Genomic DNA, 288,358 nt, shown 5'->3' with positions numbered 1-288,358 from the left:
ACAGCTGCTCCATCGCTTCGCGATCTCGGTCTTCCTGCTGGCGCTTTTTGGTCCGGAAAACCGAGTTCTGCCTGTTCCGTGCCTGTTTATATCGCGCCTCGTTCGCCCTCGTGCGGTGTTGCAGCATTCTCGCCCATGCTGCATTCTTCTCTTCGACTAACTGCTCGCATTCGCCGTCGTACCAGTCGCTTCTTCGGTCCGGGCCTACCGTACCTAGTGCAGTGGCTGCGGTGCTACCTATGGCGGATCGGATATCTCTCCAGCCATCTTCAAGGGCAACTGCGCCTAGCTGCTCTTCCGTTGACGTCTCTTTATTTTCAGCAAATAACCGCCACCTATATTCCGGATAATCGACAACAAGAAGTAAAAGATCTGATCTTCCGTTTTTAACGGAACGCGCCAAATTCATCAACGGGATGAATAATTAGGGTTGAATTCAGGTACTTATATCGTATTGATTAGTTAATAATAAATTAAACCTGTTTGAATAATATTAATGATTTTTTATTTGAAAGAAAAAGGTGAATTTTTAATGTGCTGTCATGTCCAAAACTGATAATCGAATCAATAAACAATATTGTTGATCCAATCAAAAAGATTGTTGAAATGACAAATATGTCAAATCACGATAATAGCTTGTAGAATCAATAAACATTACGGGTTGAAGTCAACGAAAATGTTTGTTAGCCCTCAGATGATAAACAAGTTTGTTGAATTTGATCCAATATCTTGTTAAATGTACAATCCATTTTTCTGCGTGTATGGAGAAGCGTCTTTGGGGTTCAAAATGTGCTTTTCCACCAATCAGATCAATCGCAAGGATATCACTTGCACGGTACTAGGTATTTTTAAGTTCACTTTTTGGCATTGTTGCAATAGGGTTATCTTCACGATGATAACTGATCTATCTTACCGCATGATATTTGCGACAGTTTCAATATGGCCATCTTGAATAGAATAGAAATCCTACTCCACCAGCGCGGCCAAGCGCGCTAGATTTATCATTGCACTGGTCTCGCTACAATTGATGTACCCATTGATTAAAAGAGCTACACGTCCACTTTTTCCGAAACAATCGAATCAAAATAAGAAATTCGTCCGGTGGAAGAGTGCGAGGTTTTGGATGGCTTGATTAACGATGCTGCGATTGAAAGTCTGGCGACACGAACAATAGTGTGCTTGTGGTGACATCGCGACATTAAACATGTTGTTTGGTCGTGCGCCTAGTACTCTAGCGCCAGATCTACATTAAACGAATCCCTTCAGTCTCATTCCAGTCGAAGATGTGCTGACTCCGCTCAATCTGCTCTATAAGTATCTCATATTCATATTTTTAAATACGTTATATATTCAAATTTATTTATATCTTCTCTTTTGGTTGATATATTAGCAGCTACCTGGAAATCGGGTACCAAATGTTCCCAGGAAACCAGTCGGCGATTCGGTTCATGATGTTCTGACGGTGATCTTCCGTTTGCCAAAAAATTCTTATTTTCTCTGTCATTATTGTCTATCCGTGAAAGGGTCTCTGCTACTCTGATGTTGGAATCAGTACTTCTTGTGTCTTTTGCCTTTCTTATAAAAAGAATAATAGTGTTTCTCCTTGTTTCAATTGTTAATCAAAGAAAAGTTATTGTTAAAAAATTACAAATTGTATTTCTAGTCCATAAAATTATTTCTAACTGCATCCTTTGATCCGAATAAAATTGTAAAATTGTATTATCATATTTTGTCACTATGTTTTAATTGCTGCAAGCAATGAAATTGAAAGGCGGATAGGTATGGAGCGCATATGGACATGATCGAAAGGAAATGTGAAGAATTCTATCCTCTTCTGCTAAGTAGGAGTTGAGTGTTGCACCCGTCTACCGCAAGTTCGATAAAATCGATACATTATTATATTTTGTATATCGATCTCAATTAAGTTTAAAGATGTAGATGTGTCAAAATGTACTCCCCTTAGTTTTAATATAAAAACTAATTTCAAACGAATCCTAACCATTATACCATATTTACAAAAATTTAAATTGCAAAGAAATGAAATTTGTTTCTGAATAAAAAAAAATTATATTGCATCTAAAATTTCAGGTTCTTTCTTGAAGGCTGGCAACAGGATACATTACATTAGCGTGGCGGGAAAACTGTCAAATTCATTCCCAAAGGTGGCCGCGTTACTTATGAGGATGCAAAGAAGCTTTAGACCGATCAGTCTGACCTTCTTCCTTCTTAAATCAGTGGGACGTTTAATCGTTCACTACATTCGGGATGTTACTACTACCCTGTTCCACAATGTTGTCTACAACATTGAAAAGGCTTTTTCACAAAAGCAATCAAGTTTTTCTCGATGTTGAAGGTGCTTTTGACAACGTGTCTTTCGAATCCATTTTGGAAGCAACACGTGGTCATGGAGTACCTTCATATATCACGAACTGGATACACCCAAATGCTTAGCAACCGACATCTGTGTGCAAGTAGAGATAGGGAAACTGAGTGTCTGCGGGTGTCCTCAGGGTGGTGTGCTGTCACCACTTTTATGGAACCTTGTCGCCGATGGCTTGTTGAAACTTAATGAGTTTGGGTTTCAGACGTATGGTTTCGTCGATGATTATCATATAATGATCACCGGTATTTGGATTAACACACTTTTTGATTTGATGCAATCATCCTTATGTGTTGTTGAGCAATGGTGTCTTCATGTTGGACTATCAATTAATCCAAATAAAACATCAATGGTGCTTTTCACGAAACGAAGGATTACAACCGGAGCTCGTCTATTGCAGTTTTTTGACGCTGAAATCATTATCGCAGATCAAGTTAACTATGTAAGGGTAATTCTTGACCCAAAACTTAATTTGACAGCTCATATAGATTTTAGGATCAAAAAAGCTTACATGACCTTCGGTCAATGTAGATGGGCTTTCGGCAAATCTTGGAGACTCAAACCCAAGTACATTCACTGGATGTACACAACAATTGTTAGACAAATTCTGGTATACGGGTACCTTGTTTGGTGGCAGAAGAGAGAAGTCATGACAATCCAATCAAAGCTAAACTATGGTCTTGATGGCGTCGACTGGTGCGTTCTCGACAACACCTACTGCTGCTTTAGAGGCACACTTGAACATAAAACCACTACATGTGTTTCTGAAACAAGAAGCACTTTCTTGTGCATACCGTCTTAACCCCTTCATGCCCATGTTGTTTGTGGACAACAGAGTTTTTAAACAGCTATAACTTATGATTGAGGCAAGATTTGCTCACAAAATCAAGTAAGGCTAATAAATGTGACTATTACTTTTAATTTGTGTATAAACAGTTATAAGGATCAGTTCTAGAACTGAAGTTATTGCAATTAATCTGATTAGATTCCGATGGAGCAGTGCTGCCAGGGACAGTTTACGTTAACGACGGAAAATGAATTTTTCATATATCTTCTTTATGTAGCAATATTATTGAAAACTGATTAATTTTATCCATTTAGACTATCTTTGGCTAAGTTTTTCGCACAGGTTGACTATTGTGAACATTCTAGGAGAATTGTATTGAGCATTGAAAGGTATAAATAGAGCAGCTTCTAGCACTGCGAGGAACTCACCTATCTGTATGAAAACAGGCTTTTCGTGTTTCTTGACCCCATCGCTTTCAAGGAAAAATAGTTTTGAAGCCTTACATGCACTAGAAAAAAGTTGGGCATGAAAGGGGAAAGGTTACTGGGCTCTGAAACAGTAACCCAATAGATTGTGCAACTAGCCACACATGACTGTGGCCCCAAATGGTTACTTGGGATGAGTATACACTTGCTCCCAGTGACCTCACACTCACATGTAGTTTTCTTTTTGCAACTTTCAATGTGAGAATTCCTCTTCGTATGGGGGTGGGCGTAGCGTATTTGCTAAATCGATTTCTTTGTACGCAGCGCACCTGAGTCCCGACCCCGTACATACGGTTAGAAATTTCTCATGAGAGATTTTTCTAACCCGAAGAGGCGAATGACCTTAAGGTTAAAACCTCTATAATCTAAATAAAAAATCCTCTTCGTGATGGCTGTCTGGCTGGATGGAGCGACAACTTGATTAATACGGAGTTTGTTATACTGACGGTTTTTTGTTGGAGGGCAAAGCCGTTGCTGGTGTCTATTGTGATAAAATGAGATTAAACCAATATCATTCGCTTGGTAGATACTGCACAGTATTCCAAGCAGAAATCTTTGCGATTCTGTGTGGCGTACAATCAGCAGTTCAACAGGGAATTTGTGGCAAAAGAATCTATTTTTGCTCTGACAGCTAGGCTGCCCTGAAAGCACTTAGTTCGGCAGATTCGAGATAGAATGCTATCTATATTCTATGGGTACCCGGTCATTACGGTATTACAGGAAATGAATGGGCGGATGAATTGGCTAGAGCAGGCGCTGCGACTGATTTCGTTGGTTCAGAACAAGTTTTACCACTTTCAATAAGTTGGATAAAGCACAAGATTCGCTCTTGGGCTGCATCCGAACATGCCAACCATTGGCGTAGCTTGCAAACTTGCATTCAAACAAAACCTTTTCTGCCGGATGTGAGTCCGAAAATGTCAAAAAATTTGTTGCATTTTTCTAAGTTCAACTATAGTGTTATAGTCAGGGCACTGACTCAATTGCGAACTCAATTATCACATGGCTGCTATTCAGCGCACTGAGTATTATTCATGTGATCTTTGTGAATCCGATTACGGAACATCATATCATTTGATATGCAATTGCCCTGTAGTAATGCAATTACGTATCCGGTTTTTTGGTTCTCCTTACATAGATGAACCTATGTTCAGAGAGCTGAAACTGAAGGATATGCTATTGTTCCTAACTCAGTGTGATAAATAGCTATAGGTTTAGCCATATTTGAATGACAATATCTCTTCGGCGGTGATGATATATCCGCTCATAGCTCAAATAAAAATTTTAAATTCCTCCAGGGGCTGGAAGTTTAATTCCTGCTATTGTAGCACCTGCAGAACGTTCTACATTCCTCCTGGGGTGCAAAATGCTCTGTTTTAATTGTTCTGTGTCGCTATTTTCCGTTATTTTCCCCAATCCTTCCCATCAGGAAATAATGAAAAGACGATTCGTGGCAAGGCATAAATCTCCAATCAACATGGGGAACGTGCCATTTGAGCCAGTCGCTACTGATTCTTGATTCCTAATAGTGCAACGTTTCGAAGGGATATCCCTACATATTCAGGGGAAAACAAGTTTTGAACTTTAGTAACACTAGTTTACAAGAAAAATAGAGCTCATTTTATGTCGCTGAACATACTCGTTTTCTATTTCAAAGATGCTTCTTTGCGAGTTTTTTTTTTTCAAAAAGTGTGTTTTTGCGTATTTTTTTCTCTATATCTTATGCAAAATTAATCTGAACGGTAAAATCTACATATAGTTCAAAAGGCCGATCACATTGAAATTTATTAGTGTTATTTGCGACCAAAGTCGGAAAAAAATTTTACCCTTTTCAGTTGATTTTTCTATTACATTTTTTCATGTTTTCAGATTCTATTGTGACAGATAAATTATTCACACGAATTTTAAGCTTAAGATCACAAAAATTGGATGGAAAATGTGGATGTCATGAGGCACTAAATAAACATAGAAACTTTGTAATTTTTTTTCGGTCGAAACTAAGCTTTTCCACTTGAACGTTTTCGTATGTGTTGAATTGAATATTCTCACAAAGCCATGCACAACGTCCCGAAAAGCTGTCAAAAAGCTCTTACTTAAAAAAAGGAATTTGAGCGGACCCTGTACATCTATTTTGTAAGAAATGTAAAAATGGTATAAATGTATAAATTAAGTGCATCGAAATACCGTTTCCGGCAGATGTTTAGAAAACCGGTATTTCACTTCAAAACTCTGGCCCCAGCCGAATTTTTTTCTGGCTACGTTCTTAATTCTCATCATCAATATGAAGCACTATCTTTAAGATCGTTCATCACGCTAAAAAAGATTGCGACATTTGCTGAAACAGATGTTCACATTCCGCTAAGGCAGAATAGTACCAAGGCTCTGTTTTTCCAAGAACTCATAATCAACAAAGTGATTTAAACTTCAAAGTTGCACAAAATCTATTTATAGAGACACCGTTAAAGATGGAAAATCCGAAATAAAAAAAAAATAATATCGGTAAATCAAGCAACCTCTACTCGCCATTTGCTTGTTCTACGGTACAGGTCAGAGTAGCCACCTTCTATTAAAAGATTACAAACTCGTCTTCCGGTCGAGAAAGTGTTTTTCCGACGTAGTAAACATTGCCTTATGACCCCTTCTACCGAGAAAAAAAATCATCAAGGTAAGAAACTACTTGACTCATCGAGCCGTATCTGTTTCGTAAAACACGTAATCCGATCATTAAATGCACAACTTACAAACATAAGAGCATCATGCAGCAGTAAACTACCGCTATTGTTGTTGTTTTTAAACGCAGTTATGGTACCGGCGGCGGGCGGGAAAAGACCTTCATTCGCGGTCGGCCCAAATAGATGGGCGGGGGGATAGTAGGTGATGAAAGGTTTTAAGGTTAATTTGATGCAAATTGTACCTGAAATTATGATCACAATCAGTTCTATTTTTTAATTAATGCTTTGCTAACAGCAAACAGTGCAGTGCACCCCTTTACCTTTTCGTCCTTCAGCAACGACTGTGCCGGTAAATCAGCCCGCGGAATGTTAACTGGATGCACTTCCTGCTTGTTGCCCGGTGAATTATTGCTCGGGTGGTGCTGTGATGCTTCCCGATAGAACGCGAAGAGCTATGGTAATTGCTTGTTACTGGATAAATTGTGACTTTTGTGCCGTGGGCTGAAGGGTTCCAAACGAGGAATAGAATCTGAGAAACTGCAAACAACTTGTGGATGGTAAGTAACGCGAAAGGCAGCATGATTTTACACCATAACGATGCAGCACTGGAAATTAAAGCACCTTGTGCAAATTAGCAGTTATGTCTACTAATGAACTGTCTTTTCACATCGTAATGAGTCCTCTCAATTTTAATTCAATTATTCGCTGAAGAATGTGAATTAATGAGCTTCGAAATTAATAGCAGTGTCTCATTGCACCGATCATCAGTTTATTGTCCTCATTCATTAGTCCTCATTCTGCATAAATTATTCTGACCATTGACCCAGTGGATAACAAACGATTCAGGTGTCGGTTTATTTTCCTTCTCGTGCAACATTTAGCTACACCTTGCACCCTCGAAGCGAAATGTTATTCATTATACCGAGGCAAATACTATCACTACAGTTTGGCTTTGATTTTAGTTAGCTTTAGTCCACATCAACGAACTGTTTCATATTAAGCTTCATTCCTTCCAAAAACGTCGGCTTTTTCGCGTATATGTACATCACCCCATACAGTCGAATCTGGAGGTTTTCCTGGGTTACTGAGCACAGGACACATAACAGAGAGTACTTACCCACCCATGATGACAATCTTCCACGCCCAAACGCACATACCCCGGTACACATACATTAATTAAATAATCAAATAAAACAGTCGAGAAAAGCGAGGCAAATGAAACATGGTAATTTCATTTCGCTGATTATGTTTTTGTGCTTCTGTGCTGGCCTGCTCATTGCAATGTGGCCAGTGCTGTCGTTAAGTAGGGGCACACTTGATTGGGGCCAGGGGCCCCGAGATTTTACAGGCCCGTACTTGAGAGAACCAGGCTAGTACTTGGGGTTATCAACGGGTGGTCAATAAAAAATGAGAATTTGTTTAGCCATGTAGTTAAAAAACAATTTTTCACCGAATTCAGTATTTTTTTTATTAAAAACATAATGTTTATTCTTCAAAACAACTACAATGTACGACTTGTCAGTCGTACGACGCAACTTAATCGCGATGCTCTCACAAAAGCGCTGGACGGCACTGACGTCCATCTTCCGGATACAAACCCGAATCCTGGTGGTCAATTGCTTCATATCGTTGGCCCGCCAATTATTATTGTACATTAAAGCACTGAGGGAGCCGAAAAAATCCTCAATGGGACGGCACTGGGACAAGTTGGTCGGGTTCCTTGCTTGCGCCACGTACGGTATCTTTTTCTGCTCAAGATACTCCAGCGTCTTCGTGGCGTAATGGGAAGACGCCTTGTCCGGCCAGAAGACGTACTTGCCATCCGCATGATGCTCCTTTAGGAACGGCAGAAGAATTTTCTCAAGACACTCCTCCTGGTACACTTGTTGATTGATGGCCAGACCGCTTGGCTGGAACCACGGCTTTGAAATCCCTCTGTCCGATATGGCGATATACAGCATAACTCTTCCTGGTACACTTGTTGATTGATGGCCAGACCGCTTGGCTGGAACCACGGCTTTGAAATCCCTCTGTCCGATATGGCGATATACAGCATAACTTTTTTCAAATTTATGCTTAAAGCTATATTTTACTTCGGGGGGTGTTGCCGACTTGTCGCTGGAATAGTAGCTGTCATTTCCTGGAATGTGGCTCTTCGAGAGCGGAATGTAACTTTTATCGTCCAGCACGAACGACGTCCCGCGGTAGTTCTTCGTCATCCACCGGCACTGCGATTTCACGATCGCTATCTGCTCGTCTGTGTAGGGGAAAGAGGGTAACAGTGGCACTATGAAAACAATACGTTTTCATAGTTCCACTGTCACCCTCTTTTCCCTACTCGAGGGACTGAATCTTCTTCCGACAGATGATGTCCTCCATCTTGAGGGTTCGATGAATCAAGGTATGGGAGCAGTGATATTTGCGGCCGGCGTCACGCAAACTCCGTCCTTGTTGTCGAACAGCTTTTTCAACGGTTCCTTCTTCTTCCGGCCTTCCGCTCCACTCTCAGGGATGCCAGAGTCCGGTAAACTGTATTCACGGCACGAAAGTGGTCTGCCATAAAATTTTTTCCACGATGACTATGTGTTTCGTAAAACCGTACAACACGCTCGTGGAGTGCTTGCTGTTTCGACGCCATCTTCGATTGAACTGATAGCATCAGAGGGAAAAGAAACATGCCATTTCTAGGGAGTCCAGAGAGCGATTCTCTTGGAGAGAAAAAAATACGCTCTTCACTTTAATTACAGAAAGGTACACACATAGATTTTTTTACAAAATTCGGTAATCAGTTCTGTAATTGAATCCTTTACTGAACGTTCGTTAATTAAATTTTTGGATGATCTGTCAAAAACTACCAAACAGTTCAGTAGTAAAAGATCTTCCGTAGGTTTTCGGTACTTTGAGTATTAATTTTGTATAGATTTTCAAATATGTGAGGATGCGTCGGTTTTTTTGTAGATATAACTTGATAATACTATTTTATGTTCCTCAATTTTTGTGTTTATTTTACTATATTTAGGTGTCTGGATATACAATTTATTTAAAAATGCTCCCGGTCTTGAGCATAGCACGGGCTTAAAAATATTATTGTTGATTCATTGAGGCCCAATCGCAAAGCAGCGGAGCGGGCACGATCGTTAATGTATGAACTAAATATCAGTCAAAATATGTCACTAGTGTTGTCGTCCGCCGCATTGCGTTTTAAACTTTTATATTTCGGGAAAAATGCACATTTGATATTCTTTCTGTTACACTAAACTGCAGTTTAAATTACTTTTAATTTACAAATGGCCGCGGTTCCGTACTCGGCTACAATCCTGTTTTACCGTTCGTATTGTACTTTTATTTACATAATTCGGTAAAACAGGTTGCATGTACAATACTGATCTAAGTGTGTAAGCTGAGAATGCTTCAAATGAAATTTCTATGACAGTCACAATTAGTAGACATAACAACATAAGCCAGGTCAAAATGGTTTAGTAATTGCAAAGCTAAGGGTTATTTCCGAAGTAAGTTTCTGCGTAAATTCCGAATTCAGTGTCAAAATGTCAGGATTTTATAATATTTATGGTTGTGTACTCGAGAGACTGCGTTTTTTCCTACTTTTGAGGTTAAGTACATAATGACTGAAAATTTGTATTCTGTCTCTCCATTTATACTATTTAGTACCACTGTGATCCATTAATTTGAGTATTCAAGACTACATTCACTACATGTTTAATTTAAGATTTTAATAGATCAATTACGATTTTTTTCGCGAAATTATGTTTGTATGAAGTTACGGAATATATCCCGAGTAACAATTAAAATGCCTCGGGGATTTATCATTGTTTTATCCTGGTTTTATGAAGGAATCCTTGGAACCGGTGATTTTATTATGGTTTTATGCAGCTGTCATTTCATTTGTTCCTAAATTTCACTATAAAACTATGTTATGACTTCCACGATAAAGCTTTAGGTTACAAGTTTATATAGTGGTTGTGAAACGGTTCTATATACTTTTTTAAAACTGCAATAAAACTAACATACAACAAAAAATTAAGTTATAAGACAGTTTTTTCGGAGATTATTGCACGTATTCAGGTTTTGGAATGTCTATATTAAAACCTCTTTAAAGTAATTACTCTCATAAAAGGCATGAACTATACTAAGAAGTTATAAAATTGTCATCAGAAGCTCGAATGTTATTGTTTACTCGCATGTAATATAGTAACTGTAGTGCAAATAAGTTACTTCGAAAATACCATTTGGAAATGGAATTCTCCCTCAATTTCTTTTGACCCATAGCAGAAGATGAACCAAGTCAGGATTATTTCGTCTTTTTTTTCCTTTGCTGTGTCAAGTGAGCTTGACGACTAAGACCGTTCACGGTCAATCTCGCTGATTATTTTGTCTTTTCAGGTTAATAACTCTTAAGAATTTCTGAACAACCGCTGACAGGAGGATTGGTTTGTTTTTTCTCGTTTCTCCAGGATGATTATCAAGATGGTAAATAAAGGTGAAAGCTTTTTTGTGCGTGCTAATGCAGTTGTCAATCACGAGAAGCTCATTAATCTTTAATTGTTTCATTTTTAATACGATTTACGATTTGGTGATTTATGTTGATGCTAGAGAACACATTTAACAAAATAACATTCGTTTGAAAAATAAGTGAATATCGAAATTAGATCATTTGTGAAAATTATGTCATTATTAATAATTAAATAAAAGCTGGTAGTTGATTCAAAGAGCATGGTAGTTTTTAATATTGAAAGCAGCAATGTAATAAATGGAATTTCATTATTTCTAGGTGTTATGAAGAATACATCACTTACAGTGGCTAAATTTACTGGGAGGGTTGCAATGATTTGTTTTTTGACTGTTTACAAAAATTGACTTTGCCGACAACAACAGCGTTGCAAAAATTTTAAGAACTACTTCTCGCATTATATTACAAAAAAGGAAGTACATCTGCGATTTAGTACTATAAACAATAATCTCATACAAATTCATTTCGGTCCAGGGTCAGATCACTCTAGAAATGCATAACAAATTTGTATCCAATTTGAAAAAACGCATTTCATTTCCATTATTGCATCAACTTTCACTCTTTTGCCGAAACATTTGTTCAACAAGCGTCTTACGCTGATCTACTTCGTTCGAAACTTTGTTGGAGTAGAGTTAGTTTGTGACAACCGCACCGTTACATAGTAAAAAATCCCACCTTTCATTTACCATCTTGGACAAAATAATCAAAAGCAGCAAGCTGAGTAAAAATTTCTGAAGTGGCCCCCCATTTTTCACAAAATGGTGAATTTTGAAAAACATGTTTTAATTTTATTGTTTAGGTACCCCTAAACATCTTCGTGAAGTATTTTGTCGTTATTCGTTTTTAAAATATTTGATTTTTTGTGTTACCCGGTATGCGAAAAACAACGCGAGAGCGAAGCAGTCGCTGGTCGCCACAGTACAGTACAGTGAGCGAAGACAAAGAGTGTCGTTAAATTCATTCGAAATTTTAAACATGAATCCTATCTAGCGGTTTGCTTTGTTAATGATATAGTCGACGTGAGGTCGGAAAGTGAGTGCAGAATCCAAGGTCACACACTTGTCGTACCCGACGGAAATGACTCTCCAGTGCAAGCATCTGGACGAGTTCACGACCGCAGAAGATGTCGTCGCAGCCGTCAAGGAGCAATGCGACGTGACAATCGAGCGGGCCTCTGTGCGTTTTAGAGGGGGACCCTCTGGCACCAAAGTAGCCTACCTCAGGCTACTGAAGGCGGATGCCAAAAAGGTAACCGAGAAAGAGAGGCTGAAGATCCTACGAGTGCAAAAGCATAGACAGGAGCAAACTATGTCGTCGCTGCGGCGAGGAGGGGCATAAGGAGCGGGGTTGCACTAAGGCGCACAAGTGCCTTATCTGCACCGCTAAGAAGCAAGCCCATAAACATGCTATGCAAATAGCAGGGGCCAAGCGCTAATGGAAGCGCTTGCGAAACTCGATACTGTGCTAGCTAATAATGGCTCCGCTAGTACATTCCGTAGAAACGGGGTGGAGGTGTGGATTGACGTAACATTTGCCAGCCCGAGTCTGGCTCCAGGCATGGAATGGAGGGTAGACGAAGGCTACACCCATAGCGATCATTTAGCAATCCGCTTTAGGATCAACTATGGTGTGCAGCATCCGAGGGCGGGAGATCCCTGTCAGGTACGCGGGTGGAAGTCCAATCACTTCGACAGCGAAGCTTTCACCGCGGTCCTGTGACTGGAGGCCAACACCGACAGTCTAAGCGGAGATGCGCTGGTAGCTGTTCTATCACGCGCGTGCGACGCCACTATGCCGAGAAAAACACTGCCAAGAAACGGTAGATGCCCGGTATACTGGTGGAGTGCCGAGATTGCAGCTCTACGGTCAGCCTGTCTCAGAGCTAGACGTAGGATGCAAAGAGCTCGCACCGAGGATGCAAGAGAGAACCGCCGTGAAGTGTTTCGAGCTGCGAAATTGGCCCTTAACAAGGCTATTAAGAGCAGCAAGAGAGCGTGTTTCGACAACCTGTGTGAGAGTGCCAACGCGAATCCGTGGGGTGACGCCTACCGGATTGTGATGGCCAAGACCAAAGGGGGCTCCTCACCCCCAGAACGGTCTCCGGACCGGTTGGCAACGATTATCGAAGTACTCTTCCCGTCTCGAGCCACAAGCCCCTGGCCACCTGCACTACGAGACAGTGCGGGCACGGTCGAAATGGTGGCTCCAGTGACGAATGAAGAACTACTCGCAGTGGCTAAATCCCTAGCAATGAACAAAGCTCCAGGGCCGGATGGAGTTCCGAACAGCGCTCTCAAGGCAGCAATCATAGCGAACCCGAACATGTTCAGGCTAGCTATGCAGAGGTGCCTTGAAGAGTGCCGTTTCCCCGATAGATGGAAAAGGCAGAAATTGGTGCTGGTGCCGAAGCCCGGGAACCGGCCAGGCGACCCATCGGCGTACAGACCAATCTGTCTGATCGACACGACTGGCAACCTGCTTGAGAGGATTATCCTCAACAGGCTAATCCCGTACGCGGAAGGTACGGACGGCCTGTCAAGCAACCAGTTTGGCTTTCGGAAGGGTAAGTCCACAGTGGACGCTCTCAACTCAGTGATAAATATTGTCGTGATAGCGATCCAACGAAAAAGGCGAGGCATTCGATACTGTTCGTTAGTGACACTTGACGTGAAGAACGCATTCAACAGCGCAAGCTGGGATGCCATCGCGCACTCGTTACACCCGCTTAGCCTACCGGTGGGTCTGTACCGGATCCTGGAAAGTTACTTCCAGAACCGCGTACTGCTATACGAGACCAATGTAGGTCAGAAAAGGGTTCCGATTACCGCCGCAGTCCCGCAGGGCTCGATCCTAGGCCCGGTGCTATGGAACCTCATGTGTGACGGGGTTCTGAGACTGAAGTTCCCTCCTGGGGCCAAGACGTAACCTTGGAGGTCTACGGGGAGTCAATCCCTGAGGCAGAACTAACCGCAGAACACGCGATCAGCACGGTGGAGGAATGGATGAGCGCGAGAGGCATGGAGCTCGCTCATCATAAGACGGAGGTAGTTATCGTCAACAACCGCCACTTGGCACAACATGCAGTTATCCATGTGGGAGAAGTCGCGATCACTTCACAGCGAAGTCTGAAGTCTCTCGGAGTCATTATAAACGACAAGCTGACCTTCGGCAGCCATGTCGACTATACATGCAAGAGAGCGTCGACTGCTGTTGCGGCTCTATCGAGGATGATGTCCAACAGCTCAAAGGTGTGCGCCAGTAGACGTAGGTTACTGGCAGGCGTTGCCGTGTCTATCCTCAGGTACGGCGGCCCGTCATGGTCAAGAGCACTGAGGGTAACCAGTTACCTACAGAAACTGGAGAGCACCTACCGCGTGATGTGCCTCAGAGTGATATCTGCCTACCGCACGGTATCACACGATGCATCCTGCGTGATAGCGAGCATGATGCCAGTCGGGCTGGTCATTCGGGAAGATGAGGAGTGCTTCGAGCTACGTGGAAATAGGGGAGCCCGCGAGCGCACCAGGGTGACCTCGGTCGTCAGATGGTAGCGTGAGTGGGACAACTCCTCGAAAGGTAGGTGGACCCACTGGCTGATACCTAGCATATCGTGCTGGGTGGTAAGACCCCATGGGGAAGTTTACTTCCGCCTGACACAATTCCTGTCAGGCCATGGCAGTTTCTGACAGTACCTCCACAGGTTCGGGCACGCGGAGGTCCCAGCCTGCCCGGACTGCCCAGGTGTAGACGAAACTGCCGAACACATACTGTTCGTATGTCCTCGGTTCGACGTCGAAAGAAGAGCAATGCTTGACGTCTGTGGCTGGGACACAACCCCTGATTCCCCTATTCAGCGGATGTGTCAATCGATGGAGAAGTGGAACGCAGTCTCGGCTGCTATCATCCAGATTGCCTGTAGGCTACAAGTAATCTGGCGAACCGAGCAACAGACGACGGGCACGGCTAACTAGTGATTGGTTAGTTGGAGCGAAAAAGGCCAAGCGCAAAAAAGAGAGTGAATGGTCTGTTCATGCTGAGGCAAGCTTGGCGCAGCGACTGGCAACCGCGTAAGGGGTAAACCCAGCCACCGCGAAGCAAGACAGAAGAGTGAGTGTATAGGCGTATAAGTGGACTGCCTCATGCCAAGACGGGAGGGTCGTAGCGTAGTATGCTGGGACTTAGCTATCGATGCCTCATGGCGTGGCAGAGGAGTGAAAGGGTGGGCATCCAAGTCAGTCTCACACGGCATGTTAAGGGTGAGCACAAAAGTCAGCCTCACATGGTATGGTAGAGGCTAGCACAAAAGTAAGCCTAGCAAGGAATGAAAAAGGTGAGCACACAAGTCAGCCTCGCAAGGAACGAAAAAGGTGTGCTCAAAAGTCAGCCTCATGTGGAGTGTTTGAGAGTGAATCAAGGTGCGATAGAGAGAGTACCCAAGTAAGCCTCATACAGGATGTATGAACGCGTGAGTTAGAGTGAATGAGTACATTAAGTACAGCCATCCCCCAGAAGTAATACCGAGAGGTAGTTCCTGGGAGGAACGATGGCGGAGCCCAATGGAGTTTAGTCGGTATTAATGGCAGCGTCACCATTCGAGCCCGACACGCCCCCAGTGCACCCCGTGCGGCAGCTTGAACACCTACCAATAGCACGTGTACTGGGCTAGGACGTAAAGGTCTTCTCCACTTGTCGTATCCGCTCAAGATGCTGATCTTCAATACAGCAGGCGTATGAAATTCGCTTGTGCTTGCGATGATACGATATTACACTGCACATGTGAATACTGTGCAACAGTCATTGAAAGTGCCTAAAGGCTGTTGTAAAGCTAAATCCTGATGCACTTGACGATCATGCATAATTCAACGTCATCAGCGTAGAATATACGACAACCCGGTGGTAAAACCGTGGCTATATCATCGATTAAGAGTGTGAATAAGAGTGGACTCAAGTTACTGAGGAACACCCAAGTTGTTCGAAAATGGGGCAGAGAACACACATCCAATTTTTACTACAAGTGTTCGATCTCTCAGATATGATTCGAGCCAACGAATCCGATCAAGAGACACTCCTAATAACTTCAACCATTCCAGAAGTATTGCGTGATCAACTCTGTCAAATGCAGATTTCAAGTCGGTATATACAGAGTCAATCTGAGCACCAGCGTCCATATTACGAAAGCAAAATGGCACGAATTGAGTGAGGTTCGTGGAGGTTGATCTTGTTTGGGATGAATCCGTATTGATCAGAGTAGGTTTGGCAGGATGCAGGGAGCACATCGTTCGTTATGTTTTCAAAAACTATGGAGCAGGCCGACAACGATGTAATTCCTCTGTAATTTTCAACATTTCGCCGATCTCCCTTTTTGAATACAGGAAGCATAATTTAAAAAAATGCTGAAAGGATGGCGACACTGCCTGAAGGAACTGCTGAATAGAGTTGTCAACGGTGAAATTAATGCATCCGCGCCTTTTTTGAGAACACGTGAATGTATACCGACAATACCAGAAGTGACTGAATATTGTAGCTTGCTGATTGCTGCTATAACCTGCCGATCTGTAACAGTGAAAATTCTCAAAGGACAAATATTTAATGGAGTGTCTCTACAAGCGTGCGCAATTTGATCAGCAGACGAAATAGTTTCATTGAATGCGTTTTTAAAGGGAGTGGCGAATAGGTCACACTTCTTCGAAGCCAGATTAGCAGTCTGATCCTTCAAAAACATATCAGTAGAAAATCTGTTCTGCTTGGAGTTCACGAATTTCCAAAACTGCCGTGGATTACGGCGCAGGTTTGTTTGTTGCTTGTTTGAATGGAGTAGCGTTTGTACAAGAGTAGGTTATAGGAACGATAATTATTACGACAGCGTGTACGGCAATACAATCGAAGTGCCTTAGATCTGAGTCGCTTAAGATATCGTAGATGTGCATTACCTCACGGTGGCTTACGAGCTTGCCTACGTAGATGAACGTAATCAGTCATGAGAGCATTAGTCACGGCAGTGAAATATTCAACTGCACAATCAATACCTTTCGTATGCTCAAGTGAATGCCAATCAGTATGAAGGAGTGCTGATGCAAGTCCCAAGAAATCAGCTCGGTGAAAGTCCAAACCAAGATGATTCGGGATATCCTCAAAAATAACAGGTTTAGGCAGACTGATGCTAACTTCTACTGGAGGATGATTTGCATCGATCACAGAAATGGATTCGGCAGGTACGTGGATCTGACAGTCGGCAAGTGCTGTCTCATTCAATAACACAAAGTCCAGGATACGACCATAACGGTTTATATACTGTCCATAAATCATTCTTACGATCTGGTGGTAAATAAATTACACCGATGCTGACAAAACGATCAGGTAGCTTCAGTTTAACGAACAGCTATTCAAGGGAAAGTCAATATATATATATATATATATATATATATATATATATATATATATATATATATATATATATATATATATATATATATATATATATATATATATATATATATATATATATATATATATATATATATATATATATATATATATATATATATATATATATATATATATATATATATATATATATATATATATATATATATATATATATATATATATATATATATATATATATCGTTAAAAAGCTGACGATAATGAATTCTATCATCTAACCAAGTCTCGGTGAGAACAATTATGTCGTAATGGGAGGAAGAAATTGCTAGGAAAACTTCATCGATTTTTGTGTGTAAGCCGCGGACGCTCTGGTAATAAATCGTCAGTTTACCATTCAAGTCTGCGTCGAGAGTCAATTCCTCAAATTCCTCCACATCATTCCCAACATGATCGCTTGATAACCCGTACTCCTGGAAGTTGTCAATATTTGAGAGATGAGCTGTACCTGTCGAAGCATCAGCAGGACATGTGCTGCTTCTAATGTTACCTCACGGTGTAACGCTGCATGCTCGTAGACCAAGCAGATCTAATGAAGTGACGCAGCTTTGATGATCGGATGACGTCACGCACGCCTGGAAGTTATCATTACTTAAAAGGCGAGCAGTACCATTCGAGGCTTCAACAGGACATGTGCTGCTGCTAATGTTACCTGACAAAGGAACGCTGCACACTGATGGAATAACGCTGCATGTTTGAGGACCAAACGAGTGACGTCATACACGCCTGGAAGGTATCGCAACTTAACTATCACTATCTATCTCTTATTCTCTCTTACGACACGTTTTTGGTGAGATGAAGCTTTCAATAGTGTTCAGGGACCTCTAATGGTCTTCAGGCGGCCCTGGTTATACAACTCTGAATCTGAGCTCGGTTTTATTTATTTCGGTTATGAGTTGTATTCCAGAAATAACCCGTTTATGTAGCATTTTCACTGATCGCGCGTTTGCTGTCATCTCCTCTGATGACGGTAAGTAGCAATAGTCGAGTTGGGGTGACAATATTAGTTGGAAAAACAAACAGTCTGCGAATTTTATTAGTAAATTGTTATTTCTTAAAGTCGGATGGTAAAAAACGGGAAGCGCATGAATAGTGTTACTTCAAAGCGAAGGGTGTCTTGAGCACCCATTATTCCTGCTCAGCTACTCGCACAAGATAGCGCAGTATTTGAAGCGGACTCATTACAATGATTAATCTTCTAAAAAAATGCATAATGCGTCTGTCCTTTGATGGTGGAGAGTAGCAATTTTCTTGTTTCGCACACCGTGATTAATTAGTGCTTCCTCTGTTGAACTTTCTCGCCATCGTTGTCACTACTGGTATGACATTCAAGTTGATTTCGACGTCAAACGGTGGGCCCCATTAGGTGCAAATTTGCGTGACCCTTCCACCTCACAGTTGCTTCCGAAGTCGCATCTCGCATATGTGTAGCACTAGTAATGATGGTTCAAATGAGTGCGGCCTTGTGATAGTGATTCCCACAGCAGCCACCCGATCCAGGATATTGTCTGGTCTTCCATGCTACGACGACGACACCCTCAAGAGTAGTAGCAGCTCTCGCGGAGACTGTAATTTATGCATCAATTAATGCAGGAAGCTGCCGTTAGGATGTTCTGTTACGGCAACAGCCTCGGTTCAGTTGTGAGACGGTGTGTTTTGTGCTTTCATTGCCGGTGCTGATGTGAGGACGGCAAATTAACGCTTTTATAAGAAATTATACACTTTTATTACACACATTCAGGCAGCACCCGAGATGCTGCTGTTGCTGTTGCGCTGCTACTATTGGTGAAGATTGCGACATAAGAGGCAATGAGTGTGAGCTACCGGATGTTAAGGGGAAGGAAGTTAACTTGATTGGTCCTCATACGCGCGACACTTGACGATCGGGTGCGGGTACTGTGTGGCTCTATGAAGCTGCCGATAATTTGGTTCGTATAACGTAATCTAGAAGTGTGAACTGATGGTTGGGCAAGTCGCTCACGTTTGAGAAATTCCGTTTTCGGAAATCACTCTAGAACGACGAGCGCAAAGGAGCAAAACGAAATGAATAATCAATCCCCCTGACATGCGAGCAGCTTGTGGAAAGCTAAACGATGCGAAGCGTTGAAGAGAAAATACTGCCTTGCTACGAAGGTGGATAAGATATTCCCAACAGCTTTACCACAAAATAAAGACTAACGATTTCCCTATATCAAATATATAGGCAATCCCACAAAACAAAATTTAGTTTCGGGTGACCCATATCTTGAATATGAAAATAATTTAGCAGAAAGTGTTCTTTAACGTCGACCGCGATAAAAACCATTGCAATGGTTTCTCTTCCGCAGTTGCGACAAAACCAGACGCCCGCGAAAAAGAAACAGCACACCACACTGCCGGGGCGCTGGAAAATGGGTGCATTTCCGCAAATTATGACAATTATGCTGGAGAAGCACTGCGGCCCGGCCATCTGCCGCTACCGAGAGCGGAATGCAGTCCTTTGCTATAGGTGAAGTGGGCATCGCGTATTGGCGCGCTAAACTGTGGTTTCACAGTGAAAACAAAAAAAACCATCCGGAGGTGTTGCTGCAGACCCCGTCATTACGTGAGCAGCGTAGGGAAAACAACATTTAATTTCCTCCGAGGCGACGCGCTCCGCCACGAGAGCAATCCAACTTGGGGGGGAACCGTCTAAAGTGTTGGGGTGCGACTTCGCCTATGTGGAGAGTGCTTGGCGTGTTGGAGGTGGTGGTGGTGTTACCGCCGCTAGCTGTTACGCTGGTGGGAGGCGGAAATAAAAACTTCAAACCGTTTCCGTTTATGTCGCTTCGAGACTTTAGTTTTTTTTTGCTCCGCACTTCTCGCAATGCTATCTTTCTATGTCGGTTGGTCAGTGGGCGCAAATTGTTGGTACGAGCCATTTCAATGTTGGATGGTATAACTTGAGAGAAGTACTTGTTTCAACAGGATGATAATGCAGACATATTTGCACAAACTCTGCAGTTATATGGCAGTGGGTGATTATTAGCAAATTGGTTTTAATATTCTACTATTAACAAAGAATGTACTCGAATAAATTTGCAGAGTGATTGAAGAATCTGTCATTTCGTTTTCGAGAACCGGTGAATAGAGGTTGTTATTATTAAAGATTTGCGCGCGCTTTTTATTTATTCTTTCGGAAGTCGCGTGAAAACAAACTACATGTTCAGTAGCTTAGTGTACTGAGTGCATATCCCATTAAGTAGAGAAAAAAGCTCGAAAGTAAATTTTCGTTCGAGTTCGCTCGAAGAAGTACTAGATTATCGAGAAGTGTTGGCATTATGGAACCATAACAATCGAACTCGAAAGCGACTCGAGTCGAACGTATTTGCTCGATAGTTTTATTGCTGTCGACTGTCGTTCGAGATTATGATTTGTGTTTTTATTTCGGAATACTTAGAGGATATAAAATTATCAAAAAAAAAAAGCTCCCACGTATTTTGAGCTACTTTATGTTATATCTATTTTCACCATCAGAAACATACTTTTTTTGGAAAAAGTAATACTAAATATTGATAATAAATTATCTTACACCAAGTAATAATAAAAAAAGTGTTAAAACAAATCGATGGAGCAAAGTGAAGACACCTTGACTTGTCTAATCGCTATTTGATAGATGTATAGAATCACAATCATTCTTGATTTCAAAGTGGTGATTTAAACAATTTTTCATATTTTTTTTGATGCATTTGTTCCCGACTATACCTCAATGTTTTTCAATATTACAATATAGCCTTGAATTCAATGCCATAATGTACGTACAACAGAATGAGGCTTTATATCGTCATTTGTATTAAATGCATGAAAATACAGAATATTATCTTATATAGCAAAGAAATTTGAATTTAATTGAATTACTAAATTTGAATGCATCAACCGATTGAAAATTATACCATCTACAATTTCTGGAAACACTTCATTTTGATTGTGTTCTCCCTATCTCTAGTTGTGTGCTATAACAGAATAATTAACTTACAAGTACACGGACAACCCTGCAAACACGAAAACGCATTTTTGTCTTGACTATTTCAACTCAAAATGGCTATTTTTACGAATTAGTTTTTAAATTTTTGCGTCATCAATTGTTGAAAAAATGTTGCTTTGGGAAGCTATCAGTTTCCTGAAAAAAACCCTGAAAACCGAAACTTGAATGCGAAATTAGCCATTTTTATTGAAAAGGGCAGTGCTCCGTTTGATTATTTTCCAAAAGATTTGAGGAAAGCGGTTTTGAAGTTGTGTTATTTTAAGCAATTATTTAGATATTGAATATGTTATTTAATCTAAGAATAAATGTGAATAACTCATTCGGCAAATAATACATTCCATCACGCGACTGAGGTCCGAATAAGACACACTACCAGCTAGGCATTTTGATGTTTCGGTGCATCAGCTTAAACAGCGAGATATATTAAAATTTTGTGGTAAGAAATTCAAGAATACAGTTTTATCAAACTAAAATAATGCCCAAGCATTGCAAAAGGTGGAGAGGGTGAGTGACGTGAACAAATTATGAACAGGTTTGGGTCAATTTATTTACCACTATCACTATTTATATTCTGTGAATTTGACGCTCATCGAAAAAAAAAAAAACAAAACAAACTGCAATTTTGTCTACACTGAAAAAAATTCTTAGGTGGAATTAAAATTATCATACGATGAACAAGATCATTACTCGTTTTCTGCAACGAAGCATTTTCAAGCATTGTAAATAGTTCGTTTCGTCTAATGGCATCTTGATGAACGAAAAGTTTAGTTTTTTTTTTATTTTGATTATAGATATTTAAACCTTAAGGTCATTCGTCTCTTTTCGGGTTAGAGAAATCTTTTTTGGAAAAATCTCTAACCCTATGTGCGGGGTTCGGAATCGAACCCAGGTGGCTGCATACAAGGCAATCGATTTACCAACTACGCTATGCCCGTCCCCTTAAAAGTTGAGTAGTTTTACATATTTAATGTACGTATATTAAATTTACAACCACAATTTTAATTCCTTCCAAAAAAATTTCGTGCATTCTTAGCACAAAATAATTGACATCTATTATTTGTTTTGGCTGAATACGATGGATTTTTTTTCAGTTATGAGTTTTTGAATTTTATGAATTTATTCAACCACTGATAACTCAGAAACTCTTAGTTGTACGGAAAAAATTATTAATAATAACAAGTGCGTTTTCGAATGAACTCACCAATAAAATTCTGATATATTTTTTTTTGTTATTTTGTTATTTATGAATTCAATGAACATATCGAAAAACAAGCTTGGACTAAAAAGTTTTTTATTCGATGAAGACATTTATAATTATATGAGAACCTTATTACTTTACGAGATATTTCAATTAAAGCGTTTAATGGCGTTTAATGTAAAAGCGTTTCATGGCGTTTAATGTAAAAGTGCCATTTTTAATGTTATAATTGCAATATTGCGCAAAACATTTAGAAAGCCACTGCAAAATTTTAACACAATATTTCTAACATGAACATGAAAAAAATTAGCAAAAAATTTGATTCAACTTTTAAAAAATTCTCGATTTTTCCGGAAAGCTCATGCGAAAATGCAACTTTTTATATTTAATATTTTTTCCATACATCAAATACTTTACGAGCTATCAGCGATTAAAAAGTGTTCAATTTTTCTAACTTCAAAAGTTGAAAGCTCATACCTTGAAGTAAATATTATATTCAGCCATAACAAAAATACCTGTCAAATATTTTTAGCTAAAGAATGCAAGAAAAAAATTTGGAATGAGCTAAATTTTTATTTGTAAATCTGACGTTGATTGGCCCGTACGGTGCATAAAAGTTATCATCGATGTCTAAACTATTTTTCGTCAATGACACGAAATGATTCGTTCTTTTATCAATTGTTTTATATAATATAAATATTTTTGGAAAGGGTAAAGATATTTTTCGTACATAAAAGGAAAAAAAATCGTATTTCCGTATTACATCGGATCTTTTTGGATCTATGTTTGACAACATCGATTTTATTTCAAAGAGCTCACCCCTATTATGTACTAGAAAAAAAATATTATATTTGCGAAACTTGTCCAAATTTATTTCGATAACAAGCAACTAAAAACTAAACAAATTCAAACAATTCCTATATTTTACCAAAGTTGGTTTTATGAAACTTATTCGTAGCAGAATTAAAAATATTTTTTCTCAGTGTATACTCTTATTTAACAGTTTGCGCTCGAACAGGCAGTCGAAATCTAGTACCGCAATCTAACAAGCTCGAACGCTTGGTCGAATGCGATACGTAATGCCGAAATTTAGTCGAAACGACTTCAAAACGTTTCGAATCGAGTCACTCGAATCGAGATGCAGAACGCCACCCCTGATTCGTGCAACGCTGGATGGATCGAAATCAAGTGTTCGGGTTCCGGATGAGATTTCGACGTCCTTCGTAACCTTAGACGGATTGAAGCAGGGTGATGCGCTGTCAAACTTGCTGTTCAACATTGCTCTTGAAGGTGCCATCAGGAGAGCAGGCGTGCAAAGGAACGGTACCATCGTCACTCGGATATGCTCCTAGGATTTGCGGACGATATTGATATCAATGGATTCGACCGCCGAGCCTTGGAAGAGCCTGTGACTGTCGCTTCTCGTTTGTATGTGAGAAGGAAAGAGATATCAGTTATCTTATGTAGTCTTCGGCTCTTTGACTAACTGTCCGCTGCTATTTTGCACTGCAACTTCATTAGGCCCTTTGGCCCGCCCTCTCGTTCCATTTCGCCCCATTTCCCCGATGAGTCAGTCAGCTCCCAACTTTACTAAAAACCTGTTCGCGAACTGCTCGGTCTAGTCCTCGACGATGGAACTAGGCTACACAGACGGAGAAGTCTCCGGCGGGAGTGGTTCTCCCATAACCGAGTGGTAGATTTCTCCCGATACCGATGTTCGATTCCCTGAGCCATTTAGCTCCCCGCTTCGTCCCGATCAAATCGATTTAGTCCCCGGCGGTGAACCTAGCCTACTCAGCGGACCAGCCAGTATGTGATGAGGTCTATTCAGCGATTTCGGGTGGAGCGTAACTTCCGGTTAACTGGCACCCAAACAACCTTTTTTTACAATGGAGAATGCAATTTACGCACTGACCCAGTACACATGCATTAGTAGATGGCAAGCTACCACACGGAGTGTACTGGAGTGTCGGGTTCCACCATGACAAGGTAATACCGACTAAACTCCATTGGGCTCCGCCATTGTTCTTCCCAGGGACTACCTCTCGGTATTACTTCTGGGGATGGCTGTACTTGATGTACTCACTCAATCTCGCTTACGCGGTCATACATCCTGTATGAGGCTTACTTGGGTGTTCGCTCTGTCACACCCTGATTCACTCTCTAACACTCCATATGAGGCTTACTTTTGTGCTAACCTCTATCACGCCATGCGAGGCTTACTTTTGTGCTCACCTCTAACATACCATGTTACCCCAACAACCAATTGCTAGCTATTCGACGAGGTCTGCTTGGTCCAATTCCTGGCGGTGGTTCTAGCCTCCTCTCGAGCTACCTAGTAGGGTGTCAAGGTTGGTCCGGCGATTCCGATGAAGCATACTACTCAACTGGTCCCCGGCGGTGACCTAGTCTACACCGACGGAGAGTTCCCCGGCGGCGGAATTTCTCACGAAACTCGATTTGTGATTTCACGGCGAATTTCTAGCCAATCGCGTTACTTTGTTGGTCCCTTCGTCACTTTCTCTGCAGCTCGGAGAGTATACTCGTAACCACTCTGTTGACAGCGTCCCAGATATGCTCGCCATGGCACATTTCTTCGCCGATATTGTCAACTGACACACCATTTGTCTAAGTGTTGAAATTGCCTTTAAATCGCATTCGCAAATTGCATTTGTTCTTAGGGGCAATTAGCACAGGCGCGTTGAGTTAAACGTCAAACTGTTTAAATCGCCTGACCATGTTCGTCCGCATTTTTCTTGACAGGGATACTGCCTCCGACGATATTGTTCTATAAGCACTCGCGACTCGTACGGCCATCAGCTGGAATGTTCTATTCAGCTTTTTACGGTTCAGCTTGGTTTTCAGCGCAGCATCCTAGGCGGGAAACTAATTTTGGAGGATGATGATTTTCGCTATTGTTTTCGTTTCCTTTGCTGACTTTTCGCAGGCGTAGTCGAAGTAGCTCAACCAGTCGCTTATCACTCCTAATTGCTTCAGTGCACGCTTCAATGCAACTAGGTACCCCCCGACGTCGATCTTGATCTGCTGAACTGTTTTGCAGTTGCTGACCAACAGCACGTCCGTCTTGTAGTGAGCAATCTGCAACTTGATCCCGTTCATGCAGGTCTCGATCGCGTCTATTGTCTCCGTCACCAAAATCTCCACTTCTTTAAGTGTCCATCGCCGTTAGTGATGTGCCGTCCGTGAAACTTACTCGCACTTACTTCTGCCCTTTGTTCGTTCCATAAAGCAACATTCTGAATGTAGCTGTACAGTCGGGGACATTCATTTTATACAACGCTGCGGCAATGCTTCTCCAGCTAGCGCTTTTAAACGCATTCTTCGCATGTCGCTACCACAGCGCAGTATCGATCTGCGCTTCGCTTTTGTATAGATGATTTTCGGCACTCTCGAACACTGTCCTAATTGCCTCCACTATCAATGGTTCTTTGCGGAGTCCAAACTACATCTTGAACAGTCCGCACTCACCCTCCGTGCAGCCTTTTGAAGAATGATTCTTTCCAGGAGTTTTTCGAGTGTATCCAGTAGACATATAGGCCTCTAGGAAGCATATTTGCCCGCTGTAACACCAGCTTCTGTACCTTCCACATTACGCAGAAGTTTTTTTTCATCTAGACGCTTCTGCAGCACAATTCTGAACATGTCCAGGTATGCCATGATCGTAGCTTTCGGCATCAGGACCGGGGGCTTTTTTGATTTCAGTCGCTTCGATGCTTCTGCGAGTTCATCGTTCATCACTTGCCGATCGTCCTTGGAGCATCTTCACCGTACGGTGTTGGTGGCCAGGTAGTACCCTCAACCATTATCTTCTGTTTACCCGGGCACATTTCGGTTGGCCTATAACTTTTTCAGTTTTCAGTTTGATGCAACATATCCTTTAGATGACTTTCAGAGTTCAACCAATTTTAAATGAAAGGCCTATCACCCAGACAGAATGCTATTAATTTGTTTTTGATTCTGATGTTTAGTTTCCAAGATATGAATGTTTGAAAGTGTAAAAATGGTGTATTTTGCAGTTTTTTAATTATCTGCCGAAATTGACGACATAGATAAAAACTTTATATACCTTTGAACAGCCTATACAAATACCTTTTGAACGAGCTATATATTGTTGAAATCGGACAATTATCAAAATTTATAATTAAATATGGACGAAAGATTTTTATCATTTCCCATAGCCACAAATAAGACCAAGAACAGGTAATCTATTTTTAACGCCAAAACGGCTAATTTTAGGTATTCGGAGAATTTGATGGATGTAATATGGTCTTTCTTTTGGTATTATTTTTTTGCTGATTAATCCACCTACGAGTGAGATATTTTCATAAATTTTCTTGGAAGTGATTGTATTGAAATGATGTCTTCAGCAAATTTGTAGCTCTTACTTTTGCGAATAACTTTACTGAAGACATCAAATATCTATTTTGAATTTTTTTTGTGCAATACCCTTTGTCGCCTATTTATCGTTCAATATAGTAGTAAAGCACATAAATTATTTCGATAAAACGAATTTCGTATTTCCTTTTTCTATCTACAATCGCTAGAAATAACCGCCGAGCAATTCCAAGTTGTCTACATGGAACTTGATCACTTATCGATACAAAAATGTTCATTTGCGCGAACCTGATAACTGCAATGTTTCCAAGTTACAAACATCGGATCGATCTGAAACATATCTTGGAAAATAAAAAGCGAAATAAATAACTCCACCCAAAAAAATAATTGGATTGATGAGAATAATTCACTGATGCTGACTGACTTCATTACAATAATTATTTTCAAATCAGTACATTGATAACCTGTAGTTTTAAACATCAGGAGCACATGTTGTGGGAATGGGATCCTGACTCCTGTCTAATCACATCAATATCAAATACCTGCCTGAAAACATTACAATAGACACTCATTCCAGGGTTCTGAAATTAATCATAATTTTGAATGGATGTACTGTAATATGGATTAGGGTCTTTTTCAATAGGAAGCGAAGTTGGAAACACAGAAATATGAAACATAGAACTGCTTATCGAAAAATTGCACAGCATTCAACATTTGCTGAACAAGTTTTTATTTTGAGAATGCGTAGAGTTGAGACGAAAACGTAATAACGTGGATAACACTTTCCGAAAGTAGAGTTAAACTTATGTAAAATGGCTTTTTCCGTTCGACTCTAGCAGGTCCTGATCAATTTTGATGAGCTTTTAATTTTTGTTGTGTTACCAATTACATGAATAGGTAAAATGAATGTTCGCAAACCGTAATTTAAGGTCAAGATTACATCATTTTGCAACCACCAATTCCGGAGGTTTAGTATCTTCGATGAATTTTACAAACGTTAAACAGCACATCATCTAATAAAATAGCTTTGGCGTTATATCCGCTAAGAAGTATTTATGGAGAATTTACTCTTCAAACAAATCTAATGACGGCGCCGGTGGTTGAGTGGTAAGCGTGACCACCTCTCATTCCAGTTGGCCTGGGTTCAATTCCAGCCGAGGTCGTTGAGATTTTTCTGAGGTAAAAAAATCTGTGGTCACGTCTTCCTTCGGAAGGGAAGCAAAGTCGTTGGTCCCCGATCCATGAGTTGATGGATCGATATCTAGTCCAGATAGTAGAGTCATCTCTCTGGCGTCGGTACAGAAGAAGTAGAATCCAACTTCTATACTTACTAACAAATTCCTACGCCTGTGACACTTGTGGAGTGCGCAGTAGTATATACGGCTTCTGGCTAAAGCAAGTATCGGACTAACATCCCGTCCCTTTCCCTCCGCGATCTACGTTCGGGTCTGGCCGGCGCCGCCAATAAACACTTTAGGATTACCAGGAATTGCACATTGAAATATGTTTCGCTACTCCCAGGCATATCTATCTACTTATTCCTTGTGTAACTTCAGTTAGTCCAGATCGATAACGGAGTAGCAGCCAGGAGTGGTCGCACAAGCTTAAGCTCAAGCTTTACTCTTCAAACAAATCTTGTTCGAGACTTGATGTCTTCAGCAAAATTTTGGGGAGTGCTATTACAAACCACTTTGTTGAAGACATGACGGCTCCGTGTGTTCAGGGTATCAACATATTTTAGGCTATTTGTACATTTAAAATAAATTATTATGATTTACATTTTATCCAAAGCTTGAATTTGTGAAGCTCGCAATAAAAAGTTGTTTGAGATAAAAAAATATATTTAGAAAGATTTCGTAAATATCATTTTAAAACTCGATATACTCCCTACGCGTAGCAGTCATTCCTGCAAATAAAGTTGTTTTAAATGATAGTCTCAACAAATTCGCTAAAGAAACGAACTCTGTTACTATTTTTTGAAAAAAATAATTCTCCATAGTTTTAAAACTTCAAATATGACGGTTTCAGAATTATGCCATTTGGAGATTAAGTTCGATTTTCACCAAACCCCCACCAAACCGAATTTCTAGCTACGCCGTTGACCCTAAGTAAGTAGAAACAAAGTCGTTCAACACTCGTCCACAAGAAACTTCTTCGAATACTGCCTATTTATTACAATACAGTGAAGACCCCATTTGATTAGCCCCCGATTTTGTCTCATATGAAAATATATTTGATGGACTCTAGCAAACGGCAACCCTTTCTTAAGCATATTTTTCTGATCCTTAAAGATGCAAATAAAATTCATTTTTAAAAATTTTGCACTAGAAGGCCCCTTTTAGAGAAATTTATTATATGTAATCAGAAATAGCTATCAGACTAGATCAAGAGAAGGGAAGAATATTTTAACAGCTTCAGTTTATTATAAAGAAGGAAAGAAATATGTCCCGATTTAGTCAATGTCAGCTTAAAACACATCATGAGGCTGATAAAAACGGGTCTTTACTGTATTTATTATTCACAGTGTCCCACATTAATAGATACATCCCATTTTCTGAAGATATTTTCTTTCAATTGCATCGAACTACACCAATTTTCAAGGGGTTATTTGATCGACTTCTTCCAACATTTTGGTGAACCTATTCCTATTCGTGCGATAGTTTATGTTAATAGGGTTTTCTAAATTAATTGGTATACTTAAGGGCTTATATGTTGCGGATTGAGAACATACAGAAATTTTCAGCTTTTTTTCCTGCACAATATTACAAAAGCTTATTAAACAATTTTCTCTAATAAGGTTTTAAAAATTAAAAAGTATTTGAGAATTATTATTAGATTTAGTAAACGGCGTAGTGACCGTCGCTCCACAACGCAGTTTATTTTTCATAACTTGCGGTGAGCACGATTTCTCGAATTGCTGAACTGAAAATTTGAAGTTAGTTTTTTGAATTTTTTATAGATTAAACCCGCCGAAAATCGCGCAAATAGCTCGGAATGAGACCCGCTGGTGCCTTAAGACGATTTCGTTAGATTTTCAGAGCAACGTGCACCCAGTGCACTAACACAAGTGACGAAAGGTTATCGAAAAGTTTCGTGGAAACGAAAATTCCAGTGATGATGATTTTTTCAACAGGTTTCGAGAGTTTTTTATTTGTTCTTTGGCATTAGGATGAGCGATAATAATTCAAATCAAAGATACTACTGAGAAGTCACTTTTAGAAAAAGTCGATATCGAAGTAAAGTTTGAACTATGCTCGCATGCACTTCAGAGGTAGCGTGATATCAAGAGCCACAATTTCAGTTTTTAGTTCTCTGCATGAGTTATCAAAAACATCGCGAAATATAAAGTTCTAAATATTCTCGATCGATATAATATCAGAAGAGAGTGATAAGAGTTATAAGAAATGTCTCATCACACTGTTAGGTGGATTGAAAACGTTTTTTCTAACACATCAAAACTCTAGCTTTTATTATTAAGAAGATATATAAACTTATAATATCCAAAATTGATTTTCAAAAATGTAAAAAAATATCGCCATTGCCTTTTGTTTTCTCAATTATACTTCGATTGATACCCTTATAAGTGATTGAAAAATTTACCTTTCGTTTACTCTAATCAGTTATAGTGGAATTTCCAAAAAATTCTAATTTTGACGAAAAAGTGCTCATAGCTTTACAACGATAATAGTTAGATATGTAGTACAATGAATGCAATCATTCCCGTAAAATAATCACAAAGCTCTATGAAGACTACTTCAGTTTTAAATCATTACCGCAACAGTTATGCGAATGAAGAAGTTTTTCTAAGAAACACCCTAAATCTTGATTTGAAATTTCTTGAGTGAAACCTTGCCGACGATTTGTTGCTACTGCGTACACACATTCGAACGTTCCCCTTTCGCAGCCCATACCAAATGAGCATGCTTTGCATCAAGGCGTTCCTTTTTATTAACTTTTCGGAGCAGATGGAAGTCCATCCTTTTGTGCGATAAATGAAAATATTTTCATCACTCGTTTTGGTGTAACTTTCGCTTAGTGGTAGAGTTACTACATTCACTGATTTTCTTGAAAGGATTTACAAAAACCTTCGGGTTTGTAGATAATTTGAAAAATATTTTCTTAGGGTAAAGAGCCTATTTTCACCATGCTAAATAGGGTGCCTCATTATCTCATTAATTTCTCTGCCTACAATAAATGGATTGCGTAAAAAATGACATCAACAGCTTTGCTTTGTTGTTAGGAACTAATATAATAACACAAATGGGCTGAAAACTGCAATTCTCGTGTTTGAGCGCAACGAAAACTCGAATCGAGTTCCCCTATTGTTGCGTTACCATTTAACTCAATGCGTTGAACAAAGATGGCAGACACTGCTCTAACCAACTACTTCAACTGGATAGGGTGATAAAAAACATAGCGAAAATGGGCTCATCACCCTATATGATAATTATTTTTAATCAGTTCCGGTTCCGGAATTACGGATTTAAGAGTACGGACACATAGCAAAATCACATTTTTTCCTTTCTCCTATAGAAAGATTATGCAATCACTCTGAACATCGTCAATCTAATCCCGCGCCAATTTTTTTTGACTTTCGTAAGTTTTCTGTATTTTTACACATCCCACATCACTCACCACCCTTCCCTAAACCGCCTTTCCCTCATCAAGTATCCCTCAACGCGAATAAAATTTTTCAATTCCTCTAGAATAAATTTACCAGTGCAAAATTTGGTTTGAAATGATTTTGAGTTGATTAATTAAAAATTTCTTGGCGTTTCAGCGTCGACATATAGCGACTCAAGTTCGTAGCTGTCGATTCATTGTACGTATGTGTAAATCGCATTGACTATTTAATAGACATTTCCACCATTATATTAAATATAACCAGCCATGGAATCGTAGTTTGGATAAATGAGAAAGGCACAATTGCACCATTAGGTGGATTAAAACGGGTTTTTTTCTTCTCTCCGGTGGTATCCGATTTGATTGGTCGTCCGATGCAGCTTCTCAATGGACGATCTAGCACGCACGTCCGTTATGCACTGCGTCTTACACACGTCTGGCTTTGAGAAAAGCTGCGTCACCCCTATTTATAGGTTTTATCATTAATGTTGATTCTCATTTAAAGTAGTTTTTGAACTATTTAAACAAATTTTATATAGCAAACAACGTATCGGTAGCAAGCGTCGAACGTTTTCCTTCCGATTTATGAAACAAGATTAGCAATCCGTTTAGTAGAAGGAAAGTTATTAAGGTTCAAAATGTACGTAACGCTTTCGCTAATATGCACTATTATCGCTTTCTCGCTCGTTTTCGTGCCGTGCATGAGCCTTTCCTTTCCGTCCGGCTTCTAATGGCATAACCAAAACGAATATGCCGGCTTACCCCCACCAACTACTCTCGTCAAGCAACCCAATACGAATAATCATAGGAACAAACATGTAGTGGACCTGCATTTTAAAACTTTTCATCATTTTATTGTTCGGTTGGTGCACCATATTGACGGCTCTGTGCGGGATGGGCTGAAAATTTTCACTTTTCCGGGTCGTTTTCGAAAGATTTTTCAAAACACTATTTTTCCGTTGATAATGAGTGTACTACATATTAGAGATGGTCGGGTTCGGGTTTTTGGACCCGAAACCGACGGGTTTCTGGTCGGGTTCAAGTTCTGTAAATTTAAGCATCTCGGGTTCGGGTCGGGTTTTCAAATTTGAAATTCTCGGATTCGGGTCGGGTCCGGGTTTTTGAAATTTTGGACTTGTGGGCTCGGGTCGGGTTCGGGTTTTTCAAATTACAAATTATCGGGGTCGGGTCGGGTTCGAGTTTTGAACAAAACAACCCATCCATTTCATGACACTGTTTGCGTCTGTACACAAAACGCAGTCTTTTTTGTAGTAGTGAATTATACTTCGTAATACGAATGGATGACACATATAACCGTACCAAATGTTAGCACTTCTGAATCGCTAGAATTCGGCGTATTTTCTAGTGCTCAAATATTGTATTTTTTCATTCTTGCATAAATTTCCGTCTCTTCAGATTCGCAAACTGCCTGAATTATTTATTTTTTTAAACAAACATTCGTGAAAGAGCATTCAAAAATACATGTTTCACATCTAAAATCTCATTGCGATTTATTTTTCATGATAATTAGTAATAAACTAAGGAATTTATCAGAAAATATTGGTTCAACTACAGGTACTTTAAAACCGATACGTAGGCCGCGGCGACTTTTTCTCTACGCAAACGGTTTTGTGGGGTACATTCGTACCCCAGAACTGAAATCGCTCTAGTATGTCTAATTTTTATTAAATTTATCATTAAATTGGATAGTTTTATTTTAAATTCATTCGTAAAGTAACCTGTTTAAAAATATTCGTGTTTTGAATATTTAATTATGTAATATTTTATTTTGTATAGAACAAGTCTTTAAAATACGTCAAAATTCCCTTTTTTCTTCATATTGCTATAACTCCGGTAGTTTCAAATCGATTTTGACCATTTATACGACGTTGTAAAGCTTATTAATTTCCTTTTGAACAATTTTTTCAAAAACCGGTCAAAAAGTATATTTTTTCCGATGCTTTTTTGAAAACCAAACGCCAATACAAACGTTACAAATACAACAAAACAGGAGGGCGTCAAAGGAATAGGTAGTTCGGGTTTTCAAATTTTAAAATTCTCGAGTCGGGTCGGGTTCGGGTTTTACAAAATTTTCATTTTCAGGTCGGGTCGGGTTCGGGTTTTTAAGCTTTAAAGTATTCGGGCTCGGGTCTGGTTAGGATTTTTCAAATTTTATAATTTCGGGCTCGGGTTGGGTTCGAGTTTTTAAATTTTCATGCGCTTGGGTTCGGGTCGGGTTCGAGTTTGAAAAAATTTAAACCTGACCATCTCTACTACATATTCCAAAATTGAATACAACATTGGCACAAATATTTTCGACAAAATGCCGAAGAAATTGATTAAATCCGTTCAGTACAATAAAAGATATAAGCGTTCAAAACCTTACATCATTTTTTTCCCGAAATTTTGAAAAAGGGTCCCAATATTGAAAGGTAAGTCGTTAGTCACGACAAAAAATTGGTTAGGGTTGGAAATTTCGATTTTGAAATATTCATTATACAGAACGTAATATGCATTAACCTCACCTAATTATAATCAGTTGTGGTGGTACAATTCGATTTGGAATAATTTTTAGTTTAGAAAGAAATTTAAAATAGAAACTAATTTAAAATTTCCCAACAAGTTAATACATTTCGAGGAGTTAATAAATTTGTCATTCTACAACTTCGGCGAAGGTGGAATGACTAAAATGTTTATTTTTGTTCTTGATCGAACTAGAACCATCCTAACTGTTGTTTTAACAAGAGCGAGAGGCTCACAAGCTACGAAAACTTTCCCAAAGATTTAAAAGGCTACGCTGTTTAATTTTAGTAAAAACTTAAAATTCCTGTTAAATTTGCTTAATGAAACTGGTTAGATGACCAGAGATTCGCAAAAACCTTGAATCATATGCCAATTTAAGTTCAATTTGTAATCGAATCCCTATCGCTACTAACAATTTCACTCCTCGCGTGACACTTGTGAAGTGCACAGTAGTATGTATAAATGGCATCTGGCAATGGCAAGTGTCGGAGTAACATTTCTTCGTTTTCCTGCTGAAATCGACGTTTAGGCCTAGCCAGTGTTGGCCAATAAACGTTTTACGATTACGATTAGAGTTGTACATAGAAGAAATATTTGTTACTACCATGCATTAGCTCTATTGATTTTCTGTTCAAATAAAGCTTGTTCCGTTCAATAACCGAGCTGCGGCCAAAAAGGCTCGCACAAGCTCATGCTCAACGACAGCCAGTGGCGCTAGGGAAGTTAAAATGAAATATGTAGTCAAATTCTAAACCCGTCGGCGTATACACAATGATTCGAGAAAAACTCATCGTTCCTGACACCCGATTGTTATCTGATATTCCAAATGAATACTTTCCAAAGGTTACAATTATAATGCATCTCATTCATATTGTCAGAATCATTAAACTGCAAATGAGCGCCGAATGATTTCCACCAATAAACGACGAATGCTGATTTGAAGCGCGACTTATTGAAAGTTTCGACGATGACAGAGCACTTGTTTTTGGTAACTGTGCTCACTAGACAACTAGCTACTCCCACACTCTACACCAGTCGTCCAGCTATCAAAATTGTCATCACCATAGCAAGTTAGGCGTGTGATAATAATGGGCAAAGCTTGCAATTGATGGTCGACATTTTGATGATATGAATCAAAAGCTAATTTTAATGACAGAATAGGTGTGTATCCAATTTATGATAAATCTGTTGGGTTTGCATGTGCCAAACTGGAATTGAAACTAGACACAGTTTCTGTATTGAAAATAATGCCGGCGCGAAAACGTAACGGTTTTTCCAAGCGACATTAAAATAATTAAAATTCGTGGAACGGAAAATAATGAAAAATTCACCGCATGTGGGAATAATTTCAGGCAATATAATATTAATCATCTAGTAAAAGCATGCAGTTCGACTTTCGAAATGTTTCATCTACAAAGAATTCTCGTTATTGACTTTGTACTGAACTCTTTGATCATCCGTCAATCTTCGGTAACGCTTTCAATTACTTGATCACAGGAACAGTATCAAACGATTTCCTCATTCTATTTACATATTTCAAGTGTGTTTCCTCGGTAAAAAAAATCCTTTTAAAATTACACGTGTACGAACGTGGTCCTGTATCAGCAGGAATGCCCCATCGACGAGTGACAGAAGCAGCAGGAGCGCCTGCACGAAATAGATTTACCATGCGGAAGAGCGAACACCAAAGGTGAAAATATGGCTTTCATCATCTCGCGATGGCGTCTCGTCTCCAGTCGCAATTGGAAGGGCCCCTGGTCGTTTCCGTTCTGCGGTGTGGAGCTGAGAAAATATGCGAGCACGGTTTTTTTTTCGTCGACAAGTGCTCGGAAGAACTGTTCTGCTGAAAAGATAACACCAGATGGATCCGTTCCGTGAACTCTAGCAGCATCCGAGTTGAATAATAGACGATAATGGATGAAATGAGGGCACTTTTAATGGTCATGGTGAGTTGGGTATGTTCCCGGAGCACCGACGGATGACGATGGTTCCGCAGCAAAATGGAGATGAAGACTCGCGTGTGTGTGTCGGTGTCGGGCTAGCCAGTGTCAAATGAGTAATTTGCATCACAAATCACTGCCAAATCATAAATATTGCAATGTTATGATAGGAGGGTTTAGATGTTTTCCTTGTAATGCTTACCAGCGAAGCGATTTTCTATCGAAATGTGAATGTTACATGATGGAATAATAGAATCTGGCAAAAAACTTGCCGGTAAAGGTATCGATACCTCTCTAAGCGTCAACTGATTCGCAAATACCGACAAACTTGCTCATATTTCTTATTGTGAGTGGACACACTCACGGGATTTCTTGTCCGGCTTAGAAGTGCTGCTACTCGTTGTCCTATAATCACTAGATATTCAGGATTTATTCGACGGAAGATTTTCTGCCAAAACGTATTTCATTTGGCATTCCACTCCCAGTATCGAATATTCTTTGGCGGCGAATCTATTTTATCCCATTCCCCGCCAGAGACAAACAAAAAAGCTTGATTTCTTCTCAGCATTTGTATGTTTGCGATATAACATTAGAACGAACTGTGATGTAATATACATAAAAACAGCTTAATCTACAATAATTTCAGTAAAAATGCCAGTTTTATCTTGTGTATCCCAAAATTGGCCGATATATAGATTAAGGTAAAGGAATCAACATTGCGGAAAACTGAAAACAGATCCAATTTTGCAGTAAATAGATTTTCAAAAATGGAATTATGTGTTTGTAACGTATATATTAACCTTGCTATTATAGTACCTTGTACCAACAACCTTGTACCCTACCTTTGTATTAGATACTACCTGCAAATAAACATACATTGATTCATTCGTAGTCATCTTACATGGTGTCAGAAATCGATTACGCTCGTAATATTTTTTCGATTCAGATGGAGAAATCTGATGAAATCGCGGATAAATGAAGTCAGCAACGCAGATTTGTGGCTGATTGAACGTTCGAACGACGGCGGGAGTGAAAACATTAATTTTTCAAAAGAAAAGCGATCTCTATCGTGATCCGACAACATGGCGTCATCTGCAGGCTTGAAGCCGCCTAGGCCGATTGTGTTGGGGGAAAACATGGCCACCCAATGGAAAAACTGGATTCGGCAATACTTGTGGTTTGCTACAGCAACGCAGCTGTCAGATAAGCCGAAAGAGGTACAGGCAGCAACGTTCATGATCGTGATAGGAGAAGATTGTGTGCGGATATACGATACGTTCTGCCTGCGTCCGGAGGAAGAACAAAGTGTTGAAATAATCAGGGCGAAATTTGATCAGTATTTTACGCCAAAATCGTGTATCACGTTTGAGCGCTACAACTTCAATCAAATCTTTCAGCAGGAAGATGAACAGTTTGACAATTTCGTTACGCAAGTTAGAGAGCAGGCAAAAAAAATTAAAGGGTTGTGTACAGGACACGACCACGGTGACATTAAAAATGTAGCTTTTTTCAAGAGCGTGCAAATGAATTTTATCTATCACACATATCGACTCACGTTCTTGTTCACTCGCCTGTTTTCATATGTTAATTTGCTATATACCCTCCCCATCAAAACATAATTTATTGGAGGTCTTTTAACGGTAACCTATTAATTAATCAAGTATCTCACTAGGTGATTGGCATTATTTGGCTGATCCATCTAGTAAAAATAGGCTGGTCTGTCCAAAAATATATTCAAAAGAAAGGTTCCATATTGAGAGCTGTGATGAGGAAGCCCCACGCCCGCCAACGGAAATATACATTCTCCATGAAATATGAAATTTCATTTTCCATTTAAATTTTCAATAAGGTACTAATGAACTTAAGTAAACAATCTTAAGTTTAAGTATTTCTTGATCGATTAGTGGTGGAAAAAATGAAATTATTTGATAAATTACATTGTTATGCAACGTTCGCACTACCAGTTAAAACGGGTTTTTATGCTATCTTGGTGACATTTTTCTTGTTGCTAATTATTAAAACGTGTTATAACTCTGTAGTGTAAACATTGTATTATTAAACCAATTCTGCAGCGTTTTATGTTATATAGGTGTTTTATGTGGTAATAGGACTGACATAATTATATCTTCAGTACAGCGGTTTGTTTCATAATTTAAAACAGATTTATTTTAAAATTTAAATTAGTATACCCAACCGTTCTATTTGTTGTATGCTTTAAAACGCAATTAGAACTGTGTTTTAAATACATAGGGTAGGACATATATTCTGACTGGATAAACTGGGAAAACAATTTTAAGTCCAGTAACGCTTACGACATGGCTTGAATTTGAATCGAAAAAGAACACCCGCTTAAACTGCTGCTGGGACGGTAAGTTCTGTTTTAAAATTTTCCGTTGTGTGCAGTACGAAACAAAAGTGTTTGAAATTAGAAAACAAAAAGTTCTGCTGGGAATGTGATTGATTCCTATGCAATTACACTCAGATTTTTCACGCAGGGGATACAGGCCGTGTAAATGAAAACCGCGTAAATTTAAAAAAAAAACGCATTAATGAAAACCGCGTAAATTTCAAAATCCGCGTAAAAAACCTGAGTGTAAAATACTACGCTGCTGAACAGTGCAATAACTACAGAAGCACGTTGTCAGATGCCTTACTCATAAAAAACATATAACCGAAATATGAAACATGAAAACCAATAGGCTCTTTACCCTACGCAGCTACAAAGTGCCGTAAACATGGATTAACAAGTTACAACGCACACGCATGCATAAAAATAAATATATTTTTTTCAAACGCAACACTCTTAAGCAGCACACACCGTATTGAATTAAATCCAAACCACCCCACCCACCCACTTTGCAAATCATTCTGTGACACCGTGCTGGTACCCGAAAAATCCGCACACGGCCACCGCTGCCGAAAATGCATAGCGTCTACCGCTTATTGTAGTGCCCAAACGCTGCAGCCATGATCTTACCCGTTCGACATAAGAACAAAAACTGATTCAAACGGGTAGGGTACGCGTCACCTCTACTTATAAACTAACCGTATATGGTTTAGTCACTTAGGTGCGTGTGTGTGCGAATGCCAACGTTACCGAAAATCGATACCGCTTATTGCATCGCCCGGAGACGATGTTGCTCGTGTGGGATAAGAGCAACAACTGATTTAAACGGACATGCGTTGCTTCTATTTATGACTTTTCGTGTTTCATTGAGCAACTAACCTGCCCTCTTTTGACGGCTGTGTCTGAGAAATCTGCCTCACGAATGGTAATTTTCCCGTTTTTCGTGAACTTTTTAATTTTATTAATTTCCAAATTCTACTTTTATTGGGGAGATATTAAATTATTACCAATATTTAAGTTAGGTGTTTCTGAATCGGTTGGTGTATGAATGATTGAAATCCATCTAGTAATATCGGAGTTATAAGCGTGCAAACCTTACATAGTTTCGTTACATGGGAGATAGTTTAGATTTTAGAATGACACCTAGCCCCAGATAGTGGAGTAAGACATTTTTAATGTCAAAATGCTCTTTCAGTGTGCTTCACGATTCCCTTGTAAAAGATCGAATCATAATCGGAATCAAATATCTTAGCTTAGTGCCACAGCTGTTAAACGACGATTTAACCCTCCCAAAAACTATTGAGCTCTGCCGTAATTTTGAGTTGACGGCGATCGGTTGGGGAAGCCAAAGTGGATATTGTGAAAACGGCGAAGCAAAAGTTGATTGGTGGTCGATCTGACGAAAAGGAAGAAGTTTTCCAGTGCAAAAAGTGTGGAAGAAAGCACACGAAGCGATCTTGTCCCGCTTTCGGTAAAACTTGTAGAAAATGTGGATCGTCTAATCATTTTGCTGCTATGTGCAAAGCGAAAAGTGTAGTGCACTCGATACAAGAGTCGGAGAAGAATGAAATAGATTCCGATGAAGACTCGGACGAATTATTTATCGGTTCAGTGGAAAGTTCAGGAAATGATAAAGATTGGTTTGAAATTGTGAAAGTATACAACAAGAAGTTTTCGGTAAAGCTACACTCGGGTGCCCACTGCAACGTTGTTCCATTGTGGTTAGTAAAGCAGCTGAAGATCTGTCTACGGCCATCCAAAACTAAGTGGCTTGTGTCGTTTTCAAACCATCGGTTGCGAGTACTTGGGGAAATTGATCTTTTGTGCCGAATTGAGAACAAGGATAGCATTATCACGTTCAAAGTAGTAGAAGAATCTGTGGTACCAGTGCTTGGTAAAGAAACGTGTATTGTTCAAAGATTGATTGCACGAGTCGATGCTGTTCATGTATTGGATGATACATTGTATGAAGGACTAGGCTGCCTGAAGGACTATGTTTACGATATTGACCTGATCTCAAACCCTCAGTGGGAAGCGACGTCACGTTCCGCATAGCATCAGAGCAGCAGTGAAAAATGAGTTGGATTCTATGGAGCGCCTCGGAGTTATCGAAAGGATTCACGCCCCAACCCCAGTTGTCAACGCAATGGTTTTGGTTAAACGGAATGAAAAGATACTCATTTGCATTGACCCATCGCAGGTAAACAAAAAATTATTGAGACGGCACCATCCTCTTACCACTGTAGAAGAGATAGCGACCCGATTAACAAATTCGAAATGTTTTTTAATTCTCGACTGTAAAAAGGGGTTTTGGCAGATAAGGGTTACAGAAAGAACGTCCAAATTTTTAGCTTTTGGTACTCCTTGGGGAAGATATGTCTGCAAGCGGTTACCTTTTGGGCTTGCTTCAGCTCCGGAGGTGTTTCAAAAGTTATGAACGACACACTGGAAGGCATTGAAGGGGTAGAAATTTCCATGGATGACATTCTCATTCACGCTGATAGCAGTGAGAAACTGGCCAAAATTACGGAGAAAGTTGTGAAAAGATTGCATTCGTCTGGGCTGAAACTGAACAGGGATAAATGTTCGTTTAATCAATCTAGTGTAAAATTTTTGGGTCACGGACGGAGGATTGAAAGCAGATCCCGAAAAGTTGGAGGCTGTTATCAAACTCAAAACACCTTCGAACAAGTCTGAGCTACAAAGGGCATTAGGAATGATAACCTACATGGGAAAGTTTGTGCCTAACTTATCAGATGTCACAGTTCCGCTAAGATCACTGTTGGCCAAAGATGTTGATTGGGACTGGGGTTGTTAGCAAGAGAATGGATTTATGCCGAAACGTTCAACATCTACGAATCTTCTGTCGTTCACAACATATGTTAAAGATGCCATGTCGGACGGCCTTCAAACTGACGTTATCTACACTGACCTTTCAGCTGCTTTTGACAAGATAAATCACGCTATTGCAGTGGCAAAATTGGATAGACTTGGCTTTGGTACTAATATTCTCCGTTGGATGCAATCGTATCTCAGTGATCGTCGTCTAGCAGTCAAGATAGGTGATTGTGTATCCGAAGAGTTTTTTGCTTCATCTGGTATTCCACAAGGCAGCCATCTCGGTCCATTGATTTTTCTTCTGTGTTTCAACGACGTCAACTTTTGTTTAGAAGAACCACGGTTGTCTTTCGCCAACGACCTCAAGCTATACCATAGAATCCGGAATACTGATGATGCAGCTTTCCTTCAACGCCAACTGGTAACCTTTGCAGAATGGTGTGAGCTCAACCGAATGACCCTAAACCCCAAGAAATGTACGGTCATTACGTTCTCGAGGAAAAAACGCCAATTCGATTCGATTACTGTCTAGCTCAATCCACGATTAACAGAGCGAATTGTGTCAAAGATCTCGGAGTTTTTCTCGATGAACAACTGACGTTTAAACAGCATATCAGCTATATTGTCGTAAAGGCATCACGCTGTTTGGGGTTCATAATGAGAATATCTAAGCACTTTTCAGATATTTACTGCTTGAAATCTCTCTACTGCTTACTCGTTCAATCAACTCTGGAATATTGTTCAGTTGTGTGGAATCCTCATTATCTTAACGGTGTCCATCGAATTGAGACAGTCGAGCGCAGATTTGTTCGGTTTGCCCTTCGTCGATTGCTTTGGAGCAACTCTCACCAGCTGCCAAGTTACGAAAGCCGGGGATTGCTTATTGGACTTGATACATTGCAAGTGCGGCGGGATCTATTCCGTGCTATGACGATTTCGGATATTTTGCAAGATCGAATTGACTGCCCCGAGCTTCTCAGTGTGATAAATATTAACGTTCGCCCTCGCGCCCTTCGCAATAATTTATTCCTCCGATTACCGGACTAACTATGGAGTAAACGGTGCCATCATTGGTTTGCAGCGGACCTTCAACAGAGTGTCATCCGAGTTCGATCTTCACATTGCACGTAGCAGATTACAATTTGACTTTTTAAATAGATTAAGAAATTATCATTAGGACCACACTGTGCCTGTTGAGATCAATTATTAATTATAAATTATAAAAAGTGAAGAATGCGTAATCCCCGAGGTAGCCCAATATGACCCCACAGTCGTGTACATCAAGGGAACTAACATTCCGATCCCGGACATCTTGAGCCGTGATGTCGATAACTCTTCCACTGCTAACAATGAAGAACAATTAGAAAGTACTTTTGATATTGCAGATAACCAAAAACGCTAGCGCGGAGCTAAAGCACTACACCGAAGCGGACTTTGAGATGCAATCTCTGATATCAATCATAATCCAAGGGTGGCCGGAAACGAGAAATGAACTGTTGCCGGAATTGCGAAAATACTGGGGTTTTCGAGACGAAATGGCAGTCTATGATGAACTTATATTCAAATCAAATCAAGTACGTATTCCAAAACCGCTAAGGAAAGTTATTCTAGCGGATGGTGCATAGCGGGCATTCGGGTATTCAAAGCTGTATTCGTAGAGCAAGACAAGTGTTGTTTTGGATAGGCATGGGTAGTGACATCCAAGATATGGTAGAAGCCTGTACGATTTGCCAACGTCATCAACGTAATAACACAAAAAATACCATTCTCCTGAAGGATATCCCAGGTCTTCCGTTCGAAAGAATTGCTTCAGACCTTTTCCATGTTAAAGGAAAGGATTATCTTCTCCTCGTCGACAGCTATTCTGGGTTTTTCGACATAAAACAAATGCCAGAGACAACATCCAAAAAGGTCATCAAACAGTTGAACGAATTTTTCTCAGTTCATGGTATTCCCCAAGTTTTAGAAACAGACAATGATCCTCAGTACGTTTCTGCAGATTTTCGTCAATTTTGTAATAAATGGGGGTTTGAACATCAAACTTCAAGTCCCCATTTCCCCATAGCAAACGGATTAACTGAACGGTACGTGCAAGTAGCCAAATAAATGCTAAAAACCTGTTTTAATCCACCTAGCGGTGCAATTGTGCCTTTCTCAATCATGAATCACGAGAATGTGTGCGTTGTTTATACTCATTAAAAACTTTTAAATGCATATATTACATTTTATTATCATACATCACATGACAACTATATACAGGAAAATAAATCATTATTCGAGTTCTAAAATTTTGAAAAAGAAAAAACAGCCACGGTAATATTGAACTGAAAAAAGGTGCGAAATCGGCAGTCCCAAAAAGTCGATTTTTATAAAAAAAAATTTTTCGAGATAACATTAAATCTCGACGTTTCATGCATTTTAAAGATGTTTGGCATCAAAAATACGAATTCGATTTCTGAAATTTCATGGGGTCCCCCCTTTGAAAAAAAATTTTGAGTTCCGGCTTATATGGGAATTTCATGTGTGACCGGACCGTTCAGTCTATATTTCCGGAACCATACAAGCGATCCGTGCGAAATTTTACAGACATCTGTGGGGATAATATAGCTATCATTTGGGACTAAGTTTGTGAAAATCGGCCCAACCATTTTCGAGAAACTGATATGAGTTTGCTAGTTATGAAAGATGGCCGCTTTTCCCGGGCACTTCTGGAACCGTCTATGGTGGTCAATGTAGTCAACGAAAGTTTGTTTGGCCGTCGGTGACCTAGAACTGCAAAGTTAAGTTATTTGAGAGACATTTTAGCGAAATTTTTACCTTTTTTGCTTCCATCGGGGTATCGGTTTGAATCACAATTTGCTATGTGATCGCACGCCACAACCCGTAACTCCGGAACCGGAAGTCGGTTGGGGATAAAATTTAATAGCCACTTACGGGGACGCAATACCTTTCATTTGAGGTCAAGTTTAGTCGAATCGGTCTAGCCATCTCCGGAACCGATGATGGTGGCCAATGTGACCAAAGAGACTTTGAATGGCTGTTAATGACCTAGTACTACAAATCGAAGCAGTTGTGGTCACATTTTGGAAAAATTTTCACCATTATACATTCATTGCAGAATTTCTTAAAATCGACGTTTTCTGCGTGATCGTACTCATCACCCTGTAATTCCGGAACCGGAAGTCGGATCCATTAGAAATTCAATAGCAGCCTATGGGAACGTTGCACCTTTCATTTGGGACTAAGTTTGTAAAAATCGGTTCATCCATCTCTGAGAAAAGTGAGTGAGATTGTGTTCGCGTACACACACACAGACGCACATACACACACACATACATACACACACACATACATACACACAGACATTTGCCGAACTCGACGAACTGAATCGAATGGTATATGTCACTCGGCCCTCCGGGCCTCCGTTAAAAAGTCGGTTTTCAGAGCAATTGCAATACCTTTCTATTGAGAAAGGCAAAAAGGTGCGAAATCGGCAGTCCAAAAAAGTCGATCTTTTTAAAAAAAAAATTCGTGATTACATAAAATCTCGACGTTTCATACATTTTAAAGATGTTTGGCATCAAAAATACGAATTCGATTTCTAAAATTTCATGGGGTCCCCCCATTGAAAAAAAATTTGAGTTCCGGCTTATATGGGAATTTCATATGTGACCGGACGGTTCTGTCTATATTTCCGGAACCATATAAGCGATCCGTGCAAAATTTTGTAGACATCTGTGGGGATATTATAGCTATCATTTGGGACTAACTTTGTGAAAATCAGCCCAACCATTTCCGGAAAACTGATGTGAGTTCGTAAATTTTGAAAGATGGCCGCTTTTCTCGGGCACTTCCGGAACCGTCTATGGTGGTTAATATAGTCAACAAAAGTTTGGTTCGCCGTCGGTGACCTAGAACAGCAAATTTAAGTTGTTTGAGAGACATTTTAGCGAAATTTTTACCTTTTTTGCTTTCATCGGAGTATCGGTTTGAATCGCAATTTGCTATGTGATCGCACGCCACAACCTGTAACTCCGGAACCAGAAGTCGGATCAGTATGAAATTAAATAACCATTTACGAGGGTGCAACAACTTTCATTTGAGACTAGTTTTGGTTGAATCGGTCTAGCCATCTCCGAGAAACCGATGTGACTGTTATTCTGAATTTGGATACTTCCGCCGGGGCTTCCAGAACCGATGATGGTGGCCAATGTAGCCAAAAAGACTTTGAATGGATGTTAGTGATCTAATACTACAAATCGAAGCAGTTGTGGTCATATTTTGGAAAAAATTTCACCTATATACATTCATTGCAGAATTTATTAAAATCGACATTTTCTGCGTGATCGTACTCATCACCCTGTAATTCCGGAACCGGAAGTCGGATCCATTAGAAATTCAATAGCAGCCTATGGGAACGTTGTAACTTTCATTTGAGACTAAGTTTGTCAATATCGGTTCAGCCATCTCTGAGAAAAATGAGTGATATTTTGTCACATACACACACAGACGCACTTACACACATATGCATACATACACACATACATACACACGCACAGACATTTGCCGAACTCGACGAACTGAATCGAATGGTATATGTCACTCGGCCCTCCAGGCCTCCGTTAAAAAGTCGGTTTTCAGAGCAATTGCAGTACCTTTCTATTGAGAAAGGCAAAAATGCAATGACGACCAATCTGACATACGTCTAGCCTTACTACACATGCGGAATACACTTCGTAGCAGTTCTATACCATCAACCAATGAAAGACGTATGGGTCGTTTGGTACGATCAAATATGCCGATGACACTGGAAGCGCTCAGACCTAGAGTAGCAGTGAATGTTCAGCAACTACTAGAACGTGAAAGTGAGATTCAAAAGGATTTCGCAGATAGAGGAAGCATGAAACCACCACAGTTTATTAAGCAGGAGAAAGTTCTCATACAGGACCAAACATCGCGAAGATGGACACCGGGAACTGTAATGAAACAACTGGATGAAAACCGTTCGTACATAGTGACCGATGGTGAGAGAACATTAAGAAGGAATACTCATCACTTACGCAAGCTACGTGGAGGTGATCAGAGGGAAGAGAATATTCTAGACAGCGTCCAATCAGCGGAAGTTGATCCTGATGATAATCGAAGCGAAATAGCTGCTGAGACCAGCAACCGGAATCAAAGCTCGTTACACTTCGAAGAAGATGTATCGGCAACACCTCGAGTGACGCGCTCAGGACGCAAAGTGAAACCTAAGAGATTTAGTGAATTTGAATATTATTAAGAAAGGAAGACGTCGGCTCCGACAGCATAAGTCATTAAATTGACTTTACGCTTGTCCGGACATGCCGCAGACTCAGGTGATTCGCATTTAATGCCAAAAGATCCTGACTCCTGGGCTGCAGAAGACAAAAAGATAAGTAACCGGGAAACTCTAAGCTTGTTCATTGACCCTACTCCACGCTTTTCTAAACATTCTTACTTCAAATCCTTGCTCTCCCTTGAGTATTATGGCTCTTAATATTTGAAAAATACTTCACCTTCCAGTCCCTTGCTAATTATATGTCGTTACAATATAGAAAAGTATTTTTACCGACAGAAGTAAGCGGTCTCTGAAGCAGCCAATCCTGTATTTCAGCAAATCCTCGCATGTCAAATTCTCATCGTTGACGACACCTTCAATCTCAACCCGTACAGCTTGAAAATACACACTATAGTCCTGCGTAAAGTGATATTTTGGTAACAGCCGGCGGATCAATCGCAGCAACTAACAGTTGACACCACGTGGACAAAGTCTTGCGCTGCGCCTGATGGTTCGCTGATAAATCGTTGGCAAAATAACGGCACCGAGTGTAAAAAACAAATGGATTTTTTTTTCTTATATGCATAGCAGAAAACTGGCAACGAAGAGCGTCCTACTCGAGGCGAGAGCTTGCCAATATGATGGTATAAAATGCTTCCTAGTTTGTAAAGATCGGTTCAATTATCTTAGAGACTCCGATGTCGACAAATGGCTAGCTAATTCACCCAAATATATACACGCCAACAAGTACATACACACATATATAAACACGCACAGACATTTCACAATCTCGACGAACTGAGTCGAATGGTATGTGAAACTCAGCTCTAAACGTCATAAAAATCGACAAAAAAATTTCTTTCTAAAAAATTTTTCCGATGAAAGGTATTCAGAGATGAACAGCAGCAATCTCATTGATACCAATCGTTTGATCTTACGTAGCTTTTCTTTTGCCGGTTCTCACGGTAAAGAGCTACAAGTCTGTCTTTACCAGGAGGCATGTTGGTGAACTTGAGTGATTCATAGTTATGCTGCCTAAGCTCGACCCCCATCAACGCAAGACAAAAGTTAAGCCACTTCTAGTTTTTCGATATGTATATACTTCACATCCTTGCTCTCACTTGAGTACTATGGCTCTAAATTTTCATAACTTTTTCTATCCAGTAATCTCTAGCAAATTGAATGTTGTTAAAATATCAAAAGAAAATGTGACTGCATATAGTCGAATAAAAAGGAAAAAATCAATGAAAAAATAAAATGCTGTGTATTTCACTGAAGAAAGCAATTTTGAATATACTGTAACAATTCCAGAACGATTAAAAAGGATTCATTCGATTAAATTTCGGACAAGCTCAGTGGTTTCGGTAATAGGGGAACCCGGGGCTATTCGGACCTATTCAAGCAAATCGCCCTTTTAGGTGGATAGATGTGAAAAAAGTTACCGGCGCAAAGTCCTAATTGTTAGTTTGAAACCTCAGCTACATTTTGGTGCCATAAAAGGTTCATTTGCACCACTCAATGGTAGCGCTAGGCGAAGATTTGCAAACCTCTACGTTTTTCCTTCCTTTTACAATGTAGGGGTAATTCGGACCTCCCTACGAGGCAATTCAGACCGATTGGCGACCCATATATTTTCTTTGCTGTGGCGTGTGTAATGGTGTGCGCAGCCGCAAGCCGCTGAACGGTGGTTGACGGAATAGGGGGGTCCGAATAGCCCCGTACGCTCATATCGCATAAAAGTGGTGAGCGTCTCGAAAATATCTCTGTTTTCACCCAAACAAAAATCATTTCATAAAATAGGAGCCTCAAGCTTTCCAAAACACTTACCTTTTATTTTTTCACTTTTATTTGTTGCTTTAATCACGGTTTTTCCACTCTGCTAATGGTGGCGGTGGGAATTTGATCATGGGCGAGTATAACACTTTTCAAATGCTTTCTAACTCGTAAAAAGAGGCACATGACCATAAAAGTAAAAGATCTATCTTACATACATATTTTAATCGGGATATACCCCTGATAATTATTTTATTTTGGGTTCATTATCGTAATTTACTTTTGTATGTATAACCAAAAAGTAATAGAATGTTTTCCTTCATGTTATGGATGCAGATCACTAACAAGCATTAAAATTAATACCAAATTTTTATCATTATACAACTATAAAACAAGCTTGGCTACTAATTTCGTCCAGTTTTGTTTCGGCAATGTTTCGCAACATTTACCACGGAACCTGGCTTATATCGTAAAACCACGCAAATAACAAGCTGCTGCTGAAGGCACAATTTCACGCTTTTCATACGGTTAGAGCCAAAGCCTACACAGTATTACACCGTTTTCGGTCAACCGTTCGATATAAATAGTAATTTATTTCATTGCCCCAATCGATAAACCTGCCGCACAGTCGCCGGTTTGCTGTCCGATGCCAACCTGCACTGCAGGTCTCCTGGCTCTGTACGTCGATCCGCCGATGGGTAATTCCATAACATTACCATTTAATTAGATTTTTGCTCTCCCTTGGAACTGATTATATTGTATGGAGGCTCTTTTTTTCTCGCTCTCGCCGTACCCGCTTCCGTCCGCTTCGACGACGTCTCAAAGAGAAACGGAAGCGGGCACCTCGGCGTAACGTTCTTCGCACTGAGTGCGGGGCCTGTATTTTGCTTATAGATAATGTATTCGTTACTGATACTGCTTACTCTCTAAACCCCGGACTTTAAAAGATGCCGGTCGTCGTCATCGTAGTCTTCTGGTTTTGCTCAAGGTACCTGTTTTCCATAAGCGTTGTTTAGTGATTTCTCATAATAGCGGAATAAGCTTGCATCAGTGGGATGGGGATATTGCCATTTCAATTATTGCATTCTATGTTAAGCTTTTCATAATTCGATGAAATTAGGGCATTTCAGTGCTATATATTTGATTATTGTAGTAATGAGAATTATTTTGTGATGACTATTTACAGAAGAAGAGTAAAAATGATTTTATTTGATGAAACGAAAACGTTACGTTATCTAAAGGGAAAGTCATCAACGCTGCTGCGCAAACAGGATTAATTGCTGTCGAATCCCGACCAAAATTCACCTAAAAAGTTTTATTTTTCAACGGTATTGCTTTATACAAACTTTTGGAATCCTAGTAAAATGGTGTAGTTTTCTGCATTGAAGTACGAATGAATGCATCGAAGCAGCTTGACATGAAATGAACCCATTTGGAAGATGAAGCGTAATGTAAAGCTTGGCTTAATGAGTCCCAGAATCCGATTGGACTAATGAGAAAGTCTAAAACTTACACGAAAATTATAAGGAAACACTGCATGTTTTGCCTCACAATCGTTAAACTTCAATAGAAACTATGACCACGTTCGTTCCACTATCTTTTCCATTTGCAGGCTTCTGCAGTGACGCAATATCAATTAAATTTAATAGAATAGACTTTTCTCGTCAGACTTAAGCCCTATTTTTCTTATTTTTAAACGTTAGATTTTATATTTTTAAGAACATTACAGATAAAATGAGGTTTTTAGAACGTATCCTGATTTTTTTAAAAAAAATTAAAAATTTAAAAATGCAAAGTTGAATATTTTTTTCACCAAATCCAAATATGCAGTTTGGCACCATTGTTTCGCAAAATTTCGTCCGAGTTATCGGCAACACTGCAAATGAATTGAGGTGAAGTGCGGTGCAGGTTCATTCGCGACAAATGTTAACACAAATGATTTTAGTAGAACATTGCATAAAAATGTTTAACCTCACTTTTTTGACAGTTCAGAGAGCTTGTTTACATGGACTTGGAAAATTGTTCATTCGAGCACAGTATGATAAACTCAGTTCGAATCAAAGTCCCTCTAAACAAGATCCTAGCATGCGTCAAAATTGTTAGTGGCAGTGAACAGAGACAGCCTATAAAACGTGGGATTGATTACGTAGACGCTACCATTCGCTGAAGAAGCTGTCACATATTCGAGCAGAGAGGCAATTTTCGTGTTGACGCATGCTAGGACCTTCCTATATAAGGACTTTGGGTTCGAATCACTTTTCAAATGCTAACACCTAATAAACAAGTACGCTGAGCTGTCATTTTTACCTTCGATTTCGTCATCGTGCAATATTCCATGAGTCGCCGAGTTTATTCTGGCTTTCTTGTTCCGAAATTACCGTAGTCTCATCATAATTTTTTTACAGAGGTATACTACCCATAATCGCAAGTCAGTATCATATTCTGTGGGGTTCCCTATCTACATGGGACTAACTTGCGATTATCGGCAGTATATTCCACGCATAAAAAGAACAATGTTTCAATTAAAAATATTAACACTACTGAATGATAATGAAGTCAATACGGCCATTCCTTATGAACCCAACTAGTAAGTGATGTCCAAAGCAGTATCGGTTCTTTAGAAACTGGGTCAGCTACAGCCCAACTGTTTAGCAAATACCTATACTGCCGTGATACGCATAACAATGCCACCCGAGACCCCATCTGCATAGGAAACCCATAGCAAATGGGACTGTTATGCGGATCACGGCAGTATACTGCCCATAAAAGCATAAGAGTCACATATGGATTTTTGTCGAAAATGAGCTATCTGTTAGATTGTATTCTGCGTCACCATTGAATCACAAAGCACAAATAAGATTAACAGGTTTGTTTAGAAAATAACAAAAAAATACCAAAACATGGTTGTCCCATCCATAAGGCTCAATGAAAATGTAAATCTTAAACAGCGTGTTTCTCGGCTTTCTGTTTTTCAATACGGGACTCTTATGCTTTTATGGGCAGTATCTAAAAAGTAATATTATGGCGGATGAAAGCCTTTACCCAAGTAGCAAATCGCAACTAGTTTTAATCGTCTAAGTACAAACTATGTTGCAGCGAGAGAACAATACAGTTATTTTTGTTGCACTGGTTGAACATAGATAACATCAAGGTTATTTAATAACATCTTTTGTCACCAAGTAGTCATTTATGTTGCCAGCTAGAACATGTTCATTAATGTTCCGAACTGCAGAGTTTGTTGAAATTTAGTTGTGATTTTGATTTTGTTGTATGTATGTAACAGTTGTCAAACACCAAAATTCTTACTGAAAATGTTTCAGTTTACTAAGTCGTATTCGTTATACGTATGTATCCGCCACATATCATCATTACGCCTTTCAGCACAAACTCACACGTATTAATAAAATGCTTTCGCAACATTGAATCCATAGTTCACAACTAATGCTTAGCAAAACAAAAAATAAGTTATATTTTTGTTGGCATTGCATTGCGAAAATTCACCGATGACACTTCATGCACTCCACTTGATATTATAGAAGCATTGAGCTGTACGGTGGCGCCAACTATAATATGTTCGGTGTATCGGAAAAATATAAACAAATGGCATGTATGTTATTGCTGATTTTAAACGAAGTGATTAAATTCTTTGAACACTGATTATATAATTGATATATTTGAAAATAGTTTCGGAACTAAGAACACGAAAGATAGTAGATAGATCGGAATGAGTAGTATGAATTTGAGATATATCACTTACTTGGAGAACCTTCCGGAAACAATAGAAAAATTAATGTGATCTCAGGAGTACTCCTATTTAGCAAATTCCTTGTTTAATATGTGAAGCGTCTGAAAATACTAGTCCAGGATATGCAAATTTTCAAAATATTTTTTTTGTATTTTTTAGCTGAATGACATTTTGTCTAAAAATTCAAATTTTTTCTTGAGAATTCCACCCGAAAAGGGACCGTTTACAAAGCACGTAGACAAAATACCGGCATTTTTGGACCTACTCCCCACTCGTACACTCAAGTAGACTTTTCCCAACAAAAAAAGTCTTTAAAAATGTTCCACTACCACATTTTTAATGGGTATTTTGTAGCATTTATTTGACAATTGGGATTATTTGCCAACTGAGTTGATATAGAATCTATAACTTTTTTTAATTGTTGCAGCCTTCATGAAAAAATCAACGCTTGAATTACGTTTTGATATTTTTGATAATTTATCGAGGAATCTCGTGTTTAAGTGCAGTATCAAAACTATTCGAGCTGGTTGTCTTAGACCCTCTTTTCTTTCACTGCAAACACTACATTGCAGACGATCAACACGGATTTATGCCTAAACGATCGACAACGACTAACCTGCTCTCGTTCACAACATATGCAATGGATGGATTCGCTGACGGATTGCAAACCGATGCTATTTACATGGATCTATCTGCGGCCTTCGACAAAATCAATCATGATATCGCAATAGCGAAGCTGGACAAACTCGGTATTCATGGACAACTTCTGCGCTGGTTTCGTTCCTACCTCGATGGAAGGCAGCTCCAAATCAGCATTAAGGACTGTCTATCTACACCATTCTTCGCTACATCCGGCATCCCACAAGGAAGCCATCTCGGTCCAGTGATATTCCTCCTCTACTTTAATGACGTCAACATCAAATTACAAGGACCCCGCCTTTCTTTTGCCGACGACATGAAAATTTTTCAACAAATACGGGATAAAACCGATGCCGAGCTTCTTCAGAGGGAATTGGACAGCTTTAGTACGTGGTGTGATCTAAACAGAATGGTTTTAAACCCGAGCAAATGCTCAATCGTTACGTTCACGCGGAAACGCCATCCGATTCAGTTTAACTACCATCTCTTCGACTCGAGTATTCCAAGACACTCTAACGTCAAGGATCTCGGAGTCATCATGGATTCGGCACTAACGTTCAAACCACATACATCATCCATTGTGGATAAGGCTTCAAGACAGCTTGGGTTCATCTTCCGAATAGCGAAAAACTTTAAGGACGTATACTGTTTAAAATCTCTCTATTGTGCGCTGGTTCGCTCAACACTGGAATATTGTTCTGCTGTTTGGAACCCTTACTACCAGAACGGTGTCGACAGAATCGAGGCCGTCCAACGCCGGTTCATACGCTTTGCACTCCGACATCTTCCTTGGCAAAACAGATTTCAGCTGCCGAGCTACGAAAACCGTTGTCAGTTAATACAGCTCGATACTCTAAGCATCCGGAGGGACTGCTCTCGAGCCCTGTTCGTCTCGGACTTACTGTCTGCCAGGGTGGATTGCCCTACAATCCTCGGACGCCTCGATCTTCAAGCTCGCGTTCGAGCTCTGCGCAATAACTCTCTTCTGCGAGTCCCATTCAGGAGAACTAACTATGGGCGCCAGGGCGCTGTTACCGGACTCCAGCGTGTGTTTAACAGTGTGGCGACGGCGTTTGACTTCAACCTGACAAGGAATTCGATAAAAACTAAAATTATTCGTATTCTGAAATGTAATTAGTTTAAGTAACCACCATTGGGGCCAAGGGGTCTGTTGGTGACGGTACAACAAATAAACAAAATATCTAAAAAATTACCTTATTGCGAGGCCAATTTTTGGTTAAATAGGTATAAAAAAACAAACAAAACTGTATTGTCGGTATGATAAGTATCCTGATGAGATCCTAGAAACTCTATTCCATCCTGTAAAGTGACTGCATTTTTCTTCAAAAATCATATTAAGAACTGCTTGTTTTCACATGTTGCCGCAAAAGGTTTGGAACACCTTAAAGTTTCAACAAGCTGGAGTAACAAGTTGCAATTTACGATTTATTGAAATCAAGTTCGAAAGATGATTCATATCAAAATAGGGTAATGTCGATTGACTGCTTGCTGCAGTGCCATTCGAATTTTTGAGGTTATGTAAGTCTCTCATCTACGTCGACAAACCTTAAACAAATGATGAGATGCCATAATTGAATACGTTACTCACATTCTTCAGTCGTTCTCGAGAATGTGACTAAAAGGTGAACTAGGGAAAGTTTGGTTCACCGGACTGTCATTTGCAATGATTCAGGTGATAATTATAACTGAAATAATGAAAAAAATGTTGATCACATGCTAACTCAAATAGTCCAAAATGAAAAGAAAAGCGCTAAGCGCGCCCTTCGATCGACAATTACTAAGGAGAAAAATAATACAGCAATCAAATACCCTCAGTTCCTATTTTGTCGAAAAATATTAAAGTTGCGAGTAAATTTAATTTTCAATTTGTAATCTCGTGGTTCACTCGCGGAACATACGTGTACCACTGGTTGCGTTATTTCCAATTTCAGTTCCTGTAGTCCTGAGTCCTTATTCCTATCCATTCATTTATTATAAGATGCACAAGTATAAATACATATGATTTACCGTTGGTTTCAAATAGCTCCAATCTTAGTAGAAATTGTTTATTTTCATTGCATCTTGTAATAATATTTCCCTGTGCTTTTCATAGAAGTATGACCCAATAGTACAACTATTGGAATTAATGTTACTACTGCGGTAAAAGAAAGATTTCCTTTAAAATTACTTGTTAGAATCATACATGTCACATGTTTACATTTTCCCGATACACCGAACATGTTATAGTTGGCGCCACCGTACAGTTCAATGCTTCTATAATATCAAGTGGAGCGCATGAAGTGAGACCGGTGAATTTTCGCAACGTAATGGAAACAAAAATTCAACTTAATTATTATCTTGCTGACCTTTAGTTATGAATTGGTCAATTCAGTGTTGCAAATGCCATTCATCAATACGTGCGAGTTTGTGATTCAAGGTATAGTGATTATATGTGCCTGATACGTGCGTATGACAAGAATACGACTTTGTAACTAGAACGTTTTCAGTAAGAATAGTATAGTACAGGGTCATATCAAGGAATGGTATATTTGGATGTGAACTAAAAATTGTTCGATGAAAACAAACCGTATGCTGGAATGTACTTGTTCACAAATCAAAATCTTTGCTCATAGATATAAATTTGTTCTAAAAACGAATTGTTTCGCATTCACCAAAATCACATCCTAAATTTGGCCCTGGATGGCTAGACAGCCATGTTTCTTATATGCATCATTTTCTAATATATTGGAAATAAAAACTCAACCGGCTCACGAATATTCATAAAAGTCTACCGTTAAAGCGATTTATGTTCCTGATTTATGATAAATGTGTGATTTCATTGAATTATATTGAATTTCTAATATGATTCGGTTTTCCCCTTGAAAAAATGAGTTTTATTTTGTTGATAATTTGCTTTCACCAAGAGCGCATGAAATAATATGAAGTGGAATAAAATATCCCTCGATAGACTCTGATGCGCAGTAAAATTTGATGCTTCATTGGCAATTTTTGATATGAAGAATGACACTACTGTTCAAATTTAAATAATCAACACGTATTTTGACTTGGTCTTCATTTTCATTTCCACTGGTAACATAATCTTGACATATTTATAAGAAAATAAGTTACTTTTCAGTTGCGATTGACAGTCTAGGTGAACGGAAAAATGGTATGATTAAGTAATCTTGTTGCGACCTGCATTCAACATGTTGACAACAATATGATTTCATTTAGTTATTCTCGCATGGTTATTTCAACGAAACGGGAACAAGTTTTTACTGTTTTGCTCAATCATAATCATGTTGAAAATCGGCCCAAAACTGCGCTTTTTGGGTCGCACAGGAAGTTAGATGTCAGTCACAACAGCACCTATTTTTTGTTGCCAACTGGTTGTGAAACGGTTACTGAAACAAAAATTGCTGCTTGGGATAATAGCAGAGACATTTCAATAGACTGGCACTGACGACACCCTTATCTATTCACGCATCTATTTGGGGATCTACACCTAATAGCGATCAAGTTGTCCACGCACAATCATTAGTTTTTATTATCCAGCTTTCTTCAAAACTCATGCAACAATAATATCAGTGAACAATTACGATTCGAACTAACCCTGTAAAGATCCGACGTAAAATAATCCGAAATTCTAGCTGGTTCTTGCTTGTATTCCGGCTCCAGTGACACAACCTATTGTAATTAGAATCGGCTGTGTCACTGGATCCGAAATACTAGCTAGGACCAACCAGTATTCCGGTTGAACTTACTGGGAACCATTTGAATGATCGTTTGGTTCTATTCACCAAATCATTATTCTTCTCGCCATCATTCCGGTTTAATCGACGAATCGACATTTTCGAATGTATCTTTCCTATCTTAGCAAAATCTCAGTACTGTCGAAAACTGAGACTGAAAAATTGAGGACGATTTTATGAACAAAAGCGGGCTTGACTTTTTTTTTCTATTGTAATAAAGTGACCAGACATCGCGTCCCGGATTTCAATCACTTGTCCCGCAAGACAAGAAGTCCAGGAAAGTATCCTGCCTATTACAACATAATGTTTACTCTAAAACACCCATATTGTACATTCATATCGTACAGAACACTCAAAGTTTTGAGTTAAAGGTACCTCCTTATCTCCGAACAACGCGGGGAACGGGCAAATTGAGCCTCATGAATCTTTGCCAAAGGTTTCAGTATATTGTTGTGTAAATTTATGGGAAACTTACATCTTCACTTGGTTTCTTGACGCGCCCCGCATTCACCCGAAAACATCTGGCCACTTTATATAATATCATCAATACTTTTGCTAATACCTTAGTATTAAAAAGATAAAGAAAGTGTAAGGGCCGCTTAATATCATCTAACTTGTGTCGATTGCAGCGATGAAAGATCTCTTGAATCTAAACTCATACAGCCTTACTGTCCTGATCACATCCAATCAAACATGTACACATTTCTAAGCATCGGTATTGTAAAGATTCGATTAATGGGGAACTACAATCGATACTGAACCCCAATGCGTGCAAACCATCCTCGCTGAAGTATAAACCGTGGCTATGCCAACAACAAAAGCAAACTTCGGTTGTTGGTAGCGACAGCAGACTGCCCATAATCGCAAGTCAGTCCCATGTTCTATAGAATTCCCTATCTACATGGGACTGGTTTGAGATTATAGGCAGAGTTGTACATAGTAAAAGGTTTATGCATGTTGTGAAACCGATATTAGGTGTTACACCAACCGACATAACCCCACAAAATGAGACGGATGAACTTCGTTTGACAATTCTCGGTGGTTTGTTTACATAGGAGTTACGTGAGATCGAGTGTGACAGATGAGCACCCGTTTCACTCGAACTCACGCAACTGACAAAGTAAACAAACCACCGAGAATTGTCAAACGTGAACTTAATTCATCATAAGTTCATTCGTGTCGTCATCTTGAGGAACTCAATAGGACGTCGTAAAATCACTCGTCCCGTTGCTATCAGCAGTCAATACTTTCCAACAAGTAATGCAAGTTCAGACAACTAAGAAATTCGTTCGAATTACCTGATTTTTATCAATGTTGCTTCAGAATCTTCATCGCGACGAAGCACGGTGAATATGAATCACCTGCATTCGTCCAACATCGTTCTTCGCTGTTATATTCAACTTGCTGTTGATATTCATCCACGAATGAATCCGACTGCCAATCCGTGTTTACCCGAATGCCTTATCCATACGTTCTTGCCTTGCTACTCATCGAACGACCGAATGAACTGCACGAGGAAGCTATGAAGCGAATGACGAATAAACGAATCAGCAAACCATTCCTCACCATAGCGATGATCGCTTACAACTATTGGCGAAGATGACTTCAATTTTATCTTCGCAGAATGATGGCTCGCGAAGAAATATATTTTTATTCTGATGCGTTGTACTTTTCGGAACAAGCCAATGCGCTACTGGTTCTTCAGTACAAAACTATGGGTTAAATTAACAGCCGAATCAAGGCAATATTTGTTAAATATAGTACAATCTTAATAGAAGCCTTGTGTGTCAAGTATTCAAAGGAGATTGAACCCATGTTTGGTGATAAAACTCGGCATAAGCAAAACAAAATTCTTTTGGATGAAGTTTTGATTTTAATCTGCTCATGGTGTTATACCACAATAATTTAACCTATTGCGCATGTTTTGCTAGTATCACGACGAATTCGCTTAATCAGCACGGTTGTTTAAAAATAAATTAGCTGTAGAATGAACAGTGTGTTGTGGGTGTAATATGGACAATACAAATATTACTTCTTGTTCCTCCATCGGGAAAGACTAGGCATAAAAAACGTGCTGTAATTATTTTACTCCATATTGTCGAGATCCTTAGATAAAAAAATATAAAATGGTTGAATTTCGATTTTTTAATGCATTCCCTTCTAGGGATTAGCTATAATGATTACATTGCATGTGCACATCTCACGAATTCAACCATGATAGCTAACTTTGTTAACTAGTGCTATAAAGTTAGATTGATGTTTAAGGTGAGATTTTTTGTGACGTGGTTAACATTAACAGTAGGTACTACAGTTTGATAAAAAATACATCATTTAACGCAAATTTATTAATTAGGGGTCATACACTAATTACGTAAGGACATATGGGGGGAGTGGGTGTTTCAAAATATCTTACCAATTCTCACCTGGGGGAGGGAAGGTTTGTCCTTTCTTAAGTAATATCATAAAACATGCATGAAAAATGAAATCGATAAGAAAAATATTCTTCTCATAAGAAAAGAAACTATTTCTTATTTGTGCCATGAACATTTTATATATCAAACAAAATGAGCACATACTGTACATCATGGTCATGGAAACGCAGACCTCAAATTGAAGTGTTTTGCAGCGACAAAATATGATTGTTAAATTAGTTATGGAATTTATTGTTGCCAACGTAAGGGGCGGCTTAATTGTCGATGGTTATGGAGCAGTTACAGAAATTTCTTGACTCTTGGTGGTACATTGTTCTGATCGGGAACTGGAGTCACAATCTGCTTTACGAGTTAAGAAGTGTTGAGACCCTTCGTGTTGTTAGACCAACATCCTTCTTTTCAAACTTTCGCTTCAAACCCGCAAGGTATATGAAAAATTTTCTGTCATGTGATTGTCAAAGAACTTGTTGGCTGTATAGTTCCAGAGTGTGAACTGTATTTTACTTCAAGAAAATTCGAAGATAGCTATGTCGGAACTATGCGTACGATAAGCGTTATAGTTGAAACTCCGAACAAATTCACACCAGAAGAGGTTATAAATTCTTTTGAGTTCTACATCATAAAAAAATAGATTCAAAGGAAGTGGAATATAGCGAAGCAAATTATGTGGAACAAATCGGAGTTTCTAAATATCTCTTAAAATTTATTCTGAAATTTCTACTGGGCGAGATTAGGATGCAAATGAAATTTCTACAGATGATTATACACACACTTAGAAAAAATCGTATAAATTTACGTCTCCTGATCCTGACATATACGAGCATCAAAAATGACTTAGTTTTACGTTTGATTTTAATTTTACATGACATTGAATTTCGTAAATCATGTAATTTTACTCCACATATGGCGTTTGTTCTGTATGACAGTAAGTGTAATTTTATGTCATTGCGCATGGAAAATATGTTTCATGTAAAATTAAATGGAACACGGTGAAGTTTAATATTTAGTCATTTCGTGAATTACGGTTTGTTAAATTGTGTCATGTTTGCAATTACGTCAATGATAAAATTTATAATTTTTTGGTGTGTAGTTAAATTTTGTCCTGAGTTCTCTTTTAATAATTCAATAAGTATCGTGTTCGCTATCGAATAATTTAATGAATTAACAATATGATTTATAATTACACAAAGTAAGATAAAATCTTATGTAGGGGGAGAGGGAGTTCACCAAAATCATACGAACTCTCATCTGGGGGGAGGGCGAGGTTGAATAGTTCTAAAAAAGCCTTACGTAATTAGTGTACGGCGGCCCCGAGCCGAATATTTTCTATGATGAAAGTATTTTCCATTTCAAACATTTATAATTACCTTAAGGGATCGAAACAAGCATAAAAATATTTTTAAAAAATTAAAAACCAAATAGAATACGTTTTAGCCAAATGTAGAATCTTACACTTAGTCAAGTCTCCCCATGTTCCCCTACTCTATCGTCAGAACAATTAAATTTTCGTACATTTTCGAAATATGCTAGAAGTACCAAGTTCCAATCAATTTTACATTTAAATTTCGCCCACTTAAAATAAACAACTTGATCAAATTTAGTAACGCAAGCTTCAAGATAATCAACACATTTCTGATCAAAATAAGTCGATTAAAAAAAAGCATATCGCGGAACGCATTCTCACGCTAGACATTTTGAATTTATTTATGAAACTGTTATGAACACTTTTTCATTAAAAATATTTCTGTTTAATATTCCAGTAGCACTGATTATGGCAAGCAAAGCTTATTTCCGTTCAACTTCATAGTATGTCATGACTTGTAGAACACTTGAGCGATATTGGAAAATATTGATATTTTTAACGTCCATTTCTCATATTCTCCACAAAAGAAATTTTGAAGCTTTCGAAGAAAAATTTTGCCTTTAAAAATCTGGCCTAGAGGATTGATATGTCTTGACATATTGATTCCCTAGACTCTAGTTTGTTCCGTGAAAAAATTATGAACACTTTTTATATAAGATTTTGAATGAATATTGCAACATATAAAAAAATTGTTTTGGCATTTTCAGGCCATTTTTTTCTAAAAAGTCGTATATTCTTTATGGAAAAAAAACAGTTTTCACTTTCAGGCACTTTATTCGAAGATGACGAAGTTCTTATAACTTTCAAATGAAAATAGTTTAGTGGTTGGTGTCCTTAAACATCTCATGCGCTCTAAAATATTTTTAATATGTCCAGAGATTACATTTATGTTAAATAAAAATTACTAAATTTATCTAAAAACGGTTTTAAAGTGTCACAGCACTGTAGAATAAAAAAAAAGTCGATTTTCAATTTATTAGTCAAGAATGGCTTTAGAATGTTAAAAATGATGTCCCAAAACATGGAAGACGCAAACAATACATAAATATTCAGATTTTCCATTCTACCGCAATGCCTCTTATGTATATCTCGTGTGTACTGAAAACTTTAACCGTGTTTTTTCTCGAAGCTGCAAATGTAACTCGAACAAATGATTTTTGAACGCTTGGAAATTTTCACAGTATATTCAAAATTGATTTCTCCAGCGACGTACGTAGGATTTTTTTATTGCTTAGCTTTTTTAATTAATTTTGTGTCCATTTTCATGACATATTTGGCGTGCTCTACAGTGGTGTAGCCCCTTAATAGAATATATCCAAATTTTATTTCTTGATGTCATGTCAAGTAAGATATACATATTCAGCATTTTTTTCTGTAATGCTTTGTTCTACAACTTTATTGAAAACATGCTAAATTTTGCTGAAATTAAAACCATATTAGCTGCTATTTATGCTAAAGAATAGTCTTTCATGGTACAAAAACTTATGTTTACAAGCAACAATTGAAGTTTTATAGCACGCTACAAGTGCAATTTAAATGTTATGAGTGGCTATAAAAGTACGATAAAACCTCAATTGATATTAGGGTATAAGACTAACCAGTTCAGTTTTGGCAAAAAGTTTGATATTTGCTAAGTTTGGTTGAAATCGGAATGCATCGATTTGTCAAAAACTTGTGGCTTGATTATACTTCTATAGATATAGAAATTATATTATATAAGAGTATTTCGTCTTACGGTTGCTATTTGTGCCAAATGGTCCTAAGAAAATCATTAAACGTAGATTCAAGGAAACTATCACCCAGTGTTGATTTCATCATTAGAAAAAAAGTTATTTGAAGTACCAATAATCTACTATGTAGATTCATAATTGTGTTGATTCGGTTTTCGCCCGCGAGACATCCGCAGATTTACATATGTAATTGATTTATTTTGCTTTGCTTACGCAGCTTCCCGTTTCAAATCTGATAAAAAAACATCAGCAAATAATCATTATGTAATACTAATTGTTGTTTATAGCAAAAGTCATCCTATTCCGAACATAGCAAGCATTTCTGCACCACTTCAGTCATGAAGCTCTGACCCTTCCATCAATTAACATGAAATTTGTTTTTCTTGGTCGCAATGCAGGAGGAATGAAGAACGAAGAATCCTTAGCGAAGAATGGCTAGTGGCGATTATCACCTAAGCCATTCGTGTGCCGATCCGAACGATGCGTGAAGATGAACATTGCATGAATGGCTAAATTCAACAAACAACGATGCGAACAAGCAGCGAACAGCAGACATCAGATTCGGATTTTTTGTTTGTTTGTATTATTCATTTTCGCTGATTCTGTGCTTCCGTGTGACGAACGGCGCAGCGTTATTCGAGGCATGGGTGAATGACACGACGAATATCGCATCGATGATGAACGAATGAACTAGTTCGGCGAAGAATATTTGCAACATTGATTTTTATCATGTGACCTTCATTGCCATCATCATGTGTTCAAGTTGCTGATGCACCATACGGCTATTACAAGGAACCGTACAGAATCAAAAGTGTGACCATGACCACTACGGAAAAATCGACGAAAATCTAGAACCAACAAAGTCCATCTGCCCTATTGTTCAGCTTCAAAGTGAAAAAGGTCAATCAAAACTTTCAGGTCATTTATATATTTATATGCAACGAGTTTTCTTATTTTGGTGATAATAAAGTTTGATTGTAAAATTAGGTCAACAAATTTTTTTTCGGTCCATCTGCAAACTCCATCTGTTTTCTTGATTCCAGTCAAGCGCTGGGTTGAAATCTGGTTGTTGATGTCGATGCTGCTAAATATTTCGTTTCTAGTCGTTCATCTTCCCTAGCCTAGATTTCGCGATATCCTAGGGTTACCAACCGTCCTTATTTTAAAGGACATGTCCTTAATTTCGATGATTAGGGAAATTAATTTTACTTCAAATGTCCTTAGTTTTAATCTCAATCCATGTTATATTTGAAATTTCACTTAAATTCACTCAAGCGAATGAAACATTTTACTCGCCATTTTAGTTGTTCACTTCCTATAGTCTTTTGATTTGTTATGTTCAGATTAATGATTCAAAAACATTGATTAATTTTATTGCTTGAAGAAAAGTTACAAACTAATACTTTTCATGTTTCTCATCTTGTTGAGCGCTGACAGAAAAAAAACGATTTGTCCTGTATTTTGAACCATCGTATTTTAAACAGCTATCACTTTCTAGCACAGTCGGCAAATTTCTTAGTTACTTCATGGACGTTAATCAATATTCTATACTTAAGGAAAAAACTTTGATTTTTGGAAACGAAAATGCTAAAAATAGGATTTCTCGTACTAATATCCATACAAATTTCAAATGTAACACGGGATGCCACGACCTAATATTCTGCATAGTTTCTTAGGACCCCAGAAGAACAAAAAAGGGCTGCTCTAAAAAATATCGGACATCACCACACCACTCAACCAAACACCTTTTAGTCAAAGATGAGTAAAATTTGTTAGTCTCGGTCAAAAATCAAGATGTCCTTATTTCGCTTTCACCCTACCCTACCCTACCCTAGATATCCAGTACTTTTAATTTTTCATTTCACTGTAAGCGCAATCATAATTGGCATTGGCGGTGATAATATTATCGATCGTTGTTCTTGTAGACATTACTCATTACTTTCGGCAAAGTTAAATCTATGTACCCGTAAAAATCACTTAAATTTGCTACGCTCTGGTCGTTGTACACAATGTTAATGCGACGTGGTATTTTAATTTGCACCGTGACTTGATAGGCGGCACTCTAAGTAATATACGTATAATCTTAATCCCGTGGGTTGTCGAAAAGTTGAGGGAGATAAACCAACGGCAGATCGTATTATACTAACGGCAAACGGTACTAAAAATAATCCAATAATTAATCCTCGCGAAAATAGACTCGCATGGAAAACGTAATACTTACCGATGTAATGTTTTACAATCGACTTATTTATTGCACTGCACTGCATACCGCTTGTTACACGCGGACAGTAAGTAAAACATACAATTCCGACGATCTGAACCCGAAAATAAGACTAGCGACATTTTGTTTTGATTGATCCAAGAAGACTGAGCAGAATTCACTCATGTCCAGAGATGCCAGGTACTTTTTTCAAATGTTTGCAATAATAATTTTAAAAGTCTGGGTAGAACAAAAAATGTCAGGAAAGCTAGTGTAACCAAAAGCCTTTATATTCAAAAATCTGCAAATATCTGCAACCAAACTAAAAAATCTGCAAATATCTGCGTCATCGAAAAAATCTGCAGCTTAAATTAAAAATCTGCGAATTTGCAGACTTGTCTGCATATCTGGCATCTCTGCTCATGTCAAAACAATGTGTTTTGACAGGATGTGAATGAATTGTTCATCTAAGATACGGTATAGTGAAGGTGGTAACATTTCTTAATGCGTGAGCGTGGTTGTCATTTTTTCGAATCAGCAGAAAGAGGTGGAAGATGAAATAAAAATACGTAGTGTCATGCTACCTAGTGATGTCAATATCTACATCGAGATCTACGTTCAGCTAACCCGGCCACCATGTTTATTTTCTCAAGCAGGAAACTGATACATTCAAAATGAATAATGTTTCCACCTTTCTTTTACTATATTGTGCATATTTTATATTCACGCAAAATTCATCCAAATGGTGTAATGGTAAGGGGAACCTGGGTAAGATGAGGCATGGGAATATGGGGTGAACTAGGCTGTTCGAAGAATTTTTGATTTTTTCAATAGTTAGAGGCTGCAAATCATCGCGGCACTAAGCGAAATCGATTTGAGGATGAAAAATGAAGTAAATAAGCATATACAATTTTTTGACGAGAAAGGTCTATTGGAGACATCGACGATGTCGAACCAGATCTTTCGCTAATGGAATCTACCGGTCCAAATGTAGAATCTCTAAAACAAGTGGATGATTGTTGGTTCAGAAGCTTGCCAATGCCGGAATACTTTTAGCTAAGGTGATCGTCCTTATTATAAAGGACATGTCCTACCCTTTCATGCCCATGTTGGTTTCAAACAATAAAGTTTTCAAACAGCTTAAATTTTTTGTTTAGGCAAGATTCGCTCGCAACAATAAACAAGGTTAATAAATAGGACTATAACCTGATAGTTATTAGTATTATTCTTATTAATGAAGTTATTTCTATTTGTCTGATTTGATTCTGTCGAAGCAGTGTTACAAGGGACATTTTTAATTAGCAGTGAAAAATTATATTTTCGTTATCTTGCATTATTATTAAAAACTGATAAATCCTATCAATGTAGACAGTAAATCGGCTGTCTTTTCCGTGCATCTAGACTATTTTAAACATTCTTAAGCAAAAGTAGTTTTCGAACTCTACATACGCAAGAAAAAAGTTGGGCATGAAATGGTTAATTATGATGATTTTGGGAAGCGTCCTTATTTTTAGTTCAAATGTCTTTAATTTTGGACTTAATCCATGCTATGTTTGAAATATAACAGATCAAGTCCATTTAAGCGAATGGAACATTTCATTTGCCATTTTAATAATTTTAGTTGGACACTTCCCTCCAGTTCTTTTGATTTGGTATGTTCAGATCAATTATTCAAAGGCATTGAGTAATTTTATAAGCTGAAGTAAAGTTCCATAGCTATTTTGCATATTTGTCATCTTGACGTTCGAACGCATTCAATCGACCAGATAATCTACATGATATGATTCCGATCTATGTCAGACCATGGTAAACGCCAGATGTTCGTTTGCCGAAACTTGCTTGAATGCTTCCAGTTATCTTAAATGTTAGTTTTATATTATAACAAGACCTCCAAACTGATAAATTTGAATCGAACGGTTAATTTTCAACAATAACTGATAGATGGGCTGATTCTTTGAAACTAGAGCAACAGTGACGAAAAACAAGTGTTTTACCAAGAAGATATGTTGAACTCGATTGATCCAAATTACCGTTGGTTCCGATTTGCCCCAGGGCACATACCTTACGTTTATTTTCCAATGTAGATCTATCTGAAGTAAAATGTGGACATTTTCATAAGGATTCCGCTGCATACACCCAGCAACGAATTTAAATGAAAAGTGAAAAGTATTTATATATTTTTACTGCGATAATCGATAAACTTGTGTAAACCTTTGGACGAATATGCATTAAAACACTAGCGCCGCCAAACCAGCCTATCCTAACTAGAGGTAAAATAATGGCTACAGTAGCGCACCTCGTGGTGTTATCCCAACTACCTTCCTTTGAATAGGATTTTAATTGTTACACAACTCTTACCCTCGCAATGGACATCTGTTCTCTGTTATATTACTTGGATGTCAGTTATCAATGGCAAAGAGTAGAGTTGTTTTTAGAATGGGTCAAAATTCATTTCGAGGAGATATTCGGGAGATTCTGTGGTTGGCCGAGCACAGTGCACAGCAGTCAACGAAAGAGAAAGCGATTCTCTTTTGCTTACTAGTGATAGGTTTGTTTGGTGGCTATCGGTTTACAATTTTGACAGTTTTAAAGCCCTAATTTTAAATTACAAGAGATTTGACGACTTTATTAACATGCCCCATGTAGGTGTCTAGGTGTTTCTCCACCGGGGACTGAATGGCTGGCAGGCCTAAAATATGCCAGTCGCGCACGGAGTTTCGTGGGTTTGCTGTGATACGCGAATCTCTGGCACAGTGGAGGTTTGTTTCTTCGCAAGTCGTGGGATTCAAATGATGGTCATATCCTTAATACCCATTTCGGGGTTCGCTATATGCGATTATAAGCCAACGTGTTTGGTATCTTCTAGTTGCTGTACAACAAGTGCTGGTGATGAAATGTGTAGTACTGTAATCGAGTATGGTTAGAGTAGCACAAATTAATCTTTAGCGTAAACGTACAGCAACTATGAATCTATCCCGCCTTGTGCAGGAAGGAAAAGCTTCCATAGCTTTGGTTAAAGCTTCTGCAGCTGGTTAACCCTTTATTCGTAGCTTTCAACAAAAATGCATGACAGATTCACGTGAAATTTCGAATAGTGCTATTGACGCATGTCTTATATCCGACCTCAAAACTCGCGATATTTGTGCAGTCACGGTTAATATGACTGTTGACAAAATAAACAAGAAATACGTCTATTGTCCTGCATGTTTGCCGCATAATGAACCATCACCTTCTGATGATTTCAAAAGGGTTGTATCATACTGTGGCAGAATAATTTTTTTTGTAGGAGACGAACCACTGCGACCAGTATTTAGATCTATTGTGGAATGCCCCTTCCTTAATCTATGTGTACTATCTACTATGACATGTCATGGCAGAATCATAATCAGCAGTGATGAAAATGCCCTCCACATAATTTGGGGCAGCTCAGATATAAATTTGAGAGGCACCGAATTAATGGAATACAGTAGTAGCACAGTATCTGTTGTAGTACAAATCTGTACATTATCAATGCAGGAAACCGCTCAACATTTGCACAAGCTGGCATAGAAAAGGTGTTAGATGTAACTCTCTGCTCTGACTGTATTACGCATCAGTTGGCAAACTGGCTCGTACTAAACGAGCTCGAACTGTCGTTATCTGATCATAAGTACTTCGTCTTTGATCATTTAAACGTCTCACTAGATATCGTCACATACCGTAATTCCAAATCTACGAACTGGGACCTCTACGAAGAGGGCTTGGCGACTAGATTTCATGGGTATCTTCCGACGATTGAATCTCCAAGTGACTTGGATGAGGTCGTGGATAAAACAAGCTCACTCATAGTAGCAGCATCCGCTGTCCGCTTCGAGTTATGCGTGCTTCTAGAGGAGCATCTTGGTGGAATACCGAACTTGTTCGACTCAAAAAGTTATGTAGAAGAGCTTGGATTCGCAGACGCAGGGACGGGTCGGAGGCATCTAAGTTGACTCGCAAAGCATACAGAAGTGCCCTTCGATCCTTTGAGCGAAGTGGTTGGAAAAGTATCTACATAAATGTCTCAAGTTTCAGCGAGACTAGTAGATTAAATAAGTTACTTTCGAAATCGAAAGACTTTCATGTCAGTTCAATTAGACCTGCTAATGGTGAATACTTGTCTGACGAAGATGTAGTACTCAACTGTCTTTTTGATATACACTTCCCAGGCTGTACGGAGCCATCACTGATGACTGCCGACTCTTTTCAGGTAGTTCTGATTCTTGGGCATTTGCTCGTAGAATTGTGACAAGCGAATCGGTCAAATGGAAGGATATGAACACTTAAAGCATATTTCGAGAAAGTTTCTTACTTGTAGCCATGTAACAGGATACTTTCCATTAGCGTGGCGGGAAATAACTGTCAAATTCATTCCCAAAGGTGGCCGCGTCATTTATGAGGAGGCGAAAAGCTTTAAACCGATCAGTCTGATCTCCTTCCTTCTCAAATCAGTGGAACGTTTAATCGACCACTACATTCGGGATGTTAGCTTGGGCGAGCACCCGCTCGATGTATTGCAATATGCAGATCAGCGGGGGAAGTCTACAGGGTGGTTACACAATATTGTCTACAACATTGAAAAAGCTTTTGCACAAAAGCAATCCAGTTTAGGAGTTTCTCTCGATATTGAAGGTGTTTTTGACAACGTGCCTTTCTAATCCATTTTGGAAGCAGCACTAGGTCATGGAGTACTTTCATATATCATGAACTGGATACACGCAATGCTTAGCAACCGACATTTGCGCTCATCGTTAAGACAAGTAGAGATAAGTATCGCCGATGATTATCACATAATGAGCATCGGTATTTGCATTAACACACTTTTTGTTTTGATGCAGAAATCAGGAATCAGAATATATTGGCTTAAATGGCACGTTCCCCGGATGTAGTCGGGGATTTGTGCGTTGCCGTGTGTTTTCATCATTTCCTGAGCGGAAGGAAATGACAAGGAGGTGTAGGGAAGTAGAATCGGAAGGGTGGGAAAAATAACAGCACAAAAAGCAAAATACACAACATGTAAGTTAAACTCACAAGTAGTTCAACTTGTCTGCGAATAAGCCTAAAGCTCTTTACCACATTGGATAAGAAACTTTAGTATGTCTCTGAGTTCCAGTCGTCCAAACATGGTTTCGTCTATATAAGGACGGCCGAAGACTCGATATCGCAATTGCGCTACCGCTGGACAGTTGCATATCAGATGATATGAGGTTCCGTAGTCGGATTCACAAAAATCACATGAAAAAGACTCAGCGCGCTGAATAGTTGCCATGTGATAATTAAGTTTGCAGTGGCCGGTTAAAACCCTGGTCAGCATGCCGCAGTGGAGCTTCGAAAAATGTAAGAGATTTTTCGAAACCACTGGGCATGGTTGTTCTAGAAACGCTTTTGTTTGGCGACACGTTTGTAGATTTTTCCAATAATTGCGGTGCTCGGACGAAGCCCAGGACCGTATTTTTTCCCTTATCCAACTTGTCGAAATTGGTAGCGCGGGCTCAGGACCAATGAAGTCAATCGCTGAACCTGCACTGGCCAATTCGTCAGCCCATTCATTTCCAGTAATACCGGAATGTCCGGGCACCCAGACAAGGTAGATAGTGTTGACAATGCTTAGTTCTTCGATTTGGGTTCGGCACGCGATTACTAGCTTGGACCGTGATTTGGCTGAGTTAAGGGCCTTGATTGCAGCCTAACTATCGGAGCAGAAGTTTATAACTTTGCCAGACAAAGTCAGTTGAAGCGCCGATTGTACCCCGCACCTAATCGCAAAGATTTCTGCTTAGAATACAGTACAGTATCTACCTAGTGAGTGACATTGTTCCAATCTCATTTCACGACAGTAGACATCAGCACCAGCACCAGCACGTCAGTGTAACAGACTACTTGCGTTTGTTGTTTTTTTTCCATATAGCCAGACAACCACTCCTCTCGAGAGGGAATCTCCACATGGAATATTCTGCAAGGAAAACTACATGTGAATGTAATATCGCTGGGAGCAAGAATATCTTCACCCCATATAACCATTTTTGACCACAATCGCGTATGACTGGTAGCAAGATCAACACACACTTTTTGATTTGATGCAACAAGCCTTATGTGTCTTCATGTTGGATTATCAGTTAATCCAAATAAAGACACATAAGGCTTGTTGTCACGCAGCGAGCGATTACAACCGGAGCTCGTCCATTGCAATTCTTTGACTCTGAAGTTATTATCGTCGATCAAGTTAAGTACGTTGGAGTAATTCTTGACTTGAAACTTAATTAGACAGCTTACATCGATTTCAGGATCAAGAAAGCTTTCGGCTAATCTTCGGGGCTCAAACCCAAATACATTCAGTGCTGCTCTAGAGGCACTCTTGAACATAAAACCACTACATGTGTTTCTGAAAAAAGAAACACTTTCTTGTGCATACCGTCTTAAGGTTACTGGGCTCTGGGCTCTGGAACAGTGACCCATTAGATCGTGCAACTAGCCACACAAGACTGTGGGCCCAAATGGTTACTTGCGAAGAGTATACACTTGCTCCCAGTGACCTTACACTCATATGTAGTTTTCCTTTTAGAACTTTCAATGTGAGAATTCCTCTTGGCGAGGAATGGCTGTCTGAGTGGATGGAGCGACAACTTGACGAATACGAAGTTTGTTATACTGACGGTTCTTTGTTGAAGGGCCGATCCGGTGCTGGTGTCTATTGTCATGAAATGAGATTAATTCAATCTCATTCGCTTGGTAGATACTGTGGCATATTCCAAGTAGAAAACATGGCGATTCTGTGAGGCGTACAATCAGCACTTTAACAGGCAGGCCCGTGCGCAGAAAATGCTCATGGGGAGGGTTTTGATTTTTTTACGTTTCTCATAAAAGAAAGGTTAAACTTTGTAGATTTTTATGAGACCTTGTAGTACTACGATATGAATGTAAATAATATCGAGCGGCCCCTCGAATAACTGGTCCGCTCAGCATGGGTAAAAGCTTCTGTAATTTCTCCCGCAATGCGAATGAGAGTGAGTGGTTGGTTGGAGTTCCTTCGAATGAACTGTCAGATGAGTGGTTGAGCACCCACCGGATCCAGCCGTGGTTGGAGCCGAGTTACTTTTGGCGGGTGGTCGCGACGCAGGCGTCGCCCCGCTTTTGAGATAACCCTTTCTGCGACCTTTAACCGCAGAATAAGCTATAGTGGAGGGGAAACTATTTGTCTCTGGGTTTTGAAAGCCATTCGGCAGCACCCGGGATTTGGTGGTAGAGGATCGAGGTCTGGGGATATTCAAAAGAAATTGAAGCCGTATACAAAAAAAGGGTTCGGGGAAACTTGCGTAATTTCGTGAACGATTGCGTAGTTCCGGTCACGAAGATATGACTCATGCTTTAAACTGAGGACTCCAAAGATCTGATTTTTCACTTTGTTCTGGATCGTGGAAGAGGCAGGAGTGGTTTAGTTTTTTTCTTGCGCCTCGGTGTGGTTTTATAGGTAAAAGATAAAAATCGTGAGATTCTCTATATCAGTTTTGCCAGTAATTAGTTTTCCCTTCCCAGTTCTAACTCGTACAAGTTAAGTGGCTTCCCGCATATCGAAGCAGTGGTTTAGAGTCGGTATTCCCGAATTAAGGTAAGGTGCAAATGGTGGCCAGTGCAGTGCGTGCCCTAATTCCAACTTGTCGTTGGATGCGTGTTTTTCGTGCAGGTTTGAAGCTGCAGCATCCCGTCACACCGATCATCATCCGTCATCAACCGCTTCTGACCCCGCCATCTAGCTACAAAGTTCCCGGTGAACCATCCGGAAGAGCGACGACCGTCAAATTCGCGCTAGCTAGGGAGCAGCGTCGTTGCCAGCATACGTCCAGCTGCTGGGCACCGACTATCGATCAACCCACGTGGGAAACATGTAATGCAGTGACCTCCATCAGGTCAGACTCTGCCAGCAAACGACCGGGCAAATCGTTTGTGGCAACCGGATCAGCATCTCCAGCGGACTGGATCTTCGAGCGACCCACGTAAAACCATGGTAGTGTGAGTACTCATTTCCTTTTTTTGACATGCGCATGATCAATTTTGTTTAAACCCGCAAATGCCGGTTCAGTGAGCTAAGTGACAGCGTTTTCGTGACAAGCTCAAAAAGCCCGGGTTCGAAACCCGATTATCAATTTTTTTGTTCGGCGGTTTTATTTTTCCCACCCCGTGAAAATCCTAAGTCAGCGATGAAATCGCTGTATTACACGCAAACACGCCGACTGTATATGCACGCACCGTAAGTTGAGCCACTCATTTTCGGATGAACACCACGTTAGGTAGTTAGATTTTTGATATGCTTTGGGAAGGGAGAGAGACATGATAGGCAGTGACCATGTTGGTTAGCGCGCTGCGATGAAATTAGCTAGCAAGTTGGAAGGCCTGGGTTCGAGACCCGAAATGTGAAATAAATATTTTTTTGTAAGCGAATTATGAGTTGAAGTGAATTAAACAGTTTTTTCGCAGTAAACTATTTTTTGGTATTTTCTGATATAGGTAGTTTCACGATTTTCGGTCGTTTCCGTTTTTAGCGAGCAGAGTTGACTCCTTTTTCATTCGACTCCCCCTTTCCTAAATCGGCCACGATTGGGGACCTTGTGTTTGAGTAGATCTTTGCCCGTGATGATAAAAAGCGTTAGAGCTAATCAATTATACCGGTCTGAGGCCTTCTTTGTATACTGTTGTTGATTTCTAGCGAATGTTTTCAGACTGGTAATCAAGGTACCTTAGTCCAGTTGGACCATTCTGGAGCCAGAACTCAGAAACAAATGGTACCCGCCCGTAGGAGGGGTCTCAATAGCTGGGCAAACCGAACAAGGCGAATGGTCTCCTTCGGGAGTGGCGCTGAAGCCATCCGCTAAATATTGATTTAGGCTCCGGCTCCAACTGTCTCGGGTTACAACCTGGAAGGCCGAGTATTGTGTACCAATCGACTCAGCTCAACAAATTGGGAAAATGTCTATTATCAAGAAGGAATGGAACTGGTTGGTGGTAGTGTCCGATTGGTTTGAAGTAGTTAATCTTACTGACTAAACTTAAACCTCTTGTATCTTGCCATCCTCATCCATCCGGGGCCAATGTTACACTGAAAAACATTGTTCCTAAAATTTTGCATAGAGTACCATGAATTCTAGAACATTCACATTTTTTCGTTATGAAAACAGGACTATGAACAAAAATCATGTGTTTTATAATTATGTTCAATTTCGCTTCAGTAACGCCCTCATAACGCTTTTACTAGTGGAAATATTAGTTTTTGTGTTGTGAAATTCAATCACGGTTTCCTTGTCATTACCAAATCAATTTTCTGTACGTGAACTAGTTCACAACTTTATGATCATTACTCTCAGTTCACTCATGGTGTTATTCATAGATAGTTCGCAAAATCAAAACATTGTGGATATTTTCTTGTGCTCAATTTCACGATACTCGGAATTTTAGTCATGAATCCATTCGATCGTCGTGAACTAATTCATGATTATATATTAAACACAACTTACCATTCGTGCTCCTGAAATAGTTCCCAAAATTATGAAATATTATTCATGTACTCGTAAACTCGTTCATGATTTCTAGTATAATAGTCACGACTGACCATGCGTACCCGTGAAATAAATCAAAATTATAAAATGTTATTCATGTCGTGAACTGGCTCATTTTATCTAGTATAGTAGTCACAAGTTACCATTCATGCTTATGAAATAGTTCACGAAGCCATCAAACATTATTCATGTAATCGTAAACAGGTTCATGATTCCTAATATATTAGTCACGATCCAATATCCGTGTTCGTGAAATAGTTTCCAAGTTCATTACATATTATTCATGTATTCATGAACTGGTTCATGATTTCTAGTACATGATTCACGATCTATTTTACGTGAAGATAGCCCTAATCATATACAATTTCTCAAAATGTGGAGTTGTAGTCGTGGAATCATTTTTGTTCCGCGCACTTTTTCATAAAATATCCAGCTGTCAGCGACCAAGAATAGGTAGGTTCAGTGTGATGTCTGGATAGAAGACGAAAACTATGCTGAGCGCCTCAAATCGTGTTCGTAATATAGTTTACAGCATAAGATCCCGCGAACACTTTTATGGTCCAGTTCACCTTGTCACGTTACTCCGAGTAAAAAAGCGATAGTATCCAAAAAATACCAGATCGCGATAAGACGAAGAGAAATTACGAATACCACGATGAAACTGAAATCATGTCATATTGCTTCACGTGTCAAATTCGAAAGTAAGGTCTAGAATAAAATATCAAGGTAAGATGAACAGAAATTACAAAATTCGTGACTGAGGTCCTGAAGTCATAAACATAAATCACACAACTCGTGACAAAAATATCAAAAATCGTCACTAAGATCCTGAAATCATGAACATAAACATGAATCCATACTCGTGACTCAAATATCACAACATGAACAGAAAATATGAAAACCAAAGTTCCTGCAATCATGGACATAAATCACATTACTCGTGATTGAAACATTCAAAATCGTGACTAGGATCCTGAGATTATGAACATGAATCACTTTACTCATGACTGAAATATCACGATAAAGTGAATAGAAATTACGAAAATCGTGACTAAGATCCTAAAATCATTAACATAGATCCCGCTACTCTGACATAAGAATCCAAACATCATCAAAATCGGCTGTGTATTCCTAAATTATGAACAAGACTCATAACAAAAACTAAACATATCCAGCGAACAACAGTAACCCACCCAAACATTCAAGTGTAAGGCCATGTATATAGTCGGAGCGAACTAGTTTTGTAGAAACACAGATAGTTTCATGGATACGATTTCTAGTATTTATAATTTTAGAAACTGTCACGGTTTTCGTGAATCGTTCACGAAATAGCGATCATTTTTTCATGAATTTATGAACGAATTTTTTCCGTGTAGGCACAACTTCAGTGGGGATTGTACTCTAGCTCTAGCTGATGCTTTTTCTTGCTTGCTGTCCAACCTTCTTGGTATATCTGACCTGCTCAGGTCTGCTGCAAATATCGTCACCTGTTGAGACACGAACCGATCCGGAGGTGTCGACCATAATGATTTACATCTCTTTACAACCACCTTCCCAGGGTTTCTTATCCTTCTTGGTGCTACTCGTTCCTATTCATTTGATAGCTGCTGCTGAGAATTTCTCGGCGGCGGTATTTCTGCCGATACCGATAACCATTTTCGCGAGTCATTTAGCTGTCAGTCACTCCGACGGAGAGATAAAAAAAAAAATTCTGCAGATAACGATATCTGGATTTTCTCTGACATCATGCTTTATCCTTAGATCCCGTTGCTAGCCCGCTGACCGACCTTTGCTGTGTAGCTGATCTACTCACAACTAGTGCTAATATCGAAACAAGCCGAAATGTGAACCGGCCCAGAGATGCCGACCAACATAACTTACATCCCTTTCCAGCCACCTTCGTGGGGTTTCTTCCTTGGTTTTTTTAACGACTTGTTTCAAGAGTGATCGTACTCGAACGACACGGCTCACTATATAATTTCATCCCTGAACAGGAAAACATAACATAACATAAAAAACCTGAACAGGAAGTTAAATTTTTTTTAAAAGTAATTCAAAGCCCTCATGGGAGGGGTTTGAACCTCTAAAACCCTCCCCTTGCGCACGGGCCTGTTAACAGGGAATTTGCGGTAAAAGAATCTATTTTTGCTCTGACAGCCAAGCTGCCTTGAAAGCACTTAGTTCGGCAGATTCGAGATCAAAATTAGTAATCGCATCTCTAACTCAAATCGAAGAACTTAGCATTTCAAATGTTATCTATCTTCTATGGGTACCCGGTCATTCCGGTATTACTGGAAATGAATGAGCGGACGAATTAGCTAGAGCTGGCGCTGCGACTAACTTCGTTGGTCCAGAACTAGTTCTACCACTGTCGATAAGTTGGATAAAGCACATGCACAAGATTCGCTCTTGGGTTGCATCCGAACGTGCCAACCATTGGCGTAGCTGGCAAACTTGCGTTCAAACAAACACTTTTCTGCCGGATGTGTGTCCGAAAAGGTCAAAGAATTTGTTGCATTTTTCCAAGCACAACTGTAGTATTCTAGTCAGGGTACTGACCGGACATTGCAAACTCAATTATCATATGGCTACTATTCAGCGCGCTGAGTATTATTCATGTGATCTTTGTGAATCCGATTACGGAACATCATATCATTTGATATGCAACTGCGCTGCAGTAATGCAAATACGTATCCGGATTTTTGGTTCTCCATACATAGATGAACCTATATACAGAGAGCTGAAACAGAAAGATATGCTATTGTTCCTAATCTAGTGTGGTGAAGAGCTAGTTTTAGCCGTATTTGAATGAAAATGGTCATCTTAAATTTTTGCATAAAGTTTTGCATAAAATGCTTATCACATCGAAATATTCGAATGCTCCACCCTCTTAATGATTTCCGATCGAGCTAAAAAAATGCATAGATTCCTTTTTCGATGTAATTTGCATTTTATATAAGATTTTATGCGAAAATTTAAGATGACCGTTTTTATTGATATCTTCCCTATAGAATCACCTCAGTTCTCCATACAAACTTTGGTTTTAAACTGTGAAGCCCCGTTCCATTTAAAAAAGAAATTCGCCGAGGGTTTTCTGGGATCCCAAACTATCGCCATTTCTTTTCGTTCTGCTCTCAAATGTGTTTTCAATTTTGTTCTGTAGTGTTATTCGCGTTTGTGGTCCACACTAACTCTTTACTGGCAGTCAAGTCAGTTTTAGTGATAAGAACCGTTTAATACCGATTTGCTGTTCTATAAATTTCCACGCATTTGCTAAACTTTCTCTCTCTATTAGGTACAGGCGTAGATTCAACGAAAGAAAATGAGTTCAACAACTTTTCCGCCCTATTGATGAGAGCAAACAAAATAAATAAATGTAAGAACTTCTTCTACACCCACCTTAAAAAGCTGCCCAATAAAATCGAATTTCCAAATAGCCCAAAAAACTTCCGTTTCCTATTTGAGTTGTTGCTCGGCTCGTTCAATCGCCGGAACCGCTTCTGAACTGGGAGGCATCACCGCAGATAAACGGTTCTTCGGTAGGTAGGTACTTATAGGTTTTCCGTTCCAACGCAGCAACGCATCGAAAGGCAGCTTGTTTATGCTTTGCATGACCGTAAAACTTTTCCCCTGTAGCAAATTCTCGAGCGGAACGCCGCCGCCGGTGGTGCTGTCGACGCGACGGGGCTAATGGTTGCACAGATTTAATGAACCGGTTTATTTGCATACTTTTTGGCCTTGGTCCGCCAACGATGTTCCGCCGTCCGACAGCGCGGGTGGGTGGAGGACGATTATTTTTTCTTCGATTCCCTCGAAAATTGGCCAATAAAAGCTGCGTGGACGATTGATTGTGTTTTCAACCGGACCAAATTGCAGCGGTTCAAGTCCTGTTCCAATTATGATGAGGCATACCTATGGATTACATGATAAGTGGCTGTTGGTTTGCGTAATTGAGCGGGATTTTCGGACCTATTATTTAAATGACAAAAAAGCTAGATGAGTTTTAAAATGTGGTGTTCACTAGCCTCCGGTGATGCGAAACAATTATACAACGTTTAATTCTTGCTAGCGATTAAATTTCTTTCGCGGAACGCCTACAAGATTCCACGATAACTAACCAAATTAGCTGTCCAAGCGGGATAAACCGATCAAAGTCAAATTCTGTGAAAGTTTAGAAACTTTACAGAATTGGGAAAATTGTGCCGAGCGGAATGCCACCGAAGCGGACCAGTTTTCAGGTCATAAATCACACAGTGCTATCCACAGCCCGCTTCTAAGGTAAGTTAATTTTAAATTTTTGCCTTTTGGTGATTTATGTGTGAAGTAAACCCTTCTTCCTTAGAACTTGGCACTCACGGTGGGAAGGGCACTTTGAAAGTTACCTCTACAAACAGAAAACTGTTGGCAAGGATACGCCGAGGTGCTATTTTAATGAAATTGATAATATTTATGCAAATTAAATTAGGAGAACTGGTTTCAATTAGGAAACTTTCGGATCATGAACATAATTTTGTGACAGACATTGAGTTTGTGATAAGTTGCAAGAAAAATTGCGAAAGTCCTCCAAGTTGACACAAACGATAGTTGCTTCTGATGCTGAGTGTAAAACGATTTGTGCTGGTCATCGACTTGATTGAAGAAGTAGGAAAAAGTTGAATGCATTCGTTTGACCCATTTCAGATGATGACAGGCTGGAATGTGGAAGAATGGAATGTCACAATGTAAAATGCGTTCCGCTTGAATAGCGTTCCTATAATATCACCATTTTTTCCCGATGAAGATTATATGATTCCGCTCATTAGCCAAAAGTTTAAATCAAAATTATCGTTTACAGTCGAAAAGACAGGCACTGTTTAAGGAACAGCGTGCGATCAAACGAGCTCGAAATTAGTTTTCCACCCAGCCAATCACGACCCGACGTCGTGTCGCCCACCCAGCAACCCAGAAGAGCACATAATTCCGAAATGTCACTTCGGTCCCGGGTGGGAAATCTCTATCCTCCCGATGCAATTAAATAGCGTTTCAGCAGCAGTGCCCCCTCGGAGGTCGGCTACAATCATCCAAAGAAGTATCAATCTCGTTAGAATTAAAACTAGCTTTGGCCGGATGCGAATGCTTTTCGTACACTTTGTCACGGGTGGTAATTATCACGTCACGGGGCACATGCACCAGGACCCGGAAGGAGAAATGGAATGCTCGAATAGCTCCTCTGTCTGTTGCACATCGCTAGCGCCGACGACGACGACGCGACGACGCTAGATTATTGCATCAGCAGCGATAGCTCTCGAGGAATGCAAATAACAGTTAGGACTAACTATATCGCATGCGATGGGTTTCGAAGGGTGGGGAAAAAACAGAAGGAGAGGTGCTGCTGGGTCGTGAGTTTTGCCCCAAATGAGCCCCAGCTTTTATGCTGCAAATGTGAAAATCATTGGACAATGAAATTAATATCCCAGATATCCGGAATCCGGACAAACGAATGCTTTGTATTACATTCTTGAAGCGAAAATTTGCATTTTGTGACTAGAGGATGGAACGATGCGAAACGACCGGAGAGGGTCCCGGCACAATGAATCGTTGCACTAACAGCACCACGGTTGTGACGGATAGGGAGGATATTCGATGCAAATGTGTTGACTGTTGCTTTTTATTTACAAGCTCTAATTAAAATTAGTACGTTCATGGAAATATTCCATAGATACTCCGGGGTGTTTGGTTCATGGTTAAGAACTTCTAGAGGATATTTTGATCATATTTGTTAATAAAAATCGTTCTACACATTCCATTCAATCCCAACCGTTACCGAGTTATTGATCTTTTTCTGTAAATAACTTGTTTGTATTGAAATACCTATAACTCAAAAAGTGCACCCTGTATCGTTTTTAATACCATCACAAAGCTTCTAGCAATCGGCAAGATCATATCTTTCAGCTAATAAGATTAAATTTTCTTTTAGAAAGAAAATATTTAAAGCTAACGTTCTTTATAGAGTTTTCGTTTATTTCTCGAAAACCTTAGTAGTGAACATACCAATTTTAATTTTTCAGATTGTTCGTTTAAAAGTGTTGCATAATTCATTCTCCGACACAATATTCATACCTCTTCTTCTTCCATTTAGTGGATTTGTATGGGAAAAAACCCCGTTCATAAATTTATGAGGAAGAAATCACGATTTCGTGAACTGAACGATTTACGAAAATCTTGATCAAGTTCCTGCAAAAATGAATAGTAAACCTCGTATTTATGAATCTCTTTTGTGTTTAGCATAAGAATAAGCATAAGAGCTCGCCCTTAGTTGCTACTCCGTTATTGACCAAAACCAAATGAGATTTCAAAATGTTTCATTGGAACAACATGCTTGGGAATAACATGAATAACATGCCACATTGTGCAATCTATACTTATCCCTGCATGCTGATCAATAGCGACGCCGGCCACGTTCGAATGCATATCTTTTGGGAAAGGAAGGAATGTTAGTCCGATACATCTAGCTGCTAGAGACCGAAGAACCCTCCTCATCGCCACATGTATCACGGAAAGAGAAGAGTTGATAGTAAGTGTACCAATAGCGTTATCATGTAATAATTGCTCTAGGCAGCCGGCTGCCGAGAATTTGGGAAATTTATCATTTGTCGTATTAATACGAATAGCAAAATAAGCAATTTTAACTCCGGATAGCCGGCTATGAGGAGCAATGCTTAAATTTTAATAAATTGGTAACGTTCACTTTTCAATCACGCGCCGAATTTTTTCGTGGTTTCTATCGTGTCGGTGCTGATTTTACCCAGCGATCGTTTGAATAAAATGCGAAATCTTATGCAAAAGGTATTTGTGTGCGTCTTTATTTTTTATATTGTGTCAAGTACTATTCTTGTAGATAGTTGGAATTGTACATTTATAATGAATTCGTAGTAAGAGGAGTTTTAGCTTTATTAAATGGTATAAAAACAGGAATGTAAACTGGGCTATTTCCGTAGCATTAGTATAATAGAATGCCGGTTCCAAGCAACCACTTCCGCGCACGATCTATTTATTGTTATGCTAACTACTGGTTATGCTTAGTAGGTCTTAAAGAAGCATAAGCATTCGAGATCGTCCGTGTGTAGCTACTCCGTTATTGAACAGGACCGATTGAGATTGCAAAATATGCATTGGAATAGCATGCTTGGGAATACCATGTTGATGCACATTGTGCAATCTCTCCTGATCCCTGCATACTGATCAATATCGACGTCGGCCACGTCTGAATGCAGATCTGCTGGGAGAGGTAGGAATATTAGTCCGACACATGTCTCTGCTAGAGACCGAAGAACCCTCTGCATCTCCACATGTATCACGGGAGGGGGAAGATTGATAGAAAGTGTGTCATTGACATTATCGTGTACTTTTTGTTCAGGGCAGCCGGCTATCGGAACTGTTTAAAAGATTTATTGGAAGTTCTATTAGTTCGATAGCTGACTATCAGAAGGGTTGCATGTAAATTATTTGATACTTCGTCGCTGTTGTGCTATCTTATGACAAACACCATTTTGGGGTAAACTGAGTTAGATATGCCACATTACTCGTCTAACGAATCTCTACAAGATGGCGTTTCCAGAATTTTGAAATTTTGCTTGGTTACTGAAATAAAGCGAGAAAAGTGATAAGAAATTGTGAGTTTTTTGCTTCAAATCATAATATCTTAGGATTGGCTCAAGTTATAATAAAGTTTTAGTTGCTTTTATGTGTAAAAATGTCATCAGAACACAATGGCATAATAATTTTCAAAAGAAAAATGCATGTATTAGGAGAAAAACGCAGTTTTATCTTTAAACTGGAAATATTGCCAATTTGGCAACACTGTAACTAAAAATAACTATTTTTTCTAGATTCCCTGACTTATTTCCTTTAAAATGCATCTAACCGATTGTTTATAGGACAAATGAAGCCAAAGACATGAATAAAAGTTTATAATTGGTGATTTTTTTCTATGGAAAATTTTTCATGCACGATTATGACACGTCATACCAATTTTTTCATCAATACCCACCTATGACACGTGTGAGTGCGACTTTTGTTTACATTTTTAGTGAAAACTCGCAACATAGTCAACCGATTTTCGTAATATTTGAGAGATTAGTACAGAATAGGTACAAGCATCAATTGTCTTCTCTGAATTGTTTCTATTATTTATAAGTTTCATGATATTCAATCTTAAACTTTAAAAATCGTTTTTCTCGAAATGTGCAAAATGGCGCTTGTCATAAGATAGCACAACAGCGACGACTTGTCATGCTTCCGACTGAATAATTGTACATGCTTTTGCTTTGGTAGAACGCTAGATTATCTGATGCGGTTTTAAATAGAACGCGTGGTCGAATTTCAATGCACTCGCGCTATAGACTATCATATTATGTCTACAGATTATAATCGTAGCACAAAGAATATTCACAGAGTAAGTACCGTGATAACAATAAGAACTTTAAGACGGACCGCTATATTATTTTCGTTTCAGACGAACTTATGGATCGAATCCCGCATCTAAGCAACTAATCTCGGGTGCCATTTTCAATTGTTGTACTGCATACTGATTGGGTGTATCAGAGATAAGTAAGGAAATATTCTGTTTTCAAGAGCAGCAAGCAGATTATTTTTGCAGCCTGTAATCGGTAAAAATCAAATATAGCATAGCATAGCATAGCATATCCATTGCCATATCAGACTTCGCCACGATTTACAATGACGTAGATCCGCGCATCTCCACACACCTGGTCACGTCATTACAAGTGTATTTGCCTTTCTCCTATAGAAAGGTTATGCAATCACTCTGAACATCGTCAACTTAATCCCGGCCAATATTTAGGGGGATACGGTGAGGCTCTCCCCCCACCACTCACCACCCTTCCCTAAACCGCCCTTCCCTCATCAAGTACCCCTCTACGCGAATAAAATTTTCTAATTCCTCTAGAATAAATTTTCCTAGTGGTTCTGAAAAACCAGTGCAAAATTTGGTTTGAAATGATTTTGAGTTGAGAAACTAATTTAAAATTTCTTAACGTTTCAGCGTCGACATATAACGACTGAAGTTTGTAGCTGTCGATTCATTGTACGTATGTGTAAATCGCACTGAATATTTAATAGACATTTCCACCATTATATAAAACATAACCAGCCATGGAATCGTAGTTTGGATAAATGAGAAAGGTACAATTGCACCACTAGGTGGATTGAAACGGGTTTTTTTCATAATAGTCCAATCATCTACTTAAGGAAAACGCTCGGAACCGAAACAGTTTTCATAGATGACGGAGATACCAAAAGGCGAAAAAATGTGAGCTGGAGATTATATAAATCCATATTACACAAATCTCTGAAAAAAGTTAATGCTTAAGACAGGCCACATTGCCATGATATTTAAAATACTCGGAAAAGGTACATTACCGGTATCCAGCCTGCGAAGATGCTTTCTATATCCCATGTACTGCCAAAAACACGTTCCACGTCGCTTCCGGAAGTGTAATGGGCTCACGTCACTCACTCTCTCTTTCTCCTCTCTCTCTCACTGCAACTTAATTTGGTGCCTGGAACGCACCTTTCACTGGACTTCGTGCTACGAAGCGAATCGTACTACGATGAAACCGGATCTGGAATTGCAGTTTCTATTATTTATTCGAGACAACCACAAATGGTCCAAAATGTTGAAAATTCACAATTGATAGACGATGACAACTAAATTTTTCACCGATAGCGAAAATTAGTTACATCTGCAGTCGACGATTGCTGCGATCTCTTGTGTTGGCGAAGGTATAAGGTTGGGAGGCATGAACCTAGAAGCGGCTTGGCCCACCATATCGTCACTGTTGTGCTATCTTATGACAAGCGTCATTTAACACTATTCGAAAAACCGATTTTTAAAGTTTGAGATTGAATATCTTGAAATTTAAAAGCGTTAAAAACTTTTCGGAGAACGCAATCGATGCAATTGTCTTTTCTGATGTAATCTCTCGATTTATGCGAAGATCGGATGACTACGCATACGTGTCATAAGTGTGTATTGATGATAAAATATGTATGACTTGTCACAAATGTGCACATATTTCATATAAAATTTAAAAAAAAATCATATAAAATCATATAAAAAAGAATCATAACTGATTCGTAAAATTATGCGTTATAGACCACTATACCCAATGTTATACTTTTCCATGCGGTAGCAGGAATATCAGGTTACAAAATGATTGTATTTGAACTCAAAGTTTTCACAATTTTTATCCTTTATTCGGGAAAAACAATAAATAAAAGTTGATTTAATTAACAATTTAGAGACAATATATATCAAACAATGTTATTGTTGACAGGCGACTAGACAAAAAAATATTCTTCTTGCATTATACGTCATTACATTTCGGCATACATTCCAAACTAGTGAAAATCTCAAAAGGAAACTTGATCAATATTGTTGAGAACATAAACCTACAATATGCAGAAAAAAACTATGGTGAGAAAAGTTTTGCTCCCAAGACAAGAACCTTGCTAATGATTATGGTAGATCTGCATAGGAATTACGTATGTCATCAGAGACATCTGTTGGCTTGCTATAAGCTTTTTTACTTCTAGCAAGCCAGCAAGCTGGGATAGTTGTCTCTTTTTTTGGTGCCATAAGATAGGACCACTTGATCACTCGAGAAATTGGCGCTTGTCATAATCGTGTTTCGTTGTATCTCAGTAGCCCAGCAGAATTTCAAAATTCTGAAAACGTTATATTATAGAGATTTAAAGATTCAGTAACATGGCATATCTAACTCAGTTTACCCCAAAATGGCGTTTGCCATAAGATAGCACAATAGCGACGATATGTTAACTACTGTCAACGCCTGGTTAGGACTGATCGATCCCACGCGAAATTTAAATTTTGTAATTTATTTCTCGCATAAATAAAAAATATTATATATGCAATTTCATATTAATTTTAGTGGTTTTAAAATAGTTTATCTAAGAAAAATGTACGCATGTATGTTTTTGCCTTTCTCATAAAAAGAAAGGCTATGCAATTTCTTCAAAAGTCGATTTTCATATCATATACCATTCGATTCAGTTCGTCTCATAAGACGCTATTGAATTTTTAGTTGATCAGATTTCCGCTTCCGGAGTTACGGGTTGAAGAGTGCGGTCACATAGCAAATTCCCATATAAACTGATAACCCTATGATGTCCGCTTTATGTAATACATATTCAAATGCGTTCAACATTACTTGCATTTGCGGTTCTAGATCACTAACGATGAAGCAAAGTAGTTTCGACCACATTGGCGACCTATGATGGATGCATGATGCCCCCGAGGAACTCGCCAAGTCCCCGAACAAATGCCACACCTATTTCCCAGTAAGCACTTAACCGATTTTTACAAACTCAATTTCAAATAAAAGATAGAATACTTTCAATGACTGCTATTGAATTTCATTCAGTTCTGATTTTTGGTTACGGAGTTACAGGTTGGTTTTTGCGGTTGCGGTAGGAGTTTCTCAGCTGTTGAAATTAACATCAAATTACTTTGATTCGCAGGCCTAGATTACTGATGACGATTAAAAAATAATTGGAATATATTTTCCACTATCGATAAATGGATTTGTCGGTTAGTTATCCGGAGTTATCAGGCCGGTTTCATCAACGGCAGATCAACAAACGACCAAATCTTTACTATACGGCAAATTCTCCAAAAATGCCGTGAATACCAGATCCCGACACAGCACCTGTTCATCGACTTTAAAGCCGCATATGACACGGTGGACCGTGCAGAGCTATGGAAAATGATGGACGAGAACGGCTTCCCTGGGAAGCTGACAAGACCGATTAAGGCTACGATGGATGGTGTAAGGTGTTGTGTCAAAATTTCGGGCGGCCTCTCGTGTCCGTTAGAAACACGCAGGGGACTAAGGCAAGGCGATGGGTTGTCCTGTCTGCTGTTCAATATAGCGCTGGAAGGTGTAATGCGAAGAGCGGGGTTCAACATGCGGGGCACGATTTTCACGAGGTCCGGACAGTTCGTGTGCTTCGCTGATGACGTGGACATAATCGGTAGAAACAAGGAGACAGTAGCCGATCTGTACAGGGCTGGCGGAACACTTTCGACCCGAGTGGTAATGCCAAAAATAATGCCGATAAATCTCCTTTCCGATACTAATTATATCCACCTAATATAACCGGCTCCTATCACTTCCGGGCCAAAGATAAGCCATTTAACATCATGGATATATCACATAATCTAACTAAACAACACTCGACTGTATACGAAGAAATATTTTATCTACGTACCCGCCCGGGAAGTAGAGATTGGTGGAGTAGTCTCAGTGAGGGGCCTTAAGTACTAAATATGGTGTTGGCTTCTTCCGGAACCCTTTGCTTCGGTGAAAATTCTGGTATGCAAGTAATTGTGTTAAGCAAAAATTGAGGAGTATAAGAAAACAATTTATTTTTCATCAGCCTCATTTCGTGCCTTTCGAAGGATCTGTTCTTCCAAACTTTGTTCTTTTGAACCGGACTTGTCTACCTGTTTGTCTTTTTGTGCTGCGGAGCATGAACTGTCGTCGTGACAATCAATGAGCCATAGAATTACCCATTGTAGAAACAAGGCATGGTGTGGAAAATACGGAGAAAATCATAAAAAGTTCTCTTTCTGTGGAGAGACTCCTAATGAACAGCCGACATATCCAGCATAAAAATTAATGTCCCTATAAATCTTCGAAAGAGCAGAGTCATTTCCTTTCCTAAGCTTCCTCGTAAAGGCTCGAGAGTGTCTCTTGATGGATGCTTTTACAAAACCGAAATAAGTGGCTCCTTGCCTCGGAAAGTCCACGTGGGACATCCAAAACTCCAAGTGTCTTTATATTTCTGCCCTATTATTGTCCTAGAACGTAAATCGTCCTTAATTTTAACATTATTCGCCAGGAGCGAGAAAACACTATGAAGAAGCGTTTTGGCGATCAAACCGTTCAAAAAGAAGATCGGATTAGCCTTTGCTCGATACCAGGTATGGAAGTTGTCCTTTGTCAAATCCGTATCAAAGGCAAAGGCTTATTGACATTGTTCCGATATACCGATATACCTCGCACCTCAGCTGTTTCTAGAAGACTAAAACTCCCACGGTATGCTGTCGGGTTGTCTTTACGATGATAACCGATCTATCTTTCTGCATGATATTCGCAACGATTACAATATGATCCTCTGGAATACGGTGGAAATGACACGAATGCATACTCCACTAGCGCGGTCAAGTACGTTAGGTTTATCGTTATATTCAACCTCGCTACAATTAGTGTGTCTATTGATTGAAAGAGCTGTGCGTCCACTACATCCGAAACAATTGAATCAAAATAAGAAATTCATCCGGTGGTAGCGCACAAGGTTCTGACTGGCTTGATTCTCTAGGCGGCGGTTAAAGATCAGATGAAACAAGTACCCGACGCAAACAACCGTGGACGGTCTCCCACTCCATGGTGAGCACAGAGTGCTCAGAATTGTATGCGAAAGTCCTATTAGGACTTTTTGAACGTCAGGTCGCCTGATTTTTTCCGTATATACGCGACGTTAGATACGCATATGAAAAACTCGGTTATTGGCACCGGTTCGTCGACGGATAACGAGAGAAACAAAATATCATCTGGTGGCAGTTCTATGTTGTGTACTTGATTCAAACTTTGATCGGAATACACGTAATCATAAGTCCTTTTTTGGCCGCAAGAGATCCACATTCAAACCTTAAATGTACGCGATGAAATGATCATACTTTGTCATAGTTCTTTAATCAAATTTATCAGACAGCAAAAATGCGCACCCTAAGCATTGTAGTGCGAATATCACCGTAACGTTCGTCAGATGATAAGAGCTATGAATAGCTTCTATGCTAATTATTATGATAGTATTGGTGAGGGCAATCATAAAAGAGGCTATGCTGCAAACAGTTTTCCCCACAAAACTTATGGTTTTATATTTACTTATCAACGATCATGGCCACATCGTTAAAGTTTCAAGGAGGCTCTCCGTTCGATGAAGCATGGAAAGCACTCCTTGTTTTTCGTGGGCAAAATACGGGAGTTCATGAGTGCTATATCTGAAAAATCGTACCAGATTACCAGATACAAACATTATTTTGAGTTCTTTCCATTATTCCATTCTGGGTAATGAGAAAGGGGACATTTAGATTATAATAGCAATGAGAAGGCGGACACTTAGGCATTAGAAGGCGGTATTTCTGAAAGATCACGTAGCCTCAACGATTTCTACAGTACTTCTTTTCAGAGGACGCTCAAAAATTGGCAAATTTTGTGGGACAAAGGAAGTTTAGGAATCCCAAGGACATCAACAAACCTTAGTTAAAGAGGATGGATGAAGATCGTGACTTCCTTCGGGTGACATCTCGGGTCATGTCCAACCATTATATATTGAATGCGAACCTCCGGCGAATTGGGGTCGTGGAGAGCGGTCTCTGCGTTTGTGGTAACGTTTATCACGACATCAAACATGTTGTCTGGTCGTGCGCCTAGCGTTCCAGCGCCAGATCTCCGTTAAACGAATCCCTTCGGTCTCGTTCCAGTCCGAGATGTGCTGGCTATCCTCGATCTCTCTTTTATGTCTCTCTTCTTCTCTTTCGGGTGATATGCTAACAGCTACCTGGAAAACTGATCCCAAGAGTTCCCAGCGGATCTAAGAATACAAGTCGGCGATCCGGTTCATGATGTCCTGACAGTGATCTTCCGTTTGCTAAAAAGCTGCGAATTTCCTTTTAGCCTGTCATCGCCTCCTCACTTTTCCTGATACGGTCTCTGCTGCTGATGTCGGAATCAATCGTGTGTCGTTTGCCTTCCTTATAAAATGCCTACTAATGTTTCTCCTTGTTTCAATTTGTAATCAAATAATTGTTTTTCTTAACAAATTATATTCTACTGGGTAGTACTTTAAATCTGCATCCTTTAGTCTGCAAAAAATTGCAATATTATTTTTGGTGTATCGATCTGAACTCCTTGTTTTAAGATGTAGATGTGTCAAAATGTACTCTTAGTAGAAATAAAAAAAATAATTTAAATTTCAAACAAACCCAAATTATTATGCCATATTTTCAAGAAATTTAAATTGTAAAGCAAATAAATTTGTATCTGAATAAAAATATGAAATTGTTGTACATCGAAAATTTCAGACGCATGCATTTTATGCGCGAGACACATGCGTGGTTAATCTCAGATTTTGGTATGTTCCAAATTTTCGAGTGGGTAATTCCCCCCTCTGTAATTTTCGAGTGGGTAGTACCACCCATACTACCCACGTGTTCCGCCGGCCTTGGATCTGTATACCCGACTGAAGCGCGAAGCAGCACGAATAGGACTGAAGATAAATGTGTCTACGACGAAGCACATGCTGGCTGGCGGAACCGATAGGGAACGCTTGGGCAGTAGTATTACGATCGACGGCGACGAGTTTGAGGTGGTTGACGAGTTCATCTATTTAGGCTCATTGGTGACTGCGGACAATAACACCAGCCGGGAGATCAGAAGGCGTATTTTCACAATTTTCGAGAATTGATCAAAAATATCGTGTGTTCTTCCCATACACTGATTGGTGGATGTGTGGAGGTTTGAAATCGCAATTGTTCCGAGAATTCTATTGGTGATATCGAAGTTAAGCTTTTCTGGCGCATATATCACACTATTATTCTAATTATCAAACGAGGCGGTCTGTCGATTGCTGGGAAAAAAAGCTAATAATGTACACATTAAAATCGCGTCTGAGAACCTCTTTGACAACAATTTATCTGTACCTGAACGTAACGCGGGTGGCGTCGTGAAAACTGTCAAATAGAAGTTGACAGTAGCTCAAAGCTACGAATGTTATGTGTCTGTTTAATAAGTTAACCTTCCGACTTCTAAAAAAATCATGAAATTAACTATATGAGTCTGCTCTTGCAGGTTGTCGATAATAAATAAAGAAATTTGGGTAGAGTACGACGGATATAGTTAATTGAAACCACATTTCCGGTTAGGATGTTGCAAATTAATAAGCTTTCAGAATATTTCAAATTCACCGTACAAGAATGGTAAATAGAAAGCGGTTTCAATGACTACCGTTTCTATATAAGAAGTGTGTTTTGCTCTGGTGTTCAAAATTGAAATTTTTTTGTTCAGTTAGTTCTCCATATTAAAAATTACGAGTTTGGGTCGGGTTTTTCAAAATTTTAATTTTCTGGGTCGGGACGGGTTCGGGTTTCCCTATTTCAAAATTCTCGGCTCGGCGGGAATTTTAAGTATATATTTTCGGGCTTGGCACAGGCACAATAACAACCCTCTCATTCTGCCAGATCACATTATTTCACACACGTTCTGGAAATTTGGGTCATTTTTTCCCAAATTTTCAAAAATCCATAGATGCACGTTCTATGAAGACTAAAATGTATATTAAATTTCGATGACTTTGAGGTCATGTCATTTTTAATGGAACTGCTAGATTTTCTTTAAAAAATAGTAGCAATTCTGAGTCGAAATAATAGTATTTGTTTTTATAGTACAGTAGTAGTGAATTTTAGTAGAATTAAAAGGAAAACATCTGTGTTAAGTGTAATAAAGTACATACTTCACACAATTTTGAAGTCTACTGACAATTTTTTTACCATCAGTAATTCTGCGTCAAACAACATAAACATTAATTTGAGGAGAGTTTATGTACTACATTTATAAATGCTTTATTTCAGAGTTAATTCATTACCACTTTAACTTCAAATATCCGTTAAGGTATACAACACCACCTTAAATAATAATATGATATTCGAAGTTGGTTAAGTATATGAGCTAATTCGCTCAAGTTGTTAAGCTGAATCATCGTATAAGTTTTCATCACACTTCCTTCAGTATACCATATATTAATAACAAATCCGATATCCGAAGAAACATTCCATATCCTGATAAGCCACTCTCGATGCGGATACCAAGCAAACTCATTAAACTAATCTCGAAGCCCAATTGAAAGGTAATGAGCTAGCAATTCAATGCGTAATTAGATCACCACGTTGGTTCGTAATTATGTATGTCACAACGCTGCTAGATACTATGCGCGGTGTTTACTGTGTTGGCCCACAATTTGCCGATGCGGTAAATACAAACATACACACACATACAGGTTTCTATCTCCGTTGGCGACAGATGCCGATGATGTCATCGTAAAGTATTATTTCTTATTATGAAATAATTATCCTGCAAGCGTTGCTTGGTACCGTCCGACGGAAGGCACCCCGGCCAAAGCCCTAATTGCGCACATCGTTGCGTTGGTTGACGTGATGCTATCGCAAAGCTATGCAATGCATAAGCGCGACAGCGAAAGGAGTCAGGAGATAACCCACGAGAGCAGCAAGGCAGAAGGCATTTTTCCGCCTATTGCCCATCATTTGTTGGTACAAGTAGCTATGTATCTTGATCGCGATAAGCAAACGAACTCAACTCTCAGCGGCTGGCTGAAGTTTTTCTGGTAGCGGGTTTCTTAATGAATCGCGCAGGCTGAAGTTTGCCCGCTCGAGCGAATTATATTAAAGTGATGAATGAAATGCGTCTTTTACTCCGGCAGTCGCGGTTGGAGGGGCGCTTCAGAGAAGAAAAAAAAGCATGTTCGCAGTTGTAGTGTACGGTGTATACAGGGCGTATGCCCGGGTGTTCAGAAATAGGTACCTACTGGCAGCATGTGCGGATGGTACGGTACGAATTACCACGCGCACTGCTCTGAGATAATGAGCTAATGAATATATCTCGCAGATATTCGTGATCGAACGGAAAAGAGCTTCTCTGAGGGCTTAGCGCTTACTGGTGATAAGATTGATAGGTAGCCCGAGTCGCAGAATGTACCGCTATCGCGATTTGTTTGAATTTAGTTGATTCCTGTCAACATGTTGAGAAATCTTTCTCCTAAATATGGCGAGCTTAACCACGTGAGCTGAAAAGAATTAAAACTAATTAAATTCACATCACATATTTCAATTTGGAATTCAATCCACCCATCAGTGTGACAAGACTATTATTATAGCACTAAATGTATCAATCATTGCTAATTTTATACTTATTATTTTGCAGAATTTATTAGAAATTTATCATTATTTTGCGAAGTTCAGTATCAATCTAACATTATTGAGTTGGCCGATTCAGAAGTAATCCACCTAGTAGTGAGATAAAAGATTTCTCATATAACCATACTGCCCATAATCGCAAGTCAGTCCCATGTTCTATGCGATTCCCTGTCTACATGGGACTGACTTGAGATTATGGGCAGTATGCTGCCCATAAAAGCACATAAGAGTCCCATATTGAAAAACAGAAAGCCGAGAAAAACGCTGTTCAAGATTTACATTTTCATTGAGCCCGGATCGGACAACCATGTTTTGGTATTTTTTTCTATATTTTCTGAACAGACCTGGTAATCTTATTTGTGCATTGTGATTCAGTGGTGATACAGAATACAATCCAACTGATAACTCATTTTCAACAAAAATCCATATGAGACTCTTTTGCTTTTAAGGGAAGTATATTCGTGGCTTCACCGAGAGCAACTGTATTTTTAATTCCAAAATTCTAGCGAAAATTTGGCTTCTTTTGCAAGATTCAGATCATACTGGTTATGACGCAAAAAATACTAGTTGCGTTATTTATAACAAGGGTGTAAAGAAATAAATATATCGCATAATACGCCTATAAAAATAAGGTCGCTGAACTAATCATGATTTGCCATTTCTTACACGTCCCTTATTCACTTCTCTCTCACTCTCTCGTTTTCTCTCTCTCTCTCTCTCTCGCTATTTCTTTTTTCGTGTTCGTGGCAACTCACATCTCTCTTGCTGTTTCTCTATCCATTTCTAAGCTGTGTGATAAGATGTCCTGCTAATCTGAAATATTTATTAATGTATTAGGTTTGAGAAGACGATACTATTTTTTGTCTGCTGTCACCCTATAAATAGTTTTTTTGCATTTTAGTGTAGGAGAGAGCCACTTGTGAAAACAAGTTTAATATTACATCCTACATGGCAGAGAAAATATTTGTAGTCCTGAGAAAATTTGCAAAGATGAAGGAAGTATCCATTCGAAAGGTTGAACTATGGGTAGGCAAGTGACCAAAAATCGAAAACTACATCAACTCTAATTTAATTCAGCTCCATTCAGAGCTTTTATATACACAATAGTTAAGGAAGTTCTAGGCTATCTCAGAAAAATATTTAACCTAACTGGGTAATGTGGATGTTTAAAGATGAAAATTTTCAATAGAGACATTACACTTGCGTTATTTAAACTCTTCGTATCTCTATTGAATTTTGAATGAAACATGCTCAAATATTTCATGTGAAAAGTAAGAATGCCATTTTTGTGATGATATTATTGAAAATACATATTCATTGTATTGGAATGAACTGTCATGAATGAAAACGGATCAAAGTCCAAAAATATTTACGATTTAGAACCGGTAACAGAAGTCTCCCAAAGACCCCACTTTCGATGGGGGATGGAAGTACAATGTGTCTTCTAACTTATCGTCGTCCATTTTTGCTCTATACTTCAATTGATATTTTAATGCCAGTCGCAATTGGTAGAGAGGCGTTGGATAATTCTGTGCACGTTTTGTTTGAATTCTCCGTATCGTACAAGTAAATTAACGAGGATTACAATCAGAGTTTATGCATTGAACAGATAGTTGTTCTGACTACATTTTTACCATCCTGATAGCTTAAACTATTTCTTTTTCATAGTATTGGTTTGTATATGACTCATTTATCCGTATTTCCTGAACGAGAATTCCGAACGAAATGATATGCAAGCGATAAGGATAACTAAAAAGAGACTGTATTGCAAATCAACTGAATGCACGGCTTTTTTGCTATCGACAAAAACACTAACAGAGCCTCGGCACTTCCTACTAGCTTCGTTCCAGTACGAGGAAGCTACTCCGGAGCAAACAGGAGCAAAAAATTTTTTCTCCTTATTGCTCCGGTTTGCTACTAGAAGAGGAAAAAAGAGAAGAAGAGAATACAGGAACGGTTTTCTACCTGTTTGAACCGGCGAATTTCCAGTTTCTCATGGGACTGGAATAAACCTACTATTTACTCCAATGCAAATGAAAAATTTGAAATATCATTCACGAATCGCAGCCTCCCCCAATCTTTCTCTGTTTAAGGGGCTTGAAAGCACATATGACCTTGTCTCACTTTACTATTTCGAAATTGCGTGTATTCACGAATTCTGTTTAAAAATCTTGTTTTCGGGAATATGAGACCAAAAAGACAACTTCAAATTCCAAATAAATTGAACGTTCTAGGTTCCTGATAACTAATTAAGGTTCATCAATAAAGTAGAAATACCAGATGATCTTAAACGACACCGTCAAGAAAAGAAGACCGAAATCGAAAAGGTGAAACCGAAAAAGAATGGAAGCCCCAGAAAGTTTATTGTATATATTTCTCATTTTCCGGATAATGGGATTTTCAAAAAACAATTCATAACTTTCTGATATAATTGTTCTCGAATGCGTACAATCCGGTTCTGTAATTTACTTTATTCAAAAATGTTTCGTCTTGTTTATTTTATTAATTTTTGAATATTTGACTAATTTTAAGTACATGATCATTACATTCTACTTATTTATTTCATTCGGCATTCTTTTTATTAATTTCAATCACTTGGGATCATTTTATTCGTTTCATTCTTTGAATTCACTCTGATCAGTTTATTTTTTTGTGCATTTTATTCATATCATTTATTTAATTTATTTTGTTCATTTTTTGAATTATATTCATTTAATGTTGTTACTCCTTTTATTTTTTTATTCAATTTATTAATTTGTGTCAATCTATTTTATTCTATTAATCATATAAGTATTATTAAATATTGTTTAATTTTTAATTTAATTAGCTATGATTTATGTATTTTATAATTTTGAACTATATAAATCGTTCCACTCATTTTATGAATTTAAAAAACATTTATTTCATTTTTGCTTTCCTTTTTATTCGTTCGTTTTATTGATTTTCTATAATTTATTCAGTTTATTCGTGCAGGACTAGAGACTGTTTTCATCTCGCCTCTAGTTGGGTGCTAACTTCGCCTGAGTTCTGCAAACTAATTCATGATCCAACAGTGATATGTGTAAGAGGTGTCTCATCTCATTGCTAAGTGTAGAGTTAACCTTTTTTTTCTAAATTAGAAACTTGCTCGCACGAACTCTGAAGTGGTTAGTGAGGCATTGTCGCGCACTGTAAGATTTTATAATTATGTCTTGCGTTATTTTTTCCAATTTTAACTTCAAATTTCACACACATTCTTTTAATTGTAATTCAAGAAAAAAAAAAACCTGTTTTAATCCACTTAATGATGTATTTGTGCCTTTCTCATTTATCCAATAGCAAGTTATATTCAGTATATTTGTGAAAATGTCATTCTTATTACTCTTTGTACGTGTGACGTGTAGGGGAATTGTGGGAAAAACCGACACTGTGGGTAAAACTGACACCCCACAACTTTCCCTATAAATCAAAGTTTTATTCATTTCATAATAACACATCATAATTGGTACGTTTATGTACAGCATTTGAAGGAAAATTTGGATTTACGTTAGTACGCCGAATGTCATAAAATAAACAAGACATACGACAGCAGCGTTCATACTCGTCTGGATGTTAAATTTTTTTGGTACATTTTAAGGTTTTAACCAAATAAAAGCTTTTCAAATCACCACATTTTTCAGTACTTATTATTATCGGCCCTTCCTACGATCAACTGGGTGCATTGAAGACGAGTTTGAGAAATTCAATATTTTTAATCGCTTTTTTAAAAAATGTGCCCTATTGGGGTAAAACCGACACCCTATGGTTAGGGTAAAACCGACACGCTGTTAAGACGGTTGTGTTTACTTGCGATTCATTACAAAATGCTGGGGATCTTTGTGACACTTCCATTACACTATTAGCACACTATAGTAATAGCAGAATTACACAGAAATACTTTTATTGTGTTTATTCATTGTAAGTCTCTTTAAAAATCAACAATTGGAATTTTTGCTTATTTGATTCTATCGAAGCTTTTGCTATTTCTGTAAAAAGCTCCTCAAACCGGATTTCTAGTGTTCTCTTGGTTTGTCATGGACGAACTTTATCACAATGAGACAATGATCTTTTGTACACCCCGGTAGATTATTGATGATCAGAGTCCGAAAAATGAAATCTGAAAAAGATAGTTTTACTCAGAAGTGTGTGTCACTTATAAGTGAATGAATCCGACTAGCAGAACGTAGAACGCTTGCAAATCTTCTCTCATGAAATAAAATGACACTGAAGGTTGCAATGATGTGCGTAAGCATTATTTGGAAATACCCATTTCAAGAAATAATCTTATAGTATAAAATACTCTTATTTATAGCACTACGCTTTCGAACTCTCTTTCCCTCACTTCATGATGAAGCTATAAAAAGCACATATTTGAATCACACATACTCATACTTTATTAATCATGCATATATCTCATTTTTAATAAAGAAAAAGGTTTTTATAAAGTGGAGATAAAAAAATTAAACGGGGGTGTCGATCTTACCCCTATGGGGTGTTGGCTTTACTCGCAGTGCCTAAAAAAAGTCATTTTGTATTCCAAGTTTAACAACCAATAATTTTTAATGAAATACATTTTTTAAAGCGCTGAAAAAATTAAACCTTGTTAAGAATATTCTGAAGAAGAATTCTGCATAGAAATTATAATTTTATTGGTTTTGTGGTAACCCAGAAAAAGCGTTAAGCTTAAGGTGTCGGTTTTAACCATAATTCCCCTATGACAAAAATCTATTTTGCGAAGAGTACAGTCGCAATGAGACGATAAGGTATTTATGGAACATTGTTGTCATGTTGTTGTACTATTGCATTGTAGATTTTAGTGAAGACCCGATTATATCAGCCCCCGATTTTGTCAGCCTCATATGAATTGTCCAATTTTGTCATTATCCCCGTTTTAACAGCCCAAAATTCACCAAAGGACTGTTAAAAATGGATCTTCACTGTATTTGATTTTTCTAAAGTTGATGCAAGTTATTATGAAAATTCTGCTAGTAAACTTGAGTGCTTATGCTACAGAATTTGATAGTCGACACTAAGCTAACAAGGCATCAATACTTATTAACTTGCGCATAAGTAGTAGAAAGGCGTCTTTTAATATTTGGCTCGATTATAAAAGAAGCACTTTTTCTAAAGATACTTCTAGTTTTTCCGATTTGTATACTTCACATCCTTGCTCTCATTTGCGTTCTATGGCTCTAAATTTTCATAATTTTCCCAACCCAGTAATCTCCAGCTAATTGAATGTCGTTAAAATGTAAAAAACCTAAATATACCTAAATATACCTAAATCGAAAATGCAGCTAAGAAATCAACCGAATTGAGGCTAGCCTAAACACACAATTAGTAAAATCGTCGATTAAAACCAATAGTTGATAGCTGAAAGTCATAGTAAGAATATGGATAGATTCTATCATCTAATATAAAATTTGTAGTAAAAAAAAGTTACAGTTCACTAAAGTACGTTGAAATCTAATCCGCAAGAACCGAATTGACGATAATGAAATCGGATAGTTTATTTATGTTCTTATTCGTATTCATTACCAATTATTGGCAAAACTTATATCATAAAATGTGTGACAAAATCAATTTAGCACTATAAGATGAATTGATCTGATCTTTTCGATATCAAATTTGAGCTGGGTGACTCCAAATTCACTTATAATATATGGCTATGGGACGAAATTGTCTAAAAAATGCATATGGCGGATGAAGAGAATATAGGTCAAATGGGAGAGAGGATGGAATGATATTGAAAGAGATGGTGTGAGCGGAAGTTGAGAGGGGGTTGATGGACACAATTTGCATTTTTTATTTTGATTATAGAGGCTTTAACCTTACGGTCATTTGCCTCTTTGTCGGGTTAGAGAAATATCTTTAGAAAAATCTTCAACCCTTTGTGCAGGGTTGTGAATTTAACCCAGGTGAGCTGCGTACAAGGCAATCGATTTACCAACTACGCAATCTCCATCCATATAGTGGTAATTGTATTCAAAGCATATTTGATTGGCCATCAGTTATCTAGACTTGCAAATAAAAATTGATTTTTAACCTTTAAAGTATTACGATTGTACCGGTTTATATGGGAAATTCCTATGTGACCGCAATAACCAACCTGTAACTCCGGAACCAAATGTCAGATATGAATGAAATTCAATGGCGGTCCATGGGAGTATTGTATCTTTCATTTGAAATCAATTTCATTAAAATTGGTCAAGAATTCTCTGAGAAAAAGGTATGACATTAAATAACGAACATGGAAAGTACCCGGGTGCATCAAGAACCGTCATAGATGGCCAATGTGGTCAAAACTGCTTAGAATGATCATTAGTGACCTAGACCCGCAAATCCGAGTTATGTTGCATCCTTTTTAATATGTATTACACCATTTGAATATCATGGTGTTATCATTTTAGATGAGAATTTTCTGGGTGACCGCACTCGTCAACCTGTCACTCCGGAACCGGAAGTCCGATCGACAAAAAATTCAATAGAAGCTAATGGGAGCGTTATACCTTTCATTTGAAATCAAGTTTGAGCGATTCAGCTCAGTCATCTCTGATAAAAGTGAGTGAGTTTTGAAAGCACACACACATACACACATACAGACATTTAACAATTTCGATGAACTGAGTCGAATGGTATATGAGATTCGACCCTCCGGGCCTCGGCTAAAAGTCGGTTTCAGAGTGATTGCATATCCTTTCTTTACGAGAAAGCCAAAAGGCCATTGCGTGTGACACGCCGCATCGTGGTCTTAAACTGAAAAAGGGAACAAAAGTGTTTTAAAGCTCTCGTTGAGGTTTTCGTGATTAGTTGTGGTCATCTATGTGTCATGAAGTTTGATTACGCTCATAAATCGGTTAGTATAGACTTTACTTTTTATAAGGAGGTACTTCCTTTCCTAGAAACATTTCTTTATCCAACAATATGAACACATTTTTCTTTCGCAACCTTGTGTAATAGTTAAGTTGGAGTTACTTTATTAAGGCTACTCTTTATCTTTTACGAGCTTTTTATCTATACATTGGTAGGTGTTCCTTAAAAGCAGCTTTTGGCGGTTTCTCCGCACAATGAATTTGCAAGGTTTATTCATGAAAGATTCATTTTGAAAAAAGATGGGTGGGTGATATCAGAGATATAACCGGAGTGAAGTAGAATACATTTTAGGCTTTTAATACGAATTATGAATTTTCTTCTGATAGGTTGTTTTAAGCCCAGTTATTTCGTAATATCCAATGGAAATACCAAAATTTCTGTACACGTGCATCGAAATCTAAAATATTCGAACATATGTATCCTCATATGGTAACCCTGAGATTATTTCCATTAGAAATACCGAAATAACTTATTTTAATAATACCTTTAAGAAATTAGTAAAAATTGCAGCATTTGTATTAACAGCCCAAAGCTACTTCATTCCGGTTATGTCTCTAACATTACCTATCCATCTTTTTAATATAAAACAGAAAACTTGTTCTGAAAATCTAATAAGGCGATTTAAAGCTACACTTTTGTGAAATTCCTACAGAAAAGAAAATTGCGTGTTTATCCAACGAGCTTTCTGTCCCGTTAGTGTAGTGAAGTTTACCCCCGCACAAGTGCGTTTTGCTCTGCTCATTTTTCAAAGTGTAATTTATAATGATTTTGAAACATTGCATATTTTACATGTTTTTGAACATTTTGCAGAGCGTTATGATTGCGATTACATAGTAAAATGTTGGTTAAATGGTATAAGTACCAGGACGTCACTTATAATGGAGCTTTTCATTTTTTGAGCCGGTCTTAATGCGAATGTAAAAATCCCATCATACATCAACCTATTATACAATTAACCTGGTGTTACGGATCGTTATTTAACTGTGTTTATAGCGCATAGAGCGAGTATTTTAAGTTTCCCCGGTGTTGGCTACCAGCTCTAAAAATATGTATTTCATGCAGCAGAATAAATAAAATATGGCCCAGAAGGTTCCAGCAATATCACAAAATTTGACAAACCAACATTAGAAACCACTAGAAGCATCGCGTATCATCAGTGGCCAATAGCACGGCGTGGTAGCACAGCGCGCATTCATTCTTCTCGCTCCCGCACGCTTCCATTCATGCGCCATGCACCGTCCACAGCAGGGAAACATGCTGGAATATTCCAGAGAGTGTGTTTCCTATGTATATAAACGACACCGCTTGTTTGTTAGTCAGTTCTGCATATGGATCATTCCACGTCAGATTTACAACCAAAATTTTAATTCTTTCCAAAAATTTTTCCTGCATTCTTTAGCTAAAAATAATTGACACGTATTTTTTTGTTTTGGCTGAATATGACAATTTTTTCAAGTGAGTTTTTGAACTTTGAAAGTTTAAAAAATTGAATATTTTTCAATTACTGATAACTCGTCAGCTAATCGAGATATGTTTTTTTATTATTTTATTTTTATCGTATCAGCTCACAAAAAAAAGGAACGCGCACCTGATGCCAGATATAAATTAAAGAGCAAGAGAGCGCGGTTCACTATCAGCACCTGGCGGCAGTCATGGGATATATTACCGACCACCGAAAAATGCGAGCTGACTCGAAACGCAGCAGCTACTACGCTAACACAAACTAACGAATTTTTCCTATGTTCCCTTTTTATATGAGTCGCAGTTCATTCGATGACAAAGGGGCTGTCCTAGCAACAATCGCTGCTTTATCGAATTGTACCGACCAACCATGGATCAGATAATTACTGCTATCATAAAATCCATTATTTCCGTTATTTTTAGTAATTGTACATTCTACGGAATTGGACACAAAATTGTTGTACTGTCGTTCAACGCATAATTGTCCCATGTATATAGGGAATCCCATGGAACATGGGACAAATATGCTTATAACGGCCGTGTACAGATTTCCAATCAGATAGCGCAATAATCTTACTTTTCATTTAGCACAACGTCAGCTATTCACGCTAAAAATTGGGTAAAATTGCTGCAGAAAATTTTGAAATCTTATAAGTAGTCTACTTCAAAACATTGGATAACTACAGCCGATTTACCAATCAATCAATACTTATCAGTACTGTAACCCACTCGGGCCATTGTTTACAGTGGTGGCCCTTATGCGTGGCGTGCGCCTCTGCTGGCTGCTATCAGCAGGCAATCGTCCCTGCAGCAGCACTGCTTAATCTCGGGGCGGCACAATCACCTTGCCCCGCTCGTTGCGTTTCGGTGCGCGGCGTAGAAGTAAACGAGCTGTAAGTTTTAATTTGCAACTGCACCCCAACCACAAGCACCGCCATTCGGCTGGTGTTGTGGTTGCTTCTGCTGCAGTCAGCTACTGTTCGAGAGTGAGAGTAAAATTCAATGGAGAGCCACCCGACACCACCCATCGATAAGCCCGTCGGGAAAATGCAGCAAAGGGGTAGGGTAGTAGCCACCAGCTCGGCTTAGCTGTGGCAATAGCAGAAGTAGCAAAATTGTTATTAAAATATATAAAACTCAAACGCTGGGAAAATTAAATTTTAGTCTAGTGAGGTGCACCTCTCAAATGTGGTATCGTTGAATAGGGGTCTCCGAGGAAAAGGAAAGGGCTTTTCTTTCTGAACGGTTTTCATCAGCTCTTACGGTCTGTCCGCAGCAGCCAGAACGCGTGTAATTTTCGGGATTATTTTTTCGACCGGTTCGGTTTCTGAGAAGCGTATTCGCTCAGCAGTGACAAAGTGTTGATTGGCAAAATCAAATTTTCTATCAGGTCAACCGTTGTTTGAAAGCCAAAGCGAATAGAAGTAGTGAGTGGAAAATTGTGTGTGTTTTCAGAGGGAGCCCGTTTTTCCAGCATAAGCAGTGAAGAAGCAGTGTTGCAGAGCAAAAAGAATGAAGCTTACGGTACGTGTTCGAAAAGTGTTGGTCCCAAGTGTTTGGGCGAAGATTCAAAATCGAATCAGCAATCGGATGGAAATCAGTGTGTCGAAAAAAAAACGAAGTGGAAAATGAACTGTGAATTGGAATGGCACGGAGGTGTTATGGGGGGGGGAGGTGCAAAAACAGGGAAAAGTTGATCCCATAAGCTGGGGGACATTTTGCGGAAAGCTGCAAGTGAAGACAATGGCCACAAGTTGTGAAGCGAAATCACGTATGGGGCACTTTCTGAACTAGTACGGCGGAAAGACGGAAATTCCCATCAGTGGCAGATGTTGCCTATCCCAGCAGGATTAGGGTAGGATTCGGTGTGTTTAGGGGGAACACCATTCCTAGCCATCATTTATCCACTTTACAGACTAAGGCAAAACTAATTGTGTGATGAGAGGATTTTTATATGGCGGGGACTTTGCAAACGACAACGATATAAGCTGATTAGGTATTGGATTGACGGTACAGGCAAAAACGGCAGCTGATGCTCGGTAGGATAACAACAATGGGTGCATTTGATCTTGGAAGAAAGTTATGAAAACATGACTGTTCTGGTAATTTAGGATTACGTTCGCCTGAAACCAGAGTTCAACTTTTACTTCGAGTTTTCCGTGTTGTTGTGTTCTGTCGGAAGTATGAGATTAACATACCGTCACTTCGAAATTTGAGCTTATTGAAAAAGGTATACGGATTCAAGCAGAGTCGGGTTTCGAAAAAATTAAAACCCAAGCATGTCTTACTATATTTTAGTTCTTCTTCAATACTAGGGGAAATTTCAACGCTTTACATTTCTTAATAAACGTGAAGACAACCCTATGGCATACCGTGGGAGTTGAAGTCTTCTTGAACCAGCTGAGGTGCGATGTATAGGGGAACAATGTCTGCCTTTTATTCGGGCTTGACAACCAACAACTTCAATATCCGATACCGAGGATTAATTTGACCCAGGCGAATAACGTTAAAATTGTGGAAGATCTACGTCGGAAGTTAATCAAATACTTCGTGCTAAACCTAGGAAAATCATGAGAGTGAAATATAGAGACACATGGGGTTTTTGATGTCCTATGAGGAAATTCCTGTTAGTTTCCGAGACGAGGAGCCAATTGCTTCGGTCTTGTAATAGCACCCATCAAAGGACACTCTCAGGCCTTTACGAGGCAGCGTAGGAGAGGAAACGATTTTCTTTTTTTTTTTGAATTTATAGGCATATTAGAACATCTTCCCTCAATGGGATTGTCAGACTCTCGCTCTTTAGTGGACAAGGGAGAGTAGAAATTAGTCCTGATTTCTGCGTTTCTACATTGGGTAGCTGTATGGCCGAATTGTTCGCAATAACGGCATGCCCTCATGCACAAAAAGACGTACAGGTAGACGAGCCCCGTTCAAAAGAACAAAGTTTGAAAGATTAGATCCGTAGTAGTAGAAAGGATCGTCATGAGACTGATTGAAAACAAGTTCTTATACTCCTCGATTTATGTTGAACGCATTGCTTGCAAACCAGAATTTTCACTGAATGAAGCAAAGGGTTCTGGAAGGAGCCAACCTCATATTTCGCAATTAAGGCCGCTGTTGGAGACTACACCATCAACCTCTACTTCCCATGCGGGTACGTAGACAAGACACTTCTTCGTACACGGCCGAGTGTTGTTTAGTTAGTTTACGCGATATATCGATACTGTTAAATGCGCTATATTCAGTTCGGAAGTAGACCTTCCAGGGGCCTGTAGATGAATATAATTTATATCGGTTTATCGGCATTATTTTGCCATCGGATAAATACTCAAATCGATCTGCATTGAGCCAGAGGGGTTGTCTGTTGTCGAAGATACCTTCCCATTAATCAACACTATCATGCAGGCTTCAGTACCAAAGCAAAGAAAGTTTTATCGGAGGAAACAGAAAATCAATGCTACGAAATTTAAAACAATTGGTAATTAGCTGTGGAACACTTGTAGTGTCAGTAATCAACAAACACATTTTTGGTGAGCCGTCGGTCAAACAGCCCGTTAACAAATGATATTTTCGAATAGCCACCAGGCATTATCCGGAAATTTCCACTCTCACTTACACTTACAGTTCAGACATGGTGTACCAAACTTTCGCCACCAAGAGTAGAAATTACTCCGAATCTTACTATCCACTCGGGAAAAAAGTGTTTGATTTTTTGAGTCTATTTATCCGTACGACAAAAACGGAGAAATAAGTTATAGCAACTAAATATTGAACAAAAACCATCAAGCACAAAGATGGTTAGCCATATAAGCTGAGTACTTAGTAGGGTGGGGCATTGTTATATAGAAAAACGCTTTTAATCCACCTAACAGTGTGATGAGACATTTCTTATAACTCTTATCACTCTCTTCGGATATTATATCGTTTGAGAACATTTAGAACTTGATGTTTCGCGATGTTTTTGATAACACATACTACATGGGATAGTGGCAGGACTCAGAGAATCGCTCAAATCAGCATAGGACAACATCAGTGCTAGAAATCTCAAACCAAATCAATGGGAAAGCGAAAAAATGGCCCATAAAATAGACATTCCAACGAATTATTGTTAATGCTCTGTTAATAAAATATCCAAATTGTGGTGGGAAAACTGAATTTTCCTAAAGGGGTTATTTATTTATCATTCGCATGTATGAAAAAAGCCTTATGTTTACATTTGTGAGTATCGCCCTTTTCACAAAAAAAGCGTTGAAATGAAATCGCAGCTCCTGATATCACGTTATCTCTGAAGTGCATGCGTGCATAGTTCCAAATTTTACTTCGACATCGACTTTTTCTAAAGGTGACTTCCCAGTAGTATCCTTGATTTGAATTATTACCGCTAATCCTAATGCCAAAGAACAAATAAAAACCTCTCGAAAACGAACCGTTTGGGAAAATCATCATCATTACTGGAATTTTCATTTTCACGAAACTTTTCGATAGCCTTCCGTCACATGCGTTAATGCACTTGGTGCACAGTGCTCCGAAAATCTAGCGAAATCGTCTTAGGGCACCAGCGGGTCTAATTCAGAGCTATCTGCGCGGCGAGTTAAATCTGTAAAGAACACTAAAAATTATTTTCCATTCCATAATTTTCAGTTCAGCAATTCGAGAGATCGTAATCACCGCAAGCCATGAAAAATAGACTACGTTGTGAAGCGATGGTCACTATTTATTAAAAAATCACGGTTAAATAAAAAAATAAACTATTAAAAAATTTCAAATAGTTTATAATTTTCACAAACTTATTAGGAAAAATTGTTTAATAAGCTTTCGTAATATTGTGTAGGAAAAAAGCTGAAAATTTCAGTATTTTCTCTATCTGCAACATATAAACCCTTAAGTATACCAATTAATTGGTATACGAATTGGAATAGGTTCGCCAAATTTTGGAAGAAGTCTATAAAATAACCTCTTGAAAGCTACCTAAAAATTGTTGTAGTTCGATGCAATAAAAAAATCATATTTGGCAATTCATATTTGGCTGATACAATTGGGGTGTCAATGTATTATAATAGATATTCAGCATTCGAAGAAGTTTCTTGTGAACGAGTGTAGAACGACTTTGTTTCTACTTACTTGAAGTCAGCGGCGTAGCCAGAAATTCGGTTTGGCGGGGGTTTGGTGAAAATCGATCTTACTGTCTAAACGGCATAATTCCGAAACCATAATTTTTGAAGTTTTAAAATTATGCAGAATTATTTTCTAGAAAATAGTAACAAGGGTCGTGTCTTTAGCGAATTTGTTGCGACTTTATTGTAGTCATGAATATTAACCTGAGAAAATTCACAATAAATACTTCTTGGACGATATACCGTCAAAATTGTTTTATCAAATGATGCGCTGTTTAACGTTTGTAAAACTCATCGAAGTTATTAAACCTCCGAAATTGGCGGTTTCAAAATGATGTTATCTTGACCTTAAATTACTGTTTTTAAACATTTGACCTATACATACAATTGGTCATACAACAAAAATCAAATGCTCATCAAAGTCGATCAGAACCTGCGAGAGTCGAATGGAAATCGTCATTTTTCATAAATTTCTCTCTACATTCGGATAGTGTTATCCTCGTTATTAATCATATTACGTTTTCGTTTCAACTCGACGCATTCCCAAAATAAAAACCTGTTTTAATCCATCTAGTGGTGCAATTGTGCTTGTCTCATTTGTCCAGACTACGATTCCATGGCTGGTTATGTTCAATACAATAGTGGGAATGAATATTACATGTTCAGTACGATTTGAACATACATACAACGGATCGACAGCCACGATCTTGAGATACTATGTGATACTGAAACACGCTTGAAACCAGCGGCGGATCATGGAGAAAGATCCGAGAGGTCTAGGTCCTGCCGAAAATTTTCAACTTGTTAAGAAATTTTAAGCTAGTTTTAATTTTAAAGTAGCAACCCCTCACTGCATACTCCCTCCGGGCCGGTATGATTGACGATTTTTAGAGTGATTGCATAACCTTTCTATATGAGAAAGGCAAAAATGTACCAAAGTCCAAAGAAGTCAATTTTTGTCAAACATCTCAATGTTTCATGCATTTTAAAGTCATTTGGCATCAAAAATACAAATTTGATTTTGAAAATTTTTCATTTCAGTTTATATGAGAATTTGCTGTGTGATTGCACTCTTCAACTCGTAACTCCGGAACCGGAAGTCCAATCAATAAAAAATTCAATAGCAGCCGATGGGAAGGTTGTACTTTTCATTTGAGGCTAACTTTGTGTAAATCGGTCCAGCCATCTCTGAGAAACAGGTCACATTTTATTCCACATACACACATACATACACACACAGACATTTTCCGATCTCGACGAACTCAGTCGATTGGCATATGACACTCGGTCCTCCGGGTCAGGATTAGATTGACGAATTTTAGCGTGAATGGGAAAGGCAAAAACATTTTTGGCAAATGTTGAAAGTTATGCATTTTTTTGGTGAGCAGTTCTATGTTTCATAGACATCAAATCAATTTTAACTTCGCTTCCTATTAAATAAATACCCTTATTACAATACATTTCTACAAAAACGAGATCAATTTGAAAATAAATCTGAGGATTATGATTGATTACAGAACTCTGGAATTTTCTATTGGAATGTTTTCAGGCAGGAATTTGATATTGATGCAATTAGACAACTGTGAAATCAAAACCAATAGATCAGTTACATATCAGGACCCCATTCCGACAATTTATCAAAAGTCCTAATGATGTTAACAACAACAGGTTATCAATCCACGGATCAGATAATTGTTATTGTAATATTGAATTAAATCAGTCTGCATCAATAAATTTTCAACTTCAATCCAATATTTTTTTGGGTGTTGTGGGGGGGGGGGGTGTTGTACGGTGTTAAACCCCAAAACCTTCTCTTGGCTACGCCGTTGCTTGGAGTTATTTTTTTCGCTTTTCATTTTCCGATATGTTTCAGATCGATCCGATGGTTATAAGTTAGAAAAATTGCAGTGAGAAGATTCGCACAAATGAACATTTTTGTACTGATAAGGTATCAAGTTCCTTCCAGACAACTTGGAAGTGTTCGGTGATTATTTCTAGCGGTTGTAGATAGTAAAATGAAATACAAAATTCGTTTTATCGAAATAATGTTTAGCTTATTTCAATGGATTATTACTATATTGAACAATAAATGGGCGACAAAGAGTAATCAACAAACAATAAGCCATAACTTTTAAAGTATTCAAAATAGATATTTAAAGTCTTTAGTAAAGTTATTCGCAAAAGTAAGAGCTACAAATTTGCTGAAGACATCATTTCGATATAATCACCTCCAAGAAAATTTGTGAAAATATCTCACTCATAGGGGGATTAATCAGCAAAAGCACAATTCCAGAAGAAAGGCCATATTACCTCCATTAAATTTTCCGAAGATACTATTGACCTAAAATAAGCCGTTTTGGCGTTAATGATAGATTATATGTTTTTGGTCATATTTCTGGCAATGGGAAATGATAAAAATCTTTCGTCCGCATTTAATGTTAAATATCTCTTTTGATAATAGTCCGATTTCTACAATCTATAGCTTGTTCGAAAGGTATTTGTTAAAGCTGTCTAAAAACATATAAATTGTTAATCTATATTGTCAATTTCGGCAGATAATTTAAAAAAACTGCGAAAAACGCCATTTTTACGCATTCAAACATTCATATCTTGGAAACTAAACATCAGAATCAAAAACAAATTAATAGCGTTCATACTGTTTTTTAGTTCTTTCATTTAAAATTGGTTTGGATAAGATCGGCTCAGCCATTGCTGAGAAACACGAATGAGAATTTGTCCGTTACATACACACACACACAGACACACACACACACACACACACACACACACACACACACACAGACATTGTCCCAAATCGTCGAGCTGAGTCGATTGGTATATAAGACTCGGCCCTCCGGGCCTCGGAAAAAATCTTGAAAGTTTGAGCGAATTCTATACATTTCTTTTATAAGAAATGTAAAACGTAATCATAACCACATCAACCGAGCACAGCACTTTTTTGGTTCCTTTTGGGGTCCTAAATAACTGTGCAAAATTTGGAGTCGATTGGTGTTGACCCGGCGTAGCGCATTGCGTTTGAAATTTGTATGGAGATTAGTATGGGAAAACCTACTTTTTTGCATTTTTAATTCTACAGACTACAATTCTTCCTGCAGTATGCCAACAAATAGATAGAAGTGTAGTCCATGATATGCTGAACAACTTTGCCGAAGGATATATGGTGTTAGAAAGTCTCTAAACCAAGTTATAGCTGTTTAAAGTTCGATACATCGAATTAAATGCCAAAAATCATTTTTATTGCCAACACTACGGATGTACCAATGATATTTCATATAGCATTCCAAAATAACATCATATATTTTAGATATACCACATTTGTATGTTTGTATGAATTATTAAAAGGTCTTAGCTCAATTTCATGAGCGTAGGTAGTTGAGATCGAACAGCATGAAAATGAGCATGCTATCAAATCATAATGCATATTAAACCGAAATATAATCAATGCAATCCTCTGACATATCAACTCGACATCAGTTGATTCAGTCTGTAACGTAACTTCTATTGCTAAAAGTCAAGGCAAAGGAATACAGTATGTTTTGTTTCATCGTTACTATTATGCGTAGAACATTGTGTGAATGTTTTGAAAAAAATTCATCTGAACATTCCAACTCGACAATATTTCAGTTCGAATTTCTACATATTAAAGCCCCCTTCCCTCGCCCCTCACTACACTCTATTGCTCTGCTCAACTACCTACGCTCCTGAAATTGAGCTAAGGTTTTTGACTAATTCATACAAACATACAAATGTGGTATATCTAAAATATATGATGTTATTTTGGAATGCTATATGAAATATCATCATATCCCGCAGTGTTGGCAATAAAAATGATTTTTGGCATTTAATTCGATGTATCGAACTTTAAACAGCTATAACTTGGTTTAGAGCATATCATGGACTACACTTCTATTTATTTGTTGGCATACTACAGGCAGAATTGTAGTCTGTAGAATTAAAAATGCAAAAAAGTAGGATTTCTCATACTAATCTCCATACAAATTTCCAACGCAATGCGCTACGCCGGGTCAACACCAATCGACCCCAAATTTTGCACAGTTATTTGGGACCCCAAAAGGAACCAAAAAAGTGCTGTGCTGAAAAAACGATCATTTTGCCCCACTCTAGTACTTAGTACTTGGTACTTGTATTAGTACTAAGAAGGTATAATATGTAGACATACACAAAACACAAGTTCAACAAACGGAAGTTTAAGTAAAAAGTAGTTATCAATCTACAGACGGATAAGCAAATAGCTATCATCGCATCTATCAGAATTCAGCAACCGCCGAAAGGGGAAAAATGGTATTTTTTGTGTGCTTCTTTGACACTAGTGTTGCAATGACATCTGTGCCATTTCGGACTCGGTAAAACGTTTTGCATTCCATAATTTTCATTATTTCCCAAAAATTGTCGTTAGAATGCATAAACAGCGAATTTGACTACCCGTTATAGTCAACCCAAAACAGGGAAAACAAATTACAGAAAGTAATTTAATAACATGTGTTGCAGGATGTGTTTAAACCAGAGCAGATCTCATACTTGGTTAATGCTGCCAACTACCATGCGCTTACATGGAATATGAACAATATTGTTCGGGCTTTTCCAAAGGAGACGCGACGATTAGTTTTCGTCGCAGCAAGAGTCGTAGCGCTATTCGGCGCATGATTCGTCACAGTGTATTTCTTATGGGATGAATGACACTTCAAAAAGATGGGTGGATAATGTCTAGGACATAACCGGAGTGTCGTGACTACTCGTTTGACTTGTAATTCAAATCGAATGATACTCAATGAAATATGTGGGAATGTTTCAAGTTATTCTTTATAATAATTATGGTGGTTCTGAAAAGACCCTTTGTTGTTAGCGTCTGCGTTGATAGGGGATGCGCTGAATTCTAAGCTCGTTGAGACATTCATTCATGAAATGAACAAATTTCATATTTTCTTGCTTTGAAATATCAATGTAAAAATCATTCGAAACGACCATCGGAATCTTTTTCCTAACGTACAGAAATAAACACGCTTAGCGAAAAACTAGGGGCAGGTAATGTCCGGGACATAACCACGATGATCATATTCTTAAAATTCTGCTTGCATCTTTTTCAAATTTTACGCATTAAGTTCGATTCACCGGGCTCAGCGAAATTTTCCTGGGGATCCCGATTGCCGCGTTGACCTAAAAATTTGTCATTTCATTCATATAGGAACAATCATTGAAGTTATGTCAATTTACGCTTTGCAAGATTTGAAATAACTTCGAAGTGTGGTCACGACACCCCTGTTATGTCATATACATTACCAAAAGCTTTTCGCGAATCAGCTTCGATTACAGCGCCGCACTCCAGGCAGGAACCCAATATCGCAGAATCAATGACGAAACACTAGCTAACAGACGTTTCGTGCTGCGTCTCGGGCCGTCGACGTTTGGCATGATCCTCGCTATTGCGTTTATTGTCTTCGCCGACTTTTCGCAAGCTGAAGCTCAACCGGTCATCGATTATCACTCTCAATTGGTGTACGGTGACCGATTTGATGCAATGTCGATCTGCATCCGCTGAACCGCTTTGCAGTTACTGACCAACACCACCTCCGTCTTGTAGTTCTGCTATCTGCAACTTAACCCCGTTCATGCAGCTCTCGGTCGCGTCCATTGTCTCCGTCACTGACATCTCCACTTCTCCAAGTGTCTCACACATTACAGTTAGTGACACGCGTAACCCTCGTTTTTCACGTTCCTAGGTAGTGTCAAGACCTCATCGTACATCCCGTTTCAAAGAGTTGGACCTAGGATGGAGCCCTGAGGAACGCCTAAAGGGCGAACACGAAAATGTCATGCCAATTTTCTTACAATGTTTAAAATCAAACCAAAATTTTAGGGTAGTTTTATACATATATTAACTTCAAAAATCAAAAGAAAAGTTAATCGATGGAGCCTTGAGTGTAAAATTGAACGCATTTTCGCTTGATGCCCTCCATTAAAGTCTTTACAGTGTCATCCGGTACCAGTTTCTCAGTTTTTTTTTCCATTTTCTTAACATGTCCTTCTCGTCTTTGACTGTCTTCTTGCTCTTCCGAAGTTCCCGCTTCATCATTGCCCAGTACTGCTTCATCGGGCGCAGCTCCGGACAGTTTGGCGGATTCATGTCCTTTGGAACAAAATGGACAGAAGGCCTCATACCACTCCAGGACACTTTTAGAATAGTGGCATGATGCCAAATCTGGCCAAAATAGCGGAGCTTCGTCGTGCTGCTGCAAGAACGGCAAAAGGCGCTTCTCGAGGTACTCAGATTTGATTATCTCGCCATTTACTGTGCCCTTTGTCACGAAAGGCTCACTCCTCAGTCCGCAAGAGCAGATGGCCTGCCAAATGAGATATTTGGAGGCGAACTTCGACATTTTCTTCTTCTTAAATTTGTCGTCCACATAGAACTTGCTCTTGCCGGTGAAAAACTCCAACCCCGGAATTTGCTTAAAATCGGCTTTTATATACGTTTCGTCGTCCATCACGCAGCAGCCATATTTTGTTAGCATCTTCTCGTAGAGCTTCCGTGCCCGAGTTTTAGCCGGCGATTGTTGCCACTCATCGCGGTTTGGGAAGCTCTGTACCTTGTATGTATGTAGTCCAGCTCTCTTCTTTGCATTCTGGACGTAGCTCTGCGACATGTCGATCTTTTTAGCCAAATCACGGCTTAAGACGTTGGAATTTGCTTTAATCATCCGCTTCACCTTTCCCTTCGTCTTTTTGTTCTCCGGTCCCGGTTTTCTTACAGCTCCTTTGCCGTGGTCCAACGTCAACCGCTCCTGGAACCGCTTCAACACTCTGGAGACGGTTGAATGGTGAATGTTCAACATTTTTCCCAACTGCCGGTGCGACAGGTCAGGAAATTCCAGGTGTTTGGAAAGAATTTGTTCTCTCGGCTCGCGTTGGTTCACCTCCATTTTCGTTGAATCGAAAAACACGACTTCGAGTTTGACAGCATGTAAACAATACACATCAATGAGAAAGTGTGCAAAATTTGGTTGATTTTTACCCAATGGTAAAAAAGTTATGCCCTGTTGAATGTGTCGCAATAATTTCGTGTTCGCCCTTTACATTATGCTGTTTTGTAAGATATATTGAGCAATTCTGGAATAACAATATGAAAATTGCCATTCTTTTTCGATTTTTTCATGAAAATATGCAAATGGTTCAACACTTGCATGAAGAATATTCAGTTCCACGTCCAACGACATTTTAATCAATACATCGATTGAAAAACAGCAGATTTTTTCAATTAAATTTCCACAGATTAAAAATCCTCTTGCGTGGACACTTAAAGAGGTCTCCTCAGTCTTTTGAATATTTTTAAACATTTATTTATTAAACAAAAAAAAATTTGAATGTCAACACGAATAAAAATGGCAGATTTATAAACAATCTCGCGTAGTACCTCGCCACCGACAACTTAAACTCCATAAAAGATTTGTCATATAATTTTAACCTGAAACAAAAAAAAAATGAAATACATCCTTATTTGGAAGGCGTTTCTGCTCCACAAAATTAAATAATTTCGCCGGTTTTGGACAGACTTTGAAGACTAAAATGTCGTTGGATACTGAATTAAGTGTTCTTTCGAATTAGAATGATTATAACAAACACGTATTACTGAGTGGCCTAGGGTTCTTTTACGTGAAATGAAACAGCTATGCTGCATACCGGGACTGTTCTTTATTTATCGCTTTTTAGTTGGACCTCCGCTCGTTGGACCATTGTCCAACTAAAAAGCATCTGAATGTCCAAATCGTATGTTAAATTTACTTTGACAATCTCTGGCAATTATTAGAGATGTGAATAGATGCAATTACACTACTAACGTCTCTTTTGGAGAGTTTTTGACATCTGTCAGTCGGTTCAACTAACGAATCAAATTCGTTAGTTGGACAGAGGTGTGGCCCAACCAGCGAATCACGACTGTACCTGTACACTAGGTGATTTTCTAAATGTGCACCCAAGTCCGATAATAAACGTTTTCTTTTTCAAATACACTTTACTGCACAATTCTGTTCAGGGCCGGCGGAACACCTTTTTCCCGAGTGGGTAGTAAGATTCGAAGTGATTTCTCCTCGTACTGACGAAAGTTCAGATATGGCGTGTGTAAGTGAAAATGAAAATTTTCTGATAATATCTGGTTGCTATTTTGAAACAGTTTTTGTTAACAGGGCTGTTTGTCCGACGGTTGAGCGAAAATGTGTTTGTTGAATACTACACCCAAAATCCAACGGGCATGTTTCTATTACCTCTGGGTACGATTCTATTACCTTTTTGGTAACAGACCACGCAATTGCGCTTTGCGGTATTAAACTCATATTACCGCAAAGGTAGTAAACGGTGGAATGACGATGTAGGATAATTCGGTCGATTTCTATAATAGTATTAGTATCGAGTCAAACCAGCCGGAGTTCTGGCGGAGTTCTACCTAAATTCATGTCGGAATCTGCACCAATTTTGGCAGAAATAGACGGAATTACGGATTTTGTATAGGGTAACTTGGATAGTGAAATAAAAATTTTAGGCAGTTTTCGGATCCGGTCTAGTTTCCCGATCTGGACCAGTTTCCAAATTGGACCTCCTGAATGTGGATCAGTTTCTGGATCTGGACTAGTTCCCGATCTGGACCAGTTTCCGGATCTGGACAAGTTCCCGAATCTGGACCAATACCCGGTAATGGACTAGGGGGTGGCTCCTTCCAGATCCCCGTGCTTCAGTCAGTGTAAATTCTGGTATGCAAGCAATTGTGTTCAGTAAAAATCGAGGAGTATTAGAAAGTTTATTTTCCATCAACCTCATTTAGAGCCTTTCACCGGATTTGTTCTTCCCAAAATTTGTTCTTTTGAACGGGGCTCGTCTACTTGTTCGTTTTTTTGTAACCCGGGGCATGAACTGAAGAACCCATTTTAGAAATAGTCCTGGTCTGGGAAAGTCCACATGGGACATACAAAACTCCAAATGTCTCTATATTTCAGTCATATTATTTTTCTAGGTTTACTTCCGACGTAGATCTTCCTCAATTTTAGCATTTTTCGCCATGGCCGAAAACAATATTGAGGAGCGTTTTGGGGATCAAAACGTGCTACTATTTCAATCGATTTCGCCTTTGCTCGGTACCAGGTATTGAAGTTGTCGCTTGTTAAATCCGAATAATAGGAAAAGATTCATTGATAATCTTTTCCTATATATCGCACCTCAACTGGTTCGAGAAGATTTGAACTCCCACGGCATGTCATGGGGTTGTCTTCATGCTGATAACCGATCTATCTTATTGCATGATATTCGCGACAATTACAGTATGACCATCTTGAATACAGTTGAAATGACACGAATGCCTACCAGCGCGGCCAAGTGCGTTAGTTTTACCGTTGTACTCTACCTCATTAGTGTACCCATTGATTAAAAGAGCTGCACGTCCACTATATCCGAAACAATCGAATCAAAATGAGAAATTCCTCCGGTGGTAGTGTGCAACGTTTTGACTGGCTTGTTTTTCTACACTGAGATTAAAGGTCAGACGAAACGAATACCTGGCGCGAACAATCGTGGACGGTTTCCCACTCCGTTGTGGGCAGAGAGTGCTCAGAATTGTACGTGAAAAGGTGCTATGAGAACTTTTTGAACGTCAGATCGCCCAAATTTTTCCGAATATACGCGATGTTAGAAACGCAAATAAAAAACTCGATGCAAACTGAAAAACGCGGTTATTGCCACCGGTTCGTCAACGGATTAACGAGAGTCTAGCAGCTGGGCCCTACGTCGTGTACTCGATTGGACCTTTGATCGGAATTCACGGAACTAAGAATTTTTTTTATTGGCGACAACAGCATTCCACGTAAATTCACATTCAAATGATAGACGTTTCGCGATGAAATTATAATAATGTATATAGACGTAATAATTGTTCTTCAAACACACAAATTTATCTGACAGAAAAGATACTCACGCTAAGCATTTTCCCCACAAAACTTATGGTTTTATAATTACCTACGACCATGTCTACATCGTTACAGTTCCAAGTAGGCGCTTCGATCGATGGAGCATGGAAAGCACTTCTAATTTTCCCAGAGAGAATATGGGCGATCTTATACTCTTTATATTGCAATCTCTCCGAATTGCCTGATACAAATTATACAATACAATATTAGTTTGAGTTCATTCGCATTGATCTATTCCGGGTATTAATAAAAGTGACACTTAGATTAGAATGGTAGTGAGAAGGCGGAAACTTGGGCATTAGAAGGTAATATTTGTGAAACATCGCGCAGCTTTAACGAATTTTTCAGTTAGCTTTAGAATTAGAGAGCGCTCGAAAATTGGCAAATTTTGTGGAATAATAGAAGTTTAGGAATCCCAAATGCATTAACCAACCTTGTTTAAAAAGGAGGGATGAACGTCGTGACTTCCTTCGGGTGGCATCTCGGATCATGTCCAATCATTATACGGTGAATGCGCATCTCCGGCGTATTGGAGTCGTAAAGAGCTTTCTTTGCGCTTGCGGTGACGGCTATCGCGACATTAAACATGTTGTCTGGTCGTGCGCCTAGTGTTCTACACACAAAAAAAACTAAATTTTACCGTTGAGGTATTTCGAAACCTATCATAATCTAACAAACCGTAATTGACGAAATGACGAAATATAACCGTGCTCTGTTTAATTTTACATGAAAGATGTACTTTCTAAGCGCAGTGCCATAAAATTACACATTTTAAACAAACGCTATATGTGGAGTAAAATTACGTTACTCGCAAAATTCAACAACATGTTAAATTGAAATCAAATGTAAAAATATTTCATTTTTGATGCTCGGATATTCATGGTCAAGAGACGTAAATTTACACGATTTTTCTAGTTGTGTAGTGCCAGATCTGCGTTAAACGAATCCCTTCGGCCTGGTTCTAGTCCGAGATATGCTGGCTATCCTCCAAATTTATTTATATCTACTCTTTTGGTTGACTTACTAACAGGTATCTGCAAATGTGATCCCAAGAGTTCCTGATAGGTATCTTCTGTTTGCCACAAAGCTACAAGTTTAATTTTATTTTTTCCTTGTCATTTTTCTCTGATTGTTCTCTGATACGGTCTTTGCTACTGATGTTGGGATCAACAATCTTTTGCCTTCCTTATACAAAGTCTACTGATTCTGTAGTGATTGTTTCTCATTGCTTCAATTTTTAATCAAATGATTATTCATGTTAAAAAATTACAAATTGTTTATATTGTTCTTGAAAATATTTCTAACTGCATCCCATAGTCTGAATAAATTGTATATTAAAATATTTTGTCTATCGATCTGAACTCATTGTTTTAGGATGTAGATGTGTCGAAATGTATTTCCATGAGTATAAATATAATAAATAATTCCAAATTTCAAACAAATCTTAATTATTCTCAAGAAATTTAAATTGTAAAGCAAAGAAATTTGTATCTGAATAAAAATATGCAATTGTTTTACATCGAGGATTTCCGAATTTTGTGCGAAAAAAAACACACATACGTGGTTAATCAGGTTTTGATTTGTTCCAAACTTTCGAGTGGGTAATTCCCCCCTCGGTAATTTTCGAGTGGGTATTACTACCCATACTACCCACGCATTCCGCCGGCCCTGATTCTGTTATCACGTTACTTTTTTCGTTAACTCTTCCCTTCGGGTTTTCTTCATTACTCCGAATTGAACGGTTATGTTTTAGCTTATTTACCCATATCACTTAAACCTGATACGATTGCCTCGCGGCGGTATTGACCCGGGTGACTCACTTTCTGCCCACCAGAGATTGACTGCTTCGCAGTGGCGTTGCCAGAAATTTGGTTTGGGGTTTTTATGAAAATTGTTGATTTTTTGAAAATGCTAAAATTTAGTTTCATCAACTATTAAAATTCAGAAACATCAGCAGTCTAATAAATGCCATTCCAATCTACAAACAAACGGAACCAATATGGAACAGTGTTCAAACCTCTATAGATTATTTTCTTGTGCAACATGTCAATGAAGTCAAAGAATGTTAACCTCCAAAAGCGGAAACATTTTAGAAAACTTTCTCAACAGTCAAGATCACATTATTTCGAATTAATCAACTTTGAATCTTGATTAATCCTCCTAGAAGTAATTGTGGAAAATTAATTCTTCAAAAATGGTAAGTGACTTGGTGCCATCAGCGAAGTTGTAATATCATTTTAAACTATTTTGTTGAAAATTTGAAGGCTACATGAATGCAGCATATAGAGATATAAAACAATATTTAGGACAAAACTTTGAAGCCTTTCTCTTCAATATAACTTTTTTGTAAGTTTCAGATACTCATACCTTGAATGCAATGTGAATTTTATTGTTTGTTAACCGCAGAGGAGATTCCCCAAATACAGTAATATTCAGAACAACTTGTTCAAAAGGTTTTGTTTACATATAGTCTACTATATTTCGACACTCTGAAAATATAAAGTATTCATGCCTTCAACAAAGTTGTTTGAAATAGCATTTTCGAAAACTGCTGATAACATAAAGTCTTGAGCTAAATTAACTTGAAGATTAAATTCGCTATAATTCCATCTAGAAGGATTTACCATCAAAATTATTTTATCAGAAGATGTGTTGTTTTTTTCAAGCTCACAACTTGACAACGAGTCCTAGTACCTAGTACACAAAATGTTATTACACCATTGAATTCAGCACTCAAGTATACACCATTAATAGGTAGAATGCACCAACTGCTTTCTAAAGACCACTCTCAGGTTGCCAGTAAGTTTTTGGTGTAACTATTTGCGGTAGTAATAAGCCTCCCATTTTGATTTAAACGCAAGGATTTTTTTTATTTCGATTATAGAGGTTTTAACTTTAAGGCCTCTTCGGGTTAGAAAAATCTATTAAAATTTCTAACCCTATATGCGGGTTCAAGACTTGAACCCAGGTGCGCTGCGTACAAGGCAATCGATTTACCAACTACGCTACGCCCACCCCTAGTTAAACGCAAGGACAATTTTTAAAACAGAATTCAATTTATAAGTGTAGCTCAATTTGGCACCACTTGCATCTGGTATACTCAACCTGCACAAAAACGTTGCATAATACAGGGCTGTTTTTTGGAACAACTTGTGTTTTCATTCAGCCCTTCGTTATGCAAATTTGAGTTATTTTCACATGGGTAAATGCGCTAATATATTGAGACAGTCTGGGCCTGGTTCATGTCCGGATCTGGTAAGGGGGAAAGGGGATGGACTAGATCCAGGGACTGGGCCGGATCCGGGTACTGGTCCAGATCGCGGAACTGATCCGGATCCGGGAAGTCCGGATTCGGAAGTGGTCCGGATCCGAGGAATGGTCCGGATCGAGAACTAGGACACGGGCTCGGATCCGGAAACCACCTAAAATTTTTTTTTCATTATCCAACCTACCCTGTAAAAAAACCGTGATTCCGGCAGGTTTCCGCCAATATTAGGGCCAGATTCCAACCTGAATTCGGACAGAAATCCGCCATAATTCTGGTTGGTTTGACTCGATACTAATACTGTCATAGAAATCGGCCGAATTATCTTGCATACGAACAGAACCGAGTTTTCGGGATAACTTTGATCAGCAAAATATGTGTATCGAAATAAGAAATAACGCTCCAAATGTTGTGTAAATTGCATATCTGCAGGCGATTTTATGGCCTGATATTGTGTCGTCTCGTAAGAAAATAAAATTGCCTGGAAGGACGGCCGACTTTAATCGAAATTTTTCGGGAAAATAGTCAAAATAAAATAGTTAACAATGAAAATCTCGGATTTTTAAAATAAATTATTGGACAAAAATATTTACGGTTTCTAAAAAAGTGATCAGTTCAGTTGAAGTTGGTTGGTTTCATTAATATACAAGGAATTGTTTGAACAGATTGAAACTATGCATGAAAGTTGTATCGTTTTCAATTTGAATTTGTGTTCATAAAAGGTACATTTAATGACAAAATAATCGTTGCCGGTAGATGCTGAACATATTTAGAATATGGTTTGTATATTGTTTCGATGATTTTGTTAGAGGGAATCATCTTATCGCACGTTAGTGAAAAAAGTCTCATTTGATCAAACTTACCCCGGTGATCAAAGATTCCCCGTTTTACGGTACTGAAAAAGTGTATGGTTGTATGATGCACATAACTGTACAGCTTCCGAAATTCGTCATTCTATCGTTTATTACCTTTACTGTAAGATGGGTTTAATACCGCAATGCACATTTGCATGATCTGTTACCGAAAAGGCAATATAACAAAGTACTTTGCTTCGTTGTTAAGAACCAATATAATACCACAAATCCGATGAAAACAGTGAAATTCTCGTGTTTGAGCGCAACAAAAACTCGAATCGAGTGCCCCTATTGTTGCGCTACCATTTGACTCAATGCGTTGAACAAAGATGGCAGACACTGCTCTAGCCAACGGCTTCAAATGGGTAGGGTGACAATAGAAACATAGCGAAAATGGGCTCAACACCCCAATAGAAAGATAACCGTCGGATGTTTGGTGCGCGTATCTACTTCAAGCGACACGAGTGACTTCTGCACTAACATAGCAAATTACATGGGTGCGTTACGACTTCGTCTCATCAGAAACCGACACTAACTTTTTGTCGGAATGGATCAGCGCCGGTTTGACACAAATTCCTAAAACTAAAACACACTTTGTGTTTCACTCGAACGACTGGTCAAACGTGATGTCCCGTCCGAGCAAAGTTCTGTTTATGCCGATAAGCACAGTGAAGCCAAAACTTGTCTTGGATGACATTATGGGTAAACACCAAAATTTCTCACTAGGACGAAAATTTTTGGCAAACCAGTCTTTGTACTCTTCGTCCTAGTGAGAAATTTTGGTGTTTACTCAATTATAGCAAAGATAATGCCCTATACCTATTGTACCCCCTTACCTATTTGACCCCATTTCTACTGTACATATCCTAATTAGCACTAGTTAGACACAAAAAAACAGTTCACACTAAAGGAATTAGTATCAAGATACGCAAAGAGTGATCAGTGAGTGAAGTAAAAAAAAGTCTACCTATCGAGCAAAATTAGAATTCAGTTTTGTTACAGAGGTATCAGAGATGAATTCCAATTGTACTCGATGGGTAGACTTTTTTGATTTCACTCTTTGCATAACTGTTCTGTATAAACTGTGGTTCACACGACCCCCGTTTTGTGAAAATGTTGACAACGGTGTGAAATCAATTTGCAACAAAGCTATGAATGAAACAATTGTAGATAGGATTCCAAACTTGAACAAGAACCGGTGGAAAACCAAGAAATGAAGATACACACAGATATATAGACCATACTGAGAGCGATTCTTCGAATTCTGTGCTGCCAGCAGAAGTGACCAACTTCTGGAAACATTGGGGGAAAGGCATAGAAGTCGAAGTGCGTGCGGTGATACGAGATTCGAAAAAAAATTTAGGAGAAAGAAAGCGCAGAGTAAAAAATGCCAATGCTTGATAAATACGGCAATACTTCAGATCTCAAAAAACGGATGTATTATGGGCCTCGAGTTTGTAAAAATCAAGAGAACTAAATTAACTGTCAATACATGTGCATACGATAGTATTTTCCAATAATTTCTTGCTGCTGCAACAGATGACCAACCTTTACCAACTATTTAAATCTATGCGATCAATTGAACCTTGCCATTGATATCGCGTTTGAAGAATACAATGCAAGAACAGAACGCAATATAAAAACTTGCCCAAAAAACTTCTTTAATTACGTAAAAACTAAAATAAAATCGGATTATTTCCCAACAGAAATGCATCTTGATGGAAAGGTAGGCGATAACTCAGAGGAAATCTGCAATCTTTTTGCAACATTCTTCCAGGAAGTTTACACTACATTTTCAGAGAAGGATCGAGAGCGTGAATACTTTTCATTCCTCCCAGAACTTTCAAGAGATATTAACATTAAACAGATAAAAGTACATACAATCATGGATGCCTTAAAAAACTTGGATAGCTCTAAAAGCCCTGGACCTGATGGCGTTCCACCGGTGTTTTTAAAAACTTTGTCAATAGAACTAACCGCTCCTTTATTTTGGCTTTTTAACATGTCTCTAGAATCAGGTTGTTTTCCTAAAACATGGAAAAGCTCTTTCCTAGTTCCAATTTTTAAAAATGGTAAAAAATCCGATGTGCGTAACTATCGTGGAATAGCTATCATCTCGTGCATTCCCAAGATTTTCGAGGCGATTGTCAATGAAAATTTATTTCACCAAATCAAGAACAGAATTACCCATGTGCAACATGGTTTTTTCAAAGGGCGTTCTACAAGTACAAACCTGCTCGAATTCATTAACTACACATTAACAGCAATGGATAACGGAAACCACGTTGAAGCTCTTTATACAGATTTTAGCAAAGCATTTGATCGCATCGACATACCCATGCTACTTTTTAAATTAGAAAAAATGGGGTTTGAGCCAGGACTTCTTACATGGGTACAATCATATCTTACAAATCGTGAACAAGTGTTAGATTTAAAGGGATAAAATCAATCCCAATTCAAGTTACATCAGGAGTCCCTCAAGGGTCTCATTTGGGCCCGCTATTCTTTATTTTATTTGTTAACGACATTTCCTTCATTCTAAAAAATGTAAAAGTTCTTATATATGCTGATGATATGAAACTGTTTCTAGAAATAAGAAATGGTGAAGACTTTCAGACATTTCAAAACGAAGTAAATATATTTTATACATGGTGTAATAAAAGCCTGCTGAAACTGAATGTAAAAAAATGTAATTCCATAACATTGAGTAGAAAGAATAATATACAGAACAATAGAATCTTATTGGGAAATCAACAAGTAGAAAAGTGTGACAGAATAAGAGATCTAGGAGTTATTATAGATTCCAAAATAACATTCATAGATCATTATAACACAATAATTAACAAAGCAAACAGCACACTAGGTTTTATTAAACGCTTCAGCTATAATTTCCAAGATCCCTACACAATAAAAACATTATATGTAGCCTATGTGCGTTCAACACTAGAATATTGTAGCATAGTTTGGTCGCCTTTTTCAGCAACGCATGCAAACCGGATAGAATCAGTACAAAAGCAGTTTTTGATGTTCGCTCTTCGTAAACTAGGTTGGACTGGACTACATTTGCCATCTTATGAAGCACGGTGCATGCTAATTGACATTCAAACCTTGAAAGATCGTCGTGAATTTTCTATGGTATCATTTGTAAACGACATTGTATCACATCGTATTGATTCAATCGAACTTTTATCGAAACTAAATTTTTATGCTCCTTCTCGACAACTACGTAACCGCAGCATCTTTTGTACAATTCGCCATCGCACTAATTATGCCAAGTTTGGCCCTTTAAACCAAATGATGAATATTTACAACAAACATTGCGAAAGCATTGACTTCACTATGTCGAAAACAAAACTTAAGCAGCAGTTTAAAGTAAACCAAAATTTCAACTAGTGTTAAGTTAGTTTAATAATTATTGTAAGAAACCGGTCTACATCTGATTGACGACTTGAAATAAATAAATTTTCTAGATTACGTGACATAGAGCCAACACAGCATTTCCCAAAACACTATAACATCGAAAACAAAACCACCGCCAGTACGTATATCACAAGAGCTGAAGGCATTATCAAAGCAATGAAGTTCACATTACCTGATGGAATCCAGCATTACAATTCAGCAGTTGACATTTATATGAAGAAACTTTTAAACCTTATTCTACAATTATAAAAAAATCGAGTTGGTGTGATGCCGAAATTAAAACGAGAGTAGCGCTCCTTGCAGCCGAGGTTTTCATTTCCACCACAACTTCTAAGACATTTGTCAGGAAATTGGTTGGGTTGGCTTCTCGAACATGTACTAGATGCAAGATCTGTGATGATGACCATTACAGTGTCTCTATATTACGTAAATAAATGTATTTTGAAAAGAAATTTCATGTTTGGTTTATAGTTTAATCCAGTGGCCTACTACACAAATTTTTAGTTTTTTTTTGAAACCAGGTCGGATCATTGCACTTGAAACTACTTAAACGTATGAAGCTAAAAAAATACCGCAGACACTAGAGCACGAAGGGGAAGAAAAATACAAATTAATTTGAATCTCATTTGTGTTTATCAGTGTATAAATAATACATAGACGATATGCTTAAACTAGTATCCAAAGTAGGACACTAACCAAACAAGCACAAAACAAATGTGACACCTAAAGCAACTGGCTACTAACGAATGATGTACCGGGAAGCAAAGACAGAAAATGTGCCTATGCAATATTTATTTCCAAAAGCGAACAATTGGATTGCACTAATTTGTGCACAAGGGCACAACATCTAACAAATTAAGCTGAATATATCGTTTCTTTCTCTTGAAAAGCAAGCTCGTGTGAAGATGACCTGTTTATGCACAAAATTGCCTGAAATCATCCTACGCCTTTCGGTGGTCACATTGGTCACACTGTAGATTAGACTGCCCAGAAAAATAATGAATTTTTGAAAACACAATCGGCCCACCCCTGAGTCGATTCCTAGTCCCACCAGGAGTGTCTACTCCAAATTTGAGCCAAATCGAACAAGTCTAGCTACCGGACCAACGTGCTTGAAGTTTGTATGGGATTTTTCGACAATTTACATGGAGAAAACCCTCTTGCTCACATTTTCGCCGCTAGGTGGCACTGTATACATCAGATTATTATTATCTCTCTTCGTTGAAAAGTTAGTGCTGGCGCCATCTATGCGGTCACAGATTGAACTAAAATTTTCTAACCAAAGCATAGCTCGTATTATGTACTGCAATTCTTCCGAACATACTATTCAGCTAAATCTAACCATTAATCCACAAAAATGTTTAGTTTGTTAGAACCTAGTACTGATACACTATCATGCACTGCTAGGCCCCATGCAAAACTGACTCAGACATCACTTCGTTAAAAGTTTAATAACTTTTCCTATTGGAGTCGGATCGCTTTGTAGTCTTCAACAAAGTTGTAGATAATAAAATTATCTTCTTAAGTTTCACTTTTGGTGATAATCTGATGTATACAGTGCCACCTAGCGGCGAAAATGTGAGCAAGAGGGTTTTCTCCATGTAAATTGTCGAAAAATCCCATACAAACTTCAAGCACGTTGGCCCGGTAGCTAGACTTGTTCGATTTGGCTCAAATTTGGAGTAGACACTCCTGGTGGGACTAGGAATCGACTCAGGGGTGGGCCGATGGGGGTCATTTTTTTCTGTCACTCTACTGTAGATGGATGTTTCTTCCGATCGTAGAACGCCTGTTTACTATGCAACAAGTGGAGTTTAGAATGCTGCAGAATTATTCACGTGTTCTACTTTCTGTTCATCGCCAGCTTTAATTACAATTCCTTTAATTAAAGTGACCATACGTCCTGGGTCCCAGGACATGTCCTGGTTTTTAACTGGATGTCCTGGTGTGCTGCGAGAGTACCTTGTAGGTTAGGGCATTGCAAAAAAAATTTTTTTTTTGAATTCTCAAAGGTCCCCCCCCCTCTCATATTGTGACAAATGTCAAAGTAAGCTCAGATGCCAAATTTCACATCATTTGGACAATTTTAGACCCCCGCCCACTTCGCTTGAAATTTTTTGAAATTGGTACTATGGGAAAATATGGAGGAAAAATACATTAAATGCTATAACTTTTGAAGTAGCAATCAGAAAATTACAATTTATACCTGTTTTGGAAGGAAATAATCGTAGTACTTGAATGGAGATATTTTTGTTTCTAGAAAAATACGAAAAAGTGGGGTACTGTGTCATTTTGGGCCCCAAAATCCCCTATTTTTAATGATTTTTCTGCTCCGTGATGCAAATCATACATATTTTGTAGTTTTTCTAATGTGAAAAAATCTCAAAAATCGATCGGAGTCTTTTTGACCTTTGTCCGAATACGAGAAGTTGGGGTTATATGGCCTTTTGTCATTCATATTAAACTTCATCAGTTTCTCATGAATATATCTCTATTTTTCTTCAATCAATTTTCATAAACTATACCTTGTTGACCGTGGAAAATCCTTAGGATTATAACAAAAATAGATTCGTTACCGGTAAAATTCAGGAACATCAAATTATCAGACATATAGTGTCGATTTCACATTTTTACCATAAAATCGCGCATATTTACTCCATATAACAACAAAATTCTTATTTAATTTACTACTTTTAGTGTAAAATATGCTTAGGGATCACATGAGAAAAGTTTCATTCCTGGAAAAATAGGGGAAGGTGAGGTATTAGGACAAATAATGAAAAAATGAGATTTATAGAGTAAATATAAAAAAGTTTGATGTTTCTGAATTTTACCTTTAACGTTTTTATTTTTGTTTTATTTCTTAGAATTTTACACGTTCAACAAGTTACATTTTATGAAAATTGATTGAAGAATAATAGAGATATATGCATGAGAAAATGATAAAATTTAATATGAATGACAAAAAAAACCCTATAACCCCAACTTCTCGTATTCGGACTAAGGTCAAAAGGGTTCCGATCGATTTCTGAGATTTTTTCACATTAGAAAAACTACAAAATATGTATGATTTGCATCACGGAGCAGAAAAATCATTAAAAATAGAGGATTTTGGGGCCAAAATGACCCAGTACCCCACTTTTCCGTATTTTCCTAGAAACAAAAACATCTCCATTCAACTACTAAGATTATTTCCTTCCAAAACAGGTATAAATTGTAATTTTCTGATTGCTACTTCAAAAGTTATAGCATTTAATGTATTTTTCCTTCACATTTCCCATACTACCAATTTCTAAAAATTTCAAGCGAAGTGGGCGGGGGTCTAAAATTGTCCAAATGATGCGAAATTTGGCATCTGAGCATGCTTTGACAATTGTCACAATATGAGAGGGGGGCCTTTGAAAATTCAAAAAAAAATTTTTTTTGCAATGCCCTAATGTAGGTAGAATTGAGGATCGTTATTCCACAATAGTCATTACACTCAATTTAGCGGCCTAATCATTTTGATATACTCTAAATTAAGCTGCAAGTAAAATGTAAACTAAAAAACCTGTTTTAATCCACCTAGCGGTGCAATTGTGCCTTTCTCAATCATGAACACGAGAATGTTTGCGTTGTTTATATTCATTAAAAGCTTTCAAATGCATATATTACATTTTATTATTATACATAACATGACAAATATACAAGAAAAGAAACCATTATTCGAGTTCTAAAATTTTGTAAAAGAAAAAACAGCCACGGTAATATTGAACTGAAAAAAGGTGCGAAATCGGCAGCTCAAAAAAGTCGATTTTTATAAAAAAAAAAAGATTTCGTGATAACATAAAATCTCGACGTTTCATGCATCAAAAATACGAATTCGATTTCTGAAATTTCATGGGGTTCCCCATTTGAAAAAAAATTTGAGTTCTGGCTTATATGGGAATTTCATATGTGACCGGACGGTTCAATCTATATTTCCGGAACCATATAAGCGATCCATGCGAAATTTTATAGACATCTGTGGGGATAATATAGCTATCATTTGGGACTAAGTTTTGAAAATCGGCCCAACCATTTCTGGGAAACTAATGTTAGTTCGTCAATTTTGAAAAATGACCGCTTTATACCCGGGCACTTTCGGAACCGTCTATGGTGGTCAATGTAGTCAACAAAAGTTTGGTTGGCGTCGGTGACCTAGAACAGCAAATTTAAGTTGTTTGAGAGACATTTTAGCGAAATTTTTACCTTTTTTGCTTTCATCGGAGTATCGGTTTGAATCGCAATTTGCTATGTGATCGCACGCCACAACCTGTAACTCCGGAACCGGCAGTCGGATCGGGATGAAATTAAATAGCCATTTACGGGGGTGCAACATCTTTCATTTGAGACTTAGTTTGGTTGAATCGGTTTAGCCATCTCCGAGAAACCGAAGTAACTGTTATTCTGAATTTTAATACTTCCGCCGGGGCTTCCAGAACCGATGATGGTGGCCAATGTGGCCAAAGAGACTTTGAATGGATGTTAATGACCTAATACTACAAATCGAAACAGTTGTGGTCATATTTTGAAAAAAAAAATCACCTTTATACATTCATTGCAGAATTTATTAAAATCGACATTTTCTGCGTGATCGTGCTCACCACCCTGTAATTCCGGAACGAGAAGTCGGATGCATCAGAAAGTCAACAGCAGCCTATGGGAACGTTGCACCTTTCATTTGAGACTAAGTTTGTCAAAATCGGTTCAGCCATCTCTGAGATAAAATGAGTGACATTTTTGGTCACATACACACACACATACGCACATACACACACATACATACATACACACATACACACGAACAGACATTTGCCGAACTCGACGAACTGAATTGAATGGTATATGTCACTCGGCCCTCCAGGCCTCCGTTAAAAAGTCGGTTTTCAGAGCAATTGAAATACTTTTCTATTGAGAAAGCCAAAAATTTAAAAATGAGAGTGAAAATGTGAAAATCAAAATAAAACTGATCTGGTAGTTTTGAATCATTTTACGATTACTTTATGATTAGTTGATTACATTCCATTTATGATTGATTACGCGAATTATTTCAAGAATAAACATAATTACCACGATTAATATCGAATACCGAATTATTTCGAAAAATAAAAGATGGGTGGGTAATGTCTAGGACATAACCGGAGTGTCGTGACTACTCGTTTGACTTGTAATTCAAATCGAATGATACTCAATGAAATATGTGGGAATGTTTCAAGTTATTCTTTATAATAATTATGGTGGTTCTGAAAAGAACCTTTGTTGTTGGCGTCTGCGTTGATAGGGGATGCGCTGGATTCTAAGCTCGTTGAGACATTCATTCATGAAATGAACAATTTTCTTGCTTTGAAATATCAATGTTAAAATCTCTCGAAACAACCATCGGAATCTTTTCCGTACAGAAATGAACACGCTTAGCGAAAAACTAGGGGCGGGTAATGTCCGGGACATAACCGCGATGCTCATATTCTTAAAATTCTGCTTGTATCTCCTTCAAGTGGCTAAATTTTGCGCATTAAGTTCGATTCACCGGGCTCAGCGAAATTTTCCTGGGGATCCCGTTCGTTAGTATATTCAGCAAAACAATTTTATTACCGAGTTCTCCGCGTTGAATACAGGTCAATAATTTCATATAATGATTTCAACATGCAGACAATGTACATGTATGACAGGTGGGAGTGTTCTGAAGTGGTTTTAGTGGAGGTAACAACATAAAATCATGTATTGGACATTTTACAATGATTCTCCTTAACCCTGCAAAACCACGTGGTTGGCAGCAGAGGGTTAAGTTGTTTGGAAGAGATGACAGTTAATATATGATAACTAAAAATATAAAATTGTTCTATAAATTGCAAAGTTATTGCCGCGTTGACCTGAAAATTTGTCATTTCATTCATAAAGGAACAATCATTGAAATTATGTCAATTTATGCTTTGCAAGATTTGAAATAACTTCGAAGTGTGGTCATGACACCCCTGTTATGTCATATACATTACCAACCCATCTTTTTCCATTTTGCCTTTGTCCTAATAAGGACGGTTTGTGGATAACTATGTTGATTCAAGACGGGAATCTTTTAAAACAATTCAAACCTTGCCGACGATTGTTTTTACTGCGTACATCCGTACGATCTTTCCCCTTTCGCAGCTCACACCGAATGAGCACGGTTTTCATCATGGTGTTCCTTTTTATTGACTTTACAATGCAGATGGAAGGACGTCCTTTTGTTCGATAAATGAAAATATTTTCATCATTCGTTTTGGTGTAGCTTTCGCTTAGTGGCAGAGTTGCCACATTCACTGATTTTTTTGGAAGGATTTGCAAAAACCTTCGGGTTTGTAGATAAGAAAAACATTTTCTGATTCACTGGTAAAAGTACAGAATTACCAAGTACAAACTTAATACTAGTTAATAAAAGAAACTTTCTAATTAAATTCTTTTTCCATTTTGCCTTCGTCCTAATAAGGACGGTTTGTGGATAACTATGTTGATACAAGACGGGAATCTTTTAAAACAATTCAAACCTTGCCGACGATTGTTTTTACTGCGTACATCCGTACGATCTTTCCCCTTTCGCAGCTCACACCGAATGAGCACACTTTTCATCAAGCTGTTCCTATTTATTGACTTTACAATGCAGATGGAAGGACGTCCTTTTGTTCGATAAATGAAAATATGTTCATCATTCGTTTTGGTGTAGCTTTCGCTTAGTGGTAGAGTTGCCACATTCACTGATTTTTTTGGAAGGATTTGCAAAAACCTTCGGGTTTGTAGATAAGAAAAACATTTTCTTATGATTCACTGGTAAAAGTACAGAATTACCAAGCGCAATCTTAATACCAGTTAATAAAAGAAACTTTCTAATTAAATTCATTTTCCATTTTGTATTCGTCCTAATAAGGACGGTTTGTAGATAACTATGTTGATACAAGACGGGAATCTTTTAAAACAATTCAAACCTTGCCGACGATTGTTTTTACTGCGTACATCCATACGATCTTTCCCCTTTCGCAGCTCACACCGAATGAGTACGCTTTGCAGCCTTCGATGTTTTGGTGGCATTTTTAGTGGCAGTTACTACCGCCTTTTCAGTGACTGCGTTTCTTAGCCTTTGGCTTTTTGGACTTCTCACTGCCACCACCTCCACCAACGTTTTTCTTCTTCTCTCCGATGGTAGCTGATTTGATTGGTCGTCCGATGCAGCTTCTCACGACCACGCACGTCTGTTATGCACTGCGTCTTACACACGTCTGGCTTAGAGAAAAGCTGCGACACCCCTATTTATAGGTTTTATCATTAATGTTGATTTCATTTAAAGTAGTTTTCGAACTATTTAAACAAATTTTATATAGCAAAGAACGCATCGGTAGCATGCATTGAACGTTTTCCTTCCGATTTATGAAACAAGATTGGCAATCCGTTTTGTAGAAGAAAAGTTAATAAGGTTCAAAATGTACGTAACGCTTTCGCTAATATGCACTACTATCGCTTTCTCGCTCGTTCTCGTGGCGTGCATGAGCCTTTCCTTTCCGTCCGACTTCTAATGGCTTAACCAAAATTAATATCCCGGCTTTCCCCCACCAACTGCTCTCGTCAAGCAACCCAATACGAATAATCATAGGAACAAACATGTAGTGGACCTTTATATAAACTTTTCATTATTTTATTGTTCATTTGCTGCACCATTTTGACGGCTCTGTGCGGGATGGGCTGAAAATTTTCACTTTTCCGAGTCGTTTTCGAAAGATTTTTCAAAACACTATTTTTCCGTTGATAATGAATATCCTACATATTCCAAAATTTAATACAACATTGGTACAAATATTTTCGACAAAATGCCGAAGAAATTGATTAAATCCATTCAGTACAACAAAAGATATAAGCGTTCAAAATCTTACATCATTTTTCTTCCGAAATTTTGAAAAGGGGCCCCTATATTGAAAGGTAAGTCGTTAGTCACGACAAAAAACGCGTTAATGAAAACCGCGTAAATTTCAAAATCCGCGTAAAAAACCTGAGTGTACTCTCCTATATAAAATACTACGCTGCTGAGCAGTGCAATAACTACAGAAGCACGTTGTCAGATGCCTTACTGATAAAAAACATATAACCGAAATATGAAACATGAAAACCAATTGGCCCTTTACCCTACGCAGCTACAAAGCGCCGTAAACATGGATTAACAAGTTACAACGCACACGCATGCATAAAAATAAATATATTTTTTTCAAACGCAACAACAGCATACAGCATACACCGTATTGAATTAAATCCAAACCACCCCGCCCACCCACTTTGCAAATCATTCTGTGACACCATGCTGGTACCCGACAAATCCGCACACGGCCACCGCTGCCGAAAATGCATAGCGTCTACCGCTTATTGTAGTGCCCAGACGCTGTAGTCATGATCTTACCCGTTCGACATAAGAACAAAAACTGATTCAAACGGGTACGCGTCACCTCTATTTATAAACTAACCGTATATGGTTTAGTCACTTAGGTGCGAGTGTGTGCAAATGCCAACGTTGCCGAAAATCGGTAGCGCTTATTGCATCGCCCGGAGACGACGTTGCTCGTGTGGGATAAGAGCAACAACTGATTTAAACGGACATGCGTTGCTTCTATTTATGACTTTTCGTGTTTCATTGAGCAACTAACCTGCCCTCTTTTGACGGCTGTGTCTGAGAAATCTGCCTCACGAATGGTATTTTTCCCGTTTTTTGTGAACTTTTTAATTTTACCAATTTCCAAAAGTCTACTTTTATTGGGGAGATATTAAATTATTACCAATATTTAAGTTAGGTGTTTCTGAATCGGTTGGTGTATGAATGATTAAAATCCATCTAGTAATATCGGAATTATAAGCGTGCAAACCTTACATAGTTTCGTTACATGGGAGATAGTTTAGATTTTAGAATGACACCTAGCCCCAGATAGTGGAGTAAGACATTTTTAATGTCAAAACTACTTCAGCTCCGTACAGTGACAGTTGGGAGTATTGTTTGTGTTTAATTGAATCGAGCGGAAGGTGAACGATTTTATCAAGGGGTTTCCAAACAAGCCAAAATAGTGGGACTTAATCAAGAATTACTTTTGTCGTGACTAACGACTTACCTTTCAATATAGGGGCCCCTTTTCAAAATTTCGGAAGAAAAATGATGTAAGATTTTGAACGCTTATATCTTTTGTTGTACTGAATGGATTTAATCAATTTCTTCGGCATTTTGTCGAAAATATTTGTACCAATGTTGTATTAAATTTTGGAATATGTAGGATATTCATTATCAACGGAAAAATAGTGTTTTGAAAAATCTTTCGAAAACGACTCGGAAAAGTGAAAATTTTCAGCCCATCCCGCACAGAGCCGTCAAAATGGTGCAGCAAATGAACAATAAAATAATGAAAAGTTTATATAAAGGTCCACTACATGTTTGTTCCTATGATTATTCGTATTGGGTTGCTTGACGAGAGCAGTTGGTGGGGGAAAGCCGGGATATTAATTTTGGTTAAGCCATTAGAAGTCGGACGGAAAGGAAAGGCTCATGCACGCCACGAGAACGAGCGAGAAAGCGATAGTAGTGCATATTAGCGAAAGCGTTACGTACATTTTGAACCTTATTAACTTTTCTTCTACAAAACGGATTGCCAATCTTGTTTCATAAATCGGAAGGAAAACGTTCAATGCATGCTACCGATGCGTTCTTTGCTATATAAAATTTGTTTAAATAGTTCGAAAACTACTTTAAATGAAATCAACATTAATGATAAAACCTATAAATAGGGGTGTCGCAGCTTTTCTCTAAGCCAGACGTGTGTAAGACGCAGTGCATAACAGACGTGCGTGGTCGTGAGAAGCTGCATCGGACGACCAATCAAATCAGCTACCATCGGAGAGAAGAAGAAAAACGTTGGTGGAGGTGGTGGCAGTGAGAAGTCCAAAAAGCCAAAGGCTAAGAAACGCAGTCACTGAAAAGGCGGTAGTAACTGCCACTAAAAATGCCACCAAAACATCGAAGGCTGCAAAGCGTACTCATTCGGTGTGAGCTGCGAAAGGGGAAAGATCGTATGGATGTACGCAGTAAAAACAATCGTCGGCAAGGTTTGAATTGTTTTAAAAGATTCCCGTCTTGTATCAACATAGTTATCTACAAACCGTCCTTATTAGGACGAATACAAAATGGAAAATGAATTTAATTAGAAAGTTTCTTTTATTAACTGGTATTAAGATTGCGCTTGGTAATTCTGTACTTTTACCAGTGAATCATAAGAAAATGTTTTTCTTATCTACAAACCCGAAGGTTTTTGCAAATCCTTCCAAAAAAATCAGTGAATGTGGCAACTCTACCACTAAGCGAAAGCTACACCAAAACGAATGATGAACATATTTTCATTTATCGAACAAAAGGACGTCCTTCCATCTGCATTGTAAAGTCAATAAATAGGAACAGCTTGATGAAAAGTGTGCTCATTCGGTGTGAGCTGCGAAAGGGGAAAGATCGTACGGATGTACGCAGTAAAAACAATCGTCGGCAAGGTTTGAATTGTTTTAAAAGATTCCCGTCTTGTATCAACATAGTTATCCACAAACCGTCCTTATTAGGACGAAGGCAAAATGGAAAAAGAATTTAATTAGAAAGTTTCTTTTATTAACTAGTATTAAGTTTGTACTTGGTAATTCTGTACTTTTACCAGTGAATCAGAAAATGTTTTTCTTATCTACAAACCCGAAGGTTTTTGCAAATCCTTCCAAAAAAATCAGTGAATGTGGCAACTCTGCCACTAAGCGAAAGCTACACCAAAACGAATGATGAAAATATTTTCATTTATCGAACAAAAGGACGTCCTTCCATCTGCATTGTAAAGTCAATAAAAAGGAACACCATGATGAAAACCGTGCTCATTCGGTGTGAGCTGCGAAAGGGGAAAGATCGTACGGATGTACGCAGTAAAAACAATCGTCGGCAAGGTTTGAATTGTTTTAAAAGATTCCCGTCTTGAATCAACATAGTTATCCACAAACCGTCCTTATTAGGACAAAGGCAAAATGGAAAAAGATGGGTTGGTAATGTATATGACATAACAGGGGTGTCATGACCACACTTCGAAGTTATTTCAAATCTTGCAAAGCATAAATTGACATAATTTCAATGATTGTTCCTTTATGAATGAAATGACAAATTTTCAGGTCAACGCGGCAATAACTTTGCAATTTATAGAACAATTTTATATTTTTAGTTATCATATATTAACTGTCATCTCTTCCAAACAACTTAACCCTCTGCTGCCAACCACGTGGTTTTGCAGGGTTAAGGAGAATCATTGTAAAATGTCCAATACATGATTTTATGTTGTTACCTCCACTAAAACCACTTCAGAACACTCCCACCTGTCATACATGTACATTGTCTGCATGTTGAAATCATTATATGAAATTATTGACCTGTATTCAACGCGGAGAACTCGGTAATAAAATTGTTTTGCTGAATATACTAACGAACGGGATCCCCAGGAAAATTTCGCTGAGCCCGGTGAATCGAACTTAATGCGCAAAATTTAGCCACTTGAAGGAGATACAAGCAGAATTTTAAGAATATGAGCATCGCGGTTATGTCCCGGACATTACCCGCCCCTAGTTTTTCGCTAAGCGTGTTCATTTCTGTACGGAAAAGATTCCGATGGTTGTTTCGAGAGATTTTAACATTGATATTTCAAAGCAAGAAAATTGTTCATTTCATGAATGAATGTCTCAACGAGCTTAGAATCCAGCGCATCCCCTATCAACGCAGACGCCAACAACAAAGGTTCTTTTCAGAACCACCATAATTATTATAAAGAATAACTTGAAACATTCCCACATATTTCATTGAGTATCATTCGATTTGAATTACAAGTCAAACGAGTAGTCACGACACTCCGGTTATGTCCTAGACATTACCCACCCATCTTTTTGACATTGAAAATGTCTTACTGCACTATCTGGGGCAGGGTGTCATTCTAAAATCTAAAATCAAACGATGTCACGTTTTTGCGTCACTATTTTGAACGCTAATAACTTTCTTATTTATGAACGGATTTCCGTCTGGTTATCACTAAACAATTCAGAATTAACTGAAATTATGTTTTATTGCTATAGTGTTTTTGTATTTCAATAGTACACTATTGAAAAACAAGCAAAAATGAACAGATCTCGAAAACGTGAAAACTCTCATACATCAGTCAATCTATCCCCGGCAGCGCCGTCGAAAGGGAGCAGCTTAGTGATTCAAACGAACACGAAAAGTTATAAATAAATGTGCCGTGTGCCTGTTTGAATCAGTTGTTGCTCTTTTGCCAGCCAAATAACATCGTATCTATAGCGTCTCGTACGACAGATTTGAGCACCTAGCACACTACGCTTCTATGAATGACGTCATCCTCGACTATTTAAAGAATATCATTTCTCGAGCGACTTCATTCTCCCGTCGATCGTCGGACCGTAAAGAACAAGCAATCATGCATGTTGACAATGCACTGCGTAGAGTGCTGCATTTGATCACTGCTACCGCTGGGGGTGATCCGATGTAAAAAGCGCGCGGCTGGAAGAGTTGCCCAACCTCAGTTGAAGCCGACTAATTGTTCCATTCTGCATGTTATTGGTAAATTAAAAACCCTTTTAAGGGCTATAACAAACAATGAAGAACAAATTTGAATATTTCCAATCATTGACAGCGATAATTCAATTGCGCAGTTTATATTCGTTATTTGTTGCTTGCACACGCGCAAGCAATCTGAAATTTGCAACAATCTGTTATTTGTTTAAATTTATCCTTCCGAAACAATACAAAAATGGGCAGCTACTTAAAGTACATTTCGAGGCTGAAATTGGTGAAAACCTGCGATTTATTAAAAAATCTTTCGGAAACATAATCCAAAATTCTGCAATGTTTCAGAAAATTGGAGAATGTAGCAACACTGCCAACTAGCGAAAGCCGTACCAAAAAGAATCCGCAAATTTTTGTTCGTTATTCTGCATGAAGGCAGTCCTTCCATCAACAATGCGAAAGTGATAAAAGCCGATGTCACGTTTCAAACTATCAGTATTTCAAATTATCTGTTGAAGGGGAAGGTTGTTTGTTTCTTTCCAATTTTAATTATTTATCCGATGTAAGTAGCGCGTTGCTGGAAGAGACGGCAAACCGTTATTGCGGCTGACTGTTGGTTCCATTTCGCATGTTATTTTTGTAAATTAAAAGCCCTTTTCAGGGCTATAACCAACAATGAAGAACAAGTTTGAAAAATTCTTGACGATGACAACGATAACCTAATTCCGCCGTATATATTCGTTACTTGTTGCTTGCGCGTACATTGACAATCTGAAATTTACAACAATCTGTGATTTGTTTAAAATTATCCTTCCGAAACAATACAAAAATGTACAGTTATTTAAAAGTATATTGTCATGCTGAAATTGGCGAAAATGAAGCCAAATCCAAAAGTCTACAATATTATAGAAATCGGAGGATGTGAAAAATCCGCAAATATTTTTTCGTTATTCTCGTGAAGGTAGTCCTTCCATCATCAGTGCGAAAGAGATAAAAGCCGATGTCACGTTCCAAGCTATCAGTATTTCATATTAGATTCTGAAGGGAAGGGTTGTTTCTTGTTATTTCGAAATATTTATCTGATGTAAGTAGCGTGAGAAGGCAGACCTTGTTTTGCAGCTGACTAATTGTTCCATTCTGCATGTGATTTTTGTTAAACCAAAAGCCCTTAGTTAGTTTAGTACTTTTCATTCCATAGCACGCGTGTTTGTGGATTCCACAAATAGTCCTTTTCAGGATTCCACCAATGGACTCCAAATATAGAACATTTCAGAGTTAATGTTAATTATACTACCGAATATATAAAGATACATATGTTAAACTTTCTTTGTTTACGAATAGTTTGAGTTATGACCAGTTAATTTTCTATCATGCTTGCAAACATTTAATTTGATAGCAGGTATTTAAAGATAGATGTAAGGTTTTGTTTGTGAGCATCATTAATTGATGTTCCCATTTCATGGATTTGAATAAAACTTTTTTAAAACTTGAATTTATCACACTATAGGTTATCGATTTTAATTTAAAAATTCAACAATTATCTCTAGTGAAGAATAGCATGCCTGTGTGTAATTCTAAAACAGTCTATGGCATTAAGGGGTTTTAATTTGGCCACGGATAATATTGATTGCTTATAAAACTGGCTACATTTTTAATGTCATCGTGGTCGTGTCTTGTACACAACCCTTAAATTTTTTTTACAAACCGAGCATTTCATAATTAATAAGTTAAAATAAGCGATAAATTTATCATAAAATTTCGGCAACCGTTTTGTCCAGAGCAATAACAACACAATGTTACACCAACATTCCTTTCCTTCCCCGATAGCTGAAAGGACGTGGCCGTCGTCGATATTGACATTTCAAAATATTGAACTCTCGAAACGTGCACATTGATGGATAGCAACTCGCAGGCCCCATTAGTTGATTCTCTGTGCAATTTCGCTTGTTGTGGTCAATCACGAAGTAGCAACTACGAATTGTACGGTCATAGTGCTCATACTCGTTCAACGGAATGAACGACAACATTTGTTGTAAATTTTTCCTAGTAGATTGGGCAAAAATCTAATTATTTCATTCATTACAGCGGCTGTTAACCACGTTCAACAACTCTGGCGCTATTCCAGCTGACAGAAATATTGACATTATTAGGTAAACTTGGGAGAGGAACTAAAAACAGTTCATGCCCGCTGTGCCGAAGGGAACGTTTCATTTGTTTTAGGCTACATCCATAAATGACGTAGCATTTTTTGAGGGATTTTTAACACCCCTCCCCCATTGTAGTATTTCGTCACAAACCTCTAAATACCCTCTAATTACATAGCTTGACGGTAATACTCCCTCCCTTGTCCCCGTAAAAAAAATTAGAAAAATTTAACACAACTATGTTAGTTAGATGAAATGACAAGATTGTCATGACATTAGGTCAACTCCTATTCCCCTTTAAAAAAGCTACATAGCATGGCATGACCCTCTACGCTCCTGTCGTCACACATCATTACAAAATACAAAACCAACCCCTCCCTCATATAATACAACGTCATTTATGGATGGACCCTTATTTCATTCATTTGGGCATCACATTCATTCAGTCATTTTCGGTTTAGTTGAATTCTGTTGCAAACTGAATTTGATTTTTTTTTGCTGTCTCTGAGTAGGATTATTAAGCAAAAATGCACTAGACAAGGTTTACGTTCACCTAATTATGCTTGGAAATGTAAAAGATACCACCGTCTGCCTTCAATTTATCCATATATAAAAATATAATATAGTGGGTGAATAAATGAATATTTCCTCTGGCTGATGCCATTTGATACTTGTCTATTTGTTTAATACATCAACAGGCATATCAAAGCCCCAATGATGTTGGACTTAATGCTAATGTTATTTCTAACAATCAAGTACACAAGAACAATAGTCATACGATAAGAAAAAATAAAGAATAAAACGATTTAATCCACCTAGCAGTGAGATGAGACATTTCTTACACATATCACTGTTGGATCATTCATTAGTTTGCAGAACTCATGCGAAGTAGTAAATCAAAATTATCAAATACACGAATCAAATTATATAAGCTTAATTAATGAAAATTTAGACTATATTTAGAAATAAGTATAAGATTAATAGAATGAATTGACTCAAACTAACAAATTGAATTAAATGAATAAAATGAATCAAATTAATCAAATTAATCAAATTAATCAAATGAATCAAGTGAAGCAAATGAATCAAAAGAATTAAATGAATCAATTTAATTAAAGGGTTCAAATGAATAAAATGAATGGAATGAACTAAGAAACTAAAATGAATAAAGAATAAATTAAATGAATAAATGAAACAAACGAACCAAATAAATAAAATGAAGTGAATTGACAAAATGAATAAAAAAGAAGAAAATGCATTGATTGAAATGATAAATTAATCGATGTTGTAAGGTTATAAATTTATAGAAAAAATAAATTGTGTCAGAAGCATTATTTGGATGAAATGAATAAAACTGAAAAAATAGTCAGGTTAATAAAATGTTCTTCATTTTAAACAAAATGTATGAAATGAATGAAAACAGGGAATAAAATAAGTGAAATGAATGATATGACTAAAATGCACGAAATGAATAAACTGATCAGAGTGAATCCAAATGATAAAACGAATAAAGTATATTAAGTGAACGCTGATTAACAAAATTAATAAAAAGATGCTGCATGAAACAATTAATTAAAATGCAATAATCATTTATAGTTAAAGTTAAAAAACATTTTTGAATAAAATAAGAAAAAAGATAATCCAGATTGTACGAATTTGAGAACCATTACATCAGAAAGTTATGAAATGATTTTGAAATTTGTATCTTCCGAGGAAAGGCTAATTAATATACCATGGGATCTCTAGGGCTTCTATCCTTTTTTTGTTTTAGTCTTTTCGTTTTTACGCTTCTTTACTTGACGGCGTCGTTTTAAGATTATTTAGTGTTTCAACATTATTGATAGACCTTAATTAGTTATCAGGAACCTGGAATGTTCAATTTGCTTTGGAAATCAAAGTTTACTTTTTGGTCATATATTCCCGAAAAATATTGTGCAGAATAGAATTTGCTGGTCCAGTAATTTAACGCGCAGTTGAATATAGTAAAGTGAGACAAGGTCACATGACACATTCTTTCGTGACGTTTACAACGATTTGACGAATCATCATTCGACAAATATGTCATAACTTTATCAAATTAACGCCTGCATCAAAACTTATTACAGATTCGGAAAGTAGACAAAATCTCACGAAAGCCCTTTGAACAGAGAGCAAAAGATGGAGAATGCGATTTGTAAAAGAGACAAGTAGATATTTCAAAGTTTTCATTTGAATTAAAATAAATAGTGTGAAGTGTCTAGGCTATGTCGATAGCATAAAAGGCGTGCATTCAGTTGATTATAATGCAGTCTCTTTCCAGTCATCCTTATAGCTTGCATATTGTTTCGTTCGGAATTCTCGTTCAGGAAATATGGATAAATAAGCCCTGTACAATCCAATACTGTGAAAAAGAAATGGTTCAAACTGTCAGGATGGCAAAAATGTAGTCAGATCAACTATCTGTCCAATGCATAAACTCTGATTGCAATCCTCGCTAATTTACTTGTACAATATGGAAAACTCGAACGAAACGTGTGCTGAATTATCCAATGCCTCACTACTAATTGTGACTTCCATTGAAACTTCAATTGAAGTGTACTCAGTATAGAGCAGATATGGACGAGGATAAGTTAGAAGACACCTTGTACTTGCATCCCCCATTGAGAGTGGGGACTTTAGGAGACTTCTTTTCCCGGATCTAATTCGTGGATATTTTTGGGCTGTGATCCGTTATTTTTCATGAAAGCTCATACCAATATAAAGTATGTGCATTTTCAATAATATCATCACAAAAAGGTGTTCTCAGTTTTCACATGACATATTTGAGCATATGTTTTATTCAAAATTCAATAGAGATACGAAGAGTTGAAATATCGCACGTGGAATGTCCCACCTCCCAGTTAAGCCACATATTTTTCTGAGATAGCTATGAATTTCCTTTATTATAGTGTTTATACAAGCTTTGAATGAAACAGAAATAAATTTGAGTTGATGTAGTTTTCGATGGTCACCTGTCTACCCATAGTGCAACGTTTCGAAATACCAATTCCACCTTGAAAATAGTCATAGTTTTCCCATAAGGCAAATATTTTGCAAATTTTCTCGGACTACAAATATTTTATTTGACATGTAGGATGTATTATTAAACTTGTTTCCGCGAGTCTCTTGTACACTAAAATGCAAAGAAAATAATAGGGCAACAGACAAAAAATAGTTTTGTTTTCTCAAACCTTCACAATTACATCGCACACATGAAATTAGCTTGAATATTAATAAAGATTAGCAGAGAATCTTATCACACAACTTAGAAATGGATAGAGAAATAGCAAGATAGATGTGAGTCGTGACAGTTGTTACCAACATGAAGAAAGAGAGAGAGTGAAAGAGAGAGTGAGATAGATATGGGGAGGGCATGTGAGGCCATACCAGACCTTATTTTTAAAGGTATATTATGCGATATATTGATTCCTTACATCCTTATTATAAATAATGTAAGTAGTAATTTTTGCGCCATAACCAATATAATCTAAATTTTGCAAAGAGCTAAATTTTTGCTAGAGTTTTGGGATTCAAAAATACAGTTTCTTTCGGTGATGCCACGAGTATAATTGTATGAGAAGTCTTATCTCACTACTAGGTGAATTACTTGATGATCTGTATAGTTATATACCATCCAATATTTACTTCACGATTGAACGCAACGCCTAATCCAAGGGATAAATACATGAACTCTAGAAAAAAAATCACTATGAACGCATTATTTTGTTATTGTAGTGAACTTACATATTGATTTTTGAGAAATAGTTCAATTATTATATAGGTAATTCGCAAAATGTTTTCAAAATCAAATTCCTTGAATCACGTAGATGTGTTTTCATACCCTGATGTTCAAAATCGGTTTAGTTTTGCCCCTAAAACATCAGTAAAGCAATACTCCATATGAAACGGTCTCCTTTTTAATTAGTGAAAATTGGTGAGCGAGGAATACAAATACAAAATGTTTAATATCTCCGTCGCTCGTGAGCAGATTTTGACAATATATAGCTTGATAGAAAGGTATTTTTACAAGGTTTCTAATTATGTGCAGTTTGTTGGACAACGTTGCTTTGTTTGAAAGTTATTTACTAAAAACCTGCAATGTTTTGACAAAATGACCTATATCTCAGAAAGTAAACAACATATCGAAAAACAAGAATAATAGTGTCAAATGGCAACGTTAGGCCTTTCATTTGAAACTAGTTTCATTAAGATCGGTTAAGCCATTGCTGAGATAATTACATGACATTTTGTACATACATACATACACACATACACACACACACACACACACACATACAGACATTGTCTCAATTTGTCGAGCTGAGTCGATTGGTATATGAAACTCGGCCCTCCGGGCCTCGGAAAAAGTTTTCAAAGTTTGAGCGAATCCTATACATTTCTTTTGTAAGAAATGTAAAAATGACAAGTGTTGTTAGCTAATTGATTAAACAGTCTGGAAAATCGTGTACGCAGAGTTTGTCGAGAAACGTTGAAATCGAATGCTGAAGCTGCCTGGTTAAAAATTCGCTGCAGACCAGTGATGGCTCCATATTTACTATAGTTAGTGCGTCGGAATGGTAATCTGAACATAATGTTGTTGCGTAGTGCTCGAGGTGCGACGTTTATGTTGATTTGTTCCAAAATAGCTGGGGCATCTATACGACCTTGCAGAGTGTCAGCGATGAACAAAGCTCGTGCAGTATTCCTTCGAACATGTAGGGGCTCTAGTTGAATTAGCTGACACCGGTTTTCATAGCGTGGTATGTAGTCGGGAAGGATCTCTCCACGGCAATCTACGAAGCGCGAAACGTAAAAAGCGACGCTGAACGGACTCTATTTTCTCAACGCCCTTATTGTAGTTTGGACTCCAAACTTCAGAGCAAAATTCTGGTATTGATCGCGATAAAGAACAGTAGAGCGCTTTGAGACAATAGATATCTGTAAAATTTTTGGCTATTATGAAGATGCATCCCAGAGCTCGAGATGCTTTACCAACTGCATAAGAGACGTGTTGCTTAAACGTAAGTTGAGAATCCAGAATCACTCTCAGATCTTTAACGTGACTGACGCGTTCAATGTATGTTTCTAGTAGACGGTAGTTAAAATGAATCGAATCCCTTTTCCGTGAAAACGATATAACCGAACACTTCTTCGGGTTCACGCACATGCGGTTCGTGTTACACCAATCAGCAAAGACATCAAGCTGCTATTGGAGTGGTCTGCAATCTTCAATTGAACGAATTAGTCGAAATATCTTGAGGTCATCTGCGAAGGACAATCGTGGAGTCTTCAGAACTAGATGTACATCATTGAAGTATAGCAGAAACATCAATGGTCCCAAGTGGATTCCTTGAGGTATTCCTGACGTAGAAATGAAGGTGGGGGCCTGACAGTCTCATATGACGACCGCTATCTCTCGGTCTGTGACGTAGGATCGAAACAGCTGCAAAACACTACTATTTATTCCAAATCTCTCCATTTTTGCGATTGCGATATCGTGATTTATCTTAGTGAAAGCTGCAGATAAGTCGGTGTAAACAACGTCGGTTTGAGCACGATGTTCTATACTCTCTGTTATGTAGGATGTTAAACACAGCAGGTTAGACGCAGTTGACCGTCCGGACGTGAAGCCGTGTTGATCGTCACTTAGGTAGGGGAACTCGGGGTAAGACGGACGTGTTAAGGATATACTCAAATAAAACATAGTAAAAGCATGTTTTTGTCAACATGTAATACTCTATGTTGTAGCTCCATATGTTGGCTTTCGAGTGCCCAGAGGGATTATGTTACAAAAATCAACAAGTATCTTTTTTGAAAGAAATAGAAAACAAAGAAATATCTGCACTTTTTCCAGACTGCGGGTGAAACGAACATATGGTGGGGGTAAGACGGACATGTTGCCGAAAGGATGATCACAATACAAAACATAAAATATACTGTTTCTAACGGGTGTTTTGAATAATTTGTGGTTCTTCTTAAGTTCTTAATATATATGTTCAATTCGAGGTGAAAATAACGTTTTGGTGTTCGATTTAAAGTATTTAAAGTTGCTGATATCGTTTTTTTCGTTGTCATAAAAAGGGCCATACAATCAGTTCCAATGATCAATCACAATCATTTATATAAAACTGGAAAGTTACCTTACAGTTACAGGTCCTACGAATTCCGTATTCAGCCTCGGTCTTATTAACGTACATCTTGCGGTCTACTACATGTGAGACTTCAGCTAATAGGATGGTTCTCCACGTTTGGCTGCTAGAATTTCGTTTCTACACGCGAGACATTCATATAAGGATGAATCAATAGAATTAATCAAGACAGGCCGTCTTGCCCCACCAGTACACATATTTTTTAAACGCTTGCACTTATTTACTCGTATATAAACATACCTGTTATTTTCCACGAAGATGTCATTAAAGAGTTACATTTTCGAAATAAAAGAAAAAATCCGCGAAAAAATTGATTTTTTCCTCGATAAACCTTAAAATCAGAGACGTAAAAATTACATCCGCTAGAAGATGCACTACTTATTATCAATGTTTGCTTAAATTTTTCGCGTTTAACAATATTCAAGGCCTACTGAGTGCTTCATAATTCAAGGATATCCATAAAAAGAGGGTACTCATATAAAGCAACTGAACTTTATATGTTATATGCCTAAAATAACCATGTGTCCGTCTTACCCCACCTGTCCGTCTTACCCACAGTTACCCTTCTGCTTACAATGAGCCTGAAGAGGTTCCATAACCACCAGCTCAAACAACTCCGAAACAGCACTCAATGAAGTTATTCCACGGTAATTATTGACGTCTCGCTTATTACCCTTCTTGTGGACTGGGAACATGTTCGCGTATTTCCAGCAAGATGGAAAAACTCCTCTAGCAATACATGCTCAAAAGATGTGAACAAGCGGAGTAATCAAAGCTTCAATATGCCTTTTCAGGATAACAGAGGGGAACCCGTCGGGTCCCGGATTGAAAGATGACTTTAACCGAGAGGAAGCTTTGGTAATCATCGTTGCGTCGACATCGATAGCACCCAAAGCTTGGCCTACAAGTGGAGCTTTGCTAGCCGCTAGTTCGATTAGCTCAATGGTTAGTGCCTCATCTGTGAATACATTCGCGAATTTTTCCGAAAAAAGTGCATATATGTCTCGAGATGTTGTAGCTGTATTACCATTGAAAGTCATAGACGACGGTAGTCCAGATTCCTTGCGCTGCTCGTTCACGTATTTCCAGAAACGTTTTGGATGCGACTTAAGATCGCGCTGAATATTTTGCTGATATCAAAAGAAAGAGTGTTGACTGGCTCGTTTATAAGCGTGGTTGAGACTAACGTAATAGTTTCTGAGTGGTATTGTGCGATATTTGGTAAATCTCCGCAGGACAGCTCTTTTGATGGATTTGAGCCGTCGTAGCGTACTCGTTAACCATGGAGGGCCGGCTTGTCGATGGTGAACTTTCTTCGGAACGTGCCTGTCAATAACGTATCCCAGAACGTTGGAAAAAGTTCGAACTGCGGTTTCGACATCTTCGGGGTCTAGAATATTTTCCCAATCGATGGTGGAAAGAAGGTCTGCGATACTTTGATGGTTAGCTTTACGAAAATCGTAGAAGACGGAGAGCGGTGAAAAATCGAAGTCACAGTTCACCATAGTGCTATCAATCTTGGCGATCAATGTAGGATGATGCGCTACTAGTTTTACTAGAGGAGAGGGAGCCATCACTATTGATGTGGCGGAGACCTGATCGCTGACAAAACAAAGGTCGAGATGGCGGCTATTGTCATTGGCGATAGGATTAATTTGTAGTAATGTGGCTGAGCTATAGCTGTCCAGTAGTCTCACTGCACCTGGGTGGAAAACGGAATGGTCGGAATCCGGATAAAGAAATCCATTGCGGGAAGATTTCCATGAAATGCTAGGAAGGTTGAAATCTCCTACCACCATGATCTCATCAACTGCATTAGCATATTCGAGGATCGTAAAAACCGAGTTGCAGTGTGCTTCGACATATTCGATGTCACGAACGCGGTTGAGTGGAACATACAACGCACACAGGTACAACTTACGGTCTCCAAGCTCGATAATCGTCCAAACCTGCTCAAGGCAAACCCAAGAAATGCTCTCGACAGCTCTTGCCTTTAAGCAGGAATTAACTGCTACTAATACGCCACCTCCGGTGGTTTTTCGGCTGTTGTTCGGGTTCCGGTCACAACGAAACACCTCATAGCCGGTACCGAACATCTGACTGGAAAGTGTGTCATCGTTCAACCACGTTTCGACGAGGACAATGATGTCAAAACTCTTATCAGAGACTGCAAGACGATATTGTTGAACGGTTTTTGCCTTTCTCATGTAGAAAGGTTATGCAATCACTCTGAAAAACGTCAACATAATCCCGGCCCGGAGGGCCGAGTGTCATATCCCATTCGACTCAGTTCGTCGAGATCGGAAAAAGTCTGTATGTGTGTGTATGTATGTATGTGTGTGTATGTGTGTGTATGTGTGTGTATGTGTGTGTGTATGTATGTGCGTATGTGTCAAATAATGTCACTCATTTTTCTCAGAGATGGCTGGACCGATTTGCCCAAACTTAGTCTCAAATGAAAGGTGCAACCTTCCCATCGGCTGCTATTGAATTTTGGATTGATCGGAATTCTGGTTCCGGTATTACGGGTTTCAGAGTGTGGCCACACAGAAATTTCTCATATAAACTATAGGAAAAATTAAAAATAGAATTTTTATTTTTGATGCTAAATGTGTTCAAGGTGCATGAAACGTCGAGATTTGATGCAAACTCGAAAAAAAATTTGACGACGATTCACTTTGTTGGATTTTGGCACATTTTAGCCTTTCTCATATAGAAAGGTTATGCAATCACTATGAAAAACGTCAACCTAATCCCGGCCGGAGGGCCAATTTTTTTTTCGACTCGCATAAGGTTTCTGGATTTTAATAGGGGCATAGTTGATGGTTTACGGAGAGGGGTTACACCCCCTTCTACTGTTCACTCCCCTTCATTAAAAATCTCTTTAAATCACCCCTCAGACCACCACCCCTTCCAGCCCTCATACGCCTCCCTTTCAACCCCATCATCTTTAAACCACCACTATATCACAGAGCATACCAATTTAAGCTGGGGAGTCGTTCGTTTATGGGACTTTCGCCCTCCTCACATACCCACCCCCGCATGACAAAATGAGTTAGCAAGCAGATAACATTGAACTAATGCTGATTAGGCTAATGGAGTATGATATTTTTTTGTTTCAAGTGTTCCACCATCGACACGTAGCTCATCAAGTTCGTGGCTGGCATGCCATTGTGTATAAGTGCAAAGTGTACTAAGAATGTAATGGACATTTCCACAATTATGTTGAACATAAAAAGCTTCCGTGCTATAGTTTAGAGAAAGGTACAATTGCACCGCTAGGTGGATTAAAACAGGTTTTTTTTATATTTCGTTTATTATATCGCTCGCCTACTGCGTCATGGGGACCGTTTAATTCTCTCCTGTCCTCTACATCAAAGTCATCATCGTTAAAAGTGCCTTGGTGCTCGCGACCAGATGTTCTTTCCTGCTTCTTGCACTTACGGGTGACCAATGTATATCCGTCGTCATTCTTATTATCTTCATCACCTATATTACTTACAGTTGTTTCAGGGGTGCTGGATGCTGCTTTGGCAGTTGTCAATATGGACTGAAGAGCTGCCACAAATTTGGCAACCGTTTGTGGTTCAGGTATTGGTGTTGAAAGTTCTTTTTTGGGTTGGTTTTCCGTGGATTCGTTGGCAATCGGTAGCGATACATTCTCCTCTGTATCTTCCGCGCAAGGTTGTCCGTGGTGTGCTGTCTGATTACAATACTTGCACGTAGGAGTTTGCCCCTCATGGGTGCATAACGTAGTTTGATGAATAGTAGCTTCGTGGGTTTTAAGTTTTATAGTCAAGTGGGAGGGGATAGGTCTTTCGATCCGCATCCTCACCACAAGAACACCGTTAGGTGTACCCGGGAAGAAATTTCTCCACGTATCACGTGTAACGGATTCTACTTCTCCGTATTGCGACATGTATTTTGCGATTAGATCAGGAGGGGTACGTGATGATAGGTCATGTAATTTTACATCTACATAGTCTTTTTCTATATACACGGGAATCTTAATTCCAACTTTATCACTTTCAGCCACGTGCTTCAAGTTGTGCTGCAAAACGAAACGTTCGGCTTGTGCTAACGTGTTGAATGATATGAGCACTACATTGCGAAGATGATGATACTGTAGATACATAACCTCCTTGAGCTTAAGCTACATCTTCGCCTTCAGCAGGTATTCCACTTCACGAAAACTCAATCTTATTGAACAGAATTTAAAGTAAACGACCGCTGTGTTGGGTCGGAGCAGAGATTTTTCATCAACTTTACTCATGATGGCAAGAATAAATTAAAAGTTTCCTTTGTTCTCGAGACAATGCACACTAGATCGAGAGGTTGCTAGTGGTGGGGGGCTCGACTGTGGTGGGGGGACTAAGGGCTTCCTCTCGACTGGTGGCAAGTGTGCGTCTCGGTGACCGAAGAAACGATATGTCGTGAAATGCAGCTAGACTATGTTCCTCTTGTAAACAACTGTGGGTCGCTGACATGAAATACGGCATCTGGTTCTGATTCTGGTAATGTGCTGATGCTGATACTGATAATGTGCTGGTAATTAACGAAGAACTGGAATCGGGGAACATTTCAGCGCGTAAATAATTTAAAATAAATGGATACTTGCCGCAGTAGGAAGTTTGGAATACCCTTTCTCCACTCCCACACATAGGACCGGGACGACTGGTGAACGTTGGCTGCAGTAACTGGACTGTGTTGGGGGGATCGAGGGCTTCCATAATACAAGCGGCAGTGCATCCCGATATTCCATTAGCGAAATCTATCCTGCTTTGGCGGGTCGAAATTGAATTTCCGAACGAGTACTCCAGTTGGCCAAGTAGATGCTTTGAGTACGGTGTCCTTTAGTTCGCTCAGAATTTCAACTCGGAAGGAAAGAAAATTGGGTTTCGTGAGATCGGTATCTTTCTTGACCAACAAAACTGCTTTGGGTGCGTCGCTTATTCCGAGGCATTCCTGGGTCATAGCAACAATTTCCTCCACTGTATGGCTCAGGTCAAGACGACTCAAATAAACCCAAAAGTGCTCCTGCTCATCCGCAACAGTTTTGATTTCTCGCTGAATGGCTCTAGTACCACAGACAGCGGCTGCAGTGGCACGAATTTTTGCATTATTCTCGCGACTTCGTTTCGGAGTGGGCAGATCCCCCGGAAATCGCTTGACAAACAGAACCAGAATTGGCCGGAAAGTGAGTGTCAATCCGGCTCGAGAGATTAGACACTACAGCGTTCAAATTATCTACAGCCTCACATAATTTTTGTGTATTCACAATAGGAGCAACGGAATCAGATTTCTGCATACACTCGTTGAAACAGCGAGCACAGTCGTCACACAGCCAGTACAGGTTGTTGCTGAAACTCGACAATAGGTCTAGTGCGGATCGCTGCATACCGGGAATACAGATGCGGTGGTAAACCGATCCGCAATGGCCGCGGCATGCAATTTTCTCAATCCCATTAACGGGCGAGTCACATGATTGCAAATATGACTCATTGTTGATTTCAACCCGCCCTGTATTCAATTTTTAGATTTCGACACGCTATGCGCCAAGTTGAAGTGTGGGGAACACTTTTCACTACTCGCGTGTAAAGTTTTTGGTGGGGAATTACACACAAGTTGAAGTGTCACAATTTTCCCGTAGACTAACGAAGTTTTCACAAGGTGAAATAAGGCACTTTTGCACTACAATTTCACTGGCGAGCAGCATACGATTGGAAAAAGAATGTCCGTCGAGCGACTGGAATCCTTTTTACCGTAGAACGATAAGTACAACACACAATAAATTGATCTTTCACTAGAGCCAAAAAACGTACACACGATGTAAATAAACAAGCGTGAAACTTCAGTCAGCTTGGAAGTGAGTGAGTGAATAAGGGAGACGGTGAAACTGGATATTAGTTACTGAAAATGTACGCAGAAATAGCCAATGAAATCTGAGATTTAGCACCACTAAGTAAAAATTTTGGCCAAATAGCATTTAGACCAATGGCATTTGGCCTAATGACTCATTCGAGAGAACAACCCAATCAGCCAGATGACACCAAGCTACATAGTTTAGTTTAGATTGCCGAATTTCGGTTGAAAGTTTTTGCTGCCAGTATAGGTTCTGTTTTTAGTATAAGTACACACTAACAGACATGACACTAGAAAACAGCTCATCGCTCGCGGTCATTTTAAATATATATTTTAATTACGATAGTTCGGCATATGCAATTATGGCGCCACCGAGGGAAAACCCACTTGCAAACAGGTTGTGTATAAAAGGTGGAGCTAGTATTTTAGTAAAATTGGCGGATCGATATTTTTTTATGTATGTGGTATAGGCACAGCATCATCTTACCGCCATACGTACATACCGTTAGCTGAGCTTAAAGCGTGTTACTGCTAACGGTCATAACCGATGAGATTGGGCAATCAAAGCACATTCGCAAATTCGTACCTTATCCTATTAGATTGCTTAGATCACTTAATCTTGTGGCAAATCACGATCACGAAATTTCACCACCCTCATATATTTCAATACATATTAGAAATCGATATGTTCACAAAATGCTTTGTATTATACTCAACCTAATCAGCCTTAAACACACCAAATTTCAAAAGGCTGTCAACGAAATCTCTTCTGATTCTGATCGGAAATCACCAATTATATCAAATGTAAAGAAGGACAACGTTTAAGTATATCTCTCGGTTCAACCTTATTTCGTCCGGATCGCAAAAGATCCGATTCACATCCAATAAGTTCTCACTAAATGGAGAAACAATACACATTCCCAAGCCTCAATATCCCAGCAGCCGAAAAGGATCAACAGATAAACGGGGGACGATTTCCCCGAGCTAGCACAGTCACAGACCGAATAATCGCATTTAAACGACCCTTCTTACGCTCATATGTGGGTATGATAATGTCAACTATTATTCGATTTCATCACCCAGGATGCTATCGGGAAAAGTCCCATTTAGAAAAGATACACAGCGTAAGGTGAAGGGGGTATATGAGATGGAATTAAGTAGAAAATGGATCCAAATCCGGGAGTAGTAAACGCTCATGAGCTGGGTCCTGCTGTAGATTGTTCCCTCTGGATGTGACATTGGAAGTGTCAATGGGCGGTCAGGGTATACTTTTTTTTGCTTTTACCATTCTTACTTGCAGGAAGCGGTTGACAGCATGTGCACATTTCGATAGTAGCAAACAGGGATCAGCAAAATAGTGTACATAGGATTTGATGGTTGATGCTTTTTATGGAGTGACAATTTGCAGATCTGTCTTGGATTGTTGACAGTAAGAAAGGTTTACAGAAGTTTTGTAATCAATTATTCATTTCCTGCGCCGGCATCATTGTAAACTAAGTGCACTTTCTTAATCGAGCTAGCTTAAGCACCAACTTTATGCAGATTGCAATATTCCAATCCAAATTCATCCTGGCAATCGAAAACGCATTTGATAAATTGTGTTTGCAGTAGCTCAATCAAAATTCAAATAGCTCTTGTTCCATTTGCATTTTACATCGCTTCAATCTTCTGCTACTATTGGTTTTCTCCTCGAGCAATTCCAGGCGACCGTTGCAGTCGGATTTCACGAAATCCCGCACATCCATTATTGTTCCTTTTTTGTGTGCCCAAGAACCGCATAGAGTTGGATTCTGGGACCGAAAGTCGGTGTCAGGATTGGGATTGCTACCCATCGTACAAAAATGGAAAAATATCTGCAACGAAATTCGTTTTTAATCGGACTACGCTCCGTTTACACCGTCCAACCGAACAAGCGAATGGGAGGCTAAGAAGAGTGCGGGGCCATGGATTGTCAAGCCACAGTCCCTTTGGCTTGGCACCCAGTATGACAGCTGGCTGGCCATCCAGCCAGGCAAGTCAGTCGGCCAACCAACCAAGCATCCAACAGAGCGAAAAGCTTCAACAGATGGGAAGCTTGTTTGCGGATTAACAAACAATATTTTTCTCCTAGCTCATTCTCATCCATATTGTGCTTAAAAGAGCAGAAGAAGGCTGAGATGTCTGTGTCCTTCGCGTTCTTGTTTCATGCGGGAGATGTGAGATGAAGTTCGTGTAGTTTTTAGGTTGGGATTTCTGCAAGACACTGGCGAAGCCAGGGATGCGTAGAGGAATGAGCCTTCCCTCCAAATTAAAATTATTTAGTTCGGGAAAAAGAATTGAACTTTTGAAAAAATGCGAGAATCAATTGAACTTGAAATTGATTAATTGGTCGGAATGGTGAAAAAACGGGAGACTAGCGGTACAGGTCACCAAACTTTGATTGCTACACATCATTTTAGGTTTTGCAGCAGGTTGCCTTTATCAAGAATTGCGTAGTGTAGACATGGTTTGCAGGTTTCTACGCCTTCATTCTCGGTAATATCTTTTTCGCAAAGGACTGTGGATTATGAGCAGGGCCGGCGGATACCGTGGGTAGTATGGGTAGTATTACCCACTCAAAATAACCGAGAGGGGAAATACCTACTCGAAAGTTTGTAACAAACTAAAACCTGAAATTAACCACACAAATGTATGAAATTCTTGATGCACAATAATTTCATTTTTTATTGAGATTAAAATTTTGTTTTGGCTTACAATTTAAATTTCTTGAAAATATGGATTAATAATTAGGATTTGTTTGAAATTAAAACTTATTTTTTTAGTAATATATTTTGACACATCTACATCTGAAAACAAGGAATCGACCTGAATGCATAAAAAATATTAGTGCATTTTTATTCGTACTAAAGGATGCAGTTTGAAATATGTTCAAGGATAACATATACAATTTGTTATTTTTTTAGCACGAACTATTATTTGATTGACAATTGAAACAAGGAGAAACACTATTAGGCCTATTATAAGGAAGGCAAACGATATACACAAGAGGAATTGATTTCAATATCGGAGTAGCATAGACCGTATCAAGGAAAGTGAAGAGAGGACAGACAACAATGTCAGGGAAAAGAAGAAATTAAACTTGCAGCTTTTTGGCAAACGGAAGAATATTACAGGGCATCATGAACCAGATCGCCGACTGCCTTCCTATTCTTTCTTCCGTTTGCCAAACAGCTGCAATTTTAATTTCTTCTTTTCCCTAACATTGTTGTCTATCCTCCGCTGGGAACTCTTTTGTGATTCCAGGTAGCTGGTAGCATATCAACCAAATGAGAAGCGATTACCAAATTTGGATATCTATTGTGTTTAAAAGAATGTGCAGGTTGAGGATCAAGGGCCGTTTCTTCAACATCTGCATAATAAACGTGCACAGCCCTCACTCCGGAAGCACCGATGACGACAACGACGGTTTCTACGCGCAGCTCGAACAAGAATACGACCGCTGCCCAAGCCACGATGTCAAGATCATCACTGCCAGGTAGGCCAGGAGGAGGAATTCAGACCGACGATTGGAATGTTTAGCGCTCGCCGGCTGACGAATGAGAACGGACTTCGACTCATTGATTTCGCCGCCTCCAAGACCATGGCCATTCGTAGCACCTTCTTCCAGCACAGCCTCCCTTATCGTTACACCTGGAGATCACCACTACAGACGGAATCGCAAATCGACTACGTCCTGATCGATGGACGGCACTTCTCCGACATTATCGACGTCAGGACCTATCGGGGCGCTAACATCGACTCTGACCACTACCTGATGATGGTTAAATTGTGCCCAAAACTATCCGTAATTAATCATGTGCGGTACCGACAACCGCCTCGGTAGGATCTGGAGTGACTAAAGCAACCAGATGTCGCCACTGCATACGCGCAGCACCTCGAGGCAGCGTTGCCGGACGAGGAAGAGCTCAACGTGGCCCCTCTAGAGGACTGCTGGAGAACAGTAAAAGCAGCCATCAACAACGTAGCTGAGGACATTGTCGGGTACGAGGAACGGAGACGACGGAACGATTGGTTCGACGAGGAGTGCAGAGCGGTTTTGGAGGAGAAGAATGCAGCGCGAGCGGTCATACTGCAGCATCGAACCCGACAGAATGTGGAACGATACAAACAGAAGCGGATGCAGCAGATACCGGGAGAAAAAAACGCTGCCTGGAAGACGCAGAGTGCGAGGAAATGGAACTGCTGTGCCGTTCTCAAGATACACCGAAGTTCTACCAGAAGCTCAACGCATCCCGCAAAGGCTTCGTGCCGCAAGCCGAAATATGTAGGGATAAGGAGCCTGCTGACGGGCAACCGTAAGATGATCGAAAGGTGGAAGCAGCCCTTCGACGAGCACCTGAACGGCGAGGAAAATGTAGGTACAGATGACCAAGGCAACGGAGGATTTGACTACGTCAGTGCAGTTGCAGGAATGAACCTACTCCAACGTTGAGGGAAGTTAAGGATACCATCCAACAGCTCAAGAACAATAAAGCAGCTGGCAAAGATGGTATCGCAGCAGAACTCATCAAGTTGGGCCCGGAAAAGTTGACCACTTGTCTGCACCGGTTAGTAGTCAGGAGCTGGGAAACCGAACAGCTACCGGAGGAGTGGAAAGAAGGGGTGATCTGCCCAATTCACAAGAAAGGCGACGATTTGGAGTGTGAGAACTTCCGAGCGATCACCACTTTGAATGCCGCCTACAAAGTGCTATCCCAGATCATCTTCCGTCGTCGATCACTTAAAATAAATGAGTTCGTGGGAAGTTATCAAGCCGGCTTCATCGATGGCCGGTCGACAACGGACCAGATCTTCACCGTACGGCAAATTCTCCAGAAATGCCGTGAATACCAGGTCCCAACGCATCACCTGTTCATCGACTTTAAGGCGGCATACGACAGTATCGACCGCGTAGAGCTATGGAAAATCATGGACGAAAACAGCTTTCCCGGGAAGCTGACTCGACTGACCAAAAATCAAAGCGATGGACGGTGTACAAAACAGGGTAAGGATTTCTGGTTAATTTTCCAGTCCATTCGAATCTCGACGGGGACTGAGACAAGGTGATGGACTCTCGTGTCCACTATTCAACATCGCTCTGGAAGGTGTGATGCGACGAACCGGGCTCAACAGCCGGGGCACGATCTTCACGAAATCCGGCCAATTTGTATGCTTCGCGGACGACAGGGACATTATCGCCTGAACATTTGAAACGGTGGTAGACCTGTACACCCCCCCTGAAACGTGAAGCAGCGAAGGTCGGACTGGTGGTAAATGCGTCCAAAACAAAGTAAATGCTGGTAGGCGGAACCGAAAACGACAGGATCCGGCTAGGAAACAGCGTTATGATCGACGGGGATACCTTCGCGGTAGTGGAGGATTTTGTCTACCTAGGATCCTAATTAACGGCTGACAATAACGTGAGCCGTGAAATCCGAAGACGTATCATCAGTGGAAGTCGGGCTTACTATGGGCTCCAGAAGAAACTGCGGTCAAGAAAGATTCACCCCCGCACCAAATGCACCATGTACAAAACGCATATAAGACCGGTGGTTCTCTACGGGCACGAGACTTGGACCATGCTCTAGGAGGACCTGCAAGCGCTACGAGTTTTCGAGCGACGGGTGCTGAGGATGATCTTCGGCGGTGTGTGACGGCGAAGGATGAACCACGAGTTCGCTGCACTCTATGGGGAACCCAGTATCCAAAAAGTGGCCAAAGCTGGAAGGATACGGTGGGCAGGGCTGTTGCAAGAATGCCGGACAACAATCCTGCAAAGATGGTGTTCGCTAATGATCCGGTTGGTACAAGAAGGCGAGAAGCGCAGAGAGCACGATAGGCGGACCAGGTGGAACGTGATTTGGCGAGTGTTGGGCGTAACCAACGTTGGAGAGCTGCAGCTACAAATCGAGTATTGTGGAGGAAAATTGTTGATTCAGTGTTATCATGAAATTGATGTTGAACTAAATAAATGAATGAATGTGTTTAAAAATCTGTATATGAGAGACATATAGGGAGATCGAGGATAGCTAGCACATATCGGACTGGAGCGAGGCCGAAGGAATTCGTTTAACGGAGATCTGGCACTAGGGTACTAAGCGCACGACCAGACAACATGTTTAATGTTGCGATAATCGTCACCATAAGCGTAGAGACGACCCTACTACACCGGAGATGCTCATCCAATGTGTAATGACTGGACCCGAGATATCATCCGAATGTAGTCGCGAGCCTTATTCATCCCTTTGAACCAAAGGGACCAAACTTTCATCGTTCCACGAAATTTGCCAATTTTCGAGCACCCTCTGACAAGAACTACAGAAAAACTCGTTGAAGCTACGCGATCTTCCATGAATATTACCTTCTTATGCCAGCTTTTCTCATCACTACAATGCTTAGCGCGAGCATCTTTGCTGTCAGATAAATTTGTGTATTCAAAGAGCAATCATCAAGTTTAAATAAACTATTGTCATTTCATGGCGAAACATCAATTCTTTGAGTGTTTGAGTGAGTGATCTATATGGAATGCAGTTGTCGCCGAAAAAGGATTTTTGGTTTTGTGTCTTTTGATCAACGGTTGAATAGAATGCATAACGTAGGACCTAGCTACTAGATGAAACATTATTTCTCTCGTTAATCCGTCGACAAACCGGTGTCAATAACCGCGTTTTCAGCATTAATTAAGTTTTTCATTTGCGTATCTAACGTTGCATATATTCGGAAAAAATCGGACGATCCGAAACTCAAACAGTCCTTTTAGGACCTTTTCGCGTACAATTCTTATTGCTCTCTACCCACTACGAAGTGGAGGACCGTTCACTGCTATTTGCGCTGGATCTCGTTTCGTCTGACCTTTAAGCGCAGTGTCGATAATCAAACCAGTTAAAATCTTGTATGCCGGATGAATTTTTTGTTTTGATTCGATTGTTTCGCAAATCAAATCAATAGCTGTTGAAGTAGTCATGATAATATTGAAATTGTCGCGAATATAATGCAGTAAGATAGATCGGTTACCAACGCGAAGACAACTCTATGGCATACCGTGGGAGTTGAAGTCTTCTTGAACCAGCTGAGGTGCGATGTATAGGGAAACAATGTCTGCCTTTGATTCGGACTTGACAACCGAACACTTCAATATCTTGCACCGAGGATTAACTCGGCCCTGGCGAATAGTGTTAATATTTTGGAAGATCTACGTCGGAAGTTAACCAAATACTTCGTGTTAAACCTAGGAAAATCATGGGAATGAAATATAGAGACACTTGGGGTTTTTGATGTCCTATTCCTGTTAATTGCTAAGATTTTCGAGACGAGGAGCCACTTACTTCGGTTTTGCAATAGCACCCATCAAAGAACACCAGGGCCGGCGAAACGCGTGGGTAGTATAGGTAATACCCACTCGAAAATTTGGAACACACCTGAAATTAACAACGTATGTGTCTCGCTCACAAAATACATGAGTCTGAAATTCTTGATGCACAACAAGTTCATATTTTTATTCCGATACAAGTTTTACTAAGGGGAATACTTTTGACACATCTACATTTTAGAACAAGGAGTTCAGATCGATAAACAAAAACATTAATGCAATTTTATTCAGACTAAAGGATGCAATTAGAAATATTTTTAAAGACTAGATATACAATTGTTTAACAAGAACTATTTTTTGATTAGAAATTGATAGAAGGAGAAACACCAGTTGGCATTTTATAAGAAAGGTAAAAGACATACACAAGAGGGATTGATTCTAACATTAGTAGCAGAGACCGTATCAGGGAAAGAGAGGAGAGGGCGGAGAACAATGTCAAAAAAATAAAAATTTCCGGATCGCCGACTAGCCTCCTTGGATATGCTGCAAACTCTTGGGATCAGATTTCTAGGTAGCTGTTAGCATGTCAACCAAATGAGAAGAGATACCTAACTTTGGATATCTATTGTGTTTAAAAATATTCATATGAGAGATATATAGGAGATATCGAGGATAGCCAGCACACGAGGAATGAGGCCGAAGGGATTCGTTTAACGGAGATCTGGTGCTAGAAGAAAGGGTGCACGACCTGATAACATGTTTAGTGTCACGATAACCGTCACAACAAGCGCAAGGACCGCCCTCCACGACCGGAGATGCGCATTCACCGTATTATTATTGGACATGACCCGAGATATCACCCAAAGGAAGCCACGACCTTCATAAGTCTCCTTTAACTAAGGATTTTTGGTTTTGATTATCAATTTTCGAGCGTCATCTGATAAGAAATATTGAAGAACTCGTTCAAGCTACACAATCTTTCATAAAAATCACCTTCTAATGTTTACTTCCGCCTTCTCATTACTCGGAGTCTCTCCACAGAAAGCGAACGAACCCCGTGCAAAAGAACAAAGTTTGGAAAAACAGATCCTCCGAAAGGCTCGAAATGAGGCTGACGGAAAATTAGTTGTTTTCTTATACTCGTCGATTTTTGCTGAATGCAATTGCTGGCATATCTGAATTTCCGCTAGCATATTTCGTAATTAAGGTCCCTATCGGAGACTACACCATCGATTTCCACTTCCTGGGTGGGTACGTAGACAAAATACGTCTTCGTACACGCCCGAGTATTGTTTAGTTAGATCACGCGATGTATCGATGATATTAAATGACTTATCTTTGGTGCGGAAGTAGACCATCCATAGGTCGGTTGTAGTAGATGGATATAATTCGTATTGAAAAAGAGACTTATGGGCATTATTTTTGCCATCGGAGAATCGACCCCCATTAAGCCTGAAAGGATGTCGTTCATCGAAGATAGCTTCCCATTATCCAACACTATCGTGCGGGCTTCAGTACCCATGAAAAGTAGGTTATATTGCAGGGAACGGAGAACTAATGGCATTTAAAATAATGGAGTAATTGGTACGTAACAGATACATATTTGCTGATCCTTCGGTCATACAGCTCGTTAACAAAGGGTGTTTCCAAATGGCCGCCAGTTATTATCACGGAATGCTCATTTTCACTTACACACGCTATCTGAACTTTCGTCAGTTCGCGCAGAAATCATTCCGAATCTTACTACCCACTCGGGAATAAAGTGTTCCGCCGGTCCTGTGTGAAATGACACATTTTTTCACATTTCACTATTGGATCATTCAATAGTTTGCAGAAGTCACGCGAAGTTGGCAAACTAGACGTGGAAGGAACATAATTTCGAGTTCCTCACCGATAAAACCTCGAAAATACTGAATAAATTATAGAAAATAAATAAAACAAATAAAATTAAACAATTATTAAATCAAAATATATTTTTTTGTGAGCTGAAGGCTCCTTCTTGGTTCACGTTTACTGTCAAACTGAATTACTATATTGACTTAGGATTATTTATAGGATATAAAATATTGTTGATTCTTAGGGCTATGTGTGTTTAGTAGACTGCCCAGAAAAAATAATAAATTTTTGAAAACTTAATCGACCCATCCCTGAGTCGATTCCTAGTCCCACCATGAGTATTTGCACCAAATTTGAATCAAATCAGTCAAGTCTAGCTACCGGACGAACGTGCCTGAAGTTTGTATGAGATTTTTCGACAATTTGACATGGAGAAAACCCACTAGCTCGCATTTTCGCCGCTAGGTGGCACTGTATGCATCGTATTATCACTGTAAGTGAAACTAAGAAAGACCATTTAATTGTCTACAACTTTGTCGAAGACTGCTAGTCAATCCGGCTTTGCTGAAAGAAGTTATTTTAAAGAAGTGATGTCTGAGTCGGTTTTGCATGGGGCCTAGCAGTGCATGGTTGTGTATTAGTACTGGATTTCCACGAACTATACATTTTTGTGAAATAATGGTTAGATTTAGCTGAATAGTATGTTCAAAAGAATTGTAGTATATGGTACAAGTTATCTTAAAGTTAGAACATTTTAGTTCCACTTGTGACCGCATCGAGGGCACCAACACTAACTTTTCAACGGAAAGAGATTGAAATTAGGTGTCTTCACACATACAAGCATTGTTCCAATTTGTCGGGCTGAGTCGATTGCTATATGAGACTCGGACCTCAAGGCCTCGGAGAAAGCTTTCAAAGTTTGAACAAATCCTACACATTGTTTTTGGTAAGTAATGTACACGTGGGATAAATTAATAATTCCCGTGGTTATGTTTTAGGAGTATCTAGTAAGTTGATTCTCAGAGTTTTGGCCTTCATATTACATCAAGGTAGTTCGAAACTTTGCCGCTAGGGCGGAGCCTGATTTAACTTTTTAAAGAGGCATGATAGAAGGATGGTATCTTCGGAGAATGCTATTCTCAGTAACTCTTCTGAAGGTGCTTGCTAGCAACTAACTAAGACACATTTGCTTGCGATATTTTTTGTATAATACTCAAAATAGAAAAAAAAAAATATAAAAAAATATTTATGCATACCATTTCATACAGTTATCCTCAAGCGATTACAATAAATTTCATCTTAAAATTGTTATCCAAAAATGATCATTACAGAAGCTACGGAAGTATGTTTATTTCCAGAAATGTTTGTTTATTTTGTTAATTCTTTCGGTATGTTTTACCTGCACGCAACACATGCAACGAATTCGAGCTACACTCAGCTTACTGTATAACTTTACCCAAGTAACAATTGAAGTTTTATAGCACGCTACAAGTGCAATCTAAGTTTTATCAGTGGCTAGAAATCTATCATAAAACCACAACTGTAACTAGGGTACAGCGTGTAAATGTGTGGTGATATGGGCAAAAGAAAGGCAAACAATGCGCGTGCTTTCAAAGGGATAGGTTATAGATTTCGGTCCTATTAGGAAAGGTGCTACATGTACCAAGGATCATAATAACAACAAAGATTGTTGCAATACTGCTAGCGATTTCTTTGAAAACAACTTTGTCCAAATGAAATGAAACTTAATGTGTTTCATGAAATTGTTATGCAAACAAAGCATAAATATTATGTTCACATTCAAATATGACAATATCATTAATGTGGGTGAAAATGTATAACCAATAAAATTGAATCGAGTAATGTTTGAAAATACTTTGATATTTTTAAAGGGCCTTAAAACAAAGTTGATATAAACTCAATAAATTTCATACTTATTTTGTGAATTATTTATCGTACGCAAAGAACTGTGTTCAAATATGCTTTTTTCGAGAGTAATCAAAAATTTGAAGCATATTAATGATGAAAATTTTGGGTTCCGATCAAAAAATCTATACATAGTAACTGTTCGTCAGTAACTTTTATCGAGAAAGAATTCATTCTATCAATAAATATGGCGGTTGTTTTTATTTCTACTATGTTACAAACTGAAGTTGAGTAAAAGTTTTATAAGTGTATCCGGAATCAAATTTGCTGACAAGTTGAATAATAATGACATCTCCAGTTTTCGCAATGATGCTTGCAACAAAATTGTTTTGGCTGTGCAGTAGAGTCACAAACACGTTGCAAAAAACATCAATAATATGTGTCGAAGTTGATTGTTTCAGAAAACAGTAGCACTAAAAATAAATAACTAAGATGTAACGTGCAGCAGCTGTGTTTCACACATGCAACAGTCATGTTTTTTGCAATTCTGTTGTCATTGTAATGCAACATATAACTTTTGTTTTTTCTAGAACATGTTGCAAGTGCTGCTTGGGTTAGGGCCGATGGGTTGAACAATTCGACACAGATCTTTCATTAGGGCCTAAGTCGCAATGTACTCAAATGGAGAAAAATCAGTTTCAATATTCGGCGTTGCTTTTCTAAATGTAGTTTTTATTGTAGGCATACATTACTTTATGACCATGTTTTTCAGGAAGCATTTTTGGTTGAACCTTATGACAATATAACAAAGAATTTAATTCCTATGTGCTTTTAGTGGGTAGAAACAAAATAAATTCTTACGCCCAATTTGCATCCCAGTCATGATTTCGCCCTGCAGCATCCACCATTTGCGAAAGGGCTAAACTGTGTACATAATTTTCAGAAGGGCGCGGTAAATGGGCTAAACTGACTTTGTCTTGCTGGGTAGGGCTGGGTAAATGGGCGAGCTTGACAGTATACTTTTTAATAGGGCTCAGCAAATGGGCGCATGGAAACCGAATGTAAATGAAAGGGCGCGTGCATCTTTTCTTCAAATTACATGAAAATATAAATATTCGAATGTTTATGTGCAACAACTATCGAGTAGACATGATCATAGTAGATATTGCTTATCATTTATATAATAGAACCGCCGTTTAAAGAATAATTTTGTGAATAATAACCGTATGCCCGGTTCTGTCAAAAAATGTAAGTTTAGCCTTTATATTCCATACTAGAATAAGTGCCTAAGTCGAAAACTCGAAGAAAATGCATGTTTCGCCGTTTTGTTTTCTTTAATGATAAATCGAACTAAAAACCATTTTAACTAATTTTCACCTCAATCTTGAAGTATTTTTGTCACATAATGTCATAATAGCGAAAACTTTGTTTGTTTACGTTTGCGATTTAAGCCCTAATTAATGATCTATGTCGAATTATGACAGACGCTGCTCTAACCTACGTCTTCAAATGGGTAGGTTCTCCCTCCCTGTTATCTTACCAAATGCAACACAAAAATAATTTTAGGAAAATGTGTACTCAAAATGTTGAATTTGCTACATTTGTTCTTCAAAGGAGAATAATTAACTCGCTATGTTAAAAATACATTGCACAGGAGCGGATCCAGAAAGAAATTTCGGAGGGGGTCCGAAATTTCGATTTTGAAATATTCATTGTATAATACGTAATATGTAACACCCTCATTTAATTACAATCAGTTTTGGTGGTCGAATCTGGTTTAGAATGATTTAGAATTTGGAATGAATTTAACATAGAAACTATTTTAAATTTTTTCAAGTTGAAAATTTTCGGGGGGTTCCGGACTACCAGGACTCTCCCTCCCCCTGGATCTGCCACTGACATTGTATAGTTATAGAGATCAGGGGCGGCGAAATACTTTACGCCCGAGTGGGTAGAAAGCATTGGGTGGGGGGTCCATTAGTAAGCATTGTTTCCTTTTCGCAATGCACACGCTTAGATTACATTCACATTAAATCACGTTCGTTTATGCAAATGGAATTGTGGTACATCGATGTTTTCAAAAGTGTGTAGTACGAGATACATGCATTGCGCATCTAATTTTTTTTTAAATGGTTCAAAATTTCGAGTGGGTAATTATCCACTCGGTTATTTTCGAGTGGGTAGTACTACCCATACTACCCACGCTTTCCGCCGGCCCTGATAGAGATGGTGCTGTCATAGACAGATCAATCAAACTATACAGGCTATGAGAAGAATTTATTAGAAAAATGTTAAGTAGTCACTGTTTTGCTATCTTATGACAAGTGCCATTGAAACTTATAAATGGTCAAAATCATTCACGGAAGTTAACTGTGGCTTCTATCTATTCTGTATTAGTGTCTCAAATATTACGAAGATCGGTTGACTATATTAAGAGTTTATACTAAAACTGTAAACAAAAGTGAAAAGTCGCACTAACACTAACATAGGTGTGTATTGATGATAAAATTTGTATGACGTGTCGTAATTGTGATTGGAAAGTGTAAACGAATGATCGCTTTGGTTGGAGTCCGCAATTAATTAAAATACTACATAAATAAACCATTCAAACATTTTAATAATTTCATAGATTAAAATATCTTTTAATCAATTATTTAGTAGTTATTTTGAGCTAAACCCCGCTATATATAATTCCTGCCTACGACACTGATGGTGCTCATTGATTTAAATTGAAAGAGTGTCAGGATAAATTTTTGTGAGGGAGTAACCGATGTATGTATAACACCCTTTTTAAGTACTACATTTTTTGTTCCGAAATATTATTAAATCTGAATGAAAACATTTTATCCAAATTATCAGCATCTCCACCCCACAGCCCCTTCTTGAGCGAACCGATTTCTTTCCGTACCAGTTAGCAACAGGATAACAGCAACGAACAAATAGCACCTAGTGTAAAATATGATTTCAGAAAACGATTTACTATCATCTCTTTCGCAAACACATCACCCACAGAGTATTAAACACCAGCTTACAGCGTATCGTAGTGCTAGCACAATAGCATCAGCACAGCTCTTGCTCGCACTCACTGGTGCCAGACCAGTGTGGTGCATCGACGTTACCGACTGTCGGGCATGATAGCGCAGAGTAAATAGGATTAAATTTTGATTTGAAATAATAGCTGAAGCTGACGATGACACACCTTCTGTCGAATCCCGCGTCCGAATACTGTGGTGATGGGGGGGGGGGGGGGGGGGCTGTGAGGTACGAGTGCGGAGTAACACGCGGTGATCCATTTCGCAGCGAACCAGTAATGCTTTCCGTGCACGGAATTGATTATATCTGCTGGTGTAAATCCGAAACTGTAATGCTGGATAGCATTTCACCGTACACACAAAGACCGTCGTAAACTTGTCTCTGGGAACGCATCCCACATCCACCGCTAGACCGACGAGCGGCAGGCTCAATGGATGTGGCGATCATCGCGTAGATAATGACGACCGGACGTCAGGAAGCTAGATTTCCAAAAATCCCAAAAGTCCAAACGAACTTAAAACCGAGGTTCGGACAGAATGTAATAAATGGGAACAAAAGAACACGGCATCATCACAGTTTTTCAGAACTTGATGTGGTTGCGTGGCTGCTGCCAATGCGGAACTGTGGGAGGAATCTAATTAGGCACGTTCGTGCCAAGGAAGATAAAATTAGGACGAAATTTTCGGAATTCGTTGTTCTTTTCCTTCTATAAAAGAGCAACGCATTATCAGCAGTATCTACCATCCTGGAGACGGGGCGTTTTCGGGGATCTCCTTTTCGGGTTCAAGCAGGATGTTTTTATACGGAATTTATTCTCAGGGCGATACTGAAGATACTGAGAGTAGATTCACTGTTTAAAAAGTGACAAATCCTTGAAATGGTTCCAATTTTGGGCAGTGAAAGTAATTTTTCTCTTAAGTTAGTGATGTTAAACTAACTCCACCATTCAAATAAATAAAGGTCAAAACGAACGGATTGTGTAAAAAACACTGCCATGGTTACACTAAATATAGAGATGGTATATAATTATATATTTTTAAAGGGTGGAACGATCGAAAATTGGCCGAACTGATGACTTGAGATAATCACTAAAATAGAATAAAATGTTAAAAGGTTCATGGTGGAAACTATCTTATTGCAATGGTGAAACCCATTTAACACAGATTTCTGACATCTTCTAATTTGCACAAGGTTTGTTAAATGCTGCAAATGATGATACCGCCAACATAACTTGAATCTATAAATACGAATGACCTCAACTATTTCAGCATCACTCGCTTTCGACACATGGAAGACAATCATCAAACTTCTCCTTTGCCGAAGAGGAATTTTGGGAAATCTGTTTAAATTTACTGCAATTTATCCGATCCCTAGGACTCTATTGCAAAACTTTTGTCAGCACTGGTGCTAGGCCAACTTTCCAGTCCCTTCTGATGGTTAGATTTGCTATGATGCTTTAAATGTCATTGAGAAATCGGCCGACCACAAAATACGACCTTCGCCAATTCGAACAAATTTTTTCAGTTATGTTCTGTTATGAATCTCCATGAGTTTCTTTGGCAATTACATAATTTTGATACAAGAGCAGGGCCTTGTTGCGTGTATTACCTTCCAAAACATTTGCTCGATTGCCGTTTTTATGCAGCAAAACTAGGTATGTATTTGAAAAAAGTTACAGGGGTTGTATACTTCTGCATGAAAAAAAAGTTGTGTTATTTTACGCAAAAATAATTTTTTTATTCAAAATTTCTATTACAAAGAAACCCCAAATTTTATTTTTTTTTGTATTTTGTCAACAAAAACCTATGGAAAAAATAAATATTGTATGCTATTGAATGATGCAGAACTTGTCAGTAAAAAAGTTTTTCTATTTATTTATTTAATTATTTAATTCGTCAATCCATGTAGACTATTGTAAGCTTTTTCCTTAATTACTAATATGTATATTGTATACATACGCGTTAATTTTTTTTTGTGTATAAAATATTGTTTAAGTTTCAGTTTAGACATTTTAAAATCAATTAAACGCCATAGTGATTATAACTAGACATCATTCGATTAATGGAACTATATCTTGCATAGAACCATGACAGAATGGTTCAGGCCAGCTCATTATCGCATCGGACGCCGGGCCGGAAACAACAGCAGTTCAGGAATCAGGAATCAGAATATATTGGCGCAAATGGCACGTTCCCCGTACATAGTCGGGGATTTGTGCCTTGCCGTGTGTTTTCATCATTTCCTGAGCGGAAAGACAGGACAAGGAGGTGTGGGGAAGTAGACTTGGAAGGGTGGGAGAAACAGCACAAAACAAAAAATAAACAACAGGTAAATTAAACTCACAAGTAGTTCAACTTGCCTGCGAATAAGCCTAAAGCTCTTTACCACATTGGATAAGAAACTTTAGTATGTCTCTGAGTTTCAGTCGACCAAACATGGTTTCGTCTATATAAGGACGGCTGAAGACTCGTAATCGCAATTGCGCTAGCGCTGGGCAGTTGCATATCAGATGATATGATGTTCCGTAGTCGGATTCACAAAGATCACATGAAAAAGACTCAGCGCGCTGAATAGTTGCCATGTGATAATTGAGTTTGCAGTGGCCGGTTAAAGCCCTGGTCAGCATGCCGCAGTGGAGCTTCGAAAAATGCAAGAGATTTTTCGAAACCACTGGGCATGGTTGTTCTAGAAACGCCTTTGTTTGGCGACACGTTTGTAGATTTCTCCAATAATTGCGGTGCTCGGACGAAGCCCAGGACCGTATTTTTTCCCTTATCCAACTTGTCGAAATTGGCAGCGCGGGCTCAGGACCAACGAAGTCAATCGCTGAACCTGCCCTGGCCAATTCGTCAGCCCATTCATTTCCAGTAATACCGCAATGTCCGGGCACCCAGACAAGGTAGATAGTGTTGACAATGCTTAGTTCTTCGATTTGGGTTCGGCACGCGATGACTAGCTTGGACCGGGATTTGTCTGAGCTAAGGGCCTTGATTGCAGCCTGACTATCGGAGCAGAAGTTTATAACTCTGCCGGACAAACTCAGTTGAAGGGCCGATTGCACCCCGCACATAATCGCAAAGATTTCTGCTTGGAATACAGTACAGTATCTACCTAGTGAGTGAGATTGTTCCAGTCTCATTTCACGACAGTAGACACCAGCACCAGCACGTCCCTCCATCAGAGAACCGTCAGTGTAACAAACCACTTGCGTTTGTTGTTGTCTTTCCATAAAGCCAGACAACCACTCCTCTCGAGAGGGAATCTTAACATGGAATGTCCTGTAAGGAAAACTACAAGTGAGTGTAATATCGCTGGGAGCAAGAATATCTTCACCCCATGTAACCATTTGTGACCACAATCGTGTATGACTGGTAGCAAGATCAACATGATTACTGTTCCAAAGCCCAGTAACCTGTAGTCTGTATGCACATGATAGTGCTTCTTGTTTTAAGTGTATGTGTAATGGTTTGATGTTTAGAAGTGCCTCAAGACCAGCAGTCGAAGTCGTGGTGAAAGCACCAGTCAACGCCATGAGCGCCATTCTTTGCAGATGGTTTAGCTTTGACTGGACTGTCACCACCTCTCCCCTCTGCCACCACACAAGGCATCCGTATGACAGTATTGGACGTACAATTGTCGTGTAAATCCAATAGATGTATTTAGGTTTGAGACCCCAGGTCTTTCCAAAAGTTCGTCTGCACTGCCCGAAGGCCATGCACGCTTTCTTGACTCTGAACTCAATGTGAGCAGACCAATTCAGTTTGGAATCCAATATGACTCCAACGTATTTGACTTGATCTGCACACAGCAGCTCAGAATCAAAGAACTGCAAGGGACGAACCCCGGTTGTTATTCGCTTCTTCGTGAAAAGAACCATTGAAGTTTTGCTTGGGTTAACTGATAGTTTAACTTGTCGACACCACTGTTCGACAGCTCTTAAAGCCTGTTGCATCAAGTCAAAGATTGTTCCGATGCAAAATCCAGTAATTAGTATTTGGTAATCGTCAGCAAACCCGTAGGTTGGAAATCCAAGCTCATTGAGTTTCTTCAACAAGCCGTCAGCTACTAAGTTCCATAACAAAGGTGACAGAACGCCGCCCTGAGGACAACCGCAAATACTCAACTTCCGTATCTCAGCCTGTCGCAGTGACGAGCAAAGTATGCGGTTACTAAGCATTGCGTTTATCCAACCTGAGATACATGCAGGTATCCCATGACCGCGCGTCGCTTCCAGAATAGACTGGAAGGACACATTGTCAAAAGCACCCTCAATATCTAGGAATACACCCAAGCTAGATTGCTTGAGCGAGAAGGCTTTCTCAATGTTGTAAACAACATCGTGAAGCAGAGTGATCGTGGATTTCCCACACTGATATGCATGTTGCATTTTGTGCAGTGGATATTCAACTAAACTAACGTTCCTGATGTGATGATCGATTATCCGTTCCAAAGCTTTCAGAAGAAAAGAACTTAAGCTGATAGGCCTAAAACTCTTGGCTTCTTCATAGCTTGAGCGCCCCCCTTTGGGAATAAATCTAACAGTTATTTCTCGCCATGCTTTCGGGATATACCCGGTAGCAAGACTGGAAAGCAAAATCTTTTTCAAGACATGTTTAAGAATATCAAATCCCTTTTGCAGTAGCACGGGAAGTATTCCATCTTTTCCGGGTGATTTGTATGGAGCAAAGCTGTCAACTGCCCACTTGACCGATTCAGTGGAGACCAATGTGCGTGCTAACGCCCACGAGTCCGAATCACCAGAATGAGATCTGTGAACATTGTTCAACTCCGGATCGATACAACCTGGAAAGTGTGTGTCGAAGAGACAATTAACATCTTTTTCGTCCGTCACATAAACACCATCTCTGGTTTTTAAGGAGTTCATCTGAAAATCATTCGATTTGGAGAGAATTTTATTTAATCTGCTAGCCTCGTTCAGACTAGAGACATTAGTGCATAGGCTTTGCCAGCCAGCCCGTTCTGCAAATCTAAGACATTTCTTATATGCACTACGAACTGACCTGAAAGCCCTGGAGTCATCACGCTGACGCCGGTTCCAAGCTCTTCTCATAACTTTCTTCATTCTTTCAAGCTCAGCCCTCCACCAAGGGGTTCCCCTAGTCGATTTAACAGTACGAAGTGGACAAGCTTCTTCGTAGGATGCTAATATGAATGAGTTTGTCGTATCCAGGACGTCATCTAAGTCGTCTAGTTGTCTAATTGTTGGAAATATCCATGAAATTTAGTCGCCAAGTTTTCCAAAAAGAGGTCCCAGTTTGTAGATTTAGGATTACGATATGTCACCACATTGAAGGTGACATCAAAATGATCGAAAAATATATATTTATGATCGGATAGAGACGGTTCAGTTTCATTTGGAACCTGCCAATTTCCCAGTGCATGCACAATTCTATCAGAGCAAAGTGTTATGTCTAACACCTCCTCCCTCCCAGACCTCGCAAAAGTTGGTCGGTTTCCCACATTCAGAATATGAAGATTTGTACTACTTATGTACTCCATCAGTTCAGAGCCTCTCAGATTGATGTCTGAGCTGCCCCAAATGATGTGATGAGCATTCGCATCACTGCCGATAATGAGCGGAAGCCCATTTCTGCTACAATATGATACAACGCTTTTGAAATCATCAGAAGGAGATGATTCGTTATGCGGTAGGTATGCTGAACAATATATATATTTTTTTTCTACGTTTCCGACAGTCAATGTAACTGTGACAACACAGATATCGCGAGTTGTGAGCTCCGATATGAGACACGCGTCAATAGCCTTATTTGCAAGAATGCAAGCACGAGGCATTTCACGTGGGTTAGTCATGCCTGTCTTGTTGTAAGCAATGAAGGCAGCGTTAAGTAACTTTCCAAAATAGAAGTTTCCTTTATGGAAATACGGTTCTTGAACCAATGCTATGGAAGCTTTACCTTCCTGCATGAGTCGAGATAAATTCATAGTTGCTGTACGTTTATGTTGGAGATTGACTTGTGCTATTCTAACCATTGTTGATTAGAGAACTGTACATTTCATCTCCAACACAAATTGCACAACAACTAGAGAACACCAAGCGAGTTGGGATGTTAACGCATTTAGCGAGCCATATCAGGTTTAAATGGGACATGATCATTTGATTCCCACGATTTGCGAAGAAAATAATGGTCCACTGTGTCAGAGATTCGCATAACACAGTAAGGGCAAAACCCAAAATGCTCCGTGCGCGACTGGCATATTTTAGACCCTCCAATCATTAAGTCCTCGGCACGGAACTACACCTTGACTTAGGGTCTCCTACTTTCAGTCGCCTCCTACGACATGGCAGCAGGACTCCAGTGGCTCAATTCTAGGCCGGATACCACACGGCCTCTGGGCAGGTTCATCTGTACACATCGAAATTTGATAATCGAGACTCAACAAAACTTCACCGAACTACCATCAGCCGAGAGTCTCTGCAAACCCCCAGCCAACAAAAATTCGGCAAAATTAAGTGGATCATCGGTGAAAAAAATCGGTGTGTAGAGTGAACGTTCCGCTGCGTAATGCAGCATACTGGGGAGTTCGCCCGACTCTTCCCAGGCTCCGTTCGCTATTGAGAATGTTTTAAACCCCCTCAACAATTTTACCCATAGCACGGGTCGCATGACACTATGGAATTGGGGTTCCCTGTTTGGTAGATTTTTACCACTGAAACAGGTAGTCCGTAGTGTAATTCTTAGCCGGTTGAAACAACCACTACCGACACTACATGGCTTATCTAGGCTGTTCGGTGAAAGAAGCTGACATTGAAGAACAGCTTCCATATTTAGATGGGCGAACAGCCGCAGAAGGAAGGAAGGAAGGAAGGATAACGGGAGAAGAGGGATTTGGGCTAAGCGCTTATTTAAAGGCGGCACTGGCTCGCCTTGTCAGGGCTGCTTTAGGGCATGTGGTATTTAGGCCTAGGACGTATAGGGCCCACTACCTCGTCCTACCAAACCCGCAGTCAGCCCCCGCTGCTGGTTCGGGTCGCGAATCACAACTAGTTGCTATCGTGATTAAGCATTATCCACCACCTATGACCCGCCCGGTTGCTTGCAGCTCAGCTTCCCACGTAGCGTTCCTCCACCACCACGGGGCCCGTTACAAACAGGCAGATTTAAACACTGCACTGCACCTTGAATTTGAACACCGCAATCGTATGTATGTGTTGTAAGCGAGAAGCTGTACCGGTTAGCTAGTTGGAACAGACTGTTCTAAAAAACGCCGCATTCAGACTAGTGTTTTCAGCTTTGGGAATAACAATGAAACTTACACCCTTATCTAAGCGACTGAACTTACTACCGCTTGCTATGTGTGGGGAAGCTTTGATTCGAAGTATCGAAAAATAGTGTTATTGATTGTTGAAATATTGTGTCCTAGTTAGCTTGATTCTTATCATATCTCTTCCAATTTGAAGATATTGTTCATCACATTCACTCAAATGGTATTGGATTTTCTCGATTACTTCTGTTGGGTATCAAAGTAATCGATCAAAACAGTGCATAATATTAACCCTCTGCAGACCAGTTGGGCTCGGATGCGGTCCCGTTGGTTGTGGGCAAGCGCATTCATGAGAAAGGGGAACGGCTTTTCATTTTAGGTAATATACATAGTAAATTTGAAGTATTGAAAATAAATTGATAAAAAGTGTCTTCTCTTCACTTGACTGTTTAAATATTAATAAATGGGTTCTTGTGCAGTACAAATTGTGGGATCGGATACGACCTCATCTAGTCTTCGACTCCTTTGATTCTTACCTAGTCTGTAAAAAGTTGAAATATTGACAAGCGATACGAAATTGTTTCAAATTTCGCAAAATAGGGTGATGAGCCTATTTGCGCCATGTTTCTATTATCACCCTACCCGTTTGAAGCCGTTGGTTAGAGCAGTATCTGCCATCTTTGTTCAACGCATTGAGTCAAATGGTAGCGCAACAATAGGGGCACTCGATTCGGGTTTTCATTGTGCTCAAACACGAGAATTTTACTGTTTTCAACGCATTTGTGTTATTATATTGGTTCTTAACAACGAAGCAAAGCGGTTGATGTCAATTTTTACGCATTCCATTGATTGTAAGGCAAGAAATTACCGAATTAGTACGGCACCTTGCTTAGTATGGTGAACATAGGCTCATCACCCTATAATGTTTTGAGTTCATTCATTATCGAGCACTCAGTCGAGATAGAAGTCTTTTGTCATCGGTCCGTACACTCTATAGCGACAAATAGTGTTAATCCGCGTTCAAGGTTATTTGCACACTCTACGCCTAGTTGAGGTTTCAGTATTTTCCCCTTCTTTTGTGTTTCTGTTTCTGAGTACCGTTAGCCGGTCAGTGACAAGTGAAGCAGTGTTCTTCTAGTAAGCCGTCTGGATACCGTTACCTACACAAGCTAAGTATTAGTTTTCGTTTCCCCTTCTTGGTTGTCTTAATAACGTGCACTGGGCAATAGGCTCGTGCAAAAATGACTTCCCCTGACGGCGGTTCATCTCAAGGTGAGTTGGACGTCGAAAAAAAATCGGCTCCCCGGCTCAATGTATATCCGAGCTCGGCCACCGGGCCATTTCGTCGCTGTTGTGCTATCTTATGACAAACGCCATTTCGGTGTAAACTGAGTTAAATATGCCATATTGTTGGTCTAAAAAATCTCTACAAAATGGCGTTTTCGTAATTTTGACATCCTACTTGGTTACTGAGATATAGCGAGAAACGCGCTGAGAAATTTTGTAATAGTTGCTTAAAATGACTGTGTCTGGGCATTGGCACAAGTTATCTTGATGAATTGGATGTTTTTCTATGTAAAAATGTCTGAAAAATACAATGGCAAAATCATTTTCAAAATAAAAATACACTAAATATGAGAAAAAAGCAATTTTAGTTTAAAACTGAAAATAAAGCATATTTGGCAACACTGTATCCAAAAGTTATTATTTTTTCTAGTTTCCCTGACTCATTTCCTTTAAAATGCATCTCACTGATCGTTTATAGACCAAATAAAGCCAAAGATATAAATAAAAGTTAATAATTGATGATTTTTTTCTATGGAAAATTTTCCAAGCACGATTATGACACGCCATACAAATTTCGTCATCAATACACACCTATGACAAGTGTGAGTGCAACTTTTGTTTAGATGTTTAGCAAAAACTCGTAATATAGTCAACCGATCTTCACAATATTTGAGAGATTAATACTGAATAGACAAAAGCATCAATTGTATTCTCTGAATTGTTTCTACTATTTACCAATTGCAAAATATTCAATCTCAAACTTTAAAAATCGTTTTTCTCGAAATGTGCAAAAGGGCGCTTGTCATAAGATAGCACAACAGCGACGATTCTTTCGGACCAAAGAAAAAAAGTGTTTGAATCTGTTGCAGATTTCTCGAGTTCTGACGGATCGGTATTCGGCCGTGACAGAAATATCGAAAATTCGCCCTGATAAGCTTCGGGTGGTGGTTAACAGTTCAACTCAGGCAAACGATATTGCTGGCTGCGAGCCCTTTACGAAGGAGTACAGGGTGTATATTCCAGCTAGCAGGGTTGAAGTCAGTGGGGTCGTTTCCGATTCGAGTCTGAATTGAGAGGACCTGCTAAAATATGGGACTGGCTGTTTCAAAGACCCCATGCTTAAGCATCTTTTGCTGTGCCTAGAAGTAGTAGAAAAAGGAAGAACATTTCCTCTTCCAAGCTTCGTCGTAAAGGCCAGAAGGTGTCTCTTCATGGTCCCCCTAAAATAACTACTCAAGGAAGTACTGGTGCAAAACCGAAGCAAGTCGCTCCCGGTCTCAGTAACCTGAGCTCAGAAAAGGAGTTCCCAGCACTTCCAGGAACATCAAAAACCCCAAGTGTTCCCATATCTCAGCCAGAGAAAGAAAACAGTGCTGGCTTAATAAATTTCTCTGACATTGTGGACCGTATTCTTACAGCGTTAAACATTTCTGACCCCCTTAAAAGTATCTTGATAAGCTTTCTCCCCGCAGTAAAAACATTTTTGATGCAGTTCACTGCGAAATGGCCCCTTCTTTCAGCGATTGTATCCTTCGATGGCTAATTCATCGAACGAGGTCAAGGATTTAATCACTGTTCTACAGTGGAATTGCAGAAGCATTATCCCGAAAATCGATTCGTTTAAAATCTTACTAAATAATTTGAAATGCGATGCATTTGCCCTATGGGAGACATGGCTCACTTCAGAAATAACCCTACTCTTCCACGATTTTAATATTATTCGCTTGGATCGAGAAGACTCTTACGGAGGAGTACTTTTGGGGATCAAAAAGTGCTATTCTTTCAATCGGATCGACCTCCCCTCGACACCAGGTATTGAAGTTGTCGCTTGCCAAACCAGAATTAAAGGCAAAGACCTTTGCATTGCTTCCACCTACATCCCCCCTAGAGCCTCAGTTAGCCACCGACGGCTTTGCGATATTGCGGAACTCCTCCCCGCACCGAGGCTAGTTTTAGGTGACTTCAACTCCCACGGCACGGCATAGGGTTGCCTTCATGACGATAATCGATCTACCCTACTCCATGAGCTTTGCGACAACTTCAATATGACTATTTTGAATACGGGTGAAATGACATGGATTCCTGCCCCTCCAGCGCGACCAGCGCCTTAGATCTGTCCCTCTGCTCGACATCGCTGCGGTTAGATTGCATGTGGAAGGTAGTCTCTGATCCCCACGGCAGCGACCATTTGCCAATCGTAATTAATATTGCTAACGGTTCAGGGCCACCGAATACAATCAATGTTTCGTATGACCTCACACGAAATATTGATTGGAAGAGCTACGCGTCCGCGATATCCGACAAAATCGAGTGCACTCAAGAGCTTCCTCCGGAGGAAGAGTACGGGTTCCTGGCTGGCTTGATTCTCGATACCGCGATTCAAGCTCAGACTAAACGCGTACCAGACGCGAATTCACGCGGGCGTCCTCCCAATCCATGGTGGGACAAGGAGTGCTCAGAAGTGTACGCGGATAGGACCTTCCGGGACGACGGGCTGCCAGCTAGCTACCGACAGTACGCGATGGCGGAAACGCGCATGAAGAGTTTGATAAAAGCCACAAAACGTAGCTAGTGGCGCCGGTTCGTCGACGGACTAACGAGAGAAACATCGATGAGCACTCTTTGGAGTACGGCCCGGTGCTTACGAAACCGAAACAGTACTAATGAGAGCGTGGAATATTCAAACCGTTGGATATTCGATTTTGCCAAGAAGGTTTGTCCGGATTCCGCCCCGGCACAGAAGATCTACCGCGCCGCGTCCCCTCACAATAACGCGAACGAAACACCGTTTTGGATGGGGGAGTTCTCACTTGCTCTCTTGTCATGTAACAATGAAGCCCCTGGGCCAGACAGAATCAAATTTAACTTGTTAAAGAATCTGCCAGGCTCTGCCAAGGGACGCTTGTTGAATTTATTTAATAAGTTTCTTGAGGGTAATATTGTTCCTCATGACTGGAGGCAAGTGAAGGTCATCGCCATTCAAAAACCAGGAAAACCAGCCTCCGACAACAACTCGTATCGACCGATTGCGATGCTGTCCGAAAGTTGTTCGAGAAAATTATCTTGTTTCGCCTCGATAATTGGGTTGAAGCAAATGGCTTACTGTCAGATACACAATTTGGTTTCCGCAAAGGCAAAGGGACGAACGATTGTCTTGCGTTGCTCTCAACAGAAATTCAAATGGCTTATGCTAGCAAAGAGCAGATGGCATCAGTTTTCCTAGATATAAAGGGGGCTTTTGATTCAGTTTCTATCAAAATTTTTTCTGAGAAGCTGCACCAGCATGGTCTTTCACCGACTCTAAACAACTTTTTGCTAAACTTTCTGTCTGAAAAACATATGCATTTTTCGCATGGTGATATATCGACATCACGAATTAGCTACATGGGTCTTCCCCAGGGCTCATGTCTAAGCCTCCTTCTCTATAACTTTTACGTGAATGACATTGACGAATGTCTTGTCAATTCCTGCACGCTAAGGCAGATGACGGTGTGGTCTCTATTACAGGTCTCAAAGCCGTCGATCTGCAAGGACCATTGCAAGATACCTTGGACAATTTGTCTGTTTGGGCCCTCCAGCTAGGTATCGAGTTCTCCACGGAAAAAACTGAGCTAGTCGTATTTTCAAGGAAGCGTGAACCAGCGCAACTACAGCTTCAATTAATGGGTCAAACTATTGCTCAGGTTTCAACTTTCAAATATCTCGGGGTCTGGTTCGACTCTAACGGTACCTGGGGATGTCACATTAGGTATCTGACACAGAAATGCCAGCAAAGGATCAATTTTCTCCGGACAATAACTGAACCATGGTGGGGTGCCCACCCAGGAGACCTAACCAGGCTGTACCAAACAACGATATTGTCGGTGATGGAGTACGGGAGTTTCTGTTTCCGCTCCCACGCGAACATACATTTCATCAAACTAGAGCGAATCCAATATTGTTGTTTGCGTATTGCTTTGGGTTGCATGCACTCGACACATACGATGAGTTTAGAAGTGTTGGCGGGCGTCCTTCCGCTGAAAAATCGATTTTGGGACCTCTAATATCGATTGCTCATCCGATGCGATATCTTGAACCCGTTAGTTATTGCAAATTTCGAAAGGCTTGTCGAGCTCAATTCTCAAACCCGATTTATGTCCTTGTACTTCGATGACATGGCACAAAATATCAATCCTTCTTCATACTATCCCAACCCCAAAGTTAGTGTTGGCGCCCTCTATGCGGTACAATGTGGAACTAAAATTTTTCAACCAAAACATGACTCGTATTATTTACTACAATTCTTCTGATCATACTATTGAGCTAAATCTAACGGTTATTACACAAAAATGTATAGTTCGTGGGAATCGAGTACTGATACACAACCATGCACAACTAGGCCCCATAGAAAACTGACTCAGACATCACTTCGTTAAAAGTTTAATAACTTCTTTTATTAAAGCCGGATTGACAAGCAGTCTTCGACAAAGTTGTAGACAATTAAAATATTTTTCTTATTTCCACTTACAGTGATAATATGATGCAAACAGTGCCATCTAGCGGCAAAAATGCGAGTTAGTGGGTTTGCTCCATGTAAATTGTCGGAAAATCCCATACAAACTTCAGGCACGTTGGTCCGGTAGCCAGACTTGTCCGATTTGCTTCAAATTTGGTGCAAGTACTCCTGGTGGGACTAGGCATCGACTCAGGGGTGGGCCGATTGAGTTTTCAAAAATTCATTATTTTTCTGGGCAGTGTCTAGTGCCTATGCTAGTTGTTATAGCAACGGAAGACGAGTTTTATTTACCGTCTGCTTTTTATTCAATCCTCACCAACATAATTAAACGAAATATTGTGGCTGATTTATTACGCACGAGACAGCATCGAATTGCGGATGTGCTGATTATACGAGTTTTATCGCTCTGTTGTCATGTGCAAGAACAGATCAGTACTAATAGTCAGTGCTATTATGCGCGAGAGCATGAGCTCAAATCTGGGGGCGCCCGTTACCTCTTTCATTAATTTTGAAATCGTTCGAGTGTTCACAGGGTGATGAGCCTATTTTCGCCGTGTTTCTATTATCACGCTACCCATTTGAAGCCGTTGGTTAGAGCAGCGTCTGCCATCTTTGTTTAACGTATAGACGTTTTCCTTGGAAAAGCATGCACGCAATCTCCAGCGGATGTCGCAAATCTTTGCTGATTTATTTCGCGGACTGTTTAGAACCGACTTCCCTTCAGAAGAATATTTGGAAACATTGCCATCGTACATAATAAATCTCCCTTGTCCCGTTATACGTCGAGCCGCCGTCTTGAAGGCTCTTACTGCTATTGATTCGTCGAAAGGGCTCGGCCTCGATCATCTCTGCCCTCAAATTATAAAAAGCTGCGTTCACGTGCTGTCTCTTTCAGAATGCATCATTTTCAATCGCTTTCTCGCTGAAAGTATTTTTGCTATCGCCTGAAATTGAAGCTGCAATCGTTCCCATTCGTATGGCTGGAAATATTCACATTGTCGAAAATTGCAGAAGTATCTCATTATTAAACTGTCTCTTCAATCTTCTCGAAAAGCTGGTCTACAAAGTCACATATTCAGCTGAATACCACATCTCAAAGTATCAACACAGGTTTGTCACGAAACGATCAACAACTTCTAACCTGATAGCTTACACTTTTACGTTGTTTCACGCCGTCGAGAAGCGTCATCAAGTTGACGCAATTGATATCGATTTTTCAAAAGCCTTCAATAAAGTACCGCACAACATTGCAATCATGAAATTAAATTGATTAGGTTTTCCCACCTGGCTGACTAAATGGTTGCAGTTTTATCTTCCCGATCGCTTGGCATTCGTGAGTATAAAAACACGTGCTGAAGCACATTCAGAACATCCATAGGTGTCCCGCAAGGCAGTAATCTGGGCTCACTTATTTTTATTTTGTTTATTAATGATATCTGTAGTCGGATCAAGTCTGGGAAATTGCCATACGTGGATGATCTCAAAAACTTCCGAATTATCGCTTCAGCACTTGACACTGTAGTGCTTCAAGAGGATATCTGTATTATTCACGTATGGTGCACGTTTAACCCTTTATAAGGCCCAGAGCTTAGGGCTATTAATGGATGTTATATTAATAGAAGCACGGTTTTTTCACTTAGTTTAGAACATATTTACATTTATTTCGTAATAAAATAATGTTTTGAAAATATACTTGGTACCGCCCGTACCGCCGTTAGAAAACGTCAGTCTTCGTAATGTTTGATGTATTTCCAACGAGATTGGTGGAAATATAAAGACAAATCGAGATGGATCGGAAATTCAGAAAGAAATTAATGTGAGTTTATGGTTATTACCTGATTAACAGTAAATAACCCCTGGATTCTGAGGATAAGTTGAAAAATGAGACCACAGATTACAGACGCTTATTTATTCATTTAATTTTTTTTCTTTGTAATTTTTGCCACTCATAAACCAAATTTTCGGATTAAAAATAGTTGTTTTTATAAATTTGCATCACCAACTTATAGGGTCTAGAGTATTTTTTTTAAATCGAGGAAATTTTTTTCAAAAAACTTTTCACCAATCTGACACATTTCACTGTATCTCAATAAAAAGTAATAAGAAGAGTTGCCAGACTCCTAACAAGTAGATTTCATAAGAATGGAACACTTCTCACTTCATATTTCTGCGTTATGAATGAAACGAAAAGGTGGCAATATAGTTGCCACTGCCTTATAAAGGGTTAACGGAATGAAAGTCAACGTTTATAAATGCAAAGTAATTGGACGCTTCCTTACTCCAGGACGATATGAATACAGCCTGCAAGGAAGAACAATTGAAAGCGTTGGCTCGATCTGTGGCTTTAGAATGTATACAAAGATGATTGTTGCGATTCGCTCTCAGGAAACTTCCTTTGAATGAACCAGTTGTATTACCTTCTTACGTCGATAGATGTATGCTACTCGGTCTGCAGACTCTGGCGACCCGCCGTATCTTCCTGCAAAGAGATTTTGTTTTAGGCTTGTTGTAAGATAATATCGACAGTTCAGATCTTCTTTCGGGCGTTAATTTGTATGCGCCTCTCCGTGCTACAACTATCGTTTTGAACTGCATCACATCCGTCGTTCCGATTCCCAACCTCTTTCATTTTCAACAGACGCCAAGATAAAATTAATTTAAGGCTCAAGTTACCTCAAGGCTTGGTAGTGTACGTAAGAAAAATTGTGTTCAGCTTTGCTACCAGATTATCCATTTAAACCTTTCCAAAACTCTAAAAGAAGAATTTCAGTCGATTTATTAGATCATCACGGTTCAATTCATGTAAAATACCTGCTGGAAAAACTATCGGCTTAGGTGAATGGTGCTTTTGAAAAAGTGGCTGTGGTTTTTTCATTGCGCAGTTGTGTTGCGTACCCCAGTACGGTGTGGTTGTTTAACAAAAAATCACAGCCACTTTTTCAAAAGCACCATTTAGAGAAACCGATAGTTTTTCCAGCAACTATTTTGTATAATTTGAATCGTTGTGATCTAATAAATCGGCTGATATTCTTCTATTAGAGTTTTGAAAAGGTTTAAATGGATACTCCGGTGGCAAAGCTGAACACAATTTTTCCTACCCAGCTTTCAAATCTAACACATGCTCAAAAAATGTAACTTGAACCTTAAACCATTCGCCCGTGTTTGACCTTTATCGTCATTACTGAATTTTAAACAATTAATAAAAAATGAAAATGAAATTTGTTGAGCAGGAAATGCCGCCTCCAAATTTTGCCGCTTGGGGAGGCTGCCCCCTTCGCCACCCTCCCGAGCGCCGCCACGTGAATAGTTTCACAGAATCATTAGTTTTATTGGATTCATGAACTGGTTCTTGCGTACTTAAGAAAAAGTTCACAAATTTAGGAGATATTACTAATCATATTCACTTTCATGCAACTCTGTACATGGTCTTAAAATTTCGTCGTGGAATATTTCGCCAAATTTGGAATATTATTTCTGTTTTAAGCTCAAGACTAAAATAACACGATAACGCACAAAGCAATTACGAAAAACGTGATGATTTTCGCGTATCGATATTATAGATGTAATTAAAATTAGGTTGAAAATCGTAAGGCAAAAATTGATGTACATTTGCATAAAAATAGTTTCGTGCCAACTCACAGTTGAAAAGAATTACTTCTGGGATTTGTTTTTCAATTGAGGTTTGTCGGGATACTGTTCTAACTGATGTGTTCAAACGGGTGAGATGAATTAAGGGTTACAGTATCCCTATTGCAAAATTCTATTTTAACATAACTATGTTATAGTAACAACCGAAAATTACACTGAACAAATCATTCATTCTTCATAGCAGATGGTTTGAATATTAGAATAAGATACAAAATGAATCACCTTTCCGTGCACCTGCTCACCCCAATCATTCAAATAAATCGGCTTATTTTTTGATATATGACCAATCGCACGATCCCATTTAAAACCGACGCACATTTCTTTCTCGTTGCAGAGCAAATTCCTGCTGTTATCTCTGCTCGCAGCACTGGTCAGCGGTGATAGCAAACAGCAGGAAAATGACCACCAGAAACAACAGGCTTCACAGAAGGTCACGAGCGGTAACGATGGTAGCGAGAAATCCACCATCGCCGGTGCCGACAGAGCTCAGAACAAACGTGGAGCTCCGGTTATTCCGACAATCGTTGGTAAGTACGACTTTAGGCATCACTTCAAAATCCGTGCATGATTTAGTCCATTCGAATCCGTATGTAATCCAGCTCTTTCAAAAAACGTAGAGGATACTAATACTTCTCTCGGTGTGTCCCTCTGCTTGGTGCACAATCAGATTGAGCACGAAACAAATTCGAGCTAGTTTTCTACCTTGTGCAAACTTCAGCCAACATTAATCATTCCCGTTTATTCACGGAAAATGCTACATACCTTTACATACTATCACATACGTCCGTCCGTATAACCGTTTCCATCTGTTTGTCCACCGGCAGGAACCCCTCAGCATACCTACATAAATCAACCGGCGGGGCCAGCAGCCGGAATCATTGCGACATCCGTTACCAACCACCCGGTCGTCGCCGGGACACCAGGTATTGCAGCTGTTAGTCCGTTGGCGTACGCAACCAGCTACGGGCAGCCCCATCACGGTCTTGGACAACTGGAACAGAACGTTGGCTCACCACAGGTAACGTACATCTGCATTCTTTTGGTTTGCTGACGGTTCGGTCTATGCAATGTCGGAACGAAGTGTGGGGGATAAGGTGACTCTTGTTTTATTGTTATTGTCACTATATAACTTTGTTTTATGTTAGTAAGAAAAATTGATTTGGGTGGAGCGGTAGGAGCATTTTCACCTACATACAAGTATGAATTCGTTTCTTATTTTCTAGCACATTTTGATTCGCATTGAATTTTTTTTTAAACGATTTGTTTCTTTAAAATTATTCGATGTCATAAACAGGCTACATAAGTGGAGAACCCAATTTTTAGCGAAGCCCCAAGTGTTCCAATTCTAGTATAAAGTCAACATCAGCATTGATGCTGTATTTGTTAGATCAGTAGTTTGTCAGTTCGATTGGCAAACTTAATTTAGTGCAATTGAATCATTACCAGGTAGATTTATATTCCGAAAATCTTCGATATAATCATTCAAAATATTTTATTCAATGTTGAGCATGTCAATTTGCATGCACTTAATGAAGACACGGTAGGAATACCAAGAAGACATAAATTTATAGTTAAGCTACCACCAGAAGCAATATTTTTGTCGCTTAATCATGACAATAATAATAACATATCGCTGCCTGACATAAAGTAATTTGTTGATATTTATGATCCGATTTTTTTTCTGGTTCAATTAGTCAGGATAATAAATCTACGATCATTACGAAAAGTGCGACACTTTCAGTGGCACACTTTCGGTGGCTTATCGGAACTGAGCCCGACAATGTTGGTACTCAATTAACCCAACATCACCATCGCCATTAACGGATAATGTCCGGTTTGACAGTTCTCCACTAATAATAATAATCATAATAATAATAATAATAATTAACCAATTAATTGTATTCGTCCTTTCCGTATCGGTGAATTACAACCACACACAGACGAAGTCGCCCATTCACATGGTGGAAAATCAACACAAAACTATGAATGGCTGCATGGGCTCGGACTGGGCTTTGTAAGTGATGAATGGATATTCTCTGTTATAACGTACGAAAAACAAAGGGAAATGCTGCGGGCGCTTCATTTGTCTATTCATTGGTGTGATGATAAACAATGTACCTACTTATCATCGCAGAATAACTCAAATAAAATCAACATGTGTAGCTTATGCTACAACAGAGTCGAATCAAACAGCACAGATCGTTCGGATGTTTTGCCTATGGCGGAAGGATGGTGACGAAAACGTCACAAATCTTTTATGGAAACTGATTAATAATAATTTTAATTTGCATGGGTTTCGTACCAAGTTGCATATTTCTTGCTAAATCATAAGTTTTTCTGTAAATTGAGAATTTTGTCGAGGACGAACCAGAAACATGTTTCTACTTAAATTCTCAATGCGGATGTACTCAGGCAAGTTTAGTGAAGGATAGATACTCCTTAATTCGCCTTACTTTATCATCTTCCGTCGACTTAATTTGAAGCAATGTATAACATGAATTCACTTAATACTTAATAAACCTTACAAAGTGTGATTTCTTTGGTTTTAAGCGAAAGGAAAACGTTTCCAGTTTTCCAAAATCTACAAAACCGTATTGGACCGACGGACCAAAATAATTATCTGGGTTTTGTGATTTTTATACCGCTCGAATGAAAATTTTTCGGTTTAGCTTTGATGATACCCCAATCGGGGAATTGGGGGTAAGACGGACATGTTAAGGTTATACTCAAATAAAACATAGTAAAAGCATGTTTTTGTCAACATGAAATACTCTATGTTGTAGCTCCATATGATAGCTTTCGAGTACCCAGAGGGATTATGTTACAAAAATCAACAAGTATCTTTTTTGAATAGAAAACAACGAAATATCTGCACTTTTTCCAGACTGCGGGTGAAACGGACATATGGTGGGTGTAAGACGGACATGTCGCCAAAAGGATGACCACAATACAAAATATTAAAATTTACTGTTTTTAACGGATGTTTTGGATAGTTTGTGGTTCTTCTTAATATGTATATGTTCAATTCGAGGTGAAAAATAACGTTTTGGCGTTCAATTTAAAGTTGAATCAAATGATGTATTTTCTAATCGTTTTATCCGTTGTCATAAAGAGCTATACAATCAGTTCCAATGATCAGTCAAATCATTTATATAAAACTGGAAAGTTACATATTAAATACGCAATTGGTAGCATCAGTTCCTCGATTACACATAGCCAGAATATGGGACCTGCGCAAAGTCTTCTATTTTTTCCAGGTCCTAGGAATTCCGTATTCAGCCTCGGTCACATTAACGTACATATTGCGGTCTACTACATGTGAGACTTCAGCTAACTGGATGGTTCTCCACGTTTAACTGCTAGAATTTCGTTTCTACACGCGAGACATTCATATTGTAACCCGTCAGGGTAACAATTTAGCACTGGGTGGAAATATACCTTGTTTTACGTATACACTCCGTAGAGTGTATTGTTTACGTAAAATTATGCTCACCACTGTTCCATATGATCGTTCGCTTTTTACGTTAAATTTTGTTTATATTTTTGTTTGCGAACGATTTTGTTAGATCAGATAGGTGTAGTAATTTTTGTTAAATATTTGTAGGGGAATTATGGTTAAAACCGACACCTTAAGCTTAACAATTTTTCTAAGTTGCCACAAAACCAATAAAATTATAGTTTTTATGCAGAATTCTTCTTCAGAAAATTCTTAACAAGACTTAATTTTTTCAGCGCTTCAAAAAATTAATTTCATTAAAAATTATTGGTTGTAAAACTTGGAAAACAAAGTGACTTTTTGTAGGCACTGCGGGTAAAACCGACACCCCATAGGGGTAAGATCGACACCCCCTTTAATTTATTTTCGCTCCACTTTATTAAAATCTTTATGTTTATTAAAAATGAGATATATTCGTGATTAATAAAGTGTGAGTATGTATGATGCAAATATGTGCTTTTTATTGCTTCATCGTATAGTGAGGGGAAGAAAGTTCGAAAGCGTAGTACTATAAATAAGAGTATTTTATGCTATAGGGTTGTTATTTATTGATACGTGTATTTCCAAATAATCCTTGCGCACATCATTGCAACCTCCAGTGTCATTTTATTTCATAAGAGAAGATTTGCAAGCGTTCTACGTTCTGCTAATTGGATTCATTCACTTATAAGTGACACACACACTTCTTAGTAAAACTATCTTTTTTAGATTTGATTTTTCGGACTTTGATCATCAACGATCTATTGGGGTAGGCATAAGATCATTGTCTCATTGTGATAAAGTTCGTCAATGACAAACCAAGAGAACACTAGAAATTCGGTTTGATGAGCTTTTTGCAGAAATAGCAAAAGCTTCGATAGAATCAGATAAGCAAAAATTCCAATTTTTGATTTTTAAAGGGACTTACAAGAAATAAACACAATAAAAGTATTTCTGTGTATTTCTGCTAATACTATTGTGTTCTAATAGGCTAATTGAAGTGTCACAAAGATCACCAGTATTTTTAAATGAATAGCAAGTATACACAACCATCTTAACAGCGTGTCGGTTTTACCCTAACCACAGGGTGTCGGTTTTACCCCAACAGCGCACATTTTTTTATAAATGCAATTAAAAATATTGAATTTCTCAAACTCGTCTTCAATACACCTAGTTGATCATAGGACAGACCGATAATAATAGGTACTGAAAAATGTGGTGATTTGAAAAGCTTTTGTTCGATTAAAACCTTAAAATCTACCAACGAAATTTAACATCCAGACGAGTATGAACGCTACTGTCGTATGTTTTGTTTATTTTTATGACATTCGGCGTACTAACGTAAATCCAATTTTTCTTCAAATGCTCTAAACAAACGTACTAATAATAATGTATCATTATGAAATGAATAAAAATTTGATTTCTAGGAAATGTTGTGGGGTGTCGGTTTTACCCACAGTGTCGGTTTTTCCCACAATTCCCCTATATTAATAACATAGGATTTAGTCAGGTAACCGCTCTCCTCTCGCTGCGAAAAGTGTGCAGACTATGCTGTACCATAGCGATGGCAGCTATGCGGGATGTGCGTTTTTTTGGTGCTGGTTGTCGGTCGGAAGAAAAGCAGGGAGAAAGTGACGAACCACGGCGTAGAACAGACGTCCATTTAGAAGTTTTTTTCTCGGGAGTTTTCCGCCACTAGAAAATGTTTCAGTGCGCGTGCGACGGCAAGTAATCCCGTCGAAAAGTGTCGGTCGTGGTTCGGTTACCATAGTGTTTTGTGGTGTTGGGTCGCCGGATATCAGAAGCTAAACGCAAAGGAGCCACTCGCTTCCCCGGCTAATTACCAAGGACCCAGTGACACCACGCCGCCCTCACTGTGGAGGATCAGCCGAACGAGCATAGCTCTCCTCCACAGTTAATCGCAAAGGAGGGCGAAGGAGGTAGGACAATGGATCCACCTGAGGTAGTTTACTGCGGTATCTACCTGGGCCATTCACGGGGAGTGAGTGGACCCGGCGATTAATCGCCCCGTCGCTAGGGAGGTTCCAACAAAAGAGCCTTGCTCACCTCCCTGGCTAATTGTAAAGGACCGCTGCGATAGCAGCCAACGGTACCTGCGGGAGAACACGGCCGTCGGAGTCCCGGCCGGTCGGATACACCTTCGCCTTCTGCCATCGCCGAAAGTAGCTGATTAGTTTCACCGGCAGAGTGCAGCACAGAGGAGAGGAGAATAAAAGTAGGTAAATTTAGTTTATTTGTTTTTTGCTCTTTTTTGTTTGTTATTATACGAAAATCCGAAATTCCGGTAGGAGCACCTAGGCCGCCCTGAAAAGAAGGGTTCGCCGGGCAAACAAGAACCCGAGTAGTGGGCAACCCTAAACTTACAATATAAGGATGAATCAATAGAATTAATCAAGACTGGCCGTCTTGCCCCACCAGTACACATATTTTTTAAACGCTTGCACTTATTTACACGTATAAGAACTTACCTGTTATTTTCCACGAAGATGTCATTTAAGAGTTACATGTTCGAAATAAAAGAAAAAAATCGCGAAAAAATTGATTTTTTCCTCGTTAAACCTTAAAATCAGAGACGTAAAAATTACATCCGCAAGAAGATGAACTACTAATTATCAATGTTTACTTACATTTTTCGCTTTTACCAATATTAAAGGCCTACTGAGTGCTTCATAATTCAAGGATATCCATAAAGAGAGAGTACTCATATAATGCAATTGAACTTTATATGCTATATGCCTAAAATAACCATGTGTCCGTCTTACCCAACCTGTCCGTCTTACGCACAGTTCCCCTACAATTTGATTGGGCTTAATTCCGGGCGGTTTGTGGGATTCACCCCTTTCTTAATGACGTCTACGTTATTATGTCGATACCACTGCATTGTTCTGCATTTTTACAGTAGTGACAACTCGCCAAACCTGACCAACGAGGCTATGGTGAGTTCTATTGCATTTGGGCATTTTTATTGCTGTATGCTTTGTTATGAAAATCGGATTTAGTCACAGCTACAGATTCCCTGCCAGGAAATCATCTTCCCTGCAAACTTATACGCAAATTCAAATTCTGTACAGCCACCTTGTTCACTTTTTTCGCCAGCGCCAGTTTACTTAAACAGTTTTGGATGGGCATAGTGTAGTTGTTAAATCGATTGCCTTGTACGCAGCTCACCTGGGTTCGATTCCCAACCCCGCACATAGTTTTAGAGATTTAGAGAATAACCCTAAGGTTAAAACCTCTATAATCGAAATAAAAAAAAAAGTTTTGGATCTTCTTCAGGTTACACTTGACGATCGACCAATATTCCTCGATTGGACCGAGCTCTAGTGTGCTAGGCGGGTTCTCGTCGTTGGGCGCCACCTGAACCTAGTAGGCGTCATATCACTACATGTCTTTTTTCCGTAATGGCAGAACTCAAAATCCAGCAAAAATAGCGTTAAACAATCATATTTCTTCTTGAAAGGTACGTTTTTTACATGTATTCTTTCACGTAATTTTTCTTGTTGACGGTCTCGGTCGCAATGAAAAGGTCGCTTTTCAAACCACAGGTACAGAAAGCCTGCCAAACCAGATATTCCTGTGTGAACGTCGACAGCTTCATTCACTTTTAACGATTTCCTTAACTTGACGTGCAAGTAGTTCGGATTCAGGCTATATGCAAGCAAAATTTCTCTGTGCTGCTACCCTTGCTTGGAAGACACTTTTATAATTGAAGAGCAAATGACAAAATAAAAAAAACGGCATCTTGCTGCTGACAGGCAAATAAGGGTTTTTTCAAATTTGTTGAATATTGTTGTAATGATATACCAGCTTCTGAAAATAGAACACCTCATTTGTTTGATAGTGTAGCTGACTTTTTGGTTTCGGGAAAAATTGATTAAAGTGATTTTAGCGAGTCGTTCATTTATATATTTTGTCAGAATATTATTGAAAAACTCATAAATAAACCTTGTGCAAATTGAGAAAAATAATAGTAAGATGGAAGTGTAATAATTTAAAAAAAAACCTGTTTTAATCCACCTAGCGGTGCAATTGTGCCTTTCTCATTTCTCTAAACTATGGCACGGAGGCTTTTTATGTTCAACATAATTGTGGAAATGTCCATTACATTCTTAGTACACTTTGCACTTATACACAATGGCATGCCAGCCACGAACTTGATGAGCTACGTGTCGACGGTGAAACACTTGAAACAAAAAAATATCATACTCCATTAGCCTAATCAGCATTAGATCAATGTTATCTGCTTGCTAACTCATTTTGTCATGCGGGGATGGGTATGTGAGGAGGGCGAAAGTCCCATGAATGAACGACTCCCCAGCTTAAATTGGTATGCTTTGTAATATAGTGGTGGTTTAAAGATGATGGGGTTGAAAGGGAGGGGTATGAGGTGGTGGTCTGAGGGGTGATTTAAGGAGATTTTTAAAGGAGGGGAGTGAACAGTAGAGGGGGGGGGGTGTAACCCCTCTCCGTAAACCATCAACTACGCCCCTGTTAAAATCCAGAAACCTTATGCGAGTTGAAAAAAAAATAGGGATTAGGTTGACGTTTTTCAGAGTGATTGCATAACCTTTCTATATGAGAAAGGCAAAAATGTGCAAAATCCAAAAACGTGAATCTTCGTCAAATTTTTTTCGTGTTTGCATCAAATCTCGACGTTTTATGCACCTTGAATACATTTAGCATCAAAAATAAAAATTTTATTTTTAATTTTTCCTATAGTTTTTATGCGAAATTTCTGTGTGGCCGCACTCTGAAACCCGTAATTCCGGAACCAGAATTCCGATCGATCCAAAATTCAATAGCAGCCGATGGGAAGGTTGCACCTTTCATTTGAGACTAAGTTTGGGCAAATCGGTCCAGCCATCTCTGAGAAAAATGAGTGACATTATTTGACACATACGCACATACATACACACACACATACACACACATACACACACATACACACACATACATACACACACACATACAGACTTTTTCCGATCTCGACGAACTGAGTCGAATGGGATATGACACTCGGCCCTCCGGGCCGGGATTAGGTTGACGTTTTTCAGAGTGATTGCATAACCTTTCTATATGAGAAAGGCAAAACAAAAACAAAAGAATCATTCAATGCAGAATTTAAAGAGAGAAAACCAAAAATAGGAACAAACTAGGAAAAACTAATAATTAGATAAAATTCAAGTTTTGCTTACGTATAGCCTGAATCCAAACTACTTACACGTCTAGTTAAGGAAATCGTTAAAAGTGACCAAATCAACTGTCACCAGCGTAATGGCAACCGGGAGGAATTGTGGTGGACATTTTCAAGCATATGAAGCTATCGACGTTCACACAGGAATATCTGGTTTGACAGGTTTTCTGTACCTGTAGTTCGAAAAGCGACATTTTCATTTCGAGCGACACCGTCAACAAGAAAAAATACGTGAAAGAGTGCATGTAAAAACGTACCTTTCATGAACTAATACGATTGTTCGACGCTATTTTGACAGGATTCTGCCATTACGGAAAAAGGGCATGTAGTGATATGACGTCCACAATTTTCATTCGAGCGGAATAAAAATCGCAAAGCAAACGAGAAGGCTAAAAGATTGCTTAAAATAATGGAAGAAGATAAATAATATGCAAATAGTTCAAAAACATTGGTATGTTTTTGAAAAATACTAAAAAATAGAAAAGAATAACATAGCGGAGGAACAACAGAAAATGGACAAGATTAAGACAATGGAAAAGCTACAATTTGAAAGTATATAAACAATTTGAAGAAATAGCAAAACAAAACAGATTGAATTAATTAGAATTAGACGAAAGTCGATTTAAAAAAAAAAGAAATTGCAAATGGATTGGTTAAAATAGCGAAAAACGGGTAAAAATCAAAATGAAATAAAATATTATGAGCATTGAAAACAGGAAAAACGGCAAAGGGAAGAAAAATGAATTCAACAAAAGATATAAAAGCGAGACAACAAAAAAGGAACCAAATACAGAAATGAACGTTAGGCGTAAAAATAAAAATAATACAACATGTTTGAAACATGAAAATTAGCAACAATATAAAAAATGAAAAGCATGAAAGCAAGAAAATGGCAAATGTTAAAAATGTTGCAAAATTGAAGAAATGATAAAGAACAATAACGAAATAAATAGTTAAAAATAAAATAACTATGAAAAATCAAACCGTGGACATTGCACAAGTTATTTTATTTAAATGAACTAATTTAGAATTGAATAAGTGCGACGGAATAGTAGAAATAGAAATAAATGGGAACAATTGAACGGAATAGATTAAAGAAAAAATAGAAAACAAGAACAAGTGGGGATTGTCCAAAAACAGACAAAAGTGAAATCATAGAAAACATGTAAAATCAAAATGGTTTAAATGGGTAAAAATGAAAATGCTAGAAGAAATGGGAAAAATAGGACTATTACCATACAGAAAAATAAGAAAAAAATTCAAAATTAAAAAATTTAATGATAAATAAATCTATATAAAGTAAAAGTGGAAAGTATTCCAATTTGATGAAATGGAAAACAGAAAACATTCACAAAACGCAAAAAGAGCTAAACAAAATAATGGTAAAAAGATTTAAATGGAAAATTAACAAAATAAAAAACCCGTTTTAATCCACCTAGTGGTGCAATTGTGCCTTTCTCATTTATCCAAACTACGATTCCATGGCTGGGTATGTATAATATAATGGTGGAAATGTCTATTAGATATTCGGTGAAATTAACACATACGTACAATGAATCGACAGCTACGACCTTGAGTTGCTATGTGTCGACGCTGAAACACTTGAAAACAGCGGCGGATTCAGGAAGAGGGTTCGGGGGTTCGGGGGTTCGGACCCCGCCAAAAAATTTCAACTTGTTAAGAAATTTTGAATTGGTTTCTCAACTCAAAATCATTTCAAACCAAATTTTTAATGGTAGCCCTCACCGTATCCTCCTAACTACGACCCTGTTAAAATATAGAAAACCTATGCAAGCCAAAAAAAAATTGACCGGGATTAAGTTGACGATGTTCAGAGTGATTGCATAACCTTTCTATAGGAGAAAGGCACAACATGGAATTCAAAATTGTTTAAATTAGTAATAAAGTAAAATGATAAAGGTAATAATAACAATATAGCAAAATTAAAAAAAATCATTTTCTTAAGCAGATGAAAGAAACTTAAAATTAAAAATAAGGAAAAAGGGCGGATAGAGAAATACTAAAACAGATTTCTTGAAAAATAAACTTTAGTTAAATAAAATGAATAAATATAATGGAATCAATTGAACCAACGAATGAAAAAGGGACAAATAAAACGATAGATAAAATGAAAAATATGAAAAAAACATGAAAAGGTAAAACAAAGTGAGAAAATTGGACAACTAAAAATTCTTAAAAAGCAAAAATGAAAAAATTGAAAAGAAAAATATAGGGCAAAATACACAAAAAAGTTAAATAAGTTTAAATGGAGAAAATAGAAAGAGCAAAAGACCTTGATGAATCTAAAAAAAACCAATATGACACAATGGAAAGAGAAACAATTTGGAAACATTAGAAACTCTAGATTATACCAAGAATATAAAAGTTCTCTGATGACTTGCAAAGAAAAGGAAAAAATATTTAAATTGAGAAAGTTAAAGATGAAAAAACTCGGATTCTCATTTTTAAATACTTTTCCAAGTGAACGCGAAAAATTAATATGAATCGTTTTATTCGTGGATTCTCATGTCCTTTCTTGATTTTGTTTGGAGTTATTCAGAATTCGTTTCTCAAGTCCTATTTGACTAATTGAGCACTCTAAAAGAAGGTTACCAGGTTTTCTTCGTCTTTCTAATAGATTATTATGTGATTCATGTACTAGTTACGAATTTAAGGATTTTACTTTAACCGTGTAGTTTTGAATTATTTAGTAAAATGCGAATCAAAATCAAATTCTTGAAGCCGGGACTCAAAAACACTTGATTTTTTTTAAAAGCCGGTCAAAATCCATGAGATAATTATAGTAAAATATGCAATTGAAAATAAATTTCAGTCTTTTAATACACAACTTACAAAAAAGATCTTTTGTCTTTTTGCCCACTGCACGTTAAAATCGTTTTGGAGTTCTAAGTTTCCAATTTTCTTTTGATTAGTCTGTCGTACAGTATAAACTTTATGATATAATTTACGATCAATTTTATGATAGAATATATACAATATTGAAACTCCAACTGAATTTTCCAATAAATTGTTACTAAAATAATATTTGACAGAATCATTCCTTCCATTCAAGGTCCGGGCCCTCTCCACAACTTCGGACCCGGGGGAAACACAACGTCCCCCATCGATTTTCGCTTTTCGATTATCGATTTCGGTTTTCGATTTTCGATTTTCGGTTTTCGATTTTCGATTTTCGATTTTCGATTTTCGATTTTCGATTTTCGATTTTCGATTTTCGATTTTCGATTTTCGATTTTCGATTTTCGATTTTCGATTTTCGATTTTCGATTTTCGATTTTCGATTTTCGATTTTCGATTTTCGATTTTCGATTTTCGATTTTCGATTTTCGATTTTCGATTTTCGATTTTCGATTTTCGATTTTCGATTTTCGATTTTCGATTTTCGATTTTCGATTTTCGATTTTCGATTTTCGATTTTCGATTTTCGATTTTCGATTTTCGATTTTCGATTTTCGATTTTCGATTTTCGATTTTCGATTTTCGATTTTCGATTTTCGATTTTCGATTTTCGATTTTCGATTTTCGACTTTCGATTTTCGATTTTCGATTTTCGATTTTCGATTTTCGATTTTCGATTTTCGATTTTCGATTTTCGATTTTCGATTTTCGATTTTCGATTTTCGATTTTCGATTTTCGATTTTCGATTTTCGATTTTCGATTTTCGATTTTCGATTTTCGATTTTCGATTTTCGATTTTCGATTTTCGATTTTCGATTTTCGATTTTCGATTTTCGATTTTCGATTTTCGATTTTCGATTTTCGATTTTCGATTTTCGATTTTCGATTTTCGATTTTCGATTTTCGATTTTCGATTTTCGATTTTCGATTTTCGATTTTCGATTTTCGATTTTCGATTTTCGATTTTCGATTTTCGATTTTCGATTTTCGATTTTCGATTTTCGATTTTCGATTTTCGATTTTCGATTTTCGATTTTCGATTTTCGATTTTCGATTTTCGATTTTCGATTTTCGATTTTCGATTTTCGATTTTCGATTTTCGACTTTCGATTTTCTGTTTTCAGTTTCGATTTTTGATGTTTGATGATGGTTTTCGGTTTCTCGTTTTTCGTTTCATGACGGCGCCGGCAGTCGAGTGGTTAGCGAGATCGCCACCCATCCCGGTTGGTCTGGGTTTAATCCCAGCCGATGTCGTTGAGATTTTTCTGAGGTGAAAAAATCTGTGGTCACGTCTTCCTTCGGAAGGGAAGTAGAAGCCTTTGGTCCCCGGTCCATGAGTCGATGGGTCGATATCTAGTCCAGGTAGTTGAGTCACCTTCCTGGTGAAGAATTGCACTCCTATATTTACTAATAGATATCCTCCTCTTATGATACTTGTGGAGTGCGCAGTAGCATATTAGGCCTCTAGCAAAAGCAAGTATCCCTTCCCTTTCCTTTCGCGATCTACGTTCGGGCCTGGCCGGCGCCGGTATTGATCAGTAAACGCTTTAGGATTACCAGCAGTTGCACATTGAAAGATGTTTCGCTACTCCCAAGCGTAATTATCGACTGATTCCCGGTACAACTTCAGCAAATTCAGATCGACAACGGAGTAGTAGTGGAGTGCTGATCGCACAAGCTCAAGCTCTCGTTTCTTCTCTTTAATAATTTATTAAGCTGAATGAAAAATCCTTCTAACTGTCGCAGATTAAAATAACCTTAGTAGTCGGTAATTGAACCACGTATGACACTTTTTTCAACCAGTTTTTCAAACTGCGGTGATCCGAAGACAGGCGAAAACACACTCTTTTCAAAGCAAATTAAAAAGTTCTTCCAAGCTAGCGAACGAACGACAACAAGCAACAGGTTCCGCACAAAAACCTCCCCATGAATAACTTCGGTTTTTCGGATCTCGCTGCTGCCAAGGTGCTTTGCGGAGCTAACACATCGGTTGCTGCTGATGGCTTGGCTACCTTGTTTGACATGCGATTCGGGTAATGGGCTTGTTAACGTGTGCTGACAGCAGAACTATGGGATCCCTTGTACCGAACTCTTTATGCACGTCAGAAAGTTAAGCACATGTCAGTACTCGGATATGAATATGTAATTATTTTTGCCAGCCATCCTGCCATTCCACCGCATCGGCCGGTGGGTGGAAAGCGCTAGCGAAAACCAAAGATTATAGAATACAAGATAGCCGGCTGTCAAAATTCACAATCATATCAATGGGCATAATATTTTTTGGTCAAATTAGCATTTAACTATCATCATATCTCCAGGTGAAGTAATAGCTTAAAATGTATGTGTATATGCGGATGCATATGGGACGCGCTGTGATGTGATGATATGCGTGCAATATTTTGATCACTAGTTCAATCCATCGCCGCTTGATGGCGCGGTAGTGCTAGAGCCTGAAAAGACGCGGAAAATTGTCCCGTCTCCCGGAAACACGCAATTCTCATGATGGGAATCCCATCAAGCTGTTGCTTCACATGGTCGTGCTGTGCGGCAAATGGCGAAAAAGAAGAAAGAATTTACATTAATTACAGCCAGTGGCTTTGTGGTTGTAGGTGGGTGAATGTTTACCTCCCGAAGTTGCGATGAGTTGGAGCGGATCGTTGACAGAAATTACCAGCGAGACGCGGGGATGGTTTTCAAATTAAATTTCTATAGTCAGAGACAACTCAGAACCGTGCGGAACTTAGCGGGTGGGATGTTGAATGGCACGGAATGATTCTTGATTATGTGATGTAGTTTGAGGGTTTAGAAAGTTTCCACGAAGGAATAATCATCCATAAACATATGGCTGCGTCTATATTCCATAGAGTGTCGATTTTCAAGCGGAGCTTTGGAATATTTACATTCTGCGCAAACGGCGAGCTATGAGCTAGATTTTAAGCACTTTGTTATCTATTGTTTGTTTCAGAGAAGTAAGTTGATTGATAGAACGTATAGAATAGGACGCAATTGAGTTACTAATTCTACATCCGCTACTATTATATTGATTTATGTCCCCTAGATAAATACGAGATTGAAACGAAAACTTAGAAATATATTGAAAATCTCAGGGACGGCTTTTAGATCTCATTCAGAAAAGCGTTCAACCCTTAAATTCATGATACTTATTTTTCCGTGGTACTCATTTTTCTGGATGAATACGATATATACCTCTTGTTAAGGTTCAACTGAGAACGCTTCAATAAGCGGCCATCTTGGTAAACAGAAAAAGCGGTTTTTGCTCACACCTTTGGGAAAATTTTCATGGAAACTAATTAATGTATTCGGGACATTGGTAGAGTATTACTGATTAATTTTCATGAAGATTATTCCAACGGTGTGAGAAAAAACTGCTTTTGTCGTTTTCTAAGATGGTCACTTTTCCAACCTTAAGGCTTTATATCACGGAATTCGGAATTCTGCCAAATAGCAATGCAACCTGCGGGGGGCTCAAGTTGATCTACCAGTGGGTCGCTTTGTCTACTCTACAATAGAAAAAATGTCGCTTTTTCCTGTCTAATATGCTGCAATGAGTGTCGATTGTTAGCGGCAGCTGCCCTGCTGCTACTGTGGATTTTTCAACAAGTTCCGTAAGACCGTCTATTCGGGGAATGGAACACTTATTAAAAGTGAATATGGAGCTTAAAGTGACAGATGTTCGCACCCTACAATTTAAGCATATCAAACACAATGTACTGATTATCTTCAGGACCATTACTCAAGCAGAGATGTTCATTTCGCGAAACAGCACTTCTTCGACCGAACAAGAAAACGTTAAAGTCAACACTCTCGTATATGTATATGGAAGATGATTCAACCGAGCTACGACTACACGATCTGCTTACCTCTAATCACTTAATCAAACAACTAATGCCATGTGTTCTTAAAGATACTTGTGTGCTGAGAATGAATCTGACGAAAGCTATCCCCCGCTTTACCTGACCTTTCGAAACAAAGCCAAAACAGTTGCATTACGCATTCGGGGAAGGCCCCTATGTGCCAATTCTGTAGCATGACGCCACATCACGGAAAACCATGTGGCAGTGGTCCACTAGGAGGTTGATAACTCTATTAACTTTCTCCGGACAAAACCAGCCTAGAGACCGTGTGCCAAGAATTGATCCACTGGGTTCCTGTTCCCATGTCGAAAGAGGCGACTGAAAACAGGAGTCCTCAAGTCAAGGTGTTACTCCGTGCCGAGGACTGAATGGCTGGCAGGACTAAAATATGCCAGTCGCGCACTGTGTGTCGTGGGTGTTATACGAATCTCTGACACAGTGGACGTTTGTTTTTTCGCAAATCTTGGGATTCAAATGATGGTCATGACCCTAATACCCATTTCGGGGTTCGCTGTAGGCGATTATAAGCCAACGATGATGAAAAGCTTCCATAGATTTGGTTCAAGAACTGTATTTCCATAAAGGAAACTTCTATATTGGAAAGCTACTTAACCCCGTCTTCAGCTTTCATAAAAAATGGCATGACAAATGCACGTGAAATGCCTCTTGCATGTATACTTGCGAATAGTGCTATTGACACTTATCTTATATCCGACCTCACAACTCGCGATATTTGTGCTGTCACGGTAAATATGACGGTTGACAACATATACAAGAAATACGTCTATTGTTCGGCATATTACCTTCTGATGATTTCAAAAGGGTTGTATCATACTATGGCAGAAATGGGTTTCCTCTCATAATCGGCAGTGATGCAAAAGCCCACCACATAATTTGGGGCAGCTCACATATCAATTTGAGAGGCACGGAATTAATGGAATACTTAAGTAGTACAAATCTGCACATTCTTAATGCAGGAAACCGCCCAACATTTGTACGAGCTGGCAGCGAAGAGGTGTTAGATGTAACTCTCTGCTCTGACAGTATTACGCATGAGTTGGCATTTCCAAACGAGCTCGAACCGTCGTTATCTGATCATAAGTACACCGTATTTGATCATTTAAACGTCTCGCTAGATATCGTCACCTATCGTAATCCCAAATCTTCGAACTGGGACCTCCACGAAGAGGGCTTGGCGACTAGATTTCATGGGTATCTTCCGACGATTGAATCTCCAAATCGTAGTAGCAGCATACCAAGAGGCTTGTCCGCTTCGAGTTATGCGTGCTTCTAGACCTTGGTGGAATACCGAACTGGTTCGACTCAAAAATTTATGTAGAAGAGCTTGAAATCGCAGACGCAGAGACGGGTCGGAGGCATTTAAGTTGGCTCGCAAAGAATACAGAAATGCCCTTCGATCCTCTGTGCGAAGTAGTTGGAAAAGCCACTGCACAAATGTATCAAGTCTTAACGAGACTAGTAGATTAAATAAGTTACTTTCGAAGTCGAAAGACTTTCATGTCAGTTCCATTCGAACTGCTAATGGTGACTACTCGTCTGACGAAGATGTAGTACTCAACTGTCTTTTTGATACACACTTTCCAGGCTGTACGGAGCCATCACTGACGACTGCCCCTGAGTTCTAGTATTGTAACAACCGAATCGGAATTGGAAGTTTTGCTCCGTATAAGTCTCCGAGAAAGGACGGAATTATTCCAGTTCTACTACAAAAAGCATATGAACACTTCAAGCATATTTTGAAAAAAGGTTCTTACTTGTAGTCTTGCAACAGGATACATTCCATTAGCGTGGCGGGAAATAACTATCAAATTCATTCCCAAAGGCGGCCGCGTCACTTATGAGGAGGCAAAGAGCTTTTTTTTTACAATGGAGAAGACCTTTACGTCCTAGCCCAGTACACGTGCTATTGGTAGGGTCCAATCTACCACACGGGGTACACTGGGGGCGTGTCGGGCTCGAATGGTGACGCTGCTATTAATACCGACTAAACTCCATTGGGCTCCGCCATCATTCCTCCCAGGAACTACCTCTCGGTATTACTTCTGGGGGGATGGCTGTACTAAATGTACTCATTCACTCTCAATCACGCGTTCATACGTCCCGTATGAGGCTTACTTGGGTGCTCTCTCAATCGCACTTTGATTCACTCTCAAACACTCCCACATGAGGCTGACTTTTGTGCTCACCCTTAACATGCCGTGTGAGACTGACTTGGATGCTCACCCTTTCACTCCTCTGCCACGCCATGAGGTATCGATAGCTAAGTCCCAACATACTACGCTACGACCCTCCTGTCTTGGCATGAGGCAGTCCACTTATGCGCCTATACAATCACTCTTCTGTCTTGCTTCGGGGTGGCTGGGTTTACCCCTTACGCGGTTGCCAGGCGCTGCGCCAAACCTGCCTCGCCATGAACAGACCATTCACTCCTTTTTTTGCGCTTGGCTTTTTTCGCTCCAACTAACCAATCACTAGTTAGCCGTGCCCGTCGTCTGTTGCTCGGTTCGCCAGATTACCTGTAGCCTACTGGCAATCTGGATGGTAGCAGCCGAGACTGCGTTCCACTTCTCCACCGATTGACACATCCGCTGAATAAGGGTATCAGGGGTTATGTCCCAGCCACAGACGTCAAGCATTGCTCTTCTTTCGACGTCGAACCGATGACATACGAACAGTATGTGTTCGGCAGTTTCATCTACACCTGGGCAGTCCTGGTAGACTGGGACCTCCGCGTGCCCGAACCTGTGGAGGTACTGACGGAAATAGCCATGGCCTGACAGGAATTGTGTCAGGTGGAAGTGAACTTCCCCATGGGGTCTTCCCACCCAGCTCGATATGCTAGGTATCAGCCGATGGGTCCACCTACCTTTCGAGGAGTTGTCCCACTCACGCTGCCATCTGGCGACCGAGGTCACCCTGGTGCGCTCGCGGGCTCCCCTATTTCCACGTAGCTCAAAGCACTCCTCATCTTCCCGAATGACCAGCCCGACTGGCATCATGCTCGCTATCACGCAGGAAGCATCGTGTGATACCGTGCGGTAGGCAGATATCACTCTGAGGCACATCACGCGGTAGGTGCTCTCCAGTTTCTGTAGGTAACTGGTTACCCTCAGTGCTCTTAACCATGACGGGCCGCCGTGCCTGAGGAAAGATACGGCAACGCCTGCCAGTAACCTACGTCTACTGGCGCACACCTTTGAGCTGTTGGACATCATTCTCGATAGTGCCGCAACAGCAGTCGACGCTCTCTTGCACGTATAGTCGACATGGCTGCCGAAGGTCAGCTTGTCGTCTATAATGACTCCGAGAGACTTCAGACTTCGCTGTGAAGTGATCGCGACTTCTCCCACATGGATAACTGCATGTTGTACCGACTTGCGGTTGTTGACGATAACTACCTCCGTCTTATGATGAGCGAGCTCCAGGCCTCTCGCGCTCATCCATTCCTCCACCGTGCTAATCGCGTGTTCGGCGGTTAGTTCTACCTCAGGAATTGACTCCCCGTAGACCTTCAAGGTTACCCCAGGAGGGAACTTCAGTCTCAGAACCCCGTCATACATGAGGTTCCATAGCACCGAGCCTAGGATCGAGCCCTGCGGGACTCCGGCGGTAATCGGAATTCCGAAAGCCAAACTGGTTGCTTGACAGACCGTCCGTACCTTCCGCGTACGGGGTTAGCCTGTTGAGGATGATCCTCTCAAGCAGTTTGCCAGTCGTGTCTATCAGACAGATTGGTCTGTACGCCGATGGGTCGCCTGGCGGCTTCCCGGGCTTCGGCAACAGCACCAATTTCTGCCTTTTCCATCTATCGGGGAAACGGCACTCGTCAAGGCATCTCTGCATAGCTAGCCTGAACATTGGAGCTTTGTTCATTGCTAGGGATTTAGCCACTGCGAGTAGTTCTTCATTCGTCACTGGAGCCACCATTTCGACCGTGCCCGCACTGTCTCGTAGTGCAGGTGGCCAGGGGTTGTGGCTCGAGACGGGAAGAGTACTTCGATAATCGTCGCCAACCGGTCCGGAGACCGTTCTGGGGGTGAGGAGCCCCCTTTGGTCTTGGCCATCACAATCCGGTAGGCGTCACCCCACGAATTCGCGTTGGCACTCTCACACAGGTTGTCGAAACACGCTCTCTTGCTGCTTTTAATGGCCTTGTTGAGGGCCAATTTCGCAGCTCGAAACACTTCACGGCGGTTCTCTCTTGCATCCTTGGTGCGAGCTCTTTGCATCCTACGTCTAGCTCTGAGGCAGGCTGACCGTAGAGCTGCAATCTCGGCACTCCACCAGTATACCGGGCATCTGCCGTTTCTTGGCAGTGTTTTTCTCAGCATAGTGGCGTCGCACGTGCGTGATAGAACAGCTACCAGCGCATCCCCGCTTAGACTGTCGGTGTTGGCCTCCAGTCCCAGGGCCGCGGTGAAAGCTTCGCTGTCGAAGTGATTGGACTTCCACCCGCGTACCTGACAGGGATCTCCCGCCCTCGGATGCTGCACACCATAGTTGATCTTAAAGCGGATTGCTAAATGATCGCTATGGGTGTAGCCTTCGTCTACCCTCCATTCCATGCCTGGAGCCAGACTCGGGCTGGCAAATGTTAGGTCAATCCACGCCTCCACTCCGTTTCTACGGAATGTACTAGCGGAGCCATTATTAGCTAGCACAGTATCGAGTTTCGCAAGCGCCTCCATTAGCGGCTGTCCCACTCCACTGCCCAAGCGTTAATGTCTCCCGCTATGACTACCGGTTTCCGGCCCACTAGGTCCGACGAGAGCCTGTCGATCATCTGGTTGAACTGTTCTATTGGCCACCTTGGTGGGGCGTAGCAGCTGCAATAGAACACACCATTGATCTTGGCAATCGCCACACCCTCGGCGGAGGGGTGTATTACCTCTTGAACCGGGAACCGTCCCGTTGTACAGATTGCCACCATTCCAGACCCGTCCGACACCCAATTGCCGTTGCCGGCAGGGATGCGGTACGGGTCTGATAAGAGGGCGACATCTGTCCTCGACTCCGAGACCGACTGCCACAGCAGCTGTTGGGCTGCTGCACAATGGTTAAGATTTAGCTGTGTGACGTTCACGGCTTCTTCTAATTTAACTCACCGAAGGGACACGAAGGTCCGCCCATAGCATGTTTATGGGCTTGCTTCTTAGCGGTGCAGATAAGGCACTTGTGTGCCTTAGTGCAACCCCGCTCTTTATGTCCCTCCTCGCCGCAGCGACGACATAGTTTGCTCCTATCTATGCCCTTGCACTCGTAGGCTTTGTGGCCGGACTCAAGGCACCGATAGCACCTATCCACTGAAGGCGGCTGGAGTATGCTAATAGGGCTACCGACCAGCCGATCTTCAGCTTCCCTTTCTCGGTTACCTTTTTGGCATCCGCCTTCAGTAGCCTGAGGTAGGCTACTTGGGTGCCAGAGGGTCCATCTCTCAATCGCACAGAGGCCCGCTCGATTGTGACGTCGCAATGTTCCTTAACGGCTGCGACGACGTCTTCTACGGTCGTGAACTCGTCCAGATGCTTGTACTGGAGAGTCATTTCCGCCCCTAGCGACCTGACTTGGGCGCCCTCACTAAGGACCTCAAGGCAAAGAGCTTTAGACCGATCAGTCTGACCGCCTTCCTTCTCAAATCAGTGGACCGTTCATTCGACCACTACATTCGGGATGGTAGCTTGAGCGAGCACTCGCTACATGCAATGCAACATGCAATGCAACATGCATATCATCGGGGGAAGTCTACTACCACCTTGTTACACAATGTTGTCTACAACATTGAAAAAGCTTTTTCACAAAAGCAATCAAGTTTAGGAGTTTTTCTCGATATTGAAGGTGCTTTTGACAACGTGAATCCATTTTGGAAGCAGCACGAGGTCGTAGAGTATCTTCATATATCACGAACTGGATACACGCAATGCTTAGCAACCGACATCTGTGCTCATCGCTAAGACAAGTAGAGATAAGGAGACTAAGTGTCTGCGGATGTCCTCAAGGTGGTGTGCTGTCACCACTTCTATGGAACCTTGTCGCCGATAGCTTGTTGATAAAATTTAATGATCTTAGATTTCCGACGTATGGTTTCGCCAATGACTATCATATAATGATCACCGCTCTTTCCATTAACACACTTTTTGATTTGATGCAACAAGCCTTATGTGTTGTTGAGTAATGGTGTTTTCTTGTTGGACTATCAGTTAATCCAAATAAAACATCAATGGTGCTTTTCACGCAACGAAGGATTACAACCGGAGCTCGTCCATTGCAGTTTTTTGACTCTGAAATTATTGTCGTAGATCAAGTTAAGTACGTTGGGGTAATTCTTGACTCAAAACTTAATTGGACAGCTCACATCGATTTCAGGATCAAGAAAGCTTGCATGGCCTTCGGCCAATGTATACGGGTTTTCGGCAAATCTTGGGGACTCAATCGCAAGTACATTCAGTGGATCTACACAACAATTGTTAGACCAATACTGGCATACGGGTGCCTTGTTTGGTGGCAGAAGGGAGAAGACATGGCAATCCAATCAAAGTTGAACCATCTTCAGAGGATGGTCTTGATGGCGATGACTGGTGCGTTCTCGACAACACCTACTGCTGCTCTAGAGGCACTCTTGAACATAAAACCACTACATGTGTTTCCGAAACAAGAAGCACTTTTTTGTTTATACCGTCTTAAGGTTACTGGGCTCTGCAACAGTAACCCAATAGATCGTGCAACACAAGACTGTGGCCCCAAATTGTTACTTGGGATGAGTATACACTTGCTCCCAGTGACCTTACACTCACATGTAGTTTTCCTTTTAAAACTTTCAATGTGCGAATTCCTCTTCGCGAGGAATGGCTGTCTGGCTGGATGGAGCGACAACTTGAAGAATACGTAGTTTGTCATACTGACGGTTCCTTGTTGGAAGGTCGAGGCCGTGCTGGTATCTATTGTCATGAAATGAGATTAAATCAATCTCATTCGCTTGGTAGATACTGTACCGTATTCCAAGCAGACTTCTTCGCGATTATGTGTGGCGTACAATCGGCACTTCAACAGGGAATTTGCGGTAAAAGAATCTATTTTTGCTCTGACAATCAGGCTGCCCCGAAAGCACTTAGTTAGGCAGATTCGAGATCGAAATTAATAATCGCATGTCGAACTCAAATCGAAGAACGAAGAACATTTCAAATGCTATCTACCTTCTATGGGTGCCCGGTCATTCCGGTATTAGTAGAAATGAATGGGCGGACGAATTGACGCTGCGACTGATTTCATTGGTCCAGAACCAGTTCTACCACTGTCGATAAGTTGGATAAAGCATAAGATTCGCTCTTGGCTGCATTCGAACATGCCAATCATTGGCGTAGCTTGCAAACTTGCGTTCAAACAAAGAGTTTTCTGCCGGATGTGAGTCCGAAAATGCTAAAGAATTTGTTGCATTTTTCCAAGCACAACTGCAGTATTCAGTTCAATTATCACATGGCTACTATTAAGCGCGCTGAGTATTATTCACGTGATCTTTGTGAATCCGATTACGGAACATCATATCATTTGATATGCAACTGCCATGTATTAATGCAATTACGTATCCGGATTTTTGGATCTTCATACATAAATGAACCTATGTACAGAGAGCTGAAATTTAATGATATGCTATTGTTCCTAACCCAGTGTGGTAAAGAGCTATAGTTTTAGCCGTATTTGAATGACATTATCTCTTCGGGGGTGTTGATATATCACTGCTTAAATAAAAATTCTAAATGCCTCCGGGGGTTGGAAGTTTTATTCCTGCTATTGTAGCACCTGCAGACCATTCAGCATCCCTCCGGAGGTACTGAATGATCTGTTTTAATTTTTCTGTGTCGTTATTTTCCTTACCCCTAACCTTACCACTTCCATAATCCTTCCCATCAGGAAAATGATGAAAAGACGATTCTTGGCTAGGCACAAATCTTCGATTAACATGGGGAACGTGCCATTCGAGCTAGACGCTACTGATTCCTGATTCCTCGAATACGTATATGGAAGATGATTCAACCGAGCTACGACTACACGATCTGCTTACCTGTAATCACTTAATCAAACAACTAATGCCATGCGTTCTTGAAGATACTTGTGTGCTTAGAATGAGTCTGACGAAATAAAATTAAATTAGTTGAATAAATGATTAAAACGATCACGTAATACTAATTGTTACGTACGTAGCGAAACAACCGGTATTTTAACTGGTATTGTCATGAGCCACATTTCTACGGACAGAACGAAACATTAATGGCAATCGTACTCTGGGGTATGAATGTACCCCACGCCAACTTTGACTCCAGCTACCATGAAGGCCAAAAGTAAACTGGCTTTACCACCTTTTCCTACGCCTACTATGAACTCTAAATTAAATTATGGTTAGGGTCCCGGTCGGTAAATGCCAACATCTCGTCTCGTCACACAGTTCCAAAGATGGGGTGGGGTACATTTGTACCACAGTGCAACGTTCTAGGGTTAATAGACTTATGGCCGATTTCTTTTTCCTCACTTAACGCTTACGCCAGGTTTAAGCGTACTAGTGAACCTGCTTTAAAAGTTAAGCGAGGGTGAAGAAATCGGCCCTTAGACTCGCTTGGAGACATGGGATATGAGAACTATGTTATCTCACCATTTAACGATCTCGGCTTACTCCCAAACAAAATGTGACGCAAAACTCTTGATTGTCCCATACAAAACCAGGAGAAAAATGCTATAAGTCGATTAATGTCTTTTGGTTTAATCTGGTTGATATTTTGTACCGAAATAATTGAGGCATTCTAAAATATTTCATAACCATTTTATTTGCATACAAAAATTATAAAGTAAGTACGTATAGTAAAACTTCTTTGTATATAAGCAGAAGAAAATGTTTTTATTTTCAATTCAACGCGTTACTTTCTGGAATCGCCATATTTGTTTGCATGCTTCAAAACACGCTGTGTTACATAGCATTACTATCCGAGCCCCAGCTCGACCGTATAGGCAAAACATACACGCAGACGCAAAACTACCTAAAATTGAATACCTTTGACACCATCTCGGGGTATCGTGCAGGAAGGTAAAATTAGGTAAACCGTGTTGAAGGTAGCTTCCATTTCACTACGGCAAAAATCATAACTCAACCTTGAGTTCATTTTACTTAAATTTAAGTTGAATTTACCTAATTTTGAGTAAACCCCAAACAACTTAAAAGTACCTTACTGCACGGAAGACCTCGACTGAGTCGAATTTATCGTTTTGTTTTTGACAGCACTAAAAAGTGTGAAAGCGACGCACAACCCAAAAGTACCTAAATTTAAGTTAAAAGACTTATTCTGTGGGATGTTTTATTTTTGCGTGTAGAATTATAGGTTGTCTCGAGATTTTCTAAGGGCCAGCAACAACACAATCAATAGACGAAGCCATTTACCGAGGCATTCCGGAAGGATTGATACCATCACCATTGCTACCGAATCGCAAGGTGAAGGTGGTTCAGTAGAGAGAGAGAGTGGTATAAGACTGAACAATTTGCGTTTGCTCAATTATTTTTGCGCGAACTTGAGCACGTCATTTCTCACCCTTGGCTGCTAAATGAGATGTTATGTCTGCCGATTTACTGGCGAGCTGGCTGGTAGGAGGAACATGTTCTGTAAACGTGTATTTAGAGTGAGTACTGAGTATTGTGGGGATATTGTTTGTTACCGAGCGCTTTCAGTTGGATGTAAAAAAGTCTATGGTAGAAAAACACAGAGAGAAGTGTACATCACGTGTGTGGCAATCATTCAGCAAGACCCGGAAAAGAACATAGCTTTAGAGTTAACATCGCCGTCATTTAACAGGGTGCTTGTGCATTTAAACATGCCTGAGTAACTCACCGTGTACAACTACTTTGACTGAGGGGAGGCTTCAAGCACATTGAAAATGGTCCGAACAGCTTTGCACCAGTCGTGAGTCCGGACTCCGGTGTTTGAGCCAATGCTAAAAATGTACTGATATGATTGCAGTGTCATCTAAAAATTATGTTGATTTTAATTATTTTATTTTTTTCTGCAAGAAATCTTTATTGCTTTATTATTACAATTAAGAACTCCAGGAATTACAATAACAAGTCATGCAAAAATGGCATACAAAACTTCGCATTCCCCTCATTTCCATGAGTTTTGTTAAAAAATTAACAAGTCTGCTAAAGATTCAACTATTATTACCATAACGAAACTAAAACAACAGGCTCGTTTTTCTTTGAAAGGAAAGCGAAACCGGCGAACGGAACCGCACGTCCAGTTGTACCAGAAGAGATGTATGCGCCATATCTTCATTACACGTACCTACATACTGAAGTACAGCAGTCGAGGCGAGAAACAAACAATTACGAACGATAATAATAATGGTACCGTGAACAATTTTCACACATGAAAGCACACTTGAACTTGCTTTTCACTTTGCCCGGGCGGCACTCGCAGACTGCCTCCCGGTTTAGCGTTGGGGTTGTTTCTTCAGCATGTGGAACGAATCGTTGCAGGATGCAATAGGGGTGCATTTATTTTGATGTGCACTCCATCTATCGTTTCAGTTTTTCGTAACCGTTTAAATATTTAGGCGTGAGATAATGGACGTTAATGAATATTGTTGTACAGTTGCAGTTTTTGACCAGAAATAATGACAGCAATGTATAAAATTAGGGAAGAGTTGTTCTTTCCTAACTAAAAAGGATTTCATACCACATGTTGTATCGGTACTAAATAAAAAAGCATTGGTGCAAAGAAGTGATCAAATAGCAATGATATAGGCACCAGATTGACGCCTTACCATTCGACAGACAGAAATGTAAATCTTCATAGTAGTTCAAACGCTAAACGTCAAATTTAAATTTTGAATTGTTTTCCGTTTAAAAAACTATTTCGGTTCAGGTCAGCACAATCGACTGGATTTTGCCAATGGTAGCCCCATCAATTACGACCAGGGATGCCAACGGTACCGGCAAACTATATTTTTTCGGTATATTACATTTGCACAGCATCACTACAGCTCTTGCCAGAACGGTAGCCAAACCGAGTACATTTTCCTGTACAGCAGTAGAATACATTTTTGTTTTGCTGCTGTACTCCGACTGCTCGGTGAGAGTGCGGCGTAGTAAAGTTTGTTCTCTCGCTTTGTACACTTTTCTCTGCATAGTCAAAGGGAGAGGCCCTCACACGAAAGTGTTAATACCGGTCATGGCGTAAACGAACCGCATTCATCGTCGTCGTTTGTGATTAAAAATATTAAAAAGTGTAAAATAAGGAAAGAGAAGCTGTACCGCTCGCGTCTGGTGGCTGTACTGGGGGCAGTATTTTTTGTCATGTTACTGCTTTGCAGACTGCCGTACAGCGCTGAGCGTCCTGCACTAGCGAACGACAGCAGCGTCAAAAGAGAAATGAGTATGTAGACAGAAAAATTACAGCCGCAGAAAAGGTAGGCATTTTGCATTCTTGAACGACACACGATCGCTTTTTTCAGCGTGTCAGAGTTTTTCTTAAAATTTTTATCGAAAATCGCGCAGATTTTATCAAACTTTGCTAAGGTACTGTATTGATAGAAGATGGGGTGCGCTTCTGGGTGGTTTTAAACCGAGATGCAATTCTCTAGATACTCATTGAAGCTTTCAAAGAGTTGAGGATATTCTTAAATTCTCATTAAATGAACAATTAGAACAGTTAAAAAAGTTACACAATTAATAGAATAAATTAAATTGAGTCAAACTAACAAATTGGGTGAAATTAGTTATAAAAATGCCTCAGGAAAATTAATATTATTAAACTGAATAAAATATATGGATCCGAAAAATAATACAATGAGTAAAATGCATTAAATAAAGATGAATTGAATTAATTAAATTAATTAATTGAATTGAATGAACTAAATCAGTGATTCTCAACCCGGGGTTCACGAACACCTAGGGGGGCGTGATAAGGTTTTTGGGGGTCTGCAAGATGAATATTTCATCAGGTTGGATATTGAATTTTAAAGCTTATTCACATCACACAGAAATTAATATATTGCTAGCAAACAAAATTGACCTTCACAAACAGTATCGTCAGTTGCACAGTGTAATGAACCAGCCACAGATAATAAAAGTCCCCATAAAACGGGGAAATATGATTTCGATTGACTTGAAACAAAATCCTCTTTGACCTTCAGTAGACGTTGAACTGTTATTAAAAGTGAAAACGGATCTTTATCTCAAGGAAGTGGCATACATACAGTTACACCACGTGAGAAACTGTGTATAGGTAATGTTTAAAAGTTTAGCACAGACAGAAAAATTTATGGAGAAAATAAAATAAATAGAATGAAAAAAATGAAAAGATTCTAAAATTTATAAAAAGAATAAAAAATAAACAGAATAAAATAAATTTAATTTTAAAATGAAAACCTAAACAATATTTAAAGTAATGTTATGTTAATAGATTACTTAAATTGTTTTTAAATGAATACTTTGGATGAAATGGTTAAAATTAATGAATGAAACAAAATAGTAAAATGAAAAATAATGAAACTAAATAAAATGTAAAAACTGGAAAAATTGATAAAATGCATGTAATGGAAACAGTGAATAAAATAAACAAATACATGACATGAATAAACTAATCAGAATGCATTCAAAGAACGAAACAAATAAAATAAGATAATTTAATAAATTTAACTCAAATGTACAAAATGAATGAAAAGAATTAGAGGAATTCCACGAAGATTCGTCCGAAAATCTTTAAAATCGTGATTGGTCATCTTTGATTCCGATGAAACTATACAAGTTTGAACGGCATAGAAAAACTGAATATTTTCTACGGTGAATGAGACCGTTTTGACTCAAGAGCGTTTTTAACATTGCGAGAAATTTTGCATACAGATACGAAAAAATGTTCGATTACCATATTTAATAAGTAAAACTATCTGAGAGAGAGCAACAGCAAATGAAAACTTCTGCAAGTAAAAAATACACGTTAAATGCGCTTAACGAAAATGTTCCAAGACGTGATAGCTTTCAAGAGTTACAAAAACAATTAATTCGTGAAATTATGCCCTTTTCATAAATTATTCGCGTTTCTCGATCATGAAGTAGCACCAATGAAATGTTTATCGTTTTAAACATAAAAAGAAATTTTTTCCAGTGCATTTAGATCATGGAGAAGCGAACAGTAAGAGAGTTTTCCCAACATCAACTTTTAGCATATTTTTACAATTCCTACTATTTGCAATCAAAAATACTATTTTAGTATTAAATATAGTTACCATTTCAAATCAAAAATATCACCACAACAAAAAACTGAAGTAGTTTTTGCATTATTTTGAATTTTGTTTTAATAAATAAAAGTACGCTAAGGGTTTTACACGGTTTTTTGCATGGTTTTTACACGGCTTTTTATACGCAATTTGCACAGTTTTTCGCAAAAAGAAGTCTGTTTTAAAGGCAGAAAACTTAGACGATTTCTCGACAATTTTGTTGCACGGATTTCACAAAAATGTTGTTAGTCCTATTGAAGGCCTTAGGTGATTTTTGGTCAAGTTTTTTTAGCGGTTTTACATTTAATTTATTACAAGACCTTTTCATTCATTTATTTAATTCAATATCAATTTTATGATAACACTGAATCAACAATTTGCCTCCATAATACTCGATTTGTAGCTGCAGCTCTCCAACGTCGGTTACGCCCAACACTCGCCAAATCACGTTCCACCTGGTCCGCCCATCGTGCTCTCTGCGCTCCTCGTCTTCTTGTACCAACCGGATCATTAGCGAACACCATCTTTGCCGGATTGTTGTCCGGCATTCTTGCAACATGCCCTGCCAACCGTATCCTTCTAGCTTTGGCCACCTTTTGGATACTGTGTTCGCGTTAGAGTGCAGCGAGCTCGTGGTTCATCCTTCGCTGCCACACACCGTTCTCCTGCACACCGCCGAAGATCATCCTTAGCACCCGTCGCTCGAAAACTCCTAGCGCTTGCAGGTCCTCCACGAGCAAATCTTCCAAAATTATATGCATTTTCAATGCATAGAATTTGAAACATTTTTGTAAAAGTGGAAAAGGCGATCTTGAAGATTCCTTGTGGCCCACACTTCAACAATTTGGTTGCTTTTGGAACAGTATGAAAGAGTAGACACCAAATGACTTCCGGTTCAGTGGCATTCTCTAAAACCCCATCGATATGGGTATTTTTGGAATGGGATTGATGAGTGAGCGTCAGATATCGATGTTTAGGGCCATTTTGAAAACCAAGATGGCGACTTCCGGTACAGTGGAGCTCTCTAAAAACCAATCAATATGGGTATTTTTAGAACGGGATTAACGAGTAGATGCCAAATATCGATGTTTGAGGCCATTTCGAAAACCAAGATGGCTACCTCGGTTTAGTAAAATTTCCAATTACCAAAACAATGAGAATTTTTGGAATAGCGTTGATATATAGATACTGGATGTCAACTCCGGAAGTCATGTTTTAATTCAAGATGGTGACTTCTAGTTTAGTGGACGTCCCATTCATCTGAATAATACAGCGAAGACCAGATTTTATTATTCACCCTGATTTTGTCAGTTTTTGTATTCGATTTTGAGCTTCGCATGAAAATCCGCTCGATGAGCTCTAGCAGACGACAGCTCAAATTCGAGTAAATCCATTCAAGAGTCCATTTTTTTATCCCTTATAAATGCAAATGACGTCAGACCCCTGGCAACTGCATATTTTTCAATCAAGTCCCAAAACACTCCATGTTGTCTGAGTTATACAGAGGATCGCTAAGCCTATAGTCGCCATTTCGTATTTCAAAATGGCCTCAGACATTGATCTCAATTATGTGCTCATTAGGCCCGCTCTGAAAATATGCACACTGATTGGGTTATAGAAAATTCTAAATGGCCTCAGACATCCATGTTTGGCTTCTACTTGTTAAGCCCATTGCAAAAATATTATATTGATGGGTTTTAGGGTTCCACTGAACCGGAAGTCGCCATCTTGGTTTTCAAAATGGCCTCAATAATCGATGTCTGTAATTTACTCGTCAAGCCCGTTGGAAAAATACCCATATTGATGGGGATTTAGAGAATTCCAATGAACCGAAAGTCGCCATATTGGTTTTTAAAATGGCTTCAAGCATAGATATCTTGCGTCTACTCGTCAAGATTGATCCAAAAATACCCATATTGATGAGGTTTAAGAGAATTCTACTGAAACGGATGTTGCCATTTTGGTTATCAAAATGGCCTCAAGCAACGATATCTGACGCCGACTCATCAATTCTGTTCCAAAAATATCCATATTAGGGGTTTTAGAGAATTCCTCTGAACCGGAAATCGCCATGGTTTTCGAAATGGTCACAGACATCGATATCTGGTACCTAGCCCGTTCCACAAAAACCCACATTGTTTAGGTTTTAGAGAATTCCGCAAAGCCGGAGGTCGCCATCTTGATTTTTGAAATGGTGTGAGACATCCATATTTGGCGTCTACTCGTTAATACTGCTCCGAAAACAATCATATTATTCAAGAACGGGCCAAAAGGAAACCTCAAGATCCGACGTTTCCACTTTTCCAAAACTCTTCTGGGGAATTAGAATATAAGCAGAAACCGTACTACTTGTGTAATCCGCGCAAATTTTTTTTTCAAAAATCATCTAAGTATTTCTTCACCTTCAGGACATTTTTGATAAAACTCCAAAATTACCCGTTTTCCTAAAATCGTCTTTTGCATTGAATGTAACGCGGTTTTTTTGCACGGTTTTCGAAATTACAGCGGTTGTTTGCACGGTTTTGGAATAACGCGGTTTTTTTGCACGGTTTTATGCATTAACAGTTTTTGTATACGGATTTCGCAAATAACGCGGTTTTTTACATGATTTTTTTTACCCTATACGTATTCCCCGTGTAAAAAAACCTTAGCGTATTTTGTTGTATTACGACCTTTTCATAAGTTATGCGCGTTTCTCCGTCAAGATTCAAGAACAATACGTTTATAAAAATGCTGAAAAAATTTCCGTAACTTTACTTTCGTCATCGAGGCGGATGTTGTTTAAAGTTATCGTTAAAAAATCTTTTTTATTGATAGTTCCATATTTCTTGACCATCGAAATGGCGCCAATCATCGGTTTTCATCATCTACCTATCCAACTCGTTGCAGGAATATATGGATTCACTTCACTTTCTTTTTGAACGATTTGTCACCCTTTGCAGTTGTAACATTTGTAGATCTTTAGATCTGTGCTCAAAGACGTGATTGACCAGTGACATCCGTTGAACTTATGCTGTATTGAACTTGATGTCATGAACCTCAATGAGTTTGTAGAAAAATATCATCAACTTGTTATGATCTTAAGTTCTGTATTTCAGAAAGTTCTTTGGTACCAATAAACATCAAAGGGACTCAATATCTAACACAACTTTAAATTATGACCCTCGTGAGTAAATCTACGCTTAGATAGCTATGGCTAGCTATTTAATAAAGAACAGTTATATAAGTATTCAGATTTTTTAACTGCTTTAACGAAACGAAAATTTATTAGGAATGTGAATCGAACTTTATTACAAAATAAATCCGATCACTTCTTTATGAACTAATTCAATTTACGAACCCACGGTTTGGTTCGTAAATGGAGATTCCATTGTAATACGAGAAATACACTGTAATATTCATTTACGAACCAAACCGGGGCTTCGTAAATTAATTTTGTTCCTAAAAAAGTGTTCGTTATTTGAGATTTAGTACGGAAAAAAACGTTTGCTTCACATTCTTATTAAGATTCGTTGGTTGAGAAATATTCACGATAACCCTAACAATATGTGTGTTTTTGGGACGGGCTTGACAAATAGAGGATGAAAATGGACATTTGGAATATTTTTGTAATCCAAGATGGCGACTTCCGGTTGAGCAATATTCATAATAACCCTAACAATATGGGTATTTTTGAGACAGGTTTGACAAGCAGATGATGAAAACGCACAATTGGAACCATTTTGAAATCCAAGATGGCGACTTCAGATTGAGTAATATTCACGATAACACCAATAATATGGAAATTTAAACCGGAATTTGTCATCTTGGTTTTTCAAAATAGCTTCAGATATAGATTTTCGTCATGTACTCTTCAACCCCGTGCCAAAAATTGTTCAGGTTTTAGAAAATTTATCTAAACCGGAAGTCGCCATCTTGGATTACAAAATGACTCAAGACATCGATTCCCGCCATTCACTTGTCAATGCCATTCCAAAAATACTCACATTGTTGAGGTTATAGAGAATTTATCGAAACCGGAAGTCGCCATCTTGGATTACAAAATGGCTATAAAATGGCTCAAGACGTCGATTCCCATCATGCACTCGTCAACCCCGTTCCGAAAATACCCATATGTATTGTTGAGATTATAGAGAGTTTATCTAAACCGGAAGTCGCCATCTTGGATGACTTCAGGCATCGATTTTCGTCACTAACTCGTTGACCCTATTCCGAAAATATCCAACTTTTACGAGTAACAGTTATCTAAGGATATGCAAAATTGTATACAACTTCTCACTCAAACTTTTTTTACGAACTTGATTCGTAAATAAAGAGTTTATTGTTTCGAATTTAGTTCGTAAAAAAAATACGTAAATCGAATAATATGTAAAAAAAAGAGTTCATAAATGGAGGTTTCAGTGTATAAAATTTTTAGCTTTAAGTTTTTTAGCATTAAGTATTATTTTATTTTTCATTTGTTTTTTTTTATTTTTTATTTTTTGACTGAAACCAAATCTACTCCTGCCCATACCCTCTAACCATTGTCGTGTCAAGACCGACTTGCTCTTAGTTGGTCTTGTTTCGACCCAAGGTTGACTCATCTAATGTGATTCAAATTGCGAAAGACCTGACGAAACGTTATTCAGCCGTAACAGAAACTACAAACGTTAGACCAAACAAGATTGTTTGGTCTGACTTGAGGCAAGCAAACACGGTTGCTTGCGATCAGGTCTTCACGTTAGAGTATCGCGTGTATGTCCCTTTACGATGTGTGGAGATTGACGGCGTAACCATTAACGAGTTGGCCGTTTCACTGTAGTCAGCGCTCCTCGCTTCAGTCAGTTAAGATACTGGCGTATTAACAATTGCAATCGGTATCGTACGTTGACCAGAATCAACAAATAATAATTGGTGCAGACTTGCTCTCAAAGTTCTTAACGATCTCCATCGCCCTTCAAGTTTGGTGCTTTAAGTTTAAGTAACGGGTGTTCAATAAAAAATGAGAATTTTTTTAGTCATGTAGTTAAAAAACAAAAACAAATTTCAGCGAATTCAGTATTTTTTTATTAAAAACATAATGTTTATTCTTCAAAAAACCTCAATGAATATTGGAGAAGGAGCCCTGGTCAGCCGTATGGCGCAACTTAGTCGTGATGCTCTCACAAGAGCGCTGGGCGGTACTGACGTCCATCTTACGGATACTATTCTGGTGGTAAACTGCTTCGTATCCTTGGCCCGTCAATTATTTTTGTCCACTGAAGGAGCCGAAAAAATCCTCAATGGGACAGTACAGGGGCCAGTTGGTCGGGTTCCTTTTTTTTCGGCATGGAGGGTATCTTTTAATGCTCAAAATACTCCAGCGTCTTCTTGGCGCAATGGGAAGATGCCTTGTCCGGCCAGAAGACGTACTTCCTATCCTCATGATGCTCCTTTAAGTACGGCAGAAGAATTTTCTCAAGACACTCCTTCTGGTACACTTGTTGATTGATGGCCAGACCGCTCGGCTTGAATCACGGCTTTGAAATCCCTCTGTCCGATATGGCGATGTACAGCATAACGTTTCTTGCTCATATTTATGCTTAAAATTATATTTTACTTCGGGGGGTGTGGCCCTCTTGCGCTGGAATAGTAGCTGTCATTTCTTGGAATGTGGGTCTTCGAGAGCGGCCGTCCTTCCGCTCCACGCTCGGGGATGCGTTTCGTAAAACCGTACAACACGCTCGCGGAGTGCTTGCTGTTTCGACGCCATCTTCGATTGAACTGACAGGACCCGAGCGAAAAGAAACATACCATCCATTTCTAGAGTTCAGAGAGCAATTCTCTTGGAGAGAAAAAAAAAATTACGCTGTTCATTTTAATTACAGAAAGGTATTGAAATCATTCTCATTTATTATTGAACACCCATTACTTCTTTCAATTTTCGATAATTTAATATTGGGAAGGCAAAAAAACGAGAAATAAATATTTTGTTATTTAATTCTAAATTCAACAATGTTAAATTTATCCTTCGCACAAAAATTGTCTTTAAATAACCGCTTCATTGGCTGCGCTACTTAGTTAATGCGTTATTCCAGAATATCGAATGCTGCTATCAGAGCCGCAAATTTTCACCACGTTGTTTTGAACTGGAAGGAAGAATAAATCTCAAATCATGCCCTACTATGTTCAATTCGTCATTTTTCGTTTGCATCATTCATTCAAACAGCCGAGCTACTCAATCATTTTCCATTCATTTTCGATTTCATTGAACCTGTGAATATCTCTGTACTGGGATATTGACTAGGTTTTTCAAGAAAAACTACTCTGAACATATTTCTTACTGTTCTTGTAAGCTTGGGAACGCAAAATATGTCAACATTTAATCTAAACTCGCCTCTACAGAGCAGATGACAAGTTAGGTTGGTGAATGAAAAAGCATCAATTTGAAATGAAGACGTACGGTTTGGTTATGAAAATCCCACCAACTTGAAAGTGAATGATTAAGGAAGGCTTTGAATTTGAATCATGGATGGGTTTGATTGAGCTGAAAGTTGGCATTTGAAAATTAAAATTTGCACCACTGGCTGCTATAAGTATTGTATGTAAAGCCGGGGATGAATATAGGACCTAAGAGGAATAAGAGACTAGTCATTCCACAACTCAATGGAAAAAACATCGCGTGTAAAGTTGAAGCACCAAGTTTGTTTTGAAACGTTATTTCCCGCGATGAAAAAAACTCCATGCCAGAAATAAAATCCTTCAAACGGTTAATCTACTATCAAGTCTGAACTCTGAAGAGCTTATTTAGACAAAAAAAACCAATTCATTCAAGCGCGGAAAAACGTTTTTCGGACAATTTTCACTCCCGGCACCGACAACAAGCAGTGTGGGCGGCAGGTGGTTCCGCACTCCTTCCCTCTTGCTTTCACGTTTTAAGGGGGTTGTTGAGTAGAAACAGACTCAAGCGATGCTATCATTTTATGTAATACTTTCAAGTTCATATCACTTTGTTGCATCATTTTCTCCTCGCATCGCCCGACAATCAAGTTAGTAACAACAGCTGGAAACTATTTTACAACACCCCAAACATTCCTTTTCGAGTCGCAGAGAACGACGACGGAGAAGCGCTGAAAACGCGGACGGGGGGGGGGGGATGCCACCACGGAAGTAGTAGCAATGTAACATTGGTTTTTTTTGTCTTCAAACCCTGCTTCTTGCTAGTGTTCTTTGCAGTCTGGCACGAGACAGCAGAATGAAGCTATTTCGAAGCACGAAACAAGATAAAAGTAAGAAACTTTTTTATGAACTTTAATTACTTGAATGCACTTCTTCTGTTTGCTGTGTGCTGGTTGGTCGTGTGTGCATTTTTTTCCGCTCGGCACCATCGACGAGTGAATGCTTCTGTCCGTCTGTCGGAGGAATTAATGGTTCCGTCAGGTGCAGTGGAGGGCGGAACTGCTGGTAATTGCTGGTATTACTTACACATTTTTAATTTATTATATTTTTTGCCCACCGGTGGGTGAGTACTGAAGGCGAAAGAAATGAGGAAAATTCTCAACGATGATAGCCCAGTAAAACCGTTTTTGTTTGATTTGTGCAGTGCATGGACGGGGAATGTGGAGTTTTTGTTTCAAGTTTAGCTACTGGTTCTGCAAGTTTTGGATTTTTTACAGGAACGTGTCATAAAAATGCACATACAGTGCTTCTGGAAAACCATGATTCTCGTGTATTCACGCATGATTATGGTGCTTTTCTCGCATTAACACCATATCCACGTAAATTCTTTTCCAAGGAAGTTCCTTATATTTTATGAACAAAAATATCAGTATATCATTAAGTAAACAACATAAATCAATTTCGAAGGTTGAAAAGGAAGGCTTTCACGTCTCCTTGGCTGCCGTACCTGTACGGCTTGGATCAAACGGATCCAGAAACAAATCGAAACGGATCACTGCCAGAGCAAGTATTTTAATTTTCAATCTCAGGTACTCTCCGTATTTGGCTTCAAATTAGCTTTCCTAAATAAACACGCAGTCAGCGTCTGTTCCGATTTTATGAAAGGCACGTACCTGCATATCTGTATACAAATTTGGCGGAGGGTAATCGAAATTCTATGAGCACATTCCCTATGCGTATATTTTTCCGACACATTCGCTTTTCGACGCCTACTCCCTCGAATCGATCATTTGCGGTTCGTAGAAGCCCGTGGTGTTTTTTTTACACCGAGGCTCAAAAGATTGGCGCAAGGTTCCTATTCACTTCGACACACGCAATCCGTTTTCCATGACGAATTAACAAACCAGGACTTCACATGACCGCTGTATAGCTCGTACTCAAGTAGAACAAAAAACTGAGTAACTGGCATGAAGTGGATCAATGCTTAAATCGGTGCAAATCTGCCCGATTCAAATTTATTTCAGGTGTGCTTAGGTTGGGTGCCATCCCCGAGGGTAGGCCAACGTGAGCTCAATACGCAGCTGTATCAAGGGTGATCCGTTTCATATACATAAGAATGAATTATCCCAGCAGTTTTCCTTTGTCGCTAAAAAATCGATTGGGGCAGGATTCTGGGCCGCGATTATTGTCGTGTCGTCGTGTTTGAGCTATTGTTGCGGCTGAGGTAAAAATATGTACCAACCGGAACCAACCTCTACACTTATGGAAGCCTATGGATGTTTACATCTTGCAAGCTGATGTGGACCCGATTTGACACAGGTTGACAGCTGGGTGGAAAAGTGATTTCGTATTCTCAGCCACGTTCCGGTTTGAGTATTGTTTATTCTATTACTTCGGATTTTGGACTTACCGATAGCGATGCATGTTACTTGTTTGTCGATTGCGATTTTTTACCCGGTTTAAGGCGCTGGAGTATATCGACTGGTTGTAAATATTTACAACCAGTGAAACATAACGAAAAATATGATTTTTTGAGAATCAGACATTGTATTTATCACTAATATGAGTAAATGAGTCCGGATAATTTACCACTTCGACGACAAAAACTTACATTTTCACACAAAAAGTTGTTAACACTCACACAACTTCTCCGGAAAAATGAAACGTATTATTTGGGCGGTATGTTAAGTCAGCCCGGACTAAGTTGCAAAACATCAGAAAATGAAATACTGATAGCACTGGATAAAGAATTTCTTCAGCTACATTATATTATTGTCATATTTGAAATCTATTTTTTATTCAGTTCGTTTATTTTATAGGCACAAATGCGTTAGCTTGGCGGTGGCAAATTCTTTTGTTTTTTACATTTAAAATACTTAAAACTAGGAGGTTACAATGTTCAGATATTTTTTATATTGAGAGAAAGAAATCTACAGCTATTTAAGACAAGAAATTCAGTTCTATATATAAGATTCGGCGCAAAAAAATCTTTTTATGAAAAATTTTAAAACAAGGAATCCAGTTTAATATTCAAAAGTGGGAGGAATAGTTTTTTTTACGAAATATTTTACAGTTATCTTAAAACTAAAAATATAGTTTGGTATACAAAAGGGGAACAAGTTTTTATGAGAACTTTCACAGCTATCTTAAAACTAGGGATACAATTATATTTACAGGATGAAGGACAATAGTTTTAATGAATAAAAATTACAGCTATCTTAAAGCTAGGAATACATAATACCAATTTGATTGGGACTTAGGCTTGGTTAAGATATTCCAAGGGGGGCTTATTTCCAACATCGGTGTAGCAGCAGTTGTATCAAGGTCAGGGGAAAGAAGACGTATATGATGACATGGAAAGAAGAGCAGAACTTGTAACTTTCGGGCAAACGGGAGATCAGCGACACAGTGTCTTGTCAGTAGGTCATCGAGTACCGGGTTGGCGGATGGAATTTTTCAGACACACGGGGAAGTTATCAGACCATCGGGTCACTCTCGCTTCAGTTTCCTTCTATGCAGGGCGATGGCGGTCGCATAGTAGCACTCAGGCACTGGTCGGGTCTACAAGGTAGGACAGGGAACTTCTGGAAACGAGAAATAAGAGAGAGGGAGTAAATTAGGATGTTTTTCGTTTCTATAAAGATGTAAATAAGGGACATATAGGGTAGATCGCGATTTGCCAGCATATCCCGAACTGGGACATTGGGTGATCTACCTCGGGCCCGAAAGGAATTCTTTAACTGAGACCTAGCGTCACAGTACCCGGCCCATACCCAGACAACGTGATCGATGTCGTGATAACCTTCATTACAAGCGCGCCGACTACGCTCTGTGAGCCCAATACGCCGCAAATCCGCATCCAACGTGTAGTGGCTGGACGTAAGCCGGAACATTACACGTATGAAATCCCGACCCACATCCATTCCCCTGAACCGAGGCTTCGTTGATACCTTCGGGACAATAGAATGTAACAATCGTCCAAGTTCTCCATTGCTTCACGAGTTTTGCCAACTGTCTAGTGTCCTCTGGTCTGTCGTAGATGTCACCTTCTAATGCGCCCACCTTTGCTGAAGAGTCTGCCTTTTCATTACCCGGAATAGAGCAATGAGAGGGGGACCCAAACAAAGATAATCTGGTAAGATTTTTCAGATTCCCCGGAAAATACGGGAATTGCTTTTTGGGCTTCGCCGCACGAAGAGACTCGATAGAGCTGAGGCTGTCCGAAACGATGAAGTAGTGATCTGTGGGCAGTGTCGATGATCCCAAGGGTGTACTGAATTGCAGCTAACTCTGCGACGTAAACTGAAGCGGAATCATTGAGCTTGAATGAAGCGGTGATAGTATTGTTGAAGATACCGAAGCCAGTGGACCCATCGAGATTTGATCCGTCAGTGTAGAGCATTTTGTCACAGTTGACTTCTCGGAATTTATCATAAATTATATTGGGGATCGCATGCGGGCGTATATGATCCGGGATTCCATGAATCTCTTCCTTCATGGATATGTCGAAGAACACAGTAGAGTCAAAAGTATCTACGAAACGGACACGGTTGGGATTGTACGATAATGGATTGATGCTCTGTGCCATGTAGTTGAAGTACAAGGACATAAATCAGGCTTGAGAATTAAGCTCGACGAGCTCGAAAGCCCCCTTACTATTTAGGAAAACTGATGCCATCTGCTCGTGGCTAGCATAAGCCATTTGAATTTCTGTTGAGAGCAACGCAAGACAATCGTTTGTTTCTCTGCCTTTTCGGAAACCAAATAGTGTATCTGACACTTGACAGTAAGCCATTTGCTTCAACCCAATTATCGATGCGAGACAAGATCATTTTCTCGAACAACTTTCGGATACAGGGGTGGCATTACGCATCTCGATACGATCAAAATTCTATCGACTCGACTTTGTTTCGCATTATGTATTTCGAACCGAGCTCGAAAGTAAATTTTCGTTCGAGTTCGCTCGAAGAAGTATTAGATTATCGAGAAGTGTTGGCATTATGGAACCATAACAATCGAACTCGAAAGCGACTCGAGTCGAACGTATTTGCTCGATTTTATTGCTGTCGACTGTCGTTCGAGATTATGATTTGTGTTTTTATTTTGGAATACTTAGAGAATATAAAATTATGAGAAGGTGTAAAAAGCTCCGACGTACTTTGAGTTACTTTATGTTATATCTATTTTCACCATCAGGAACATACTTTTTTTGGAAAAAGTAATACTAAATATTGATAATAAATTATCTAACACCAAGTAATAATAAAAAAGTGTTAAAACAAATCGATGGAGCAAAGTGAAGATACCTTGACTTGTCTAATCGCTATCTGATAGATGTAAAGAATCACAATCATTCTTGATTTCAAAGTGGTGATTTAAACAATTTTATATTCTAATTGATGCATTTGTTCCTGACTATACCTCAATTGTTTTCAATATCACAATATAACCTTGAATTCAATGCCCTGATGTACGTTTTATACACCGACAGAATTAGGTGTTATATCGTCATTTGTATTAAATGCATGAAAATACAGGATATTATCTTATATAGCAAAGAAATTTGAATCAAATCGAATTACTAACAAATTAGAATGCATCAACCGATTGAAAATTATGCCATCTACAATTTCTGGAAACACTTCATTTCGATTGTGTTCTCCCTATCTCAAGTTGTATACTAGAACAGAATAATTAACTAACAAGTACACGGACAATCCCGCAAACACGAAAATGCATTTTTGTCTTGACTATTTCAACTAAAAATGGCTATTTTAACGAACTAGTTTTTAAATTTTTGCGTCATCAATTGCTAAAAAAATTGTTGCTTTTGGGAGCTATCAGTTTCCTGAAAAAACCATGAAAACCAAAATTTTAATGCAAAATTAGCCATTTTTATTGAAAAAGGAAGTTTGCTCGGTATGATTATTTTCCAAAAGACTTCAGAAAAGCGGTTTCGAAGTTGTGTTGTTTTAAACAATTATTTGGATATTAAATATGTTAAGAATAATTGTGAATAACTCATTCTGCAGATAATACATCTGATTTTTCAACCACTGATAACTCAGAAACTCTTAGTTGTACGGAAAAACTTATCAATAATAAAAAGTGCGTTTTCGAATGAACTCACCAATAAAAATATGGTATAGTTTTTTTTTGTTATTTATGTTATGAATTCTGCAAATGTTAGAAACTTATCGAAAAAACAAGCTTGGACTAATAAGTTTTTTATTTTATGAAAACATACATAATTATATTGAGAACCTAATTACTATACGAGATATTTCAATTAAAGCTGGCCCATAACATGGCGTTTAATGTAAAATTGCCCTTTTTAATGTTATAATTGTAATATCTCGCAAAACATTTTGAGATCCACTGCAAAATTTTTACATAATATTTCTAACATGATTTTTATTATTTGAAGAAAAAATAAGCAAAAAATTTAATCCAACTTTTAAATAAATTCTCAATTTTTCCGGCAAGCTCATGCGAAAATTCAACTTTTTATATTTAATATTTTTTCCATGCTTCAAATACTTTACGAGCTATCAGCGATTGAAAAATGTTCAACTTTTCTAACTTCAAAAGTTGAAGTAAATATTATATTCAGCCATAACAAAAATACCTGTCAAATATTTTTAGCTAAAGACTGCAAGAAAAAAATTGGAATGAACTAAAATTTTAGTTGTAAATCTGACGTTGATTGGCCCGTACGGTGCATAAAAGTTATCATCGATGTCTAAACTATTTTTCGCCAATGAAACAAAATGATTCGTTCTTTTATCAATTGTTTTATATAGTATAAATATTTTTGGAAAGGGTAAATTTATTTTTCGTATATAAAAGGAAAAAAATCGTATTTCCGGATCTTTTTGGATCTATGTTTGACAACATCAATTTTATTTCAAAGAGCTCACCCCTATTGTGCACTAGAAAAAAAGTTGTATTTGCAAAACTTATCCAAATATATTTCGATAACAAGCAACTAAAAACTAAACAAATTAAAACAATTCCTATATTTTACCAAAGTAGGTTTTATGAAACTTATTCGTAGTAGAATTAAAAATATTTTTTCTCAGTGTACTCTTATTTGACAGTTTGCGCTCGAACAGGCAGTCGAAATCTAGTAGCGCAATCTAACAAGCTCGAACGCTTGGTCGAATGCGATACATAATGCCGCAATTTAGTCGAAACGACTTCAAAACGTTTCGAATTGAGTCACTCGAATCGAGATGCGGAATGCCACCCCAGGACAGAATCGCGATCGATCGATAAGAGTTGTGGTCGGAGGCTGGTTTTCCTGGTTTTTGAATGGCGATAACCTTCACTTGCCTCCAATCATGAGGGACAATATTACCCTCAAGAAACTTATTAAATAAATTCAACAAGCGTCTCTTGGCAGAGTCTGGCAGATTCTTCAACAAGTCAAATTTGATTCTGTCTGGGGCTTTATTGTTACACAATAAAAGACCCAGTGAGAACTCCACCATCGAAAGCGGTGTTTTGTTCGCGTTATCGTGAGGGGTGCGGCGCGGTAGATCCCCTGTTCCGAGACGGAATCCGGACAAACCTTCTTGGCAAACACGAATATCCAACAGTTTGAATATTCCATGCTCTCGTTAATTCTGTTACGGTTTCATAAGCGTCGGACCATGCCCCAAAGAGTGCTCATCAATGTTTCTCTCGTTAGCCCGTCGACGAACCGGCGCCAGTAGCTAGGTTTTTTTAGCTTTCATCAAACTCTTCATGCGCGTTTCCGCCATCGAGTACTGTCGGTAGCTAGCTGGCAGCCCGTCATCCCGGAAGGTCTTATAGGCGGCGGCTTTCTCCGCGTACACGTCTGAGCCCTCTTTGTCCCACCATGGACTGGTAGGACTCCCGCGAGAGTTCTCGTCTGGTACGCGTTTAGTCTGAGCTTGAATCGCGGTATCGAGAATTAAGCCAGCCCGGAACCCGTACTCTTCCTCCGGAGGAAGGTCTTGAGTGGACTCGATTTTGTCGGATATCGCGGACGCGTAGCTTTTCCAATCAATGTTTCGTGTGAGGTCATACGAAACATTGATTGTATTCGGTGGCCCTGAACCGCTAGCAATATTAATTACGATTGGCAGATGGTCGCTGCCGTGGGGATCAGAGACTACCTTCCACATGAAATCTAACCGCAGCGATGTCGAACAGTGGGACAGGACTACGGCGCTCGGAAGCGCTGGAGGGGCAGGAATCCGTGTCATTTCACCCGTATTCAAAATGGTCATATTGAAGTTGTCGCAAAGCTCATTGAGTAGGGTAGATCGATTATCGATTAAGAGCAATATCGCAAAGCCGTCGGTGGCTATTTGAGGTTCTAGGGGAGATGTAGGTGGAAGCAATGCAAAGGTCTTTGCCTTTAATTCTGGTTTGGCAAGCGACAACTTCAATACCTGGTGTCGAGGGGAGGTCGATTCGGTTGAAAGAATAGCATTTTTTGATCCCCAAAAGTACTCCTCCGTAAGAGTCTTCTCGATCCAAGCGAATAATGTTAAAATCATGGAAGTTTAGGTCTATATCTGAAGTAAGCCATGTATCGCATAGTGCAAATGCATCGCATTTCAAGTTATTTAGTAAGACTTTAAAGGAATCGATTTTCGGGATAATGCTTCTGCAATTCCACTGTAGAACAGTGATTAAATCCGTGACCTCGTTCAATGAATTAGCCATCGAAGGATACAATCGTTGAAAGGAGGGGAGAATATTTGGGGTTTTGGATGTTCCTGGTAGTACTGGGAACCCCATTTTTAAAGCTCAGGTTACTGAGACCGGGAGCGACTTTCTTCGGTTTTGCTCCAGTACTTCCTTGATTAGTTATTTTAGGGGGACCATGAAGAGACACCTTTTGGCCTTTACGACGAAGCTTGGGAGAGGAAATGTTCCTCCTTTTTCTATTACTTCTAGGCACAGCAGAAGATGTTCCCTCCTGGTGTTTATCACAGTCGCTTTCGTCAGTAGACAAGCTTATATAGATGTTCGTAGAGACAGGTGGCGTAGCTATCTTAAGCATTTCTACAAAAGATCGCTTAGAGCGTCTCTGAAGGGAACACTTAAGATTCTCCTCGCGCTGTTTGTACGCGGGACATGAAGGGAGATCATGTGGGTTTCCCCCACAGTAGAGACACTTGTCGACGTCTCTTCCACAGGAATCATCCGCATGATTTCCACCGCATTTCCCATAACGGGCTTTATTGCTACAATGCATTGTAATGGGAGGCTGTGTGTCCCAATTGTTTGCAATTAGTACAGTTTAAGACCTGCGGCACAAAAAGGCGAACAGATAGACGAACCCTGTCAAAGAGGAGGTAGTTGGGTAGAGCATTACTGGCGAAGGTCACCCGATAAGAGTTTGACTTAACGTATGTTTTCTTCCCGTCAGCTGCGACTGATGCTGAATACAAACGTTTGCACTCTAGGATCATCACTGGCTTTAGCATAGGGTCTTTGAAACAGCCAGTCCCATCTGTCAGCAGGTCATCGCAAATCAGATTCGAATCGGAAACGACCCCACTGACTTCAACCCTGTTAGCTGGAATATGCACCATGTACTCGTTCGTAATGGGCCCGTAGCCAGCAATATCATTTGCCTGATTTAAACTGTTATCAATCACCCGAAGCTTATCAGGGCGAATTTTCGATATTTCTGTCACGGTCGAATACCGATCCATCAGAACTCGAGAAATTTGCAACAGATTCAAACACCTTTTATCTTTGGTCCGGAAGAAGATCACAAAGGGCCCGGTGGTCGAGCTTGGATATACTTTGTGCCGGGGAGCCGATTTTGTTTCGACGTCCATCTCACCTTGAGATGAATCGCCGCGGCGTCAGGGGAAAGTCATTTTTGCACGGCCCTATTGTCCAGTGCCAGTTAGTAAGAGAAACAAGAAGGGGAAACGTAAACTAATACTTCACTTGTGTATGTAACAGTATCCAGACGGGTTACTAGAAGAACACTGCTTCACTTGTCACTGACCGGCTAACGGTGCTTAGAAATAGAAACACAAAAGAAGGAAAAAAATACTGCAACGTCGACAAGGCGGAGAGTGCGCAAGTTAACCTTGAACGCGGATTAGCACTATTCTTTGTCGCTGTACACTGCACGGACTGGCAACAAAACACTTGTGGCTCGACCGAGCGCTCAAGAACGAATCATTCTCACGCTAGTTGTGGAGACGAATAATGTTGCGACTCATCTTATCTCGAGAAAGTTGGACATCGGATCATATTACCGTATTAAAGTGACCCCATAAACGAGATATGGAGAGTGCGGCATCTCTTCTGACGCGGCATCTCTCCCGAAATTACCCTATCTAGAAATAAGACCAGTTAACAGTTCGCTTCTGTCAAAACATGCATTTAATTTTTAGCGACAAGATGGATAAATTTAAGTCAATGGTATTTTCGGAGCTGTTTTATTAATGTATCGAGCAATTTATTTTGATATTGGTTTTGCACTGATAAACCTCCTAAGAGTGGGGTATTTTATAATAAGTTTATTTTAAACAGATACAATAAGACAATAACAACCGTAAGCAAAATTGCTGAAGATGCCAAGTATTTATCTTGAATAATTTCAAAGCTATCTTTTGTTGCTTGTGTATGTCCTACTAATATCTATTTTTTCGATATACATACACCCTGAATTGTTTATGTTCTTTCAGACGAGAAGTATCATAAAATCTGGTTTTTCGTGTGTAATTTTTCACTCCAACCTAGTTAGAACTAAGAAAAGAACAGTTCCAAGTTTCTTGGTGGAAAGAAATATGTTGATCACTTTCCAATACAAAATTCACTATTTGCCAAACCATTCAGATAACTGATTGCCTAACTTCTAGTAATCAGATAACGTTGAAACTTTCTAGATAGAATCATTTTTTATCAACAATTTACAATGATTCCAATACAATACTTAGTGACTATTAAAAACATGTTTGCCAAAATTGCTAATAAATAAAATAAATCGGTTTCGTTTCAGACTGTGTATCACAAAATCAACTATGTCGCACCGAATTCCGCTCTCAAAGTTGCCACATACGCAGCACCGGTACACTACGAGTACGCTCCCACCCTGGCCAAGGTGAGAACATACTGAAATTGCATTTTCCACACGTTCCACACACGTCGGCGGGAACGTGGGAAAATCCAATTCCGTTCGATTTAATTTTGAATGCTTGTTATCTTTTCTCGTTTCAACTTCTGACACAGTACAATTACGCCGCGGCCTCCATTCCCCAGTATCAGTACGCACACTATCCCCAGTATCAGGTGTACCAACATCATCAGACCCCGACCGGGACGTACATCACAACGGCGGTTCAGCAGGCCGCCACAGCATTCCACCACCAGCAACAACAACCGGCCACGATTTACGCAGCCCACCAACCGGCCGCGGCCACCATTCATTACACCCTAACAGCGGCTCAACCGTTGATCCATCAGCAGCAACAACAGCACCAGCAAAATTACCATCCTTCGCTACAATCGCATCACAGTCAAACGCCGGGCCCCACTACCTTCCATTACCAGCAGCAGCAGCATCCGGGTACGGCAACCCTCGTCGGAGTTCAGCCCCAAGTTCCGGTTGTTCACCAGGCACCGATCGCTGCCATCAATCAGGTTCATCAGGCAAACCAGCTGTACGCGGCTCAGGCTCAGCTGGCCAAGGTAGGCTTCCGGATCGTGGGGTAGAATTTGTGCAGTCATCTACTGTTTGTTGTCGCAGACTGATTGCCCTGAAATGAACTTGCTCTAATATCCTTAAGGTTGAACTGAGAATGTTACAAAAATCCGGAATGAAAACTAGTCATTTTTACCATTTCAACTGATAAGACTTCATCAAATTATTTAATGTACTGCTAATTGATTTACTTTAAAATGTTGCAAACTACTTTTTTTTCGTTTTCAATTTTCTCAGTTCATCCTTAAACTGCCAATATTCCCGGCTAATAGCACACACAAATCCGATTCTCAAACCCAATATTGATGTCTATTGAATTGTGTTCATTTTGCAGTACCCAGTTCCAACGGGGTCACCAATCTACGGGGCCGCTCCGACGTCAAACCAGATCTACCACCAGCCGACTAATTACGGTGAGTATCTCGGTCTGTTTTTGTTGAACTTCCTTCATTCCTCACCCCGAGCGAGCCTGAAAAAAAACACACGCCCGTTTGCGAATAGGTTTATTTCATGGATGGGGTGTACCATTTCGTTGTGGAGTTTTTTTGTGCGTTCCGAATGTGATTGTGCCGCTTCTTTTCATCTCTGATTGGTTGGGTTGGGCTACTGAATTGATTCGGAGGTTTATTGAATGCGACAGTTAATCGCACATCTCGGATCGCCTGCAATAACGAAAGACGGCTGGGGCAAGCTGCAGCACCTACATTCATCGGGATCGGAAAATTTCGAGCAATCATCTACATCAGCACCATGTTGTTTTCATGTCTGTCTGTATGTATGTATGCAGGGGTTTCACGCCGAACTGCACTAGCAACCGGACACTAATTTGTGTGCATTTCCATTTCTCCCGGCTTTCCTTACTGCAGGTGATCCAGATACGCTAACCAATTTCGGTACAAATCCATCTTCGGACCAGGGTTATGGTACCAGTTACAGACCGTATAATAGAAAAACTAACATCAAACCGGTGGTGGAGTACGACTACGACCGAGAAGATCCTATGACAGTTACGGATGAACCGTGCGAGGATGATTTAAAACCAGCAAGGAAAAAACCTTCCTCTTTCGAACGGGGTCTGTTCAATCTGTGGCGAAGCTATGGGGTTGCTAGTAGTTTACTCCGGGCTTCTAATCAGCAGAAAGCTAGAGAAGAGGAACAGAAGAAGAAGAAAAATGGTCAGCAAGAAAACACCGATCGGATTCAGTTGATTCATCCTCCTTCGGCGGATGATAAGCAGCTGAAGCCGACGAATAGAAAATCGAAGGGAAGGAAATACAATTACCACTATGATCACGACCACGATCACTATCACTATCACGGGGATGATAACAGCAGCTATGGCGAGCATTGATACCGAAGGCACTTCCGGAGCTGAGTAATAAAAGATGCAGGCTCTGAACGTTTTTGTAAAATTTGCTTCGAGTTTTGGTGAGTTTTCATGCGGTTTTCACAACAGTCTGATGCACATTCGCGTACTTTATTATACTATCACAATTTTACTAAAAGGTTATTATCACAAACTTATAGTCCTAAGCTTACTCTTAAACTCATCCATACAAACCAACCCTCAGTTAGGTTGTTGCAATGAGCTGAAACGTTTTTAAGATTGTAATTTTTTCAAGACAAAATACGAATATTTTTCATATTACCGTGTTTATTTTGATTACTTTTAACTACCCCCCTCCAAAGCCATTCCATAAAAACTGAACAGAATTACCATTCGTACAGTGATGCTCGATGCGCGTGGACGTTGTTTTTTCAGTCCTGGCAGTGTAAAATGTTTTAATTCAAAGTTAGCTGATCCGCTTTCAAAGTTATCTTGAGCGTTCTCTGCCTCTTCGAGGTTTTGAAATTTTTGATTCTTTCGTGTATGAGCACGTTAACCGTTATTCGAGCAGCAGAGCAGTAGTTAATACAGTTATAAAAGATAAATGCCTTCAGGAACGCTCAAAACGATCACACCAAAAAATAATGAAATTTAAGCAACATGTATCAATACGAATGTAAACATACAAAGCTTGAATCCAAAATTTGATTGAAAATTACGTTAAAATCAATGCACTCAATTGGAGCATTATAAAGCATACCATTTTTTTGTGCAGCAGCCCAACAGCTGTTGTGGCAGTCGGTCTCGGAGTCGAGGACAGATGTCGCCCTCCTATCCGACCCGTACAACATCCCTGCCGGCAACGGCAATTGGGTGTAGGACGGGTCTGGGATGGTGGCAATCTGTACAATGGGACGGTTCCCGGTTCAAGAGGTAATACATTCCTCCGCCGAGGGTGTTGCGATTGTCAAGATCAATGGTGTGATCAATAATGGCTCCGCTAGAACATTCCGTAGAAACGGGGTGGAGGCATGGATTGACGTAACATTTGCCAGCCCGGGTCTGGTTCCAGGCGTGGAATGGAGGGTAGACGAAGGCTACACCCATAGCGATCATTTAGCAATCCGCTTTAGGATCAACTATGGTGTGCAGCATCCGAGGGCGGGAGATCCCTGTCAGGTACGCGGGTGGAAGTCCAATCACTTCGACAGCGAAGCTTTCACCGCGGCCCTGGGACTGGAGGCCAACTCCGACAGTCTAAGCGAGGATGCGCTGGTAGCCGTTTTATCTCGCGCTTGTGACGCCACTATGCTGAGGAAAACCCTGCCAAAGAAACGGCCGACGCCCGGTATACTGGTGGAGTGCCGAGATTGCAGCTCTACAATTAGCCTACATCAGAGCTAGACGTAGGATTCAAAGAGCCCGCACCGAGGATGCAAGAGAGAACCGCCGTGAAGTGTTTCGAGCTGCGAAATTGGCCCTTAACAAGGCCATTAAAAGCAGCAAGAGAGCGTGTTGTGTGAGAGTGTCAACGCGAATCCGTGGGGTGATGCCTACAGAATCGTGATGGCCAAGACCAAAGGGGGCTCTTCACCCCCAGAACGGTCTCCGGACCGGTTGGCGACGATTATCGAAGCACTCTTCCCGTCTCGAGCCACAAGCCCCTGGCCACCTGCACCACGAGACAGTGCGGGCGCGGCCGAAATGGTGGCTCCGGTGACGAATGAAGAACTACTCGCAGTGGCTAATTCCCTAGCAATGAACAAAGCCGGATGGAGGCATGTTCAGGCTAGCTATGCAGAGATGCCTTGACGAGTGCCGCTTCCCCGATAGATGGAAAAGGCAGAAATTGGTGTTGCTGCCGAAGCCCGGGAACCCGCCAGGCGACCCATCGGCGTACAGACCAATCTGTCTGATCGACACGACTGGTAAATTGCTTGAGTGGATCATCCTCAACAGGCTAACACCGTACTCAGAAGGTACGGACAGCCTGTCAAGCAACCAGTTTGGCTTTCAGAAGGGTAAGTTCACGGTGGACGCTATCAACTCAATGATAAAGACTGCCGACATAGCGATCAAACGAAAAAGGCGAGGCGTTCGATACTGTGCGTTAGTGACACTTGACGCGAAGAAGGCATTCAACAACGTAAGCTGGGATTACATCGCGCTCTCGTTACACCGGCTTAGGGTCTGTACCGGCTCGATCCTAGGCCTGGTGCAATGGAACCTCATGTATGACGGTGTTCTGAGACTAAAGTTCCCTCCTGGGGTCAAGATCGTCGGCTTTGCCGACGACGTAACCTTGGAGGTCTATGGGGAGTCAATCCCTGAGGTAGAACTAACTGCAGAACACGTGATTAACACGGTGGAGGAATGGATGAGCGCGAGAGGCCTGGAGCTCGCTCAGCATAAGACGGAGGTAGTTATCGTCAACAAACGGCAGTTGGCACAACATGCAGTTATCCATGTGGGAGAAGTCGTGATCACCTCACAGCGGAGTCTGAAGTCTCTCCGAGTCATTATAGGCGACAAGCTGACCTTCGGCAGCCACGTCGACTATACATCCAAGAGAGCGTCGACTGCTGTTGCGGCACTATCGAGAATGATGTCCAACAGCTCAAAGGTGTGCGTCAGTAGACGTAGGTTACTGGCAGGCGTTGCCGTATCTATCCTCAGGTACGGCGGCCCGTCATGGTCAAGAGCACTGAGGGTAACCAGTTACCTACAGAAACTGGAGAGCACCTACCGCGTGATGTGCCTCAGAGTGATATCTGCCTACCACACGGTATCACACGATGCATCCTGCGTGATAGCGAGCATGATGCCAGTCGGGCTGGTCATCCGGGAAGATGAGGAGTGCTTCGAGCTACGTGGAAATAGAGGAGCCCGCGAGCGCACCATGGTGGCCTCGGTCGCCAGATGGCAGCGTGAGTGGGATAGCTCCTCGAAAGGTAGGTGGACCCACTGGCTGATACCTAACATATCGAGCTGGGTGGGCAGACCCCATGGGGAAGTTCACTTCCATCTGACACAATTCCTGTCAGGCCATGGCTGCTTCCGACAGTACCTCCACAGGTTCGGGCACGAGGAGGTCCCCGCCTGCCCTGACTGCCCAGGTGTTGACGAAACTGCCGAACACATACTGTTCGTATGTCTTCGTTTCGACGTCGAAAGAAGCGCAATGCTTGACGTCTGCGGCTGGGACACAACCCCTGATACCCTCATTCAGCGGATGTGTCAATCGGTGGAGAAGTGGAAGGCAGTCTCGACTTCAACCACCCACATTGCCTGTAGGCTACAGGGAATTTGGCAAACCGAGCAACAGACGACGGGCACAACTAACTAGTGATTGGTTTGTTTGGAGCGAAAAAGGCCGAGCGCAGAAAAGTAAGTGAATGGTCTGTTCATGCTGAGGCAGCGACTGGCAACCTCGTAAGGGGGTTAAACCCAGCCACCCCGAAGCAAGGCAGAAGAGCGAGTGTATAGGCGTATATATGGACTGCATCATGCCAAGATGGGAGGGTCGTAGCAAAGTATGTTGGGACTTAGCTATCGACGCCTCATGGCGTGGCATAGGAGCGAAAGGGTGAGCATCCAAGTCAGTCTCACAAGGTATGAAAACGGTGAGCATTCAAGTAAGCCTCACATGGTATGTCAGAAGTTGGGCCTAAGAAAAATTTCCCACATGGGATGCCAGGGGGAGCGACAGGGGTGTAATAGAGTGATACGATTGAGAGTGAACCAGGTGATAGGGTGAGCATCCAAGTCAGCCTTACATGGTATGTTAGAGACGAGCACAAAAGTAAGCCTAGCAAGGAATGAAAAAGGTGAGCACAAAAGTAAGCCTCATGTGGAGTGTTAGAGAGTGAATCAAGGTGTGACAGAGAGAGAGCACCCAAGTAAGCCTTATACAGGACGTATGAACGCGTGAGCAACAGTGAGTGAGTACATCAAGTCCATCTTCCCCCCAGAAGTAATACCTACGATTTTACACTTTCATACGTGTAATATTACATGTCATTCACTTTACAGCAATATTGGAGTAAAAATACACTGAAGTGCATTGATTTTTCGTTTGATGAAACTGTAGTTTTCAATGAACATGTAAAATTATAATTAAATTCGTTGAAGAAAGCACCTGTGGTGAACCTCAATTTTACATTTATATTCATGCTCCAAATATGTGCATCAAAATGAACCTAAAATTACAAAATATTTTTTTCTGTGTATGTCACCGGACTCTATGAATATCTATACTAACTTGTCTACTGTCGAATGCGACTCTACGATGAATCCCAGGAGGGAACATCTTCTGCTGCGCCTAATGGGTGTTGAATAAAAATTGAGAATTGTTTGCAGTCGTGTAGTTAAAAAAAACAAACAAAAATTCAGCGGATTTAGTATTTTTGCTTAAATAGGGGAACCCGGGGCTATAAGGACAGTGGGGGTAATTCGGACCCCCTCGATTTCTCAGAAAATCGTGAGACTTTCTGACTGTCCTACATATTCGTGGAAAGGCTATTCTAAAATGTTAATTTTGACAGCAGAATCTAATTATTTGTGTTTTTTAGAAAGGCGATACAACGTGTTTCATTTTTTTGCCATCCTCAAAACAAAAATCACTATAATGCAAAAACCGTAATTAATGCAACAAATAAAATTAAAAAAAAAATGAAAGGTATGTATTTTAGAAAGCTTGAGGCTCTTATTCTATGGAACCATTTTTGTTTGGGAGAAAACACAGATATTTTCAAGACGCTAATCACTTTTGTGCGAAATGAACGTACGGGGCTATTCGGACCCCCCATTCTATCAAACACCGTTTAGCGGCTTGCAGCTTCGCAGGTGATTGCACAGTGCGTAGCAAAGAAATTAAGTTTATGTATCAGAATTTATTTTGTATTTGTTTCTTAATGAGTTTCTGTAATAAATATTTCATAGGTAAATATAGTTACATTATAAAAGAAACTAAAAAAAACATTTGACGGTCTGAATTGCCCCGTAGGGAGGTCCGAATTACCACTACATTGTGAAAGGATGGAAAAACGTAGAGTTTTGCAAATCGCCACTTAGCGCTGCCACGGAGTGGTGCAAATGAACTTTTATGGCACCAAAATGTAGCTTAGGTTTCAAACCAACAATTAGGACTTTTGAACGATTAATTTTTTCACATCTATCCACTTAGAAGGGCGATTTGCTTAGGTAAGTCCGAATAGCCCCGGGTTCCCCTACTGTAACAAGTACGCCTTACGTACGTTACTTTGTAAATCGAAATTAGTATTCATAATATTTATTGCTCAATTTTTTAAAATTGTCTACTGAATTCAAATAACAGTAAATTTCTAACCTTTCCAATACTTTGGTGCGTCACTGTTTAATATCGACCAGACCAAGAAAGAAGGTTAATTAAACACCGCCTGTAATGTAGGCAACCAACAGAAATTCCATAACGCACTGCGATCCGCGAGGCCAGAAGAGTAATTCTCTTAGCACAAGAATAAGCATTCAGATGTAGGTCCAAAGATAATCTTCACGTGTCCTTTGATTTGGCGGGAAGATGGGATATCAACATCTGATGAAGCCTGCGTAAGCGAGATACATTTTACTCGGGAAAATTACAATAGTCGAAACTATCAGTATCGTTCGGCTGATTTGTTTCCGGTGGAACCTTTTTTCGAGGTTTCCTATCTGAGGGCAACAAGTTACTCGTTCATTTGCCTGCAGCCTCGACAACGTTTCGGAATGTGTCTTTTTGCCAATAATCGCGGTAGTCGAGGAAATTAAGTAAAAACCGAAATCTTTCAAAGTGTTATCTCCCGCGTTTCATTTCAGTGCTCTGTTAGGTTAATAAAACAGACAGTGATAGCCAAGTTTTGTTTGCGAGCAAAAGAAACCAACAGAAAGGTAATCTCGCAGAAGTCATGTGCGTGCCAAGTGCGTGGTCTAATAATTCCGTTGTCGTACAGCCGCACGACGGCTTTTTGTATCCTATACAGAATCCACTCGTCCAAGCAAAGCTGCATTTTCCGTCGAGTTCTCTTGCGCAAAGATCCTGGTTAACCGATCTCCAATGACTAGAAGGGGCCGCGCCATCACCATTGAAATTGAAACATCCGTCGAAGTTAGACCGCTTCCTACGCGGTTCGGATTCACCCTGCTAGGAACTTGCAAACAACTTTAGTTTAGCATCGAGAGAACCCCGTCTCCCGTCTACGTAGCCGGTGCAACCATCAACCGTCGCAAACAACCAGGCGGTGACTCACCGTAAGCTAAGTCGATCGCAAAAATCAAACAACAGGCCTGTAAGTTCACAAAGAGCTCTTTTTTCCCATCCGTGATAGACGAGATTAATCGTAATTAAACGACCCATAGCAGTTTATGGCGTTCCCCAAAGTTTAGTCTGCGGGCAAAAGCGCGCGCTGTGCAGTGATGCAACTGAAGACAATGGAAAGTAGAATAAGACACGCACATGTAGGATAGGTAGAAGAAACAGTGAATTGAATAATGGAAATACATCAATGCGAACTCTAGGATCTTCCTTTAGAACTGCTGAATAAACTTAGATATTTAGATCCCTATCCGCTTATTTGATTCACTGTAGTAGCATGGTGAAAGATTTCCGTCACGCGCGTAAATTTTAGATTTGAATCCACTACCCTCTAAGAACGGTTGGTTTCAAAATCGTCCAATGAAGGACGTTCGTTGGACCAATTTGGACATCGTCCAAATAACCGTTCAACGAACGTCCATCGTTGGACCCGCGTTGAACGATTTTGAAACAATTTTTTGGACTTCTCAGTGGGTAGGAAGTGTGAACGGTACAGTGAACCGGTTCCCTGACGGTGTCGACCTCTCGTGTGGGTAATGGGTAACTTCCAGTGATGATCACCGAAAGCTCATATGGAAAACTTCAGTACCGTTTCGGTTAGGGTAGATTCGGGTGTTGTGTTCTCCTGAGTAAAGTGAAATGCTGTAAGTCTTCTGTGGGTGAATTTTGGGGACTGACGGACCGTTTTTCGACCTTTTCCAAGGAACGAACTAAACCTACCTGAGGTCAGGTCTCATACCGGGCAATTCAACATTGGCGCGGGGTCCTCATTAGAGGTGACGCATAAACCCTACGCTTAACAATCAAGTATGGTACGGTAGTCCCCTATTTGAATTAGGTACCCGTTAGGAGTAGATCGCCTGTCGTCCACGAACGACTTTGCGGCGCGCTACAATACATAATGTTTATTCTTCAAAGAAAGTCAATGAATATTGGAGAATGAGCCCTGGTCAGAACTTAGTCGCGATGCACTCGCAAGAGCACTGGACGGCACTGACGTCCATCTTCCGGATACAATTCCGGATCCTGGTGGTCAACTGCTTCGTATCCTTGGCCCGCCAAGGGCACTGGGGCAAGTTGGTTGGGTTCCTTTCTTTCGGCACGTACCAGGCCCGCGCGCAGAAAATTCTCAAGGCGGGGGGGTTCATTTTTTTAACGTTTATTTTAAAAGAAACGTACAGAAACTCTCAAAATTTAAAGATTTTCCCGGAGGCCTAGACCTAGTCTTGAGAACCAAACGACTCAGCTCAACAAATTGGGTAAATGTTTGTTATCGAGAAGGATTCACGAAAAGACACCGCAACATAGTGGTCAGAAGGCCAAAAAACGTGAACTTAATTCACCAGAGGTTGTAACACGTCAGGGTAACAATTTAGCACTGGGTGGAAATAAACCTATTTGTGGGTATAAACTCCGTAGAGTGTATTTGTTGACATGCAAAATTAGGCTCACCGCTGTTCGATGCCGTTCACTTTTTGATGTAAATTTTGTTCATTTTCGCGTATGTGAACGGTTTTGTTCGTGCAGCTACCCTCTAAGAACGGTTGGTTTCAAAATCGTCCAATGAAGGGCGTTCGTTGGACCAATTTGGACAACGTCCAAATAACCGTTCAACGAACGTCCATCGTTGGACCCGTGTTGAACGATTTTGAAACAATTTTTTGGACGTCTCAGTGGGTAGGTTAGATAGTTTTTGTTTCATGTTTATAGATAAATAACATAGGGATTAGTTAGGTCACCGTTCTCCTTTTTCTGTTCAATTGGTTGCTAGATATACTGCAAGGGCGATGACAGCTATGCACCGAGGCGGTTTATCGGATTTGTTTTGGTCGGGTGGAAGGCGGCCATCGCGGTGATAGTTTAGTTAGTGACAGAACACGGTATATGCACGACGTCCTCGATAAACCGTTCCAGAACAATTAACAGCCACAACAGCTATTGTATGAAGTGCGCGTGTGTGACGGAAGTTATTCGTGGGAAAGTGCCGGCCCGTGGTTTGGGCACTCATTGTGTGTGGTGTTGGATCGCCGTCGGGGGAAGATAATTATAAAGGTGTTTTCGCTTCCCCGGCTAACCGCAAAGGATCCGGACGCACCATTCCGCCATCGCTGGGAAGGATAAGCCGAACGAGCCTTGCTCTCCTTCCCAGCTAATAGCGAAGGAGGGCGAAGCAGGGTGGACAGCGGCTCCCCCTGGGAAGAACACTGCGATGTCTTCCGGGATTCTTTGCGGGGAGCAAAGAATCCGGTGATTCGTCACCACCGTCACTAGGGAGGTTCCGAGAAAGGAGCAAAGCTCACCTCCCTGGCTAATTGTTAAGGACCGCTGCCGGAGCAACCAACGAGCACAGGACAACGCGGCCGTTGTAGTCCCGGCCGATCGGAAGCAACCGTCCGCCTTCCCGCTATCGTTACCAGCAGCGGACCGTAAGAAACGACCAGTTAATGTGTTGAGGAAGAATACACGGTAAAAGTAATTTATTTATTTGTTCACATTTTTTGTTACGAAAATCCGAAATTCTGTAGAGGCACCTAAGCGGCCCTGAAAAGAAGGGTTCGCCGGGCAATCAGAACCCGAGTAGTGGGCAAACCGCTACTTACAAGGTCAACCCATCGAATATATTCACAGGGTATCGTTGGATGAATTGTTTGTCAGAATATTCCCCAAAAACAGATAAAAATCAAAATTAGGCATGGCTTACTACGATCAAACTAAAAAAAACTTTTTATGCTGACGGGATAGAAAGTTGGTGTCTTCGACAAAGTTTTAGAAATGCTCATAATGAAGAATTTTGTTGAACAACTTGAGCTTGTAGGACTTAAAGTTATCGATTTATAAAGCGTTTTCTATAGCAACACCCTTAAATTTCGTTTTTTTAATATAACTTTTCACTGTGACTTTTCGTGCAAGCCATGTTCCAAACAAATGTGGAGGACCTTAGAAAAAGCTTTATAAATCGATAACGTTAAGTCCTACAAGTTCAAGTTGTTCAATAAAATTCTTCATTACGAGCATTTCTACCTCGTCAGTATAAAATGTTAATTTTTCTAGTTCAATCATGGTAAGCTATACCTCAATTCAATTTTTATCAGATTGTGGAAAATATTCATACGAATAATTCCTCCAACGACACCCTGTGAATATATTCGATGGTTGGGCCTCTAGTGAACGTTTTCGATATGTCCGACCACTGTGCACTGCCTGCTGGCTCGTGGTGGATTTGGATTGGTTTGTAGTAGTTGTTAAGCCAACCGACTAAACTTAAACATCTTGTATCTCGCAAACGTCACCCATCCGGGGCAACCGTTAAGTACTGTTCTGTGTTCTTACTTATTATGTTTTATGTTAATCGTCATGTTTTTATCCATAGCTATTTTTTCTTACTTGCTGTCCAACCTTCGCGATACATCTGACCTGCTCAGGTCTGCTGCAAATATCGTCCTGTTGAGACATGTCGACATGGTGTCGACCAAAAGGATTTACATCTGTTTACAGCCACCTTCGCCGGGCTTCCTATCCTTCTTGGTGCTAGTCGTTCCTATTTATCTGCTAGCTGGTGCTGAGAACTTCACGGCGGCGGTATTTCACCATATACCGGTGCCCATTTTCACGATCCATTTCGCTGCCATTCCAACGGAATAATCATCGGTTGTAAAATTTCTCTAGACAACGATATCCCGATTTTCTCCAACTTCGTGTTTTTTCCTCCTTAGCTGCCGCTGCTAGCCCGCTGACCGACATCTGCTGTCTACTCACTACCGTTGCTTATATCGAAGCTTGTCGACGCGTGAACCGATCCTTCAGAGAAGCCTTTCCAGCCACCCTCGCAAAGTTTCGTCCTTGGTTTCTTCATTGACTTGTTTCTAGAGTGACCAAACTCAAATGACATTTTATTTGTCAAAACGGTTTGTTTATATTTTCCTGAACAGGAAGTTAATACATTTTTGAAAGTAATTCAAAACCTTCATGGGGGGGGGGGGGGGGTTGAACCCCCAAAACCTCCTTTCCCCCCCCCCCCCCCTTGCGCACAGGCCTGGCACGTACGGTATCTTTTTTTGCTCAAGATACTCCAGCGTCTTCTTGGCGTAATGAAAAGACGCCTTGTCTGGCCAGAAAACGTACTTCCCATCCGCTCCAGAAGAATTTTCTCAAGACACTCCTCCTGGTACACTTGTTGATTAATGGCCAGACCGCTCGGCTTGAACTACGGCTTTAAAATCACCCTGTCCGATATGGCGATGTAAATAATAACTTTTTTTTTGACGTAGGACTACGTCGTTGTTTTCGATATAGGGGTGCACGTTGCAAATTCTACAAAAATGGTATGTAACGAAAAGTGGTCCAATTTTAATCGCATATAATTCAGCCATCTCACGATAAATTTTCAAATTTTTTGCGCATATCGCCCCGAAATACTTCTAAGAATAGATTTCAATAGATAAACCCAAAGATTTTTTATATCATGGCATTAAAAATTTAAATAATGTACAACCTAGTCAAAATATCGCGCATTTACACACAGAAGATAGCGCTTCCCTAGTCCAGCACGACAGATTTGTGTACCTAGCGCGCTACGCTTCTATGAATGACGTCATCATCGTCTATTTAAAGAACGGATTTGGTCGGACAAGCTCAGTTGCCTGTTGAACAGCAGGCGGAGCAGATCAATGCGCTGTGTGTTTTCATAGCCAGTGTAGCTGAGTGAAAAGTCCGTTACACTGCCTGTGGAGGTACGCTACCCAGTGAAGGCGACTGAGCTTGTCCGTTCAAACACTATGCTATCTTTTGTATTGTGCTCGTTTCCAGCACACTTTTATGTATAATTATTCGTACACAAAATAGTTTGTACATGCGAGCTCCATTTGAAAACACGGTTAACGTAGTGGCGTGGTATTAGTTGTCTCTTTCGCTCTACCTATCATTATCAGCGTTCATTCATTTTGCTTTGTGCGCTTGGGTTTTATGTTTGAGGCGAATATAGGTAGATCTAATTTGTTACTAAATTGCACAACGAAAGTTTATTATTTACGTTCGATCAGTTCATTGATTCATTTCCCCATCGCGTGATTCATTTCCCCATCACGTGACCGCCTCCGAAATTTTTTTCTGGATCCGCCCCTGGAGATTGTAATTTCAACTGTTTCATTCTTCCTTTCCATTAACAATAGAATGCCAATTGCTTTCAATTTTGGCATGTGTGTTTCCCTAGTAACAATTGTACAGGTTTTATAGTAGTTTTATACCTACTCATAAAACTTAGATTGCACTTGTAGCGGGCTGTAAAACTTCAATTGTTACTTGGAATGTACTTGTGATAAGCGAAATCTGTGGTAAATGTTATAGCAAGATCTAATGCAGGGTAGCATATTTGTGTTTACATGTAGGGTGATGAGCCTATTTTGGCATTAGGGAGAGGGTCGCAATATTTTTTGAACAATTTTAAAAGAAGCCATATTACCTATAACCTTTCTCAGAATAAAGTATTAGTGTACTGTTTCTTACACATCTATATAATGCTTATTTGGCAGAATTGTCTCAATTTTCAGCACAAATGAAAATAAATGTTCTATTCTGTGCATCTATTCCCCCCTCAACGATCCAATTATCGCGTCATGGGTGTGCCGATTTCCACCTCATCGAAAAAAAATCTAGTTGAAACGCAATGCCTCATATTCCATTTGCGTCGATTCTAACTAGGTATCCAGATCATGGACGTCAACGCGTGATATGTAAAACGAATCATTCTGCTTTTTTCAGCCGATCAAAACAAACGTAAACATCACGCACATGAAAGAAACTCATCAGCTGTCAGTAGAAGAGCGCACGCAGGAAATAACCATGCGAAGGTTAGCAACTGGAATCTCAAGTTTCACATCACACATTGCTTCCTCCCGATCCGAATTGTATGTACAAATGAAAAAAAAATATCAGCAATCAACAATTAGTTGAATAACTTGAAATAATTGATTACTTATACCTGACATTGCATAACAATATATTTTCAAGTTCATGTTTTGGTTATGGCCGCACTGGTGATTCCTTTCTGTATGATGGATGCAAAAAGTTTGCTTTGATTGTGGTAGTGTATCGGCAAAACATGGCAATAATGTGAACCCCCGTATTTAATATTATCCTAATATAACACTAGGCCTATCCTAGTGTTTGACGAGTGCTTTTAAAGTGAAATAATCGTAGAAAGGTTCTCCAGCTAAAATAAAGGTATGTATCAGTGCATTGTTTAATACATTTGTGCCGGAATAACGAGATATGAGGCGGTAAATACTGGCTCGTAAGTGTTTATTTTGCTAAGCGCCGTTGCATCCTGTTTCGGTTCACTACGTGAGTGAGGCAGATTAGTAGATATTTCAATAAGGTGATTTTATTTTAATTAAAAGTTGGATTGAGAGGATAGTTCTAAATACATATGTGCACAACAAATGAAGAATATAACTTGAGGTTATTCTTGCACATCTGCTTTAACCAAATCGATATTGTCATTATCTCATATGCTTGGTTCGAAACCAAGGGGTACGAAATAGGGTCACAATAGGCTTTGCTGCCATAATAGGTACATCAACCTAAATAATATATAGATTTTTAGTTCATAGAATATTATAGTTTTAGGATGACAATTTAGTTAAGAGCAAATTAATTTTAGGTTTAATAAACAAATATTGGAATGTCAATGGACCAGCATTCATAATGTTACCGTTGCGGCACAACTCTCAGGGTAACCGTATTTAAATTGACCGTTATTTATTAATCTTGTTATTTCTGTACTTAGAATTTAAGCAAATAAATTTAAAAAAATTGTAAATAAATATATTGAATAGACAAACACGTTAAAAAGAGCATAGCATAGGATTAAAAATAAGGAATAAATAATATAAATACACTCCAAGACCAGATTAAAATTAGATTAACAGAACAAAATTTGTTATACACATCACACACTGCACACTACTCTGATGCTGCTACCAAAAGAGATTATTGTCACGAGGATAAAAAAGGGAAATCAAAAGAGAGGAAAAGAGAATAGAGGTTAAGCTACTGGGTCGAGGGAAAGCAAAAGTTCTTTCACATTTGAGACGTCAAGCAAACCACACGATAAAGTTTAGGTGTTCAATAGTGATCCCGAGAAGAGAATAGTTTGTGCCTATAGGTACCTCGAATCAGGTATGAACGCAAGCTAAAACCATACGTGGTTAACGATTTAATTCCTCGAATTTAGCTTATGAATAAAGACCCAGTAGCCCTCTAATATCGCCTTCCCTGAAATTCGCTTCATTTTATTACCAGGACCCGCAGTTTTTAGCTACAACGAAGCCGCAGTATACCGCTGTAACCACGTGCAAGCGGTTAAATTACCGTGGATGAGGCTTCCCACGAACAGAGACGCTACGATTCCACCCGCCTGTCCGCAGAAGTATCGTTGGAGCGTTTGCACAATAGTACACAGTGCGCTACCCGAAGGTCCCCGCACGTGGCAAGAACGATCGGAGAAATCGTCACCATTCGCAAGCACATCGCCGGTGCATCGTTTGAGACCAGCAAAACACCCCGCACGGGCAGCAGTTTGCGGATCATCATCGCCAGTATCGTCCGCCGAAGCGTCGGCAGTATCGGCGTCCGCATTCGGACAGCCAACTTCGAGAGCAGAAACCGTGACTGCATCGACGTCACCTACCAACACGTCGGCAGCATCAGCATCGTCCGTCTAATCGCCAGCAGAAGCAGCAGCAGCATCAGCATCCCGTCACCCACCGGCCGGCAAACCACACACAACACACACCTTGTAAGTTAGCTTAATTAATAAAAATCTGTCCAATTGAACTTTGTCCGCGATTATTGATCTCTTGATCGGTTCATCCCTGTAAAAGCCGACCCTGAGAGCGAGAACGCTACTCACGGCCGAGCTAGTCGCCTTAAAAGAGGCTGTTGTAGAGCCCACCCTCACTAGATCACCGTGGCTTTGACCAGGGATCGAGATCGTTAAGCGGCACCCATCCGGTGTCGTCAGAAGTAACAATAACAAGACGATTAAATCATTGCACTGGGAACACCGTATTCAAGATCTATTTTTAACAGTTTTAAATGAAAGGATGCTTGTCAATTTGAAACAGAATTACATCATAGCACTGTGAACAGCCTTAGGGACAATACCATTATTTGAATCCCACCGGTTGCGAAGAAAAAAACTCCCACTGTGTCAATAATTCGCTTGATACCGGGCAACACTCATGATACTTCGCATAGCGGCTAATAAAATCATTGCTCTCCATTCATTCACTGGCCCCGATGATTAAGCACATTGAATTACCATGCGTTTACTTCAGAATTGGTTCTCCTAGTCGAAACTAACACCAAAACTGTTTTGAGAATGAGTATCAACTAGTCGTATGATGGAGTCAAATATGTCGATACAACAAACACTTCATTGATAGAAGATATTCGTTCTCGTTCTTTTATCCTACTCGAATAGTCCAATCTTAACGCTTGACTGGGTTAACTTTATCGTTGGGTAGAAAAATCTCTTTGTTGTACCATTTCAAAATGCTACTCCAAACTTTCGCGGTGACTTATTTTCGTCGCTACCCACTCCCAAACTCAATTTATTGTTTTTTATTTCACAATCTTTGCCGGTAACGCCAAGAGAAAGCATGGCATCACGGATCGCTGGAGTAAAACAAAACAAATTATAGGATGAACCCAAGTAACTCCTCTTTTGTATCATTCCATCGAGGGATGTTCTTCTATTGCGAATGTGAAGTCGCTTTAGGTTGGGATTTGGCATAATTCTGCAGCTTAGTTGCGAAAGATAAGTTCAATTTATGTACATAAGAGATGAAAGTGAGCTCGAAACTCTCACGCCCTCATTTGCGCTACGTAGAAAGCTAACAACCCCTTGACGTTTGCCGTAAAAAGCAACTTGAGGAGTTTGTTCCTACTTGACACGTTCGTGTTTTCTTTTTATTGAGATGCATAAATCTTGATTGCGAAACGCTCCTGTATCCATTCGTCGAGGATGGAAAATATTTTATTTTATCGTTCGCTTGTTACTTTTTCGGATCAAAATGATTTTTTCCCATCCGAACCCTGTCGTACGATCGAAAGAGTCCCGCTCTAGTCAGCTGCTATTGTTTTGACTCTGAAAAGAACCACTCACTGCGGAATCGAAGTTGTAAACTTGGAACAGCCGCCGCTAGACATCCCACCGTCCATCCTCCCGGTGTCCTACCACCAAAGAAAAGGCTTTAATTGAGAAAAATTTCAACCCCATGGGAGGGGACGGTCGATGTTTTGTGGTGGCTTTTGTTGTCCTGAGTATTCTTCGAATTTCCAACCGAACCGACCTTCAATGAAACATTCTTTTCAATTAAGTTGCTCCGGTTTGGCATGAAAGAGGAGGGTTGGTTGGTGGCACGGTTTCCTTCGCGGAAAGTGCTTTTGTTTCGGTGTGAAATTGAAATTTATGTTCGAGCCGTGGTGATTTATTGTTGCTTTCCTAGCTGATAGCTTAACTGTCTGACTGTGGTTGAGAGCAATTAAAAACCGATGCAGAATATTTTATTCCGAACAACATCCAAACAGTCCAAACTGTTTTCGTTTCGCATCCCAAATGCCATTCGTTAGCTACATTTATTATGACAAAAGGCGAAAGTAGTTGGAGAAAAACGACCCATAACTAAGAAATAATTAGAATTTCCTACGGGATTCTTCAGCAGTTATTTCCCTGGCAGAGGAGAGCTTACGGCGGATGAAACGACATCCCGATCAGAATGAAATAACACGATTATAACAGAACACAATTTTTGTAACATATTGTGCTATAAATTAGGTCTCGTTAATAGTTAAAATAACAGAAATTTATAACAAGTAACAATCCGAGATATAGTTTTGAAATATTTCTGTTATGTGTTTCTGATCGGGATACTCTCCCTTTCATATCCTTTTCCCGTGCAACTTTGTCTTTGATGGGTTGGGTACTGTGGACCGGGAGGACTTGCATTAGTACAAGCATACATGCGCCTTTCCCTCAGTTCCGCGTCCGGGTCGGTTCGTCGGAGTTGAATGGAACTTTTCCGTTAAATTCTCATTTCCAACAAGTTTCACTTGTTCGCAAGTTCTGCATTTCTCGCAAGAGGGAAAGAGAGAGAGAGGAAGAGTGGTCGTAAAAAGTAATGTTGCCTGATGTTGGACGGCGGAACGACCAGAACGATTACCGTTCCGAAGATTGCAGGTTGCGACCGTGTGTTAGTTAGTTGTATTTAATGTTTCAATAGATAGTTGCATCACAAAGTGCTTGGATTACTGAAAATTCCCATTTTGCTGAGCTGTGGCTTTGGAACAGGGGCTATTTGGTTTCTGAAGGTGGATTTAGTTACTTTGTATGGTTTACCTTTAGGAGACGAATGGGAACTGCTGACCGAGCAATGTTTTCCAGTATTTCTCGAACTTCGTTTGTAAATTGAAAAAGAAATTAAATGGAAATAAATAAAACAAGATAGTATCACAAGCGTAATCACTTTGCTTGATTCAAGACTACCTGTAGCAGCCACTGACTATACTGACACCAAAAAATTGGGCGTCCCACATCGAATTGCATCACGAAAAACGAGTGTAATCCACCTAACAGTGCGTTGAAACCATAGGCGTGCGAGGCCTTTCCCATAAGGGGGGGGGGGGGCAATCCCGATCAGAAAGAAAAAACAAAATTATTACAGACTGAGCTACTTTGTTATGATAACAAGTTGTGTTATAACTTTGGTCTCGTTAGTTGGTAAAATAACAGAAAACATAACAGAAATTCTTCTAGTATATATCAAAAATATGACAACCTGTAATAGGCTTCTATCAGAATTATAACAAAATTTGTTAGGTTCTTCCACGGCCAATGTAGCTTTTATTACCTATTGTATAGTATCAACGAATTTAGCGTGCAAGTCTAAAAATAGAATAAAATAGAAAAATATAGCATACATTAAGGCGCTTTTCATTTGGAAGCAAAAAGCTTCATGTAGCAAAAGCTTTCTATAGTTTTGTCAAATGATTGCATCATGCTTGGCTGATTGTTATATTATGAATATATGACACGCTGATTGATATTTGTGGATATAGCGATTTGAACCTGGGTATTCTGAGTTTTATGGGGATGTTTCCTGCATGAACCAACGACGTTGCTTTCGACCGATGTTTAATTTTAGCGTAATATTCTACGCATTCGTCAAGGGCAAAACGATTATAGATGCAGAAGCTGTTTCCAGAACGCACACATTGAACTTTGCCAAAGCCAAAGGACTGTTTGTTTTCCTTGTATAATACGCTTTGTTTTCATACAGTTTTGCTCACTAATACAGCTGCCTTTATTATGATAGACTGAATAGCTTTATAATATCTTTTCAGATTAGGAAAGTGGGGCTATTTTTAGATTCTGAATAGTGCGCTTCGGTGCTTCTCTTGTACGTTAACGTGTTTTACACGTTTTTTACACGAAAAATTTAGCGGATAATTTACCTACATTATTTTACGGAGAATACGACAAATGTTACTTATGATTCCGAATAGATTCAAATAAACAAATGCCAAAGTTTTGAGGCTTGCATTTTGAGATTTCAAGTAAAGTCGCTTTTGGGGTTTTGTTATTGGCATTTTTAAAATGGGGAAGATTAAGCAAACCAGTGCAATTATCTCACATCTAATAAATTCGCAATAATACAATTTTTTACAATAGTTCAATCTATCAACTGCGACTATTATAACAGATAATCATAAAATTCGAGAAATCGTTGAAGATTCTTCGGTTTGACGAATTTTATAATATTTCATGTTTTCTAAAATACATTTTCTTTTCTAAATATTATTTAGTTTTAAGGAGGAAATTATTCTATATTTTTACATTAAAGCTTTTAGCTATTTCAAGCACTATCTAAAACACATATTTAAATTGTAACAGCAAACAATAATACCAGCTGGGAATTGTATTTATTCAGAGATTTCTAGGCCATTTTGAAATATTGATAGCGTTATGCAGCATACTCGCAAATATGAATCTTTCAACAATTTGAACAGGTCGCATTATTTCTATTTTTATCTTTCAACAAAATGAATCAAGTATCCTGATTATTACTAAAATTTGTTAGTTCGATGTTTTTTAAGGCGAACGAAGCACCATCGAATACAACGGAAACATTAGTACATATGCGCATTCAAAGTAATTGTCAGTTCATTGTAAATGTCAAACTGTCTTAGGTGGAATTAAAAGATACGACAATCTCAAACTCAAACATTTTTATGAGGGGGTTTAAATAAAGAAATACAATGCTTTGATAATTCGGAGAACGCACAAAATCAGATACCCACAAACTGGACAAGTTTCGGTTGTTTATGAAAAACCCGCATAAATTGGAGAAATCGGACTGAAGATCCTCGAAGATTTTTAAGTTCTGGAAATTCGTTTTCGCAATATGCACAGTTGATTAAAAATATATTTATGGAATCATTTGACTAAACCATAACAAATAGTTTAAAAATGTTTTTTTTATTTGAATCCGCGTTTCTTTATTTCATTTGGAGTGCTTGATACTTCCTGCATCTACTTAAAAATAAATTTTATATGAAAATTATATTCTTTAGAATAACTTGTTGATAACTTTGCGATTCCAAAACTTTTTGAATAAAGGCTTCAACATTGAAGTCATAAGCCACATATTCGAAATTGCGTGTCAGACGAGTGTCTCAGAAAATAGGTAATCTCTTAATCAAAATGCAACCAAGTAAGTTAAACACCTTATTTTCAAGTTTTCCGACCACTTGCATCTAAAACTTATCTATTCTCAAAATCGGGGAACTTTGAATGTCCATGTGGAAAACGTAAATATAAGGAAATCAATAAAAACTTCGAAAATTTGCTTTAAAAGGTTGAATAAATACGCATAAAAAGAGGCTTCAGCGTATTAACAAATAGACGATCATTTGTGTAATATAACAATCATTCACAGTTGATTGATTGATTTGTTTATTGGGGCTTTAATTGTAATTGTGGAAGAATATGTAATATATTATAACACCATCGTTATATGCGTACATTAAAATCATATTAGCAGTTCAATGATATTACCAGAAGATATAATCTTGATATAAGTTTGCTTGCCTTGCTGATTGGGATATCACAAAAATAATACAGTGAGTAATAAATATCAACATGAGAGATAAATTTGATAGCTTTCTGTTATGTCGTTCTGATCGGGTAACGCGCCAACATCAATGAACTAAAATTGCTGATCAGCCAATACGAACCATGTGTGATAGCTCTGCAAGAAACTAAAGCAGACAATCGAGTAATCCCTTCAGATTTTATTGGCACAAACTACTCTATGCTTCTTAAATCCGGCAGCTGTCGCTATTGGCAGCATGGAGTGGGCCTTGCAATTCGAGAAGGGGTACCATTCGAGCGCATCGATATAAAATACAATCTACAAGTCGTTACACATACCACCAAGTGCCCAACAATGCCAAGCTGATTTGGATAACTTTCTTGAATGTTTATACCGACGCCACTGTTGCTACTTGGTGATTTCAATGCGCACCATCTCGCTTGGGGCTCCACAACATCGAATAAACTGGGTCGCTTCATAGCCGAGAGAACACTGACTAAACATTTGATTATTTTGAACGACGGATCACACACACTCGCCACTTCAGCCATAGATCTCTCAATATGTTCTGAGATGATAGCACCCAAATTAATTTGGCGAACACTCCCAGACACCCACAACAGTGACCACTTCCCGATCATCGTAACTTTAGCTGAATACTCACAGGTTACAACTAAGCGAAGAAGGTGGCTTTTCGATCAAGCAGATTGGACAGCATATGAACAATTGACTGCTGCCAGCATCAAACCAGGTGATGAGATTGATGTAGATGAACTCGTGGATCGACTCTTGTCAGCAGCAAAAGGCAGCATACCCCAAACATCCGGACGAGTCGGTTCTAAATCAGTACCATGGTGGTGCCAAGAAGTGGAAACGGCGGTTAAGCAGCGGCGAAAACTCCTTAGAGCACTCAAGCGTAGTAAAGCGGCGGGCTTAAACACATCCGATATACTGAAAAAAATCAGGAAGTGAAGGCAGCAGCGAAGAAGGCAATTAAGAATGCCAAACGTCGATCGTGGGAAGAATTCGTTGGAAAAATCTCTCCAAGCAGCACTACGGCAATGTGGCGAACGGTAAATACTCTGCGGGGTAAGCGGCAACACAGCACAGCTGTCATTGAACGATCCGACGGTTACACTGACAAAGCGGAAGAAGTAGCAGAATAATTAGCTCAGCACTACAGTGAGATATCGGATACATTTAGCTATCCTCCACTGTTTCAAACGGCGAAGGAAAGAGCCGAACGAAAAGGCGTGAAAACTCTACCGGATACTGACGACGCTCATAACTTCGTTTTCACCCTAAACGAACTGATATGGACACTTGACAAAGGGCGTAGTGTCTCCATGGGACCAGACTCGGTAGGATATCCCATGCTTCGAAAACTCCCTCTATCCGTTAAAACTACGTTACTAGAACTGTTTAACAGAATCTGGCGCAGTGGCGATTTTTCAGCCAGTTGGCGAAGTGGGATTATAATTCCAGTCCCGAAAACGAAATCCTCCGAGTCCGGTCCTGCTGCGTTCCGACCCATCACACTAACCAACTGCATAGCGAAAGTGTTCGAGCGTATTGTGAATAGAAGACTGATCGCCAAGCTAGAATTAAACGGACGAAACGACAGAAGGCAACATTCTTTTAGATTTGGTCATGGCATCGATACGTATCTGGCGGAACTGGATCAGTCGTCGCCCAACAACGATGAACACTGCTTGATAGCGTCACTTGACCTTTCGAAAGCATACGACACCACATGGAGATTCGGTATCTTACGCAGCATCCGAAAATGGAAGATCGGTGGGCGGATGTTCAACATACTGAACAGTTTCCTTGCCAACAGAACATTCCGAGTAAATATTATTGACCAGGTAGCCATACCGAAAACGAGACTGCTGAAGATCGTTGGTGTCACCCTTGATCGTACGCTGACATTCAAGCAACATTTAAAGCTGGTAAAATCTACCTGCGATGCGAGACTGCGAATCATGAAAATGATCGGTGCTTAGATTCCACGCGGACAGCGAATCTCGATGCTCAACGTATGGGTTCTGCAATCATATCACGTCTTCTCTACGGTATTGTACTTATTAGTAGAGCAAACGATGCGGTCTTACAAACACTCGCACCTGTGTATAACCGGATGATCAGATTCGCCTCAGGCGCATTTGTAACCAGTCCGATTTCAGCGATTATGGCAGAAGCAGGTACTTTACCTTTCCTCCTTTTGACTCTCCAAGCTGTAGTTCGATCTGCGATTCGTATTCAGGAGAAAGACCACAGGAATATTGATCTCCCAGGTGTGCAAAGAGCATCCACTCGACTTATGGAAGTGACTGGAATGCAACTCCCAAGCATCGCTGTGCGGGTACGTCTCGCTAATCGTTTATGGCATGCACCCGTTGGTGGTATCAATTCAACTGTTGAGGAGTATCGCCTTGCAGTCTCCGATAACAGTTTCGATATCATCGTCTTCGTCGAAACGTGGTTAAACGATGACACGCTTTCCAGTCAGGTGTTCGGTACTGGATATGAGGTTTTTCGTTGCGATCGGAACCTTAGAAATAGCCGTAAATCTACTGGAGGTGGTGTATTAGTAGCAGTTCATCGCAGCTTGAAGGCACGAGTTGTTGAGAAAACTTGCTGGGATTGCCTCGAGCAGGTTTGGACGATAATCGAGCTTGGTGACCGTAAGTTATACTTGTGTGCGTTGTACGTCCCACCCGACCGAGTCCGTGACATCGAATATGTTGACGCACACTATAGCTCAGTTTTTACCATCCTCGAAGACGCTAAATCGGTTGATGAGATCATCATACTAGGAGATTTCAAACTCCCCAGCATTTCGTGGAAATCTTCCCGCAATGGATTTCTTTACCCGGACTCCGATCACTCCGTTCTTCACTCAGGGGCGGCGAGGCTTCTTGACAACTACAACTCAGCCACGTTACTACAAATTAATCCTATTGCCAACGAGAATAACCGCCACCTTGATCTTTGTTTTGTCAGCGATCAGGTTTTTGCTACATCAGTAGTGATGGCTCCCTCTCCTCTAGTGAAACCAGTAGCACATCACCCAACATTGATCGCCACGATCGATCACACCCTGGCGCACGATTACATTGTTCCTCCGGTCCTCGTCTTATACGACTTCCACAAAGCTGATCATCGCAGTATCGCAGACCTCGTCTCCACTCTCGATTGGCTAAATATTCTGGAACCCGAAGATGTTGATACCGCAGTTCAAACTTTTTCCAACGTTTTGGGTTATGTTATTGACAGACACGTCCCGAAGAAAGTTCATCATCAATAAACCGGCCCTCCTTGGCAAACGAGCACGATGCGACGACCAAGGATGCAAAATGCCTACCTTTTCTGCGGCTGTAATTTTTCTGCCTACGTTCTCATTTCTCTTTCGACGGTGCTGTCGTTCGCAAAGCAGTAACATGACAAAGAAATACTGCCCCCCGTACAGCCACCAGACGCGAGCGGTACAGCTTTTCTTTCCATATTTTACACTTTTCATTATTTTTAATCTATTCAATATTTTCAATCACAAACGTCGACAATAAATGCGGTTCGTTTACGCCACGACCGGCATCAACGCTTTCGTGTGCGGGCCTCTCCCTTTGACTACACAGAGAAAAGTGTACAAAGCGAGAGAACAAACTTTACTACGCCACACTCTCACCGAGCAGTCGGAGTACAGCAGATAAACAAAAATGTATTCTACTGCTCTACGGGAAAATGTACTCGGTTTGACTACCGTTCTGGCAAGAGCTGTAGTGATGCGTCGCTGTAGCGGGCTGTACGGCTGGTGCAAATGTAAATATACCGAAAAAAATGTAGTTTATCGATACCGTTGGCATCCCTGGTGAGGGTACACTCGAAAACGTCGGAGCCCAAACTATAACAACGGTGTTGACAGAATTGAGTCCGTGCAACGACGCTTTTTACGTTTTGCGCTTCGTAGGTTGCCGTGGAAAGATCCCATCCGTCTGCCAAGTTACGAAAACCGGTGCCAGCTGATTAGTTTGGAACGCCTGCTTGTTCGAAGGAATACAGCAAGGGCTTTGTTCGTTGCTGATACTTTGGGAGGTCATCTGGATTGCCCAGCCATCTTAGAACAAATATAAATGTCGCACCTCGAACAACGCGTAACAATCTTATGCTCAGATTGCCATTTCGACGCACTAATTATAGCATGCACGGAGCCATTACTGGTCTACAACGGATCTTCAACCGAGTCGCATCAGCTTTCGACTTTAATTTGTCTCGCCCAACTCTACGTCTACGATTTTCCAGAACCTTTAACGGACCCGTTAATTTCGGCTGATTCCTTCATTGCTGTTTTTTATATTTTTTTCACTGTATTATTATTTTTACGGTATTATTTTTATTTATTAAGTTTGTAACGATTTGACTGTTAGCCATAAGTTTAGCATTAAGACATCATTGGGGCTTTGAATTGCCTGTTGGTGTATATATGACAAATACAAATACAAATACAAGCACCCAAGCCACGAGTTGTGCGGGATGTTAAACGACAGGTGAAAGCAGGAGATCCCCAGGCAGTAGTACAACCTATCGTACAGGAGCTACTGGCCAATCGGTTCCATCGTGCCACGGTCATTTCCACTGATGGGTCTAAGTGTGACAATACTGTTGGAGCAGGAATATTCAGCTAAAATCATTAGCTATCGATAGGGCTCCCGTCGCACTGTAGTGTTTTTTCAGCAGAGGCGTACGCGATTAAATCGGCACTCAATATCGAATCGCAACCCTCAAACGAATTGATTATACTGTCTGACTCAGCAAGCTGTCTCTCGGCCATAGAGAGCGGAAAATCGCAACACCCGTGGATACAAGACATTGAAAGCCTGTTAGGAAATCACGCGATCCACTTCTGCTGGATTCCAGGCCACGCCGGCATCCACGGTAACGAAAGAGCAGATCGGCTTGCCGGTGAAGCTAGAAGCAACCCTCCACTCAATAAAAGCGAACACGAAATTATTGCGACACCGAAAATGTCATGCCAATTTTCTTATAATGTTTAAAATCAAACCAAAATTTTAGGGTAGTTTTATACATATATTTACTTCAAAAATCAAAAGAAAAGTTAATCGATGGAGCCTTGAGTGAAAAATTGAACGCATTTTCGCTTGATGCCCTCCATCAAAGTCTTTACAGTGTCATCCGGTACCAGTTTCTCAGTTTTTTTTTCCATTTTCTTAACATGTCCTTCTCATCTTTGACTATCTTCTTGCTCTTCCAAAGTTCCCGCTTCATCATTGTCCAGTACTGCTTCACCGGGCGCAGCTCCGGACAGTTTGGTGGATTCATGTCCTTTGGAACAAAATGGACAAAATTGGCCTCATGCCACTCCAGGACACTTTTAGAATAGTGGCATGATGCCAAATCTGGCCAAAATAGCGGAGCATCGTCGTGCTGCTGCAAGAACGGCAAAAGGCGCTTCTCGAGGCACTCAGATTTGTAGATTTCGCCATTTACTGTGCCCTTTGTCACGAAAGGCTCACTCCTCAGTCCGCAAGAGCAGATGGCCTGCCAAATGAGATATTTGGAGGCGAACTTCGTCATTTTCTTCTTCTTAAATTTATCGTCCACATAGAACTTGCTCTTGCCGGTGAAAAACTCCAACCCCGGAATTTGCTTAAAATCGGCTTTTATATACGTTTCGTCGTCCATCACACAGCAGCCATATTTTGTCAGCATCTTCTCGTAGAGCTTCCGTGCCCGAGTTTTAGCCGTCGATTGTTGCCGCTCATCGCGGTTTGGGAAGTTCTGTACCTTATGTGTATGTAGTCCAGCTCTCTTCTTTGCATTCTGGACGTAGCTCTGCGACATGCCGATCTTTTTAGCCAAATCACGGCTTGAGACGTTGGGATTTGCTTTAATCATCCGCTTCACCTTTCCCTCCGTCTTTTTGTTCTACGGTCCCCGTTTTCTTCCAGCTCCTTTGCCGTGGTCCGACGTCAACCGCTCCTGGAACTGCTTCAACACTCTGGAGACGGTTGAATGGTGAATGTTCAACATTTTTCCCAGCTGCCGGTGAGACAGGTCAGGAAATTCCAGGTGTTTGGAAAGAATTTGTTCTCTCGATTCGCGTTGGTTCACCTCAAATTTCGTTGAATCGAAAAACACGACTTCGAGTTTGACAGCATGTAAACAATACACATCAATGAGAAAGTGTGCAAAATTTGGTTGATTTTTACCCAATGGTAAAAAAGTTATGCCCTGTTGAATGTGTCGCAATAATTTCGTGTTCGCCCTTTACATCAAAACTTATTACAGAGTCGGAAAGTAGGCAAAATTTCACGAAAGATTCAATCAGCACAAACTGAATATACTAGAATTTGATAATTTGACTTTTATTGAAATACGTTGAAAGTTCTAATTTGTCACGCGTTGTAACGTCACGTTATATTATCGGTCATAAAACAATCCAATTCCAGTATATTCAGTTTATGTTTATTGAATCTTCAGTGAAATTTTGTCTACTTTGCGAATCTGTAATAAGTTTTGATGTAGGTGTTCATTTGATACAGTTGTAATATATTTGTCGAATGAAGATTCGTCAAATCGTTGTAACGTTACGAAAGAATGTGTCATTAGGGTCTTAAAAGTAATATACCCAAATATGGAAGGCGGAAATAACATACGAATATTCAAATTTTCAACTTTGCCGCAACGCTTGTTCTGTACACCCTGAGTGTACTAAAAACTTTCATTGTGTTTTTCTCCAAACCATATTTTTTTGCGGTGGCCGAAAATATAACACAAACAAATATTTTTTATCGTTCTGAAATTTTTAGAGTGTTGCTTTCTCCAGCGACGTACGAGGGTTTTTGTTTTTTATTGCCCTTTTTTAAAATAAGCAATTTTGTATCGATTTCTATGAAATGTTCAGCGTTGCCATTTTACGAAAGAATAGATTTTTGGCAGAGGACCTTTTCCAAAAGAACTAGTCTGTGAGAAAATGTGGTCCAGCTGTAATCTTGTGTTGAAAACACTTGACACTTTTAGTTTTTATGCATCAAAACTAGTATTATAACTCGCATTTTACGGGATCTCTATTCATCTTTACATTGCATCAAGTAAAATTTCAGAAATATTCCTATGTTTTCGTGCTCTACAGTGCACAGTGATCCAGAATGCAAATTTAGCAGGAATTTTGAGATTTTACTAAAACTAAACATCTTAGCCTTATTAAGTCTTTGAGGAAGTTTTCGTAGTTTATGAGCCCCTCTTTTTGTTAAAACAACAGTTAGGGTGGTTATAATTTTACTAGGATCAAAAAAAAATTAAAGGGTTGTGTACAGGACACGACCACGGTGACATTAAAAATATAGCTTTTTTATCTATCACACATATCGACACACGTTCTTGTTCACTCGCCTGTTTTCATATGTTACAATTTGCTATATACCCTCCCCATTAAAACATAATTTATTGAAGGTCTTTTAACGGTAATCTATTAATTAATCAAGTATCTCACTAGGTGATTGGCATTATTTGGCTGATCCATCTAGTAAAAATAGGCTGGTCTGTCCAGAAAATATATTCAAAAGAAAAGTTTCATATTGAGAGCTGTGATGAGGAAACCCACGCCCGCCAACGGAAATATACAGATTCTCCATAAAATATGAAATTTCATTTTCCATTTAAATTTTCAATAATGTACTAATGAACTTAAGTAAACAATCTTAAGTGTAAGTATTTCTTGATCGATTAGTGGTGGAAAAATGAAATTATTTGATAAATTACATTGTTATGCAACGTTCGCACTACCAGTTAAAACGGGTTTTTATGCTATCTTGGTGACATTTTTCTTGTTGCTAATTATTAAAACGTGTTATAACTCTGTAGTGTAAACATTGTATTATTAAACCAATTCTGCAGCGTTTTATGTTATATAGGTGTTTTATGTGGTAATAGGACTGACATAATTATATCTTCAGTACAGCGGTTTGTTTCATAGTTTAAAACAGATTTATTTTAAAATTTAAATTAGTATACCCAACCGTATTTGTTGTATACCTTAAAACGCAATTAGAACTGTGTTTTAAATACATAGGGTAGGACAGATATTCTGACTGGTTAAACTGGGAAAACAATTTTAAGTCCAGTAACGCTTAAGACATGGCTTGAATTTGAATCGAAAAAGAACACCCGCTTCAACTACTGCTGGGACGGTAAGTTCTGTTTTAAAATTTTCCGTTGTGTGCAGTACGAAACAAAAGTGTTTGAAATTAGAAAACAAAAACTTCTGCTGGGAATGTGATTGTTTCCGATGCAATAACACTCAGATTTTTCACGCAGGGGATACAGGCCGTGCAAATGAAAACCGCGTAAATTTAAAAAAAAACGCGTTGATGAAAACCGCGTAAATTTCAAAATCCGCGTAAAAAACCTGAGTGTACTCTCCTATATAAAATACTACGCTGCTGAACAGTGCAATAACTACAGAAGCACGTTGTCAGATGCCTTACTGATAAAAAACATATAACCGAAATATGAAACATGAAAACCAATTGGCTCTTTACCCTACGCAGCTACAAAGCGCCGTAAACATGGATTAACAAGTTACAACGCACACGCATGCATAAAAATAAATATATTTTTTTCAAACGCAACATTCTTAAGCAGCACACACCGTATTGAATTAAATCCAAACCACCCCGCCCACCCACTTTGCAAATCATTCTGTGACACCATGCTGGTACCCGACAAATCCGCACACGGCCACCGCTGCCGAAAATGCATAGCGTCTACCGCTTATTGTAGTGCCCAGACGCTGCAGCCATGATCTTACCCGTTCGACATAAGAACAAACACTGATTCAAACGGGTACGCGTCACCTCTATTTATAAACTAACCGTATATGGTTTAGTCACTTAGGTGCGAGTGTGTGCAAATGCCAACGTTACCGAAAATCGATAGCGCTTATTGCATCGCCCGGAGACGACGTTGCTCGTGTGGGATAAGAGCAACAACTGATTTATACGGACATGCGTTGCTTCTATTTATGACTTTTCGTGTTTCATTGAGCAACTAAGCTGCCCTCTTTTGACGGCTGTGTCTGAGAAATCTGCCTCACGAATGGTATTTTTCCCGTTTTTTGTGAACTTTTTAATTTTACCAATTTCCAAAAGTCTACTTTTATTGGGGAGATATTAAATTATTACCAATATTTAAGTTAGGTGTTTCTGAATCGGTTGGTGTATGAATGATTAAAATCCATCTAGTAATATCGGAGTTATAAGCGTGCAAACCTTACATAGTTTCGTTACATGGGAGATAGTTTAGATTTTAGAATGACACCTAGCCCCAGATAGTGGAGTAAGACATTTTTAATGTCAATAACTTTTTAATCATTCTAGCTTGAGCCAAACGACATTCAGAGAAGTTGTAGAACGACAAATTTTGGAAAAATTTGCTGAAGACATGTAAGCTCTATCTGTCATACTTTTTATTTTACAACAAATTTAAAGTCGGAGCTTAGGGTGTTTCTTCGAAATACAGTTTTATTCCAATAACTTTTGCTGTTTTCATTTAAAACTGAAGTAGTCTTCAGACAACTTTAAGATTGTTTCAAGGCGAATAATTTGTTTCATGACACCATATATATAGCTATTTCCGTTGAAAAGTTATGAGCACTTTCTCGCCAAAAATGGGGTTGTTTGGAATAACAATATCATTCATTTGGGGCAAATAAAAGATAATTCTTTTTTAACTATAAATAAGGTAATGATTAGAGTTATAATTGAACAAAAAATGGCGAAAACGATATTTTTTAAAATTTTATAAAATTGATTTAAAAAAATGTTGTTTTTTGAAATTTTAAGAGCTTATATCTTCTGAACAATAAAAGCTAGACTTTTGATGTATTAGAAGAAAATGTTCGTCTTCAAAAATTCTGAAAAACATCAGAAGGATAGGTTGGGAAAAAAATGAAAACTGAAAAAGTTATATTAAAAATTTGGTTTTTCATGAATTGACTCTTTGTAATATGTTTAAATTACTTTCACGGTGAACAATATAAAAAATGTAGTTTCGTTTTCATGGTAAAATGTTGCACTTTACAAAACTTTTCTATTATTTTTAATAGTGGATAGGGTGTTTCTATTTTTTTAAAATCAGGAAATTAACTTTTTAATGGTTCGAGATAAAGTTTCGCTCTCTTCCAGAAAATTCAAGAAAATGAAATTTTCAATAACTTTGTCGAAGACACTGAAACTCTATGTCGTGTACTTTTCATTTTACAAGAAATTGACCAAAAAAAATTCAGGGAGTTTCTTAAAAAATGGTTTGCTTTGTATAACTTTTGCAGTTTTGATTTTTCATTAAGATCGCTTTAGAAATACTTTCAGATATTTTGAAGGAGAACAATTTTTCTTAATATATTGAACCTCTAGCTTCGCTCGTTAGAAAGTTATATATACTTTTTACTAAAAATAAACTATTTTTTGAGTAAATATTGCAAAATATAAAAAAATATCGTATTTGCCATTTTTTGGTGACCTATACTACAAAGCATACTATTTCATATGAAAGCAACAGTATTTAATGTTCAGTGCCCGAATCGAAGATAATTCTATTTGAAAAAGTTATATTTTTTATATAAAAATTCTTATAACTTTAAAACGAAAACCTATTTTAATCCACCTAGCGGTGCAATTGTGCCTTTCTCAATCATGAATCACGAGAATGTGTGCGTTGGTTATATTCATTAAAAGCTTTTAAATGCATATATTACATTTTATTATTATACATCACATGACAACTATATACAGGAAAATAAATCATTATTCGAGTTCTAAAATTTTGAAAAAGAAAAAACAGCCACGGTAATATTGAACTGAAAAAAGATGTAAAATCGGCAAAGTCCCAAAAAGTCGATTTTTATAAAAGAAAATTTTTTCGAGATAACATAAAATCTCGACGTTTCATGCATTTTAAAGATGTTTGGCATCAAAAATACGAATTCGATTTCTGAAATTTCATGAGTTCCGGCTTATATGGGAATTTCATATGTGACCGGACGGTTTAGTCTATATTTCCGGAACCATATAAGCGATCCGTACGAAATTTTATAGACATCTATGGGGATATTATAGCTATCATTTGGGACTAAGTTTGTGGAAATCGGCCCAACCATTTCCGGGAAACTGATGTGAGTTCGTAAATTTTGAAAGATGGCCGCTTTTCCCGGGCATTTCCGGAACCGTCTATGGTGGTCAATGTAGTCAACGAAAGTTTGGTTGGCCGTCGGTGACCTAGAACAGCAAATTTAAGTTGTTTGAGAGACATTTTAGCGAAATTTTTACCTTTTTTGCTTTCATCGGAGTATCGGTTTGAATCATAATTTGCTATGTGATCGCACGCCACAACCTGTAACTCCGGAACCGGATGTCGGATCGGGATGAAATAAAATAGCCATTTACGGGGACGCAATACCTTTCATTTGAGGCCAAGTTTAGTCGAATCGGTCTAGCCATCTCCGAGAAACCGATGTGACTGTTATTCTGAATTTAGATACTTCCGCCGGGGCTTCCGGAACCGAGGATGGTGGCCAATGTGGCCAAATAGACTTTGAATGGATGTTAGTGACCTAGTACTACAAATCGAAGCAGTTGTGGTCATATTTTGGAAAATTTTTCACCTTTATACATTCATTGCAGAATTTATTAAAATCGACATTTTCTGCGTGTTCGTACTTATCACCCTGTAATTCCGGATTCTTTGACACGGCTCAATACCTTAGCACAACTGAGCCGTGGATCTTTTAAGTTTCTGCAGTAAGTAAAAATTAAATAAATACTAAGAATGTCTCTCTGCCAGATCCTGTTGGCGCAGCTTGCTGCTGCGTGTTGAGATTCTTTTCCTTGGCGGGGAAGCCGCTTGGGTGTCATTCAGTCTGCCTTCTCTCACTTTCTCGTTCCCGTCCATGTTATCATCGGTACTGCTTTCTTGCTGGTCACGATCAGAGTTTCTGTTTTGTTTATTGTTCTCACGGGTCGCTGTTGTAAAACCGTCTTCATCGGTATTTGCTTCTTTATTGGCGATGCTAGTTGTTGATTTGAGAGCGGTTATCGTGCGCGTTGTACCTGCATTATTGGTTAATTGTATCGTCGTTTTGATTTATCTGTGAGTGTCGGTGGCTGCTTGTTAGAGTTGGCTGTAGTAGATGAGTTTTGTCCAGTTGCTTCAGGGCCTGTTTTCCCGTAATGGGACGTATGGTTACAGAATTGGCATGTTGGAGTCTGCCCGGAACATGTGATTAGCGTTGTTTGCTTATAGATTACGCCTTCATTCGGTGATTTGCAATCGAGAATCATGTAGGAAGGTATCGGTTTAGTCACTTGCATGCTAACAATACGAGCGCAGTTGGGAATGCCGGTGAAAAGATTTCTCCAAGTGTCACCCGCAATTCGTCACTTCTACATATTGCGACATAATTCGTTTGATATAATGTTCACCAGTGCGCGGGGCCAAACCATAGATACGCACGTCCACATGAAATTCAGCACGTTACAAAAGGACTGCATATTTTTTTGTCTCCAAAAATGGAAACAAAGCATCAAGCATTTTTTATAAATGTCAGAGGTGTTGCCAACAGTCTGCCCTTTCATGCCACGTTTTCTATTTTGCAAGATCCACCTACTTCAAAGCGATAAAAAAATAAAACTGAAAACACCACCAACTAGCCCCTGTCACCCCTATACTATTCCTGTGAGCATTCTAGGATTTAATTATATTCAAAAGATTTGTTTAATTAGGCATGCAACTTTCCGGTGTAAATCCGCTGCATATTCACGCGAATAACTTCAATAAATCGCTCAACCATCCAATAAACAAGCAGCCCGAAATTAATCCCGCAGCGAATGAATACTAATTGCATCATGAACGGCATTTTTTCGCGAATGCACCGCATGATAATTGTGGAATTTGTCCAGTGGATTATTTCAGCCAACAAGCGCACATTAGTGTTTAAATTAGATCGCTCACTGTTTGTCCCGGCCTTCCCCGCTGCCACCATCATTACTGATAATAATTCAAATTAAACAACTTTTTATCTTATTCGTTTATTTTTCGATTACAGCGGCATATCAAGTTCCGCTGGCCGCAAAACAAATTGTGTCCACCGTCGCGGCCCCCACCATTGCCACTCCATCCCACGTAAGTACGGAATTTTAATAAACCTCTACAATAAGTGGAAATCATCCAAACAGAGCTGGATCTAAACTAACAAATTATTTGAATTATTCGCAATAGACTTGATGGTATTTGAACAGTACTGCAATCGATGCGGACTGAATTGAATTTTAATCATATTTTCCCCCTGTTGAATTGTTATTCATATGCACGATTTATTATCACTCGAACCCTCTCCATGCCGTTCACAGATTAAACAACTGATCCCCCTGACGACAGCTTCCACAACGCACCACCACGGTAAGGGCGTCAGTTACGCCACGTTCACGCAGCAGGTGAATCCGGCCGTATTGTCCCAGTTGCAAACCAACACTCCCTACTACAACACCGCAGCTTCGTCCACAAACTATCAGCAACACCACCAACAACAACAACAACAACTACAACATCACCAGCAACAACCAATTCATCACTACCAACAGCCACGCTTCCAGATTTACTCCACCGTGGCGACTCCCGTTCAGAAACCTGGAATCCTCTACGCAGCCCCTTACGCCCAACCATCGATTCCGGCTGCCATTTACGCCACCTCCGGAACACCCCTGCAATACCATCAGCAACAACAACAGCAACAGCAGCAAATACAACAACAACAGCAACAACAGTCCCAGCAGTCTATCCACTATGGTCCTCAACTGTACCAACAGCAGCAACAGTCTTTCGCACCGTTGGCCAAAATCACCTACACTCCGGGTGCAGCTTCTCTGCAGAAAGGATTCTATCCCATCCAGTGATGCAACGATGCATTGCAGGAATGTTGTTATACCCTTGTCTCAAATTGCCCCGCTGTGGTGATTGGCCATCGATCGGTATAGATTTTACCCTGCCCTGACCGTATAATGGAAAGAGGGCTAACAAAAATAGTACTCCCCGTGTGGATTGGTTTTAATATTTATTGGTTAGGAATTACTCGTTAGTTTTGTTACGTTTGACAAATAGGTTGTAACTGTAGTTGACTGAAAAATAAAATGATGAAAATGATGGTTCGTTGTTGCTTTTGGTTCGCTGTGAGAATGTCGGTGTTTGGTTATATAGTGAGTTCAGAATCAAACATAATAGTAAAGGTTATATAAAAATGTCGTTTATTTTTAACATTATTATTTTTTTTCTTTCAGCCCAACGCAATGCATCAAAATGAGTCATTCGGTTTCTTTTCGTTATTCTCCAAACTCTATCCCGAATGTACGAATATCACTACTAAATACTAATATACTCGTAATCGTATTCCTAGTCCACTTATTATTATCCAAAGTTAAATTATTGTTTTTATTCCAATTCGCATGCCATCATCCCCTTTCCTCTTATTTATTTTTGCTATTCCTTCGGCCCGAACTCCTCTATTTAAAAAAGAAATAGTAATTACTAGTAAAATTCTTGTTCATATAATTATTTGGAATTTCAAATGCCTATTCCTCTTCACGCTTTTCTTAATTTCAAGAACTAGTGAAATTGAAATTGTAAATGAACGTGGAAAAACTTTTGATGAACCCCCGCTAAAAGCTCATTATTAGCAACATTCCAACTATCTTCAGTAATTTCACTTCTTTTAGTTTTTCTTAATTTTTGAAAATATATATTAAAATTTATTTTTTCCATTTTTCGACTTGTGGACTTAGAACTTTGTCCTTTTGGTTTTGGACTTTTGACTTTGCACTTTGGATTTTGAACTTTTGACATTGAACATTGGACATTGGACATTGGGCATTGGACATTGGACATTGGACATTGGACATTGGACATTGGACATTGGACATTGGACATTGGACATTGGACATTGGACATTGGACATTGGACATTGGACATTGGACATTGGACATTGGACATTGGACATTGGACATTGGACATTGGACATTGGACATTGGACATTGGACATTGGACATTGGACATTGGACATTGGACATTGGACATTGGACATTGGACATTGGACATTGGACATTGGACATTGGACATTGGACATTGGACATTGGACATTGGACATTGGACATTGGACATTGGACATTGGACATTGGACATTGGACATTGGACATTGGACATTGGACATTGGACATTGGACATTGGACATTGGACATTGGACATTGGACATTGGACATTGGACATTGGACATTGGACATTGGACATTGGACATTGGACATTGGACATTGGACATTGGACATTGGACATTGGACATTGGACATTGGACATTGGACATTGGACATTGGACATTGGACATTGGACATTGGACATTGGACATTGGACATTGGACATTGGACATTGTACATTGGACATTGGACATTGGACATTGAACTTTGGACATTGGACATTGGACATTGGACATTGGAAATTGGACTTTGGACACTGAGCTTTAGACTTTTGGAGAATTGGATATTAGGACTTTGGAATTTGGAATACTGAATTTGGACTTTTAACTCTGAACTTTGAACATTGGACTTTGGACTTTGGACCTAGGACTTTGGACTTTGGACTTTGGACCTAGGACTTTGGACTTTGGACTTTGGACATTGGACTTTGGACTTTGGATTTTGGACTTTGGACTTTGGACTTTGGATGGACTTTGAACTTTGGACTTTGGACTTTGGACTTCGGAATTTTAACTTGAGACTTTGGATTGTGGACTTTGTTTTTTTTTTAACTTTAGGCTTCGGACTTTGAACTTTTAACTTTGACCACTTGGGCTTTGGGAATTCAATCTTGGATTTTGAACTTTGAACTGTGATTTTGTGTGTTGAAATTTGGGCTTTGAACATTGAACCTGAAACTTTAGAATATAAACTGTGTACATTGGACTATCGACTTTGAACTGTGGATTGTCCAAAGTCGACTTTCGGCTTTGGATGGATTTTGGAATTTGAACTTAGACTTTGCGCGTTGAAATGTGCGCTTCTGACGGTGAACTTTGAACTTTGTACATTGTACTTGGAACTTTCTTACTGCAGAGCTAGGACTTTGAACTTTTGATTTTGGACTTTAAACTGTGGGCCTTTGGATTTTGGACATTAGGTTTTGGGTGTTTGGATTTGGACTTTCAGTTTTGGGACGTTGAACGTCAAGGTTTAGGATTTGGACCTTGAACGTTCGAGTTTGGTATTTGGACTTTAGACTTTGAAGTTTCCGCATTGAAATTTATGCTCTCCAGACTTTGGATTTTGGATGTTGCATTTTGGAACATCATGTTTTGAATTTGGGTGTTGAATATTGGGGTTTAGATTTTGAGCTTTGAAATATAGTTGATGAGTTTCTGAAAAATAGGTTTTAAATAATTCATTCCAAGGAAAAGTAATATACTATTCGCATTTTTATTTTTACATTCTGTAAATCTACCACTCAGCTTTTAACAGTTATCTTTTATACTGTTTGTTTTCACTTTTAATTTTATTTATTCCATATACTTTATTAATTAAAAAAATTTTACTAGTTTTTTAAATTTTAAACTTTTGAATAATTTTATTCACATTTTATTTATATTATTTTATTAATTTTTTCATTATAATCGTTTCAGTCAGTTTATTAATTAAATTTATTTAATTTTTTTATTATTTTACTAATTGTGTAGTTTTTAAATTTAAGTATTTTAATAAATTTATTAATTTTATTTAATTCATCCTCGTTTTGTAATTAAATATTTTAATTTCAGGCTATGGACATTGGGGTTAGGATTTTGGACTTTGAAATTTTGCCGATGAGTCTCAGAGCATTAGGATTCAAAAATTTATTCCAACTTGAATTATTCTAATACTTCATCTTAACTTTTACAATCAGCATTTCTATCTCTCACCTAAAATGTTTTCATGTTACTTTTACAATGGTTTTTTCAACTTTTAATTTTATTATTTTATTAGGCCCAGTTTTTAACCATTATATTAATTTTGCTAGTTTTGTTTATTTTAAACATTTTATTTATTTTATTCATTTGATGCGTTTTGTTAATTTTATTCATTTTAATCATTTTGCTCATTTCATTCATTTTATTCTTTATATTTATTTGTTTGACTCATTTTCATCACACCATTCATTTGATGTATTTGATTATTTATTTTATTGAATTGATGCATTTTGTGTATTTTATTCTTTTTATTAATTTGATCATTTTCGTTAATTGAAGATTATTTCGGAATAATAATTTTGTTACTTTTATTCATTCTATTTTTTTTAAATTTTATTCATTTCATTCATTTAATGCATTTTATGCACTGTATGCATTTTATGCATTTTATATATCTCATTTAAATGTTTTACTCATTTTATTCATTCGACTCATTTATTTGAGTATTTGATTTATTTTATTTATTTGCTTCACTTTTTTAATTTTATTCGTTTCTTTCATTTTATTTATTTTATTCATTATATTCACTTCATCCATTTCATTCATTCAATTTGAATTGTTATTTTTTCATTAAATTCATTTATAGATTTTATCCATTTTGTCCATTCTAGTCATTTTATTTATTTTATTCAATTTAATAATTTTGTTTATTTTATTCTTTTTACTAATTTCATCAATTTCGTTATTTGAATATTATTTCAGTATAATAGTTTTGTTACTTTAATTCATTACATTCGCATTGTTAATTTTATTAATTTTATTCATTTCAGCCCTTTCTTCATTTTACTTGTTTTATTCATTTTATTCCGTTTATTCATATGATTCATTTAATTCATTTTTACTCATTCACTTCATTAAATTCATGTTGTTCTCTTTATCCATTTCATTCTTTCATTTCATTTTAATAATTTCATTATTTTTTACTGTAATTATCTTTAACAATTCTATTCGCATGATTAATTTTAGTAATTTTATCCATTTTATCCATTTCATAATTTTGTTTTATTTTTTTTAACTTTATTATTTTAATTAGTTTTACTACTTTATTTATTTTGTTCATTTAATTTTATGTAATAATTTGATTGATTTCATGCATAACATTATTTTATTTATTTTAATACTTTAATTTATTTTTTAAATATAATTAATTGTATTATTTTTTATATATCACAATTTTTTATTTCATTTATTTCTAAAATTTTATTATTTGGGAGCGTTGGTTCATTTTATTCAATTATCATTTTGTTCGTGCAATTCAAGTCTATTATTCACTGTATTCATTTGTTTCTTTTTTCTTTTTGCATTTTACTTTTTTCACTTTTTATTTTTTATTTTCTACTTGTTGCTTTTTGCTTTTCACTTTTTTCTTTTCAATTTTTACTTGTTGTTTTAGCTTTTCAATTTTTACTTTATATTTTTTATTTTTTGCCGTTTGCATTTCTATTTTTAGTTTTCATTTTTTACTCCTTACTTTTTATTTTTTGATTTTTTACTTTTCACTTTTTACTTCTTACTGTTTACTTTTTGCTTCTTGCTTTTTACTTTTTTCTTTTTACTTTTTACTTTTTACCTTTTACTTTTTACTTTTTACTTTTTACTTTTTACTTTTTACCTTTTACTTTTTACTTTTTATTTTAACTTTTTACTTTTTACTTTTTATTTTTACTTCTTACTTCTTACTTCTTACTTCTTACTTCTTACTTCTTACTTCTTACTTCTTACTTCTTACTTCTTACTTCTTACTTCTTACTTCTTACTTCTTACTTCTTACTTCTTACTTCTTACTTCTTACTTCTTACTTCTTACTTCTTACTTCTTACTTCTTACTTCTTACTTCTTACTTCTTACTTCTTACTTCTTACTTCTTACTTCTTACTTCTTACTTCTTACTTCTTACTTCTTACTTCTTACTTCTTACTTCTTACTTCTTACTTCTTACTTCTTACTTCTTACTTCTTACTTCTTACTTCTTACTTCTTACTTCTTACTTCTTACTTCTTACTTCTTACTTCTTACTTCTTACTTCTTACTTCTTACTTCTTACTTCTTACTTCTTACTTCTTACTTCTTACTTCTTACTTCTTACTTCTTACTTCTTACTTCTTACTTCTTACTTCTTACTTCTTACTTCTTACTTCTTACTTCTTACTTCTTACTTCTTACTTCTTACTTCTTACTTCTTACTTCTTACTTCTTACTTCTTACTTCTTACTTCTTACTTCTTACTTCTTACTTCTTACTTCTTACTTCTTACTTCTTACTTCTTACTTCTTACTTCTTACTTCTTACTTCTTACTTCTTACTTCTTACTTCTTACTTCTTACTTCTTACTTCTTACTTCTTACTTCTTACTTCTTACTTCTTACTTCTTACTTCTTACTTCTTACTTCTTACTTCTTACTTCTTACTTCTTACTTCTTACTTCTTACTTCTTACTTCTTACTTCTTACTTCTTACTTCTTACTTCTTACTTCTTACTTCTTACTTCTTACTTCTTACTTCTTACTTCTTACTTCTTACTTCTTACTTCTTACTTCTTACTTCTTACTTCTTACTTCTTACTTCTTACTTCTTACTTCTTACTTCTTACTTCTTACTTCTTACTTCTTACTTCTTACTTCTTACTTCTTACTTCTTACTTCTTACTTCTTACTTCTTACTTCTTACTTCTTACTTCTTACTTCTTACTTCTTACTTCTTACTTCTTACTTCTTACTTCTTACTTCTTACTTCTTACTTCTTACTTCTTACTTCTTACTTCTTACTTCTTACTTCTTACTTCTTACTTCTTACTTCTTACTTCTTACTTCTTACTTCTTACTTCTTACTTCTTACTTCTTACTTCTTACTTCTTACTTCTTACTTCTTACTTCTTACTTCTTACTTCTTACTTCTTACTTCTTACTTCTTACTTCTTACTTCTTACTTCTTACTTCTTACTTCTTACTTCTTACTTCTTACTTCTTACTTCTTACTTCTTACTTCTTACTTCTTACTTCTTACTTCTTACTTCTTACTTCTTACTTCTTACTTCTTACTTCTTACTTCTTACTTCTTACTTCTTACTTCTTACTTCTTACTTCTTACTTCTTACTTCTTACTTCTTACTTCTTACTTCTTACTTCTTACTTCTTACTTCTTACTTCTTACTTCTTACTTCTTACTTCTTACTTCTTACTTCTTACTTCTTACTTCTTACTTCTTACTTCTTACTTCTTACTTCTTACTTCTTACTTCTTACTTCTTACTTCTTACTTCTTACTTCTTACTTCTTACTTCTTACTTCTTACTTCTTACTTCTTACTTCTTACTTCTTACTTCTTACTTCTTACTTCTTACTTCTTACTTCTTACTTCTTACTTCTTACTTCTTACTTCTTACTTCTTACTTCTTACTTCTTACTTCTTACTTCTTACTTCTTACTTCTTACTTCTTACTTCTTACTTCTTACTTCTTACTTCTTACTTCTTACTTCTTACTTCTTACTTCTTACTTCTTACTTCTTACTTCTTACTTCTTACTTCTTACTTCTTACTTCTTACTTCTTACTTCTTACTTCTTACTTCTTACTTCTTACTTCTTACTTCTTACTTCTTACTTCTTACTTCTTACTTCTTACTTCTTACTTCTTACTTCTTACTTCTTACTTCTTACTTCTTACTTCTTACTTCTTACTTCTTACTTCTTACTTCTTACTTCTTACTTCTTACTTCTTACTTCTTACTTCTTACTTCTTACTTCTTACTTCTTACTTCTTACTTCTTACTTCTTACTTCTTACTTCTTACTTCTTACTTCTTACTTCTTACTTCTTACTTCTTACTTCTTACTTCTTACTTCTTACTTCTTACTTCTTACTTCTTACTTCTTACTTCTTACTTCTTACTTCTTACTTCTTACTTCTTACTTCTTACTTCTTACTTCTTACTTCTTACTTCTTACTTCTTACTTCTTACTTCTTACTTCTTACTTCTTACTTCTTACTTCTTACTTCTTACTTCTTACTTCTTACTTCTTACTTCTTACTTCTTACTTCTTACTTCTTACTTCTTACTTCTTACTTCTTACTTCTTACTTCTTACTTCTTACTTCTTACTTCTTACTTCTTACTTCTTACTTCTTACTTCTTACTTCTTACTTCTTACTTCTTACTTCTTACTTCTTACTTCTTACTTCTTACTTCTTACTTCTTACTTCTTACTTCTTACTTCTTACTTCTTACTTCTTACTTCTTACTTCTTACTTCTTACTTCTTACTTCTTACTTCTTACTTCTTACTTCTTACTTCTTACTTCTTACTTCTTACTTCTTACTTCTTACTTCTTACTTCTTACTTCTTACTTCTTACTTCTTACTTCTTACTTCTTACTTCTTACTTCTTACTTCTTACTTCTTACTTCTTACTTCTTACTTCTTACTTCTTACTTCTTACTTCTTACTTCTTACTTCTTACTTCTTACTTCTTACTTCTTACTTCTTACTTCTTACTTCTTACTTCTTACTTCTTACTTCTTACTTCTTACTTCTTACTTCTTACTTCTTACTTCTACTTCTTACTTCTTACTTCTTACTTCTTACTTCTTACTTCTTACTCTTACTTCTTACTTCTTACTTCTTACTTCTTACTTCTTACTTCTTACTTCTTACTTCTTACTTCTTACTTCTTACTTCTTACTTCTTACTTCTTACTTCTTACTTCTTACTTCTTACTTCTTACTTCTTACTTCTTACTTCTTACTTCTTACTTCTTACTTCTTACTTCTTACTTCTTACTTCTTACTTCTTACTTCTTACTTCTTACTTCTTACTTCTTACTTCTTACTTCTTACTTCTTACTTCTTACTTCTTACTTCTTACTTCTTACTTCTTACTTCTTACTTCTTACTTCTTACTTCTTACTTCTTACTTCTACTTCTTACTTCTTACTTCTTACTTCTTACTTCTTACTTCTTACTTCTTACTTCTTACTTCTTACTTCTTACTTCTTACTTCTTACTTCTTACTTCTTACTTCTTACTTCTTACTTCTTACTTCTTACTTCTTACTTCTTACTTCTTACTTCTTACTTCTTACTTCTTACTTCTTACTTCTTACTTCTTACTTCTTACTTCTTACTTCTTACTTCTTACTTCTTACTTCTTACTTCTTACTTCTTACTTCTTACTTCTTACTTCTTACTTCTTACTTCTACTTCTTACTTCTTACTTCTTACTTCTTACTTCTTACTTCTTACTTCTTACTTCTTACTTCTTACTTCTTACTTCTTACTCTTACTTCTTACTTCTTACTTCTTACTTCTTACTTCTTACTTCTTACTTCTTACTTCTTACTTCTTACTTCTTACTTCTTACTTCTTACTTCTTACTTCTTACTTCTTACTTCTTACTTCTTACTTCTTACTTCTTACTTCTTACTTCTTACTTCTTACTTCTTACTTCTTACTTCTTACTTCTTACTTCTTACTTCTTACTTCTTACTTCTTACTTCTTACTTCTTACTTCTTACTTCTTACTTCTTACTTCTTACTTCTTACTTCTTACTTCTTACTTCTTACTTCTTACTTCTTACTTCTTACTTCTTACTTCTTACTTCTTACTTCTTACTTCTTACTTCTTACTTCTTACTTCTTACTTCTTACTTCTTACTTCTTACTTCTTACTTCTTACTTCTTACTTCTTACTTCTTACTTCTTACTTCTTACTTCTTACTTCTTACTTCTTACTTCTCTTACTTCTTACTTCTTACTTCTTACTTCTTACTTCTTACTTCTTACTTCTTACTTCTTACTTCTTACTTCTTACTTCTTACTTCTTACTTCTTACTTCTTACTTCTTACTCTTACTTCTTACTTCTTACTTCTTACTTCTACTTCTTACTTCTTACTCTTACTTCTTACTTCTTACTTCTTACTTCTTACTTCTTACTTCTTACTTCTTACTTCTTACTTCTTACTTCTTACTTCTTACTTCTTACTTCTTACTTCTTACTTCTTACTTCTTACTTCTTACTTCTTACTTCTACTTCTTACTTCTTACTTCTTACTTCTTACTTCTTACTTCTTACTTCTTACTCTTACTTCTTACTTCTTACTTCTTACTTCTTACTTCTTACTTCTTACTTCTTACTTCTTACTTCTTACTTCTTACTTCTTACTTCTTACTTCTTACTTCTTACTTCTTACTTCTTACTTCTTACTTCTTACTTCTTACTTCTTACTTCTTACTTCTTACTTCTTACTTCTTACTTCTTACTTCTTACTTCTTACTTCTTACTTCTTACTTCTTACTTCTTACTTCTTACTTCTTACTTCTTACTTCTTACTTCTTACTTCTTACTTCTTACTTCTTACTTCTTACTTCTTACTTCTTACTTCTTACTTCTTACTTCTTACTTCTTACTTCTTACTTCTTACTTCTACTTCTTACTTCTTACTTCTTACTTCTTACTTCTTACTTCTTACTTCTTACTTCTTACTTCTTACTTCTTACTTCTTACTTCTTACTTCTTACTTCTTACTTCTTACTTCTTACTTCTTACTTACTTCTTACTTCTTACTTCTTACTTCTTACTTCTTACTTCTTACTTCTTACTTCTTACTTCTTCTTACTTCTTACTTCTTACTTCTTACTTCTTACTTCTTACTTCTTACTTCTTACTTCTTACTTCTTACTTCTACTTCTTACTTCTTACTTCTTACTTCTTACTTCTTACTTCTTACTTCTTACTTCTTACTTCTTACTTCTTACTTCTTACTTCTACTCTACTTCTTACTTCTTACTTCTTACTTCTTACTTCTTACTTCTTACTTCTTACTCTTACTTCTTACTTCTTACTTCTTACTTCTTACTTCTTACTTCTTACTTCTTACTTCTTACTTCTTACTTCTTACTTCTTACTTCTTACTTCTTACTTCTTACTCTTACTTCTTACTTCTTACTTCTTACTTCTTACTTCTTACTTCTTACTTCTTACTTCTTACTTCTTACTTCTTACTTCTTACTTCTTACTTCTTACTTCTTACTTCTTACTTCTTACTTCTTACTTCTTACTTCTTTCTTACTTCTTACTTCTTACTTCTTACTTCTTACTTCTTACTTCTTACTTCTTACTTCTTACTTCTTACTTCTTACTTCTTACTTCTTACTTCTTACTTCTTACTTCTTACTTCTTACTTCTTACTTCTTACTTCTTACTTCTTACTTCTTACTTCTTACTTCTTACTTCTTACTTCTTACTTCTTACTTCTTACTTCTTACTTCTTACTTCTTACTTCTTACTTCTTACTTCTTACTTCTTACTTCTTACTTCTTACTTCTTACTTCTTACTTCTTACTTCTTACTTCTTACTTCTTACTTCTTACTTCTTACTTCTTACTTCTTACTTCTTACTTCTTACTTCTTACTTCTTACTTCTTACTTCTTACTTCTTACTTCTTACTTCTTACTTCTTACTTCTTACTTCTTACTTCTTACTTCTTACTTCTTACTTCTTACTTCTTACTTCTTACTTCTTACTTCTTACTTCTTACTTCTTACTTCTTACTTCTTACTTCTTACTTCTTACTTCTTACTTCTTACTTCTTACTTCTTACTTCTTACTTCTTACTTCTTACTTCTTACTTCTTACTTCTTACTTCTTACTTCTTACTTCTTACTTCTTACTTCTTACTTCTTACTTCTTACTTCTTACTTCTTACTTCTTACTTCTTACTTCTTACTTCTTACTTCTTACTTCTTACTTCTTACTTCTTACTTCTTACTTCTTACTTCTTACTTCTTACTTCTTACTTCTTACTTCTTACTTCTTACTTCTTACTTCTTACTTCTTACTTCTTACTTCTTACTTCTTACTTCTTACTTCTTACTTCTTACTTCTTACTTCTTACTTCTTACTTCTTACTTCTTACTTCTTACTTCTTACTTCTTACTTCTTACTTCTTACTTCTTACTTCTTACTTCTTACTTCTTACTTCTTACTTCTTACTTCTTACTTCTTACTTCTTACTTCTTACTTCTTACTTCTTACTTCTTACTTCTTACTTCTTACTTCTTACTTCTTACTTCTTACTTCTTACTTCTTACTTCTTACTTCTTACTTCTTACTTCTTACTTCTTACTTCTTACTTCTTACTTCTTACTTCTTACTTCTTACTTCTTACTTCTTACTTCTTACTTCTTACTTCTTACTTCTTACTTCTTACTTCTTACTTCTTACTTCTTACTTCTTACTTCTTACTTCTTACTTCTTACTTCTTACTTCTTACTTCTTACTTCTTACTTCTTACTTCTTACTTCTTACTTCTTACTTCTTACTTCTTACTTCTTACTTCTTACTTCTTACTTCTTACTTCTTACTTCTTACTTCTTACTTCTTACTTCTTACTTCTTACTTCTTACTTCTTACTTCTTACTTCTTACTTCTTACTTCTTACTTCTTACTTCTTACTTCTTACTTCTTACTTCTTACTTCTTACTTCTTACTTCTTACTTCTTACTTCTTACTTCTTACTTCTTACTTCTTACTTCTTACTTCTTACTTCTTACTTCTTACTTCTTACTTCTTACTTCTTACTTCTTACTTCTTACTTCTTACTTCTTACTTCTTACTTCTTACTTCTTACTTCTTACTTCTTACTTCTTACTTCTTACTTCTTACTTCTTACTTCTTACTTCTTACTTCTTACTTCTTACTTCTTACTTCTTACTTCTTACTTCTTACTTCTTACTTCTTACTTCTTACTTCTTACTTCTTACTTCTTACTTCTTACTTCTTACTTCTTACTTCTTACTTCTTACTTCTTACTTCTTACTTCTTACTTCTTACTTCTTACTTCTTACTTCTTACTTCTTACTTCTTACTTCTTACTTCTTACTTCTTACTTCTTACTTCTTACTTCTTACTTCTTACTTCTTACTTCTTACTTCTTACTTCTTACTTCTTACTTCTTACTTCTTACTTTTACTTCTTACTTCTTACTTCTTACTTGTTACTTCTTACTTCTTACTTCTTACTTGTTACTTGTTACTTCTTACTTCTTACTTCTTACTTGTTACTTGTTACTTCTTACTTCTTACTTCTTACTTCTTACTTCTTACTTCTTACTTCTTCTTACTTCTTACTTCTTACTTCTTACTTCTTACTTCTTACTTCTTACTTCTTACTTCTTACTTCTTACTTCTTACTTCTTACTTCTTACTTCTTACTTCTTACTTCTTACTTCTACTTCTACTTCTTACTTCTTACTTCTTACTTCTTACTTCTTACTTCTTACTTCTTACTTCTTACTTCTTACTTCTTACTTCTTACTTCTTACTTCTTACTTCTTACTTCTTACTTCTTACTTCTTACTTCTTACTTCTTACTTCTTACTTCTTACTTCTTACTTCTTACTTCTTACTTCTTACTTCTTACTTCTTACTTCTTACTTCTTACTTCTTACTTCTTACTTCTTACTTCTTACTTCTTACTTCTTACTTCTTACTTCTACTTCTTACTTCTTACTTCTTACTTCTTACTTCTTACTTCTTACTTCTTACTTCTTACTTCTTACTTCTTACTTCTTACTTCTTACTTCTTACTTCTTACTTCTTACTTCTTACTTCTTACTTCTTACTTCTTACTTCTTACTTCTTACTTCTTACTTCTTACTTCTTACTTCTTACTTCTTACTTCTTACTTCTTACTTCTTACTTCTTACTTCTTACTTCTTACTTCTTACTTCTTACTTCTTACTTCTTACTTCTTACTTCTTACTTCTTACTTCTTACTTCTTACTTCTTACTTCTTACTTCTTACTTCTACTTCTTACTTCTTACTTCTTACTTCTTACTTCTTACTTCTTACTTCTTACTTCTTACTTCTTACTTCTTACTTCTTACTTCTTACTTCTTACTTCTTACTTCTTACTTCTTACTTCTTACTTCTTACTTCTTACTTCTTACTTCTTACTTCTTACTTCTTACTTCTTACTTCTTACTTCTTACTTCTTACTTCTTACTTCTTACTTCTTACTTCTTACTTCTTACTTCTTACTTCTTACTTCTTACTTCTTACTTCTTACTTCTTACTTCTTACTTCTTACTTCTTACTTCTTACTTCTTACTTCTTACTTCTTACTTCTTACTTCTTACTTCTTACTTCTTACTTCTTACTTCTTACTTCTTACTTCTTACTTCTTACTTCTTACTTCTTACTTCTTACTTCTTACTTCTTACTTCTTACTTCTTACTTCTTACTTCTTACTTCTTACTTCTTACTTCTTACTTCTTACTTCTTACTTCTTACTTCTACTTCTTACTTCTTACTTCTTACTTCTTACTTCTTACTTCTTACTTCTTACTTCTTACTTCTTACTTCTTACTTCTTACTTCTTACTTCTTACTTCTTACTTCTTACTTCTTACTTCTTACTTCTTACTTCTTACTTCTTACTTCTTACTTCTTACTTCTTACTTCTTACTTCTTACTTCTTACTTCTTACTTCTTACTTCTACTTCTTACTTCTTACTTCTTACTTCTTACTCTTACTTCTTACTTCTTACTTCTTACTTCTTACTTCTTACTTCTTACTTCTTACTTCTTACTTCTTACTTCTTACTTCTTACTTCTTACTTCTTACTTCTTACTTCTTACTTCTTACTTCTTACTTCTTACTTCTTACTTCTTACTTCTTACTTCTTACTTCTTACTTCTTACTTCTTACTTCTTACTTCTTACTTCTTACTTCTTACTTCTTACTTCTTACTTCTTACTTCTTACTTCTTACTTCTTACTTCTTACTTCTTACTTCTTACTTTTTACTTTTTGCTTTTTTTACTTTTTACCTTTTTACTTTTCTACTTTTCTACTTTTCTACTTTTCTACTTTTCTACTTTTCTACTTTTCTACTTTTCTACTTTTCTACTTTTCTACTTTTCAATTTTTCTACTTTTCTACTTTTCTACTTTTCTACTTTTCTACTTTTCTACTTTTCTACTTTTCTACTTTTCTACTTTTCTACTTTTCTACTTTTCTACTTTTCTACTTTTCTACTTTTCTACTTTTCTACTTTTCTACTTTTCTACTTTTCTACTTTTCTACTTTTCTACTTTTCTACTTTTCTACTTTTCTACTTTTCTACTTTTCTACTTTTCTACTTTTCTACTTTTCTACTTTTCTACTTTTCTACTTTTCTACTTTTCTACTTTTCTACTTTTCTACTTTTCTACTTTTCTACTTTTCTACTTTTCTACTTTTCTACTTTTCTACTTTTCTACTTTTCTACTTTTCTACTTTTCTACTTTTCTACTTTTCTACTTTTCTACTTTTCTACTTTTCTACTTTTCTACTTTTCTACTTTTCTACTTTTCTACTTTTCTACTTTTCTACTTTTCTACTTTTCTACTTTTCTACTTTTCTACTTTTCTACTTTTCTACTTTTCTACTTTTCTACTTTTCTACTTTTCTACTTTTCTACTTTTCTACTTTTCTACTTTTCTACTTTTCTACTTTTCTACTTTTCTACTTTTCTACTTTTCTACTTTTCTACTTTTCTACTTTTCTACTTTTCTACTTTTCTACTTTTCTACTTTTCTACTTTTCTACTTTTCTACTTTTCTACTTTTCTACTTTTCTACTTTTCTACTTTTCTACTTTTCTACTTTTCTACTTTTCTACTTTTCTACTTTTCTACTTTTCTACTTTTCTACTTTTCTACTTTTCTACTTTTCTACTTTTCTACTTTTCTACTTTTCTACTTTTCTACTTTTCTACTTTTCTACTTTTCTACTTTTCTACTTTTCTACTTTTCTACTTTTCTACTTTTCTACTTTTCTACTTTTCTACTTTTCTACTTTTCTACTTTTCTACTTTTCTACTTTTCTACTTTTCTACTTTTCTACTTTTCTACTTTTCTACTTTTCTACTTTTCTACTTTTCTACTTTTCTACTTTTCTACTTTTCTACTTTTCTACTTTTCTACTTTTCTACTTTTCTACTTTTCTACTTTTCTACTTTTCTACTTTTCTACTTTTCTACTTTTCTACTTTTCTACTTTTCTACTTTTCTACTTTTCTACTTTTCTACTTTTCTACTTTTCTACTTTTCTACTTTTCTACTTTTCTACTTTTCTACTTTTCTACTTTTCTACTTTTCTACTTTTCTACTTTTCTACTTTTCTACTTTTCTACTTGTCTATTTTTCTACTTTTCTACTTTTCTACTTTTCTACTTTTCTACTTTTCTACTTATCTACTTATCTACTTCTCTACTTTTCTACTTTTCTACTTTTCTACTTTTCTACTTTTCTACTTTTCCACTTTTCCACTTTTCTACTTTTCCACTTTTCAACTTTTTTACTTTTCTACTTTTCCTCTTTTCTACTTTTCTACTCTTCTATTTTTTTCATTCTTCTACTTTTTCTTTTTCTACTCTATTTTTGCTCTTTTTCTACTTCTTTATTTTTCTACTTTTCTGCGTTTCTATTTTTCTAGTTTCTACTCTTCTATTTTTCAACTTTTCTAAGCTTCTTCACTTTTCCTTTTCTTACTTTTACTCTTTTACTTTTTTACTTTTCTACTTTTCTATTTTTCTACTTTTCTGTTTTCTACTGTTCTATTCTTTTACTTTTTCTATTTTTCTACTTTACTTTTCTGCTTTTCTACGTTACTAATTTTCTAGTTTTCTATCTTTCTATTTGTCAATTTTTCTACTCTTTTTGTTTTCCACTCTTTTACTTTTTTACTTTTCTACTCTTCTACCTTTCTACTTTTCACTTTTCTACTCTTTTACTTTTCAATTTTACTACTTTTCTATTTTTCTATATTTCTACTTTTCTACGTTTCTATTTTTCTACTTTTCTTCTTTTCTACTTTTTTATTTTCTATTTTTTCTACTTTTTTACTTTTTACTTTTCTTCTTTTCTACCTTTCTACTTTTTGATTCTTCTTTCTATTTTTTTACTTTTCTTTTGTTCTACTTTTCTACGTTTCTTCTTTTCTACTTTTTTACTTTTCTACGTTTCTATTTTTCTTCTTTTATACTTTTCCATTCTATTCGATTTTTTATGTTTGTTTCTTACATCGTGTTTCTTATATTTTTCTAGCATGATTAAGTTTCTTAAGTTGAACTCTTAACTAATTTATTTGAATTATTTTATTTCGACTTTCTGTTCTCCACTGACGATTTTCGTATGTGTGTCTATCTGTTTTTTTGTTCAGGTAAAGTAAAATTCAAAATAAAATTATATTTTCGAAGAAACTTTTTTCGACACTCACACAAACACAAAGTATCTTCAAACATGCAAAGTATCACCTTTCACCAAACTTCCTCTCCGTTGTGTTGAGCTTTATCGATTTATCGCAAACAGATTGGTGTGTATGAAGGCATTGGCATCGCGACTCAACTTGGAGTTAACCGAAACGAGCAAGCGTACACAGCCTAGAAGAAAACTTTTTGCTTTGTGTGCTATACCTACAGCCTTGACTGACTTCTTCACACTGCAGAATCACGAGAGGGGTTGGATGCAATCACAAAGACATCCTACAAACCTATGCTGGGAGTGGTAATTCGGATCGAAGTTGTTGGACTGAATTTCTTAGTGGTAAGGAATAACTTTGTATTCGCTATCTCGTTAAAAAATAAGTTATTTTTGTAATTTCAACAATTATTGTTGAAATTACAAAAATAACTTATTTTTTAACGAGATAGCGAATACAAAGTTTGCGTTAAAGAGGTGGTACTTTAAACTATATATGTACGTACAACGCAACTGGGGGAGTTGTTTATTAATATTCCATACGCACATACCAGCACTCGCTGCGCTGGTTTGAAGCCGTTTGTAAACACCCAACAGTGAGAGCAAAGAACCGTGAAGAAAGTGGTTAACTAAAAAAAATGTATGGGGAATGTGTCGTACTTTACCGTACAATACTGATACCGTTCGATTGGTCCTATGCATCTAGGCTGATTATAGGGGACCCGCATCATTTTATTCATGTCTCTCATAGTTTGAGTAGAACAATTAATATGACCGTTGAACTCGACTATTATTGATTTTCTCGGCCTACTCTAATTTTTCGGTTCTCTCTCTGGTGGTTACTCGCGAGAAACATTTCAAGGTCATTCATTTTCGGCGCGTAAAGGCAACATACCGGATGACCGTGACACGGTCCATTATACGGACTGGGTTGATTTCACGATATTTGACCTAACTAAGCCGGCAAAAATTGATGTCGCACTGTAAATATTCTCACCAACAACCGAAAGTTATCTATCTCTTCCTTCTCTTACGTAAACTTTGTGCGTGTGTGTTGTAAATATTTCTTTTATTTTTGGCCCCACGTACACCGGCTTTTGGACGAAATCATATTCGATAACAGCTACGTTCGGTGGTTGGTGGTGCCGGCATTTGAAGCAGTGTGACTTCGTGGTTTGCAGCAAATTTTCCCAGAGGAAGCGATTAGGTTGTACCTGCATTTAGTGAGGTAAGTACGGAGTGAATTTGGCGTCAATTTCTAAGCATTGTTACTGCGTCTTAGGGCCGATTTCTTCACCCTCGCTTAACTTTTAAACCAGGTTCACCAGTACGTTTTGACCTGGCTTAAGCTCTAAGCGAGGGTGAAGATGTTGGCCCTTAAACAGTTGAATTCGGGTTCGTATGGCTTACTTTGAAACATCCAACACTGTTTGCTTGTGGAGATATTGATTTTTTCGCCATGATAGGAATACCAAAATGCGCATTATTTTTTTTCGCGCCGTGATTTGGGGTAACTTTGTTATTGCTCCATTTAAATACATATGTAGCCAAGAATTAAATGCTACCAGAGTGCATGGGGAACGGATTTCCAGTGTCGTCGATGTTTACTGGTTAACCATCCCACCGATCGAACTCACCCCATTCCACGGTGTCGTCTTTACAGGTATGGGTAAGGTGTTCATTCCTTCGCCCACAGAACCCAATGTTATTCGTCATATACTGCTTTTCACCATTTTACATTCCTATATAACAAAAAAATATTTTCTGCCACAGATTCGCCGTTGGTCCACGCTAGTAATTCATTATGCTGCCACCAGTTCGTCCACTAGCCAGCCTGGCTGTGCGTAACATGGCATTCCTTACGCGAGGCTATCACTCCCCGAAAAACCCGAACTTTCGTACACCCACGATGAACGATAATCCCGTGCCGGAGGGGGACTTCTTCGAGGAGCACGCCCGTAAGAATCGAATCTACAACGCGTGGCTGTTCATCGGAATCGTAACCTTCGGTACGACTTTGTACGTGGCCAAGGAAACTGGACTATTCTACCTCAATTTTGCACCACCGAAGAGCATCGACTAAGCTCGTTGGAGTGAGATAGCACTGCCTGATTGTGTGTGTGGGTTCCTAAATGGAAGCAAAGTGTAGTATCTTATCGGTAAATAAAATGAAGATTATCTCAATGCAACATGTGACGGAGTTTGAATCCAAATTTACTTGTATCAATCAACTGTTTTTCGAAGTGAATTCTGCATTTTAAATTGATAGTTTTTGGCGTTCCAGGAATCAAATATAATTAAAACGATACAGAGATAATTCTTTCCCCAAGAAAGATTCACCATCTGTGAATGTTCATTACCCGGATTTCAAAAATAATTTCCATTCCCAAATGTCATCCTTCATCCTAAGCGAATTGGCATACCGGATGCAAGTGTCTTAGCTTGCACAAGAGCACATTTCTAACAGTGATAAAACAACCCTAAACTGCCATAATCGGGCACAAAGAAAAGCTTTTGAATGAGTGTCTATGTAGGGTGATGTGCCTATTATGGCAGTAGAGCCTATTGTGACCCTATTTCGTACCCCTTGGTTTCGAACCAAGCATATGAGATAATGACAATATCGATTTGGCTAAAACAGGTGTGCAAAAAAAGCTCAAGTTATATTCTTTATTTGTTGTGCACATACGTATTCAGAACTATCCACTAAATCCAACTTTTAATTAAAACAAAATCACCTTATTGAAATATCTGCTGATCCGCCTCACTCGCGTAGTGAACCGAAACAGGACGCAACGGCGCTTAGCAAAATAAACACTTTCGACCCAGCATTTACCGCCTCATATCTCGTTATTCCGGCACAAATATATTAAATATTGCACTGATACATACCTTTATTTTAGCTGGAGAACCTTTTTACGATTATTTCACTTTAAAAGCACTCGTCAAACACTAGAATAGGCCTAGTGTTATAATAGGATAAAACTAAATACGGGGGTTCCTATTATTGGCATGTTTTGCTGATACACTACCACAATCAAAACCAACTTTTTGCATCCATCATACAGAAAAGAATCACCAGTGCGGCCAAACCAAAACATGAACTTGAAAACATAATGTTATGCAATTTCAGGTATAAGTAATCAATTATTTCAAGTTATTCAACTAATTGTTGATCGCAGATATTTTATTTTCATCTGCACATACAATTTGGATCGGGAAGAAGTATTGTGTGATGTGAACTTTATATTCCAGTTGTTAACTTTCGCATGGTTATTTCCTGCATGCGCAGTTCTGGGCGCTCTTCTACTAACAGCTGATGAGTTTCTTTCGTGTGCGTAATGTTTACGTTTGTTTTGATCGGCTGAAAAAAGCAGAATAATTCGTTTTACAAATCACGCGTTGGCGTCCATGATCTGGATACCTAGTTAGAATCGACGCAAATGAAATATGAGGCATTGCGTTTCAACTAGATTGTTTTTCGATGAGGTGGAAATCGGCACACCCATGAGGCGATAATTGGAACGTTCAGGTGGGAATAGATGCACAGAATAGAACATTTATTTTCATTTATGCTGAAAATTGAGACAATTCTGCCAAATAAGCATTATACAGATGTTTAAGAAACAGTACACTGATACTTTATTCTGAAAAAGGTTATAGGTAATATGGCTTCTTTTTAAGTTATTCAAAAAATAGTGCGACCCTCTCCATAATGGTGCCAAAATAGGCTCATCACCTATTAGTCGACGACCCCTACCGCCAATTGCATTTTGCCACCGAACGATAGCTCCGTTGCCGAACGTAGCGGAGCATCATAAAATTAGCGAATAAGTCTGAAACGAAGTTTAAAGCTGTTGCATATAATTAGAACTGGGACTTTCGTCTAGTTGAAACTGCATTGCAAGCAACAGTTAGTGGCTGTATCTCTAGCTGGTTGCGTTTGAAGCTGTGAACGCGTAAGTTTTCATTTTAAACGACGCTAGAGAAAGGGGGGAAAACAATTAAGGAAGAACGAAGAATGGCACGAAAATTGGGAACAATTTTAGATCTTCATGAAAATCAATCAGCTTATGTAGAACATTGTTACAGTACAGTTTATTGGTTTTTTTATGAAGATCTAGTATACTGTGTCCTTTTATCGTTTTTGATTTTTGCAGCATTCTCCGTTCAACCACACGGAAAAAATCCGTTCATAAATTCATGAATAAATAATCACGATTTCGCGAGCTGAACGATTTACGAATTCTGAAATTATGGATAATAAACCTCGTATTCATGAAACTATGTGTGTTTTCAAAAGTCTTGTTCGCGCAAAAATGTACATGGCGGTATATTGTAATGTTCAGTTTAGCTATTGTGGTTGTTCCCAAGAAATGTTTAGTTTTTGTTATGATTCTTGTTTCAGGAGCTTTTTCGCGATTTTCGTAATTTCTCATCGCGTATCTGTGATATTTTATTAATGAGGTTTTTTTCTGGCACAGTAGTAAGACCTGAGTCGTATTTCATTTTCATGTTTTCGTGATATTTTATTCACAAGTTTCGCGTTGGATTTTTCTGATAGGGTAGTGTAACTTATGTTCAAGATTTCAGGATCTTAGTCATGGTTTCTGTAATTTCTATTCACGTTATTGTAATATTTTAGTCACAAGTAGATTGATTTGTCGTCGCTGTTGTGCTATCTAATGACAAGTGCCATTTTGCACATTTCGAGAAAAACGATTTTTAAAGTTTGAGATTGAATACCATGAAACTTATAAATGGTAGAAACAATTCAGAGAAGACAATTGATGCTTCTACCTATTCTGTACTAATCTCTCAAATATTATGAAGATCGGTTGACTATGTTGGGAGTTTTCACTAAAAATATAAACAAAAGTCGCACTCACACGTGTCATAGGTGTGTATTGATGAAAAAATTTGTATGACGTGTCATAATCGTGCATGGAAAATTTTTCAAAGAAAAAAATCACCAATTATGAACTTTTATTCATATCTTTGGCTTCATTTGGTCTATAAACAATCGGTTAGATGCATTTTGGAGGAAATGAGTCAGGGAATCTAGAAAAATAGTTATTTTTAGTTACAGTGTTGCCAAATAGGCAATATTCCCAGTTTAAAGCTAAAACTGCGTTTTTCTCCCAATACATGTATTTTTCTTTTGAAAATTTTTATGCCATTGTGTTCCTACGACATTTTTACACATAAAAGCAACTAAAACTTTATTATAACTTGAGCCAATTCCAAGATATAATGATTTGAAGCAAAAAACTCACAATTTCTAATCACTTTTCTCGCTATATTTCAGTAACCAAGCAAAATTTCAAAATTCTGGAAACGCCATCTTGTAGAGATTCGTTAGACGAGTAATGTGGCATATCTAACTCAGTTTATCCCAAAATGGCGTTTGTCATAAGATAGCACAACAGCGACGTTGTGTTGTTGATTTCAGAATCATAGCCACGAATTTTGATATTTTAGTCACGAGTAGTGTCGTTAACGTTCAACATTTAAGGGTCTTAGTCACGATTTTCGTAATTTATATGCACGTTATCGTGATATTTGAGTTTTGAGCTCACTTTCGAATTTGACACGTGAAGTAATGAAACTCACGTTCATGTTTAATTACTATTGGATTTTTTACTCTGAGTATCGTGACAATATAAATTGGACCATAAAAGCGTGACTGATTCGCGGTAACAGGTTTTGTAAACTACATCACCAACACGATTTGAGACTCTATAATATATTCTTGGTGCTCAGGGCAGTTTTCGTTTTTTTTCGATTTCCGTCCGAACGTCACATTCAACCTTATCAAATGAATAAAGATGTTTGAGGTCCTGATAGTTTTTTTTATAACTGCTGCTCGCAATTAGTACTAGCCGCGAAAAGCTGAACATAGGGGAAAGTCGGCTAATACGGACACACACAGACATTGTCCCAAATCTTGAAAATTTGAGCGAATTCCATACATTTTTTTATAAGAAATGTAAAATATTGTTTAGTTTATTTACTTTTAGGACAATAACACATCCAAACTTGCACGACTCTACAGGTTGCCTTATCAGATCTACCATATATTGCAGATGAAACTTGGGATGGCAGGCTGCTAGCGGATTGAAAAGTACCAGATCATACTGTGTGGGGTGCTGTCTCGGATAACAATGAGCCTTGCGAGATATTTGCAGATTCGTCATTTAGTAAGACAGCTGTCAGTTTGTTGGTTGAATTTATTTTGGGTTTTTGCCTTTCTCATATAGAAAGGATATGCGATTGCTCTGAAAACTGACTTTTCAACTGAGGCCCGGAGGGCCGAGTCTCACATACCCAGGCCCGATGAGAGGGGGGGTCAGCCGGAGCAATTGCCCTGGGGCCCGGGTCGCGTTTGGGGGCCCGAATTTTTATCCGGAAGATGGGTGAAAACGTCTGGTATTCATAGAAGAGCAAGAAAAATAAGAATTGTAATTTCTTTGTAATTATTCACCCTATTAAATTGTCATATGATGAAAGCGGAGAAAAATTTGAAAGACATTTTAATCTAATAACTTGAGAATTCGAAATTGTGGATACCAGAGCTTTATTTTATATTTAACTTTTTTCCTGTTTTATTTCGACTACGTTAGTCACATTTTCTTTTTACATTTTAACGACATTCAATTAGCTAGAGATTACTGGGTAGGGAAATTTATGAAAATTAGAGCCATAGTACTCAAGTGAGAGCAAGGATGTGATGTAAACAGATCGGAAAACTAGAAGTGGCTTAATATCGTACGGGCTTAATCTTTGTCTTCTGTTAATGAGGGTCGAGCTTAGGCAGTATAACTACGAATCACCCGAGTTCACTAACATGTGTCCTGGTATCGATAGACGTGTCCATCTTTACCGTGACAACCGACGATATATTTAACATTTGTTAAAACAAACGTTCTTAGAGGAGTTGTCTACTTTATGTACTAGGTCAACAAAACCGAGTTTTTTGTTTGAATTGGCAGAATACTTTACAAAACGTTCAGAAGCCAATTCAATGTATTTTCGAAGAGAACAGCGCCAAACAGAAATGCAAGCACACGGACGTATCCGTCCTCTTCTGCGTTCGTTTCTTTACTGGTGGAACCAGTTGTTGGATTGCAGACACTGGGAGTATTTTATTGAGTGAATATTTGTTTCTGTAAGATCCACAAACCTTGGTTTTGAAGCTTTTTGTGGTTTGGCATAAGATAACGATGTGCTGTTAGCGGTTATAGTAGGCGGACTTTTCTTAGCTACTTCTGTACAATGTTTTAGGTGGTGCAGTGTTTTTTGGAGAATTTGCGCATAGGAATCTGCCCTGGGTGCATAACCGGTGTTGTCTGATGAGATGTTCCATGTTCGGTTAATATGCATAAAATGGTTTTGTAAAAAGGAATTAGTTTGTTCACAAGCATTCTCACCACAGGAAAAGGATTAGAATTACCCTGGAAAATGTTCCTCAATGTTATTAAATCCATTTCTCCGTACCTTGATATAAACTTTTTTTTATCGCCATGTCAGGAGTGGGCAGAGATAAATCGTGTAAGCGCACCTGTTTAGAGCCGTTGTCTATATATACGGGGATGCTTTAGTTAACGTTGCCGCATTCGTTGGCGTGTTGTATGTTGTTTCGCGTAACGAATGACTGTGATTAATGTTTTATATGGTGAAATTGTAGGATATTAGCTCCTGCCACATTGAGCACCTTTTTCACTTTTAGTAATTGTTTCACTTCTCGAATAGCTGGTCTCAAAGAACATTTCCAAAAAAAAACAATAGCAACACAATTTATCCACAGTGGGGCTAGTTTTTGCCGGGGATCTATGCGGAACGATTTTAGCTTGGACTCCGGGAGGGATGAGAAGGTAGACTGACCTTAATTAACCGGTAATTGAAATAAATTTTTATTTGTATATTTGTATTTTTATAGCACGTTAAAATAATTTTTCGCCAAAAATGCTTTGTGTTAAGATGGAACACTAATTTTGGGCGTCGCTAGAGATGTTTGTGATATCCATAAGAAGCCAATTGCTATGTGCCAAATAAGGAAATCAAATCAGTTCAATTCAGTCACCAGTACTAGCAGTCGTTTGCCCGCTGTACTCGCAGTTGTTTTATTTGCGTTTAATTCCTTATTACTGCGTTCTGTGTCATTTTTTGTCTATTACTGCATATTCCAACAGTGTATTAAAGCCGACTTCTACATTAAAACGTCACATTCCTTTCCAAAAAAACCTTCATAAAAGCTATGATTAGAAAATTTTCTCGGTTGTTCTATATTTTTAATCCTACAACGGTTTTTTTGAGCTATTTGCAATCCCTGTTATTCCGTTACGGTTTATTTTAACTGCAAGCAAACTTTATCATAAATCAATTTGATTATTAAACTTCCATTAAAGCTGGTGCAACCTATTTGTTTCACTTAAATAACCTAACAGTGCCTGCTTAAAATTTGTCTGGGGTACAAATGTACCCCACAAAACCGTTTACGTTAGTGTTTTATCATGTGTATATAATTCGGAAAATTTATTATATCTTTTTTATAAGCAAAATATCGATACATAGTAACTTGCGTGAAATTGTATAGGCTTCAACACTGCTGAACAATTAAATCTGTTATTTGATTTAATAATGCTACTATAGCAAAGTAACTAGAAAAGGCGCTTGGATCGTAATCGTATTTTTTGGTTTTGATGTCAAAATATGATTTGTATATAATATGTACTACGCACCACTCAATTCCTCATCTTCTGTAGCCCAAGTTCTGGAACGTACAATGCACTGGTCTGTTCCTTCATCGCCTATTTTAACTTCGTTACTGCATATTGCTGTATATTTACTATTTGTATTGTATTTGTATTTGGTGTTCAAACAAGCATCGGAATAAATGCACTTTTTGGTCGGTTTTTGAATTATTTACTATTTGTTCAAAAGGCAATTTAATAATATTTACAACGCCGTATAGATAGTAAAAATCGGTTAGAAGCTTCCGAAGTTATAGCAATATTAAGGTTAAAAAGGGATGTTGACGTATTTTTAGGACAAATTGTATAAAAATGAAAATGTGCATAAAAAATTTGCAAAGCACGATTATTTTTGAAAAGGCTGCTTTGATTGGCTTATTTTTGAATAAAACTATCTAATTTAATTATAAATTCAATAAAAACTAGGCATATTAGAGCGGTTTTAATTCTGGGGTACGAATGTACCCCACAAAACCGTTTACGTATAGAAAAAGTTACGAAACCGTTGTAGGGTTAAACGAGAATTACGAGCTGAATTTGCTACCTTATTCTTGCTAACAACAAAAGCTAAAAACTGCTCCACCAACAGATAAATCTACCCGTGTATCATTTTGTCTAAACCACAGAAGCAAAATATCGTAGGGGAGCCCGGGGCTAGTTGGCGGTTGAGGTAAGTTGGCGGAATCCCTTTTTATCTGTTTCAATTAGACATATAGCGCTGGCTCTTCTTGTGTACCTCAAGTTAGGTGAAACCCGTTATCCAATGTGTTTTTGTTGCAAAACGATTTGTTTGGTGGAAGTTGTGGGTGATATTGTGTTTTCGAGTATACCACGTAAATTTTCTAAATTTTAAATGCTTTGCGTTATTTAGAGTGATTTTAAATCTATTTCCCGAATGATTATATTTTTCGATAGCGCGTGAAAAGAGCATCCGTATAGATATTACATCTATCCACAAACAAAAGTAATTTTTTAAATAATTTTTAATAAAATATGCGGTTGAGGCAAGTTGGCGGTGCTGCACGTGGGATAAGTTGGCGGTACTATTTACAGTGCAATAAAATCATGAAATGTTTTTATTTCTGGAATTCACTCCAAAGTAAGAAAATCTTTTTCTTGTGTATCTCGCCAATGTAGGAGACATTTATTCCGGCCAATTGCATAAAAAATTTCGAAAATTTTCTTTTGTATAGGGAGTACGCGTCAAAGTCAAAATTCCGGGGTATTGAAACTGAAATATAATAGCAAATGTCGGTTAATATACAGTTTTCTCGAAAAGACATTCAGCACGTTCCAAAAGGACCCTTGAAGTAATTGAATCTCCATTTGATTGCTTAGTTTTTGGCGTATACCCACATACCGCCAACTTACCCCGGGGCCGGGGTAAGTAAGCGGGTTTTCCGCGTCACATATTTTTGTCTCTAAAAATAGAGACAATGCATCAAACACTTTAAAAAAATCGGCGATAAAAATTGAAACCAAAAAACCCCGCCAA

At 38.7% G+C, this 288,358-nt stretch overlaps 1 protein-coding gene across 1 annotated transcript; it reads left to right on the top strand.

Annotated features, from left to right (window-relative positions):
- The first annotated feature begins 101,255 nt into the window (after nucleotides 1–101,255).
- LOC131684826 (putative mediator of RNA polymerase II transcription subunit 26) lies at nucleotides 101,256–262,206 on the top strand. The gene is made up of 9 exons (XM_058968016.1): nucleotides 101,256–101,435; nucleotides 101,501–101,569; nucleotides 180,530–180,722; nucleotides 181,020–181,213; nucleotides 226,315–226,416; nucleotides 226,545–227,003; nucleotides 227,351–227,429; nucleotides 260,946–261,022; nucleotides 261,250–262,206. The coding sequence occupies exons 2-9, from the start codon at nucleotides 101,558–101,560 to the stop codon at nucleotides 261,790–261,792; spliced, it is 1,659 nt and encodes a 552-aa protein (XP_058823999.1). The 5' UTR covers nucleotides 101,256–101,435; nucleotides 101,501–101,557; the 3' UTR covers nucleotides 261,793–262,206.
- The last annotated feature ends 26,152 nt before the right edge of the window (nucleotides 262,207–288,358 follow it).

The sequence above is a fragment of the Topomyia yanbarensis genome, chromosome 2, assembly GCF_030247195.1.
Source record: "Topomyia yanbarensis strain Yona2022 chromosome 2, ASM3024719v1, whole genome shotgun sequence".
Classification (NCBI taxonomy): domain Eukaryota; kingdom Metazoa; phylum Arthropoda; class Insecta; order Diptera; family Culicidae; genus Topomyia; species Topomyia yanbarensis.
Note: the sequence above shows the minus strand (reverse complement) of the source record. Positions and strands in the feature narration are given on the sequence as shown.

Coding starts and splice junctions, on each gene's coding strand:
- LOC131684826 (XM_058968016.1), top strand. Junction 226,417..226,544: donor ACGCTCCCACCCTGGCCAAG/GTGAGAACATAC, acceptor CTTCTGACACAG/TACAATTACGCCGCGGCCTC. Junction 227,430..260,945: donor CCACCAGCCGACTAATTACG/GTGAGTATCTCG, acceptor TTTCGATTACAG/CGGCATATCAAGTTCCGCTG.